Here is a 270,008-nt window from a genome sequence, read left to right as displayed (position 1 = left end):
TGAGCAGTGACTGCGCACACATACAACCCAATAGCAAGAGCCCCAAGAAGCCTGTGCTTCTCTCTGAGGCTCTCGCAGATGGCTGTGGCTTCTGGGTAGCTGCCCAGTCTGCCAACGGCAGCTGGCCCCTGAGAACATCCACCTCCAGGCTGTCCCCAGCTCACTCTCCCATCCATGCCCCTCCCTGCTTTCAGCATCCTTTTTCCGGCTCTCTGGAGCCTCTTGCCGTTCCCAGTCACCACAAGGCCCTCAGAAGTGAGACTGAGAAGCCTGGTGAGAAAGGTGTGTTGGGGGGTGGGGTAGCTTGCCATTTCAGGCAAGCAGATTAAACCAATATTTGTTAAGATGTCCTCTGGAGAAAAGAAAAATTCTTGAGGTGCCAATGATGCTTCTGGGTCCAGTGCCCTGGCTCTGCACAGCCAGATGGATTCATGTGCTGCCACAGAAAATGCCAGGGAAGCTCAGGTCCCACTATACTGGCACTGATGACTTTCCATGTGGTTTCCACCACTAAATAGAGAAGTTGTGAACACACAGAGGTGTGTGGTAGGGGTGCGCAAGAAAACGCCTATACGTGACTCCCATCATCTGTACAATCTTTAAGTGTCTTCTCTAGGCAGGCTTCATGGACATATGCTGGTATCTGCCATTCAGGGAATTCTCTTCCTAGCAATGAGTTTACACACTTACCACATTTAACCAAGTGCAGAACAGCCATGTGCGAGTATGGTTACCACTTTTTCAGCTAAAAGAAAATGTGCTTTAGGCAGCTTGGATAACCTGCTTCAAAGTCATGGTGTTGAGATACTGAGATCTAAACCTGGACAGACTAAGTATTTCCAACTGGTGAGTTCTGTTTTACTACTTCCTAGAGAAAATGGGTATAATGCCCCTTCCCCATCTTATCTTATCCCTCTGCTACTGCTAAGTCTGCTGCTGCTAAGTCGCTTCAGTTGTGTCCGACTCTGTGGGACCCCATAGACGGCAGCCCACCAGGCTCCTCCGTCCATGGGATTTTCCAGGTAAGAGTACTGGAGAGGGGTGCCATCGCCTTATCCCTCTAATTTCCAACAAGTGCTTGAGTACTAATTTCTGGGTTTGGGGTACTAAGACAAACAGGACCCAGATCCTGCCCTTACGAAACTCCCAGCACTTCACTAACTGCAAAGTGATAAAATCAGACATTTTGGAATCAAGCCAATCTGAGTTTAAATATTGGCTGAGCAGTTTACAGTGACAAAGAGGTAGACCCTAAGAGAAATGTATAAAACTAACTCAACAGGTCTTGCTGATTCAGAGGCTTGGGTTAACTTCTCTAATCGTCACTTTCTTCATGGGATGAATGCACCATCTCAGAGTACTATCGGGAAGATTAAATTAGATGATATATATAAAGCCTTGAGAACAAGGCTCTTAATAAAGTTATTACAATGGCTTATTTACATGAGAAAAGATAGGTGAGATTCACTTCGCATCAGGAAAGCCTTTACAGTCAAAGGGTAATCAAGTTCAGTAAGTAGACCAGTAGAAAAAGGACATCATGGACAGAGAGATGGCATGTTTTTGAGAGAGTGTGCTTTGTCTGAAGGATGGTGAGCAAGTGGCGTGGGCTGAGAGGGCAGCCTGTGTCTGGAGAGGTTGGCAGTGCAGACCACACTGGCCACTGGAAGACCGTAGACTGAGAGCAGGGGTGTGACATAGGCAGATAGGCATTTTGCGAAGATACCTCTGGTTGCAAAGCAGGGGAGTGGCGAGAAAGGAGAGAGCCAGTGGGACTAGATAGCGCAGGGCAGGTGGTTAGTGTTGTTTCGGAGGGAGACGAGGACACCTGAGCTAGGCCATTGCAGAAGTGAGGCTGGATCTGAGTGCTAGGAGAGAGGTGGACGCAACAGGACTTGTTATAACTAAGAGGCCCGGAGACTCAGATCTTGCCTTTCTCCTCTGGTGTCTGAGTATTTGACTGGGCAGAATGTGGGACATGAAGTGGATGGATAAACCCCCCTGGACTCAATGGACAGTGCATGGATGAGGCAGAATTTGTATCATGCAAATATAGTCACTGGATTGAAAGAGAGCCCAGAATATCATTTAGCTTGATGTGGAAGCCATGCGTGGAACTCTGTGTCACTGTGCACAAAGTATTATGAGTTCCCAGTGCCCCATCGCAAAGGATTGTGTAAAGCTGGCATAGGATCTTGTGGAAGAGTTAAGTGCTGACCTTATAAAAAGAGTGCTGAATTCTTCAGCATCACCTTGTCTTCTTCCTTCTCCTCACCATCATCATCAATATCCTCATCACCATTATCATTTAATTGATTGATTCCTTACCAAATTCTAGATTCTTTGCACATATATTTCATATACTTCTTACAACAACTCTATGATATATAAGTTATCACCCCATTTTATAGATGAAGGAATTAAACCCCAGAGGTTTTAAGAAACTTCCTGGTCTCAGGCAGCTGGAACCAAAGTTTGAGTCCAGGTATCATTTGACCCCAGAGTTTTATCCATTGTGCTCTGCTGCCTTCTGAGGTGGGGAGCTCTGGATTCTAGTCTTTCCTCTGCAGTAGAGTAACTAATCAGTCAACCTTGAGCAAATCCTTCACCCTCTGTGGGCCTTGGATTCTCCGTATGCTCCCACCATATTGGGAAAGATGTATGTATCACAGGTATGAGGAAGTGTGTTGGCTGATGACTCATGTATAAAGAACATTTTTCACCTCTCTCTCCCTTTAATCTTCACACCTTCCCTTTGAGGTTGACAATGGCAGAATGAATGACTCTGTTTGGCCAGTCTAGAGAGGCAGGCTGCAGTCCATGGGATCACAAGAGTCAGACATGACTTAGCGACTAAACCACCACCACCACCAGAGAGGGTTAAGATCTCAGCAAGGCCATAGGTCTTGGATCTACAGCCAACTCTAGGGCCCCGGAGACAACTCCAGTCCCACTCATGCTCATACAAGCTACTGGTTGCTAAGAGTCTAGGAGCCCTGGACAAGTGACCACAGCCGGCTCTTCCCCTCTGCCTAACTAGGGAACATAGTAACACCCTCAGAGGTTATGAGGTGCTGGTTTAGTCACCAAGTCGTGTCCAACTCTTGCAACTCCATGGACAGTAGCCCGCCAGGCTCCTCTGTCCATGGGATTCTCCAGGCAAGAATACTGGAGTGGGTTGCCATTTCCTTCTCCAGGGGATCTTCCTAATGCAGGAATTGAACCTGGGTCTCCTGCATTGCCAGAGAAGGCAATGGCACCCCACTCCAGTACTCTTGCCTGGAAAATCCCATGGACAGAGGAGCCTGGTAGGCTGCAGTCCATGGGGTTGCTGAGGCTCGGACATGACTGAGCGACTTCGCTTTCACTTTTCACTTTCATGCATTGGAGAAGGAAATGGCAACCCACTCCAGTGTTCTTGCCTGGAGAACCCCAGGGACGGGGGAGTCTGGTGGGCTGCCGTCTATGGGGTCGCACAGAGTTGGACACGACTGAAGTGACTTAGCAGCTTAGCAGCTCCTGCATTGCAGGCAGATTCTTTACTAACTGAGCGATAAGGGAAGCCCTCATAAGGTTAGAGTGAGGGTTAAATGAGGCCACATATGTCAGATCCATGGGACGGTACTTGGCATGTAACCAGGACTACATGAGTATTAGCTGTTGTTGTCATTTTTGTGCTCAGCATCCTACTCTGCAGCCACGGTGAAGAATCCCCATCAGTGGCCTCTCACACCTTTCCTCTTAGTCTTTGCCTGTGCTGATCCCCCTTCTAGGAATGCCCTTCCTGCCTGGGCCTAGCCAGCTGAAACTTCTCTCACTGGCTTCCTGAGGCCTTTTGCCTCTCACAGAGGGAGTCAGTAACGGTCTCTTCTGAGGTATTATGGTGAGAATCCCCTACTTCTATTCCAGCATTTTCCTCACTCAATGTCACTGTCCTGCATAGGACCACAAGGACACAAGGGTGTTGAGTGGGTATGACCCTCTCTGAGCTGAAGATCCTTTCATCGGCCCTGGCTCAGAGCAAAGTACATATTCATCCAGGACGACAGAGCTTGCTGCCTAGAAGGAGGGAACTCTTAGGGCGCTCCTGGGAAGCACAGTAAGCCCTAAGACCCCTTGAGAACAGAGGCACCATCGGAGCCACACAGGAGGGTTCTGGAGAGAAGGCCACAGCCAAACAAAACCCATGGACTTTGTATGGTGGTGCACTTTCTAATTGGCCTCAGCTAATAAACCTGCCAGGCCCTGAAAGGCGCTCACTGTCTGTGTGCCTTTGGAAGCTCTGCTGCATGTGTCTGTCCATGTTACAGCCAAAGCCAAACCGCTCTGTTTTCCTGTTTCACCAGAGTTGGCAGGAAGGTAGGGCGAGGGGCCGGCCATAGGTGTGCTCTGCTGGACATGTGTGTATGTGTGTGTGCGCGCGTGTGTGTGTGTGTGTGTGTGTGTGTGTGTGTGTGTGTAATGAGGAGGCTGGTGAGGAGGTTGTCAACTCCGGTAGCACCCAGTGCCCCAGATGGAACATTAAGGATTCAGACCCTAGACCCAGCTCTGACACTAACAGGCTGGGGGACCCAGGCCAGTCCCTCCCCAGTCTTGCCTTGGGTGTCTTTTCAGAAACATGTTGTTCCAACTAGCATGTCCCTGTTCCAACTAGCACGTCCCTGAAGAATCCTTCAGCTCTAACGTGCTGGGTTCTCCAGCCCTCAGGGCCCACACTGGAATGGAGAGAGTCAACAGTCCTTTGTATTTGTTCAAGATGCTGTTGTTTAGAAGTCAACCCCCCGCCCCCCCCCCCCCCCGCACACACACACACACACACACACACACCAGAGAAGTGTTCCTTATTCCAAGAAAGCTGCTCTGACTCTGACTCCCAAGTTCAGCATGGGGGCTCCCCCTTTATCATCTCACGATCTCCACACTTCTATGATGCTGTCTACTCAGCCCACTGAGTTTAATTGTGCCTTTAGGATTCTGTTTTCTCCTCATGTGTGCAAACTCCTTCATGGGGCCAGGCTTCATGTCTTCTGTGCCCAAGATTGGTCAGTCCACATGGCAGGGGCCCAGAAACTGTGTGCTCAGGCAGCTGTACGTGGTCACGAAGCTGTGTTTATGTGACTCTTTGAGGACAAGGCTACAAGATCTGCACATGTAATTAATTCATGAACGTGGTCCCATCTTGCAGCCCATGGAATCTTAGTTCCCTGACCAGGAATCGAACCCTGTGCCCCCTGCATTGAGATCTCAGCCTCTTAAACCCCGGACCACCAGGGGAGTCCTGCTCTACTCTTTACATAAGCAAACCGAGGCTGAGTTTGTGTAACACAGGACCTCCAGGCCAGAGAAGGCTGGTCTCTTGGGGATTCAGGTCAGAGATGACAAACTTGGATAACAACAGGAGCAGTAATTAACTTTTGTCAAGTGCTTTCCAGGGCCAGGGATTCCCTCGTGGCTCAGATGGTAAAGAATCCACCTGGATTTGATCCCTGGTTTGGGAAGATTCCCTGGAGAAGGGCCCAGCTACTCACTCCAGGATTCTTGCTTGGAGAATCCCCATGGACAGAAGAGTCTGGTGGGCTGCAGTTCATGGGGTCACAAAGAGTTGGATACGAGAGAGCGACTTTCATTTGCTGGGCCCAGGGTCTGTGCCAAGCAACATCAGTTGCATTGTCTCATTTAGTTGGCACCCACATGCCATGAGGTGGCTGCCAGCACCCCCATTTTACAGAACATGTCCTGAGGCTCAAGGAGGTCATGGGATGTGCCTGGGTCACACTGTTCCTAAGGAGCTGGGTTGCAGTCTGCCTGGAGACATGGTAACTCTGCAGCTCTGTTCTCGGAACCTCACCACAGCCTGATGCTCCCAATCTATCAAGGGGAAACCTGAGGGCCAGAGAAGAAGTAGTGCCTGTCCCAGGCCACGTAGCTGACGGAATCGAATGTGGAATATTCCGATTTTTATCTCCGGTGCTTTTCTGACCCCTTGGTAACCTCAGGCCCATCCCCTTTCCTGACGTCTGGGTGAGTTGGGAGGGGCAGAGAAAAAAGCCTTACCTCTGTTGAAGGAGCAAGGCCCTTGCCAAGCCAGCTCGGCCTCCCCAGGCGGTTTCGTGGTCCAAATACCAGCCTGGTTGCGGTTCATTGGGTTTTATGATCAGGGGTGACGTAGTTTCTTCACTCGCAAGCTGCTCAACTCACAACTCACAGGCACAGGCTTCCCGGGGCAGACCAAGAGCTGTGTGTTTAGAGGGGCTGCCTGATCGGAAAGTAAAACAGGACTCATCGGCCGTGGGGCCTTGGGCACGTGACCTCCCCTCTTTGCATCACGATCCCCCTTGTAATGTAATTCGGAGAATTGGGTTGAAACTTCTGAATAACAGTTTAGGGGAAATGCAGATTTTTAGTCCCCACTCATTGAGGTTCCAATGAAGTAAGTCTTGGGGCAGACCTGGGAATCTGTATTTTTACACCTCGTGGGGTGACTTTGATGCATGCCATATAAGAAACACAGATCTGGATGATTTCCAAGAGCCTTCCAACCTGAGCACAGAGAGTCTGTGGCTTTTCATGGAGGATTCATGGAGTCCCAGGCTTGTGTTTCGATATAGTAATAGTAGGCATGCAGCTGAAGGAATGGACTCTCTTTAACACTTTGTGTTTATTAATTGATTTATGGCTGTGCTGGGTCTTCTGGTTGCACGTAGGCTGTGTCTCACTGTGGCAAGTGGGCACTGCCCCTGGTTGCAGCGTACGGGTTTCTTACTGTGGTGGCTTCTCTGTTGCCGAGCACGGGCTCAGCAGTTGTAGCCCACATCCTCATGGCATGTGGGATCTTCCTGGATCAGGGGTTGAACCCATGTCTCCTTCATTAGCAGCTTGATTCTTTAGTGCTGAGCCCCAGGAATGGACTCTCTTATTGGGGGTTAGGAAAATAGAGTGGAGACCAGAAGTTTGCCCAGAGAGGTTGGTTTTGTCTCCATATGGACGGCTGCTTTTTTTGTGAGGTGGTGTGCTTCCCATCACTAGACAGGTACAAAAGGAGAGTCAACTGAGCTGAGGTTCAGGTCTCTGTGTAAGGGGCAAATAACCACAGAAAGAGCTGTGAAGAGACAGAGTCATTCCAAGGAATGAAGAATGAAGAAGAGGGGTCTTTGGAGTCAATAAACTTAAAGTCCGGCTTCACCAAGCATGGGGATTGTATAGACCTGAGGCTAGATTTTCTCAACAGAAAAATAGGCACCACCAGATTCACCTGTCTCACTGGGACATTGTAGGGAAAACATAAATAAATAACAAAGGGCCTGGTGTAGAACCCAGCACACAGTAGGTGCTCAAGGAAGGCCTGTGGTTTGGCTTTTATTTGGTTTTCATTTGCTCATTCCTTTGGCTCCACTCTTAGTTCCAGGAAAACCTAACTTCGGGTGAGAGAGCTGCTCACCCGACCACATGTTCTATTACGTAAGAAACCGGGGCTTGTGCTAAATACAAAATTAACAAACAAAAACAGGACACAGGATGATTATTGGACAACAGAGGTTTCTGTAGCTGGCTGAGGGCATGGGGTGTGGGCCACTTTTGAAAATATTTTTTGCTCTTATTCTTTTTAAATGTTCAAGTGAAACTTCCAGTTGGGGTTGGGCCAAGCTCAGGGCCTACTCAGCACATCTGTAATGGGTTTAATGGTTTTTGGACTTGTTTAATCTATTTGTCCCAGCATCAGTGGGATATAACTGTCACAGAACACACCTTGGCCCTTGACCCTGGGCACAGACAACGTCATATCTCCAGGAAGCAGGGACATAGGCAAGAGTGCTGTTCCCTAGCCTCCTCCATCATCCTAATCACTCCATGGTGCAATTTCAAGTTTAAGCATCACCATGTTTCACCCCTGGCATGACAATGACCAGTCACTTTTTATCTCATGCCTTATATGCCCAAGTGGGCTTCCCTGGTGACTCAGACAGTAAAGAATCTGCCCACAATACAGGAGACCTGGGTTCGACCCCTGGGTCGGGAAGATTTCCCTGGAGAAGGGAATAGTTACCACTCCAGTATCCCTTCCTGGAGAATTGCATGGACAGAGGACCCCAGCAGGCTACAGTCTATGGGTAGAGTCAGACACCCCTGAGCAACTAACACTTATAAATGCCAAGGTGCTTGAAATTCCTGACCCATTCCTTACTTTTCCCAGGCCTCCATAACTTTGCTCATCCTGCTTCCACAAGCCTGCACACTCTGGTTGTCTTTGTCTGCCTTAGTCTGTTAGGTGGCGGTGGTTTAGTCACTAAGTCCTGGCCGATTCTTTGTGATCCCATGGACCGTAGCCCACCAGGCTTCTCTGTCCCTGGGATTCTCCAGGCAAGAATACTGGAGTGGGTTGCCATTTTCTTCTCCAGGGATCTTCCCGACCCAGGGATCAAACCCAAGTTGTCTGCATTGCAGGCGGATTCTTTACCATCTGAGCCACCAGGGAGGCCCTAAGTCTGTTAGGTAGTTGCAGCGTCTTTTTTGGCCGTTTGGCTAGTTACTCCTTCTTGATCCCTGGTCAGGGAGTTTGGGGCTTCCCCGGTGGGCTCAGCGGTAAAGAATCTGTCTGCAATGCAGGAGCTACAGGCAACACAGGTTTGATCCCTGGATCAGGAAGATCCCCTGGAGAAGGGCAGGACAACCCACTCCTGTATTCTTGCCTGGAGAATCAATCCCATGGACAGAGGAGCCTAGTGGGCTACAGTCCACAGGGTCGCAAAGAGTCGGACACAATTAAAGTGACTTGGCACACATGCACTCCTTCTTTGCACTCCCCGGATGGGAGGAGAGGGTGGGAAGCTCCCCATTGGGTATGGTCTTGATGGAATGTAAACCACTGTGTTAGGCTCTCCCACTGCAGCTGATTTCTCTCATTATCCAGGTAGAGGTGCCAATCAGAGCCTCGCTGTCAGGACTCTTGGATCTTAAGCAGAGTGATTCAAGAAAGGAACACTGGGGGTCTGTTTGGCTGGAGAGCCTGGAGGAGATTTTTGAGCTCTTTCTGCTACGGAGTCCCTGGCTTTCTCACTCTTTCAAGTCTTGTCCTCCAGCCTTCCTTCCCACCCTGGTGGAAGCCTGGGAGCCAAGCTCCCCCAGATGCTCGTGTTAACTTCTCTCTGTGTCCAATTCTGTTGCTGCCGCTTGCAGCCTATGAACCCTGGCACTGATATTCTCCCATGATGCAAGAGTGTTTCCCTTGGGAAGCCTTCCTTGAACTCTGATATAGGGCTCATGTATTTATTAGTGATCTTCTTGTGGGACCCATTGCTGTTATTCAGTCATCTAGTTGTGTCCGACTTTTCAGGACCCCATGGACCGCAGCACACCAGGCTTCCTTGTCCCTTACCTATGATGTGCTTGATTCTGTGCATTGCTCAGGCAACACACAAGCTAGGTACCTGCCCCCTCCTTTGAGGTTCTCCAAATAAACAGAGATCACATCTATGTTAGCCCTACCACAGCAGGACAAAGAGCTCTAGGTTTTATGACTGTCTCCCCTCCAGGCTGTGTGATTATCAGGAGCCGAATAGTGCTTCATTCACCTCGGGGCCTCTAAGGTCCCGGAATGGTACCCAGAGCATCCTTGATACTCAATAATGGGGATGGAACAGAACTGACTTACTCTGGGGGGACTCCCTACAAAGCAGTCTCAGCCTTAAGTCCAAAATAGCTTTGAGAACTAACAGACTATGTTGTATTTCAGAAAGTAAAGAGGGGAAAAAACGTTGAGAGAAAAATCCTGCAGTGGGTGTGTGCTTCAGTTCAATGAAGAACTCGATTACTGTTGGTCTGTTTTTTTTTTTTTTTTTTTTTTTTTAATCACATTCTAGTGGTAGCCATGACCCACTGAGGGCTTTGGTGACTGGATGGAAAGATTTCATCTAGGCGGTCTATTAAAAATCCCAGTGAAAGGGATTCCCATTCCCCCTCTCTCCACACCCTTCTGTCTTTCCCCAAGAAGCCTTAATAGACCTTCAGTGCAACTCTGACATGGTGGAAATTGCAAAGAGACGGAATTTCCACCTTGGGCAGAGAACAGAGGAATGTTATTCTTCTTTCTCCAACCCTGGAACTGGCAAGCTGCCTCTGGGTGGGAGAAGGGACTTTGAGAGGGAAGAACGAGAGCAGGAGGAGAAAGGGAGGCAGAGACTGAGATGATGGAAGGCCAGGCCTCCAGCTGTCACTCCTGGCATCGTGCCCCCGATGGCATTGCCCATGCTCTGGAAGATCACTATCACCGGGGCCCGCATCTGGAGAGCACCACACAGGTTGTGAAGGTTTCACTGTTTCACTTTCACTGTTATCTGTAATCAGATTCCCACAGCAAAGTGGGCAGAGCAAATATCACTGACCCTTGTGACCAGAGAAGCCCCTAAAGTTGTCACATGCCCCCGCTTAGACAGTAGTGACAATAGTGATGACGATGGTAGTGAGGAAAACCAATGCTCAGAAAGCTCTCAGAACAGGCCGGGCACTGGCCCGTGTGTCCCGCCTCCATAGCATTCACTACTGAACCTCCATGGCACTTCTGCAAGATGGGTTTTTTTATCCCCACTTTCCAGACAAGGAGAATGAATCACACCAGGGTTTAGCAGTTGGCCCAAGATCACACAGAGAGCCCGTGGCAGAGCCAAGATTCAAGTCCAGACAGTTTGCCTCCAAAATCTATGTTCTAAATCATATTCCATGCCTGCCTGCCTGCCTATCAAAGCAGGGCAGAGAAACAAGCCTGACTCCTAATTTCACTTCCATGTTGGTAGCATTGTATAAAGAGAAAAGTGCCATTCTGGTGGGAGACATTCATTCATTCACTCAAATATGTGCTGGGCGACTACAACATGTCTGTTCTTGAGTTGGACAGTGGGGACCAGGGTTCAGGAAGAGTGGTCTCAGCACCCATCTCACTGGTCATGTAAGTGCCATGAACCTCAAGACTATCTCCAGCTCCCAAAACATGTCAGGCGTTTAATACATGGTGTGGAATGAATGTGTTGTTCCTGCTTTTGTGTGGTTCATAGTCTGGAGGAAAAATCTTTAAATATATACTCATTTTTATAATATATAATTACATCTGTGTGTATACAGACACACACACATATATATACATACACACATACATAGACACACACACGCATATATAGGAATGTTGAGAGTTGTAGTGTGCCCTGGAGAAGGCAATGGCACCCCACTCCAGTACTCTTGCCTGGAAAATCCCATGGACAGAGGAGCCTGGTAGGCTGCAGTCCATGGGGTCGCTAAGGGTCGGACATGACTGAGCAACTTCACTTTCACTTTTCACTTTCATGCATTGGAGAAGAAAATGGCAACCCACTCCAGTGTTCTTGCCTGGAGGAATCCCAGCGACAGGGGAACCTGGTGGGCTGCCGTCTCTGGGGTCGCACAGAGTCGGACACAACTGAAGCGACTTAGCAGCAGCAGCAGCAGCAGCCAGTATTCTTGCCTGGAGAATCCCATGGACAGAGGAGCCTGGAGGCCTACAGTCTGTGGGGGTGAAAGAGTCAGACACGACTTAGTGACTAAACCACCACCACCACCATAGTGTGCCCTGGGGCTGGAGTGGAAGAACGTGAACGGAAGGGTTCCTGGCACTGCCAGTAGTTCAACACATCTGAAATGGGTACTGTAGATGGGGCACCACCCGATAAGGCTGGACAGGTAAACCGTCATGTCCTCAAGAGCTGAGCATTATCTGATAAGGTTGAGCTCAGCAGACTTTATTTAAAGGGTCATACAGTAAATATTTTAAGCTTTGTGGGCCACACAATTTCCATTGCAACTACTCAACTCTGCTTCCAACGTAGACATAGAGAATATGTCAATGAATGAGCATAGCTCTATTCTTCCAAAAATTATTTACAAAATTGGAGGCAGGCTAGGTATGTCCTGTGGGCTGTAGTTTGCTGATCCATGCTGCAGGGTTTTGGGTTCTCTTGAGGCAGTATGATCAGATGTCCCTCCTTTATTCATCCCTTAAGTATTTCTCGAACACCTAATATGTCCCACGGATAGTAGCAGTTGCTTCACTTTTGCTGCTTACAGACTAGTGGGATAGAAAGGCTCAGAGCATCCTGGCAAGTGCTGTGATGGATCAAGAGAAAAGGAGTCATGGGGTCAGAGCAATAGGCCCTTAAACCCAAATTTGGAAGGTTGAACACATGCCACATTCTCCAAGGAAATAATATCTGAGCTCCAGCCCAAAAGATGAGTAAATGAACTGAAAAAAATGTTCCAGATAAATAAAGGCTGGGTAGAGATAGAAGATGTTCAAGGGTAGAAGGCCTGAGATGAGTTCAGGAGCATGGATTGTGGTAGGGAGCGCAGCAAGAATCGAGGCTGAATGTTAAGTATTCATTAGAACAGTGTCACCCAATAGAAATACAGTGTCGATCATATATGTGATTTTAAAATTTCTAGTGAAAGTGAAATTTGCTCAATCCTATCCACCTCTTTGTGACCTCATGGACTGTAGCCCGTCAGGCTCCTCAGTTCAGTTCAGTCACTCAGTCGTGTCTGACTTTTTGCGACCCCATGGACCATAGCACGCCAGGCCTCCCTGTCCCTCACCAACTCCTGGAGCTTACTCAAACTCATGTCCATTGAGTCAGTGATGCCATCCAACCATCTCATCCTCTCTCGTCCCCTTCATCTGCCTTCAATCTTTCCCAGCCTCAGAGTCTTTTCAAATGAGTCAGTTCTTCGCATCAGGTGGCCAAAGTATTGGAGTTTCAGCTTCAACATCAATTCTTCCAGTGAACACCCAGGACTGATTTCCTTTAGGATGGACTGGTTGGATCTCCTTGCAGTCCAAGGGACTCTCAAGAGTCTTCTCCAGCACCACAGTTCAAAAGCATCAATTCTTCAGTGCTCAGCTTTCTTTATAGTCCAACTCTCACATCCATACATGACTACTAGAAAAACCAAAGCTTTGACTAGATGGACCTTTGTTGGCAAAATAATGTCTCTGCTTTTTAATGCTCTCTAGGTTGGTGGTAGCCTATTCCTTCTCCAGCAGATCTTCCCAACCTAGGAATTGAACCAGGGTCTCCTGCATTGAAGGCAGATTCTTTACCAGCTGAGCTACCAGGGAAGCTGTATTTAAAGAGTTCAAAAGCAATGAATGAATTTAAATTTAATAATGCAGATGATCCCTGACTTATAATTTTTCAACTTTACCATGTGACTCACACAGTAAAGAACCTGCCTGCAATGCAGGAGACCCAGGTTCTATCCCCAGGTTGGGAAGAGCCCCTGGAGAAGGGAATGGTTAGCCACTCCAGTGTTCTTGCCTGGAGAAATCCATGGACAGAGGAGCCTGACAGACTACCAACCAGGAGGTCGCAAAGAGTTGAACATGACTGAGTGACTAACACAATTTTTTCAAAAGTGATAGACATTTCAGTAGACACCATAATTTGAATTTTGAATGCTGATCTTCTCCCAGGCTAGCCATATGCTGTAAGATCCTCTTTTATGATGCTGGGCAGTGGCAACCCCAGCTCCCAGTCAGGAACATGATCAACATGGGAGACAGCCCATACACTTAAACCATTCTGGACCCAGGCACCCATTCTGCTTCCCACTTTCAACACAGTATTCAATGACATGAGGTATTCAATACTTTACTGTAAGATAGGCTTAGTGTTGGATGATTTTGCCCACCTGTAGGCTGATGTCACTGTTCAGGTCACATATAAGGTAGGCTCGGCTAAGCCGTGATGTTCGGTGTGTTGTACCTCACTCAGTCGTGTCTGGCTCTGTGATGCCGTAGACTGTAGCCCATCAGGCTCCTTTGTCCATGGGATTTCCCAAGCAAGAATACTGGAGTGGGTTGCCTTTTCCTTCTCCAGGGGATCTTCCTGACCCAGGGACTGACCTGCATCTGCTGCATTGGCAGGTGGATTCTTTACCCTCTGAGCCATCAGGGAAGCCCATGATGTCCAGTAGGTTAGGTGTATTAAGTGCATCTCCAATTTACAATGACATTTTCAACTGATCATGGGTTTACAGAGATGTAACCACAGCGTAAATCACGGAAGATGTGTCTGTCTTATTTAATACAATATATTATGAATATTATTCTATCAACATATGATTAATGTAAACAATTATCAATATTTCTTCTTTGGTCAGATCAGTCGCTCAGTCTGTCCGACTCTTTGTGACCCCATGAATCGCAGCATGCCAGGCCTCCCTGTCCAACACCAACTCCTAGAGTTCACTGAGACTCACATCCATCGAGTCAGTGATGCCATCCAGCCATCTCATCCTCTGTCGTCCCCTTCTCCTCCTGCCCCCAATCCCTCCCAGCATCAGAGTCTTTTCTAATGAGTCAACTCTTCGCATGAGGTGGCCAAAGTACTGGAGTTTCAGCTTTAGCATCATTCCTTCCAAAGAAATCCCAGGGCTGATCTCCTTCAGGATGGACTGGTTGGATCTCCTTGCAGTCCAAGGGACTCTCAAGAGTCTTCTCCAACGCCACAGTTCAAAAGCATCAGTTCTTCAGCACTGAGCCTTCTTCACAGTCCAACTCTCACATCCATACATGACCACAGGAAAAACCATAGCCTTGACTAGACGGACCTTTGTTGGCAAAGTAATGTCTCTGCTTTTGAATATGCTATCTAGGTTGGTCATAACTTTCCTTCCAAGGAGTAAGCGTCTTTTAATTTCATGGCTGCAGTTACCATCTGCAGTAATTTTGGAGCCCAGAAAAATAAAGTCTGACACTGTTTCCACTGTTTTCCCATCTATTTCCCATGAAGTGGTAGGACCAGATGCCATGATCTTCGTTTTCTGAATGTTGAGCTTTAAGCCAACCTTTTCACTCTCCTCTTTCACTTTCATCAAGAGGCTTTTGAGTTCCTCTTCACTTTCTGCCATAAGGGTGGTGTCATCTGCATATCTGAGGTTATTGATATTTCTCCCGGCAATCTTGATTCCAGCTTGTGTTTCTTCCAGTCCAGCGTTTCTCATGATGTACTCTGCATATAAGTTAAATAAACAGGGTGACAATATACAGCCTTGACGTACTCCTTTTCCTATTTGGAACCAGTCTGTTGTTCCATGTCCAGTTCTAACTGTTGCTTCCTGACCTGCATACAAATTTCTCAAGAGGCAGGTCAGGTGGTCTGGTATTCCCATCTCTTTCAGAATTTCCCACAGTTTATTGTGATCCATACAGTCAAAGGCTTTGGCATAGTCCATAAAGCAGAAATAGATGTTTTTCTGGAACTCTCTTGCTTTTTCTATGATCCAGCGGATGTTGGCAGTTTGATCTCTGGTTCCTCTGCCTTTTCTAAAACCAGCTTGAACATCAGGAAGTTCACGGTTCACATATTGCTGAAGCCTGGCTTGGAGAATTTTGAGCATTACTTTACTAGCGTGTGAGATGAGTGCAATTGTGTGGTAGTTTGAGCATTCTTTGGCATTGCCTTTCTTTGGTACTGAGGCATTAACATCCCATGCGTTCGTCCCACGTGTAGGGCAGCTCAGTTGAAGCCTGCCGTGCTTCTTTCAGCGCTCAGTAGACGCGCGTGCTGGTGACTGCTGTGGTGGATCAGGCAAAGCTGTCTGGGGCGTCAGAGGGCTGGGCTGTAGCATAAGCGCACTGAGACTTTATATATTACTATCATTCTGGTAGCAGGATAGGCTGTTATCTTTACATTTCTGACCAATTGCCTTGGACTAGGAAGCTCAAAGGAGAGAAGCAAAAGGCAGAAGAAAGGAAGAGGGGAGAATGGCCAACTTTGGATGGGAAGGAAAAAGCATGTGTGTGGCCTTATTAGAAAACATGGGGACATGAAAAAGAATAGAACCAAATATCCAGCTGACCTGAACAGGCGGTGGTTGAAAGATCAGATGTCTGGGAGATCCTGCTCACACAATGAGGCGTCAAAGCCTAGGCGTCCAGTCAGTGGTCAGCTCTGCTAACTACCTGAGGACCACCAACCCTCTCATTCAGAACCTGAGGACGTCAAGAGCGGGAAGGCAGGTCAGCCCAGGAAGCTGCCTCATTCTCCATGCTGCTAGGTGGTGGTCCAGATTGCAGAACCCACCCTAGCCTAGGGCACAGAAGCTTGGTACTCCCTCACATCTGAGCCTCTGAGGGCCGAGACCCATTTTTCAACCAAAACTCACTGGACCTCCTGGATAGGTGGGCTAGTTTTGATTATAACATCCCCTTCTCAGGTGCTCAGATTTCCTTCTGTTTACCCATTTCCCCACCTATCATCGGGCTTCCCAGGTGATGCGAGTGGTAAAGGACCTGCCTGCCAATGCAAGAGACACAGAAGACTTGGGTTCCATCCCTGGGTCAGGAAGATTCCCCTGGAGGAGGAAATGGTAACCCACTCTAGTATTCTTGCCTGGAGAATGCCATGAACAGAGGAGCCTTAAGGGCCACAGTCCATGGGGTCACAAAGAGTTGGACACGATTAAAGCAGCTGAGTACGCCACCTACCATCAACACTTTAAACATAGGCTTCTACTGGATTATCCATATTTGACTGTATTTATTAAGACACAGGTAATCAGGCTGTGCTGTGTTGGAATTACTGATTATTTCTTAAAATCGTCTTTTCTGTCTCTAACTACATGCTTGTCTTATTTAAGCCTTAGCAATCGAAAGTCTTTGGGGCACCTTTAATGAAAAAATGAAAAAACTTGGTAATTAACATGTGATTTGTGTGTGTGTGTGTCTGTATACTTCACCAAAGTGCTGACAAAATGTTTTCTTAATCGATTTAGTTACAGCCTGGAGTTTTACAACACTAATTGGATTAGCATCATGAGTGGCTAATGCTCTGTCCAAATTTATTCCTATCTTCCTCAAACAAACACAGAAGACCAATGGTGAGCCAGGAGATTTAAGTTAAATGAGAAGCAGCTTGTGTGTTCTGAGAAACAGAGGAAGTAAATGGACAGTATAGTCTGAGGTGATTTTGGAGGAAACAGGCTAGTGGAGACTCGCAGGTCTTCTAGGCTTGGCTGAGCTTGGATAAGACTTCCAGGAGCATCACTGGGCATAGTTATGTTGGGGGCTCACATTGAGATTTCACTCCTCAATGGTCTTATGACCTTGGGAACGTTATTTAAAATTTCTTGCCTCAAGTCCTCATGTACAAAGTGAGAATATCGTGTCAGGCATATAGTGAGCCTGTGATCAGTATAAACAATACTAAAAAATATTAATATACTTACCTAAGTTGAGGCTTAAAGGATGAATGGGAGTGAGCTCTGTGTAGTCAAAGGAGAGTGTTCCAGGTAGTACAGAGCTCGAGTCCAAAGCTCAGATCTCAGAGAACATTTTGTTGTTGTTCAGTCACTCAATCGTGTCCAACTCTTTGACCCCATGGATTGCAGCACGCCAGGCTTCCCTGTCCTTCACTATCCCCTCAAGTTTGCTCAAACTCATGTCCATTGGGTCAGTGATGCCATCCAACCATCTCATCCATCACCCCCTTCTCTTGCCCTCAATCTTTCCCAGCATCAGGTCTTCTCCAATGAGTTGGCTCTTTGCATCAGGTGGCCAAAGTATTGGAGCTTCAGCCTCAGCATCAATTCTTCTAATGAATATTCAGGGTTGATTTCCTTTAGGATGGGCTGGTTTGAGAGGACATGGCATGTTACAGGAACCAAAGAGAGTTCAGTTTGGCTGGAGCATTAAGTGAGGGGTGGGTAGGTGGCAGTGGGGTTGGGAGCAGAAGCCAAGTCTTGCAAGGTAGGCGGAATCTGAAACTCTGGGCTGCTGTATCCTTGAGATGTGAGCCTATTTCCAAATCTCAGGCTCTGAAGACAAATTTACAGGTGAACAGGGTCCCAACAACTGATGCTTTGTATGTGTTAACATGAGTTACAAGAGAACCACAGATGTTTGAGATGAAAGCCTTTGGCAGGGAGCTTCGTGGAAAATATTTTTTTAAAAATATCATCACAGAGAAAAATTAGCTATGACTTGACAGAAAGCCATTCCCCTAGCGGAAGGGAAATATCAAGGTTTTGGGTTTGGGTCTTGGATGGTGTACTGAATGTCTGGAAACTAAGTTTTCTCTTTGGCTGCTTGGGAAGAGGTTTTGAAATTGGTCCTTGGGAATTCTGCCTCCCTGGCCTGTACTGGTAGAAAGGGTGTGTGTCTGTGTCTGTGTCTGTGTGTGTGTGTGTGTGTACAGATGAATGGATGCTAGGATGGACACCTCATGTCTATCCAGGAACTGGATGTGGAGAAAATGAGACATCTGGTTACGTCTTGTCCTAAACAGGGTCTGTGTTACTTGGCAGGCTTTAATCCAGGAAAGGAATGTTCGTACAGTGCAAAGGTATCAAGGAGAATGAGCTGCTGCTTTTCCTTGTGAAGCCCAGACAGGTTCCTGAGAGGAGCCATAGGGTAAGACCCCACCTCCTGGATGAACTTCTGTCAAAGGACAACATGTGTGTGCTCCCTATTTGAAAAAGGAAGAGGAAATAAGGGAGGCAACACTGGGTCCCCAAAGTCAGACAGACCTGAGGTTTTCCCAGCCAGACTATCCTTCTTCTCTCCTGAAAGCCCTGCTTGATCTTCAAGGCTCATCTCAAGGCTCCTAGAGGAAGCCTCCAGGCACCTTTCCAGCCCCATCTCCTCTGCTTGCTCATGTATTGACAATATTCCGACCCAAATTCCTCACCATGCATTCTCCTACCAGCATGTTCTTATCCAGGCTCCTCTCTCTGCCTGGAATGCCCTTCTCTCCCTTTTTGGTCTGTCTCACTCCTCCTCAGTGTTCAAAACTCCATTTTGATCATTGCCTTCTTCCCTGGTGGCTCAGATGGTAAATAATCTGCCTGCAATGCAAGAGACCTGGGTTCGATCCCTGGAGAAGATCTCTGGAGAAGGGAACAGCTACCCAATCCAGTATTCTTGCCTGGAGAATTCCATGAACAGAGGAGCCTGGTGGGCTACAGTTCACCGGGTCACAAAGACTCTACATGATTGAGCAACTAACACTTTTACTTTCGTATCCTCAAGTCTGAGTCCCTCTCAGGCTTGGCCTTTGACATTATAAAACAGGTGTGGAATGTCTACCAATAGACAGGAAACTCCCTGAGGGCAGGGGCCATGTGGTATTATTTTACCCATTTAGGGTAATCACCTAAGTCATGTCCAGCTCTTTTCGACCCCATGGACTGTAGCTTGCCAGGCTCCTCTGTCCATGGAATTCTCCAGGCAAGAATACTGGAATGGGTTGCCATGTCCTTTTCCAGGGGATCTTCCTGACCCAGGGATCAAACCCAGGTCTCCCACATGGTGGGCAGATTCTTTATCAACCAAGCCACAACTCTCATAACTTTCAGGATCCTCATTACCTAGCAGTTAGGTGTTTGTGCATATGGACAGTTGAGAGGTTGGATCTGTAGTTCTCCAAGTGTGACCCCCGATCAGCAGCAACCGTATCTCATAGAAAGTTTTCAGAAATACAGATTCTTGGGCCCTACTCCAATGCTGAATCAGAAACTCTGAAGTAAAATCTTAATAAGGCTTTCAGGGGGTTCTGATGCATGTGGGAGTTTGAGTTTCGCAGGTCTGAAAAAAGGGGTTGGACCATTGCGATGAAAAGTTCCTAGGATGTTCTGCTGACATGACACTGACTTCACTGGAACTCAAGGGCATCACAAACTGTGGAAAGAATGTTCTTACTCAGTGAGGGAGGCTAATTGGGGGAGCAGTTTTCTGTGGATTTAAACGTACAAGAAAATATGCAACACATGTCCGTCATGACATGTAGCCCCAGCACTCAGTTCTTTCCTAGGAAAAATTAATTGCTCCTTATTTGACCCCTCGTGGCCTTTATACCTTTTCTGACTACATTTGGCCCCTAAACACCCTGGATCCTCCAGTTGTCCATATAAAGTGTGTGCATTCTAGGTAAATCATGCCACTTTTCCCCTCTAGTCATTAGTATCAAATTAATCACTTATGTTATCCTACTTGGGCTTCCTGGGTGGCTCAGTGGGTAAAGAATCTGGATGCAATGCAGGAGACACAGGTTCAATCCCTGGGTTGGGAAGATCGCCTGGAGGAGAGCATGGGAAGCCACTCTAGTATTCTTGCCTGGGAAATCCCATGGACAGAGGAATCTGACGGGCTACAGTCTATGGGGTCGCAGAGAGGCAGGCATGGCTGAAGCGACTGAGCATGCACACTTGCTATTCCTACTACTTCCTGCCACTCTCTTCATCCCAGCTGCTTTTTTCCCATTATTGCCCATCACAACCTGGTCATTTCTCACCTGGACCACTGCTCCAACTCCCATTTGGTCTCAGCAGATCCTAGTTCTCCCCTATTACCCTTGTTCTCCACAAAGCAGTCTACCTCAAAATTTAAATTTTGTTTCTTACTCCCTTTCCCTAAAAATGTGGAGCATGTCTATCCATCATCCTCAGAATGATGTTCAAACACTTGAGTGCTATCGCAGAGTCCAGGGAATCCCTTCCCACTTCTCTGAGCTTAGAGAGTATTCTGGTCCAAATCCCCATGGTCAGTATCCACATCTCTTTGCCTGAGAGTCTTTTCTGATGCCCTGAGTTTCTTCTTCCCATAAGCATGAAATACAAATGTGGTGAAGGATAAATGGTCCAGGGGCAGCCCTCCACGGGAGTGACTGTCCCGGTTCTGTAGCATCCCAGGTCGGGTAACTCTAAGGAGTGTGTTCTCCACTGGCTCAGAGTTTTTAAGGGGATTAAACTGTAGTTGCTCACAGTAGTAACATGTTTGACAATACATCCTCTCTTGGTTACCTTCCCGTCTCTGTTTCACATCCCCTCTTCTCTATCTGTAGCAACTGGAATCATTATATGATAGACTACTTGCCTAGGGGTGTGCTTCTGAAGCAACACAGACTAAGACACACAATTGCAAAGCCCTTGGCAATTGGGTAACTGTATAACTCTCTGGCCTCAGCTGACAGCTTTCTTCCCCAGAGTGGTTCCTTGATTATTCTTATAACCAATCCAACTCCAGTGGCCTGAACCCTTGCCATTCCCCTAGACAGTCGTGTCCTATTTCATCCTCTTGGTCTGTGCGCGTGGCTCTAATGTGCTAACCATGCCTGTGACATTTACCATGTTCCGTCTGGGACGGATTCTCCTGTGCGTGACTGTACACTAACGCGAGAGGTGCTCGCCTCTCTCTGTGTTTGGGTAGTACGCCCTGTGAGGGGTGTGACTGTGGCTGTCTCTCGGGGCCATTGTTTTTATCTCTACTTAGTCTAATGCACCACATATAGTACTGCTCAACGAACCATTCTTCAACATGTAATTGGATAAATGAATATTTTTAAAGGTTAATAAATACAGTAAATGATGTACATATGGAAGGATCTATTTGTACTGTGGTTTCAGCAAGTTGACCCCCAGAGGTTGTTGAAAGGACATGGTTACCATCTCTGCAGCCTCTGAGAGTTCTTCTTTGCTTGAAAAGCCATGGGTTAAAGAGAGAAATGAAAGCCCTTAGTTAGGCAGGTAGCTCAGGTTGGATTCTGTATGGTGCAGCCTCAGAGTACTATACGGGAAGAAACCTCTTCCTCTCAGGATGGACCATGGCTGGCTGTGTGTCAAGCAGAGAAAAAGCAAAGAATCTCAAAAAACTATGGGCCTTTGCTGCCTCCAAACCCCCTTTATCTCTCTGCATGCAGTATAGTCTTTCGAAACCCCATAGTCACCGCTTCTGAAGATCCCAGGTACCATGTGGCATCATGGCAAGTCAGTCAGCAGTGTTACCTGCCCCCTGCTTAGGGGTTCTGGGCGAGTGACAAATTCAAGTTCTAACTGAGCTGATGTCAATTTCCCCATCTGTAAAAAAAGATTGGTTGCTTTTATATCATGCTCTTTAGAACCCCAAACTCTAGGGAATTGGCGCTGGGATGATCCTGGTTTTGTTCGAGAAGATAGAGATGGGATAACTAGGAGGGTCCCTCATCCCCTCTTTGATTACAGAAGCTCCTTAACCTGTTCGTATTTCACATAATATTGTGCTTAAAGAATGGATTGCATGGCCTAAGGGTTTGAAAATCACTGACTGCAAACTAACTAAAAGAGCATATGGTATTGGCACACGCACACACACACGCACACACTTTCTCTCCTGATCTCTTCGGGAAATACCTGCCTGTTGTCATGAATCTAGTCTTTAAATCTTATTTCAGTCTTGACAGTGAGTTGAACAGAACCGAGTAAAACATTCTCTTTAATAATTTATCTCACTTTGGAAACAGTTATCTGATAGAATTTTGCAATGACTCTTGTTAGATTATTTGGAGCGCTGTCTCATTCTCCCAGTGGACTGTGCTTGTAAAGAGCCCAAAACACCTGCCATGGGTAGTCCTTGGCTCCTCTCTCTGCCCTTTTATGGCATTCATACTGGTGTCCCTAAACGACTCTTCTGTGCAGAATTCAGCAGTTCAAGAATCAGCGGATAAACCTATATTGTGGCGGCCCTGCCAGTCCATAGCTCAGAGTGCAGAGCATGCACTGCCTGTGCACGTCCTTGAGTGCTTTCACGAGCCTCGTTTTTATGCTTTTAGATATTAGAAAAATCAGGTCATTTATTGATACTTGTCATAAGCAGCCGTGTCTCATAATAATCATAACAAGCGTTAACATAAACCATGTCTGGCACAGCTCTATAATCTTTGATATTTATCTTAGCTCATTCTAATAACAACTTCATGGGTGGGTACTTTTATTATTTCCATTGTATAGATAGGAAAACTAAATCTTAAAGCAATTAAATAACTTTCCAAAGATCACATAGTTACTAAGTGGTGATGAGACCAAAAAAAGAGATCCAATGGGCAGATTGAAAATAGCAGAACTTTGGTTTCAGCTTCCAATTCTGAAAATTGGATGACTGAGTGTCCAATTATGAAGAAAAAATGAAAATATGAATATACTGAAGTATATCATTGAACATAGCATCCAAAAAACTAGATACAACTAGAAGTGATATGAAAACTGAATTTTCTTGTAACATGTAAGAATGTTTCCAACTGTATATGTAAAGTATAGGTGCTTTCAGGAATTATTTCTGTAGAAGAAAGGGTGTATATTAGATTCAAATTCATGGTACAATTGATCTTCTAATTCTAGGCCCTGGTATTCTATTCCATGTTCCTGTGTATATGTGACAGAGTCTTTCAGATTATGCTAACGGCATCACTGACGAGATGGACGTGAGTTGGGTGGACTCCGGGAGGTGGTGATGGACAGGGAGGCCTGGCGTGCTGCGGTTCATGGGGTCGCAAAGAGTCGGACACGACTGAGCGACTGAACTGAACTAAACTGAACTGAATGTGTATGTGAGAATCTTGTAGATTTCTACAACAGACAACAACCACACCACTATTTTTGAAGCATACAAGCTATTATATATTTTCATAATATAGAACTTTAAGGTATAGTAATCAACAGTGGCAAAATATTTCTGTCTTTGACATTATTTTTTCGTGAGATCCAACCTGTAATTGAGACCAGAGAAAACAGTATGGAGAAACAAATCCAGGAGAACAGGATAAAAATATAATGAACAGCAAAATATGTTTGAGTATTTAAAACCATATAGAAAAAATAAATTAGATGAACAATTGTGTAAATATAAATTAAAAAAAGATGACATTCTTAATAAATAAAGTTTACTATTTACATTTTTATATATTGCTGAAAGACTTAACTTAGATCCATAAAAACACATAAACAGGAAAAAATAAAACCCAAAAAAGGAGCAGCAAATTTATGCGCGTGAGGTACAGAAAAACGATTGGAGTTGTGTTTTGTTTTTGGTGATTAGATTATTTTCTTTTTTTTTCTTTTCTCTCTTTTTTTTTTATAGTAGGCCAGTAGAATTTTCTTGAGAACAGATTTTTAAGCATGTCAATGGAGAGTCATTTTTGGTAGTTTCCAGAAGATGCCAAACAGATTTCAACATCATCATCATTAGAAATACCCATAATAATTATAACAATAATAAAAAGGTATAATATGATACATAAATATGGAAGAGCCGCTTGTAATATGAATACATTTTCTCTAGACGAGATCACAGTTTTATTTTGTAAATATTACATTTAAGTATATATATACACACATATATGTACAACTATATATACATGTGCATATATATGTAAATTTATATTTATATATAATATCTTTATATAGATAGATATCTGTGGACAGGTTATTGATTATAGAGACCCAAGAAAGCAAGTCAATTAATTGTTCAAACTTCTCCTCACTGATTGCTGGTGTGGAATTTAAGGAGCCCCGAGTTTGCACTCAGAATGCCGTATCTTCTTTTAATGGGACACTCAATGTGGAACTTTAAGTCTGAGAAGAAAAAGAGAACTAAGGGACTCCCTTCCTCTGTAAAGTTGGAAGTGGCCTGGAAGTCTTGAATAAACGGTAAACTGACTTTTACACTGTAGGAAGTCACTGTTTGTTTTGTTAGTCAAATTACAGAACTGGTAAAGGCCCGAATAAGGGGGAGAAAGTCCAACTTATCTATAAGGAAAATATTCTCAAATGCAAGCCTCTCTCAAGGTGGGTTCTAATCTAGGAGCTCACTCCCATTCCTTGAAATACCAAATGAGCACTCCCTGTCTTTCTTAAGTGGCCGATGGGCCTGTGCATTCTTGAAAAATAACCCAGAGACTTTGCGTCAGGCTCTCACAGATTGGCTCTCGTAGATTGCCACAGCCCCTTAGAAGCCTCAGGGCCTCACAACCCCCTGCCCTCCCACTGTGAGGTAGGTTAAGTAGTAGTATCCCCATTTTGCAGCTGGAGAAACTGAGGCAAATGGAGAGGCAATATCATGACTTGTTTAAGATCACTGAGCAAACTGCTGCCTGGAGTCAAGAATTCTGTGTTCTCACTCAAGGGACATAATTCCTCTCTTGGCTATTACACATTGCTCTTCAAGATCAAACAATTGGGAGGAATTTGGCAAAACGTGAGCAGATTGCCAAGAATAGGCTTGGATTCTTCTGCTGTTTAGTTTCATGTCTGTTGTTTGCTTGGTTTATTCTGTTTCTCGAAAACCATGGGCATTACCTGTCTGGTCATGTAGCAGCTCCTTAGCAAAGTGGACTGTGCAGTGTGATTCTAAGTGCAGACTTCATAAAGCCCAGTGCTCTAATGGTAAATACAAACACTTTATAATGTGAAAAGCACAACACAGCATGTCCCCTTAATATTTGGAAAAAAAAAAAAAAACAATTTCAAGCCCTCCCCACTCCCTACTATTACTGATTGACAACCAAACAAATAGACAAAATGCACCCCTCCCAACAATATCAACTACATATTAAGGGGAAAGATGCCTTATTTCCTGAACCTACCACAATGTATAGAAAAGAACAGACAGCGGTATAAAACCCCACTCTACTCCTGCTAGGGAAATCTTTAGACTGTGTCTACCTACTTGGTCTGTAGAATAAAGAATGTTCTTCAGGAATCACAAAAATAGGTTTTCTTAAAATTCTTATTTTTAATCATGCTTTACTTTTTAATCTGTCTTCTATTAATCTCTATCTATACAGCTTTGTCACCATCCATTTCTTCTTTTATATTTTCCCTACTTTGAAGTAGTTTGAGGAGGAAAACAAAACAAAACAAAACACAAAACCCTCAAATCTGTTAACTTGGATTCATGGTTTCCTTTCTTCCTGCCCTCTTTTCTCCTCTTTTTTTCCTCTCCTTCTTTCCTTTCTTAACACAGGTAAGACCCATAACAAACTGACAGAACCAAGTTAAACCAAACCTGGAAGGGAGGTAGCCAGAATCTGTCTCAAAGAATTATCTTCAACAAATAGCATAGAAGCATTGGCCAAGGTGGGAAAAAGACCAAGAGCACTGTCTAGGCAGTGACTCAACATGCTGAAGCCAGGAGACACAGCCGATACCCTCCATCCTCAGAGCCCTGCTAGTTACAGCCGCTCATCTCCCCCTTTCATCACACCCCCATTCAGCCTCCAGAATGGACTTCCAAGGGTCGTCTTCCCTTAAAAGGTGGTTGGCACAGAATCTAGGGGCTAACACAGGTCCTCTGGCAGCCAGTAGGGCTGTGGCTTGGAAAGTCTTCCTAAGAGAAGGCTTGGCGAACGGTCCCCCTTATCTTTTCTTTCTTGCTGTTAACAGGTTAATCCTTCTTCAGAACCTCCACGTTCTGAAGAAAGTTCTGAAGAAGCTAATCCATCTTCAGAACTGCCAAGTGCTTTAGGACCTCTGAGCTGCTGATAGACAAGAGCCTCCTCATGTGAGTACTCCACTGTCCTAAACTGGAGCTGATAAAGAAAGGGGTGAGAGGATGAGTTTATTCCCAGAAAGAAAATGAAGCCGAGTGTAAGTGCACTGCATACAGAGCTGACTGTCCTCTGCTAAGGTATGAGAAGGACCTGTTAGTGACACCTGGCACATGGGACTGAGGCTGCCCACCCATCAGGCAGCCTCTCCCACCTAATATCCCTGGCAAATAGGAATTTGTGAGTAACAGGTTTGAATGATGGTGAGGAGGAGACTGGGAAACACTTTGCTGAGAAGGGCTTGATCAATCTGAGACTCTGAAGGTAGAAGTCAGTTGCAGACTGTGTGTGAATGGAGGAGGAAAAGGCATGAGAGTGGACTGAAAGGAAGCTGGTGAGGTTCTGCTGTGATTCCTGCCACCCCACCGTCAGGAATGTTGTCTTTAGGTCTCCCAGGCTCTTTGTGTTACTTACTGATGTTAAAAAAAGCAACTGGGAGAGCCAACTCTGTTAACATCTTACCTCATTTGTTCCTTCCCATCTAGCACCACTCAGGTTGATAACTCAGCAAGGGCATTAGGGGACTTGAAGAGTTGGCAAGAGTTCTAAGGTACTGGAGAGCGGTACAAAGTGGAATCGATGCTTATACAATTATTATTATCTTGCCAAAGATTGGTCCTAGTAATTAAAGGAAAAAAAAATGCCCTCAGTATAAATGAGATACAAGTTTGTAAGAAGGAAACATAATGGATTTGAGTCAGGCCTTAACAATGGCATGCCTGGAACCCAATCTCAGAGACTGTAACATGGAATAAGCCACACAAAACTATCTAAGCACTGCGTCCTTATTTGTGGGCACCTGTGCGAAAAGCACCTTGATATATTTATTACTGTAACAGACCATAGATGGCCGACAGATGTCTTCTCAAGCGTTCTTGGTCAGCAGTTAGCTGCTGCTGGGAGACACAACAGTAGGAAGGTTTCTGAAGTTATTTTTGGTCCCCACTAGAAAAAAAAAAAAAGGGCTCTAGTTGATGAACAGCGTCTGTGTTGGATGCAGGAATGAGGAGAGTCAGCCCACGTGCTTGGTATCTTCCATTTCTATGCTATTTGTTTTTTGGTTGGTTGTCTTCACTAGACTTGAGATGATTTGTGGCAATATTTATGCAATATCTCTACCTTAGACCCTCCCTTCACCTCACTTTCTCAGTTTCAGAGATCAGGTTATATGTCAGCCTTCTTTCCACCTCATTCTGTATTCCTCACCTCCCTTACTAATTCAAAAGGAGTGGACAGGTAACCGGCTGAACAAAGAGGACCCCAAAGAGGTGGGGGCTTCTGTGAGTGTCTGGCTAATTTCCTCTTAACTTTTGGAGGCTGAACATGGGCGAGAGGGAAGGGCCACCCTAGGACAGAGGTGGACGGGAGTATGGGAGCCAAAGGCTGTGTGGAAGGCAGGATGACCATGCTGGGTGGTTGGGGACCAAGGCTGGGAACCCTTGGGCTGCCCCCTGAAGGCCCCTCTAGAACACAGTCCAGGTGTGGATCCTATCCGAGATGCTTCTCTGCTCCAGAACTATTGCTACTCAGGGCACAATGAGGTCCTCAGACCCAAAGCCTGCTCTCGCCTTGGAGAGGCAGGAAGACTTGGATAAGGATGCTAACCCAAGAGTCCCTGCCATCCCAACAGTCTCCGGAGGGTTCCAACATCATAGAAATGTAACACTGTTCCTCTTGCTTATAAAATCTAACACTGGCTTAGACATTCTGGACTCTCGGTGAGGGTTCCAGCATCTGAAGCCCCTCAATTCCCTTCCAGGATGAGAAGCCCACCCAGGGGGCCTTCACTTCTCACCATGTGGGCCAATGAGGGGTTTTCCCTCGCAGAAGGACTAAGAAGTGAGGAGCTGTGGGAAAATGTGGGTCACTTTTAAGGCAGACAGTTTGGTTGTGTGGGGGTTTTTCCTCACCTAGTCCTACCACCTTGGGGTACTCAATGTATAGGATAGAGCAGCCGGGAAAGTAGCAGCAAGTGTGGTCCCAAGGCAAGATGTGGGGGATGTGGGGGATATTATGGCCTCAAGCCGGGGGCTGTTATAATACCTTGACATTGCAATCCTAAGCCATTTCCAGCTTGGCCTCAAACCCTGGGGGCTTCGCATACCTTGGATTCTTTACCTCTTCCTCTACTTCCCTACAAGGGAGGTGATCAGAGACCATTTCACTTCCAATCCCAGAGGACTGCGCACTCAAGCACACCTTATGTATTCTAAGCCTCAGGGTGTGAGCTATGTTGGCATTTAACACTTGGTCTTAGCAGTTTCTGTAACTCTTTCTCCCAAGGACAGTGCTGGTTCAGAGCCTGGGAGAGAAAGGATTGAGTCTGGCCCAGTCTCTCTCTGCTCAGTCTCCAAAACTGCCCTCCCACGGATGTCTGCATGGGTGCGTATGCCTGCATGCGTACTAACCACAGATGGGCACACTCCTAGATACAGAATATGTTTCTCGCTGCGGTCGTGTGGCAAATGGTTAGAATTTTAGGAGGCTCAGGGACTGCACACTGTATGTGCAATCTTTCTAAGACTTTGAGATGGGATTCCATTCCATCATTCAACATGGCGAGACTTGGTACACACGCCCGTACTACGAGTCCTTCCTGGGTGAAATTAAAGGCAGACCGGTTGGGTGCTAAGGATCCCTGGTGTGGAGAGGCCATTCCGTTGAGCAGCTGACTGTGAAATCAATACCAAAGGGATGCGGGTCCTGGCGTTGGGAATTCTTTGACAACTCCTTGTCCTTCCTTAGCCATGGCTGTATCCTCGGAGGTCTTTCCGGCTGTGTTCTTGGGCCTGGGGGTCCCGGCAAGCACAGTCACCCTGTAGGTCACAAGACATGGGGAAGGGTGTGACCTGCAGAGAGAAAGGCAGAAGAGATGAGCCAGGTGCTTGGGGCTGAAACAAATTTCTAGAGAAGCAGTGGGTTCATCAGGGCAGAGGGTCCATCACTGGATGTTGGGGCAGCAGATTCAAGTTCAAGTCATGACTCTGCTTCTTGCTAGCCTTATGATAACTTCTATCAGGATCACCATGGTCATTATCATAGCTGTTTCCATTTTCAGGAGCATGTATGACAGGCCAGGCTTTACAACGTGCTAAATGCTTTACAACCAGGAAAGAACTGAATTCTTCGGCAACTCTGTAAAGTGAAAGTAAAGTCGCTCAGTCATGTCCAACTCTTTGTGACCCCATGGACCTACAGCCTATCAGACTCTTCCATCCATGGGGTTTTCCAGGCAAGAATACTGGAGTGGGTTGCCATTTCCTTCTCCAGGAGATCGTCCCGAACCAGGGATTGAACCCGAGTCTCCTGCATTGTAGGCAGACGCTTTACCATCTGAGCCACCAGGGAAGTCCACCTCTGTAAGATAGGCACTAGAACAACCGCCCTTTTACAGGTGGAGAAACTGAGGCTCACAAAGGGGCAGGCATTCGCCCAAAGTGGTGGTGGTGGTGTTCAGTTGCTCCAGTCGTGTCCAACTTTCTGCGACCCTATGGACTGTAGCCCACCAGACTCCACTATTCATGGGATTTCCCAGGTAAGAATACTGGAATGGGTTGCCATTTCCTTCTCCAGGGGATCTTCCCAACCCAGAGGTCAAACCAACATCTCTCGTGCCTCCTGCATTGGCAGGCGGGTTCTTTATCACTGAGCCACCAGGGAAGCCCAAACCAGTAAGTGACAAATCCAGTATTTAAAGTAAGGCAAGCAACCTCTAAAGTTATGACCAACCTAGATAGCATATTTAAAAGCAGAGACATTACTTTGCCAACGAAGGTCCATCTAGTCAAGGCTATGGTTTTTCCAGTAGTCATGTATGGATGTGAGAGTTGGACTGTGAAGAAAGCTGAGCACTGAAGAATTGCTGCTTTTGAACTGTGGTGTTGGAGAAGACTCTTGAGAGTCCCTTGGACTGCAAGGAGATCCAACCAGTCCATTCTAAAGGAGATCAGCCCTGGGATTTCTTTGGAAGGAATGATGCTAAAGCTGAAACTCCAGTACTTTGGCCACCTCATGCGAAGAGTTGACTCATTGGAAAAGAGTCCCCTTTGATGCTGGGGGGGATTGGGGGCAGGAGGAGAAGGGGACGACAGAGGATGAGATGGCTGGATGGCATCACTGACTCGATGGACGTGAGTCTGAGTGAACTTCGGGAGTTGGTGATGGACAGGGAGGCCTGGCGTGCTGCAATTCATGGGGTTGCAAAGAGTCGGACATAACTGAGCGACTGAACTGAACTGAACTGACTGAAGCAACCTCTCCCCGAGCCTCAGGTTCCTCCTAGCTGTGAAATCAGTAGAATAAGACCTGCCTTGCACTGTGGACTCTGAGGGCTGAATGAAATCATGGGTGAAAAGTTGTCATGTCCCACATGAGAGTTGGTTAATAGACTTGTACAATGGAATATCTAACTTCTAGGACTGTTGTGGTGATCCACTGATATAAACAATGCGATAATGTCTTTTAGGAAAACCTAACTCTCTGTACATATTGGTAATTTTGATTTGGGGATTATGAAAATGGCAAAAGCTTTTGCCAGCAAGTTCAGACCACCTTCTAGGACAGTGATCCCCAACCTTTCTGGGACCAGGGACAGGTTTCATTGAAGACGGTTTTTCCATGCTCCTGGGTGGTGGGGGATGGTTTGGGGATGATTCAAATGCATTACATTTAATATGCACTTTATTTCCATTATTATTACATCAGCTCCACCTCAGATAATCAGGCATTAGATCCCAGAGGTTGGGGACCCCTGTTCTAGAGCGCCTGAAATCCTGGTGGGGAACATTTCACAGAGAGATTTTCTTGCAGAAAACTAGGTTAAGGGATCCTAGGAGCAGATTTTAGCATAAGAAAAAGTGACAGGCGCACGACGTAACAATTTGATATATGTATAGATTACAAAATTGGAGGAAAAGAGACAAAATAAGAGGCCCACATTTCATTTCCCAGTCCATCCCTTCACATGCTTTGTGATCTTGGGCTGGCTTTCCTTTCTAGAAATTGTGAGAAAGAGCCCAGAAGAGTGAACGTCCTCCTCACACGGCAGAGGATCTGTCTTTGCAAAGAGCACAGAGCGGTCCCTGCTTGAGCCCCAGCCTGGGCTGACGCGAGTGGATTTCACCTCATTGCATCATGACATTTGCATAGAACTTTCCCCAGAGGGCCCCCCATCTGCGCAGATGGATTTAATGGCCTCATTCACCTCCTGCCTGGGCAGGGTCTCGAGTGCTCACAAGGCTCAGAGAGCATCTTTGTCCCTCTGGCTGTGGGCTCGTTCTCCTGAACACTTTTTCTCCCTGCTCTGTGTCCTTCTTTCTTCCCTCTTTGCCTCCCCAACCTCTCTCCATCCTGCAACGTTTCAATAATTTAAAAGTGTAGGAATGAACAGGAAGATTGAAGTAGAAGCCCCCACTCTCTCACCTAATTGAGGTGTGACCTTGAATAGGTGACAGTTTCTCTGAGCCTCAGTGATCCTTCCCAAAAGCGGAGAGGCGAAAGCATGCCCCTCCAGTGGGTGTGATGAGGGATAATGAATTAGCCGATAAAATGAGCATAGCAAGCAATGCTTGCCACATGCCCTGTGTGCCTCTTTCTCGGTAAGCAAGGCGAGGACTGTCAGCCTTGCTCACTCTTGTGTCCCCAGCGTCTAAGCTGCAGAATACGAATGCAGGTCTGTTCTCTCCCTCTCTCTGACTCTCACTGCAGTACGGCTAGTGCAACTCCTCATTTCCCTTTTCAGTTCCAGCTTCCAGGCCTGGGATGCCCTGGTGAGCACGCCTACAGCTACCACTTCCATGCAGAGCCTTGCTGCTTTCAGCTGCTCACTGCTGCTCACTGTGCCCTGATTGCAGGGCACACCCCAGCTCCATGCGTATGCAGGGACTGTACCGTCCCATCTTAAATGTTCTTCTGCAACTTCTTCACCGTCCTAAGAAGCAGAGAACCTTAGACTTGGAAGAGACCTAGAGAAAATCCTCCAAAGTGGGGAGACTGAGGGCAGAGCCAGGTCCAAATCTAATAGCTGAGGTCCAGTGGGGAAACCCTGTGAGCAGAGGCCTGGATTAGCATCCTTACTTGCTGAATACTTCAGCAAGCCCTCATACTCACTGAATAACTGTGGGGAAAAACCCCTTCGCTGCCATCACCCTGAATTTGTGTATCTAGAAAACGGTGATGAAAAAAAAAAAAATACAGTAAGTCCTCTCCATACGAATGAGTTCCATTCCCAGAGCACTTTTGTTAAGTCCAATGTGACCCTAAGTCCAACAAATTAGCCTAGGTACCCAACTAACAATCGTCTACAGTATTATATAGTCTATAGTACTATATAGGCAATCGTCTATATAGTACTGTACAGTAACAGGTTTATAATACTTTTTGCACAAATAATACATAAAAAACAAACACAAAAAGAAAACATTTTTAATCCTACAGTACAGAAACTTGAAAAGTACCATAATACAATGGCATGCAGGGGCTGGCATAGAGTGAACAGGCAAGAAGAGTTACTGCCTGGAGGGAAAACTGAAGGATCATCAGTGATCAGAGACAGAGGAGGAGGGCGAGCTGCAATGCCACTCACACCCGACGTCGACGGCACAGGTTCTGGTTCCTCACTGGAAGCAGATGCACGTTCAGGTCTTTGCAAGTTTGCACCTTGAAGGTTCGTATGCAGGGGACTTCCTCTACTGTAGTTCAGATGGTTGCAAGGATTCAACAAGAAAGATGCAAAACCACCCAGAACGTGGTCTAACACTTGGGTCGCTCGACGCCGAGTCGGCTTCCTCCAGGCTTGTACTTCCAGCTTGTGACCCGCTTCCTGCCTTCCTCCTCCCCGACCTGGGCGGCCTCGGTTTCCCCTGGACCCGTTCCATCCCCTTGCCCGAGTTCTAACGTTAGGATGACCCAGTGACCGCCCCCGTCTTCTGCACAGTGTGTTCTGTCATTCTTCCCACTGGGCTCCACGATTCTTTCGAGACAGCCTCACATATGGTTTCTCTCTCCTGCTTCCTGTTGCGCCTCACCCAGGCAAACGTGCAACAGATTCTGTCTCTTAGGATAAGACACAAAGTCCTTAGCGAGAGTTCAAGGCCTTGCCTGATCTCCACACCCTTCTTGGACCTCATCTGGTTCCCTTCATCCCCTCGCTCTCTGCGGCTCGTTTCCTGTTTCCTCAAAGACTCCAGGTGTTTTCCTGGGTTTAAGTCTTCAGCTGTTCCTGTTCCTCCCTGCTCCTGCGCTTCCCTGGCCAGCTTCTCTTCATCCGCCAGGTCTTTCTGCAAGCACTGCCTCCTGCCTCGTTAGTCTTACCAAAGACCGGACCATCACGCTCCTCCCATACCCTAGCATTCTATCCCTACGCCATCCTTGGACGGAATCACGTCTGCGCCTGTGTGCCTGCGCCGTCTGGGCAGGGGCCATGTCTGTGGTGTTGTTTTTTAAAGTATGTATTATTTGGCCGTGCTGGGTCTTAGCTATGGTATGTGAGATTGTTCAGTTGTGACACGTGGGATCTAGTTCCCTGACCGGGGATAGTAGCCGGGCCCTCTGCATTGAGAGCTGGAGTCTGAGCCACTGGACCACCAGGGAAGTCCCCGTGTCTGTGGTTGACCTCTATCTACCACGTGGCAGGCATTCAAAGGACCCATGACTGGAGGGACATATGAAAGCACAAAAACCCAGGGACAACAGTCAGGGGGCCTCTGTTCTTGCACTCCTGTGCTGTGTAACTTCGTACAAGTCACCTCCCTTCTCGGGCTTCAAGTTCCCTATCTGTACACCACGTTGATTTTAATGATCTCTTCCTTCCCTTCTGTCTGAGACTCTTTCTCAGCCTGAGAAAGGTGGACGGCTATGCCCTGGGCAGAAAAGGCCAGGAAATGCTGCCCTTCTCCACAGCTTGTGTCTTGCATGTCCCCCTTTCTGCCACCCCAGTCCCAGGGGCTTCTCCAGTGTTGTCAGCCGGCAGGGCCCTATGATGCCAGGGAGCTTCTCAGGCCCGTGTAGGCACGCTGGCTGTGTGGGGCGTGGTGTGTGCACACGCTTTCCTCCTGGCCCGGCCCAGGGGGTTTCAGTGTTCCCCTAAAGACAAAGGTCTGGATCTGCAGGGCAGGAACCTTAGAACACAGCGAAGTCTAGAAGGTTTGGTCTCAGGGGGACGATCGGGGATGCTCCTTGTGCCCTTCCATGCTTATAAACACAGGCGCAACGACGGAGCCCTTGCTAGGGGCCTGGGAGCACCCTGCTCGACCTTCAGCAGGCAGGTACCTATGGAGCTGGACTCCCCATCGGTGAGACGAGGGATCTGGTGAGGAGCAATGCCACCTCCACACCAGCCCGCGGAGGTCCCGGTACGGAGGACAAGCATGGTATCTCGCCCTTCTTCTCGCCTCTCCATGACCTGTCTGTTCAGAGCCTGCCTCAGGGGTCTCCTCTGCTCACAGGCGTCCTTACTGACTGGGCATCTGCAACTCATAAGAGAAGGTGGAGCTCGCCTGCCCCACCCACTCCCCCAGGTGTCCCCAGATCTGACCTGCAAGAGACACGCCCAGGTCCGGTCCACGGCAAGCCACTGCCTGAGGCTGGCCGTGTGCAGGATTCCCATGTGGCTCCATCCAGTCTTGAGAGGCTGCTGTCCTTTAGCTACCCAGCTTACAGATGGTAAAATAGAGGCCTCAGCCTGTCTCAGACCTGCCCTGGAACTCACTACCTGTCAACCTGGTAGATGCTGCAGGATTTTAAGCCCCCACTCTGGACACTGAGAACTTGTTGGCAAGCCCAAACAAGATGGGTAAGGCAGCTCTCCATCCCCCATCCTGGCCGAGTGCTGTGGGGTGTGTTTAATGGTCATTCGCCTCCTACCTCTTATTATGTACCTGGCGCCCCGTTACTCACCCTTCCCAGCAGCTCTCATAAGGCAGCTATTCTCACAATCCTCGTTTTACATCTTAGAGGAAATGAAGATGCGAAGAGGTGAGTCACTTGTCTGGCAGGGTGCCTTGGACCTGCGCCCCCATTTGTAACTGCTCCCCGGCACCATTCCCCCAGGAGGCAGGTAGGGTAGGAGGCAGGGTCCCCTCTCACAGAGGAAGAAGCTGAGGTCTGGTAGAGACGAGTCCCATCCCGATAAAGCTGGCTCCAAGCCTGACTCCCAGATGCCCGGATTCCCCGAGCAGCTTTCCACCTTCTCCCCCGGATAGCCTCCCAAGAAAACCTACCACCCACGGCATCAAGGCCTCAGCGGCCAGTTTACATTTGGGATTCCCAGCACCGTGCAGCTAGGCTGTCCCATAAACGGCTTGGCCACCCACTCTGGGATTCTGTCAACAAGCCCAGGTCGGTGATGGAAGGCCAGGGTTCTTGCTTTTTCCCTCTAGGCTGGAGACAGTGCTCAGCACAGGGGTTTCAACCCGTGGGTGAGCTGCCCAGGGTAACACCTCCACCCGGGTGTGTGTGAGCGGCTCACAGGAATGCAGCCTGGCCAATGCCACAGGGCCCTGGCGGAAGGGCTGTCTGAGGCTGACTTCTGACTCACTCAACAGGGAGGTCACAGCAGAGGGTGGGCGGTGTGCGGGAGCAGGAGGCATGCTGCAGTGAAGGTCAGAAAGCCTGACTGTCCACCCACCCACGGCAGGGCCCTGGGCGACTCGCTTCACCACTGTGAATCTCTGGGTCACCATAGTGTTGATGGAAAGACTTAGTGACCTCAAGCAGACCAAGGCCTGATGCTGGGGCTCCTCTATAGCTCCCTTGGGACTGTGCAGATCTGTGCCTGGCACGGGGCATGCAGCAGTCAGGAAATGCCAAAGCTTGTTTAGACGCGGTAAGTGGAGGAGAAAACATCAAGTGTGGGTAATGTGGAGGAATGCACCCGGTTAGACGAGGAGACCTGGTTTGATTCCTTGCGTTGTTAGCGGTGTAGTAGTGTAAGCTAGTGAAATGCTCACAGGCAAGTGACTTCTTTGTGGGGAGAGGGATTCAGTTTGCATACCTATAAGATAGAGAAAATAACAGTCCCGCCATGGAGGAGTACTTTGGATAAAGTACAAAATCAAGGACAGCACTTGCATAAGGCCTGGTGTAGAATTCATGCTCACTAAATGATGTTGGTGAGAGTGGTGGTGATGTGGTAACGGCATTGATGATGGTTGTGATGATCGTCATTCTAGGGGGATAGAAAGGCCTGGTTCTTTTCATAGGATCAGGTTTGAAATGAGTGTTGAATTCACCCACAGGAAAAAAAAAAAAGTCAAAGTTACACCCCAAGTGGGGGAAATCCTAACACTCCAGAAACCAGTGGGTAGAAGAATTAGTCTGTTTGGCTTAGTCATTTGCCTACTGTGTCTTACTAATCTTCCAAGTTGAGCACAAGTCCCTCTTCCAGGAAGCCTTCTAGGATTCTCTCAGCTGGTTCAGTGCTTAAAATCATCGAATACTCCCATCGCTCCCTAGATAAAGTTAGACTCCCCAGCGTGGCTTATAGAAGCCTTGCTCGTGCCCCCAGGTTTGCCTCTCACGCCTTCACCTCTTGCACCATGCTCTGGCCCTTTTCAGCGAATCAGAGTTTCCTGACTGTGTTCCCCTGTTCTGGGCTTTGCACAGACTCTGCGCTCTGCCGGGAACACGCTTCTCTCTCATCTTTCTCTCTGGCCTTCCCCTCACTACGTTTACCTGGGTAAGATCTGCTGCGACTTCCCCGCCTCACCTCTAACATTGTTTTCTCTGAGAAGCTGTGGTGATTGGCCTCAGTTGTTGTGTCTCCATTAGCATTTCCTGGCCTCTCAGCGCCTGCTCACGGGCCCCCATGACCGCACAGCTGGGCCTGCCCATCTGCTCATGGCCTAGCACAGGAGCTATATCACATAGCAGGTTCTCAGCAGAAAGGGACATGGGAACTTGGGATAGAACAGTGACTAAAATAAATGCACCTTCTCACGCTCATGAAATTTTCCTTCCAACAGCAAGAGGTATCGAAACAGCCAGGCAACGAATAATACATACATTCTTACAATATGTGCCAAAGTGGTGCGTGTTATGGAAGGAAAGAAGACATGGAAGCCAAGGTCAATGGGTACAGAAGGGCCAGGGGTGATGGAAGGTGGGTGGTCAGGGTGGGGCACGTTGAGCACACAGCACTTGGGCAAGAGACCTAGAGTGAGTCATAAGGATGAATGGAGAAGAATGTTCTTGGCCAAAAGAACAGCTCGTGGTGAAGGCTGGAAGGTAGGAGGATGTCTGGCCTGTGTGCAGGGTGGCAAGGAGTCCCGAGGGCTGGAGGGAAGTGGAGGAAGGCATCGATGGGGGTGGGGGGTGGTGAGGGGTGGGGGTGGGCAGAGCACTCAGGGCCTGGCAGGCTCCTGGGAGGACCAGTGTTCACTCTGGGGAAGTGGAGAGGCACAGAGGGCTGTGCGCAGAGATGCAATGCCATCCTGACTCCTTTTCAGAGGACCATTCAGGTTGCTAAGCTGAGACGTTAGAGCTGTTGATATGCACCCCCAACTCTGCAAACAACCCTTTATCAGCTCTGCTGAGATGACTGCTTCCCATCTAAAGCTTCTGTCTTCCCCTATCTTACAGAATCACTAGCCTCCTTAGACCAACGAGCTCCACTGGGGTTTCATGCCTTTTTTCAAGAAAGCAGGTTTTCACTTAGATTTGAGCAAATACAGGTGGGAGCCCTATGCTTCATGTCATTGGTTGGGTGTGTTATCCTGTGCCGAGACATGCTCCTGGGACCAATTTTTAACTCTCCTCTGAAAAAAAAAAAAAAAAAAACTCTCCTCTGGTCCCCTGACCCTGATTAGTCTTCAAGTTCCTGCTCAAGGACCACCTCACTCAGGAAGCCACGTGGAGAGTCCTTAGAAATGAATCTAATCCGAACATCAGGAGATAAAAACTCAAGGCGAGCCCGGCCTGGCCAATGCCGCAGAGCTGGGCTGTAGAGTTGGGACCACACCGCAGCTCCCCAGACATCTGCCAGAATCAGTCTCTTAGCAGCCAACCGAAACATGACCATCACCATTGTTCCAGGCCACCACGCCTTGGAAAACACTGGTATGTCAAATACTTGAAGGTTATTTCTCCTTCCTCCCTTACACCCTGCTACACATGCAGACCTAGAATGAGTCCAATTAGAAAATGATTGTTCGTCGTTGGTATAGGGGGGAAGCTGTTGAAGCAACCATTCTGGAAATCTGCTCTATATTCTAGACTCTTGGCTCCGATAAGAAAATACTGAGTCCCGCCTCTTCCCGTCTGCCTTGCAGTGCACATAGGTGCCTGGGTAGGAGGCTGAGCATGCCTGGCAGGTAGAGTTTCCTCAGACAGTCCTGCACTGTCCTGTCTCATCTTCCAGCAGGGCCCAGGTCACCCCACAAGGCAGATGAGGGGAACAGCTGGGGTCTGTACAGATAAGCGAGGGGGGAAGGCTGGAGGGAGCAGACAGACATCATTCTGGCTTAAGTGACAGGGAGGCCCCAGCTCCAGGGACCAGAAAGAGGTTTTAGGTGGAGAGTAGGAGGAAGGAAGTGCAGGAGAAGCCATGGAGAGCTTCACTCTGGGGCTGGAGTTCCTACCCAGGACCCCAATCCAGGAGGGCCAGGAAGCAAGAGGAAAGGGACTCCAGGAAGGGCACGGTGCAAGCCCAGAGCAAGCAGACATTCAGAACAAGGGTCAGAGGCAGGTGCTGTGTGACTTGGAATCACATGGTTTGTGTCCCAGCTCTACCACTTACCAGCTGTGTGACCTCAACCCGTCTAAGCCTCAGTTGTACCATCTGTAAGGTGGGGCTAAAAAAGGCCGTGCCTACAGCAGGGCTGCTGTGCTGATGAAATAAAGTGACACATGGAGGAAAAGGTGAAACTTGGTAGACAGTAAGCGCTCGAGACACAGTAGCTACCATCTGTCATTTGCTTGGTGTCAGGGAATCCTAAATCCTACACAGAGATCCGCCACCTTGTATAAGTGATTCCACCTCTCTGAGTCTCAAATGTGGGCTTTGTTGGACGGTTCTGGAGTCTAAATGGAATAATATACACAGAGATGCTAACCCACGGCCAAGCACGTGGTAAGTGCTCAATTACGGTCATTTTGGAAAGTGCAGGGAGTCAGTCTACACTGTCAATGAGATTCTGAGCACCAGGCTGGGAGTTTACGGGCAGGGGACTTGCTATGAGATGGAACTGGGGCCACGAGTACAGGTGGGAGTGAAATAGGCCAGCAGGTGAGAGATGGGAGGGATATAGGGGGGAGAAAGCCAGCCTCTGGCCCCTCTCTTGCCCCGAGAGGCTTCCTGCTGTGGAAGCTGGAGACAGAAAGGCAGGACTTTTTTGTGCTCAGGGGAAACTCCTGTCTGGGCAGTCAAGGATGACTGGCAGGGCTGGGAGTCTCCGCTATTCCCCACCCTGGGGAAAGCTGCTTTTGCCTTGTCAAAGTGAGTGAGCAGGGGTCCCACACTCAAAGCTCCCTGGCATTCTGGGTCCATAGCGAAATATCTCCAGCTGGAACAGGTAGGGTCATGCTCAGGTGCACTGAGGACAGGTTCTGCAACCCGCCGCCCCCGCTTCCCTCTACTGTGGCGCAGCCCCTGCAGCAGAACAAGCCGGGCTTGGGACTTAGACGGAACTGGGTTCGACTCTGGCCCATGGCGTTTGCAGCCAGTAAACTCAAGTCCTGTAAGTACTCACTAAGCCCGAACTTAAGGGCTTCCCTGCTGGCTCAGCTGGTAAAGAATTTGCCTGTAAAGCAGAGACCCAGGTTCGATCCCTGGGCTGGGAAGATCCCCTGGAGAAGGGAATGGCTACCCACTCTAGCATTCTTGCCTGGAGAATTCCACAGGCTGGGGAGCCTGGCCAGCTACGGGCTACAGCCCATGGGCCTGCAAAGTCAGACTTGACTGAATGACTAACACACAAGCCGAAACTGGTTCCCAGTGCCCTGCCGGGGTTGACATGCGGATTAAAGAAGGTAAGGGAGGACGCGAGTCTGACTTGCGGCAGTTCACTAACAGGCGTCCTGTCTTATTATCTTCTGTCTCTATAAAGCAGCCACTGCAAGGACAGTTGGCTGGAGATGAGAGAGTAGAAGGGTTTCAAGAAGTTGGAGTTTATAGAGAAGTTAGGTTGGGGAATTAAATCATAGGCGTATGATTTTAACTTGAATCACCTTTGTTCTCCAGAAGTCAGATGTCAGGAGTCTCACATCTGAAGAGACATCCAAACACTTCTGAGCACTGAGTAACTACGGTAAAGCCACCCTCACTGTGACAGAGGCCACTGGCTCTCTAATCCACGGGTGGAGGTCACACAGAGTTCCCACAGTTCTCCCCATTCTTCTCCCAACCACCGTTCACCTGCACCAGGAAAGTTCCTGCTCAGTCTTCAGGTCTCAGTGTAAATCTCTCTCCTCAGGAACACTTTCTCTGACCTTCACACTGTTCTCCAAATGACCCCTCACCTTCCCTTCACTGTCCCTTCTGCAAAGGTCACTAAATACATAGCTATATACCTCAGTGGGGCTTTCCTGGTGGCTCAGTGGTAAAGAATCCACCTGCCAAGCAGGAGATGCGGGTTCGATCCCTGGGTTCCAGACGATCCTCTGGAGAAGGAAATGGCAACCCACTCCAGTATTCTGGCCTGGAGAATCCCCATGGATAGAGGAGCCTGGCGGACTACAGTCCCTGGGGTTGCAAAAGAGTCAGATGCAACTGAGTGACTAACAGCAGCAACATACCTCACTGCTTATAACTGGCTCCCCTAACAGACCCCGAGCTCCACAAGGGCAGGTGTGGTGCCTGGACTCTGCCGTGTGCCCAGCGTGGTCCAGTGCTCAGCCCACAGAGATGCTCCATGAACACACATCTCCTGTCATGGAGGAAGCCTGCTCACCTACATTCCATCGCCTTGGCCAACAGGAAGAAGTAAAAAAGTGGAAGAAGGTAGTCTTTGAACACAAAAGGCTAGAATTACATTCATAATGTATATAGAAAAGGGGAAAAAGGATTAGGAAACATATTCAGAACTAGCAAGAAAACAGACTCTGGGTCCTTGACCCAAGAGACAACACTCATCTCTGAGCCCTGGAGCCTGAAACTGCTGCAGCTGAACCTAGTATAGAAAGAGAGGGTCAAAATGACCACTTGAGATATTTATCTGTATGTTCGAGTGACTGTAACAACCTGGAGTCTGCACCGGAACCTGAATTATGACTGCATGTCCCTACCATGCACTCTGTAGAAACAGCAATCCATTTAAGAAAGTTTCCCAATAAAATTAGTCTTTATATTTTAATATATTAGTTTTATATTTTAATGTTTTAGTACATAAGTTATAGTTGGTAGGAAAATTCTTTTCATCAGAGCTGCTGTTTCTCTAGCTGATGGTGTCAGATGAATCACATGTCATAATTCTACACAAGCTTCATTGTCTATTCACTGTCAAAGTGGCTGACTCCAGGGGAGTGAAAGACACACACTGTATTCATTTGGCATCAGGAATCGAGAGCCTTCAAAACACTCACACCTGGAGGGGGGATTGAAATGGAGGATGAGTAGGACATGGAGCGCTCCTTCTCCCACCAAACACTACAAATACATCTACAAGGAGAACCATTCACCCACAACAGCTACTGAATGTCGACAGAGGACCTCAGACTTCCAAAGAGACAAGAAAACCTCCTCATAACCAGGTAGGACAAAAGGAAAAAGAAAAGGAAGGAATCTGAATGGAGCCTGCACCCCAGGGAGGGAGCTATGCAGGAGAAAAGGTTTCTGCACCCAGGGTTGTCTCCTCACCTGTGGGAACGTCAGACTGGATGGAAGAGGAGCTGTGGAGGAGAGCACAGCACCCCCCTGCACTCCCCAGTCTGGGACATTCCTCTGTCGGTGCAGGGGGAGCCGGGTACAGAAGATTAGGCTTCAGAGGTCAGACCCAAGGAGAAGAACATAGTTGGCTGCGCAGAAGAGCCCAAAGAAACTAGACTATGGCAACCAAGGGTGTGCCTGGAAGAAGCCTGGGCCCAGTAGCGTCGAGGTGCTGTTACGAGGGTGTACGAGGAGAAGGGTGGGACCACCATTGGGGCTTCCTTCCTTGCACGTGCACCCAGACACCAGGACTCCACCTACAGGAGCTCTGTGAGCAGGCATTAGTCCTACTGCCATCCTGGGCTTCAGAGGTGGGCACAGGCCAATGCCACGAGACCTGTGAGTAGGTGCCAGGCCCCAACCCTGCTGTTCCAGGAGCCTGCGAAGGAGCACTGTAGCGGCAAACCCCATAGCAAGGGGACGACGCCCAGTACCTGGTGAAGAAAGGGGCAGAAAGCCTCCGAACTATAAAAACAGCCCTAGATCCCGGAAAGGACGGCAGAGTGGAAGGAGTTGAGCTCAGCTCCTCTCAGGAAAACACCAAGATCACAACTGCTGACAACCATCAATAGAAAAGATGGGAGCCTATCAAAACAGAGATTTTACAGATTAAGAAGAAGCCACAATAAGAGCGCAAGAGGAAGGGTACTTTCCTAACCTAATCAACTCCCATAGCTGCTGGGCGGGTGACCTACAGACTGGAAAATGACCATACTGCAGAGGTTCTCCTGCAAGAGTGAGTGTCCTGAGCCCCACGTCAGTCTCCCCAGCCCGGGGCAAGGCATCAGGAAGAAGAGACCCCAAAGCATTTGGCTCGAGTGCGGGAGCTCCTCGGGACTGGGGGAAATGACAGATTTCACTCTTGCAGGACACACACGGTTTCACATACACTACAATCAGGACTACTCTGCCCAGTAGGGCCCTCATTCAGATTCAACAGAGAAATCAAAAGTTTTACAGACAAGCAAAAGCTAAGAGAATTCAGTACCACAAATCCTAAAGTAACTTCTCTAGGTAGGAAAGAAAAGGCCACAACAAGATTCAAGAAAATTACAAACAGGGAACTCACCAGTAAAGGCAAACATAGAGTCAGGAAATCATCCACACACAAATATATCAAAGACAGCAATCATGAGAAGAAGAGAGTATGGGTACAGGATATTGGAAATGTGAGAGATCAGCAACTGAAAACAATCTGGTACATATATAGACTGTTATATCAAAATCTAATGGGAGCCACAAACCAAAAATCTACAGCAGATACACACACAAAAAAGAAAAAGCAATACAAACACATTACTAAAGATAGGCATCAAATCACAGGAGAAGGGGAAAAAAGACCTTCAAAAATACCCAAAACAATTGACAAAATGGCAATAAGAAATATTCATATTGATAATCACCTTAACTGTAAATGGATTAAATGCTCTAACCAAAAGACACAAATTGTCTGAATGGATATAAAAGCAAAACCTATGTACATACTGTCTACAAGAGACTAACTTCAGATCTAGGGCCCTATACAGACTGAAAGAGAGGGAATGCAAAAAGGTATTCCACGCAAATGGAAATTGAAAGAAAGCTGGAGTAGCAACCCTCATGTCAGACAAAACAGACTTTAAAATAAAGACTAGTACAAGAGACAAGGAAGGACTCTACATAATGATCAAGGGATCAATCCAAGAAGAAGAAAAAACAATTGTACATATATATACACCCAACATCAGATCAGATCAGATCAGTCGCTCAGTCATGTCCGACTCTTTGTGACCCCATGAATTGCAGCATACCAGGCCTCCCTGTCCATCACCAACTCCCGGAGTTCAGACTCACGTCCATCGAGTCAGTGATGCCATCCAACCATCTCATCCTCTGTTGTCCCCTTCTCCTCATGCCCCCAATCCTTCCCAGCATCAGAGTCTTTTCCAATGAGTCAACTCTTCACATGAGGTGGCCAAAGTACTGGAGTTTCAGCTTTAGTATCATTCCTTCCAAAGAAATCCCAGGGCTGATCTCCTTCAGAATGGACTGGTTGGATCTCCTTGCAGTCCAAGGGACTCTCAAGAGTCTTCTCCAACACCACAGTTCAAAAGCATCAATTCTTTGGCACTCAGCCTTCTTCACAGTCCAACTCTCACATCCATACATGGCCACAGGAAAAACCATAGCCTTGACTAGACGAACCTTTGTTGGCAAAGTAATGTCTCTGCTTTTGAATATGCTGTCTAGGTTGGTCATAACTTTCCTTCCAAGGAGTAAGCATCTTTTAATTTCATGGCTGCAGTCACCATCTGCAGTGATTTTGGAAAAAGTCTGACACTGTTTCCACTGTTTCCCCATCTATTTCCCATGAAGTGATGGGACCGGATGCCCAACACAGGAGCCTCTTAATATATAAGGCAAGTGCTAACAGCTGGAAAAGGAGAAATAGACACAATAATAATGGGTGACTTTAACACACTACTCTTATACATGGACAGAGCATCCAGACAGAAAATCAAGAAGGAAACACAGGCCTTAACTGATATTTATAGAACATTCCATCTGAAAGCTGCAGAATACACTTTTTTCTCAAGTGCATGTGGAACATTCTGTAGGACGGATCACATCTTGGGCCACAAATCAAGCCTTGGTAAATTTTAGAAAATTGAAATTAAACATCTTTTCCAACCACAATGCTAGGAGTTAGACATCAATTACTAGGGGAAAAACCTTTAAAAACACAAACACATGGAGACTGAACAATATGTTACTAAACAACCAATGGATCACTGAAGAAATCAAGAAAAAATAAATACCTAGAGACAAATAACAATGAAAACATAGCTATCCAAAACCACTGGGACGCAGCAAAACCATTTCTAAGAGGGAAGTTTATAGCAATACAGTCCTACCTCAGGAGACAAGAGAAATTCCAATAAACAACCTAGCCTTATACCTAAAACAACTAAAGAGGAACAAACAAAATCCCAAGTTAGCAGAAGGAAAGAAAACATAAAGATCAGAGCAGAAATAAATGAAATAGAAATGAAAACAGTAGCAAAGATCAATGAAACTTAAAGCTGATTCTTTGAGAAGATAAGCAAATTGATAAACCTTTAGGCACACTCATCAAGAAAAAAAGGGAGAGGACTCAAATCCATAAAATTAGAAATGAAAAAGAAGTTACAACAGAAATACAAATGACCAGGACAGACTACTAGAAGCAACTACTCACCAATAAATTGGACAACCTAGAAAAAAAGGGACAAATTCTTAAAGGATACAATCTTTCAAGACTGAATCAGGAAGACATAGAAAATATGAAGAGACCAATCACAAGTACTGAAATTTAAACACAGATTAAAAAACTTTCAACAAACAAAAGTTCAGGACCAGATGGCTTCACAGCAAACTCCATCAAACATTTAGAGAAGAGTTAACACTTATCATTTTGAAAATCTTCCAGAACTGCAGAGGAGGGAACACTCTCAAACTCATTTTATGAGGCCATCATAATCCTGATGCCAAAACCAGACAAAATACACCACACACAAAAAAAGAAAATTACCGACCAATATCACCGATGAACATAGATGCAAAACTACTAGCAAATCAAACCCAAAAATACATTAAAAGGAGCATACATTATGATCAAGCAGGATTTATCCTAGGGATGCAAGGATTCTTTAATACCTGCAAATCAATCAGTGTGATACACTACATTAACAAACTGAAGAATAAAAACCATATGATCATCTCAATAGATACAGACAAAGCTTCTGACAAAATTCAACATCTATTTATGATAAAAGCCCTCCAGAAAGTGGGAATTTAACTCAATGTAATAAAAGCTATATAAGACAAACCCACAGCTAACATCATTCTCAATGGTAAAAAGCCAAAAGCATTTCTTCTAAGATAGGAACAAGGCAAGGAAATCCACTGTCACCACTTCCAGTCAATATAGTTTTGGAAGTCCTAGCCATGGCAATCAGAGAAAAGAAATAAAAATAATCCAAATTGGAAAAGAAGATATGAAACTGTCACTGTTTACAGATAACCTGATAATATACATAGAAAATCCTAAAGATGTCACCAGAAAAATACAAGAGCTAATCAATCAGTGTGGTAAAGTTGCAAGATACAAATGCACAGGCATCTCTCGCATTCCTATACAGTAACTACAAAGGATCAGAAAGAGAAATTAAGGAAACAATCCAATTACTATCACACCAAAAATAATAAAATACCTACCTAAGGAGACAAAAGACATCTACTCTGAAAATTATAAGACACTGATGAAAGAAATCAGATATGATGCAGGTGGAAGATTCTACTGTGTTACTGGATTGGAAGAATCAATATTGTCAAAATGAATATACTAAACATCCTCCCCACTGTTCATTGCAGCATTATTTACAATAGCCAAGACATGGAAGCCATCTAATTGTGCATTGACAGAGGAAGGGATAAAGAAGATGTGGTACATATATGCACTGGAATATTACTCAGCCATAAAAAAGAATGAAATAATGCCATTTGCAGCAACATGGATGGACCTAGAGATTACCATAAGAAGTGAAGTAAGTCATACAGAGAAAGACAAATATGATGTCACTCATATGTGGAATCTAATTTTTAAAAAGATACCAATGAACTTATTCATATATCAGGAACAGATTTACAGATATCAAAAACAAACATGTCACCAGAAGGGAAACATGGCAGGGGAGGGATAAATCGAGAGCTTGGGACAAACACACACACACTAATAGACGTGAGACAGATAACCAAGAAGGCTGTACTGCATAGCAGAGGGAACTCTATGCAGTATTCCATGATAATCTATATGAGAAAAGAATCTTAAAAAAGAAGGACTATGTGTATAACTGAATCACTTTACTGTACACCTGAAACTAACAAAACTCCAAAAACCAAATACATGCCAATAAGATTAAAATATTAAAAATGCTCACATCTTATATCCTCCTCATGTCAATTCCAAGAATCAGCTGTCAATGAATAATTAGAGTTATAGAATATTTCTATGCAAAAATGTTCATTCGCATCATTATCATTGTGAGAAAATGAAATCACCTAAAAGTTAAAATCAAAAGTTGGAGATAAATAGTTTCATAAATTATTGTACATCACAACCATATACTAAGTATACTAACAATACACAGCAAAGCAAGCGCAATCAGATAAGACTGGCACCAACCGACAGACACAGTGACAAGTCTCCAATCTGAGTGTTTCTTGGGTCTTGCCCTGTTTACCCCTTTATTTAGAATCAGAGCATCTTTCTTGAAGGAACAATTTGTCTTAAGGACACTGCAATACAAAGGGATGAGGATAGAAGCCAGGAACCTTGCTCTATCACTCACTGTTCTTCCTTGGACAAATCATCCCTTCTTTATGGGTCTCAGAACCCCCATTAAGGAAATGAAAAGTCTGGACCACATCATCACAGAGGGCTCTGTAGCCGAAATGACCAGGAGTCTGTGCCCCCTCCTCTCTCAACAACAGTTTCCCCTCTTTAAAATGAGAGAGAGGGTCAAATGATTTTTCAGCTTCGAATATAGATGAGCGTGAAAATAGAAACTGTTCCCGATGAACTCATTTGTCACAGGAACACTCTTTAACTCACACTGGGCCAGGCTGGTCACCTCTCTCCTAACTCTTGGCTCAGGCCCCAAACTGTGGTTGCAGCTCTCACCAGGAGGAAAGTGGAGGCGGCCACTCCTCTGTGGGTGGGTGCCACCACATCCCAGCTGGATGCTCCAGTTTTACCATAAACACTTGAATCACTCCCGCTACATCCTAGTGTGCTAACGAAGAAAAGGGTGACCAAGACCACACCCGCTAATTTTCCAGGTGTGGACAATGAAAGAGATTATTAAATGCTTAAAGGTCATAGCTTACCTTGTCAGGAACGTCTCATCGTCCATCTTCCCCTAGGCTTTAGCCATACTCTCTAAAGGTGTGTGCTCTCTAGGATTTTACATGCCAGCCTCCTGCCCCAGACACTTCTCCTGGCCACCTCCCTGCCCCTTCTCATCCCTCAGTTGTGTGCATTGGTGAAGATCCCTCCACAGAGTCTTCTCCAACCCTTTGCCTGGGCCCTCAGGGAACTCTGTCCTTTCCCTTAAAAAGCATCACTCTTCAGCTTGCCAGCTTCCATACCTGACTCTAAGCTCTGAGGTTAAGGGACCTCATCTACAAAGATCATCCATGAACCTCCACAGCTAGTTCAGGGCTCAGCACATGATATGAGCTCAACTACTGAATAAAACAGAGGAGGGCTTGGCAACCCACTCCAGTATTCCTGCCTGGAGAATCCCATGGACAGAGGAGCCTGGAGGGGCTACAGTGCATGGGGTCGCAAGAGTCAGATGCGACTTAGTGACTAAACCCCCACCACCACTGAGTAAAAGAATGAGAAATAGAACGCACTAGAACATGGTGAAACTTGTAGGGGAGTGCTGACGCAACCAGGACAATGGGTTGGCCAACACCCAGGGGTGATCGTGGGCCAGTAAGTTGGAGACACCTGCAGGGGTGGCTGCAGAGGGCGGCGCACTGGCCTCCCTACCTTTTTGGTCTTCACTGTAGAAGCGCAGCAATCTCCACCGTCATAGTTGCAGAAGGCGCGGTTGTTGATGGCATCACAGTAATTGTCTCCCATGAAGGGCTGGAGAGAGGCAGGAAGAAGGGAGGCCTGATTAGCATCCTGGAGTGAGTGAGCAGCGATTGGCTTCTGTAAATACTCAGCTGTCTCTCTTCTTCTCACAAACCTCTGAGTCGGCCTACTTGGCTTCAAATCCCTACATCCTTTTGGACAAATCATCACGTCACCCATTTTTAAAACCTCTTAACTAGCCCACTAACCTCAGATATGCAGATGACACCACCCTTATGGCAGAAAGTGAAGAGGAACTAAAAAGCCTCTTGATGAAAGTGAAAGAGGAGAGTGAAAAAGTTGGCTTAAAGCTCAACATTCAGAAAACTAAGATCGTGGCATCTGGTCCTATCACTTCATGGGAAATAGATGGGGAAACAGTGGAAACAGTGTCAGACTTTATTTTTCTGGGCTCCAAAATCACTGCAGATGATGACTGCAGCCATGAAATTAAAAGATGATTACTCCTTGGAAGGAAAGTTATGACCAACCTAGATAGCATATTTAAAAGCAGAGACATTACTTTGCCAACAAAGGTCCGTCTAGTCAAGGCTATGGTTTTTCCACCGGTCATGTATGGATGTGATAGTTGGACTGTGAAGAAAGCTGAGCACCAAAAAATTGATGCTTTCAAACTGTGGTGTTAGAGAAGACTCTTGAGAGTCCCTTGGACTGCAAGGAGATCCAACTGTCCATTCTAAAGGAGATCAGCCCTTGGGTGTTCTTTGGAAGGAATGATGCTAAAGCTGAAACTCCAGTACTTTGGCCACCTCATGCGAAGAGTTGACTCATTGGAAAAGACTCTGATGCTGGGAGGGATTGGGGGCAGGAGGAGAAGGGGACGACAGAGGATGAGATGGCTGGATGGCATGGCATCACCAACCTGATGGACATGAGTCTGAGTGAACTCCGGGAGTTGGTGATGGACAGGGAGGCCTGGCGTGCTGCAATTCATGGGGTCACAGAGAGTCAGACATGACTGAGCCACTGAACTGAACTAGCCAAGATTTTTCCCCACTCAACTACAGTTATGCTAGGAGACACACACTTGTGTGCAAAAGCACAGGATCGACCACTATGTCCTCCTGAAGCACAGGGCTCCTTTCGCTTGGAGAAATAAGAAAATCTGACCCCTCCCCTACTTTCCTGGTAGTAGATATTTACAACCATAATTTACAATAAAAATATATGCAAATACACTGGGAAGCTGAATGTAAACTAACGAACTAAAGAGACTGAACATAAGAATTCATAGGGGTTTGGCACAACGGTTGGTGTGTGATTGCGGGCACTTTCTCCTTTCACACGAGAGTATAGATATACTGGACGTCACACACCTTCCATGTTTGTTTTCCTCTTGTTCTCAAAAAAACACGTGAGGTAGGCATGGCTCTTCACACTTTACACATTAAGACCTTGAGGCTCAGAGCAAATTGGCAGAGGCAGAGTAGAGATTTCAGTCTAAGCTGACATCTCATTTTTCTTTACCCTTCTGGGTTATATCTAGAATATGCCAATTTCTCTCTTTTCTTCCCCGTGTTTCACCAACTCTGTGATGCTTGAAAGATGAGGAAAAGATGATGGAGTTATTACTGATCTGAACCCAGAGTCAGCTTAGGGCAGAGGCAGGGGTCTCTGCCACCCCCAGCAGTTGCATTTCCCGCCTGAGCACTTAGCAGACTGTCTAACCTGGTTGGCTACTCGGTCCTTTTGAGTAAGTGGCTTATTGTCTCTGGGCCTCAGGGCTCCCAGTGCTAAAATAAAGAGGCGGGATTAGACCACTGTTTCCTCAAAGTAATGAACATTCCCCTCCTCTCATCAGAGGTAATACTGTGTAACCCTTTAATATAGAAAGGAAATGAAAATGAAACTTCTCTGATTAAAGTTAGGGTTGGGAGTCCCTGATGCTCAGTGACTTGTTGATGAGAAAGAAGATGTCAACAGCTGGCTAACCTGCATCCCAGCACAACCTCTGTGATCCAGCAGTCTCTCCCTCCCATCCTGACTTCTTGTGGGCTTGCTTTGGGGAGAACCAAATTCACAAGGAGTCCAGCCTGTGTGGCATCCTTGTCTCTCGCATCTGTGCTCCAGATTCACAGAGGCTTTATGCCACCAACTCTTTAAGCCTGATTGCATTTCATCACTACCCTATTAGGGTCTAAAAAAGATCTTAGCAAGACAGAGCCAAGAACAGAGAGAGCTGTGCTCAACTGCATGTGCACATACGCAAGGCTGTGAACTCTGGTGGGACTCTGCCCTGTGACTGCCATAACGGATACATTAACTACATTCATATTGGAGCAGAGAGACACCAACCACAAAGGATAAGCCCTTTGCTCTTTTCTGAGCCTTAGGAGATCTGTCTGGGGCTCTCTTTTCTATGTTCTTTCTCATATCATATATAAGGACTAATCACAGAAACCAAATGTCCTTTTTGTAAAATAAAAAGAACTGGCTTGGTAAAGGAGTAGCTGGAGAAGAAGAGGAGGAAGAAAAATAAAATAAAAGTGTTTCTTTTTTTATTGGGCCACTAAAAAGTATCTCCAGTCTCATTACCAGCTACTCTCTTCTATGTACCCTTTCCTGCTGCTATATCCATCCATCCACCCACCCAACCATCTATCCATTCATCCATTCATCTTCTGTGCAATCCTATCTGTTGAACACCAACTATGTGTCACACACTGTGCTTAAAAAAAAAAAAAAAAAAAAAGGATGTAATAATGAGTAATAATGTATTGGGTTGGCTAAAACATTGGATTTTCCCTATAAAGTTATAGACTAATCTGAATGAACTTTTTGGCCATCCCAATAGAGCCCCTCCTCCTCCAGGCCTTACACTGTAGTGAGGAGGCAGACTTTGTTCAAAGGCTCACTTATCTAATTGCTGATTTTAACTTTGATAAGAGCTTGAGAGGAAAGGTACATGACGCTGTTAGAATTAAGAGCAGGAAGATCTGACCTAATCAGAGAACTCCATGAAGGAGTCTCTGAGGAAATGATTGTTTCAGCTGAGATCATAAGATGAGTAGGAGTTAATCAGATGGGAGATTAATCAGGGGGTGGAGAAGGGAGGCTTTCTATAGAGAGAGAATCACATGTGAGAAGCTCTACAACTTAGAGGTTTCTTCTCTCTCTGGTGTTTCTCACGCTGCTAGTTCTACTAAAGGTGTGTTCCGGAAAACAATTCACCCTTCAAGACAGAGCTCAGACATCACCCTTGCAAAATGCCTTCCCTATATCCCCTGGGGCTCCGTGTGCTTCTGTAGCTTCCCGGACCTGCTTTGCTGATAGTTCTTGGTATATCAGTTTAGAATTCTTCTTTATCTTTATCTTCTTTATCCTTATGGACAGGGAATGTATGTCATCCATTTTTATATCTTAGATTTCCTAGCAAAATGCTGGCAATTTGAGCGAACCTTTATCAAATATGTTTTCCTTACATGTTTATCTTGTAAAATGATCAGTAAAAGGGTGGATGGATGGATGGAGGAAAGGTAAGAAGATATCTAGATGACACAAGAGAGCATAGTTACCTTTCTCACGTGACTAAAACCATTGCACTCTAGGAACCTAGACCAGTGCTGGGCACAGAATAGGCCCCCAGTGAAGCTCTGATAGACACGCAATTAAATTACTAATTTAGACACAGCTTGGGGCAGAGAGTAGGGGGGCTCGAGGTTCCCAAACCATTTATCAATCTTGGCTCCTGTAGATATTCCAGGGTGATAGCTCCTCCCTGGACCCAGCATTTGTGTCTTTTCTAAGCATACTTTTCAGCCCAGATAAGAGACAAACTATGAGAAGGCAAGGGGACGAGGGGGCACCTGCAAGGGCAAAGATGATAAGCATCACTTGGCAGAGCTCAGAGCCGGGCAGGTGAGGGTCTCCAAGGTCTTAGTGCTGAGTCAAAGGAGGGATCGAATTCTGCTGTCACACTGGTCGCCCAGACTGCCGACTCGGCAGAAGGCATGCCCAGGTAACCCAAGCTTCCTTTTTCTGAAATGCTGGACCGATCCAGAGAGATGGCAGGATGCAACTGTCTCGGGCCCTTGGCTTCGGTTTTGCCATTTCTGCTGAATCTTGGGAGAAAGGGAGTTCTTAAAAACTACAGTGTCCTGTGCCTTAAGAAGATGCCACAGGAGGTCCCTAACCCACACACAGAAAGAAATAGGACCCGGGGACTGTCCTGTGACATTGACAGGTGAGGGCTGGTCTGTGGGCAGGAGTGGCCAGTGGAGGAGAAAATTCACAGGCCTGGAAGTCAGGAGGCCTGGGTTCATGCTTCAGCTCTATGTCTGTCATGCTGTGCAGCATTGGACTGCTCCATCCCCCCATCCCTCTTCCAGTCTACCCAACAAATGAGGAGGCTAGATCACATTAAGAGCCGTTCCAGTTTGGCATTCCATCAAACGCTGGAGCTGGCTGCTAGCTAGGTCTCAGTCTCCCCATGATTTAGAAGAGCATTCTGGTTGTGACATTTTAAGAATTCTATCAAATACAAAGTTTCCTAAGCAGTCTAGTCCTTTCCACCTGGCTTTTCCTGAGAGAGGTCTGAGGGGACCACAGAGATGTGGACATCCACCTGGATGGGATCTGGGGCTTCCTTTTGATGCCAGCTGAAAAGACTCAGGTGGGCACAGAGGTGCACAGAATGTCTCTGACCTCCAAGGACAGGACCCCCTTGAGAACACAGGTGACAGGCCAAGTACCCTGGCGCTGCCCCTCCCCAAGCTTATCACCCATACCCAGGGACAGAGCTCCAAAATGCCAAGTTCCAAGGTATGGCTTCTCTAAAGGGTCAGAGGAGCTGTTCCGCCTCCAGCTCTAAGCGGTTGGGATAAGGTGCCCCCTATCTCCTCTGGAGTTGATGAACACATGAATGACAAAGACGTGAGGCAGAAGTGATCTGAAGCTAATGGTGTCAGAAAAAGTAGAAATTAAAAAAAAGAAACCTGCCTCATGTGGTTCTGAAAAGTTAAATGAGTCAATGCTGGTAAAATGTCTGGTGTATTACAGCTGCTAAATCATGGACTCCCTCACTCCCAGTCTCCCTTTCAGAGGCAATATTATATTGAGCCAGAAATACCTGGTCTGGGATCCTGACTCTGTTAGCCATTCAGTGTGTGTCTGAGTGTGTTTGTTGCCCTCTCTGTGCATCAGTTTCATGAGCTGTAAAACAGGCCTGCTGACTCCTATCCAAGAAGTCTGTTAAAGGGGTATTTAAAGCACTTAGCAGGCATAGGAAATGTTACCATGATTAACAATAAGAGGGATAACCATAGTGGGACCATTTGGAGGAACTCACCTCACAACCTTTGACACAGTGAATCAGAGCAGGGTGAGGATACCACTTGAGACCAGCCGTGCAGACAACTCTCTGCAGAGAGAGGGAGAAAGAGGTTAGATGGGTTTGCGGCTGCGAGGGAGCCATCTCTTTACTGGAATCACATTCAATGCCCCTGTTCCTTTCTTGGATCTTCTGAGTCCTGACCTCACCCTGGCATTTACATGGAGAATCTGCCCCGGTACCTGCCTGAACTGGAGCCACAAGATTAAAATAATGTTTGTGTTCACTGTAGGGGTCGTGATTCTGTATTTCTCTGGCAGGAATACGAGAGGAGGAGAAGCAGACCTGCAGGATGGGGACATGACCGGAAAGGCACTTCAGGAAATTCCTGGCTGTTTGCCCCGTGGACAGAGTCGGGGATAAGGTGGGAGGAAGGGTAGAGTGTGTGTGTCTGTGTGTGTGTGTGCACGCATGCACTTGCACACGTGAGCACATGCATGTCCAAGTGCGTGGCTGCAGCAGGGAGGTGGAGCAAGGCATGGAAGAGGACTGCCCAAAGTCGACACTGAGGACTACCCTAATCACAATCGCACGGGAGCACGCTGAAACGGCAGGCTCTTCACTGCCTTGGGTCTAGGGTGTCTAAATCCCTGAAGCCAGGACTTGGGACTCTTGTGTTTTAAAAACAAGCTTTCCCAGATGATTCTGATACACAGTACAGTTTGAGAGCAGTGGGCTGGAGGATGCATGAACGCACCTTTGGTTTTGGAACCCCAGACAGGCAGAAAATCCTTTCTGCTTCCACCTGCTGCCACCATACAGGCCAGCTCACCATTTGGGGTCACAAGAGTCGGACAGGACTTGGCGACTAAACCACCACCATTCCCGAGGCGCTCACACTCCTATCTCTGTAACTCTGGCCCTGCTGCTCCCCTTCATGGCAGGTCTTCCTCATCTTGTCACCTGAAGAATCTTTAGTTATCTTTTACGTTTCTGTGCAAGATTACCTTCCTCAATACTCTGTAATGGCCTGTACGGGGAAAGTATCTAAAGAAGAGTGCTGGGTGTGCTAAGTTGCTTCAGTTGTGGCAGATTCTTTGTGACCCCAGGGACTGTAGCCCACCAGGCTCCTCCGTCCATGGAATTCTCCAATCAAGAATACTGGAGTGGGTTGCCATGCCCTCCTCCAGGGGATCTTCTCAACTCAGGGATAGAACCTGCATCTCTTATGTCTCTTACATTGGCAGGAGGTTCTTTACCATTAGCACCACCTGGGAAGTGGATGTATGTATGACTGATTCACTCTGCTGTACATTTGAAAATAACACATTGTAAATTAACTATGTTGTTGTTTAGTGGCTAACTCTTCATGACCCCATGGACTACAGCATGCCAAGCTTCACTGTCTTTCATTATCTCCTGGAATTTGCTCAAACTCAGGTCCAGTGAATCAGTGATGCCATCAAACCATCTCATTCTCTGTCGCCTCCTTCTCTTCCAATAAAATAAATAAATAAATAGCATATAAATTTAGAATTAAAAAAAAAAAAGACTACCTTCCTCTGTGATGATTTCCCCAACCCCCTCAGGCAGAACTTAAGGTATATGTATATACATTCACTTATAGCCGCCCTTAATACAATTATTATTATAATGACAACTAAAATGTATGGAGTGCATTTATGGTGCTATTTACTTTATTCATTTTCTTATTTATTTCTCACCAGCATGCAGGGGGTGGTGGTGGGCATTAATCTTATGTCATAAGGAGAAGAAATTCCCCAAGCTCCACAGCTGTTAAGTGAAGAAACCAACATATGAAACTAAGCATATTTTTTAGGAATGATTTAAGGTGGCTCATAACATAAAATCCAACACAGTAATTTTTTAAGGAGGTGAAAAAATAAAGAGAAACACAACCAGGAAAATCAAACAGCATCAGGCCTGGGGCTAAGGTCGCAATCCCAAAAGCTCCCTTTTCTATTCCGCCATAGATGCCCTACTTTTCATGCCAGATTACAATGATTTGTTTATCTATTTATCTATTTTTAATCTTTTAGCCATGCAGTATCTGGGATCTTAGCTTTCTGAATATCAATCAAATTTACGCCTCCTATATTGGAAGCACAGAGTCTTAACCATGGGACGCCAGGGAGATCCTACAATGATTTATTTTTAAAAAATTAATTAAAATAACCTGGAGGCAAATGCTTAGCTTGGTCAGGTAACTTTGTGTCAGGGAGCAGCCATTGAAGTCTCCATGGTCAGGGCTCAGCAGAGTGCCAGTTGATTAATTTTAATTAAGAAATGAGCAGTCACAAGGGTCAGACTGTGGAAAATCCATGTGACCAGCCCATTCTCTCCCCAAGGGCAGACCTATGTGGGAGCAAAGCTGTGATGAGGTTTCCTGGTGAGCGTGGGATCACATGACTCCAGGATTTGGCTGAGCTTGGACTGGGGGCCTTGCTTCTCTGTCCCATTTCTCTGGTTCACCCTGGGTCTTCTATGCCTAGAATGGTGCCTAGTACATGGAGGATGATCAGTCAATATTTATGTTATATATGAATGGATCCATCTCAAAATAGAGATGATTTTACCAAGGAACACTTGTTGTTTTCTTTACTTGTCTTCCTGGGCTCCTCTGGTGGCTCAGCCAGTAAAGAAGCTGTCTTCAATGTGGGAGACCCAGGTTTGATCCTGAGGTTGGAAAGATCTCATGGAGAAGGGAATGGCTACCCACTCCAAATGGCTACCCACTCCAGTATTCTCTGGAGAATTTCATGAAGAAAGGAGCCTGGTGGGCTACAGTCCATGTGGTTGCAAAGAGTTGGACATGGCTGAGCAATTAATATGTTCACTTTTTCTTCCGGAGCAGCCGAAAAGCATTTGGAAAGCCCAGCAGCGTGTCTAGCTTAGAGGACCAGTTTAGTGTACACTGAATTAATTACAGATCTCAGACAAACGACCTAACTTAGGATCTGCCAATTACAGTCTCACAAGGTGAAATCTACTCGTTAGCCCCTCCTGCCTCTGTTGACACTGTCTGCCTTCTCCTAAAACACAAGGTGATGTGTGGGAGAGATTGAGCACTGAGGCATGACAGGCATGGTTGCACTTCTGACTTGAAATTTCCACTGAGGTCAGGTTTTCCCATCTGCAAAATGGGTCCTGAAAATGTCACAGGCTTGTGAAGATGCATTAAGAGAAAGTATGTAGAAATGGTTAATCCAAGACTAACAGCTGTGGGTAAGAGGGCAGACCTGGTTTTAGACATCTCTGCTCGCCCCCATCCCCACCCCCGAGGTTCAGGATGGATCATAGCAAACAAATGCATGTTGATCCAGTGAAGGAATGTGAGAAGTCTAGTCCCATCCTTCCAGTTCAGCTACTTTCTCACCCTGCTGCTTCCTAACCCTGGGGGCCAGAAGTGGAGGGGACTACCTGCTTCCATCATCTGGCAAGTTTTAACCAGACTTCCATCTCTGGGTCTGAGCATCTGTTCCAGGCCAACATTCAGGGATGTTGGAGGAACATTTAGGCTATGGTTCAAAAAAAAATACGTGCAAAGAGTTGGACACAACTGAGGGACTGAACCGAACTCAAGTAGTAGAAAACAGCAGGGTCAGGATCCACAAGGGATTCGATGCCCATCCCCACCCCCTGTTTATTTGAGACCTAATTTAATCCATCCGTGGGAGTGTCTCGGTGTGGTTGTACAAGTTTCTGTCAGTTGAGGTTTACCTGACGTGAGTTCAGAAAAAGGACTTTTATACTATCTGCATGAGCCTATTTATGTTTCCAAGTCTTCTGGATTTTCCACTATTCCTCAGGGCTGCATGCCCCACCTGTCTCCCTACAGGGCCGCTCTGTCTGCCAGGAGGAGTAGGAAAGGGGAGGCAGCAGGAGCTGAAGGAAAGACTAGGCTGTTTACACCATGTGCTGGGAGACCCCAGATGGGTCCCCACAGAGGCCAGCCTTGCTCCTCTTGATGCCAGTGAGACCTCCAGCCCAGTCAGAGCCCTTTCAGACGAGGCTTTGTAAGACAGCTCTCTTTCCTGCCTTGCTACATAGGAAGAATAGACTGTCTCTTCTTCTTGGCTGCAATGACCATCACCACCACCAATACCACCATCACCATCATCCATAACACCAGCCCCATCATCTTCACCATAGCGCCCCCACTACCATCATCATCATCAATAGTACCATCACCACATCATCAGCACAGGACCACTGACAGCTCCATCACGGTTTTCCTCTCGCCTCCTCAACACAAAACCCTCTATTAAGCACATGTTATGCTCCAAGCCTTGTGCTCAGAATTTTCATTTAACATTTACCATAACTATGATATCGGTCCATATATATAATATATATGATATAGGTACTTTTTTCATGCATACAGAAAAACGATTCAGTTATCTTTTCAGATTATATTCTAAAATAGGTTATTACATTGAGTATAACTCCCTGTGTGTTGTGCTAAGTTGCTTCAGTCGTGTCTGACTCTGCGATCCTGTGGACTGCAGCCCACTAGGCTCCTCTGTCCATGGGATTCTCCAGGCAAGAATACTGAGTGGGTTGCCATTCCCGCCTCATAATTCCCTATGCTATATACTAAATCCTTGTTGCTTATTTACTTTATACATAGTAGTTTGTATCTGTTACCCTCATACTCCTATATGTCCTTGCCTCCCTCCCTCTCCCCTTCTGTAACCATAGTTTGTTTTCTGTATCTGTGAGTCCATTTCTTTTCTGTATATAGATTCATCTGTACAGTTTCTAGATTTCACATATATGTGATATCATACAATATTTATGTACAATTTTTGATGCTGGTTTATGCAAGAGGAAACTGAGGTACAGAGAAGTTAAATAACCTGCCCCAAATCATACACATAGGTAATGACAGTCAGGAATTAAACTCATATCTGTCCTATTTCCAGATTTATAATTTGAAAACTATATCTTCCTTCAAAACCCTCTCGCTCCCAAACCGGTAAGCATAAAAACACTTACTCTTTTGACAGATGGGAAGACCAAGGTTCAGAAAGGTGGAGGGGCTTTGAGACAAATGCAGCAGAAGCAGAGTGTTTAAAAGCTGAACCCCAGAGAAGACGAACCCAAGCAGAGCCAAAGATGTGAGAAAGAGTCTTAGAAGAACCCCCTTGTCCCAAGCCCAGACCTGATACCCCCTCTGATGTCTTCTGGGACAAGTCCTCCTTTCTCCTTTATTTTTCCTTATTTATAGGACCTCCTGTGGGTCAGCTGCATAAGCTGTTTGTTTTTCCTTTTTTATCAGTTACTGAGCTTCTGGCTTTCGTCTGCGTAAGTTTTTGTTTTTTTTTTAAACCTAGGTATTTTCCACCCTCTATCCCTTGTTTGAAGAACGTCTTCCATTTTGAGGTACCTAATCTATGTTCACTGAAAGAGTTAATGAATAAATGACCAAATGAGTGAATGTATAAGTGCATCCCAGAGTGAATGAGAAATTGCTGGTCTTCGAACACATCTCCCCACCTCCGGGCTTCCCCTGCTGGGCACAGGATGTCTCCTTCTACACGCTGTGTAGACTGGACTTTGTCTTCACTCAGAACAAACACAGACTGGACTTTGTCTTCACTCAGAACCATTCTACCTCTGATCTTTAGAGTCTGATACCTTCTCTTCAAGGAATGAATTGTGCATCCTTTGTCTGATGTATTCACTTGTTTATTACTTATAATGTGTAAGATGGTTGTCTTGTAGGACAGAATGTGTCAGCCTTAGTCCTGAGTGCTAATCCTGATTCCATCACGCAAGTTACGTGCATTGGGCAGTGACAACGTCGGAGAACTTCAGCTTCTTCCTCTGTAAAGTGGTGATAATATTGATCTCACTGGAGTTTAATGAATTCCTCACAAAAAGTACCTGTCATGTCACAACAGAGGGTCAGTATGTGGTGCTTTCCCTTTCCTTAACTCCTTCTCTCTCCTCCTCCTCAACTCTCCTTTCCTCTCTCCCTTTCTCTTTTCTTTCCTCCCATCCTTTTTCCAGAAGCTTTTAAAGAAGCCAAGATCCCAGCTGTTGTTGTTGTTGTTCAGTCGCTCAGTCGTGTTGGACTCTTTGTGACCCCATGGACTGCAGCACGCCAGGCTGCCCTGTCCTTCACCATCTCCTGGAGTTGACAGTATGATCCTAGCTACAGGGAGGCATTATGCCCCTCTGAGATTGGGGGCTGCACTTCCTATCGGGGAGCTTTCTTTGCACCCTAAGCAGGGGGACTGCAGGGCAGACTGGAGGTGCTCCTTAGGGGCTGATGCAGGAGGGGCTGCCCCCTGAATTCTGAACGTCCAGCTTCAAAGAGTGTCTCATCCAGAGGTGGCAAGCCAACAGCTTCTAGGCTACACAGCCCACAGAAATGTCTAGTGTGGCACACGAAGTGCTCAAAGTCAAATTAGTTGCCCATATTTTAAAAATGAGAGACTTCATATTTTAAAGACTTCAGATTTCTTATACCCAAGGAAACAGGGAAAATCTGGCCACACTGAGCCCACATTTCCATGCTGTCACACTCAGCTGGCGGCTCCCCCTTTGGCAGCCAGAGTGTGTTTCTCAGTTGACCACAGTCCCCACCATTCCCTGCAGCCTGTCCAGCCTTAAGCCCGAGGGGTATTTGCATCTATCACAGAGAGTTTGCACTGTCCTATTGATTATATCCAAGGAAGGTTTCTCTGTATCTTCACTGCTTTGCAAAGTGCACGTGTGGCAAGAAGCTTGAAAAGGGGGAGAGCTTGAAAGAAAGGACAGGACAGAGTGTTTTTCTCTGAAGGTAAAACATATGGCTACAAAAGAATTTCTTTGGATATATATGCTAAGATTCCAGCTACATGAAGTTCAAAACTAAGCAAAACCAACAGAAGAGACCTTGGTGGTGGAGGCGCTGCCTGGCGTGGAAAGGTGTCTGAGAAGCTGTACGGGTCCCCACCCCGATCTGGACCTCACGAGTGGACACAGCACACAAATTGACCAAGCCTTATGCTCAAGATTAGCATGTGAGCTTTATGTCAGTAAGAAAGTGACTGCATTTGCAATACCTTATTTCTTGGGTTGGGCAGTACACACACAGGCATGTTTATTTCAGTCTTTCTGTTTTGTATCTATACTAATACAACGACGGGACTTCAGCATTTAGAATACAAAGCGACGCACTTGGTCTGCTTCACCCATTTATCCCACCTACCTGGTTCCCATCGGTGTTTGAGTCTGTGACTCTTGATTTCAGTCTAACTCTCATTTCACAGAAGGGGAATCTCTGGCACATGCAGCAAGCAGGTGCCTGGGCTGTCTTGAACCTTGGTCCCTTGACTCAGCCACTGCAAACGGGAGCATCTGCTGTGCCCTGGGCCCCAGAGGGCATGCCAGGGTCAACACGTTGAGCATGGGCCTACCTTCACAAAGGCCACTCACCCGGCACATGAGCTCAGTGTCGATATTCCAAGTCACCTAGGTGGTCCTTGTTCTCCTCATATGTGCCAACCTATGTCTAATGCTTAAAACAGAGCCTGCTATGTGGTGAGCGCCCGGAGTGGGCCACAGCGGGCTCCCAGGGGCTCATGAGAGGCAAAACGGTGCCCATCTCTTCTGACTTGTGTTTGGCGACAGTCACTTGGAGCACCAGCAGCCTGCTGTGGTGGGAATATTTACACCGCGGCAATGGGCAAGTGCTACATATCAGAGGGTGTATCTGTGGGGAGAGCTGGCTGTCAGCTACTTAAGCAATGGTAAACATTTCCCCTTTATTATTAGTATCATGGAGGCTGTAGGCAGCTAGAGTTAACAGCAGCATCAAACTGACCTGGATCCCTCTTCAGTTCCTTGTAGGGAAAAGGTTTCTATGTACGAGATGCCATTTCCTCTACTGAAGAAAGGGAGACTAATTCCTACCTCATGGGTTGTGCGTGTGTGCATGTGTGTGCGTGTGCGTGTGTGGTGGAGACAGGAGTGCAAATGAAGCCAGGAAGGTGTCTGATCCGAGGTGGGTTCACAGCGGGTATCCATTACACATCAGTGCTCACCTCTCACTCTCTTACACGGGGACAAATGTGACAGTGGTTGGTGCAAAGCCTTGCCCCGACACCCACCTCGCGCTGGTGCTCGGAGCAAGCCCTCTGAAAGCAGAGGGGCCATCGGGGCCGGCTCCGGCCCAGCCCCGCCAGCCCTGCAGCTCTGTGTCTGCAGCTCTCGCCACAACGGGGGCAAGGGTGCAGCAGAGGCCAGCGTTTCTGCCCGATTCCTGGAAATCATCAATCTCTGCCCTTCGCCCTCCTCCCTTTTTCTACCACATTTTTTTTCCTCCTGGATAATGAGGCCTCCGGAGACCAGTGGAGGTCTGAACCTCGTTACGGCTCTCCGGGTAGGCCGGCATCAATAAGGGCCGGCGGACTGGGGACCTGGGTTGGGGCGGGGGCGGGCAGGCAGCGGGTGGGCGACTGAGGAGGGGGGCTTTGCAGACTTCCAAATCCCTGGATTTATTTCACCATGAATTATAACTGAACTCTTTAGTGCCCGGGGCTCATGGAGGGAAGGGTGGAATTCAGCCAACGGGCAGAGGGCAGAGGGGTGGGGGGCCCTGGTCTGGGTCCCAGGCAAAGAAGACCTCCGGCCTTGGGATGTGAGAGAGGTCTCTGGTGTCCGCTCTGTGCAGCGGTAGGTCCCCTGCCTTTGGTGCATGAGAGATCGGTGGGGGGGGAAGGGTGCTGAGGGAGGGTGGGGTGGCATAGAAAGAACTCCCAGTCAAGATCCTGGTGCTGCTTCCTGTGTGACCCTGGCCCAGCCCCCTCCCTCTCTGATCCTGTCTCCATCTGTACAGTGAAGGGCATGTGTTGATGATCTCCATCTGCCTTGAGATTGACGTATGGCCTCTGTGTGGGCACCTGGGTGTGTACACGGGACGCTCAGTGAGATCCTATGTGGGGCTCTGGGTGGGGAGTGGGGAAAAGCACGCTGAGTGTGAAAAACAGATGAAGGAGCCCAAGGTCAGGGAAACAGAGTGGTCTCTTGGATGTGTGCGAGAGTGAAGCAGAGAGACAGACAGACAGACAGGACAACAGGGATGGAGGCAAAGAAGGTGGGCAGGAAGGAGGTGGAAAGAGGTATAGAGGTCTCAGGAGAAGGAAGAGAGAAACAGTGAAAACAGAGGCAGGCAGTTCTTGTATCTCCTTGTATCCAGAAAATCCTTTGTGGTGACATCTGCTCCTCTTGACGAATGGTACCGTCATGAGACTAGCAGGATCTTCTGCAAAAATATGTGCTTGGTTGCATGTTCTCTGTCTTCACCAAAATCACATCTATCCTGACCTTGCCCTTACCTCCTGGGAGTGGTTTCTCAGAGCTATCTAAGATGCTATCTCCCGGGCCATAGTCCTCATTTGCCCCCAGTAAAACTTCACTCACAACTCTTAAAAAAAAAGAATAAAAAAACAGAGGCAGGAAAAGGGGCACTAAGTTGGAGATGGGCAGAGAGTGGCAGCAGAAGAGGGGAGGAGGGAGGGGCGGCAGCCCTGGGGTGCAGGGGGCAGCAGAGGGGCTGGCAGGCCAGCCAGCAGGGAGTGCTGAGTAAGCCCTCACCACCGCGCCTTCAGCTCGCCTGGGAAAGAGTACACCTGGTATCAGGTTCTGCCAGCTCTCCAAGCGGGATATGCGATGGGCAGGCGGGCAGACCGGAGCCTCCCAGTGCCTCAGCAGAAAGGCTGGTGGAGAGACACAGCTGAACCTTCGCGGCGACCCCGTCTCCATCTCTCACTTCCTCCCATGCGCGGAGCCAATGCCCCAGAGCTGCCACATGGCACCAGGGATCGCGCTGCTCCAGGGGACACGAGTGGGGTCCACGTAGGCGCTGGGGGCTCCGGTTGATCAGGTGACACATAGGAACATGGGGCTGGCCAATTCTGATGGGAACTTGGCCTTCCACATATGCCTGGCGCCGTGGGGCGAGCACAGCCCTTGGACTCAGGCTTGGGGTCGAACCCTCCTACCGGACCACCACCCACCCCCGGGGGCTAGTGCCCATGAGGAGAGGATGCAGACAGTGGGCCTCGCTCCACGGGACCATCCTGAGGTCTAAACAGACTTGTGTGCTAAGTGCTGGGTGCGCAAACACAGGAGGTGCTTCATACACAATCAATATTGCTAGTTCCCCGTATCACATATTAATTGCTTTCCACCACATAAGTGAAGCATGAGAAAGATACCAGAAGCCCCGGCTATGGAGTGTCCATGAGCTTCTACCAGAGAAGCCGTGAACCCTGCCCTGACGAGTGAGGACGTTCCTGCCAGGCAGATGCAGCTTTGGGGTCTTTTCTGCTCCTTCACCCCAGCTGTTCTTGGAGCCTCAGTCTCCTCATTTGTAAACGAAGTGCTTTGTCCTCTTACTCCCTGGCCATCATCGGGATTCAATGGGATGCTACCACAGCGGCTGCCAGTGGGGAAGGACTAAATATTTAAGGTTGGAGAAATGACAGTGAACCAGTGCCTGCCCCACAGAGCAGGTGTGGCCATCAGATGCTTTCCCATATGGAGAGGGACCAACTCAGGACCAGGGCGTGTAAATGGTCAATGAGGTCATTTTCCTCCCAGTCACTCACCTGTACTCGCGTGGGGTTCAGCCAGTGCGGGATGTCACGGACGGTCACGTTCGCTGGCAGGACAATGGACTCGCTGTTGTGGTCCAGGCAGGAGGTGGTGCACTCTGACCCTGCAGGGAAGCAGAGAGGGAGGCGGCGGCTCAACCCCTGTCTCCTGATGCCGAAGACCGCCCCTCCCCCCACTGGAATGCACCCGGCTGCTCCCTGGACCCCATTGGTCTGGGCCATCCCTCCCTCAGGGGCAGCGGGAAAGAGAGAAGCCCCCACCCCCACCCAGTAGGGCCACCTCTGGTCTCCCTGACAACTCTCTTGTCTCCTGTCCAGCTGACACCACCGCCACGCTCATCAGCCCTGAGCCCAGTTTGCTCTTACTCCTCCTCTGTTCAGAAACCCTTCCAGGGTTGCCCACATCCAGGACAAAGTGCAAAACAAACCCCTCTGTCCAGCATCCATGGCCTCCCATGGTCTGGTCAACCTTGTCTCCCATAAACCACCTCACACACTCCCACTAACTGGGCTGCGCTTGGTTTTCCACCCAAATCCCCCATGTCACAGCTTCTAAACCCTTGCCCCTGTGTATCCTTTCTCCTGAATTGTCCCACTGATTGGCCTTCTCAAGGTCAAATCCTACCAGCTCTTCAAAGCCCAGGTCGGATCCTCCGAGAAGCTTGCCCTGATTTCTGCAGCTGACTGAGAGCAGCATTTGCCATTGGTGAATCCCACTCCAGCGCTGGCCCTGCCCCCCGTCCCTCCTTTCCGCAGTGACAATAATGCCCTAGGAGGGCAAGGATGGGGTCGAGTCCTCTCTGAGCCTAACCCAGCGCCTGACACACAAGGTCTGCTCTGCGGGCATCAGCCAAGTGAGGGGTGAACGTGTGAATGCCACATCAGCATTAACCACACTCTCCTCCCCCAGGGCTGGCGCTCACACCCTCCTCTGTGCTCTCAAGATCCTTCCCCTGACTCTTCAACGGGTGCATGACAATCAACGATCTTTCAGACCTTAATCCAAGTGCCCTTTCTTGGAGAAGACCTCCACTCCTGACAATCCAAACTCTCTCACAGGCACCCGTCACAGACTTTGTCACTGTTGTACCAAAAGTTCTCTTCCCTGCTTGCCCGTAACTCCATGAGGCCAGTGCTATCTGTGCCCCTTTCTATGCCCAGAGCCTGGCACTGTGCATGGTGGATGGCAGGGACTCGATAAATATTTGTGAAGTGAGTGAAAGAGACAAGAGTGAGCAACTGCAGAGATGGCTGAGGAAACGAATGAGTGAATGAATGAAGGGCACAATGAATGAATGATGAGTAGGCATTTAGGTATCCCAGAGAGCAGGAAGTAGGTACATAAACGAGTGAGTGGATGAATAAAGGACTGAATAAGTGGCTAAAGGACTGAAAACATGAATCAGGCGGTGAGTCAGTGAAGGCACCATGACCAACAGAGACAGGGTCAGTACACAGAAGCCCTGGGTCCAGGCGCTTCTCCAGCTGACCTTCAAGCTGTGGGTGGGCAAGACGAATGAAACTGGACTGATTCATTCTCTGTCCTGACCTCAGTGATTCTGAAGTCTCCTTAAAAACCAAGCTTATCCCATGGGATGTCCCCAGGACTCCAGAAAGGTCCTCATTTATATGGACAAAGAACGGACATGTCAGAATCTGACCAGGGCCCTACGGAGGTCATTCCCCTGCCTTAGTGTCAAGACCACCCTCGAACACTGAATGGTTTACGAGTCAACTTTCTTGAAAAATATCCTCCACTGTTAGCCAGTCCAAAGGCTCCCTTCCAGATGTGTGTATGTGTATAAACAGAATGCGTATATGTATACACTGCTGCTGCTGCTGCTGCTAAGTCGCTTCAGTCGTGTCCAACTCTGTGCGACCCCATAGACGGCAGCCCACCAGGCTCCCCCGTCCCTGGGATTCTCCAGGCAAGAACACATGAGTGGGTTGCATTTCCGTCTCCATATATGTATATGCATACATGCAAATATAGGTGCATATTTAGATATTTGTATATGTACATATATTTTATCAGGGCCCTTCTGTTGCCATCTTGTCATTCTCTTCAATCTAAGCGAGTCACAAAGTCTGAAGAGGGGGCCAGGGTGGAATGGCAGATCCAGGACAATCTTTAGAATCTCTTTACTTTAAACATGGGGCCCTTGAACCCAGAAGGCAGGGGTGGGAGTATTTCTGGTCTGGTCAGCTGGCTTTCACCTGCGACTCACCCCCCTGCACACCCAGCCCTTAAGACCGCGGTCCTCACACCCATCTTGAGGGTGAAAGAGTGAAGTGTGCAGCGCTTGAGTTCCAGAGCTGGGGAGGAGGGGGCCGTGAATGAAAGCCCACGCCTCTCCGGCTCCCAAACCCCGTGACGCATACAGTGGAAACACAGAAGGGAGAGAAGAGAAGGCGGTGGGCGTGGAAGGGGACAGAGAGAGGTGAAGGGTGAGCAGAGAGAAAAGAAGCCCGCAGAAAGACACAAAAAGAGATGGGAGTCCGAGGTGGGGGTCCCTTGGCCCTCAGAGAGACTCCGTGGTGTGTGTGTGTATCAGGAGATCGATTCTAAAGATTTCAGGGAGCCAGGCTGTGATGGGAAAATCTTTTTGGAGAAACAAGACGCCACCTTTGAGAAACAGACAAAGGCTGTTCACCCCAAAAGGGGGAATAAATAAACCTGGTCCACCCAGGAGGCCATGGCTGCCCTGTGCAGCAGACACGGCTCAATCCCTCTCTCCCAGCGGCGGGCTCCGCTCTGCCCTCCCCCGCCACAGCGCTGGGCCTCGGGACCAGGCGGCGGCGTGTTGTGATGTATGAGCCCTAATTGGCATCATTACAGAGCGCTGATCTCACTGGGCCCCCGCCTCCCCCTCCCAGGAGGAGCCAGGAGGTGGCAGCAGCCTTGGTGGCTGTCACAACTTTCTGGGAGCTTCTGAGAGGGGACACAGGCCTCCCCAGGCCCTCGGCCTGGAGGCAGATGCTCCGAGCAGCTCCAGAAAGGGGGCCCCAGCCCCCAAGCCAGCCGCCCACCTCACCCCTGCCTGCTTAGGAGGCCTCTGGTCGGGGTCCCTCTCCTTGAGGGACGTCTCCCCGGGGAGGGCTCAGCCCAGGGGGTGGGTGGAGGGACAACAAGCAGGAGTGTCAGGCAGGCGGGGGGAAGCTTTGCCCCTCTCTGCTTCAGCATCTCCTTCAGAGGCCCCGGGGAGGGGGGCGTTTACTCTCTCAGCCCCCTCCAGCAGCCCCCCACCCCCCAGAGGACCATGCTCATAAAACCACATCGGCATGGCAGTGAGAACAGGGGGTACAGAGGCGGGGAAGGGGATTCCGCGTCAGACAGACAGCTTCCCGTGCCTGCTTTGACCATGAGAAGCTCAGGGAGTGAGGGAAGCGCCACTGCCATCACACCCTTCCCCCGCCACCACCTCTCGACCAGCCTGCTGGCTAGCAGAGGGCCAGGCATTCTGGCTCCTTTGCATGTGTCTGCGACTTGCACATACACAACAGGTTCAAAGTGGCCACGTGACGTATCTGCGTACGTGTGTGTGAGCTGCACGTAGGATTACAGGTGACGTATCGGGGTGGTGTCTGGCTGATGCGTCCATGCTAGGCGTGAGCTCACTGCATGATGGGTGCGTCTGTGTCTGGTTGTGAAGCATGCACGCTTGTTTGTGCATACAGGAATATATGTGCTTGAATGCATAGGTGGATGCAGACATGCAGGCGGTCTGGTTTTAATCAGGATTTTTTTTTCTCCCGGGGTTGCTCAAAGCCAGGCATGAGTATGACGGAGTATTCGTTTTGTGCGTGTCCTGACTGAGTCAGGGGCAGGGGCCCCATCACAGACAGAAGTGTCCAGAGCCATGCACACCCCTCAGGAATGATGGAGAAAGCCTTGACCTTGGGATGGAGCAGCCAACGCTACTGGCCACCACTCCACCTGTTGCCCCAACTTTCTAGAATGCCTATACTGGCAGACCCAATGAGACTCCCCCCTCTGCAAACCTCCTGCTTAGGGTCCTTTGGATCGGTGGCTCCATTAGATCTTAAAGTACCTTGGGAATCAGTAGGGAGGGGAACCATGCCCTTGGATGTTTTCTGAGGCATGCTGCACTAACGCGGGAGGGCTGATCCTTACTCTAAGTTCAGCTGAAGAACCTCTGTGCGAGGCTCTGCGTTTCCATCTTTCAAAGGAAGTGGTCAGGCCCCCTCACCCCTCTGCTCCCCAGCTGTGGGCCTCCCTTCTGGACGTGAAATGATAACCACGTGAGGGTGAGGAACACATTGACTCTGTGTGGCTGGGAGTGAGTGTCTGCACAGATAACCCTCTGCTCCAGACACCCCTGGTGATCGTCCCATAAATCACACTGGCCACGAGAAAGGACATCCAATTCCCTGGGCTTTTCATCATGGTCAATTAAGGAATCCACCCAAGAGGTCAGGAGCACTGCCCTCCACTGAGGTCAGACTCCATGCGCGCCCAGCTCCCCAGAACGCTGTGGGCCTGTGATGAATGTATCTGTCCAGACGCCTGGTCTCCCCCAGGCCAACCCCTGGCATCAGACCCCAGTTTGTCTCCCTTCACTTGGCGAGCCAGCCTATCATCACGCAAAGAATATTTTGAAAAAGCTGTTTCTCCTTATTTTGGAGGCAACTGAAATGCCATGGAAAGAACTCGGGCTTTGGAGGAGTGGTCTCAGGATTCGGGCATGTTCTATCATCGCTCTGAGTCTCAATTTCCTCATCTGTTCAGGGTTATTGAGAGGATAAGAGATCACATCTCTAGAGAGCTGGGTCCAGTGCTGACCCACAGCTGGTATTATGAACGATCAGCATCACACATGTTTTAAGATTACCAACAAAGGCAGCCATACTGGGTCACTGCTTCCCTAAATTGGATGTGGATTTTCATACCTCCCTCCCTTTGCCACGTTGATCCCTTCTGTCTGGAATGCCACTTCTTGCCCAACTAGCTCTGGCAAATCCCTGTGTAAGCAGGCCTTCCTCTAGGAGCCTTCTGTGTCCCTGGAGGCACCAGTCAATGTTTCTGTCCTCCAGTGTAATCCCACACACCCACCCAACAGTGCTTTGCCGACATCTGTGCCCTGAATTCTTTTCCTGAGAGGACAGGGTCTGGTCTCATTCCTCTTCATTTCCCCAGTGCCTCACGCTGAGAGAGGAGCCCATTATCCCAGAAGGACACAAGCTCCAAGTTCTGGGGAGGATGCGCCACCCCCCTCCCCCCGCCACCCATGCATAGCTCACCACCCACGCCCATCGTACCTATGGCATAGCCCTCAGGGCACTGCAGCTTGAGATTGCTGTTGAGCTGGTCTGGGGCCGAGCACTCGCCTTGCATCTCCTGGCAGACGTGGAAGGAGCCGCTCCAGGTGCCATCTTTCCGGCAGTGGATGACGTTGTTCCCGTGGCCCTGCACGCCACAGAGACACAGTCAGGACCAAGAAAGACCCCGCCCGCTGCACAAGAAGCCTCCCAATGTTTCTGCTCTGCAGCGCCCCGAAAGTGTTCCAAAACAAGTTCTCCACCATCGTGGAAACCCAGCCGGCCTCCAATAGAGTCGCTGCAATGTCTCCATTTTACAGATGGGGACACTGAGGACTCAGTGGGGGAAGAAACGTGCTCAAAGCATTTTGGAGAGTTTACCACCCAGGTTTCCTACATCTGAGTAGTGTTCTTTCAGAGAGTCCAATCAGAGGAACTCGTTTGGCTTGTTTTTTTTGTAACTGAGAACGTAGGGGACCACGTGTACCCTGATGCGTACAGTGAGTAAGCATGGATCTAGGAGCCATTTGTCAGGAGGCGGTCACACACCAAGGCTCAGAGGCCAAAGGATCTGCCTGCAATGCAGAAGACCTAGGTTTCATCCCTGCGTCAGGAAGATCCCCTGGAGAAAGGAATGGCTACCCAATCCAGTGTTCTTGCCTGGAATATCCCATGAACAGAAGAGCCTGGCAGGCTAGAGTTCATGGGGTCACAAAGAGTCGGACACGACTGAGCGACTATCACTTTTCACTTTCACCCCAGGCATACTCCAAAGCTTGCTTCGTCTCAATCGATGAGAAAAAATCCCAGGCCCCAGCCCCCCGAGAAGCTTTCTCTTCCAGGGCCTCCTTTCCCCTCCCTCCTTCCTTCCTTCCTTCCTTCCACTCCATTCCATTCCAGCAATAATGGCACCAAGAGGGTGGCGTGAGGATGCTTCTATATGCTCCCTCCCTCCAAATCTTTACAATAGGCAATAACCCATCTCTCAATCTTCTGCAAAGCCATGGGCAAACGAGCCACTTTCCACTAACATTCTAATAGAAGGTCCAGCTTTGCTGAAATTTCAGAACCATCCCCAAATCCAAAGACCATTCCTTAGCGTCCATTCTAGGCATAGCTCTGTCGGGTCCAGTTGTGAAGTAAGCCAGCTCCCCGCTCCCCACAGCACCACCGCCAGCCCTGAGCATCGTCCACTACCTGCATTCTCAAATGCCCCACGTGGGGTTTCACCTGGCCAGGCTGCTTCTGCCATGTGTTGCACCTTTTGTCTGCTCTGTCCCCTCCCCCTGCCCCCTTGTCCAAATACAGGCACAGAACTTTCTGGCAGAAGCATCCTGTCCTAATGCCAAGCCCAGGCCTGCACACTGCACTAGCCGAAGGTCTCTGACACCTGCTGCCTCTCTGTCATCTGTTCCCTCCTAAATGGTACCCTCTTGGGTCACCCCTGCACCCCTGGGGGCCTTCCATAGTACTCAACAGGTCCTAGCCACTTAACAGGCCCATTCACACATCACCCAATAGGTATTTTCGTTCAATCAGGAACAAAAGATGGAGTGAGTAAGTACAGAGATGTGGAATGAATTTGTTTAAAAAGTAAGAAGAGAAATGCATGGATGAGGAAATAAATGAGTAAATGAAGAAATGAATGAATACACAAATAAATGAACAAGTGTGTGCATGAGAAAACAAACTCTTGGAAAGGGCTGACGCAGGCTGAAGCTGCCCTGTCTGAGAAAACAGCTGTAAGGAGCTGGGATTTAGAGAGAAAGGGGCCCCTCTCTGGGCCTCACGTGGGCCAGCATGAGGAGGATCTGGTGGCGGAGGAAACCTCTGTGGCCACGGAGAAGGGTGGCCCATCCCGCGCCCACAGCTGTGGGGTGATTGCTGAGTCCACCCAGAGGTTCTGTGTGAGCGCGGGGAAAGTTTAGGCAACTTCCTATGGCTTCAGAGAACCCCGACTCTCCCTCCCAGAGCCCCAGGCCCCGTGATTCTGCTGGGCCCTCAGGGGAGTAGGAAATTGACCCCAATTTCCTTGAGCCTTGGCCTATGGTGCACTTGGCCTCCAGCCCCTGAAGGGCTGCAGACCTCAGCACTGCGTGGGCCAGAGCTGGCTGGGAGCTGGGTTTGCAACAGAGAATGTATTAGGACCGGCTGGAATCTGCGTAGGGAATTTCATGCCGGGGAGGCGCCACTACAGAAAAGGGAAGCATAAAGGCTCTCTGGTCTTGCTGCCTCTGGTCTCTCTCCCTCCTGCCCAGCTCATCTGGCACTTTCTGCTGCTGACTGAAGCAGCGTCACAAAGGATACAGTCCTTCTGATAAGATACCTTGCACTTTCAAACCAGGCTTGCTGGAGGGTTGCCAACCAGGGCTTCTACAGTGGGACCCAGATGACACGCCAGCCCCTTCTCTTGCTCCGCACACATCCTTCCTTTGAGTCTGTGGTCACCTGTCTCTCCCGCATACTTCTTTTGATTCCCACCCCGACACCTTTGGCCCTGCTGTGCCTTCTACATGGCAGACTTCCCGGAGCCTCTCTGGATTTCATGTCCTCCTTTGGGAAAAGATTTTTGTGCACTTAGGGCTGCCTATCACCTGGGTGCAGGAGAAGGCAATGGCACCCCACTCCAGTACTCTGGCCTGGAAAATCCCATGGACCGAGGAGCCTGGTAGGCTGCAGTCCATGGGGTCGCTAAGAGTCGGACACGACTGAGTGACTTCACTTTCACTTTTCACTTTCATGCATTGGAGAAGGAAATAGCAACCCACTCCAGTATTCTTGCCTGGAGAATCCCAGGGACAGAGGAGCCTGGTAGGAGGTGGTCTATGGGGTCGCACAGTGTTGGACACAACTGAAGCGACTTAGCAGCAGCAGCAGCAGCATCACCTGGGTGCAGATGCTTGGAGCAGAGCCATGCTGCTGAGCCCAGTGTGACCATAGAAGGCCTGACATGCAGGATCCAATCTGGGAAGACCAGAGGCCAGGGGACACACTGTGCATCTCTGAATGCACAGTGCTACATGCTAGGGTGAAGTTTATCACCAGAGGGCTGAGCATCTCTCAGCAAAGCGTCTTGTCTCTCTGTGCCTGTGTCTCCATCTGCAAAAAAGCATACTATGTGGGGCTGCCCGGGTGGCTCCGTGGTAAAGAATCTGCCTGCCAATGCAGGAGACACGGGTTTGGTTCCTGGTCCAGGAAGATCCCACATGCCATGGAGCAACTGAGTGCATGCACCACAACTAGGGAGCCTGTTCTCTAGAGCCCTTGGGTTGCAACTACTGAAGCCCGAGTGCCCTAGAGTCCATGCTCTGCAACAAGAGAAGCCGCTGCACTGGGAACCATGCACCGCAACTGGAGGGTGGCCCCACCTCGCTGCAACTGGAGAAAAGCCCGTGCAATGGCAAAAGTCAAGCACAGCCCCAAATAAATAAATAAACACAAATTTAAATGAAGCATACTATGCTTTCTCAATTCTTTAACTACACGGGTCCCCAAAAAGCCACAAGCATATAATACAGTGTTAAACATCTACTACATGCCAGTGTTTTACACGCAGTTAAAAATGCTTTTACCAGTGCAGTTAGTGTGGAAATCATGTCCTTTTGACAGATTTGAAAACTGAGGCTCAGCTAGGAAGTGAAAAGGTGAGTTTTTAAATGATGCTGGTGTGATGGTTAAGAGTCTGGACTTCAGTCAAACTTCCCAGGTTCCAATTCCATCTCTGCAACCTTCCCACTGTGCAGACTTGGGGAAGTTCCTTAACTTCTCCATGCTTTGGTTTCCTGTTAAATGAGCCTGGAATTCACTGCCTGAAAAAGTCATCATGGGGATCAGTGAGTTAGGCTATGTGAAGCATTTATAGCTTAACACACAGATCAGGCCCTCTAAGGGTTAGCTGAGCTCTTAACCACTCTCTTGCACTGTCTCAAAGGGAACTTTAACATCGGTCCAAGCATTACCCGCATTTGAGAAATGGCAGCTGCCAGAACAGGGAGGCAGCCGGGCCAGAGCCAGGCTTTTCCCTGTAAACCTCTGTGCTTTCCTACAGTACAGGGGAGTGGAGACAGGGAGGAGAGGCTGGGAGAAGCGCAGGGGAGCGGAGATGGGGAGGAGAGGCTGGGAGACGCGCAGAGAGGGAGACCCAGACTTCTAGTTAGCAGAAATGGAAATAAGATGGTGGCGGAGAGAAATATGACAGCGACAGAGCAATTCAGCTCAGTTGCTCAGTCGTGTCGACTCTTTGTGACCCCACGGACTGCAGCACACCAGGCTCCCATGTCCTTCACCATCTCCCGGACTTTGCTCAGATTCATGTCCACTGAGTGGGTGATGCCATCCAACCATCTACACAGTCAACCACAAGATACAGCGATCTGCTAACAGTGATCTCAGTTCTGCCTGGACTTCCTCCTAGTTGTATAAGGTGGGCAAGACACCTTAACTCCCTGAACCACACCTTCCTCACCTGCAAAATGGGACAGTGATGCCAGACACTGTGGGGCTTAAATGTCTGTACAAAGCACTTAACCCAGCCTGGCATAGAATACATGCTCAATACATCACAGCTGTTGTTTATTATCTGCCTCTGTGTCTAGTCAATGGCCTCACGTGCATTTCGTTTCCTCCCAGTGAGATACAGGGGTGACGTGTAGCCATGCAGCTGCAGGAGTTAGGCTGGGCAGAAAATGTCGTTTGTGCAATGACTTGGCTAGGAGATCTGAGTCTGCTACCAACTTGCTGTGTGACCTTGGGTATGGTGCTTCCCCTCTCTGAGCGTCAGTGGTCCTACCTATAAAATAAGCAGATTGCAATGGGAAAACCCTGAGGTCCAGCCCATCTCTAATATCGTATGGGCTTGGGACTTCCTCTAGGAAGCCTTGCATCCTTGGGCAAGCATGTGATGATCCTGAACCTAGAAGCTGCCCCTGCTTGGGAAGGCATTATACGTATGGGAGGTGTGCACAGGTTGCACACTGCACAATCCCACGGGCCTACCCTATTTCCACTGCCTCAGTTAATCCTCACAAATAAACTAAGAGGAAGCCAGAATTACTTCCCCTCCCCCACTTTATGCCTGAGGAAACTGAAGCTTAAAGAGTTAAATAACTTGCCCAAGTCCTCCAGCTAGTAAGTGGTAAAGCCAAGATTCAAACTCAGAGTCTGGATCCAGCATCACAGTGGCTCCCTAGGAATGGATGAAGTTGAGGTTTGATTTGTTCATTTGCTTTTAGTGTCAGTGGGAAGGAGTATGTGAACCTCCCTTACAACAGCCCCTGTCCTTCCTTGCCAGGATCTGGAGCTTGTTTGGAAAGCAAAGAATTCCTGCTCCATATACATGCTGTTCGATTCAAGATACTCTGCGCGGTACATTTCGACTGTGTTTACAGGCAGCGAGAGGGGATCTGAGGTGAATACTAGATTTGGCTCCCAGGCCCCCGGTCTGAGGGTAGAGGAAATTCATTTGCAGTACAAACTAGAAACGTCAATTGTATTAGGAGCCCATTTGGCACGCGCTCCCTCATTCCTTAGCCGGCAAGCAATACCCTGCTCCTTAGCGTCTGGCCTCCCCGGCAGTTGCCAAACAGGACCACTTGAGTCGTCTGATAAATTTACATTTTCCTCTCCTTTAAATACAAACTGGCCATGAAAGGTACTTGGCAGGCCCCAGGCAGACTGGGTTACAGTTTGATAACATGACCACGGCCAGAATAGTATTTGGCTCAGCAGTTTGGGTAACTGTTAGCAACAGTTTTATGTAAGGGAGTGAGAGGGAAGTTGATCGGCTGCGTGAGGCCATGGTAATCTCTGGCCTTTGCTTGTTCCAGCCCCAGCTTCTGCCTCCCTGGCAGCTGAGGAAGGGAAGGACCCGGGTACACAGACAGGAGTCCTGAGCATGCCTCCCCTAGAGGTATTGCCTCCTGGACTTGGTCTGCCCACTGTCCACAGTTGGGGGACCGGGTTCCGATTCTGATTCAGCTGACACCAGCTGCGTCACCTTGGATGGCTGAGTGACTGTCTCAACTGGAAAATGAGACCAGCCTGGATGTCCACGGCAGGAGTCAAGCCCTGTCACTTCCCGAGTACCTACTAGGTGCTTGGCACTGTCCCCAGTGCTGAAAACACAGGGAAGATGAAAGCTGTGGTCAGGGATCTCAAAACCTAGTGGAACTGAAAGTGAAGTCGCTCAGTCGTGTCCGATTCTTTGCAACCTCTTGGACTGTAGCTCACCAGGCTCCTCTGTCCATGGAATTTTCCAGGCAAGAGTACTGGAGTGGGTTGCCATTTCCTTCTCCAGGGGATCTCCCCAACCCAGGGATTGAACCCAAGTCTCCCACATTGCAGGCAGATGCTTTACCGTCTGAGCCACATGGGAAGCCCCAAAATCTAGTGGGGGAGCGTGAAATGAATTACAACGCAGCGTGGCCAGTGCTGTGAGGGAGGGGCACTGGGCCCACAGTGGGAGGGGCAGGAAAAGGTTCCTGGAAGAAGGGGTGCCTGGGCTGAATGGTGAAGGACAGTTAGGCTGGAAAAGGTGACAGAGCTCCTTTCACAGAGAACACGCAGGTGAAGGGAGAGATCTGTTTTACTGTGATGGGGGAGGTAAGCTGAATGCACAGGTGAGACTTACTCTAAGGGAGATGGGGTTACTGATTCACAAAAGACTTTGAGCAGGGGAACTGTCATGATCACACGTGTGCTCTCAACATGCCACTCTGGCTGCAATGTGGACAGTCTGCCGGAGAGGCAAGGAGAAGGCAGGGGGGCAGTCGGGAAGCTGCGTGCGGGCCAGGAGGGTGATGCTGCTGGCCTGAGTTAGGCCGGTGGCCTTGGAGACAGGTAAGGGCAGTTCAGGAGTTCGGAATGGGCAGAAGTCAGTGGCTAACTGCACATGGGAATGGGAGTAAAAGGAGCTGAGGATGCTGCTCCAACAGTGTCTAGTATTTGTTTTTTCCAGTGGTCGTGTATGGATGTGAGAGTTGGACCATAAAGAAAGCTGAGCACCAAAGAGTTGATGCTTTTGAACTGTGGTGTTGGAGGAGACTCTTGAGAGTCACTTGGACTGCAAGGAGATCCAACCAGACTGCTAAAGGAGATCAGTTCTGGGTGTTCATTGGAAGGACTGATGCTGAAGCTGAAACTCCAATCCTTTGGCCACCTCATGCAAAGAGCTGACTCATTTGAAAAGACCCTGATGCTGGGAAAAATTGAAGGCAGGAGGAGAATGGGATGACAGAAGATGAGATGGTTGGATAGCACCACTGACTCTCAATGGACATGAGTTTGGGTAAACTCAGGGAGTTGGTGATGGACAGGGAGGCCTGGTGTGCTGCGGTTCATGGGGTTGCAAAGAGTCAGACACAACTGAGCTACCGAACTGAACTGAACTGAACTGAATACCCACTAAGCACTGACAAGAGGGAGATCCTTGCACTGGGGCCCAGTTGGCTGAACTCTGGCCTCACCTGAGTAAAGATCCTTGCCCACCTGTGAGTCATGGGGCTTGAGGCATCCACCCTAAATGGTGGGTTCTCTCAGGACTGGAGCTCCCTGTGGATCTAAGTCTTCCCTGGAGCCAGCTGGTTCCTCATTCTCTTTCCCATTCTTGATTCCCTACCTGTCTTAGTGGGTGGAGGTGGGTGTATGTAAGGATTAAGGAAATGCCATTCACAGAACTGCCTCAGCAGGGCTGCTGGGAGTGCTGAACTCAGTTACATGTGGACTGAGATAAAATTCAGTCCCCTCCATCTCCTCCCATCCTTCTTCAGTAGTCTCAAAACTGTACATCTAGTCTAAATATGGCTCCCTTTCTCCAAATGCTTGAGGAGCTACTGATGTCTCCAGATCGTGGAAATCGTGATTCTACATATTTCAGAGCAATGTAAGTGGCGATGGTGGTAAAAAGTCAACAAAACAGCCTCGGTCACTCCTTATCTTATATCAAGTTCGGACATTGGGATTTCACTTATGATTTCTCTCATTAGGTTCCTGATACTGAGATTTTTTTTCAAAGCTAAGAATCGCTGAACCAGTAATATGCAGTGTGATGGGTAGGACCATGAGGTTCAGACAGATTACAAAGAAAGATGGTGAGAACTCAGCTCCTAAACTTCTGCATGGGTGATACTGCTATTACACAATTGTAGCGTCCGCAGGGAGTCTCCTGGAGGATGTGGTTCTTAAATCCTGGCTGGTCGTTAGTAAACAGAGGGGAAAGGGGTCTAAGTGTTGACCCCAAATTCAAGGAGCCTCACCTGGGTGGCATCGCTGTCTTCACAGTTGATCCTGCACTCGCTGTTGAACTGGAAGCCGTTGGTGCACTGGTACAGCCCGTGGAATTTTGGTGGAGGAGGGTCACACGTCACAGGAACACAAGCTCCCTCCTGCCAGCTGCCATCCTGGGTACACTGGGTCTTGAAGGCCCGTCTTTCAGGAAGAGATAAAAGTAGAGACATCTCAAGGACCCAACGGCTGCAGCCACACTCTACCCACGGTCTCTGGAGCCAGCTGGCCTCACACATACCTTTCTGATTCCTGAGTCCCTGCTCATCCTATTGCATAGTGGAGGGAGTGAGGAGGGGTTAAGGTAAACGTTCACAGAACTCTTTTCTCAGGGCCGAGCAAGAGTTTCATGTGGACTGAAATAAAATCAAGCCCTGCTGGCCCGTTTCCCCCCACTTCCTTCCGGGTGCTGACGGGGGCTGCAGGGATGGTATGGATACCCACCATTTGCTGTGCACCAGGCACTCTGCACGTTCTCCACATACACATCCTCATTCATCCTTCACAACCATCTTATGCAGTGACTGCTATCATCCTCCCCATCGTATTGCTCAACAGTAGAGGCCCAGAGAACTCACACAGTCAGCAAGCAGCTGATGACAATGTCCCTCCAGATTCCCAGAGAAGAGCACGGGATGAATGGTGGGCAGAGCAGCAAGCACTTCCTTCTAACTAGACAGACCTGGCTCTCCCTGTCCCCCGGCCGGCTCCAGCTGCCGGGAGCTTGCCTCTGCAGACGCACTTACTTCTTTGACTTCCGGGAGGAGCCGGGCACGTGGTATCCAGGTCTGCACTTGTACTTGCAGAAGGAGCCCACCTTGTGCTTGTTCTCGCGGCACCGGGCCGTCTGGAGGTCTGCGTTGGGCACCGGGGGTGGAGCCAGGCACATGAGCTCGCACAGGGCCTCCGGGAAGGACCACAGCCCATCCTCCATGCAGGTCAGGAGGCTGTTGTTGCCTGTAGGACACAGGCAGGCAGGGTTAGTGGAGGCGGGAGGTGGAGAGGCTCTGATAGACCAACTCATCCATGGCTGCCTGGACTCAAGTCAACTTGAAGAACCAGACACTTGCACGTGTAATTCCAGACCCTTCCACCTTCAGCTGAAGAGTCTAAGGAGAAGAAAGAGCTGCCACAAAATAAAAAAAAGAAAAAAAAAAGGGAGACACAATCTGGGGAGTGATGTACCGCATGTCTACAGTGAATCCAATTCGAGGCTCCTGACTTCTGATTCTGAAACCTCTTATATTGCATAGACAAGAGACCTTCATGATCCTTGTCAACTACAAATGGGCATTTGCCAGGAGTATTTGCCAGCGACTGAACAACAAGGGCATTTGCCACCTGCCTGTGCAGAGATTGAACCCTATGCTGTTGCAGCTGCCGACCTGACCTTCAACACCCCCTGAGGGGGGACTCAGGGAGGAGGGTGAGGCACTCTGTGCTCCATGGAAACTGGTGGAATGGGTCTTTAGATAGTTAGATATTTTCAGGAGCTGATTTCATGATCCCAATCCTTGGATCTCTTCATATCTAGTAAATCACTAAAGCCCTTCATGATGACATCAGTTCCTCATGACTAACAGAAAACCTTTTCTAAAGTAAGAACTTGATTACACTGAACTCCCTCTTCACCAAAATCTTATATATTAACCTTCCCCACTGCCTCTTTGGAGCAGTCCCTCAGAGCTCTCTGAAGCACTGCCTCCCAGGCTGCCTTCCTCATGTTGCCCCAGAAATAAAACTTAACTCGCAACTCTCACTTTGCACATCTTTTTAGTCCACACTTCATCCTCCCTGCTTTGCATCTGGGCCCAGAGATGAAGAAACTTGCTTTCCAGTAATTGGCAGAGTAAGTTTCCCTGATAGCTCAGCTGGTAAAGATTCTGCCTGCAATGCAGGAGAGCCTGGTTTGATTCCTGATCAGGAAGTTCCCCTGGAGAAGGGATAGGCTACCCACTCCAGTATTCTTGGGCTTCCCTCATGGCTCAGTTGGTAAAGAATTTGCCTGCAGTGCAGGAGACCTGGGTTCGATCCTTGGGTTGGGAAGATCCCCTGGAGGAGGGCATGGCAACCCACTCCAGCACTCTGGCCTGGAGAATTCTCATGAACAGAAGAGCCTAGTGGGCCAAAGACCATGGGGTTGCAAAGAGTCGGACACAGCTGAGCAACTAAGCATGCAAGCTCCTATCAGAATCGACTAGGCACTCTGATTTCAGGGTGCTGTGTGACCTTCAGCTGCCACTCCCTCGCTGGGTCCCACATCCCTGAATTTGTCCGAGTCCCCCTTATGCCTGGAAGTGGCTGCCTTGTGGTATCTCGAGGCTGGATTTTCTTCTCAGGCCCCAGTATTCAGTGAAGCTTTGCCAAAGCAGTTGAGAGATGAGCACTTCTCCGCAGCCCATGCCAGCTCTAGGAGACGTACTGACTGCCACGGGGAAGCTGGCCTGATGGGAAATGTCACAAGTAAAAGTGAAACACAGAGAGGCAGGCTTTTCTCTGACAGGTCGTATGTTATTGACACACACAGCCTGCCCAGAATCTCCCCAAGACAACTGGAGATGGACCTGAAACTTGGGGCTCCCAACCAAACTCTCCTCTTCCCAGTTATTCCTGACAGGTGTTGACAACCAGGGCTGGACACACGTGGGAGGCTCAGGGATTAGGAATTGGAGGGGTGATCAGGGTGAGACTGACATTTACCGATCAGTTACAACCGACTGAGCACTTCTGCTACCTGATCTCATTTATCCTCACACAGTACTCTTAGTAGGGCAACAACTTGTATTTGAAAGCAGAGATTTAGAGAGGCAAGTGACTTGACCAAGTTTTCTGGTTAATAAAAGACAAGAGTTTAAAGCTGGTTTTGTGTAACTACAAAGATGGCTGTGGTTTTTAGTGGAAAGTTGGCTATACCTGCTTAGCAGAGACTCTGTTTTCTGTTCTGAGACAGCCAAACCCCAAATCTCCTATCTATAGAAAGAAAGCAATTGCTCCTGCCCTTCAGGATGATGAGAAGATGAAATGAAACATGTGGATGGGTAGTGTACAGGAAAATGCTACCAGTTTCCTTGATGCTCTTCCCTCCCTCCCATGTTTCCTTCTCTCTCCTTCATCTCCCACTCCTCTGAATCTCTGCCTTTAGCAGCAGCTCTGAAAGGATCACAGGAGTTGCATGAGAACCTCCATTCATTCGGGGCTTCCCAGGTGATGCTAGTGGTAAAGAACCCACCTTCCAATGCAGGAGATGTAAGAGATGTGGGTTCGATCCCTGGGTTGGGAAGATGCCCTAGAGGAGAGCATGGCAACCCACTCCAGTATTCTTGCCTGGAGAATCACCATGGACAGAGGAGCCTGGGGGACTACAGTCCATAGGGTTGCAAAGAGTCAGACATGACTGAAGTGACTTAGGACACACACACTCTATTCATTCAACAAGCATCTATTTAGTGCTTACTATGTGCCAGCTACTCTTGTCTATGTCGAGACAAGGCAACGAACAAAACAAACCCCAAACCCTGCCCTCTTGGAGCTTATATTCTAGTGGGATATGGAGAAGTTACCTGTTTAAAAAAGCAAACTATTTGGTGTGTAGAAGGTGGAAAGAACTATGGAGAGAAATAAAACAGGAAAAAGAAGAAAGAAGAGAGCATATGTAGGCTCCTCTGCTGCTTCTTTCCCTGCTCACTTGCCTCTTCCTCCTCCCATATCTGTGTGAGTCACCTGGGGAGCCCAAGACAACTTAGGGTCTGTAAGCCACACAGAGGCCACCACGTGACGAACTGGGGCACTGCACACCACAGATCTCTCTACATCGAGTAGAAAGAATAAAGGGTGTGGAAGAGGGACTCATTTGGTTTCTACAGAAGCAGAGACGGCTCCAGCACACCAGAGATTGTAAATTGCATTATTGTTATTATTTTTGTGTGTGTGGTCTTGTGATGAAGGCCGTGTTGGAGTGCCTGGGTTTAGCAAGAGCTTAGTGGGGACTGGGAGCCACAAAAGATAAGGGGAGCACACCCTCTCTAAATTTCCCAGGAAGGATAAAATGCCTCTGGACAAAGGGTCGAGATGCTTCACAAGTACACCCTATCAGCTATGCACACCCTAGACTGTGAAGTGGACGTTGTGGTTCTCTGGTGGTGAGCTAACAGAAAAATCATAAAAGGTTAATCAAGAGAGAAAACGCAGACTAGAAATGTACATTCTTTGAGAGAGTAAATAGGAGTTAGCTGAACACTGCGGTCAGAAGAACAATGCTAACACAAGAACTGGCGATTCAGGACCATGGACATGCCCCACACCACAGCAGACCCTCAAGTGTGCGGAATCAGCATTTCCAGGCCTTAGCTGCGGCCCCCATCCTGCAGCCTTCATGCGGCTCTGAGGAAAGCAGGGTAGGACGCAGCTGTCCATATCCTTCCCTCGTGCCCTTGGCCCTGACCTCTATGTGCTGAAGGACGCCTACCGCACCTGCAGCTGTTTGCTGCTGGAGGTCTTTTGCTCTGATCAGGGGTGTTTGGTCCGCACGCAGGGCAGGCTCACAGTGCTGAGGTGTCAATGCTCATAGAAGTAGAGCCCAAACCCGTGAAGGGGCCGGTGCATTAACACGACAATTGCCCGAGTTACAGGAACTCAGAGGAATAATCCTGCCCCGTCTCCCATGCTTTCCCAGAGGGACTGAGTCCAGCTGTCCACAGGGGTAGTGGCTTAGTGAAGCCCTGATGCTTCTGTCACGTCCACACCTTCCTCTGTTTCTTGGGGGAACGTGATTCTGCACATGCGGTGAAGGCATTTCTGAGCCTGGAGGCCCTGGCTGAGGGTAACAATGCTGAGGGCAGAGACTAGGTTTCAGAGAGTGACATGTCACGGTACTTTTGTTTGTTCATCTTTTAAAGTCAGGGAAACAAATCTTGCTCAGACTGTCTACAAATGTGGCTAAGGAAATTTCAATCTCCAGTGAGTACTAAAATGATTACAAATGTACTACCAAAAGAAATATATCTACTTTTATTATTTTGCTGTAAAGAGTGCCCAGAAGATCACATTTCTTTGAGAATACCTTTAAGACTGAAACTAACCTAGAGTAGAATCGAAGGAGGGAAATGACATGAGATCTAGGTCTGTTTTCTTAATGCCTCGTCGACCGTGCTGGCATTGCCCACATCCTAAGGGCTGGGACTGCAACTTGTTCATTCTTTTATTCCCAGAACCTACCCTAGTGCCAAGCATACACACATGCATGCATGCTAATTCGCTTCAGTCGTGTCTGACTCTGTGTGACCCCATGGGCAGCAGCCCACCGGGCTCCTCTGTTCATGGGATTCCCCAGGGAAGAATACAGAGTGGTTGCCACTTCCTTCTCCAGCCAAGCATACGGGAAGTCCTAAATTTCCATTTGTTGAATGCATACTGTTGTAGTTTAGCCACGCAGTGGTATCCGACTCTGTGACTCCATGGTCTATAGCCCCACAGGCTCCTCTGTCCAAGGGGATTTCTAGGTGAGAACACTGGAGCAGGTCGCCATTTCCTTCTCCATGGGATCTTCCCAACCCAGGGATTGAACCTGCATCTCCTTCAAGTCTTCTGCAATGCAGGCAGATTCTTTATCACTGAGCTACCGTGACCTTGAACAAGTCACCTGACTTCTCTGGCCCTAGACCAAAGCCATCTTTAAGTTCTTGTCCAGTTCTAATATTTTAGGATGTGGAGGGATATTGGCCACAGAATTAAGAAAGTAAAAACACAGCTAGCTGGATGAGGATAAGGACAAATCACATTTGTAGAGTCCATGAGGTATAGGAAGAATGACTGGCCCCATTTCCTTGATCCTTCTAGTCACCCAATTTGTCCTTAATCTCATTTTGCAGGTGGGAACACTGAGTCCCCGAGTGGAAAAGTGAGCTTCTCAAACTATAGCTGGCACTCACTGCAGGTGTGTCTGACTCCTGAGTGCTCTCTTGACCACACTACAGAGCTTTTACCGAAGTGCATGGCCATAGAAGAACTGCTATCTAGAGGAAAACCTCACGGAACCAGAAACATGCATGCGTGGAGTATCTCAAAAGCAAAACTAGTCATATAATTTCACCACCCCTCCTGTCCCCACTGTCCAGAATGGTGTCTCTCACTTCCAAATTTCTTTACTGAAAGGCCCCACATGTTAGACACAGAGGAGAAGAAGAATGTGTTCAGATGCAGTCACAGTAAGGGATAACGAATGGATACTGTCCTAAGAGACAGAAAAGAGCCTGGAATGTTGGACACCTGCCATAACAGAGGGGCTGGGAATGTGCAAGTCAGATGATTTCACAAGATTGCTGGGAATGGCACGCCTAGCAAGAGAGCACCTCTTCTGGGTCGGGACCCCTGGGTCACTTTCTGGCCCCAGTGCTCATGGTAATGAATACATGACCTTGCATGAATTCTTCCTCTCTTGGACCTCAGTTTCTGCATGGCAACATGAAATGATGACTTCTGGCTTCTCCCAGCTCTGGCTGGAGAAGCTCCAATACTTTGGCCACTTGATGCAAAGAGCCGACTCACTGGAAAAGACCTTGATGCTGGGAAAGATTGAGGGCAGAAGGAGGAGGGGGCAAGAGAGGATGAGATGGTTGGATGGTATCACCATTAATGGACATGAGTTTGAGCAAAGTCCAGGAGATAGTGAAGGACAGGGAAGCCTGGCGTGCTGCAGTTCATGGGTTCGCAAAGAGTCAGACATGACTTAGCGACTGAACAGCAGCAACTAGGTTGAGAGGCACGGTTCAGAAAAGGTCAAAGGAATTCTGGAGCAGTAGCTAAAAATCCTGAGGTGAGAATACGCTTGACTTTTGAAACTTGAGCACTGTTCAGAATGAAGTGAAGGTGGAGGTGGGGGATGAGGGAGACAGAAGAATTATCTAAGAGAGAAAAGAAATCTATTGCTTCCTCTTATCACTGCTCACATCTAAAGACTTCGTCATTAGCATCTGTGTGATCTTGAACAAGTTTTCTTTTCCACGGTGCTCCTCTGTCCCCAGGAAGGATTGGGTAGTGGTTTACCATTAACCACTACTGGAGTAGGAAATGGCAACCCACTCCAGTATTCTTGCCTGGAGAATTCCATGGACAGTATAGTCCATGGGGTGGCAAAGAGTCAGACACGACTGAGCAACTAACACTTATCATTAACACACAGTGGGGGCTGGGACCCAGTGACATTCTAGACCCTGCCATCTCCAAAGCACTAGGATGATAAGATGAGGAGAGTAGCCTGCACTTAGGAGTGATACAAGAAGTCCTCTTTGGCAGTGACCCTGGTTTTGTGGGAAAGATGCCTTGATGAGACCCTTAGGATAAAGCTGAATCCTTCAGGTCTGGCTATCTGCTTCTGAGAAAGATGAAAGGGTCTCTGCCTGAGAGAGGAGAGGGGATGTGAAAATCCTACAGGGAGAAAGATCAGGACAGGTCTCTGAGGGAGAGGGTAAGTGGCGAGGAAGACAGTGAGGGGCTGGCAGGAAGGTTAACCGCTGGACACTGAAGGACATGGCCATTCCACTCATCAGTACAGTAGAGTCTAAGGAATCAGAAAATGCTCCATGGTATTGTGTATTTTCTGGAAACCAGTGACTAGACTGAGTTTAAATCTCGGACCTTCGATAGAAGTAGAGAGTGGGCCTCTTAGAAAGACTTTTTTTTTTTTTTTGGCTGAGCTGCATGGCATATGGAATCTTAGTTCCCTGACCAGGGACCAAACCCACACCCCCTGCAGTGGAAGCATAGAGTCTAAGCCACTGGACCACCAGGGAAGTCCCTGGAGAGATCTTTGTGGGATGAGGGCACGCTTGCTTTAGAAGCCCATCTCCAGAATCAACATCCAGTGCACCTCACGTAGTTGAGTTGAAATTGACAAGGTCAGGGATGCAACGATGCATTTTTAGCCATTGAGTTAAACATTTATGATTCTGAGACTGAGGCCTTTCTTTTAAACTTGAGGACTTTCCCCCTCATGCTGTGTGTAGGTGCAGTGGGTGCTGTTAGTACTCATGTGATAAAGGGCCCTGGCAGGAATGATTGCAGAGCTGTGGGCTTGCAGGGTATCTTGTGGACATCTTGATGAAGGCTCAGAACTTAAGGGGAAGTCAGGATATTCGAGAAAAGTTTGCCCAGATTCTAAGGGACTGGTGTGTTTGCGGTGCTGTTCACACCCGCGTTACACTGGTCTTGGGGCCACACTCAGTGCTTCTCCTGGGTGGAAGCTTCTGGTCCAAGCACATTAACCTCTAGGTCCTGAGTGGAATGCAGAGGATGGAGCAAGTCTCCACAGGTCCCAGGACTAAGGCCTCCATGGGATAAAGAGGTCAGGGGCCAAGAGGGCAGCCACTGCCTAATTCTCACAAGAGTGCCTCTTGGAGATGAGTATTTACTAAGTACTTACTCTGGTTTTGGCAATTTTATTCATACCATCTCTTTTAATCCTCACTATGACCCTTCAATGTGGACGCTTTTATGCCCGTTTTATGAATGAGAGTACTGAGGCTCAAGGATGTGAAATTGCTCTTCTAGGATCTACTAACATCTCCCAGTGTGAAATTCATCTCCTGAGACCAGACAGCTGGGGCAGAACCAAGAGTTCAATCCCCCTCTGTCTGATGAAAGCGCACACTCCTTTTGCTTAAATCTTGCTGTGGGGAAGGAAAAACAAAGGGCATAAAGGGAACCAAACAAGAAATGGGGGAAAATTTTGTTTTGATCACCCCTAGTTAAGAATATTCCTGCAGTGCAGGAGACCCGGGTTCAATCCCTGGGTTGGGAAAATTCCCTGCAGAAGGGAATAGCAACTCAATCTAGTGTTCTTGCCTGGAAAATTTCATGGACAGAGGAGCCTGGTAGGCTACAGTCCATGGGGTCACAAAGAGTTGGACACGACTGAGGGACTAACACTTTCACTTTGGCCTTCCCTGGTGGCCCAGATGGTAAAGAGCCTGCCAATGCAGGAGACATTAGAGATGCAGGTTCAGTCCCTGGGTTGGGAAGATCCCCTGGAAAAGGGAATGGCTATCCACTCCAGTATTCCTGTCTGGAGAATTCCATGGGCAGAGAGCCTGGCAGGCTATATAGTCCATGGAGTCACAAAGAGTCGGACATGACTGAACGACTAACACTTTCACTTTATCTTTTCGCTTAAGAAGCAAGGAACTATTAACAAGTTCAAGAGAGAGGCCCAGGACCTCTGCCTAGCCTTTGCTGGCAGCAGACCCAAGCCAAAGCATTGGGCCTGGAATCTGAGCATCCGACAATGCTGAGAACCAAGGGCATGGTATGGCAGCGGGTCCTAGTGGGTCACTGTGGCCACTGGAGAGGTGCTGCCCTGTATTCTCAAGGGACGAGCAAAGTGGGGATCAACACCATCAAAATGACAGTTCTTCTAGGGTCACACCTCCACAGTGAGGTCACCCCTCCACCATAGTCAGCAAAGAAGCAATGAAGGACAATCACTCTGATTAAGGATTACTATTGCCGCCCTCATTGTGGCTAATAATCGATGCTGATTTATACACCTCCCTTATACACCTCCCTTTCCCAAGGACCTCTGACTCAGAGGGGAAGTGTGATGTCCTAGTCTGGAGTTATTAATAAGTCCCATGTCTAAGCAGATGGGGCCAGGGACAGGCTCAGATAAGGTGGAGGGTTTGCAATTTCCACTTGTCTCTTTATCTCTCTCAGATCTCAATCTCTAGGGCAGCTCAAATAAAATGTCTATAACTTTTACACTCAAATCTTCTTGGCTAAAAATATGAGGGGACTTTGGTTACTTGATGCAAAGAGCCAACTCATTGGAAAAGACATTGGTGCTGGGAAAGATTGAGGGCAAGAGAAGAAGGGGGAGGCAGGATGAGATGGTTGGATAGCATCACCAACTCAATGGATGTGAGTCTGAGCAAGCTCCGGGAGTTGGTGATGGACAGGGAAGCCTGGCGTGCTGCAGTCCATGGGGTCACAAAGAGTCAGACACGACTGAGCAGCTGAACAATAGGAAAGGATGTATCCCAGAAGTGTTTTCTGCTTCTCTTCTGGGGAAGTTCAGTGAGATATCTGGGTCCTTCATTCATTTATTAAAAGAAACATTTTTTGTGGTTTTACTTTCATCGATTCATTCAGCTGCTCAGTCTATACACTTTATTGAGTCTTACTATGTGTAGAAATCTTTCAAAGTTCTAAATCTTCTTGAAAACTTGGAGACACTATCAACCCTCTCCAATCATCCAAATGCCTGGAACTCATGAATTTGTAATATGACATCTAAGTGAAAGTGAAATTGAAGTTGCTCAGTCATGTCCAACTCTTTGCAACCCCATGGACTATAGCCTACCAGGCTCCTCCGTCCATGGAATTCTCTGGGCAAGAACACTGGAGTGGGCTGCCATTTCCTTCTCCAATATGACATCTAAGTTGAAGGGAATTTACAGACCTCCCCCCAAACCCCCACACAACACACAGAAGTCTGCTCATTCCCACTCTATAGCATGACGGATCCCAAGGTAGGACCCATACTTAGTGAGATATCATTTTGGTTATCTGATGTAGGGGCAATGTTTCCTCTGATAAACCAAGCAAAGGAAAGTCCTGGCACCTCTGAGAACTGGGTATAATGTCCAAACCTAACACTCAACTAGAAGCCAAGACTGTCGTTCTGATGCTGCTGCTAACTTGCTCTGTGATTCTGTGCAAGTTTCCACCTTCCTATCACTAGACCTCAGTTTCATCATCTTTCCAATAATCAGTTACTCCTGCCGAGCTGAAAGAACCCTTTTGGTCTTGAGAGTCTGGGTCACCCAGGTCAGCCTCTCACTCATTTCCAACATGAGTCCTCTTCTCCAGTCTGCCAGACTATGTCTTCTTGCCTGAATATCCCAGCACCTGGCCCAGGAGGTGCCCACTAGCTCTTCCCTCCTAGAGTGAGTCCCCTTTGAGCTAGCCCTTCCTAAGGGGCAGCAGTGGGCTTTGGAGAAAGACGGTCCTGGGCCCCGTGGTGGAGCCCTCCAGGAAAAGCATGGCCTTGGACAAGTTCTTTCAACTCTGAACCTTGAGTTTCTCCTCTGTGAAAATTAAAATAATAATAATACTTTCCTCTTAGACTTACTGGACTCTCACCCTTCCCAATGAACTAGTCACATCAGTTCCACATGCTATTTTCTTAGAATCTTCTCTTTCCTTCTACTTTCCCTCCCTTCCTGCTTTTCTCTTTCCACTTTTGCCAGATTTGGAAGATCTTCGAGACACCATCAGAGAAGGCAATGGCACCCCACTCCAGTACTCTTGCCTGGAAAATCCCATGGACGGAGGAGCCTGGTGAGCTGCAGTCCATGGGGTAGCTAAGAGTCGGACACAACTGAGCGACTTCACTTTCACTTTTCACTTTCATGCATTGGAGAAGGCAATGGCACCCCACTCCAGTACTCTTGCCTGGAGAATCCCAGGGACAGGGAGCCTGATGGGCTGCCGTCTATGGGGTCACACAGAGTTGGACATGACTGAAGCGACACAGCAGCAGCAGCAGAGATGCCACGCTTGTCCACACTCTACTCTCTCCCCAGCTGCACAAGGCAGTTTGCATGGATGGGTTGCATAGAACAGGTGGGAGGGATCAGAAGCAAAGACAACACGCTGTCCAAGCCCTGGTGCTGAGTCCCCGAAGGAGGATCTGGAAGCGGCCACTGGGTCTCGTACCTTTCAGCTGCGCTGGGTGGCGGCACTGGAAGGAGCACTTGCTGCCAAAGGTGGTGCCCTCGAGGCAGGAGAACGAGGCGGCGTAGACGTGGTGCTGATCCGGGACGCCACAGTCCACTGGCTCGCACGCCACCTGCTTGTTCCACTTGCCCTCCGTGCAGGTCACCGTGACGCTGGGTCCTGTCTGGAAGACGGAGGCGGGCACTGTGAGATGCGGCAGGCGGAAACCCACCCATGGGAAAAACCCTTCTCCCCTGGGCTACGGCACTCGGAGATCCATGCTCGACATTTAGCTCCCTTTTCGGGATCCCTGCAACTGTTTGAAAGAGGTACTTCAGTTCCCACTTTACAGCTGCCGAAACTGAGGCTCGGAAACATTAAGTGACTAGCTCCAAGTTTCATAGCTGGACAAAGGCTAAGTGGGAATTGAGCCCAAAGACACAGCTCCGCACGGCTGTCTGGAGAGTCTCCCAGATAGTTATTTCCATCGTGTTGCTGCGAATCTTAAGGCTCAGACTTCTCAGGGCCAGAGGACTTCTTTCATGAAATAGCCTCTGAAACACAGCACAAGAGTGGGATGCTGGATGTTAACGTTTGTATCTTTTCCTGGCCCTGGGGGAGCGGAGGCGATTGTGCTTGGCACAGAGTGGGCATCACCCTGGGGGGATGGGAGAACAGGATTTGGTTCTGGGCGCTGTGAGATCATGGGCAAGTCCCCTTCCTCACCTGAGCTATCCTTTTGGCATTGAAGCCAAGCATTGCTCTAAGAGCCACTCCCTGCTCCAACATATGATGCTTCAACATCTGGGAGAAGTGGGTATGAAGAAGGAAGGAGGCTAGGCAAACGGAAGGGTCGACAGGGATTCGACACAAATTAGAAGACAGCACGGCTGGGGGTAAGAGGGCAAGTTCAGGCTGCAGGGCCAAGGCAGGGTCCGTCCACGGCAGCCCAGCCCTGGGGGCCTCCAGTCAAGGAGGAAGCTGCCACATCCCAGGCGTTCAGGGATGCCAGATGTTGAGCTGGGATTTTAAAAGCATGGGACAATGTTCCCCTCTTCAGTGCCCATCAGAGGGATGAAAGGTCCCTCACTGCCAAAGCCAGCTTAATTGCTTTCACAGGAGTTCAGACCTGCTGTGTCTGACACACGGAAGCAGGTGTCTAAGCAACTGAGGGCCCCAGAGCTCCTCGGTGGGACTCTGCAAGTCCAGAAGCTCTGTGCAAACAGGCATTCCCAGCAATAAGGAATGTGCCCTTGCCCCCAGAGCATGAAGGGGGAGTCTGTTGGCAGGGTCCCACAAGAGGCTACACATGGAATCCCCAAATTTCAGGGCTCAATTCCCTGCTCCTCCCCGTTACCCACCTGAGACCGCACAGCCACATTGGCTGAAAGCACCATTATAGCACATCTAAGTCCACCCGAGGCCGCTATCCTCCAGCAGGACTCAGCCTCTTCCCAAGGCTCCCCCGTGGCTGGACTCCAAGCCACACCCATGTGGGCCGCTAGAAGGACCTTCATCACCCATGATCTGACCACGTCACTTCCTTCAACAGCTCCCTGCTGCCCTAAAGAGGACCCTCCCACTCCCTGACCAAGCTAGCAGGGCCGTGGACCAGCACACCTTGCTTGCCTCTTCAGCCTCACTGCTTGGGGAAGTTCAGTAAAACAAACGTCTGTCTGTGGCACCCTCCTTCTCACCAACGGGCATCCACATATTCCTGTCCATGCCCAGAGCCTACCTCCTTCCCTCCCTGCAATGCACGACCCTCTGCCTATCTCTCCGGTTCTCAGTTTTCATGTCACCTCTTCCAGGGAGCTTTCCTCGACTGTCCCTGTGCTTCCAGAACACCCTGCACTTCCCTTCACAATGTTTATCACACGGTACGGCCATTACTCACGCATGGTCTGCTCCTGGTCACTAGTCACTAAGCTCCTTAAGAGGAGGAACTAGGCTCATCTTAGTGACTTTTTTCTCTAGCACCTAGTACAGCATACCTGGTGACTCAGACAGTAAAGAATCTGCCTGTAGTGCGGGAGACCTGAGCTCGATCCCCGGGTTGGGAGGATCCCCTGGAGAAGGGAAGAAGTATTCTTGTCTGGAGAATCCCCATGGAAAGAGGAGCCTCGCAGGCTGCAGTCCATGGAGTCACAAAGAGTTGGACATGACTGAGCGGCTAAGCACACACACAGTACAGCATCTGGTTCCCAGTGCACAGAGGTTTGAATGAATGAGCATCGCATTGAAGGGGGCTCTCCTCTTCTGAAACCAGCCCACTCAATTGTAGCAGGGTTCTGACTGTGAGGGCTTCAGTCCAAAAGTCATGCTCAGCCCATGGTTTTCCAGATTTTCAACCTACACGGGGGACGCTGGTACCTGTGGTATGAATCACTACTCTGCACAGGAACCATTGTCTCAGAAATCCCAGACTGAGGCGGTCTTTCACTCAAGCCACGCCTCTTTACTGAGCACCTACTATGCGGCAGCAGTGCTTCAAATGCTGAGGATTCAGCAGAGGACAGGTGCAACAGCCGCTCAGCCTTCCGTGGGCTGGAGAGGGCCTCTGAGCCCGGCATCCACACACACCTGGCTTTTGATGAGCTCGTCATCCCGCTGTATCTGGAGCACGTAGCCTGTCCGGCAGCGCACAGCGCACCGGGCTCCGTGGTAGCCGTCACTGCTGGAGCAGTTGAGCGAAGCGTTCTCCACAGCCAGCTTTGGGCAGTCCGCGGCCTCGCATGCGAAGTGCACACAGCTGAGGAGAAAGGGAACAAGAGGGTGAGGGGGCGCTTTCTTGCAGGACCGACGCACTCCAGCCGGAAGACAAAGGCTAGCGGGCTTCCGCTCCAAATTTCAGGAGGCTGACACAGGAGACACACAGAGTGGACAAGACTCCGGAGGAGCAGTGGCCAAAGTTTATCACTAAGAGCACAGTTTATGGAAACAGACAAAGCAGGGCCCAAATCCTGCATCTTAAAAACCTTACAAATTACAAATCTTCAAATGCTGTAGAACCTCCATTTTTCCATCTGCAAAATGGGAATTATTATGATTACAGCAAGAGTTTGTTGAATCTCTTATCTGCCAGGCACTGAGCTGAATGAAAGCCTTTTCATATTTTATAACAGCACTCACTTCCGGGGATCGTTGTGAGAATTAAATCAGATAGTTGAGCCAAAGCATGGAGTGGAATTCCTGGCACATAAGGACACTAAGGTATGGGTAAATCTATGCTCTATTACCTACAAGCTGTCTAACTTTGGGCAAGGTCCATCGCCTCTCTGAGTGTAGTGTACTCCCAGATTCAGCTAACCCATAGCTCCATAAGATTCAACTGCGGTCCTGAAGGTGGAAGTCTTTTATAAACTAAAGTGACTTCAGAATGGTTAATAAAGTTGTGCAGAGATCATGCCATGCATCTTACTGTGGCTGCTGTTGCCACCTTCCTCCCAATCGGAATTTACTTGTTCAAGTCTGAGCTCCATGAAAGAGTCTACAGGAAGCTTTCTCGTATCGCCAGGCAAGCTCCCTTGCAGTACTGGGCCCTCCTTTCTCTCACGCCCTGGCCTCTTGTTCCATGCACTGATCACAGGTCTGGGGTGCCTGCCATGTGCCGGAATGCGTGCTAACCCTTCAGGAAACGGAAACAACAGAAAACCCCCACGCTTAGATGATCTTTCCCCTTATATTACCGTCACGCAGACGCTTAATAACATTAGCAACCATTCACTGATTGCTTATATACATGAGCTCACCCATCCTCGCAGCGACCTATGAGCTAAGTGTTACTCATTTTACTGTTGGAAAGTCGGGGAGCAGCGATATCGAGTTACTTGTTTAAGTTCCAATCCAGATGTGTGACTCCAAAGTCCTCATTATTAACCTCACCCCACACCTGGACTGGAACTTCCCTGAGGGTAGAGATAATGCCTGTTTCATTTCGGAGTACTTTGCATTGCCAAGGAAAATGCCTGGGATGAAACAGATGTCTCCTAACTAGCAAGGAACAAACGGTGGCAGTGTCTTGCAACAGCTCTTAAGTGCTCTGCAAACATCGGGATATTGAATTTGAAGGTTGCTAGGAGGCAGTTCTCTCTAATGCTGCCCCTCTGGCCCTGTCTACCCCAACACCTGGCGTATGACATATACAGATAGCTGGGGTTGCCATTCAGAGCCTTAAAGTGTTTGTTTTCCTGTTTCTATCGAGGACACGTGGAGCGGGGTGGGGGTCAAACCAACTTAAGAAGGAACTCTCAACTTTTTGCTTGGTGTTTCAGGACACCCCACACTGAGGGTTTTATAGGAATGCGGTTATTCATTCCTGGTCTGTATCCCCTGCTCAAAAGTGCGGTGAAAAAGTGGGATAACTGAGTGCAGGAGTGAGGAACAAACATCTCCAGCACTTAGCACAAACAAACTCACTTTTAAAATACTGGGACAAAGGCAAGTGTTCGGTTCAGGTCTCAGACCCACACTGATGTACGCTTCGTAGCTTCCATATACCCGCCTCCCCTTTACAAGCGCAGGATGAGCTCGGATGAAGCGACACTCGCTGAGACTTTCTGATGCCCTGCCCTTTTTCCTGCTCTGACAGCCTCTGCACTGCGCCACCCGGAAGACTAGCTGTGGAGTCAACATGAGGTCTTTGACACCAAACAATGCATCTGTTCATGTTGTGTAAGAGCTGGGGGAAACAGCCACATGGTTCCAATTTAAATAGATTTAAGTCCATAAGCTACCAGCCTCTAAGCGGGTCTTCTGACCTTTGCCTTACAGTTTGACCATTCTCGCTCTGCACACCCAGGAGGCCCCCGCTCTCCCATCTGATGACGGACTGGGGGGGCCTCTGGGAACCCTTTTTGAAAGACAAGGGCTCTGGGCTTCTCTGCGCTGTGTGGCCATTAAGGTAAAAAAAAAAAAAATGCTCTCCCTCCTTCTGTGCACATTAAGGTTCTCCATCGTAGGAAAAGGAGAAACTAAAAAACTTTATTTCCTCGAACAGAAAGGACCTACAGCTTAGCAGGTGGGCAGATCTGGGCTCCAGCCCAGGCTCACCATTTGTCAGTTGTTTGATCTTGGAAAGTCATGTAACAACCTGAGCCTCAGGTTCCTCCTCTGTTGAGTGGAGGCCATAAAGTGACCCATCTCTCAAGACTGTCAAAACAAGATGACATGTCATCTATTCAGGACACCTGCCTGGGGATCTCACTGCGCGGCGGACACCACTGTAAACACTCTGGGTTTGAGGAGGGAGGGCATGTGCCAAAGGCAAGTCATGAATAGGCCAGTTTTAGATGGGAAAGTGCATACAGTAGGGGCACTAACCCAGGTGAATCTACAGAGGGCAGCACCTGGGGGAGGGGTGGGTGGGACACTCTGCACAGAGGGGTCGGGGAAGCCTCCTCTGGGGACACCTGAGCTGAGACTCGGATGAAACGAAGGGGATCAGCCACGTGAAGGTTTGGAGCAGAGGGAATTCCAGGCAGAGCGAAGGGCATGTGCAAAGGTCCAGGACAGGTTGGAGCTCAGTGTGTTTGCAGAACAGAAAGGCCTGTGCATGAGAAATGCTAGGGAAACTATGATGTACCACGAGAAGGGGGTCCCTCTCCTCTGGCTCCTCCTACTACAGAAGGAAAACATCCCCTATTCACATGGGCTGCCTGACCAAAAAAAGTCTTTGTTCAAATGGGGAGAGCTGATGACCAGTCAACTTTCTCCATTGCAGGACTTCTCAGAACCTTGAATTCTAACGCATATGCTGGGTTTCCAGAAGGGACTAATGCATGCATAACTTCCCGAGCTCTGATAGCCTTTCCCTGTGGCACGTTTCTTAGGACTAGGGTCCTCTGGAATGTATTTTAGGGAATGCGGCCTCCCTGCATTTCAGGACATTCATCTGCACCTGGCTTATAGGCTTGAGGACAGGAAAGAAAGGGGATGAGAAAGCACTATGCCCCAGGTATTGGCAGCTGTGTTTTACCTACATCATCTTATCCGCATCCTCATTGTAATTCCATGAGGTAGGGTTATTATTCCCATTTGTGAGAAGAAGAGACTAAGACTAAGCGAGTTTAAATCACTTGCCCAAAGGCACTTGGCATGGACAGGACTCTGGTGTGGACAGGATTCCGGCATGGATCTGCCTCTCTGACCCTAAGTCCCTGCTCTTCCCTTCATTGTCCTGTTAGCTGGAAAGGGCTGTGTGAACACATTGCCCCAAAATGATAAACATCACCCCCAGAGGCCCCTCCCAAATAACTCCCTGACACAGCTCTGTCATTTCTGAAACACAAAAACAAAAATCAAAACAAGGAAAACAAAACAAAAGCCTCTGCCTTCATTAAAAAAGAAAAGGAGCGGGGGAGGGATTTCATACCAGCGATGGGCTGTCATAAAATAACAAAAGAAGGGGGAAAAAGAAGCCACTTCTCAGAAGGGAGGAGAGTGGTTGATCCCAATGGGGGAAGGGATATAGGTAATTTTACCAATAAAATTCACACACCTGGGCAAAGGTGACACGAGGCACCATCCCCGCCCTATGCAAAGACAATCAGATACTTATGAACTGTCTTTTCTTCTTATACTTATGTAAGTTGTTTATGTAGAGACACAAGTTCCATACAGAGGCGGATCCTTAAGGGATCTGACAGTCCTCCAATTGTCACCCCCCACAGTCAACTGAAAGGGCCCCCGATTGTACATAACGTGGGATACCTGTGTACCCCTCAACTGGGAGAGAGGAGGCCAGAGGTCAAAGGCCTGGTGAGGGCTCCGCTCCTGGCTTCCCCTTGACGCATGGCTTAACTCCTGTGGTTACTTAGCTGCAATTATGCCAGGGGGCAGTGGGCGCAGTAAACAGGCAGCTGCTTTATAAATCATTCTGAGCGGCTCGGCTGGGGACACCCAAAAAGACAGCACGCGCACACTGGAAGACGAAGGGGAAAATGCTCTCGGCACGAGTGCCACAGGATCACTTGAGAAGTGAGACTGAGAAAGAGTCAGCAAGGTGGGACTCGTTTTTCTGCCCAGCAATGAGGCTACTGCAGGAAGCGATCCCAACAGGCTCTTCTTCCCTGGAATTCTAGAAACGAGCCGGTGGTGTGGTGGGTGCGGCATTGGGAGGCAGGGTCAGCAGCTACAGGGTCTGGCCGACCATCTGAATGGCCAGGTGAGCTGAGTGGGGGGTGGCCAGTGGGAGTCTCCAGTCCCGGGATCTGAGTGGGCCCGATGTTCCAAATCTTGTGACGTGTTAAAGAGTGGAAAGGATTCTGGGCTTTACTCTGTACTCTCTTGATAGCTAACTGTTACAAGTAATTTAAAAACATGTCAAACAAGGGCCAAAAAAACCACAAGTTGCTGGGGCCTCTGGGACAGCTGTTTTGATACCTCTGATGATGGCGGTTGGGGGTGGGGGGCGGTGGTGGCGGGCGGGGAAAGTTTTGCCCTGGAAGTCCCAAGACCTGGATTCCAATGCAGTGTGGTTCTGCATCCTAACCCACTGGGGCAACTTTGGAAACTACTTTCCCTGCCTGGACCTTAGGTTTTCCATCCTCAAATAAGGGTAAGGAACCAAAGAATCTCTTCACGCCTCCTAGCTTCCAGGAGTCAAGTCAGGGTGTGGACAAAACCATGGAGATGTATAATTTCAGAGCCCGCTGGAAGGGGAACAAGTAGACTTTGATAATCCCACGTTTTGACAAGGATATGGAGGAACAGGGGTTCTGACAGGCAGGCCGGGGCTGGGGGGGCGGGTGGCGGTGGTTGGACAGCATCTTAGAGAACAATCAGGCATATCCATATGGGTGAGACGGGCGCGTGCTTAGGCGCAGAAGTTCCATTTGCAGGCATAGCCCCCAGGCTAGCCGCTCCAAACAGATGTTCTGCAAGGTGCTAATCCATTCGAGGGTGGGGACACTGGGTGGACCTGGGGACGGCAACCTGAGGCCTCGGCCATCCGGCCGTGAGAAGCTTCCTTCTGCACTCCCAATCTTCCAGACAGATTCCTAGAGAGCCCCCAGTCAGGGCACAGACTCCAGGGTCTCTTGGTTCCAGCCTGTAGGCACCCGCTCTGATGCCACCACTATCAATAACTACCAGACTAAGTTCACTCTGGCTGCAAGGAGTGAGTCTAGTCACATGAAGAATTTATTGTCCCCTTTGAAGGAAAGTTATGACCAAGATAGACAGCATATTAAAAAGCTGAGACATTACTTTGTCAACAAAGGTCCGTCTAGTCAAGGCTATGGTTTTTCCAGTGGTCATGTATGGATGTGAGAGTTGGACTATAAAGAAAGCTGAGTACCGAAGAATTGATGCTTTTGAACTGTGGTGTTGGAGAAGACTCTTGAGAATCCCTTGGACTGCAAGGAGATCCAACCAGTCCATCCTAAAGGAGATCAGTCCTGGGTGTTCATTGGTAGGACTGATGTTAAAGCTGAAACTCCAATACTTTGGCCACCTGATGCGGAGAGCTGACTCATTGGAAAAGACCCTGATGCTGGGAAAGACTAAAGGCAGGAGGAGAAGGGGATGACAGAGGATGAGATGGTTGGATGGCATCACCGACTCAATGGACACAAGTTTGGGTAAGCTCTGGGAGTTGGTGATGGACAGGGAAGTCTGGTGTGCTACGGTCCATGGGGTCGCAAAGAGTCAGACATGACTGAGCAACTGAACTGAACTGAACTGAAGGTTGATCCTCTAAAGGCTAGCTGTCAATCAGAGCTGCCTCTCTCTGGATGCTCTGACATGGAAAAAGCGGGAAAAGTTTAAGGTAGAGAAAGGAAGAGAATGCAACATGAGAGGGAGGGGAAGAAGGGGGGAAGGAAAGAGGGGAGGGAAGGGAAGACGCCAAGTTTCTAAACACACGGCCCACTGAATGTTATACTAAACTGCTCAATCTCTGTATAACTATAGGCTGGACAATGGCATGCGCATGTGTGTGTGTGTGTGCGTCCAACCCCTGAAGCCTCAGCTCCTGATGGTCCCTTTTCTCACTGAAGAAGCCTCATAGCTTCCCCCCAACCATCACGAGGGCCCCCGTCCCTTCCCCCTCCCCTTCTTGGTGCAGAGCTGGAACTCAGCTAGAATTCCACCACCGAACCTCTCCTTTGGAACCAGATCCTGTTCTCCTGGGTCTCTGAATTTACTCCCAAGTTCCGCACGGGGACAGAGACCCTTGAATCTGGGTCAGAACACACACGTCTGGACTGATTTTGCCGTGATGAGGTTTCTCCCATGGCAGCTCACCAGCTATATATGCTGCCCTCAGGAGAAGAGAAAGAAAGGGAGGAGGGGAAAGAGGGTGAGAGACGAGAAAGGGGAAGAGATGGAGGAGCAGGAGGGAGGAGAGAAAGCCAGAAGAACAGATGGGGAGGAGATGGGAGTGGGACTCTGAGTGGGGAGAGGAAGGGGTGTGTTGGGGTGGGTGGGGGCCACACTTTACTACCTGGGAAGCAGCTGAGAGTCAAGTGGGCCATTTCCACTAGAGCAGCTGAGCTATAAAAAAGCATGCTATTTACCTTGCTGTTTTGAGAATGAAGAAAAACATCCCGCGGCTTTTTGCACTTGTTGCTTATTTTTCTTTTCTTTCCTCCTGGTTTGTTTGTTTTAATGCATTTGCACATTTGCACAGTCCTGTCTGTTAGGGTAAATCCCTCTTCAGTGCCCCAGGAGCAGCTGCGGTCCTCCCCGACTCCCCGCCCCACTCCCACCCCACAGCCCTGGCATTCAGGAGGAGCAGCCTCTCTTAGACCCAGGGAGCTCAGGGTCCAGCCAGCCGGCCCCGGGAGCTGTGCCTCCATCGCTCCACTCTGTCTCACTGATGAGTGCGCACAAGGGAGGAGCCCTGGGAAGCCCTCTTCTCTCCTGGATGAGCCTGGTCCTGGTGAGCAGAGTGTGGCTCTTAGGGGTGGACAAAGTGAGATCCTACCTCCCACTCTCTGGACAGTCTTGGCTCAGTCGCTCTGTCCATACCTCACCAGACAGGTGAGATAATGAAATAAGATAATGAAATCAACGTGGGTCCCCTCCTCTTCCCTCTCACCGCTCCTACCTCTTGGGAATCCCAGACTGTTCCAAGTGGAAGGAACCACACAGAACACAGATCCGTCACTGCTATCGTTTCACGTGTCGGGAGACAGGCTCAGAGAAGAGAGGGGTCGGGCTCCCCATCCCACCACCAGCCAGAGACAGGGCAACGTCCTGCCCCAGCTCTGTGTGTTTCCATGAGAGGTCGAAGGACTCAACACATACTTATTGATGGACTTGTTTTCAAGGTTAAACACTTTTTACTGTTTACTTGGGACACAGGAACTGCTAATGAAGGATTCAAAGAAGCCAGCACTGGCCTCAGTCAACTCGGGGATGGTCTTGGTGGCTGGTTAGGGACGGGAAAGCGTTGCAGAGAGGGTCTGATGGATTTGCATTTTCCGTCGACATTGTTTCCCTGGGTTCTGAGAATTAACTTATTTTTATAGTCTGGAGAGGCAGGGATGAAAAAGCCCTCTCAGGGTGAAATACAACAATGAATGATATTTAAGGAGCTCTTTTGCCTCTGAAGGATTGCGACAGACTTTGCACAACAGAAGCTAGAGACAGTGGGTGCAAAACAATGTGGGTTTTGCAACCACCTTTTGTGTCCTCTGGTAGCAGGGGCGTGGGAAAGGCTGGGGTCCCCTCTTCCCACTCCTCTTTCTGTCCTTCTCCCAGGTATACAGGGCAGGGCTGAACTGCCCTTCAGAGGGTCTTGCTTTGGGGGAGCCCACTGAGACCCCCATATCTTTAAACAAACGTCAGAGATGCTGTGTGACTCTGGACCAGCCCTTCCTGTTCTGAAAACCCAGAGGGTACCACGGAAGTTTGGACAATGCAGATATACTAGATGAGCTCCGAGGCTTCTTCCAGCTCAACTCTAAGAACTTTATGTGGAATTCTGCACAGAAAAGCATCAGCATCACATCAGCAAGTGGTGATAAGCACTATGAACACATTATCTTTGCACAGCCCTGAGAGTTTCCAGGAGCACTTGCATGTGCAGCACGCCTTTCACTCTCACGACCACCCTGCCGGGCAAATGTTACTCCAGAGGAGACAACTGAGACTCACCGAAGCGAAGTGGGGCAGTCGGGAAGGGGCAGATTCAAATCCAGGCCAGAGTGTCACTAGAGTTCATATGCTTTCCAGGAAGGATCCCCCTCGCCTAGCTCCACACTAGGTATATTAACAGATACAGATCAGAGGCACCACAGAGCCATGCGGTTAAAAGACAGAGACCAGGACCACTGGAGGCATCTCCCAGGAGGGTTATGCCTCTTGCCTGTGCTACTTAGGAAGCAGAATGTTCCAGTATTTCAGAGCTGGAAGACAGCTAATCCACCACCCCTCACTTCATTCAAATGAGGATGCTGTCCAGAGAGGGAAAGTGACTCTCCCAAGGTCACCCTGCAGGTCGCCGTCAGCACTCGGACCTCGAACAAGGTGAAAGAGGTCCTCCTCCCACAGCCATGTCTCTACTGCCCTCCCGCACCCCCTGGAACTCAGAGTTGTGGGGTCCTCCCAAGCCCCAAGGCAGAGCCGGCCAGAGGCCAGACGATGGAGAAGGGAGAAACACAGACGTTTTCCTGCAACACCCATGGCCGCCCTGCTCCAGGGTCCACCCCGGCACGCAGACCCGGGGTGCCTTACCTCTGCTCGGCAGAGCTGTAGGTCTCCCCTCTCTGGCAGCTGCTCAGGGTGACGGGGTCAAAGTTGTCGAAGGAGCGGAGGGCCACCCCCGAGATGGCGACCAGGGGTGAACTGAAGCTCACGCGTACCGCCTGGCTGTGGTAGAAGGGCTGGCTGAGGTCATGGACCACAGGGATAATCAGGGGATTGTTCCGGCAGCTCAGGACGTGGAAGCCTGTCAGGGGAGACAGAGGGCCGGGGGGCCAGGCTCATTACTCAAGGCCAGTCACGCCCTCCCCAACGGGCCTTTCCCGAAGCCCCCAGACCCTTTCATGTCACTGCACAAAAGCACCATTGGGTGGCCAGTGGGGATTTTGAGTTTGATTGAAAGTTTCTTTGTCTGCCTTTTTCTCTTGGCTCCAAATCTTTCCAATCCCCTCGCCTCGCCGCTCCCTAAGCTCTCCCTTCACCTAGCGCCCACAGCCCCTCCCTCCCCACCAAAGGGCCACCCCTGGGCCAAGCCTCACTGGCACTCACTTCCCTCCCACCTTGCATGAGGGCTTGGCTGGTCTGAGCTGCTAGTTTTCAGGCAGTCATCAAGATGAGGGAAACAATTCACAGAAATAGGTCATTGTTGGGGTAAAAAAAAAAGCCTCCTCTCATTTTTAAGCTAGGAAGCTGGGACCAGCCCTGTGCGGTAAGGACCTCTGTACCCCTTTGGCAGACAGGAGACGCAGAAACGTGGCAGAAGGTGGCTTTCCAGGGGGACCCAGAGCAGTGTGCCACACAGAGTCCAAGGAGAATCCAAACGGCTTCACCCAGAAGCTCTCAGTTCTTTCTAAAAGTCCCAGGCTTTGAAGAGTGGTGGCGAGCGAGTAGGGTGGGGAGAGAAGGTACATAAGGAAAGGGAGGAGAATGATGGGGTGGGCTGGAGTTGGGAAAACCAAAGCTGGCTTTGGTGTTTGATGGACATCAGTTCTTGGCTTAGTGGGTCTCCCTGATAGCTCAAGTGGTAGAGTCTGCCTGCTATGCAGGAGACCTGGGTTTGATCCCTGGATTGGGAAGATCCCCTGGAAAAGGGACTGACTACCCACTCCAGTATTCTTGCCTGGGGAATCCCATGGAGAGGAAAACCTTGTGGGTTACAGTCCATGGGGTTGTAAAGAGTCGGACACGATTGAGCGACTGACACAGATAACAGATACTTCTCTACTATGTGAGCCCACCAACCCCCGACACTCAGTGTCTGCCCCTAAAAAGTGAGATCATCCTAACCAAGCACTGGGAGTCCTGTTCTGCTGGGCGTGAGGCTCCCAGTCGAGCAGGTCTGCATCTGTGGTCCACTGGCATAGAGCCACAGAGCCTCCATGAGAATGCCAGGGTGCTGAGGACGCAGGACAGGGGAGCCGATGGGGAGGGACAGATGGACACTCGGGCATCAGATAGCAGGATCCAAGGATCTCTGCTGGAGCCCGAGTCTTTCCCATTGCTCTGCAAACCTCTCTACAGAGCCCTTTGCAATGCCAGGACAGCTATGAAAATATTTGCTTCTCGCTTAGGGACATTTCCCAGGAATCTGGATAAATCCAGAGGGGTTTCCTTTCCCTTCCTTATTAACGCATTTCTCCCATGCCTTGAAAACTGACCAAATAAGTAAACATAAAAACAAAACAAAACCCCTCCCCACTGCCTGAGCTGTGGCTTGACCCTGACGTAACCCCTGGCGAGCTTGCTTCCTATGGGGCTTTGAAACGAGCTCCTTGTGGAATCGTACGGGCACAGCTTTGAAGCCAGGACTTCTGCACTGGCCTGGAATTCCAGAGTAGACTGGGCAGGGTGTCTGGGCAGTGTGGAAGGGGATGGTGGGGCTTTCTGAGTGTGGGGTCTTGTGCTCGGCACGGGTCACCACATCTCAAGTGAGAGCTCATTTGCTATCATGGACGCTCCTGGTTACAGGGTGAAGGGCAGTGGGCAATGATTCTGAAAACCCGGCTTTCCTGCTTGCTGACTGGCTCTGGCCATGTGACCTGGGCCTCTCAACGTGTCTCTTTGGGTCTCAGGTGATGATACATATAATGGAAAAGCATCTTTACTCAGTCTCCTTCCCGGGGTCCTCTGAGATCTGCTGGGATGCCTGAGGGTGAAGGCGTTGCGGGAAAAGGGACCCACTGAAAAGAGGACTTTGACCTGAATCTCTTCCCTCATCCCCATCCGATTTGGGCTTTTCTAGGTGTACACACATACTTATCCTGATCTGAAGACACCCTGATGGGAAACAACCCCAAGAAGAGGCGACGGGAGGCGAGAACTCATTCTCAGCGGATCCTTACAAACCACGCACGGGCAGATGGGGAGGCAGGTAGCAAGGGCAAGCCATACGCTCACCTAGATCATGGCTCTGTTCGTTGGTATCAAGCAGCTGGACGCTGATTGTTTCCTGCTTCTGGTCCCCATAGTAGGTCCCATCGGTCACCAGGTGGACAATGACGGCTGTAGCGACCATTGGTTGAGAAAAGTAGGCCTGAAATGCAGAAGACGTAGGAGGCTCAGCCGTGCAGCTAGGCATGCGGTGGTGGGGCAGCCCCGGGGCAGGGTTTTGAGAAGAATCTTCCATTTCGGGAGCTGGACGACTCATCACAGTCCATGGTGGGAACAGGGAGGCAGTGAAATCTCAGAGCAAAGAGCATAGCCTCTGAGGTCAGAGACTGTTCCAATCTTGGCTCTGCTCTTTTCAAGCTGTGTGATGCCCAGTGATGGCTGAGCCACTCTGGGCCTAAATTCCTTCACCTCTAAGTCACAGATCTGTAAATAGATACACCACAGGATGCCTGCGAGGCTCTGGGAAGATACTAAGACATCCAGCACACACTAAAACCACATGAAATGAGGCTTATTATTCATCACTGCTCTATGCTGACTAATCTCTGGACTAGGCATCGAGGAGACAAAGGTAAACAAGGCGTGCCTTTCATTTCTGTAGATGGTGGAGTTCAATGTAGGTGAGTAACACACACTAACAACACTCGAAACGATCGCAGTCCACAGTCAGGAAGACGGGCCCGCGGCAGCTACAGAATACCATGGCACATGACGAGTGCCATCCAACAGTGGACCACACGTGGAGGACTGGAAGCGAAAGGACAGTTCCTTCTCCCTGTAGGGCTCAGGGAAGACTTCAACGCAGGGCAGCTTAAAAGAACGACATCTAAATGATATCTAAACTCTCGGCCAAAACAAGACTGTCTGAAGGCATCCCATGAGCAATTAAGGGATTCCATTCCAGGAAGCATCCTGCTGCTAACTGTTTTGCTTTCTGTCCTTGCCATTAACACCCTCAGCAGGTAGACAAAACCAGCCTGAGAAAGGGCCAAGGGAGACAGTGCTTCCTGGGGGCCTCTGCTGGACAGGCTGAGGCTCTCAAAGCTTTGACTTACCCGGACCCAAAAAGTGGTCTGAGCCAGCTGGGAATATGGGTAGCTGATGGTGCATGGGTACCAGGCATGCTGGGAAATGCCTTCGCTGAGATCGATCACCTTGGTCCGACACACCTGGAAAAAAAAAAGAAATAAAGGGAAACAGATGTCTTAGAGGGTCTTGGAGGTTGAATTAAATTCAACTTGACAACACCTCACTATCCACCTATTCTGTTCTTGACACCCCAGGAAAAACAGTGAGGAACAGGCAAGAGTCTGTTCCAGGTGCCCACATTCTAATGATGCAGATAAGAAGGCCTTCAGTGGTATTCAGGAAAGGAGGGATAACGCATTTGGGTGGTAGAGACATCAGAGAAGTTCTTGTGGGGACAGGTCCTGGAGGAGTTGACACCTGATTCGGGTCTGGAAGAATAGGGTGGCTGCAGACGGAAGGGTATTGCCTATGGAAGGAAGAGAAGTAAAGGCTCAGAAGAAAGCAGAAGCCCAGGATGATGAGCTGCCTGGTATAATCAGAACTTGGGGAAAGTAGCAGCAAAGGCAGGCCTGAGGCCCTGAATCTGTCATGGACGCTGAATACCAAGCATCCCTTCAGGACAAATCTATAAATTGTGCTCAGAGCCAGATTAATGACACAGACTGGAACAGCGTCAGCATCTGTTCTTCCCAAAGAATATCGGCCCCACCATTTGGGTATGTGTGTGCGTATCTACACATACACACAGCCCCTCAGTCTCAATGACAGATATACCAAATGACATTCCAAGAAACACGAAGCATGTGGAGATGAGTAGAATTCTTCAAACTGAGGAATTTCCTGTCCTGATGTCATTTCATCCCACTCATCCCATCCCATTCAATCATTCATTCCAATACTATTTATTGAGTAACTGCAATTGGTCAAACACTCTGGGACAGACATCAGACATGGGAGACGGTGGGAGGAGCTTGGGGTGACAACATGTGCAGGCACTCATCAGGGAATCACAGATGCCCGCGTAACTGTCAGCTGTAGACCAGAAAAGAACCGTGACGGAAAAGAAGAGGAGCAGCCACGATACTCTCGAGCTACGTCAGACTCTTGGCAAAAGGTCATCCCAAATTAGTGTTTTTCCATGCATCTCTATGGTGACTCCTTTCTCAATATTCTCTGGGAATGTGGGCCTGTCATTCCAGATCTGTGGGTCTCAGGTGACTCGCCTAAAAAGTAAGGTTAACCGAGAGAGCTCTAAGGTCTTATAAGCTATGAGAAAAAAAGCGAGAGGATCTAATGTCAATTACACACACATATATACACATGTAAAACAAACAAAAAAAAAGGAAATGAAAAAATATATATATATATTCAAGGATCAAGACTATCCTTTCCAGCAATATCTAAAGTAGCAAAATATCAGGGGTATACCATCATCAAAACACCTACAAACCATAAATGCTAAGAAAAGGTGTGGAGAAAAGGGAACCCTTCTACACCGTTGGTGGGAATGTAAATTGATACAGCCGCTATGAAGAACAGCATGGAGAGTCCTTAAAAAACTAGGAATAAAACCATCATATGACCCAGCAATCCCACCACTAGGCATATACCCTGAGGAAACCAAAACTGAAAGACACATGTACTCCGATGTTCGCTGCAGCTCTATTTACAATAGAGCTCTAGAATAGAGCTCTATTTACAATGGAATGTCCATTGACAGATGAATGGATAAAGAAGCTGTGGTACAGACATACAGTGGAATATTACTCAGCCATAAAAAGGGATGCATTTGAGTCAGTCCTAATGAGGTGGATGAACCTAGAGCTAATTATAAAGAGTGAAGTAAGTCAGAAAAAGAAAAACAAATATTGTATATTAACGCCTGTATATGGAATCTAGAAAGATGGCACTGATGAACCTATATGCAGAGTATCAATGGAGACAGAGACAGAGAACAGACTTATGGACATGGCTATGGAGTCAGGAAGGAGAGGGTGGGATGCATGGAGAGAATAACATGGAAACATACATTGCCATATGTAAAACAGATAGTCAAAAGGCATTTGCTGTATGACTCAGGAGATTCAAACCAGGTCTCTGTAACAACCTAGAGGTGTGGGATAGGGAGGGAGGTGGGAGGGACGTTCAAGTGGGAGGGGACACGGGTAAACCTATAGCTGATTCATGTTGATGTTTGGTAGAAATCAACACAATCCTGTAAAGCAATTACCCTTCAATTAAAAACAAATAAATTAAAAAAAAATCAGGGATAGTTTATATGCTCCCCTGTTGAAGATGGGGTGAGTAAAGATGATACATTCACATGTTAGGATTCCATAAGCAAAAGAATATTAGGAAGAGGACTGAAAGAGATTCAAATGTGGAGATGATCCTGAGAATATTTGACACCTGATTCAATATGGACCCTGGCCAAGAAAAATGGAAGCCCTATTTGTGAGTTCATAGATGACAACACAGAGGGATTGCAAAAGCATAACATGGAATGAATAAAGAATGAGATATAAGTGGGTAAGTACATTAGGATTCTATTTATTAAAATCAAATGAAGTTAGACTATACCCCGGGAGTCATACAGATGAGTGTAGAAGAATTAAAAATAGCATGGAAAGTTGCACATCAAATTCACTGATCAAAGTCAAGCTGAAACACATGGTCACACTGTAATCCACAATTGCAAGCTGCAACGCTTTATTTTAAAATAAACGTTTTGTTTTGGAATAATTTTATATTTACAGGAAACTTGCAAAGGAAGGAATACCAAGAGTTCCATATACGCTTCACCCAGTTTCCCTTAAAGTTAACATCTTCAGTTCATCCTTAAAATATCAAATAGAAGAAGAAAAGTGTCTTAACCAACTTTGGAGAATCACACCGTCACCCGGGGAGTTCCTGCAACGGTGAGCTGGGTTAAGATACCTGGTCCTGGTTCCAACTCCCTCAACATTCGGTGTGTAATTGCGGACTAGCTGTCTCCCATCTTTGGACCTCAGGCTATCTTTCACATCTGAATGTTGGATTAGGTCATGGCCTTTCAAGGTGTCACCTATGGATTCCTAGGGTTGCTTGGAGGTGTCAGTCTGGGCATCAGGATGGGGGAAGATGTGTTTAGCTTCTGCTCCACTGTTTCAACCAAAGCATCTTCACCCATCTGTTTTATATATCAAGATGCCTTGTATTGTTTCATTTGAGAGCTTCATTGCTTTAAAACACAGAAAAGTACTCAAACTTATTCACTGCCAAAGTTCCCCTCACCCTTCCCCAAGGTGTCAGTGGGTCCTGGGAATACAGTATTATTTTCCTGAATGTCACAGGTAACTTCCTAAGGAGAGTAAAGGTACCAAGAATCAACCATCTCATCGGCCAGAAATTAGGTGATGACTTCAGCTATTCAAATCCCTAGAAGCCTAATACCAAGGAGGCTGTGGGTAAAACATAGCCAATTTAATGGGCTGGCAGACTTTTTCAAGTTTATTTATTTTTCTCAAAAACAACGGAGACTGAGCTCAGGCAGATCCGCCAGGGGATTGGGTTACATTTTACAACAGTGAGAGACATCGCATAAACTATCTATGGCATTTGAAATCCAGGCCAGCGATTCGACATGTATCCTTTTGGAATTCTTTCCCCTTGTGTTCTTAGCTGCCTGTCCCCCAGCAAAGCGTGGTGGAGCGCATCTCTGGAGTGCTGAGCCCGGGGCTTATCTCTGAATCTACAGCAAGCAGGGTCAGAGAAGTCTCTGACATGAACAGAGCCCTCTTACTGCTTAAACACAATTTCCTCTTATCTCATCAACTCTATCAGCACCAGACAGGGCTTAGAGGGATGTAGTGCTGTTATTTTATTCTCCTGGTTTCCTATTTAATGCTGTGTTTGTTTCAGGCTGGCTGTGATCCTGACCATGGACAGTCAAAGCAGATCAGAGAGGAACAAACAAATGTAGCTGAACCTTTGCCCGAAGCCCCAGCCGATGTTAAAATCATCTATGTTCCTGGGTAGGTGGGGGAAGGTTACAGAGGAAGTGGTGGGGGGCTCATTCAGCAGCCATGGATGGAAGGGGGCTGGCACACGGGGCTCTCTCTGGGAGGAGAAGAGCCTTGCCCTTGGGCAAAAGGAGGGGCACATATCTAAGTGTGATCCCCAAGATACCTGATTCTATGCAGGTGCTCTGCTTTCAGCCACCCATGTTTTGTACCTTCTAAAAAGGCAAATCCAATTCCACAAAGCCTTACTGAGCAGTGTAGACTTTACTGGGCATGTCATGGGGGAGCGAGCAGCGGGTGAGAGTGCTCACCCCATGTGGGCTCACGCTCTCCCATCGTCGCCCCAGCCTGCTCTTTACTCATCCTCTCTCTCCAGCCAGTGTCTTCAGCAACCTTCCCAACCTATCTCACCCCCTTTCCCTTCCCAATCTCCACCTCTCTTCAATCCCAGGCAGAGTCATTCTGCTCTCCCTCCTGGTCTCTAGACACAAATCCTTCAAATGATGCCAAGGATTCGAGCTTGACCCCTTGGTCAAGAGATGACCAAAGCCCAGTGATGGCAGGGAGGTGAACACAGCAACCTTTTGCCTCTCTGTCCTACTGGTATGAACGAACTCTCCTCCCTTCCTTTACATCACTCACTGGTTTGTGGGATGCATCACGGAGGCTCTAGAGGCATCGCAGTCTCTAGGCTCTTCTAGAGAGAAGAGGAGAGTGTCTCCTCTAGTTGACAGTAATCTTGCTGCATTTTTACTCCCATGTTCATGGCAGCATTATTTGCAACAGCCAAGATGTGAGAACAACCTAAACGTCATCAACAGATAAATGGATAAACTAAATGCAGTGGGTACACACAACAGAACAGTATTAAACCTGAAAAAAGAAGGAAATATGCTACATTTGACTACACAGAGGACTCTCGAGGCTATTTTAAGTGCACTTAGGTAGTCACTACGAGACAAATACTGCACAGTTCCACTTATATGAGCTATCGAACATAGCTAAACCCACAGAATTGAAGAGTGGAATGGGAGCTGCCAGGGGCAGCAGGGAAAGGGACAAAGGAGTTGCTATACATTTATAAATCAATGTATAAATCAACAATGAAGTCTCAGTTAAGCAAGTTGATTAAAATTTTAATAGATCTGCTATATAACACTATACTTATAATCAATAATGGGGCTTCCTAGGTAGCTCAGTGGTAAAGAATTCACCTGCAATGCAGGAGACTTGCAGGAGATGTGGGTCTGATCCCTGAGTCAGGAAGATTCCCTGGAGAAGGAAATGGCAACCCACTCCAGTATTCTTGCCTGGGAAATCTCATGGACAGAGGAGCCCAGTGGGCTACAGTCCACGGGGTCACAAAGAGTCAGACACAATTAGAGACTAAACAACAGCAACATAGTCAGTATTATTGTATTGTGCCCATAAAAACTTAGGAGGGCAGACTTGTTTTTAAGTGTTCTCATCACAATCTACTGAAATAAAACAGATAATATTATTTTGAATGACTGACATTGATATTCACTGAATGAATGAATAATTAACAAATGGTTAAGTGACTGAACAAATAAGTGATTGGATGAATCAATCAATAAATTAATAAATTACTGAATACAGTAAGAAATATATGATCCAGTGAAGGGGGGGAAGAGAAATTCATGTAATGATGTAATGATGTCATGCAAAGAGCAGATGTGGCAAGCATCTTCACTTAAGTCTTTTCCGGGTAAGAGAAGGAATTACCCAGCATCTTCTTGATTACTTCGCAGATGGGGGACTCTCTTCATTCATAAACAGCCCAGCTTACCTTTGGGGAGATTCTTCCCAACAGCCAGCAGAAGATGTCTAGCTGTACTTTCTTCTACTCTTACCTCTAAGCAGCAACACTCATAAGCTTCCACATTTTAGAGCTTAAGAGTTAGCGGGACTTAAGTAGGTTATCAACTGGGAGCATTTCTTTTTCAGTGGTCGAGGGAGAGCAAGTGTCTTGCACAATACATCACAGCAAGTAAGTGGCAAACCTGATATGAAAACAATGACTTTCTGGCCCCAGAACCGATGCCTGTTCTCTCCTGTGTTCTACACCCTCTCAAGCCTCCCTCCCTTACGCAGAACCATCCCTAGTGAGATTTCTCTCCTTACCCAAGGATTCATAGCAGCAATCCCGGTGTCCATGTCACTCACTTCTGCAGGAAGCCCAGCTCTATGTCTTTGATGGAAGCTGGGCAAGTCACTGCCTTTCAACCTCATCTTAGTGCAGGAACCAAGGGTGTGAACAAACCCCTTTCCCCTTGACCTTGAAGGGGAAAGTCTCATCTTTAGCACACTGCCTCAGACTCTCTGTCATCTTCAGAGATATCTGTGCTCATTTTAAAAATAGAAACCAAGAGACACAGGGGACATGGGCCAGTTCTATCCACCACTTATCAGTTGGACATCTCTTCCATCCTGTCTCTCCATCTGTGAAGTGCAGTGGTGCCCCAGCAGCTTAAGAACATCCACAGAAATACTATCCCCCAAGGTCTCATGGGCGCAGTATCATTTAATCCTCTCATTTATTCAGGGAGGCTGAATTATCCCATTTTTCTGATGAGGAAAGGAGGCACGGAAGCTTTCAATGACTCTTTCAAGCTCACACATCCAATTGTGCGTAACAGCAGGATGCTGGACTCTGAGTCCACGTTCTGTGGACTCAACCAGATGGCAGCTCAATTGCTGCTTTGATTAAAACCTCTGCTTCCTCTGATGGAGAAGTAGATCCTGAGGACCACTCTCCTCATCTCCAGTCACTCCACACCCTCTCCCTGCTCCTGTGTGTGTGTGTGTGTATGCGCGTGCGCGCGTGCATGCGCACTCTGTCTTGTCCTACTCTTTGCAACCCTATGGACTGTAGCCTGCCAGACTCCTCTGTCCATGGGATTCTCTAGGCAAGGAAACTGGAGTGGGTTGTCATTTTCTACTCCAGGGGATCATCCCAACCCAGGGATCAAACCTGTGCCTCCTACACTGGTAGGCATATTCATTACCAAGAGGTTCCCATGATTCGCTTTCACAATGAAGAATGCATCATATCGTCCTGCTAGTCCTCACCCCATCTGTGGCTGTCCCTGGACCACAGGATGGGAACTTCCCTAGAAGCAGCTTACAAGGGCCTTGAGGAGCTGGTTGGGTCACACCCCCAGGAGCACAGCCAGCTGCGCTCCACCCGCGCAGGCGCTCACGGGTGCCCCCTTCCCACTGCACTGCCCTTCCTCCCGCGTGCCACAGACTCCACCATCGTCAGGCTTGTGCCCAGTTTCTTTCCCCCTCCCCACCCCCGCTTCCTTCATGGCACTCGATGATGGCCCATTTCGTGAAACACGACACATGCTTCAAAGCCAGTCTCAAATATCACCCCTCTTCTGAAAGCCTTTGCTCACCCCCCAGGCAGAATTAATTGCTCCCTCTTATGTGTCCATATAGTTCTTTATATATGCCTCCGTTACAGCGCTTGTCAGGTTGGATTATAGTTGTTTAGAGCTCAGTCTTATCCCTTTAAACTCTGAAGGCTTCCAAGGTGAGAACCATGTTTCATTTACTCTCAAGTAAATCCCAGCAAATTGCCCAGCAGACAGGACACAAGAGGTGCCCAATGAACACCAATAATGCCAGCAGGGTATGTGGAGTGCCCGTTGTCTGCTGGCACTGCTTTCAGGACTCAGTGCATATGAAAGCATGCAGGCTTCAATGATGGCTAGGTAAGATAGGTGCTATTATTACACCCGTTTAATCTATAAGGAAACTGAAGGCTGTATATTGTCACCCTGCTTATTTAACTTATATGCAGGGTACATCATGAGAAACACTGGGCTGGAAGAAGCACAAGCTGGAATCAAGATTGCCCGGAGAAATATCAATAACCTCACATATGCAGATGACACCACTCTTATGGCAGAAAGTGAAGAGGAACTAAAAAGCCTCTTGAAAATCAAAGAGGAGAGTGAAAAAGTTGGCTTAAAGCTCAACATTCAGAAAACGAAGATCATGGCATCTGGTCCCATCACTTCATGGGAAATAGATTGGGAAAGAGTGGAAACAGTGTCAGATTTTATTTTTTGGGGCTCCAAAATCACTGCAGATGGTGACTGCAGCCATGAAATTAAAAGACGCTTACTCCTTGGAAGGAAAGTTCTGACCAACCTAGATAGCATATTCAAAAGGAGAGACATTACTGTGCCAACAAAGGTCCGTTTAGTCAAGGCTATGGTTTTTCCAGTGGTCATGTATGGATGTGAGAGTTGGACAGTGAAGAAAGCTGAGTACCGAAGAATTGATGCTTTCGAACTGTGGTGTTCGAAAAAGAGAAGACTCTTGAGAGTCCCTTGGACTGCAAGGAGATCCAACCAGTCCATTCTGAAGGAGATCAGCCCTGGGTGTTCTTTGGAGGGAATGATGCTAAGGCTGAAACTCCAGTACTTTGGCCCCCTCATGCGAAGAGTTGACTCACTGGAAAAGACTCTGATGCTGGGAGGGATTGAGGGCAGGAAGAGAAGGGGACGACAGAGGATGAGATGGCTGGATGGCATCACCGACTCGATGGACATGAGTTTGGGTGAACTCCGGGAGTTGGTGATGGACAGGGAGGCCTGGCGTGCTGCGATTCATGGGGTTGCAAAGAGTCGGATGCGACTGAGCGACTGAACTGAACTGAACTGAATTCACTGACATGAACTTGGGCAAACTCCGGGCTAGCGAGGGACAGGGAAGCCCAGTGTGCTGCAGTCTGTGGGGTCGCAAAGAGTCAGACACGGTTTAGCGACTGAACAACAGCAAAGTTCACTGAAGGTCACACAACTAGTTAGTGGAACCAAAACCCAAATCCAGGCCCGAACTCAGCCCCCACTCCTGACTGTGGATATAGTTTGAAGAGAGCTTGTCTACATATGGCCTCAGGGCTGTTACAGAGACTGGACTTGGGGTTTTTTCTGGTTGTTTCTCCTGGTCTGCTGAATGGTTCAGCAGACAAAAGCAAGCCCTTCCAGGCCTGTTCTGGGATGGGGCTGTGTGGTTCAAAGAGCCTCGGGCTGCCAGGCTCCAGGACCTGCGTCCTAGAGCCGACTCAGTTGCTGACTTTCTCTGACATTCATCGTTCCCGCTTGCGGATGGAGTAAGATGGAACCACAAAGGGCTCTTCTGTTCGGACATTCTGCCACCTTTTGATGTCCAGTTCCTTTCAGCAAAGATATCGATTCTGCAGTGAAATATGACGCTTTTGTAGGTCTGAGTTGGCTCAGGGATCCCATGCCTCTGATACTCTGAGGCCAAAAGCTAACTCCTATCACAGCCAGAATTTCTGTCTAAGGCAACTGGAGAAGTAACCTAAAATTTTACTGCAGTCATTCCAGCAACATGTTTTCTGTTTTCTTTTTCTTTTATTTTTGTGTGTGCTGCAAAAGAGCTGGAAGTTCTTCTCCCAGAGCTTTGAGATCATTGGATGTTTGAGTTGGGAAAGTCCTCAGAGATCTGATTCCAGCCATCATGCCTGACAGACAGGCAGGGGACAGAGCCCAGTGGGGAGCAGAATGGTGCTGCACGGTCCTCCGGGCTGGCACTCAGCTGACAGAAGCAGAGGCCTCTGTGGCCCTAGGACTTGGGGACTTTGATCCACACCAGGCACTGCCAGCCACGACACCCAGCACCCGCCTCCAAACCTCCTCCCTTGCAGAAGACTGCTTTCAATTAGAGGAGTTAACGATGTCTTGCTTTCAAAGGGTTTTTTAAATCCAGTTTATCTTCCACCCACACACGATGTACACAAAGGCGGGGATGGAGAGAGAAGAGGGGGAGTGGGCGTTCTGGCATTTTCCCACACAAGGGAGATGCCAGGAGGTTTCTCCTGAATTTCACTTTTACAGATTTACATGCTCTTTTGTCAATCACAGGATGGAGGAAGTGTTCGTCAAACCTTGAGCCCATCTTCTCCAGTTTCCTCTTTCAATCCAGAGGGACCTGGGAAAGGGCCTCATGGAAAAAGAGAGGAAAAGGAATAGAGAGGGGGAGGGGAGCATGCTGACAGTAACAATGCATGTAAGCGCAGAAGTGTATGCACAACAAGCACTTGTGCGCGCGCACACACACACGCACTCCCCAGGCAGTGGTTCAGAATATTTCTATTCGGGCCACATGTTAACCTCAGGTTTACAGGCCCCAAGCCAAGCTATTTCCCCAAGAACTGCAAGGCTGCAGAGGTGGGCAGGGGTCCTTGCTCTGAAGACTGAAGGCTGTCAGGGGCCTTGGGAGACCGGACAGAGTCATCAACGTGAAATAAAGCTGCCTCTATAAAGCTGGCTTGGCTGTTCCTTCGAGAACATGCTGCTCCCTTCTGAGAGCTCCTGTTGGGGAGGGACAGCTCTTAAGGATGGCTCCCCAGGACTGACGCTGCCCTGTGTATTACCTCCTCTGACCCTTACAATAACCCTGAGGAATGACCATTTTGTGTGTGTGTGTCCCTCCTGGAGAGATAAGGGCTCTGAGGTTTGGAAGGCACTGGCCACTCCCCTGGGACGTAGAGGTCAAAGCCGAGTGGTCTGACTCAACGTCCGCCCTCTCCCCACCCTGTGGCTGGATGTGCTGAGGACGCTTCATCACAGCCTTTGTGTAACACGCTGTGCTGTGGTTTCTCGCCCATCTGTCCCCACGCACGAGCTTCGAGGCCACTGCCCACGCCTGATCGATCTCTCCTTTTCATTGGTGTCCAGTGGAGGTCACTGGGCAGGGCTCCTTGAACGTGGCCTTTGTTGAGATGATGCGGCTTTTCCAAGGCTGCACATGCGGTTCAGGGCTGACAACGACTGACCCAGAAGCCCCGGTCTCTGGGGGCCTCGACCAGCGCTGGATGCAGGAAGACACCAGAGACCCAGCATCCGTTCAGGAGCACCAGTACGCCTGGCAGCCACATCCGGCTACCACCCAGGCTCAGCCGGCGCTGACATGCCGTGAACAAGCCGATGGCAAAGAATTGGTACTCACAGCCACCTCTCTCGTTAGGGGAATGCACTGCAGAGCCTGGCTGATTCCATTTCTTCGCTCCCTCCCTGAAACCACCCTGTGAGAATCTGAGACTGTCACCTTAAGCAAGCGCAATGGCCCCTGAGCCCAGCGGCACACTCAAGGCCTGCGTGCAGGGTCATGGTGGCCGTCCCCCCACCTCCTGCCCAGGACAGACCTCCTTAGCCCAGGCCTGCTGCCTCCCTGACCACAGACTTACCCTGGCTCAGGACTTGCCCAGGAAGTGGGCCTATCTGCAGCCCCTGAACTTGGCTGTTCGCTCACTGAGGGCAAGCATGAGGCCTTACTTGCTACTTCTTTAATACTAAGCGCAAGCAGTTTAGTCGCTGAGATGTATCTGACTCTTGCGACCCCGTGGACTGTAGCTTGCCAGGCTCCTCTGTCTGTGGGATTTTCCAGGCAAGGATCCTGGAGTGGGTGGCCATGCCCTTCTCCAGGGGATCGTCCTGACTCAGGGATTAAACCCAGGTCTCCTGCATTGCAGGCAGATTCTTAATCAACTGAGCTACCAGGGGAAAGCCTAAAGTAAGCGCTAAGCTAGCTGAATAAAGAATGAACTGACACCGGTCACAGGGATGTTACTGATCCTTAATATGTATCAGGCGTCTAACACGAGCTCCGCATGCCTGGTCTCCATGAAGGCGATGTGGACACCAAATGTTCCGACTCTGGCTCAGGGCCTCTTTCACTGGCTGTGGAATACTGTGGTCCTCTCCTGCCTGGGTCCTGTTCCCCACTCACTGCTCTGCCCCTCCTGATTGCCTTCCTGTGCTCCTTCCTCCAAACTGACCCTCTGAGTATAACGCACGAAATATCTTAAAAGGTATCCATAACTGGGGTTAACATTACACAATACACACACACACACACTTTCAATCCCCTCATCCAATTTCTATTAACACATTTTCCATTTCCTCCTCCAATCTCCATTTTACACACTAGTGAAAGAGTCCATGTGGTCACAAAAAGTCGGACACGACTGAGCAATTAAACTACTACTATGACTAGTGAGAGAGAGACAGGAGAGACAGAGACAGGCAGACAGAAAGGCGGGGGGAGAGCCAGGCTTTCTTTCCTGGTCATTAGAAACAGTGCTCACTCCCCACCCCCGACCCCAGCCCTGGCCCTCAGAACAGCGTCCCCTTTGAAACCTGCCTTAAAAAGACAGAAAGAGGAGGGGGAAGGCTGGATTGCCTGTCTTTCAATTTCAGGATTTATTATTTGTTGTGGACAATCGAGCAAAGAAGCATTTCCTGTGTATAGGGCGGATGCCTGGGGTGTAGAGTTACCTCCTCCGCTCGGCAGACCTCAGGGCCTCCCCACCCAGGAGACCCTCGCAGATAAGGTAACCTGGCGTCAGATGCCCTCCAGCCTTGGGGCTCAGCTCCAGGGTGGCTAGTTCCTTGTTGCCCCCCAGAGTCTGTCCCTAACACATTAGGCATTTCACACTCCTTAGGGGTCTAATATCCTGCTGGCCCACACCTCCCACATGTGTCTGGAATGCTATGGTTTGGGGCACAAGCCCCTTGGCCTGATCAAATGGTCCTGGAAAAAACGCCTAGGCTTTCAAGGGGAAACGTGCAAAGACGTCACTTAAAACACCACTGTCCCACAGCATCCTGACGCTTTTACAGGTGAGGAAACCAACTTTCTTAGAAAAGAAATGGTTCAGAGTCACAGAATTGATTCTTGGGAACCACTCAGTCAGTGGCCTAATTTTACAGACAGACACTCAGGACTTTCCAACCTTCTTCTAAGGGAAAAGTGTTTATGCAAGGGGCCTCAGAAGGTGTCCATGATCAATGGCAGAGACAAAACACACTTTCTTTGCCAACACCTAAACTAGCAACTATGTCCCAAGCACAGATCCTCTCCTTCCTGTGTAAAGCAGGAATTGCCATCCTCACCTGCTCTCCAGGTAGGGAGCCTGAGTTTCAAAGGGGACCAACGGCATCCTTAAGCCACACCCATCAGGACTGTGAAGTCCGGGTCTGATTCCCACGGGTGGTACTACAAGGCCGCCTCCTTTGATACAGATGAGGAAACCGAGACCCACCTAGGGTAGACGGTGATTTGCAGAAGGGCGAGGATGACAGCGGTGACGGTGAGCACTCACCTGCTTTCACCGCCGTCCACTCCATCCTCGTCTCACTGTGAAAGGGAGAGTCCTGTTACCCATTTTCAGGTGGGAAAACTGAGGCCAAGGGAGAGGAGGAAACAATTGCCACGGCAGTGGGGGTGCCAGTTAACAGAAGGACACAGGTCAGCCACTGACTTTGTACGACATGGGGGTTCTCACCACGCCGACCCTCGGGGTCAGCACCATCTCCCATCTCCCAGACAGCAGAGCCGGGCCTCGGGCGCGCTCAGCATCGGAACCCACCCACCCATTTCGAGGAGGCGCTGGGCAGGGGGCTCGGGCTCCTCCAGCTAGTAAATCCTCTAACAAGGGAGAGTGATTAGTGTCGGATGTGGCGGTAGGCTTTTGTGCGGCTGACAACTCGTCCCTTTAGAGGCCGGGCCAGGCTCATTTCACGGGGGCCCTCCACAGGCCCGCTCCCGGCTCCGTAATTACGCCATTCACCAGTCACCCAGGCCCGCCTCTGAACTTCTGACCCGGCACTGAAAGACTTGGGATCTCATTACTAATCTCTTAAGCCACCTAGTCCTCCAAAATACATCCATTTAAGTTGGAGGCCAAGGCTTCGGGGGTGGGAGCCAGAAAGAGGGAAAGTCCAGCAGAGGCCCTTCTCATGACATGGCCGTGGGCCTGCTCTGGGGCCTGGGGCCGGAGCCACAGGGCAGCTGGCCTGGCTGGCTGGCTCGGGGCAAGACAGGGCTCCCCAAGGCTCGGGACTCAGCTCAGACACTATGCTTTGGGATGAGGAGGGCATCTGGACCCACCTGTTTGTAATTTCAGGGGTGCAGGTAGGGAATGAGGCCCGTGTTTGTTTTAATTATTATTATTGTTGTTGAAAAGGGAGCGGAAAAAAAATGAGCAGAAACTGCTAACATCTGGAGGCTGCTGTCCAGTTTACGTAATCTCCTGAAGCCGAGGAGGGACACGGGATCCCCAGCCAGATGGTCCGTGGGTGACTTCACGGTACATGTGTCTCCTCGGGCAGTTAAAATGCTGACAGGGTTAGAAGAGTGGGTTGCAGGACCTTCTTAAAATTCTTTAGGGGTGAGGGATGGGGGCTTGGGGGTGCTTCCAGAGATCTCAGTTTTCTTTTGGAAAAGTCAAATTTTGCTCTGGCCAAAGCTCACGTACTTCTTATATTTCTCTCTAATTCATTCATTCATGCACTCATTCAATATACACTGACATGACACTTATTACGAGTTAGGTTCTTTATCTCATGATGTCTAAGGAAAATGGATCCCAGAGAAGGGGAAAAAAGGCCATAAAGATAAAATCCCTTCCCTTAAAGAGGTCCCAGACCCAAGTGGAGCGGGGGGAGGGTACATGATGATGCCAGCAAGCACCCATCCAACAACGTGGTGGGCTCTCTGCTCAAGGTTTGTGCAGGCTGAGAGGAACCTGGAAAAAAGAAGTTCCCAGACAATCCGTGCCCAAGCGCCGGGCCTGAAATGACGAATCTTAATATCAAGAGGCTGGAGAGCAAGGGCTGGAGAAAAAAAAAGCAAGAGAAGGAAAAAAACTGGGCCACAGCTGAGCCACGACGAACTCAGTTTCCCAGATGATGTCAATACCAGAAGCATGAAGGACAGAGTTCGAGATGTAGAATTTTGCTGCAAACACAATTCTGAGGACATTAGTATTTTTTTTTTAAATCACATTGCTAACTTTATGTGTTTCCAAATCTCTTTAAAAAAAACAATTGTCCTGAAAGCAATGAATGACATTTCATGAATTCTAGGTCAGGATGTAAGCAGCCTAGACTCTGAAAGAGACCAAGACGGTGCTGTTATCTTCAACTAGAACGTGGACTCAAATCTGGATCGAAACCCAGAGATACTGGCAGCGTGAGGTGAACATTCGGAGGCATCACCAGCCTCCAATAGGAATCCTGAAGCAATATGAATCTGACATGTATTTCAGAGTTTGGGGGCATCGTCAGTTTTAAAACAGGACTTTGAGTATGGAAACACTTCCAGTTCTAGACCAGAATACCAGGGTACTGCCATTCTAGTAACAGGGCCAAGCAATGCCGTCTGCTCTAAATCCAGTACCCCCAAATGCCTGTGTCAGAAAATCAGACACCAAAGATGAAGAACACAGATCCAGTGAGCTTTACTCTAAAATGCCCTGTCTACAGGCTCAGGAGTGGAATTGGGAGACACGGCCAACTGAGGAGCAAAGCACTGAAGGTGGAAATCTCCAACACAGCTCAGAGCCACTCGGACTCACACAGGCTGTCCAAGGAAGCCTCCAGACTGCTCCGTCGCCTACTCTGGCATCCCTGAGATGTGCACGGGTTAATCAGGGAAATGGTGACTGTGTCCAAACTCGGTGGCCGGTCACTGAAACCCTTGGTTAAGCATAGTTGAGCAGTGGTTAATGGCAGTCTTGACCACACTGGCCTATTCGAGAAAGGTCAAGGGAGTGATTTTTCACTTAAAAACAGCTGTGCGTTAAAAGAACAAGACTTTCTCAAGTTCATAAAACTAGGAGTTTCCAGGTTGTCTTGTGTTGTTTTCTCCCTTCCCCTTCTTGGCCGTCTCCTCCTTTCCTAATATAAAGATGTGTGTGCCCCAAGCTGTGACCAGGATGGCGGACGAGTCACACTGCCCACAGGGAGCCCCACTTGGTGCCCAGGCGGCCACGCAGAGCGCCTTGTCTTGGGCTCTGCCCTTTGCCACAAACCTCAGGGTTTTCTGGTCCCCTCCGATCACCCAGGGAGGAAGTGCTAGAAAGCACCATGTGCGTGCCTCTCCTCTTTGCTTTGGAAGAGCAGTAGTACTCTTGGCAGGGCTGCTCCAGTTCAATTTCTCCAAGGAAGAGGCTCTGAAGGATGCCATGCTTTGATGCACACAAGGACCTGAGGACAGGGCTGGCATATGCTTTTGTCAGCAGCCTGCTGACCTTCTGGCTCAAAGAAGGGCTCACATTCTGAAGGACGAGGATGGCATCTCTCTCTGGCCTTCTTCTCCAAATTTCAGCAGGAGGGACAGTGATATGCAAATTGGGGGCTTTGCCCATCAAATGTCCAATGGCTGCTGCTGACGCCCGTGTCCACCACCCCAGCTGCAGAGCCCTCTAGGGGACAGGGGCCATCTGCAGTGGTGCTCTCCCCCAGGGGGCCCTTGGACGAGGCAGCACACATCTGCAAAAGAGCATGGTGCTGAAGCAGCTGTTCTGAGACACGGTCCATGGGAACCATCCCAGCATGATCTGGGATCCACAATATGACCTTCTCAACAATCCTACACCTGCCGCTTGCCTGAACTTTCCATGAGCAGTGGAAGTCACACACATCCAAGAGATGTGGGCCAGAACTTATTGACGTCATGACCGAATGCTCTAAGATGCCTTAGTTCCTCCACTGAAAATAAATGACCAGATCTACTTTGGAGGGTTGTTCCAGGGTTCACAGATCCCTTGCTCATGCAAGTGCTGACACATAGCCCTGCAAGCCAGAAACACGCTTAACATTCCCCTCTGTGGTCCCTTCCCACTTCTTTCCTCCTGGTTCTAGAAGAAGACAGTCCTGGGCATGAATTCTAGATTTCCCTGCCTCACCCCTAGCTGGTTGTAGAAACTTGGGTAAGTTATTAATACTTAACCTTTGTTAAGTCCCAACTTAGTCCTTTGTAAACCAGTGAAAGTTAGTCTCTACTTCCCAAAGGGACTGGCGGGTATAAATGTGCTAAAAATGGAGTGAAACTCTGGGTAGAGGTCCTGACATGGAGCAATCACGCAGAAAGCCAGGCCATCTATGTTGCTATCACCACCAGCTATTGTTATTACTACTGTGTCCTTGGTATTACCGTTACTGTCATTTATTATTATTATTTATATCATTTATAAAAGTTACTGTCATTTATTATTATTTAGTCATTCCTTTGCATCTGGCCTCTCATTTTTATTATCAAGTCCTCTGCAACCAGTGAAAGTTAGTTATTATCTCTTAGAGGGGTTGGCGGCTGTAGGTGTGCCGTAACACTGTGAAACTCTGCTTTTCAGGTAGCGAGCTCTGTTCTAGACCTGGCATACCTCAAGGTGTAAGATGGAGCCCAGATACTTGGCAGTTCACGGGACAGGTGGTGTGGAAAGTCATAGACAAAGGCAGATGCAAAGTACTGATAGAAGGCCACTTATGCTGGGCCACAGATGATTCCAGAAGTGCTATGTGGTATCAGAGAGTGAGGGCTCCACATGGGCTGGGATGGTCAAAACAGGCCACGTGAAAGAGGAACTGGTTGAAGCAGACCTTGAAAGATAGTTAAGCTTTAAATGAGAGGACTTCCCTGGTGGTCCAGTGGTTAAGAATCACCTGCCCATGTGGGAGACACAGGTTCCATCCCTGGGCTGGCAAGATCCAACATGCCATGGAGCAGCTGTGCTGTGAATCACAATTGCGAGCCACAATTACTGAAGCCCATGCTCTAGGGCTGGGGTACGGTAAGTACCCGCACGTTGCAAATGCTGAAGCCTGCCCTCTCTAGAGTCCATGTTCCATAACAAGAGAAGACACTGCGATAAGAAGCCTGAACACCACAAGGAAGAGGATCCCTGCTCACCTAGAGAAAGCCTGTGCAGAGCAATGAAGACCCAGCACAGTCAAAAATAAACGCATTTTTTTTAAAGGTGGATGAATGAAGGATGGTGTTTCCATGTAGAAGAAATGGAAACTTCAAGGTCTGTCTGGGGATTGCAGATGGGTCCATTCTGTCTGGAAGGTTCCTGTCTAATAAACCTGTTAGACAACAGGCTGTGAGGAAAAGCTGAGGGAAACAGACTGTGGAATGCCTTACCTGCTAAGACTCTGGGACTTTATACACTGTGGGGAACACGGCGCATAAATATAAATAAATAGAGATCTTTCACAAGCGAGAGATCCCTGAGACCAATATTTATTGTGAACGCTGGAAAAGGTACTACAAAAGGAAAAAGCCTCCAATAAAGATATGTGCTGACTTAATGATTTAAGATGATGTATCACAAAAAGATAAGTATGTCATATTTCACTTTGGGAACAAAAGAAGGGTTACTCTAAAAAAAAAAAAAAATTCTTGGGAGAAGTGTGTCTACTAGAAAGCATGTGGGCTGTGGAGCCTGAAAGCATTGGTCTCACTCCTGTTCCACCAGTTGGAGGAAGGGTTCTTTTGCCTCCCCATCTGTGAAATGAGAATATACTTCTTACTAGATTATAAGGATTTAATGCCATAACCAAAGTGAATCCGTGTAGACAGCAGTTATTACATGCCTGGCAATGTTCCTTGTGCTCTTGGTGTGCCGTTTTCTAGAATACTCGCAATTGCCAGTTCATCTCCCTATTTTACAGATGAGGAGACTGAGGCAGAGAGAGATTATTGTCGCCCTGGGTCTCACTATAGGTGGAGGCACGAGGATGTGCTAGACTAGAACACCTCCAAGAGGGGGGTTCAGTGTCTGCCTGTGGCTGTTTAATTTTAAATTCATTGGAAGTTCAGTCCCTTAGTGCCCTGAGCCGCATCTCCACGGTTCAATACAATAGGTGGCGAGGGGCAGTAGTGCCAGGAGGGGCAGTAGACACCTCCACTGTCACCGAAAGTCCTATCAGAGAATGGATCTGGAGGCCGGCTCTCTACACTGACCCAGTTCTACCTTCTCTGGCACATAAACTGACCACAGCTCCCCAGCGTGTGTCAGTTTCTCTCCTTCCTGCATGGCTCTGCATTATTTTTCTCTTCCCAGACCCCTTGCCCCAGGCAGCTGTGTTGCAGACCTGGGCATTACCCTGGCAGTAGCCACCATTCCTGAGAGCAGTATCTTGCCAGCAGGCCAGATCTCTCCCAAACTCACATCTCTTTCCCAAGATGGAGACGAATGCAGGCTTCAGGCAAGCATCCCCTTCCACCAGCTGGATGTATGGGTCCAGTTTGGAAAAGGTCTCGGGGTGGACAGGAGCCCCCCAGGGAAGACTTTGCTGGACCACCCTGGCACAGAAGCTTGCCCCTCAGCATGGGTACCTGTCATGTGCCTCTCTGAGTCCATTTTTCCCTGAAAAATGAACACGCTACAAATATATCCTGGCACATGGATCTGGCCAAAGAATTAGGTGAGTTTTAAAAAATCTGTGTCTGGGGTGGTGAAGAGGGCGGTCTGGTTCTCTAGATAACAGGCTTTCCAGGTGGCTCAGGGGTAAAGAATCCTCCTACCAGTGCAGGAGACACAAGAGACACGCATTTGATCCCTGCTTTGGGAAGATCCCCTGGAGAAGGACATGGCAACCCACTAATCCACTCCAGTATTCTTGCCTGAGAAATTTCACGGACAGAGGAGCCTGGCGGGCTATAGTCCACGGGGTCGCAAAGAGTCAGACACAACTGAGAGACTGAGCATGCGGCTTCTATAGACTATCTAGGTTAATTTTTAAAAGTAAGGATGTTGGGGTGGAGAGTGGGGGGCAAGGGGGTTGCAAAACAAACAAATGAACACACACACACCCCACAAGGAAAATGCTGTGCGCAACTGACATCCAACCTCCTCAGACCCCCATCCTTCGGGCCTGGCTTGAGAAAGTTTACTTCCAGACTTGGAGAAACGAGCATGTGGTTTTGGGGACAGAATCCAATACCGCCGAAGCCACGGGCTCAGCAAGCTCGACTGGCTGCTGCTTCCTAAGCGTATTATGGTCTCGGAGAGCGAACGCTGTTTACATATTTGACATGTTTCTTGGGTACAGGACATGAAACTAAATTATACAGCAAAGACCATGCTGGCTAAACACCGGTGTCCCCACTTAAAAGAACAACAATAATTTTAAAAAATAAAAAGAAGAGAAAATGAAAGGCAAGGATGGAGTTGGGTCTTGAGGGAGCCTGAGTAGACGGCAAGGAAGGAGGGAAGGGGTCTGGTCCTGAAGGGAGGAGGAGAGAGGGACGATGAGGAGAATACATACAGCAAGATGGGAGAGGGGTGGGCTGAGAGGTGCAAGAAAGACAAAGGCCTCGGGATCTTGCAGGAGGGGCTGTGGTGTGAACTGGCCCGGCCGTGTCTGCTCTCTGCAGAGAGCCAGTGGAAGCCGCCCCAAACCACAAAGCCTGGCTTGTTCTTGGGCTGCAAGACAGGAGTTGACTGGCAAGCGTGAGCCTTTTCTGCTCCACGAAGCACCTTCCTGGTAACCCATGCGTGTCTGCTGCACAGGCCAGCACTCCCTTCCCCGTCAAAGCATGTGTCTCTGAGAATAACTCCACGTGCCTGCATACCACAGTGGTTTGCCCAAGTTTTTCTTTCCTTCTTAGAAGTACCTGTGTCAGGGTTCCCTGTCCTCCAAGGACACTACAGATGACTTGAGGGTAGTGGTTGAACTCTTCCTCTCAGCCTCGACTCCCTGCTGAAAAGGATGTTCTAGACATAGTGAAAGACTGAAGGCCAGAGGAGAAGGGGACGGCAGAGGATGAGATGGTTGGTGGCATCACCGACTCCACGGACATGAGTTTGAGCAAGCTCCGGGGGTTGGTAACGGACAGGGAAGCCTAGTGTGCTGCAGTCCATGGGGTTGCAAAGAGTTGGACATGACTGAACTGAACTGAATGGAGACATAGTAGGTTCACAATAAGACTATAGTGGGTTTTGAATCCAAATATCAGAATTGCTTTCTAACAGATAGGGATTGAGGGGTTTAGGGAAGTTATTTCATCACAGCCGAATCTTAAGTGAAATAAGACCAAGAGACTCTCAAAGTCTCTCTCTGCTTAGATTTCTGTAGTCCTAAAGAGTGTTTCTTTAAAAATAACAACACAGAACTCAATATTTCCTCATTGGATCCCTCAGTTGCTAAAACTCCATGGACAGAAAGAGGCACTTCTTTAAAGTTTTTAGTTGCTAGCAGAAGGAAAACTACATCTGTGGATCAACTGTCTCGTCCTTGACCAACACCTGCCATAGGAATGCTGTCACTCCTGTTTATAGATCGGGTAGAGGCAAGGAGAACCGGCTTGCTTGGAGGGACAGAGTTGGTCATGGGTGACCCTAGAATCAGAAGCCAGGTTGAGCTGATCCTAAACCTCATTTTTTTCCTATAAAACTCTCATCACTCAAAGTTGGGAAGGCACAATCGTAGTGTCTAGCATTTATAGGTTTGAATAAAGCTTGAAACAGTGAATGACTTAAGAAGGGAGCAAAGAAGAGAGGTGGAGGAGAGTCTGGTGGAGACCCTCACTGGAGTCATGAAAAATTTGATAGATTTAAAGTCCGCTCCCCGCCCCACCAATCCACGTTTCCATGTTAAGTCCAGGATGTTATAGCCACAAGGGTAAGAGGGTCCTTTCTGATGCAGGAACTGGCTTTTAGTCTTCTGGAGGGATTTTGGGTGCCCCACAGCAATGGGACAGACTGTAACAGACCATAGGATTAGCTGTTTTGTCTCCTTAGATGACTCACACATGTGCTCTTGAAAAATTACTCAGAAACCACCAGAAGAAAGCAGATCCCTTGGGTACTTGGGAAAACTGCTTGGAATCCTCTCTGACATTTTGGCGCATCCCCTTGGCCTCCCGCTTCTCCCACCACCAGCGAATGCTGTCGCATTTCACCAGTGAGAAGATGTGAAGGGACACGTCTCAGCAGGGACCTCAGCACTGGGTACTGAGCCCACAGCTGCCCCCCACCCCCAGCCCTTTGCCAATACGAGCATCAGCAGAGAACGGCTCATCCATGCAAAATGTCAACATGGGGCTGTTTCAATGCAATACCAGTAGCTGGTGCAAGAAGAGAAAGAAGTAGAAGAAAGTGTGGCACGGGCAAGACCGTCCACCTCCCGCATGCACGGAAGGCAGCTCTTCATTCTGAGACGAGAAGCAAAACCTCTGAGTTTCATAAGGTGCTTCAAACTCGTCTTTCAGGTGGTGCTCCTAGAGGTCAGTCCTCAATCCTCAAATAAGCATCTGACCTGTTGGCGCCCAGCTCAGAACCTCAGAGAAGCTCCTCATTGCACTTGGAAAAAAGTGTAGGGACTTCCCTTGTCCAGTGGTTAAGACTCTACGTGCCCAGGGCAGGGGGCCTGAGTGCAATCCCTGACCAGGGAGCTAGATCCTCCAGCCACTAAGAGTCTGTGTGCACAACTAAAGATCCCGTGTGTCCCAGTAATGACCCAAGATCCTGGGTGCCACAACTGAGACCTCGAGCAGCCCATAAACAAATGGTGAAGTCTAAATTTCAAGCATCTGAAGACGGTTCCCACATCACTTTCAGAGCCCATCTCTCTTGACATCCCCTGGATCTCATTTTTTACTTCCCCCTGAATTTCTTATTGACCTTTTGTTGGACGCCTATCTCCCTGTCTCTCTGTCTCTCTGACGTGATCTTCCTTTCAACACCCTTCTACTACCCCAGATTAGCCTTCCAGTTACAGCTCAGTGATTACACGCAGAGGAAATATTCACTCACCTTCCCCTTGGCTCCTCGGTCCCAGCACATCCTACCCTGCACCATGGGTGCCAGCGGAAAGATCTCTTGCCCTTATGTCAGAGAGCCCAGTGGATTTCTGCTCCCTTCCTCTGGACACAAGGACTCAGGAGACGCAGATGAATGGTCCCTGCATTCTGGGCCTATGACTCGGTGGCACCAGGGAGCACGCATCTCTTGCGATTCCCTATCCAACATCCCAAGGCTTCTCAGGTAGAGCGTGTGCTTTCATGACAAACCTGCAAACGGAGCGGTCTCCCCTTCCACCTACAACTGTCCTGCTGGTGTTTTCCTTCACGTTTCCTTCACATTAGCCATGGAGCCAAAAATCTACACCCAGGGTTCAGCAACTTGAAACATTTCCTGAGCTTCTTCCAATTTTCATAAACGTGTTTTAAGTGACTTTCTGGAAAGGGCAACACTTAACCTGAAAGAATGACTGCCCCTAGGTCGAGATGTTGGTGACATGGCAGAAACAGTGGGGCCATACTGGGGGTCCTGGGGAGGGGGGTTCTCACTTTCCTTGAGACCCTTGAATGCACCCTAGGCAAGAAAATACGCAAACGGCAGGCTTCCGCGTCTGTTCTCCTGTGTCAGCCACAGAAGTGGGCATGAGCTGACTTGTCCTGCACCCAGGCTCCTGTGACGAACCCCGCGACCGGAATCCTGGTTCTGCCGTGGTCTCTTAGAAGGGTGTGCCCCCCAAACTAGTCAGTCCCTCGGCTTTCAGAGCCTTACTGTCCCAATCTGTTAGATGAGAGCAGCAATTCCTACTTTTGCAGTAGCTTAAAGTTGGATTCAAGGAATTTGATGCGGAGCCTAGCTGAACTTGGAAAATATTATTTTTATAATTTGTCCAGGACCTTCTGAAAGTGGGCAAAGGACTTTTCCATCCCTACACGCTGGCTTCCATCCCTGCTGGCTGAGTAAGCTGATAGCAGTGCGGTTTCTTCCTCAGGGAAACTCCCTCTGAATCTCAGACTCTTGGGTCTTGGCTGCTATTTCTAGCTGGACACACCCCTCCCATGGAATAGTGAGCACTCTGAGGGCTACGAAAGGACCAGCACTTCTCTGGAGTTTTGCAAAGTGCCTGCTCTAGCCCTGAGTGTGCAGGAAACATTTGTGAATGCAACTCTGCTTATTCACAAAACCAAAAGCTGACTGAGCTTCTGTGCTGCGTGGCTCACTGGAATGAGGGTGCAGAGAGGAGGCCTGACACAAACCGAAGACAGAATTAACACACACTATCCGATACATGGGAAAGGAACAAAACCACCACCATGACAAACAGTGCTAAACTTTTTCTCCGCATGCACTCCCTTAATCCCCACCAAACAGACGCCACCATACTCTCTTTCCAGAAGAGAAAACTGAGGTTCCTGGAGGAATAACTGGCTCAAAATTCCCAAATAAAAAGAAAAGCTATGAGGGCAGGGCCACCTCTGCGCGACTTCCACTTGACCCCACGGATGTCTGTTTTTCCACCTGCTTACATTCCTCAGGGCAGGATCCCTTCATATGTCCATTTAGTCAAATACATAAGTCAACAAATCCATCAAGTCAAATTGTGATTTGTATTTTAATAGAGGCACGCCATGTTCTGGATATGCCAAGGAACAGGTAATAGCGATTCTCAGTGAGGTGGCAAAGGATCGATATGTCTAATCATGGGTCAGTGGATGCAAAGTCAGAATCAGTCACAAAGGAAGGCGAGATGCCCAGGGCTTCCTGTGTGACCCCCAGCTCAGCCTGAGTGCCTTGTGATGGCAGCTTACTGCATCACAGGCACTCCATCTCATTGTGGATAGCGCTCGTTCTAAGGAAGGTTGTCTTTACTTTGGCTCTGAAACTACAGCCCTGGAAATGCTTAGTTTAAATGTTGCCCTCAAAGGATCAACCAAATAAATTGGTTGGTTGACTGCAGGTCCATAATCCCTGGGAGAGCACTGTGCATTCCAATAGCCTTTGCATCTCCACCACCTCCTGTGCGGGAGGAGGAAGGGGACTGTTTGGACAGGAGGAACCTGGCTTGGGTAGAAATGCAGTGGGGGGCGGGGGGGTGCAGGGTGAAGGAATCTCTGCAGCTCATTTTGGCAGCCTGTGGTGTAAAGCACCGGAGAAATGTGAGACCTGGAGACCAAATGAGAACAAGACGGGATCTTTGCAAACACTTAAACCAAACTGTGCTGAGTTTCCCAGAAGAGAGATAACTCTGTACTTTCAACTTGTTCCACTTTTGTTCTGTCTCAGGGACGTCTTGAATTCCAGCAGGGCCGGGAAGGTGCACAGCCAAAACATCCCAAGAATGTCTCTTGTTATAGGATGTTCAGCCTGATGCGTACAGCCAGGGAGGTGTGATGCTTCTGATAACGTTTGGATGTAAGACTCGATGTTCGGGCGAGGAGCTTAGTGCTAACCAAATTTGGGCATCTTGTTTGAGGGGGATGGACAAGCAAGACTGGGGACTTTGAGAAGTGGAGCGTTCACGCAAAAATGGAAATGAAAATTTTAATCATTTTCTAGACTCATCTAACACAGAGAGGGTGGTATCTCCGCAGTAGCCACAGTGACAGCCTGCCTGCTGACTCTGGCAGGGCTACGCCTCTCGAGAGCATCCTCACATTATGGTCTTGCACATTCACAAGGTCGAGGTTGGGTCTCCTTCTTTGGTTTCTTCCATGGGCTCCAGCACAGAGCCAGGAACATAACTCCAATCAGTTCAGTTCAGTCGTTCAGTCGTGTCCGACTCTTTGGGACCCCATGAATCGTAACCCATCAGGCCTCCCTGTCCATCACCAACTCCCGGAGTTCACTCAGACTCACGTCCATCAAGTTGGTGACGCCATCCAGCCATCTCATCCTCTGTCATCCCCTTCTCCTCCTGCCCCCAATCCCTCCCAGCATCAGAGTCTTTTCCAATGAGTCAACTCTTCGCATGAGGTGGCCAAGGTACTGGAGTTTCCGCTTTAGCATCATTCCTTCCAAAGAAATCCCAGGGCTGATCTCCTTCAGAATGGACTGGTTGGATCTCCTTGCAGTCCAAGGGACTCTCAAGAGTCTTCTCCAACACTACAATTCGAAAGTATCAATTCTTCAGTGCTCAGCTTTCTTCACAGTCCAACTCTCACATCCATACCTCACCACTGGAAAAACCATAGCCTTGACTAGACCGACCTTTGTTGGCAAAGTAATGTCTCTGCTTTTGAATATGCTATTTACGTTGGTTATAACTTTCCTTCCAAGGAGTAAGCGTCTTTTAATTTCATGGCTGCAGTCACCATCTGCAGTGATTTTGGAGCCCCAAAAAATAAAGTCTGACACTGTTTCCACTGTTTCCCCATCTATTTCCCATGAAGTGATGGGACCAGATGCCATGATCTTTGTTTTCTGAATGTTGAGTTTTAAGCCAACTTTTTCACTCTCCTCTTTCACTTTCATCAAGAGGCTTTTTAGTTCTTCTTCACTTTCTGCCATAAGGGTGGTGTCATCTGCATATCTGAGGTTATTGATACTTCTCCCAGCAATCTTGATTCCAGCTTGTGCTTCTTTCAGCCCAGCATTTCTCATGATGTACTCTGCATATAAGTTAAATAAGCAGGGTGACAATATACAGCCTTGACGTACTCCTTTTCCTATTTGGAACAAGTCTGTTGTTCCATGTCCAGTTCTAACTGTTGCTTCCTGACCTGCATACAAATTTCTCAAGAGGTGGGTGAGGTGGTCTGGTATTCCCATCTCTTTCAGAATTTTCCACAGTTTATTGTGATCCACATAAACACCTGCATTTATCATTTTTGCAGCATCAGGGGAAATACAGAGACTAGGACAATACTGACTTATAAAGAAGAAATGGACATGACTGTGGTCATTTCATCACTCTCCAAGTGGATACAGTGAACACCAGGGTACCAGCAACAGGGACGGCTAGACAGAGTGGGACCAGCCTGAACTCAAGCTGTGGGCAGTGCCTGGGAGATTTTTGCCGTTGCTGTTCATAAGCTAAGTTGTGTCTGACTCTTTGTGACTCCATGGACTGCAGCACACCAGGCTTCCCTGTCCTTCACAAACTCCTGAAGTTTGCTGAAACTCATGTCCATTGAGGTGGTGATACCATCCAACCATGTCATCCTCCGTTGTCCCCTTCTCCTCCTGCCCTCAATCTTTCCCAGCATCACGGTCTTTTCCAATGAGTCGGCTCTTCTCATCAGGTGGCCAAAGAATTGGAGCTTCAGCTTCAGCATCAATCCTTCCAATGAATATTCAGGGTTAATTTCCTTCAGGATTGACTGGTTTGATCTCCTTGCTGTCCAAGAGACTCTCGAGAGTCTTCTCCAGCACCATAGTTTGAAAGCATGAATTCTTTGGTGCTCAGCCTTCCTGATGGTCCAACTCTCACATACCTACAAAACTACTGGAAAAACCATAGCTTTGACTAGATGGACCTTTGTCGGCAAAGTGATTTCTCTGCTTTGTAATCTGCTGTCTAGGTTTGTCATAGCTTTCCTTCCAAGGAGCATGCACCTTTTATTTCATGGCTGAAGTCACTGTCTGCAGTGATTTTTGGAGCCCAAGGAAATAAAATCGGTCACTGCTTCCACTTTACCCCTTCCATTTGTCATGAATTAATGAGATCGGATGCTATGATCTTAAGCTTTTTGAATGTTGAGTTTTCAGCCAGCTTTTTCACTCTCCTCTTTTACCCTCATCAAGGGGCTCTTTAGTTCCTCCTCAAGCACCTCATGGAGTGTACACGGTATCACCAACACAAAGATCTATCCATCATGGCTCTTTCCACCTGATTCACAGTGACATTTTTCAGGAACCCGGCTACTCCCAGCTCCTGAACAAGACCATGCATTCGCAGACTCCCAATGTCGCCTTCCAGGAGAACCTTTCCATCCTAAATTTCCCACTATGGGCTGTGTGACCTTGGGGAAACCACTCCACGTCTCAGTTTCTCCAAGGTAAGTAGTAATTCTTCCCTTGAAGAATGGCGAGGGGGTTGGTTATGAAGCACATATGAGAGCCCAGCTCCGTGGCTGGTGGACCTTGACAACCGCTGGTTCCCTCCCCACTCTCCTCCCTGTGCTTCAGGATCGCTGTCTGGACCTGGGCTCCTGCATCTGCAAGGCCTGTTCCTGGAGGATGCTCGCATGTGTGTGCCTGTCTGAGTGTGTGTAAAAGAGACAGAGAGAGAGATAGAGGAGGAGGAATGTATAATTGGGTTAAGGGAAGGGAAGGTGCTCACAGTGCATCTAAGAAGCCCACAGCTCCCTCTCTCAGGCCATCAACCTCTTGCCTGGAGGCCCTGACAGGGTGAAAATTAACCACCAGCCTCCTCTAGTCACCGCGCAGGGTGATGATGGCCACGGTTACACTTCCTCCTCTTCTCTGCTGTCAGAAGGGAGCCATGTCTACACTCCGGGAAGAGGCTTGACTCAGTCATGCAGGCTGTGCATGTAGTGTCTGTGTGTGCACATGTTGGCCCATGCACAATGGGGTTGGTGTGGGAATGGCTTCCAGGCACTCGCTTTGAGACAGGGAATCAGGGGGACTTTTGTTCTGCCAGCCCCCAGACCCCCTGTCCAGCCCTGCACCCAGGCGGCATACACCTCCCCACCCCTGACCCTGTATCCTCCAGTGAGCTGATCTCATTATGGCAAATTTAGTTACAGCTGAAGTCTCCTTGTAACAAAGATTATGTCCAAGCCCAGAGTAATGGAACCTAGTCGATTTCATTAAAATAAAATTGGTTACAATGAATAATTCAATAGGATGATTTTGTTTCCTCATCTCCTCTTTGTAGATCGAAGAGCAAGTATTTATAATGATTTTTTAAAATTGGATTGTTGTTTAGAAAGAGATAATCACCCATGATTCCTGACAGCACCCCCCCTTCCCAGACTGGAATAATTGCTGGGGCAAAGTCTCTTTTCAAATGCTAAGACTGGAAAATTCTTTCTCTCCTTTTCTCACATTAGTAGCAATAACCTTTGGTGGTTTTTAAGCACAGCTGTTACCTCAACACTTGGTCATGTGAGATTCTGAGTGTGTTAATAATACCCTTGTTTGAATGATGTTTTTAAAACATTTCTAGAGACTGGATGGCAGTGTTGCATCTGGAATGCCTGGCTCTATCACTGGCCAGCCCTGTTGTTCCTAAAGCAGGGCACTCCTTATGAGAAAGGTAGCAATGTGAGTGTTTATCTACAATTAATTAAACACACATCACTTGAACTCCTGGTCTTATCTAAATCTGTGCTTGAAGATGGGGAACAAAGTAAATAAAACCTTAAAACTCTTTTCACAAAATTAGCAGCCTAAGGGGAAAGCCAGACATGGAAACAGGTAATTAGAGTTCAGAGCATGGGTGTCACCCAAAATGAACCCGGCAAGTACAGAGGGGGCAGAATGAGCGTAGGCAAGCATTCATTCATTCATGCACCCAGCTAGCACTACACACACAAACATTAGGGAATACCTCGCTTACGTTTCTTTCCATCCTCCTCAGAAACAGAGATAAACAAGTACATAAAGAATCTGATGCAGGTAAACACAATTGGATAAGTGAACGAATGATCAAATAAACACTATAAGCGAGGTTAGATTACTTTGTACCTCTTCCAGTGATTTTCCCTGGGCCCCAGAAGAAGGTCCCATGTCTCTTTCATCTAGAAACCAGGCCCCTCCACCTTCGCCTCACCCCTCCACCGACCATGAGTCAGAGAAGCAATGTTAGAGAGGAATGGGGAGAAATAATGGCTCTCCTGCAAGGCCAGGAGGGAGGCCGGCCTCTGAAACGGCCATGGGGCGGGGTGGCAGGAAGCGCAGGCGTGTCTCTGGAAAACGGGAGTCTCGGAAGAAGGCAGGTGCACATGGAGCAGGATAATTGGAAAGGGGACTCTGGGGACAGCAGGGCCATCCCTAGAATCACAGAAGCTCTGGTGGCCCCAGTGCTCTCCCTCCCTCGACTAAGCTGATGGTCCCTGAGGAAGAACCCTGGGACATAAATAGTGCATTCGGGAATGAGGAATGAGTCACAGCTTTTGAGTGTTGGGAAGGTCCTTGGAGATCATCCAGTTCAACTACTCTCTAATTTTAAGATGGGGAAAATGGGGCCCGGAGAAGTGGGAAGACTAGTCCAAAGCCACACAGCGCATTCATGATGGAGATACCATATTCATGAAAGCGTGCTAGAGGAGTACGTGACTTGACACCCTCCCCTGTCAAAAGTGAGACTCTCCCTGAGAATTTGTTTATACCATTGAATGCCAGTGGTATATCCAAAGTGGAGTGCTTTCCCCAAATATGACTTCTAGTAGGAGACATAGGACAGTCATTACCCCTACTGTGCTAATGTTCCTTGACCTTAAAAACTCCAAATCCAATTGCTGACAAATAAGTCTCATGAGACCTCAGAATGACATTTGGCTATTGGCAGCAACATGGATGGACCTAGAGATTATCGTATGCTGTCTAGGTTTGTCAAAGCTTTCTAGGAGATCAAATCAGTCACTCTTAAAGGAAATCAACCTTGAATATTCATTGGAAGGACTGATGCTGAAGCTCCAATACTTTGGCCACCTGATGCGATGAGCTGACTCACTGGAAAAGACCCTAATGCTGGGAAAGATTGAAGGCAAAAGGAGAAGAGGGCAACAGAGGATGAGATGGTTGGATGGGATCACCGACTCAATGGATATGAATTCAAGCAAATTGTGGGAGATAGTGAAAGTCAGGGAAGCCTGGAGTGCTGTAGTCCACAGGATTGCAAAGAGTCGGACACGACTTAGCAACTGAACCACAACAGAGGTATGGTCAAGTGGCCACGTCCAACGACACTGCCTTTGTGATAGGCAACCTTGAGGGGCAGAGTAGCGATTTAGAATGTCTGCAGGAAATGTCATGCACGGCTGGGTGACTACCTGGGATGCTGCTGGTTGGCCAATGATGACCCAGCCTGGGCACTGCTGGTCTTGGTGGGACACTGTAGCATTGGATGCCCACTGATCCAGGAACCCCTGGGGCGTGTAGACACCACAGTCCTTGATGCTGGTTTTTTGTTCAAACTCCTCACATACCCCGTCACCATCATGGAAATAGCACCGGCTGGGCTCATCTGCGGGAGACAGACATAGAAGGGACAGACAGATCAATGTTTCTTCTTTGGCCCTGGCTGCCACCAGCAGTTATGGAATCAGATACACAGAACCATCAGCACGATCAAGCCCACCACTGATGGTCACCACTGACTGTTTTTCAGGCTGTGAATCACTGACGGTCACCATTGACTGCTATTTACCATTGACATGCCACCATGATTGGCATGGAGATCTTGCCATAGGAGGCAACACTGGTGAACCTGGAGGACATTACATGAAGGTCAAACACCATATGATCCCACTTATATGATGCATATAAAACCAACGCACAGAAGGAGAGAGTAGAATGGTGACTGCCAGGGGCTGGAAGGAGTGGGGGTTGAGATTTCAAATCCACTGTTCAAACGGTATAAAGCTTTGTTAAGCAAGATGAATAAATTCTAGCAACCTGAGGTATAGCACTGTGACAATAGATTAAAAAAAGCTGTATGTACACTTACAAATTTAAGAGGGTAGATCTTGTATTATGTGATTTTTACTACATAACACACACAAACACACATTAACAAAGACTTCCACCTTCATACCTCTTGTGAGCCCCACAGTAACCTTGTGAGAAAGATATTATTTAAATTATTGGTTTAGTCTTCTCGATTGGGAAACCGAAATCCTGCAAGTCTTAAATAACTTGCCCAAGGTCATGAAATGTGTTCATGCCGGATCCTGATTTTAAACTCGGGCTTTCACTGTCCAAGTTCTAGGTACATTATCTGCCACCACAGCACTTCGTAGTCTTAAACTGACTATTTTGACTATTTAACTGTAAATAGGATTACAGTCTGACATAGAGTGAACTGTTATATGAGAGCCTCTGGCTTCAGTCCCAGGTCTGTAACTAAATTGCTCTGTTCCTTTAGACAAATCTCTTTCCCTCTTCTGGGCTCAATCATCATTGAAGGGGGTGAAACTGCTGAAACTCCAGGAGCCCTTCCTGTCTAAGGTGCTGTCTTCTAGATATTTGCTGGATATCTTAGGGATTTCGGTTAAAGGCCAAGTGAGTTCTCAAGCTCCTATGTAACTCAAATCATAGCCAGGAGCTCTGCTTGGGACAGTTTAAAGCTGCAGCTGGCTGCAATGACGTCATTGAGCTGCAAGAACAAAACTCAAGTGAAGCAGAGTCAGCTGGATGCCTTCTTTTTTTTTTTTAATTTTTTAAACTTTTAATTTTTATTGGGCTATAATCAATCCAGTGGAAAAGACTCTGATGCTGGGAAAGATTGAGGGCAGGAGGAGAAGGGGACGACAGAGGATGAGATGGTTGGATGGCATCACCGACTCAATGGACATGAGTTTGAGCAAACTCTGGGAGATAGTGAAGGACAGGGAAGCCTGGCACGCTGCAGTCCATGGGATCACAGAGTCAGACGTGACCTAACAACTAAACAACAACATGGTCGATTAACAATGTTGTGATAGTTTTAGGTGAACAGCTACACATATACATGTAGAGCTGGATGCCTTCTAAGCAGGTAGGACCTACACAGTACACGCTTCTTGGTGTTTTAGACCAGAATAATACAAGGAGAAATCTGGAGGTACCTGTCCAAAAGCAATCATCTTGCCCATCTTTTGGGCAAGATGAATGCCAGGTACACTTTCCCAATTCCTCTAGGAAAGCTAAGTACTCCCTCCTGTGTGGGTTCCTATTTTACAAAGATCTCCATCATAATCCGCCTGCAATTCGCCTGAATCCGCCTGCAACGCGGGACACCTGGGTTCGATCCCTGGGTTGGGAAGATCCTCTGGCAAAGGGAAAGGCTACTCACTCCAGTATTCTGGCCTGGAGAATTCCATAGACTTTATAGTCCATGGGGTCACAAAAAGTTGGACATGACTGAGCGACTTTCACTTCACTTCACCATCTTAATACTCATCCTGCTGTTTTGCCATCACATTCTCATGTAGCAGCTCCTTCAAATAGTACACTTGGAGAGTGAGAGAGAATGTTAGTATAAATTCTGCCCAGGCAAGAGGCACCTATCCTGAGAAAATCTAAATATCGCAGAACTTATGGTCACCCTGAGAATGCTGCTTGATCTAGGACATTCTTCCCTGATTCACTCTGAAAGAATAGACAGTGAAGCCTCATTTAAAACCAGGGTTTGGTTTCTGCCCCTCGTACTTGGGAGGGGTGTGTGTGTGTTACTTGCTCAGTCGTGTCTGACTCTCCCTTACTCCATAGACTGTGGCCTGCCAGTGTCCTCTGTCCATGGGATTTCTCAGGCAAGAATACTGGAATGGGCCGCCATTCCCTTCTCCAGGGGATCTTCCCAACCCAGGGATCGAACCCAGTTCTCCTGCACTGCAAGCAGATTCTTTACTGTCTGCACCACCAGGGAAACTCATATCAGGTATGTAACTTTGCACAATCAGCTTCACTTCTCACCCTCTGGCTTCCCATCTGTAGTACAGAAACCAGCAAGGACAACCTCTCAAGATAGCCACACAACTTTCATGAGAAATGGACATAAACACACAGTGTATATCTTAAAATAATGGTCAAGAGAAAAAATACTCTTCTCGTAAGGGTTTAATTTATTCCTAAGTGGCTGAACTGAATCAGCTTGTAAAACCAGTATTCACTTGAAACACTTTCAAGAGGCATTCCCCTAAATGGAAAGAGCCTGGGTCAAGTAGAAATAAGCCTTGAATTTCTGTGATGCTGACTATCTGAAAAAAGGAATCATTGAATTCAGGGGCAGCAGAATTTTGAGCCCCTTCCAAGCTCCAAAATCCCTTGTTTATTTCTGCAAACAGTTTACATAGTGAAATACTATCAAAAGAGCCAGAATAAATCAATCCATTATAATTCAATTATTTAAGGATGAGTTTGAGCCAGCTGAGGACTCCAGTGACCAGTAGCACGCCTGGCAGTTCAAGTACAGAAAGAATACAGGCTCAGCACTTCTCAGTAGCTTCAACCTCTTGGTGAATGTGGCCAACTCACATATAATAAAACTCATCCTGATCTGAGAGTGACAAGTCATCCATCCAGACTTTACTCTTTAGAAACCCAATAAAGGGAACTGCATAGGGCATAGGTTTTGGGCATCAGGCAAAGCTAGGTTCAAGATTCTTGAGAGTCCCTTGACAGCAAGGACATCAAACTAGTCAATCTGGAAGGAAATCAACTCTGAATATTCATTGGAGGAATTGATACTGAAGCTCCAATACTTTGGTCACCTGATGTGAAGAGCCTACTCACTGGAAAAGACCCTGATACTGGGAAAGATTGAAGGCAAGAGCAAAAGGGGATGACAGAGGATGAGATGGTTGGATGGCATCATCAATTCAATAGACATGAGTTTGAGGAATCTCTGGGAGATAGTGAAGGACAGGGAAGCCTGGCGTGCTGCAGTCCATGGGGTCACAAAGAGTCAGACATGACTTTGCGATTGAACAACAACAAAGCTAGCTTCAAGTGCTAACTCTGCCATACATAAGTGCCACAGGGCTTAAATAACCTAACCTCTCTGAACTTCATTTCCCTCATTCAAAAAGAATGGATAATAATCTCTATCCAGCGTTGCTGCAAAGGTTTCATGTGATGAGGTGTACCATCCCAGTCCCTTCACCCATTTTATTGAATGGAAAACTGAAAACCATAGCAGGAAAGAGGTAAGGCATTTGCCTACAGACAACAGAGCCAGTTGGTGGAGGACTAGAAGCAGGAGCCTGGACTTTCTATATCAAGCAGAGAGATCTTCTGCTGCACATCTTATCTACAGGATCATGAAGGCACACCCCCTTGAGGATAAGGTCCTGAGGTTGTCTGACTCCTGGTACCACCTCCCTTCTCCTCTAATATGAAGACAAATAGGGTGAGATTATGATGGTAAGATTGCATATGATCTGCTTTCTAGGGTACATTGATTTATTTCCTCAAAGAGACCGCAGAGTGGCAGGAATTGGAGCTAGAGTCGAGTTCTTATGAAGGCTGGTTCCTTCCTGATTATGTGGAAGACCTCAATCTGTCTGTCTGCTTAGAGCTAGTGCATCCTGCAGGCTCTGGAGGAGAGGCAGAGGCAGACACAGGTAGGGCAATATGCACTTAGATAGGCAGTGGTCCGTAGCAGGAGGATAGTAGATAGATAGGCAAAGGGAGCGTTAAAAGAGAGAGAGGAAATGAGGCTAAAGAGGGGAGGAAGAGAGAGAGGGAGAGATGGGGGAGGGGGAGGGATGGGGGATCGAGGAGGGGAGAGAGAAATGGACTTGTTTTCCCCAAGATTCTGCTGACAAAGCTACTGAGAGTCCCTTTTTTTGAATAACATCCCTGCACTCTGCTATGCAGTTTCTCTTGCTATGAGCATCCCAGGGGCCCTTCAGCTGCATCTGCCAGTCTTCATCTAGGGAATTCTCTCTCCCTCTCTACTCCCATGCCCCCAGCGCCGAAGAAAGCAGGGTGAGGAATGGAATACAAATGTGTGGGCCAGGAAAAACAAAGGCAGCAACAAAACAATCAAACAAAACCCGCCTTCCTGCTTTCATGATCTCAATTTCCTCAGTGCTTCTTGAATGCTTTCTGAGGGGGGCTGAGCAGGTTGCAGGGGAAAAGAGTTTGAAGTCAATACCAAGGTCAAAGGATCGCCCTGCCCCTCTGTCTTCTCCAGCAGTAGCTACTACGTGGCATTGGTAATAATGCCTCCCATCGGGAGGGGTATTCTGAAAACAAATACTTGCTGAATGAATGAATGAATGAATGAGGAAAATTCAGTACCCTCAATGCACATACTCTCGCTCCAATATAGTTGAGACTCTGCACACTGTGAAGTGTTTCTTTCGACTGGGTGTCGGGGTGAAGGGATGGGAGCAGTGACTTGCTTACAGTGGAATTCCAGTGGGCAGTCTGATTACTCCATCTCACCCTATCTTCCCATGACATCAGGGAACTCTCCACTTCAGATTCCCTTCCTTTCATGCAGTGACAGACTTAAGAATCTGCTCCAGCCAGCTAGGAGACTTGATATAGGTGGGGAGACACTGCCAAGTCTGTCTTCCCTGGCTGAGTTTTCAATTGCCAGGGGTGAGCTGAGCTCCAGGAGCCCACAGATGGATGCTCTGTAAGTGGACAGACACAGCTGATGCTGCTTCTCACTGACTTAATTTTCAATTCCCATCAGTCTCGAGCATCAAGATGAACTCCCTTGCCTCTGCTGCCCTGAAGCATGTCTGAAGGACACTATTTGGGATAAGCTGGACTGTCATACCTAATTGAAACTTTAACAAGCCAGGTATCAGAGAAATGAGACAAATTTACTTTTAAGTATAAGTAAAGGCTATTATCTGAACTATTGTTAAAAGCTCTCATCCTTGAAGTCAGAAACACTGGATTCAAGCTCCTTATCTGTCCCTAATTCCTGGGTGAGCATGGGCTTGGCATTTCACCTCCCTGTGCCTCAGTTTCCCCATATGGAAAATGAAAACAGGATTACCTTTTACACTGCCTCAACAAAGTGCTGGGTGTACTCAAACAGCATAATAGACACCAATGGAAAGTGATGCGAGTCTTAAAGGCACAGGGCTTATTCTTAACCATGATGATACTGGGGTGAGGTAGGGGTTGGAGAAGTCTTCTTAATTAGAAATCTGATAACCAGTCACTAAGTCGTGTCCTACTCTTTTCGACCCCATGGACTGCAGCATGCCAGGCTCCCCTGTCCTTCACTATCTCTCAGAGTTTGCTCAAATTTCTGAAATGTCTACTTTTTATTTACACAGCCCTAGACTGTGGGCATCTTCGGGAATAGAAATGATTGAAGAGAGTGCATGGGCTATTTTCAATTTAAATAGTCAGAAACGAAGTAAACTAAAACAAACAAGAAAGGGTAGGGGAAGTAATAACCTAAGGAAAAAGAAAATAATTACTTAGACCAGAACTATTTCAATCCAACTGGAGAATGTTAATTAACTTAGCTTGATTAGAAACTTTGGTAATTTGTTATACCAGTAGAATCCTTGAGATTCCCACAGAACTTACAGACTAGTGGTAAACACAAGTAAAGCACTTAAAACATAAAACGTGATTGAAAAATGGCCTATGTTCATGGTGATCATGATGCTGATGATTCTGGAGCCGAAAGCAATTATTTCATTTTATGTATGGGAAAACTGAGGCTCATAAAGTTGAAGTTATTTTCTGAAGGCTTCAGAAAAAATTTCCGGGAGATACAAGACTAGAACATTAGTTCTTAAACCCATGATACAATTCCTTTTCTACTGTACCATGCCACCTTATTATATCAAGTTTTCAGTATATAATTATGGCAACCAAAGGGTATCTTTATCCAAGTTCACTATTACTTTTGAGAATCTCTGGTTTCAGTTTTCACAATAGCCCCTGGTACCGGCTAAGTATACTAAGTCTGAAGCTATTGGGATTACTAAGTTAACAGTCCAATAAGGGAAAAAAAAACAAAAACAAAAACAAAAAAACTACCTACAGATGGAGAAATGAGAGCTACAAGCAATAGGACATAGATGACAGATTTGACTTAGGTCTCAATGAAGACACAGGGATTTGAATGCGCACCTTTTTTGGTGGCCTGCCTTCCAAACGATGGGTAGATTTACCTCTCTTTCTCAACTTCCCGTCTCTGAAGATAGGTCAGCTTTTGAGAAATTAACATCTGTTTCTATTTCCAGCTGAGGGAACAAGATTGGCATCAGGATATTCTCTGTCAGTCCAATGATGACTATTTTTTCAACACCAGAAAAAATAGTACTTTCTTTTTTAAGTTCAGCTGTTTGTTTAGGGATGGGTCCAACCACAACAAGCTTAATGCCACATAACAATTCATCCAAACAACAACAAAAAGAGACCAAAAAATGCACAGTCTTTGTGTCCAAATAATATCTTCTTGGAATGGGGGAAATTGGATGGAGTACTTAACCCCCAAAGGTTTATAAAGGGGAAGCTTGAGATGGGCTGGTGGCTATCCTGGCAAATGTTTCCTCTGGAACAGAAATATCTGGACTTTACATTGCCTATATTTTAAAGACTTTAAGTCAAACCCACATCGCTGACCTCACTTCATTCTATTCAAACCAAGGTTTGTTCTTAACTTCCACCACCAGATCAGCCTGTTCTGAGTACAAAAATCAGGGTGGTGAAGGGCTTCTAAAGAACCATGAACCCGCTAACAAGCTTCAGATGCCGATTAGGTCTACTGAATCTGGGGAGCTTAAGTGGGTTTCTGGTTCCTTTCAGGGTTGGCCATCTACCAAAGTAGGCCAGAAATCCCTTTCTGCATTTCCCTGTGACAACCAGGCACCAATAAGCAAATCTAAAGCACTAGGAAAATAAGAGTGAATCTGGGTGGGGTCTCCAATGATCACTCCGCCTCCACGGTCACAGAGAGCATCTTCCAAGGGACCACTCACCCCTTACAACCCTCTCACCGTGGCTTCGGGTCTTCCTCGCTTCAACACCTTCTCACAAAGCAGCCTATAGTGATTCATCTAGAATGTAAATCTGATCCAGTTTGAAATTCTCAATTGACTCCTGCCAAATCTGAGCCTCCCCATCTAGTGCTCAAGTCCTTTTGTTATCCAGCTCCAACCTTCCCATCTACTCTCATTTCCAACCACACTTCTACTGCAAAAGCATAGAGTTCCTCTCCAGAACTCACACCTCAGAGTTGCCCACTCCCCGCTTATTTCCTTAGCATAAAAGGCTAATCCCTGCCTACAAGTCTTCTGTCAAGATCTAATTCTGGCATCTTCAGCTCCGTGAAGCCCCATGTCACCCTTCCGCATCACTGCTGTCCAGCAAAAACTATTTCACTCTGTTCCTTGAGTTATGATTCTCTATTTCCAAACCAGCAAAGCAGGATATTGCCTAGGCAAATTTTTAATTAAAAAAGTAAGCAATGTACATTTAAAATTTTTTTTAAAAAATAAAATCCCCCTTTGGTCACATTTCTCTTCCCATGATTCATAATGAAATTGACTGAGGACTATCTAAACTTGCATTTTCCACTTTCTCTCTGACAACTCACTCTTCAGTTCTCTCCTGTCTAGCTTCCGAACTCACCTCCTTCACACACACACACACACACACACACACACACACAGAAAGCGGTCTTGTCAAGATTGCCACCGACTCAATGTTGCCAAAACTAACTACAATATCCAACAGGTCTGAAACATGAAGAAGTCATCCATTCCTTCCTACCCAAAGCATTTCCCCCTGGATTCCATGACATCAAGCATACTAGTCCCCCTCTAGCTGTCACACGTTCCCACACAGACTCATCTGCTGTCTCTGCTTCCCTCTGCTAAATGCTGCCAATTTTCAGGGCAAGGTCTTGGGCTCCCTTTTCCTATCTGTCTACATTGTCTCATCTAGTCCCAATATTTAAATAAAAATTTAAAGTATTGATGCACCAATGACTCAAACATCTCTTTAGATATGACCTCTGAGTCCCAGCCTCCTGCAATGACATCTCTACTTAAATACCTATTTAAAGTCATCAGTAAATCAACATGTCTAAAACACGAGTAATGGCTTCTTCCCAAATTTCTTTTTTCCCCATCTTAGTAAATGATAACATTGCCTGACAATGGCCAAACTAAAAATCTTCTGAGTCATCTCTCCTGTTTTTTTTCCATCCACCGTCTAATACCACATACAGTTCATGAACACATCCTGTAGATTCTTTATCTCAGGATATTCCAAAAAGCTCCACTTCTGTCCAATCACCACACCCTTAATCCAAGCCACCATCACCATGGCATCACTTATTTATTTAACCAGTTCCTCTTCCGTGTCTGCTTCCCTGTTTTCCCTCCTCCAGAACACAGCACGAGGGGTCTTCTAACAACATAAACCACATCAGGCCACTCTCCACTAAAACTTTTCAGTGGCTTCCCATGTCACATAGAACAAAATGCAAAGACTGTATCCCAGCCAAGTCACCACTTCATCTAACCATTTTCTACTATTATCCTTCTTGTTTATTACCTTCCATTCATTAACCGCCCCCATCCATCCATTCATCCAGATATTCATCCATTCCTCCATCCTGATATATATCCATCCATTCAGATATTCATCCATCTATCCATCCATATAGCCAATCATTCAACAAGTATCTGTTCCTTAAATAAGCCAAACTTGCTAGTGTTCAGAAAACTCAAACTTGCTATTTCCTTTACCTGGAATACTTTTTCCCACCGTGGCTTTTCCCAGGAGGGGAAGTTTCTTTTTATCACTTAGGGATTCTTTTCATCACTCAGGGCTCAGTTCATACACTACTTCCTCTAATAACAACTCTGCCTTCTTACAGTAAGTTCACATCTTATTCCTCCATCCCCATTAGAATGTAGCACACAATCTTATTTCTTCACAGCATTAGTCACTATCTAAAAATAAAGTATATTTATTATTGTTCCCTGCCTTCTAGATGACATAAGTTTCTTGGAAGACTATCTCAACATGTGCCTCTTTCTGTAGGATCAAGAAAACCACCTCCCCATATTATATAATTGATATTTAAGGACAAATGAATGAATGAATGAGTGACTATGCATAACTCTTGGATTGTGAGATATTTCTGGGCTGGCCCCGGTCACACTTCTTTTTGCACCTCTAATTCTTAGAACAATGCCGGCCTTGGAGCAGGTACTCAGCAAATTATGAATTAACAACGTTTTCTTAGTGTTTCAGAATCTCTGTTACTGACTGTAATGAAGAAGTCTCAAACCTGATTTGAATCTGTTCTGCAGACTGTACTATAGAAAGATTTTTTTAGGAAAATGTTAATTAGAGTGATATCATATTATAAATCAAGCACATATTAAGGAGGAAAATCCAATTCTATCTAAATCATCCCATATTATTTTTTTCCCATGAGACTTCCTGCCTCACCATCTGTCCTATATATTGTTTTATTTTCTTTCTTGACTGAATCTGCAAAGAAATGGAATATCTGGATAGAAAAGGTGGTACCTACTAAGCTGAAATTTAATAAAGAGATTTGATGGGCTTATGAATTGGAACTTGAAGATACATTTACATCAGTTTGAATTTAGTATAGTTTTTTTTTTTAATGGCCTAAAAAGATTGTAATCAAAGATAGTGATCCTAATAAATAACAATACATCCCACAGAGGAGGCTGTTCAAAGCCCTGAATGATTTTCAGCTGAGTCTCTTTTGGGTTTCAATGCTATCTCATAAGTGAAAGAAGGGGTAAAATTTAGCACTGATGTGAATGACACAGTGATCGTGAAATAGGACAGACATTCTAAGCACAGACAGAAGAAGGGTGAGACCCAGGACCTGAAGGCCTTTAAAAGTATGAACAGGAAATGACAAAATGAGATTTGTTTTGGATGATATAAACTAATAATAAACGCAGAAAAACAATCTGAAGTATTCATATGCAGAGTCTGCAAAAAAAAAAAAAAAAAAAAGGTAACAGAAAAGAAAGATAATAAAAGATAGCAAAGCACAAGCAAAAGAGACACAGATATAAAGAACAGTCTTTTGGACTCTGTGGGAGAAGGCGAGGGTGGGATGATTTGAGAGAATAGCACTGAAACATGTATATTACCATATGTGAAATAGATCACCAGTCCAAGTTCAGTGCATGAAACAGGGCACTCAAAGCCGGTGCCCTGGGACAACCCAGAGGGATGGGATGGGGAGGGAGGTGGGCGGGGATTCAGGATGGCGGCCACATGTACACCCGTGGCTGATTCATGTCAATGTATGGCAAAAACCACTACAATATTGTAAAGTAATTAGCCTCCAATTAAAATAAAAAAGTTAATTTTTAAAAAATGAATAAAAAAATAAAAACAGGGAGAGTAGTAAAAACAACAACAACAAAAAGATAGCAAAATACAAATGAAGTGTCAGTGGTTTCAATGTGATCTCATCAGTCCAACAAAAAGTGGGGGGCCAGGAGGGAAACAGGAGAGGAAGGGAGAGGGAGAGAGAGAAGAAAGAAAAAAAGAAAGAGCGCACTTCCTCGTGATCAGCAGACTGGTCAAGAGAACTGAAATCTAAAATCAGTTCAGTTGCTCAGTTGTGTCTGACTCTTTGCAACACTATGGACTGCAGCACGCAGGCCTCCCTGTCCATCACCAACTCCCAGAGCTTACTCAAATTCATGCCCATTGAGTCAGTGATGCCACCCAACCATCTCCTCCTCTGTCATCCCCTTCTCCTGCCTTCAATCTTTCCCAGCATCAGGGCCTTTTCCAATGAGTCAGTTCTTAGCATCAGGTGGCCAAACTACTGGAGTTTCAGATGTCCACTAATATACCCATGACTTTGACCATGGCATTTCCCTTTGAGCTGCAGTTTCCCTTTGAGTGAAAAAGAGTTAAATCAGTTTTATGATTCCCTTCAACTAAGTCACTCTAAAATGTATTTGCTTCTTGATTTTTTTTTAACTTTCTTTTAATTATTAAATCCACTCTTCAGTCTGAAGATGGGGAAGCATGTTCAACAAAACCAAAACTAAGAAGGGTGCAGAAGAGCTCTCCGAAGAACGTGGAAGAAAATGTGTAACAAAAAGTATATGGAAGAGGAACCGGAAACCAAAATTTGAAGCTCAGCTTTGTCACCAGATTATTGATTCATGGGGTCGCAAAGAGTCAGACACGACTGAGCAACCGAACTGAACTGAACTGAATGTACATCATCATTGTGGGTTCCATTCTTTTTGTTTATTAAAAATGACAATATTACTTTTTCTATCCATTACAGAAAGTGGTTGTAATGATCAGATAAAATAGTGTTATGGAAAATACTCAACCATGGTGTTGTTTCTACATTTTATTATCACAGGTACAATCTACAACTCATCTCCTAAAGCATTACATGGCTATTCCAATTCATCATGTCAGTCTGCCCTCAACCATCACCTGCCTAATGAGAACTTCTCTAATCATGCTAACTTCACTCCAGTTTCTCTCTTCCACTGGTCTATTTTATTTTCTACATAACACTACGTTGCTTCTTCAAAGTTTATTAGTGACCATTGTATTCTCTCCAAAACAAAATGGTCACTCCATGAGAGCAGGAACAAACGCTATTTTGCCCACTTCTGCATTACAATTTCAGAATACAGAAGACAATTATGAACTGTTGGCTGAATGAATGAATAAAGGTTTAACACTGCAAAAGTCTTTTGAATTTATTGAGTCTACATGCTTTGTTTTGCAAATACAACAACCGAATTTCATAAAGTTTAAGTAACTCTCCTTGAATGCTGCACAGTTCATTATCACTGGCCAAGAGTTCTGACTGGCTAACTAAGGTTCATTATATAACTACCGGGGATATGCAATATCAAACAGAAATTGATTTGGACTGTGAGAAATCCACGCATGTGACCCTACAGCAAAGCAATGCAAATAAAAGTTGGCAGGTGCACACATGCACATCTATTTTTCAACCCAGCACAACAAGCAGCCCGTCAGTCTTCTAAGGCGTCCTCAAGATGCCTGAGAAGAGGGACTTTTAGACACGTCTAGGCTAACAGTAGCTGAGGACCTGAAGGCACCACGTGAAGCTAAGCCGTCACCCTAGTCTGGCATAAATCGGGACTAGGGTGAACACAGTGTGTTAGGCTCTTGGTAGGGTTCTGATGCAAGAATCTGGAGTGTCAAAAATGGATCCCTCCCACCCTGAGCCCTGGTTGGTTGAGCCAGCCTTGAAGACTGTCCTCTTGCCATATGATTGAGATAAGACCAAGAAGATGAGACGTTTAAACCACAGCTTGCTTAATCTCCAGGTTAGGACAGGCGCTGCAGTGCTCTGAGAAACAGAAGCCCAGTCAAGGGGCAGAACGGCACTCAGGTAAGTTTTCTTTACCTTGCATGATGAGTGGGCCACTCATGTTATGTTAACTTGAATCTATATGTTTCATGTGTATCATTGAACTGTATTTTGTTTTTCTAGAAACATGTATATATATTTTTGTCTCTCCTCCCAATAAGGAAAGACGAGGGGAAAGAAGGAAGGAAAGATGGGAAGAAGAGATGGAAGGAGGAAGAAAGAAAGAAAAGGAGGGCCATTGGTCCTCAATCTTAAGAGCTAACTTGGAATATTTGAAAATATCAATCAAAACCCCTGTAGTTTTTGATCAGAGATGACAGATAATGGTCAGCATCTCAAAGAAAGTTTCAAAGAGTAGCAGTCACCCTGGGATCCGTTTCTACCAACTGGAGAAGGTGTTGGCCCAAACAAGAATGTGAGATCGCAGATTACCTTACTGACAAAAAGGCAGTAAGATTCCAGAATAGAGGTCAGAGAAGCCCCCTCTGGTCCTAGAGATGGCTGGACAGACCAGTTCTGGACCACTGAATTGATGCACCAGGACACAGTCAGTGGATGGGGCCCAAGGCAGGCATCATCAGGAAGCAGTACTCACACAGGTAAGATGCTTAATCTGAAGGAGAGGAGGCTCAGAGGGGACACAGCAGAAAACTCTTCCAACAAACTGCAGTTGGTTTGAGAATAAAATTGGCTACCTCAGAAGGTACTGAGACAGAATCTTGATAACAGCTTATGAGGCATAACCTGGTCCCAGTCTGCATCTGCAGCCTTCTTTCTACTGTACTGTAGTTTCAGCTCTAGGCAGGCTGAGATCATAGCCATCTCCTAAATGGGCCAGATTCCCTTTGCTCTCCCCACCCCCTGCCGTGCAGAAGCCCACCCACCCCCCGCCCAAATTCCTAACCCTGCTTGTTTTTGTTATTAGTCTCCATTCTCTATCCATATTTAACCAGACATTTCTCTGGAAAATCTCTCCAGCAATCCACTCAGGATTCCTCAACTTCTCTAATTAAAATAATAGCTACCATGCAGGAGAAGACGGTGACAGAGGATGAGATGATCAGATGGCATCCTTGACTCAATGGACATGAGTTTCAGCAAACTCTGGGAGATAGTGAAGGACAGGGAAGCCTGGCATGTTGCAGTCCATGGGGTCGCAAAGAGTCGGACAAAACTTAGCAACTGAACAAACCATGCAGCTGAAAGCTATTCTATAGAGAATGAATAAACAATAAGATCTTATAGTACAGAGAACTGTATTCAATATCCTATGGTAAACCATAACGGAAAAGAACATTAAAACGAATGTGTATCTATATGTGTGTGTGCGTATAACCAAATCACTTTGCTGTACAGTAGAAATTAATAAAACATTGTAAATCAACTACACTTCAGTAAAAACAAGCAGAAAATGACAGCCACCATGCAGTAAGAGTATTTGCTAAGTGAATGACATACTTAGATGTTTTTAAATATGCAACGTCATTTAATCCTAGAAGAGCCCTATGTATTTGGTGCAATTATTATCCCCATTTAACAGACAAGGAAATTGATGTGCAGAAAGGTTAAGGCATTACCTAAGGTTTTAAGGCTCAAACCCTGATTAGCGTGATTCCAAAATCCATACCCTCCCATCCGCCCCTGCTGCCCAGTTCCCGTCTTTTGTGTGGATGTGAGTGCTGAGGAGGAGCTAATGAGCCAAGCTGATCTGATTCTGTCTGAGATGCCCTGCAATTCTGTGGTACTTGGGGGCTCAGGGGTCTCACGGAGCTGCGGTCACATCCCTGCTCTCCACTAATTAGCTGGGTGTTGATGAGCAGCGTGCTTCATCTCGGATTCCCAGTTTCTTCTTTGGCAGTTGGTGAAATAATGACTCTTCCCAGACGTTAGGAGGATAAAAATGAGAAGCTGTATAGAAAATGCATAGCATGCGCCTAGCATGCAAAAAGATTCTGCAAGGTTCTGCGAAGGATCACGAGCCTCCCCTTCCCTAAAGGAAACAATCTGTCTCTGCTACTTTCTGCCAGTTAAACTGTACCAGCTCGGTAACTCATATTTTGGTTAAACCTTAAAAAAATTTTTTTAAGGGGAATCTGAGTTTTTGTTGGCAAGGGATTGAACAGGCGTGGGCCCAGCCTCCGGGCCCACAGTCCATTAGGGAATTTACGAGGGGAGATGGGGGACCATCAACTCAAGTACTCCCTTCAGAGGCAGTACTTACAAAGCCATCAATTTCCTTAACAAAGACCATTGGCTTAAATGCCCCTTAAAGCAGCATTATTTACACAGTTTCTCTACTTCCCTTTGAATTCTCTGCCTAGGGGGGTGGCCTACCTGCAGTCCTTTACAGCTACTAGTTAATTAGGCTCCCTCCCAGAAAGGAAGCTAGTGGAAGCTGGGACTTGGTTTTGAAAAGCAGCCCAATTCGGAGGTTATCAGAGAGTTCACACGAGCTACTGGACTGCCCGCTGCTTCTGCTAATGTTCTAAAACGTGTGGACCTCATCAGAGTTATGACCACGGTTGGCATTGTGAGATAGCAGAGGAGTGACCATTCCAGCTGTCCCAGCTTTGCAGGGAAGGTATAATAAAACTCCAAGAACATTCCTGGCAAACGCTGCCATGGTGCTTTCTAGCTCTGTGGCCTGTCAGCCTTGCAAACCTGCCGTTTTCATAGATGAAGAAAATGAAGTGGCCCCCACCCCTTTTTTTGTGGGAGAACTGGAATTTGAACTAAGCAACCCAGCTATGGAGCCTGAGCACAGAACCTCCATCCTAAGCTCCTCAGACTGAGATGTCTGGCCTGAGATGACAGCTGGGAAGTGGAGAGGCTGTGAGTCCAACTGAGGTTTGTCCGACTCTAAAGACCAACAAAGTTCTACCACAGTTTGTTGCCTCAGGAATAAAAATGTATCTTAAGAAATATATCCTCCCTTCACTCATTTCTCCTACATTTACTGAGCTGCAAATTATGTGCCAGGTCCTGGACGGATTGCTGGGAAGTGAGATGAATGAACCCCGGCCTCAGCACTCCAGGAGCTCAGGGGTTGCAGAGAGAGGCAGGAAGTTATCGACTGCACCTTGTTTTGCTCAGAGGTAGCAAATGCTGTAGGATCACAGAAAAGAGACCCCCTTACCTGATCTTGCCCAGATCTGAGAGCCCCCCTTAGGAGGCAACATCTGGGCTAAGTCTTTGAGAGGAGAAATCAATCTGGGGTGAGGCAGACATTCCAGGAGGCTGGGGGGCGGGGTGGCTGAGAGCAAGCGGGAGGAAGCGGAAAACAGGGTTGTAGGTGCAAAGCTAGGAGACGCTGCATGCCACAGTAAGAACTGAGACTCATCTCAAGGGCAATGCAGAGCCACTGATGCTTCTAAAAGGAGAGGGACAGAATGACATCTGCCTTTTAGGAAGCTTAGGCTTCCCAGGTGGCACTAGTGGTAAAGACCCCACCTGCCAGTGCAGGAGATGGAAGAGATGCGGGTTCAATCCCTGGGTTGGGAAGATCCCCTGGAGGAGGGCATGGCGACCCACTCCAGTATTCTTGCCTGGAGAATTCCATGGACAGAGGAGCCAGGTGGGGTATAGTCCATGGGGTTGCTAAGAGTCGGATGCGACTGAGCGACTTCACTTTCACTTTTCATTTTCATGCATTGGAGAAGGAAATGGCAACCCACTCCAGTGTTCTTGCCTGGAGAGTCCCAGGGACGGGGGAGCCTGGTGGGCTGCCGTCTATGGGGTCGCACAGAGTTGGACACGACTGAAGTGACTTAGCAGTAGTAGAAGCAACTTAGCATGCATGCACATAGTCATTATACTGGAGGATAGATTGGAGCCAGCAAAGATGGGAGCAGGGACCTAGCTGACCTCTCCTAGGGTGGTTCAGGCAGGAGTCTAAATGTGGGGGTGGGTCTGGAGACTCAGGTAGGGAGACAGAAGTCGGATTGATTTGGAAGGAAAAGTGTTCAATGTAAAATGGTGAGAATGGTGACTGGATGTGGAAAATAGGGAAGAGTGGAGATTGTTTCCCAAGCTTCTAGCTTCAGTCGCTGGTTGGCTAGTGGCACCAGCCGTTGAGACTGAGAAAAACAGGAGCTGCAGCAGCTCTGGGGAGAAAATGGCAAGACTTGTGTTACCTGTGTTGAGTCTGAGTGCCTGCAGGGGATCAGATAGAATCATTAGACAGACTAGTCCAGAGGTCAGGATAAAGGCCTCAGACTGCACACAGATTTTGCAGTCTTTGGTTTTGAATGATGTGGTCAGGGAGAAAGTGGGGAGATTGGGAAGTGAGTCCATTATGGAACTTCGGAGAAAGAATATTTAAAAGGTAGGCATAACATGTCTATGTAGGGATGGGCAGAGAGGTTGAGGAAAACTGGAAGAAGGTAACATTTCAGAGGCCCTGGAAGTTAAGAAGTTCAACAAAGAACCAGGTAAGCTGAAGGAGAAAAATACTGGAGTATGTTTGATTTTTGAAACAGTATTCGTGCTCAGTCGTGTCCAACTTTTGCGACCCCATGGACTGTGGCCCGCCAGGCTCCCCTGTCCATGGGATTCTCCAGGCAAGAATACTGGAGTGGGTAGCCATGCCCTTCTCCAGGGAACCTTCCCGACCCAGGGATGGAACCCAGGCCTCCTGCACTGCAGGCAGATTCTTTACTGTCTAAGCCACCAGGAAACTTCCATGTTTGTTTCTTCTCTTCCCCCCAAAATCGTTCTTTGGCACAATGGTAAAGAATCTGCCTGCCAATGCAGGAGACACAGGAGATGCAGGTTTGACCCCTGGGTCAGGAAGATCCTGTGGCATAGGAAACAGCAACCCAACCCAGTGTTCTTGCCTGGAGAATCCCATGGACAGAGAAGCCTGGTGGGCTACAGTCCATGGAGTCACAAAAGAGCCAGACATGATTGAGAACTGAGCATGCACACATGTCTGTTTATCGTGCTCTCCAAGAGAACCCCCTTCATTGCTCCGTGACGACTCTCAACTTTTTGGTTGATCTCTTCTGGGGACAGGGTGTTCTCTACTTGTGAGTAAGAACTAGGTTATTATCTATAATAACCGTGAGAATCAATATTTATTCATCACTTTCTGAGGATTGCCCCAAGCCTAGCATAGCTGGCATTCTTGGTGCCTTGGCATGGACCTGACATGTAAGAGGTGCTGAACAAATGTATGATGAATAAATCCATAAATGCATGAAAGAATATATCACAGCTACCCTATGAAATATGGAAGCTCACTCCCCACACTCCACAGCTGGAAAAAGATGGTTGGGGACCAAGTCTGGAGAAGAGGCAGCCCCTGTGTTGCTGGGTCAGGTCAACTGGCCTCTCCTCTCCCTGTCTCCATCTAGTTCTCTTGGCAAAAGGTGCAAAGACTTTTGGGAAATTCTGGGGGTTGAAGATGCTGGTGCAGCCCTCTCATAAGCAATGAGGCTGAACTTGAGTTACAATGCATGGTTTTGGACTCCTGAACTGAGAAATCAGTTAAGATCCTGCCAATAGCAGTTGGAAGTTCAGTTCAATCTTTTGGATCATTTGGGCTGGGCTTCTGACTGGTGTTGAAAGCCAAAATCACTCTGATTTCTCTTCAGGTCAAGTTGCCAAGAGTATTTCACTGGGCCTTGAAGAGCATCCCACAGCAGGAGTCTCCTCTTAAAGCACTGCTCCTAGCTTGTCTTGCTTCTGCCCAGAAACCACTGTTTGACACAGAATCACACCTACCCACCTATCCATCCTGTGACTCCCTGGAGCAGCTTTCTATGGGACCTGTCTACCCATAGGAACACAAAAGAACCCTCCTTCTGGATCTTTATAGCAGCAGAACCCCTGCATGTGGTTTCACTGAGTCCCACTGCTCAGGAAGCCTTCACAGACTCACCAACCCCCACCATTGGTCTCCCCACTCCTCCTGGGGTCTCCTCAAACCATCCCTGTACATCTTTAAGGACCACTGCCCTCTAGAGCCCTGCAATGAAGGACTCCTCTTTCCCCAGATTGTCACTCCCATCTGCCTCCTGCCTAGCACAGAGCTTTGTATACAGCAGGTGCTTAATATAGATAAATGTCAGTGTGAATCTCTCCTGTGGTCACATTTGTTTCCAGTCATCTTTGCAGAACCCCTGAGGCTGCTGCCTTGAGGCCAGAGAAGGGAATCCTAGCACTTGTGAGGGGAGCTGCAGACACCCAGTGTGGGATACTTTATCTCTCTGGCAAATTAAAATTAAAATCCAGTCCCTTAAAAATTATTATAATTTCAGATTTGCTTTATCTTAATTTCTCCCTGGTACTTAATCAGTAGCAGCAAAGAAAAAGTCGCATTTAGTTTCTCCCTCTGTTGAGTCGCTAATGATCTGTAAACAAACACTCCAGACTGCGTCTTAAAGAGACCCTCAGAGCCTTGTGTGATGTGAAATTCCTTTCGCACCTTGCATTGTTTCCTCTTCTCATTATCTCTTTGCTGGTAGGCTGTTCAGCTCTCGAGAGCACATGTTTTTATTAGATAATCTTAATGATCAAAAGGTAGTATAAATTAGCAGTTCAGCTCGAGGGTTTAAGAGACAGACTTCCCCGGCTGGAATCCCTTACTGGGGAGCCTTGACATCTCCGTGCTGTTTCCTTATCTATAGGGTCAACACGATTAAGCACAGGAGTTAACTGAGGAAAGCATTACAAGCATAACCAGCAGTTTTGACTGTTATGACTATTGTTTGAAATGAAGAGATGGAAGAGGGCTGGCAACACAGATATCGATGTCAGCACTTCTACTGGTTCTGAAGATCTGATGTTTTGGAGGACACTGGCTCCTTGAGTTTCGGAGCTGGGCAGATCTTGGTTCAAACCTCAGCTCTGCCACTTAAAAATCACTTGTTTTAAAGAAACTTTTTCATCTCCCAGAGCCTCAGTTACTTCTTGTGTAAAATGGGAGTAACAGGCCCTGCCTTCCTGCAGCTCAGAAAGATCAAGAGGGCAGAGAGAGGAGCCGTGTGTATGGCAGAACTGCTGGCCTGGGATGTGACACTCACGAAAGCTTGTTTCCTCTTGTGCTGGTTTTCCTGCTCAATAAATATTTATGGAACAGAGGTCACTTTCTCAAAAGTCACTTAAACACTGGGGACTCTGCTCTGTCATCTGGAAAGCGGTGATGAGAATGTCTGGATGCCAGGGTTGCTGGGGGTTTGAAATGAGACAGCCAAAGTAGGTTCTTATTAAAGGTCTACAGGCCCCCTTCTCCAACCTGGGGAGGATCCAGGATGTTTTCTGAAGCTCTAGGTACTAAGCTGGAGCTGAGCATCTCCAGCCACTCTTTTCTGCTTCCAAATATCACTTGACTCAGTGTATCAGCCAAAGTCTGGCTCTAGCTGGATGCTGGAAACACGGGGATGGGCAGGATGACTTCTTTCAAGGCTTTATGTTTCAAGACATGGAAACATAAAATGTGGGGAGTGAATAGAACTACAACCATGCTGCTACAGGCTGAGGGGCGACACGGAAGAGGTCATGCCCTCCCCTCTCTGTCTCTCATCTGCCTTGACCTCCCTGATTGGCTAATCTTCCACCCACCTATAGACTCCATCTATGCCAGCAGCTGGTCAGCAACATGATTTTGTGGGCCATACAGAGTCTCTGGGAACTACTCCACCATCTCTGCGGTCACAGATCTCTAAACCAAGGGGCACAGTTATGTTTCAGTCAAACCTGATCTGCCGTAAGAGACAGCACGTGTGGTTCGACCACGGGCAGTAGTTTTCTGACCCCTGACCTAGGCAAGCATGCATATGTCTCCTGGGCCCCTGCACAGGGCTTGTCCCTGCGTGTGGACTGCACTCCAAGGACTTGCCTTCTCTTCTTTTCCTGCCAGGAACAGCTACCTCCCCAGGGTCCCCAGAACCTGCAGGGTCCAACCTCTTCCCTCCCACCCCTCACCACTCTCCAGCCACGATGACTTTCTCTGAACTCCTCGAAAGCTCCTTCCTGCCTCGAGGATTTAGCAGTCTGAACTTCTTGCAAGCCTCGCTCCATCACCCTGCTCCCCATCTCCCTACTTTGTCCACTTTCTCTTCAACCTTCACATTTCAGCTTGAAGGTCCTGTCTCCAAGGGGGCCTCTCCCGGCCCATCACTTACACACCCCTATACATTTCTACTCAGTGGCATTTCCAACAATTCCATTTCAATAATTGCCAGACCTATTTCCTCCACCTCCCTGGCCTTTCTTGTTCACGGACATCTCCCTTGCCACCAGCACAGTGTTCGGCGCCCAGCAGACATCAACAACTGTGTGACCAAGTGCATGATGTGACCCAGCAGCTGATCTGCACCATCCTTGGCCTGGCCTATGTTAGCGCCCACAGCCGCTCCAGTCTGCAGACTATAGCAGTGGGGTTTCACACAGTCCTGACTGCCCATTCATCATTTTATTTTAAGCACATTACTTCTCTACCCGAAATGAAGAGGAGGATACAATTAGGCCTATATCCCCCACTTGCTTAATATTTCAATCTCCCCCAGGGCACACTCCCTTCAAGTGGAGATCACAGCTCATGAATATTAAATGTCTCTTCCGACCCACCATGGTCCTCAAGAAAGAGGAGAGAAAGCCAGGGACTAGGAAAGACTCCCGGCCCCCAGGCCTCTCCCCTCTGCGGGCTCTCTCGGACCTGACGTCTTGACCACACAGATGCACAGCAAGGCACCTCGGGGGCAGTCCGCTTTCTGGTCCCTTTAAGTGCCAGAGAGAAGCCCTTGTTCTTGGCTACCCAGATTCACCTGTCTTGCATGTGGACTGTGTTTCAAACACGCACATCAAAGTGTGGTCTTAATTCCTCGATTTCAGGAAAGCTCTGAGTCCTTTTGGAGCCTGACCCCTCCCTGGGAGTCACGAGGCCAATCTGGACCGAGGGCGAGAATTCCACCCTTCTGGCATCTGAGGCCATCCTGTTTCTTTTCATTCCTGACTGGCCTCTCTGTGGGGTAGGCCTCCCGGGCTTCTAAAGGAGGTGGTAAGCCGCGGTCTGAGGCTGGATGGCAGGCTTGATCCTAACCGGTGCTGACTCGAGGGTGTGTGAATGCATCCATCAGACCTCCCGGTTGAGGACTTCAGATCTTTAGACCGCCCTGCACGGCAGCCTTCCGCCCCATCGCCTCCCTTCCCCTTGTCTTTGTCCCCTCAGTGACCCCCTCTGACCCTCTGGGTTAAAGGAATTCCTTTCTCCTCCCCAAGCCCTCATTTCTTTTAAAATGCACAGTTTAAAAACAATAACGATCTGGGATTTAAATTCTGGAAGTCAGGGTTGGAAGAGTCCTGGAGCTCATCTAGATCACTCCCATCACGTGACAGCTGGGGAGACGGAGATCAAGGGGCCTCTGTCACGTCTCCTGATGAGAGGATGCAGCTAAGGACCATTTGTCCCAGAGATGGGCCTGTGGCCTTTGCATCCCTCACAACTGAGACGGCAAATGGGGGTGGGGGTGGGGGGGAGACAGTAGGCATGCCTGCTGATTGCCACGCACGGTGCTAGACACTCCACAGACCCTCCTCCATCTTTCTCTAAACATGACTGTGTTATGATTGTGTCCATTTTCCAGAACAGAAGACTGGGACTCAGAGAGAGGATGGGAGGCGCTCAAGATGACCCCCAGAGTGAGACCTTTGAGCTCAGGCTCCTTGGCCCGACATTGCCATGACAACGGACTGATGTGTCAAATTGTTCCTAGGCTAAAACACAATGAGGCTATATTCAATGGAGGGTGAGCTATTATAAACAAAAATGCAGCCCCAAACACAGGATGGCCCTAAGTCAAGGGCCTGGGGTTTGTGCAGTGTAATGTTTATAGGGTGATAATAACTGGAAATTGTCGTTTTCATGACTCATGAAAAAGGCACAGGAAGGATCTATGCATTCACTTTCGTTTCCTGCTGTGTCAGTGGCAACACGGCAGAAATAGTGGAAAAGAGAGGCTCTCGACGGCTTTTGGTGGGGCTCATCTGGATGCTGGATGCAGTCTTTAAAAACAGGTGGACTGAAGTTAAAATCTCCTACTCTGACCCAGTTGGCTGTATGACTTCAAACAATTCACCTACACGCTCAGTGGTACAGTCTCCTCATCAGCAAAATGGGTGTCTCATTCTGAGGAAGCAGCGTTGCAGGAAGGGTAAGTGAAACCATTTGACAGAAGGGCTCCTGGTACAGAGGTTGGTCCAGTTGGGTGCCTGATAAATGAAGTAATTTCACGGTCAAGTGTGCAGACTTTGCTTAGGTACTGTGAATCCCATCTCTGCTTTCCTAGCTATGTGACCTCGGACAAGTTATTTAACCTCTCCGAACCTCTACACAACCGGGATCACCATCATTTATGTCATCGGGTTCCTGGGAAGATGGACATAAGTTTCAAATTAATGATATCCATGACCAATAGCAGCATTAGCAAGCACATACATACCACCTGCTAGGTATCACTTATAAAACGTTTTACATACTTAGCCTCATTTCATCTTAACAACTGTGAGAGGCAGGGACTATTACTAACCCATTTCACTGATGAGCAAACTGAGGCACAGAGAATTTGTTTGGATCTTGCTTCTCACCCCAAATCCATGCCCATAATCATGATACCCATTCTAGCTGACAGATCACCACCATTATCACCACCTCCATGACTACCACTAACACTTCTCTTTCCCTCTTTTAAAGACAGGTCTTCAAGTTAAAAGACGTTTTATTTCAAGAAGGTATTTTGGCGACAGTCACTGTGTTTTCCATGGAGGGAGGTCTGAAAAACTATGTATGACCAGGAGACGTTTTATTTTTTTCTTATTTCAATTTTTTTTTTTTTGTAAGGTGAGAGGTGGGTCATGTATTATGATTTCATGTTGTTAGAAAGAAAAATAATAATAAACACAACTCCCAGCAGAGCCCATGCTTCCGCTTCTTCCCCTCCCCCTACTAGATGCTATTTTCCTTTTTAGTCAGTGTTGTCCTAAACTCTCATCAGAATATCCACCAAGAAGACATAGCGATTCATCTTCTTGTTTTCCTTTCTCGCCTTGGCTGGGAGCAGGCCAGGGCAGCCTGACAGAGGGGCCACAAGGTGCGGTAACCCCCGCCCCTCCCAGGGACTGGTGGGGAAATGGATTGATCCCTCCCCCCCGCCCCCCCTTATCTGCTCACAGATAATTTAGTTATTGGCCCTGGCTCTAGGACAGGGCTGGGGATGCTGTGTCCTGAGCAGAGACAAAGCGATGCTAATGGCAGGGGGTGGGGGAGAGGAGGGGAGAGGGGAGGCAGTGAGAAAGAGAGCCAGGCTGAGAATACGTGTGTGTTTGTGTCTGCAAAAGGCAACGTGAGGGTCTTTGGCTTTGTTTGCTTAGCTATATATCAGCATCAAGCAGGATTTGAAGCCCCAAAACCCTTAAATGGATGTTTGACAAATTGAGGATTCCTCACTGTCAGACAGGGGAAAGGAGCCTTTTGACCCTCAGCACGCTCACTCTCATTTCACAAAGGGAGAAACTGACGCCCTGCAAGGGGAGATTCCAAGCTCCAGCCCAGGCTCTCAAGTCTGAGCTGAGACCCCAGCTCTCCTGAAGAACCCGGGGCGGTAAATCAATGTGGCATGAAGAGCCTTCTACAATCGCAACCCCTATAATGGCTTAAATGTCATCTCCGAAGGCAGCACGTTTCCAGCACCCGCTGGAGATATATGACTGAGCACAAGCCCTGTTGGGGATGCTTCCCACTTTGTCTGACTAATTTGACCATTACCTCCCCTCCTTCAGCTTTTATCAGCAGCCTGTCTGTAGTTTATGACTCAGTGCTTTAGACACAGAATTCCCAACTCTGCGAACAATGCCTCCAGCCAGAGCCGCTCAGGGTGGGGTGTGGAGAGTTATCAGTTTACTGATGATACCACATTTTTTTAACCAAAAACCTCAGGCCTGGGGTATGTTATATATGAAAAGGGGGAGAAAGGACAAGATAATTTCTACATTGCCGGGTCGCAGCCTCATTGCCTAAGAGGTCTTGTGGGTGGTGTTCCTATTAACAAGCAACTTATTATGTGCTGGGGATGAGGGCTCTGGGGGAGGGACAGTGGGAAAGGGAAGTCCCGGGCTGTTGCATAATAACACATTGGCACCTTGGGAATACTTCCGGATGTGTGGGCTTCTGCAGCGTGAATGAGAATGCCACCATAAATCTGCCACCCACCCTCACACTGCTGGTACCAGAGCCAGGGAAAACATCAGCCCGGCTCGATGGTCGGTGACAAGAAAACAAATAAGGAGGAAAGGAAGGGAGGAAGAAAGCAGGGAAAGAAGGAAGGGAGGGAGGGAGTGAAGGGGTCATTCAGCTAGGGAGGCAGAGCTGCCAGAGAGAAGGCAGAGAGGCTCTGTACTTAGTCTGGAGATAGAATCACAGTTCCTTGAGATGAGTGACCTTGGACAAGTGAAGGCATCCTGTGTGTATGCTCTGGGCTCAGTCTTGTCAGAACTCTTCACAAAACCCCAAGGCCTATAGTCCACCAGGCTCCTCTGTCCATGGGATTTTCCAGGCTAAAACACTGGAGCAGGTAGCTGTTTCCCGCTCCAGGAGATCTTTCCGGCCCAGAGATCGAACCCACGTCTCCTGTATGGGCAGGCTGATTCTTTACCACTACGCCACCTGGGAAGCCCCTTCAGGCATCCTAGGAGGTCTCAGATCCCTCATCTGGATGTAACAGACCTCCACAGGCTCATCTTAAACAAAGGTGCATGACACAGGGCAGGCTACCTGGTGAGTATCCACATGTGGTGGGTGGTGCTGATATCCACCCCCATCTCAGCGCCCACTGAGGGAAGTACTGGGTGATGTGCATAAAACACATTCAACTTGCTAGGAACGGGGCTGAACCTCACCACACCTGATGACAACGACATTCAGTAGGGCTTCTAAGCGACAATCAGCAGAAACCAACTTCGGCTAAGTCAGGCAAAACAAGAAACAAGCAAAATCTATTCAAATATTGGATACTTATGGAAGACTCCCTGGGAGGGCTGGAGAAGTGTTTTGAAGATGGATTTTGAGCTCACGATGAAGCCCCAGGACTGTTCTTGTGAAGACATCTCAGAGCTGTGGCCACACAACTGCTGGGTACTTTGGAAACACACGGGTTGTGGCCACTCCCACCATCTTCATCAAACTGGTTTGATTTGATGAATCAGAGTCCCTATCTTCTGATTCATTCTCAGATTGATGTGTCTGATTGGTGATCAGGGGACAGGGTAGGTCACATGCCCACATTCAGCTACAAGGAGGACTGGGAGGCAGAGGTGCTGCCATTACTAACTTCTTTCCTTTTTTTTTTTTTTTTTAAGTTTTTATTGAACGTATTACTATATTGCTTCTGTTTCATGTTTTGGTTTTCCTGCCACTGGGCATATGGGATCTTAGCTTCTCCACCAGGGACTGAACCCACACCCTCTGCAATGGAAGGTAGAGTCTTAACCACTGGATCGCCAGGGAAGTCTCTGCATTACCAACTTCTGCAGTGGGGCTCTGCCTCACTGTTATTACAGCAAGGAGAGGTCTTCCCTAAATCTAGGAAAGGGATTCAAATAATGTGTCCACAAACATTGGTAAATATCTCCTTCAATGAAGTCCCAGGCCTGCTCCCATTTTCTGGATGAGAACACTGAAGCTCAGCCAAGGTCACATATCTAAGTCATGGTGTCAACCCAAGTCAAGTCTCATTCAAGCCTGTTCTCCTGGCTACCACCTTGACCACCGTCTTGACATGTGTCATGATGAGAACAACCTCCGCCCCAGCAACGCCTCCCACATTCCGGTCCCATTTCTCTGACTCATCTAAGCTGGATCTTTTGGGAGCCACAGATTCAATGTCTGTTTTTCCATTATTCTTAGAGGAAGATGTTTTTCTTCCTCTAAAGCCATGGCGTCTGTTCTTGGAATGTAGTTCCTAGGCGCCGGGATCTCTGGACAGACTCCTTTCTTCCTGGAATGTCCTGTCCCTCAGAGTCCCTAGGATGGACTCCTACATGGTGAGGTGGGGGTGCCTAACTGAGGTGCCTCCTCTAACACAACCAGTCAACAGGCAGGGGGAACACAGAGCCTTCCCTGGACACCATCCACACCACTGACAGTTCTGTATTCCATTCCATTAATTCATTAAGTGAACTGTTCCATAGCAGTATGTTCCTTGCTCACACTCCCAAAGCCCTACCAGACCAAGAGCTGTCTGGTAAAAAAAATATTTTGCAGGAAGCTCACCACTGTGAGCCCAGGAGTCAGACTCTCTGGGTGAAAGTCCCAGCCCTACCACTTGACTGCGTATCCTTAGCTCACCTCCTCATGCCTCAGCTTCCTGGTTTGTAAATGCAGGGTACTGAAAGAGTTGTTAGGAGAATGGCACCTTAGAAATGTGTCCAGCATATGATAGGTGCTGAGTACATATCATCAGCAACAGCAGAACATTTAGGATCTACTGGGGAATAAGAGTGTGTGAAATAGATCTAGGGCCTTCCCTGGTGGTACAGTGGCTAAGAATCCATCTGCCAATGCAGGGGACATGGTTTCACTCGGTCCAGGAAGATTCCACATGCTGGGCAGTAACTAAGCCCGTGAGCCACAACTCCTGAGTCCACGTGCTGCAGCCACTGAAGCCCGCACGCCTAGAGCCTGTGCTCTGCACCAAGAGAAGCCACTGCCATGAGCAGCCTGTGCGTTACAACTGGAGAGCAGCCCCCACTAGGCACAGACAGAAAAAGCCTGCACCCAGCAGCAAAGACTTAGTGCAACCATAAAAAGATAAATAAATAAATTCTTAAAAAAAACACCAATACAGTATACTAATGCATATATATGGAATTTAGAAAGATGGTAACAATAACCCCGTGTACGAGACAGCAAAAGAGACACTGATGTATTGAACAGTCTTATGGATTCTGTGAGAGAGGGAGAGGGTGGGAAGATTTGGGAGGATGGCATTGAAACATGTAAAATATCATGTATGAAACGAGTTGCCAGTCCAGGTTCGATGCACGATACTGGATGCTTGGGGCTGGTGCACTGGGATGACCCAGAGGGATGGAATGGGGAGGGAGGAGGGAGAGGGTTTCAGGATGGGGAACACATGTATACCTGTGGCGGATTCATTTTGATATTTGGCAAAACTAATACAGTTATGTAAAGTTTAAAAATAAAATAAAATTTAAAAAAATAAAAACAACAACAATTTAAAGTAGATATGGAGGTTCCAAGTCTCATCCTCTTGGTAACTTCCTTATCTTTACTCTTCCCCCTTTTAAGCATTTCAGTGAACGCAGCTTGAAAATCAGGATCTATTCCAGTTACTCGGGCCAAAGTGTAGGCGGGGAAGCAATGCCTCTAGAGGTAAAGCAAGAGAGGACCAGACTCAGAGTCTCCCAGGCCCCACTACTCGAGGCATAAAATGCAGTTATTTTTTCTAAGAAATGGTGAACCATGTCATAATGTTCATCTCCTCTTTGCACTAATCTCTAGCAACCAATAATATCAAAGACCCCAAATCTGTGGACCAACAAATGTCATCTGTAAAGAGCCAGATAATAAATATTTAAGGCTCTTCAGCCCCTGGGGTCTCTGTTGCAACTACTCAGTTCTATGGTTGCAGCAAAAAAGCAGCCACAGATAATAAAAGATGGGTGCACTGTGTTCTAGGACTTCCCAGGTGGTGCAGGGGTAAAGAATCCATCTACCGATGAAGGAGATGCAAGAGACATGGGTTCGATCCCTGGGTCTGGAAGATCCCCTGGAGGAGGGTATGGCAACCCACTTCGGTACTCTTTTTTTTTTTTTCCACTCCAGTATTCTTGACTGGAGAATTCCATGGACAGAGGAGCCTGGCGGGCTATAGTCTATGGGGTCACAAAGAGTCAGACACGACTGAGTATCCATGAATGGTGCTGCTTTCTGTATTAGTTGCTGAGTCGTGTCTGACTCTTTGCGACTCCATGGACTGTAGGCTGCCAGGCTCCTCTGTCCATGGGATTCTCCACGTAAGAATACTGGAGTGGGTTGCTATTTCCTTCTCCAGGGGATCTACCCAACCCAGGGATCAAACTCAGGTCTCCCACATTGCAGGCATACTCTTTGTGGTCTGAGCTACTAGGGAGGCCCCTGGTACATTCTAGAAAACTCTATTTACAAATATAGGCAGTAGACCAGCTCCAGCTCATGGACTGTAACTTGCAGACCTATTCCACAGACCATACCATCCTAACTTCACCACATTCTAACTCTGCCCAGAAGCCCTTGAGCCACATACCATCTTAATGCTAGTAAAATGGGTGGACATCATCCAGCAAGATATGAGTGCACTGTTGGGTGTGATGAAGGTCATGTCCACAGTGAGAGATGGTTCAAGCAGAGCTCACGATTATGAGAAATAGTCACACACTTTGGAAACCACACAGCACAAGTGCAGATGAGGCTTTTAGAGATCACCTAATACAATCCTTTCAATTTATGGGAGGTCAATCAGAAGTCCAGACTAGGGAGGTGACTTGGCCAGTTTCAACTAACATGTTCTCAGCATAGCTGGAACCAGAGTGCCTGGTTTTCTGACATTTAATTCAAGGCTCTTTCTACTATACCACTAGGTTCATATCAAGATTTTATTATGAATTACATTCAAATCAAGAGTGGTGGTGGGGTGGGGAATCTGCACTTACTTCCCTGCCTGGAAACTCTGCTGTCCTTCCCCCCTCCGTATCTTCCTTTTCTTCCATCCACAAACAGGTGTGGGGCACCTCTATTGTGTTGCTCAGCCCTCACTTGGTGCCAAGGAGAAAGTAAGTGGTCAATAAACGTGTTTGAGAATGGAACACACCATAAATGATACGTGGTAAAGAGCTCACAGCATGCCAGGAGAAGGGAGGTCTAAAAGCTGCTCTGTGATGTGCTTCAAACAGTAGAACCAATGACATTTCCTCCCCTTCAGTCCTCCAAGAAAATGGCCTTTCAGAGAGAAATCTTCCCACCAAGGGTTTCCTCCTTTCCTTAGATGGAGCACCTCTGTCTTTTGTACTTGCAAATGAATTGTGATTAGTTTTCACCTCCAGCCCAGGGGATTAGCCAGGGGACCTTTGATCTTCAGGTATCGATTTGCATCTTAAAGGAAGCGTGATCTCATCTGGGCCAGCTCAAAATTCCATCCCTGCCCCCCAACCCCTGTCTGTTTACCAATCCCCCAGGCTGACCAGGGGCCTCCCAAGTGGGGCTAAAACAACAAGACCAGCCAGACTCCAAAAACAAATTTCCCATCTGACTTCGTGAAGGTGGGAAAAGGACATTTGCTTTCTAAACATGGGCTGGTCTGCGATTCCTCTTCCTCAAGTCAGAGAGCCTGGATCCTGGCTGGAGGCTGTGGAGTAAAATGAACTGAGCTTGTGTGCAAGAATCAGACAAGATCAGGTTCAAGTCCTGGTTCTGTCTTCAAACCTAACCTGTGTGACTCTGGACACATTTCACAAGCTCTCTGGCTTCTACATTTTTCTCATCTCTAAAGAAAGAATAAAAGCCTTAAACATCTATACAAATAATAACCATCCCAGACAGTTGGCATGAAGAAGAGCAATAAATGTAAGATGAAGCTAGATCACAAGGGTTATCCATTACCACCATCATCTATGAGAACATAAGCTCCAGGAGAGCAGAATACCTGCCCTCTGTCTGTTTCCATGGCTGTATTCACTAGTGCCTAAAACAGAGTCTGGCTCCCAGAAGGCACTCAATACATATGCGTGATAGAAAGGAGTGAATGATCATTTAGTTATAACCATTGCTATTCTTGTAACTGAATAGCCATACAGCACTGTCCTCTTCTCCAGTGAGGCCCAGAGAAAGGGCAGACTTACCGATACAATTGAAGGAGACTTCCTGCCGACAGAAGAGGGAGCAGCCATCCCCATTGATCTTATTCATGTCATCACACTCTTCACCTTGGCTTCTGCAGAACGGATATGGAAGGAAAATTTGTCACATCAGCTTCAGAAGCCCAACTGGGACTTGGAAAAGCCCTCTGGGGGCTATGAACTTTTTGGTTAGGTCTCAGACAAGTCCCTTCCCCTGGCTGAGTTTCTGTTTCTTCCAAACAATGTAAATTTGTGAGGTCCTTATGTTTGTCCTACTGAGTCTTTCTCATGACAAAGTAGAATTCCTGCTTCAGACTCATTCACTGAGATCTTCTCTGTTAAGTTAGTAAGTCAGAGGGGAGGAAGAAGAGGACGCATCAGTGAACCAGACTTTGCTACTATGTCTAGGAAATCACACTTCCACTCTAAAATGGTGGATTGAAGGGAATTTGGGAGTTTCTAAGGTATAAATGCTGTTCTTCCATGTGCCTTGCTCTGGCCCTTCTGTCATAACCCCAGTGCACATAAAGGTAGTTTTTTCTCCTACACACATTCAGATTTGATCTTCCTTAGATCAGAGAACACCGCCTTCTCAGTTGGGTGTGTCATTTCATGGTGTCGAGAACTCTAAGGTCTGGAACCTATGCTGCTAGGAAATAAAAATGCCTCCTCCTACTTTAAGGAATTATTTCCATCACCGAAGGATGATTTTGCAGTGGTTAGGATGGGCAGAAAATGAGCCACGCTCTCTGAAATAGATCTAGAAGAGAAGGAGGATTAACAACAGAAAGACTGGATGTGTTACCACTTTCTGGAAAATTCCCATCCCTTTAGTCACAGAAACTTGGGTTTAGAGCCCCATGATCCCAACTAATTGTGTGATCTTGGACAAGTCCCTTAGTAGGGCTCTCCAACCTCTGGCACCTAATGCCTGATGATCTGAGGTGGAGTTGATGTAATAATAATAAAGTGCACAATAAATAATGAGCTTGAGTCATTCCTAAACCATCTCCCATCGTCCCATTCCACGGAAAAAGCGTATTCCACGAAACCTGTCCCTAGCGTCAAAAAGGTGGGGGACCGCTGGTTAATCTCTCTCTGATCTTTCTATCTTTGACAGTTTACATCAACAAAAATTGAAAACAAACTTCCCATTGTTTGGCCACAGTAAGCACATTTCAAGTCCTCAATAGCTGGATGGAGTGAGTGGCAACTGGATCAGACAGCACAGAATCTATTTCTACTATTATAGAAAAATCCCCTGAATGATGCTATTCTGGATGTTGAATCTCAGTTTTCTCATGGGATCAGTCCTGGGTGTTCATTGGAAGGACTGATGCTGAAGCTGAAACTCCAATACTTTGGCCACCTCATGCGAGGAGTTGACTCATTGGAAAAGACCCTGATGCTGGGAGGGATTGAGGGCAGGAGGAGAAGGGGACGACAGAGGATGAGATGGCTAGATGGCATCACCGACTCGATGGACATCAGTTTGAGTGAACTCCGGGAGATGGTGATGGACAGGGAAGCCTGGTGTGCTGTGATTCATGAGGTGGCAAAGAGTTGGACAAGACTGAGCGACTGAACTGAACTGAACTGAAAATGGAGATAATTACACCTACTCCTTAGCGTCAGTGCAAACATGGAAGGTAACTTAAGGGGGTGGGCCAGGTTTGCCACACACAGTGGATGATCAGAGAGTCACAGTCCCCATGCCCACCCAAGTGTCCTGGGATATCTCTGTAGAGTGTGTGGCAGTTGTCCCTCCTTCCCCAGAGACTGGCTGGGAGTCCCGGCCTGGAAAAGGACTCAGACTTTGTCTTTCACCCAGGCAATTAACACGGGGAAAAGTTTGTTGCTTTTAGGAAGTGTCAGAGTACCAGTATGGGGCCTTGTAATCAATGCTTACGATGACTAGGACACTGCATTGATCTTTGAAGAGCCCCCCAACTTCTTTCCTGCTTGCAAAGCCATTGGCAAAGAATTCTATATTCCAAGCTGGACCCATATTCAAGCAAATCTTGCACACTGGAAATCAGTGATGGCCTTGTGATTCTTAACTATTTCATAGGTTATCTGGGGACAGATCTTTTTTTTTTTTTAAACTTGGGCTGGTTTCCCTAAGCCACAAAGAACACTTCTAACCCTCCTTTCCTCACCACCCAAACAGTATGTTCTATTGGTTTAAGCAAAACATTAGGGTCACCACAAGTGTCTTCTAGGCATGCCAGATCTATCATTAGATAGACAAGTTCTGAGAAACCTTCTTTGACCTCCCGGGCTAGAGTGGGTGGCCATCTTCTTTGAGTCCAAAGACAAGGGGCTCCATCTATCACCGTGCTTGTCAAACCAACTACCTCTGCCTGTTACTTGAGAGCACCCCACCCTAGGCTTTAGGAAGCCAAAGGAGGTGACACAGTCTTTGTCATCCTAGCACTCTGACTCTTGGCACAATATCTGGGAAAGAGGAAACAGCACGGAGCTATCCCTTCGCTTGTTAGTTTTGCAGCACCATCAGTCACGGCAAGGCAATGGTAAATCCAGATGAGAACGTGGGTCCTAGGCCTGCCTTACTGGGTATGTAAGCTTCAGAAAACCATTTAATCTTTGGGGGCAAGGTGTCTCTTTCGTGAAGTAAGGTAATCAGGCTTGTCTCACATGGTTGTTGGAAGGACCCAAGGAGATGATTGTGTAACACTGTGCCTCCTGCCTAGTAGGGTCTCAATCAGTTCAGTCAGTCAGTTTAGTCGCTCAGTTGTATCAGACTCTTTGTGACCCCATGAATCGCAGCACGCCAGGCCTCCCTGTCCATCACCATCTTCCAGAGTTCACTCAAACTCACGTCCATTGAGTCGGTGATACCATCCAGCCATCTCATCCTCTATCGTCCCCTTCTCCTCCCGCCCCCAATCCCTCCCAGCATCAGAGTCTTTTCCAATGAGTCAACCCTTTGCATGAGGTGGCCAAAGTACTGGAGTTTCAGCTTCAGCATCATTCCTTCCAAAGAAATCCCAGGGCTGATCTCCTTCAGAATGGACTGGTTGGATCTCCTTGCAGTCCAAGGGACTCTCAGGAGTCTTCTCCAACACCACAGTTCAAAAGCATCAATTCTTGGCACTCAGCTTTATTCACAGTCCAACTCTCACATCCATACATGACCACTGGAAAAATCATAGCCTTGACTAGATGGACCTTTGTTGGCAAAGTAATGTCTCTGCTTTTCAATATGCTATCTAGGTTGGTCATAACTTCTCTTCCAAGGAGTAAGCGTCTTTTAATTTCATGGCTGCAATCACCATCTGCAGTGATTCTGGAGCCCCCAAAAATAAAGTCTGACTCTATCTCCACTGTTTCCCCATCTATTTCCCATGAAGTGATGGGAGTCTCAATAAATATTTATAATTATCATTACAGCAGTCATCCAGGGCTTTTATTCATCAGGGGCCTCACTGAGTGTTGAGTCTATCTGTATTTCTTTGTAAATTCCTTTGCATATATACAGCAAATTAGCATGTATCATCCCATGAAAAATCCAATTAGCAAAGATGACAGCCCTTCTTCCTCTCAAAATTTATCTTATTTTATTTTTTTGCTTAGGTAATCATCCATAAGTTGCATTCAGTTTTCTTCCAACTATGTCAACAACTATTTGGTACCTGCAGGTAATTCAATACCTATTTGATGTCTATGAAGGTTATTAATCCTAGGTATAAAATACTAAAAACTTTGCTCAGAATGATATTTAAATTACTACTACTACTGGCAGTTTTAGGTCAGTGATAATATTGCTTGCACTGTTTTATCAGTTTATCTATGAAAAGTGAAAGTGTTAGTCATTCAGTCCTGTCTGACTCTTTGAGAGCCCATGGACTGTAGCCTGCCAGACTCCTCTGTCCAGGGATTCTCCAAGTAAGAATAGTAAGTGGGTTGCCATTTCCTATTCCAAGCGATCTTTCCGACCCAGGGATTGAACTCCGGTCTCCTGCACTGTGGGAATATTCCTTAACATCTGAGCCATCAAGGAAGCTCTATCTATATCTGATTCCAAAATGGATAGACAGAATTGTAGAACAGATCCTACATGTAGTGAGTTTCTTTTTTATTCCTCTTGCTAAATTAAAAAAACTTAAGTCACAATTATGGGTTGTTGGCAATGACCATGACTGTCTCCTGGATGTTCTGGATACGTAGCTTAATCTTGGACCCACAAAAGATGCAGCACTTTCCCTGGAGATGATCCTGTTCACTTGCTCAGGGTTCTATCAGACAACAGCTCTATCAAAAGCTAGAAGTCAATGTCTTCATGTGGAAGTAAACAGTGAGTATCTTCCCTTTGCCCATTTTTGTAGCATTAAGTGCCTGAAACCATATCTTCATGTTGGATTGTTGCATTTGGATAAGGATCTTAAATGCATGCAATAGCACACCATCAATGTCAATCTCTGACAAGTGTGGAGTTTTATTTTGTATGCTTAAGGAGTCAAATTCTTGGCAATCAGGTGGTTTGCATCATAATTTAACACTTAAAAATCCTTATTATTACCCCCCTCTGTATTGAAATCTAGATAATTCAGCTTTGAAATTATAGATGCAGGACGTTTAAGACGTGAATATTATATATATATATACACACACACACACACACACACACACACACACACACACACACACCTGAGCTACATCACTTTGGCAAATCACTTGAAATTGCACAAATAATCAATACTGGTCTTTATCAGTGTTAATAGTAAAAAAAAAAAAAGTCATTCGTTATTTCAAAAACTTGACTTAGTACCCTGCTGGTAGCAGCTGGTTTATTTCAGGGTGTTTAGGGGAGCAGTGTCTTGCACACACTGCTATCCTTTTGCACAATAAGTGTGGGTAGATGTAACTCGATGACCGGCATCTGATCATATTCTCAACATCTGCTTTTCCCTTCAGTGCTAAGCCGTGATCAGAAGGCAAACTGCTGGCCAATAGTGGGTGTCTGTTCGAATGAGTATTCACGTACACCCTCTTTCTCTGCATCCTTGCATCATCCTTGCTGTGCTCCTACCTGGTCCTTTCATTCCGTAGCAGCTTTCCAGTGTATATTACACACCACAAGATCATCAGCATCCAATTAAATTGCTCTTGACCTCTAGTACTAGTGTCAATGATAAAGCAGTGAAACAGCCATTGAGCCCTTTTCTTTCATTATATGAACTATACCTATGAATCGATTCATGTTCTGCACATCAGTGAAACAAATTCTCTTTGTAGTGCCCCTCCCCCTACAGAAATAGAAATTGCAATCCCATGGCACATAGATACTTTGTGACACTCAATGGTACCATTTAATGAAGGAATTTTGCCAACAGCATGTTGTATCATCTCCATACGTAATGTTTATTATTAAATCTGCCAATAGTTTTAAAAGTCCCTTAGCAATAGTGTGATTTGTAACTGTGATTGCAATAAAGAACACAGATTTAGCAATGAGTTTAATTGTGAATGATTCTTGGTCTCTTTTTCATCTTGAGGGCCAAAATTATTTAATTCAGTGACAAGACATTTTTGTGCTTACTCTGGAGGGGAAAAAAAAGCCCAAAGATTTCCTTTTTTTTTCTCCCAACAATACAAAAGTCTTGATGGCTTCTTGCCACTTTCTCAGTTGCGTAACATCTTGCCCTGTGGACAGGGGATGAATGGACTGATGATCTGATAAAATCCATTTTCTAGACACACAGCTTTATATCTTCTAATCATACTTTTCCTTTCTTTTGGCTGCTTGTGTGGAATCTTTACACTTACTGATTCATTTGCCTCCTGTACTTATAGTCATATTCAATGTTCACTCCAGAGGACTGTTTACTATTTATGGTTTCAGCATGACAGAGAGTTGATATATTTTGCTGTTTTTATGAGACTCTGACCTGTTTTGTAAGTTGTTGATATAACACAATAGAAATAACAAATAAACTTTCAGTTTTAATAAATGTAAACGGTAACCAGCAAAGAATGTAAAAGTGTTCTCACGTAGGTGCCCTGTGTCCTGTTAACTGAATGTGGACCGAGGTGGAAAACACTAATAGAATCTTTGTGGCACACAGGACATGCTTAGGAACAAGAGCACAGTGGTAGTGCAGAATGGTAGCTCTGTGGAAATCTTACATTATTACACAGTTGAGAACTGTGTTTACTCAAAAAAGAGTCACTGCTTTTCTTCTGAGGCCTGCAAACTACTTGCAGATGAATCGCGTTGCAGATTGCTGGGGCTCCCTCACAGCTCACACCCTGAAGGGTAGCCCATAAGCTCTTCTCTTTGGCATCCTGACCACCTTCTGGCCGAATTAGCATTAGCTCTGCCCTGTCTGTAGCTAGACCTACTCACCTCTGAATGATGCCATCACCGCAGTACCCACTTCCATGGATGTATGTGGCAGCAGGTGACGGCTCACTCTCTTCATTTCCTGAAATAGCGATGACCCAATACTGGTACCTACTGCCAAGATGTACATCTCTGGAAAACATAAAAACATAAGGAAGACTATTAACTATGCAGATGCAAGGCTGCGGACAGACAAAATGGATCCCCTTGAGTACATTTCTACTAGTCTGGCTTGTTTTTGATACCACCCGCATATTTAATTATTCAATAATTTTTATTTGTTTTTTATACATTTTATTGAAGCATAGTTGATTTACAATTTATATTAATTTCTGCTGTATACCAAAGTGACTCCTTTGTACACATATAAGCATTCTTTTTCATATTCTTTTCCTTTATGGTTTGTTACAGGAGATTGAATATAGTTCCCTGGGCTGTGCAGTAGGACCTTGTTGTTCCCTCATCCCATACATACTAGGTGGCATCTGCTAATCCCAAGTTTGCAGTCCTTCCCTCCCCCATCCCACTCTCCTTTGGCAACCACAAGAATGTTCTCTATGGCTGTGAGTCTGTTGCTGTTTGGTTTATATGTTCGTTTGTGTCACATTTTAGAATCCACACATACGTCAGTTATCCAGGACTTTCTCATGTCTGCTGTGATTAAGCCACTCTCCCACGTATGATGGGCTATACTACAATGCAGCATCAACGGACAGACAACCATGAATATTACCAGGTGGCGCTAGTGGAAAAGGATCTGCCTGCCAATGCAGGAGACACAAGAGATGTGAGTTTGATCCCTGGCTGGAGTAGAAAGTGGCAACCACTCCAGTATTCTTGCCTGGAAAATTCCACCAACAGAAGAGCCTGGCGGGCTACAGTCCATGGGGCCGCAAAGAGTTGGACACGACTGAATGACTGAGCACTTTTTATCTTTAATTTAATCTTTAGAATAACCCTGGTGGATAAGAATTGGATGGTATATGGCCCATAACGAAGATGTCTTGGAGAATGTCATCTAGGAAAAATAAATGGGATGAGTAAAAGCACAGAGGTGGGAAAGCACCATGCCAGATTCCGTGGGCACTGTCTGATCTATTGCCCTCATTTTAAGATCTGAGCGGAAACCCCATATAAGCAAGCAAGCCCTTTCCTTACGTTTCACATCCAACGACTATCCCTGCCACTTGCTCCGCCCTGTGCTTCTCACTCTTGACTAAAATAATAATAATAGCAGCATCTATTAAATGAATGTCAAGCCTGGGGCTAAGCACTTTCTGTGTGTTTTCTCATTTGAGAATCAAAACAACACTACATGTATACCAGTAGTTTCACGTTTATTTTACAGATGATGAATCTGAGGCATAAAGAGATTAAGTAACTTGCTTACAACCATATGGCATTAAATTATATCCTGCACTCTGCCTCCCTCTTCCTAGTTCAGGTCTGCTTGAACAATTTCACTCCTTGCAAAGGGAAATCTTGTTCTGCAATTGCAATTCCAGGCTTTGGTTCCTGCTAGATTTCCAGTTTGCCTAGATTGCATCTCTCCTCTGCTCTCAAGACCCCACAGAGCAATGCCTGTTCCACTTTCCTGGCACTCAACCTTACACCAGATCACCTTCCTCCTTTTCTGATCTCTTCTTAGCTCCTTACTTGAATTCCCTGCCATGGAAGGAAACTGGATACTGGCAATTATCTTCCAGGGCAAAGATATATTTATCCACATGACCAAATCACCATCCCCATTTCCTTTTTGACCATTTTCAAAGGGAAATGTTATTCTTCTCTTTCATCGCCCTCTGCACCAATTAATTATTTTTTAATAATAAAAATGTGTCATGGGAAAAAAGAATGCACAAAATGGTAATGAAGAGAATTCCTATCAGATTCCAGAGTTGGGGTGAGGGGGGATTCATAAACAAAAGGATGGTGTCAAAAAAATCTCAAGTCCTCCTGCCCATCTGTTGTTTCAGCTGCTGATCGGGCTGGGGCTGTTTGGATAAGGCCAATAAGATAACAGGTGCAGCGACAACAGACATTATCTCCTGACTCTCAACACAATGACAAGCTAGAGTTTATGAGCACTGAAGAAGGCTCCCGAAGAACACGACCCTTCTGAGAATGCTGGACTTATGACCCAATAGAGAGCTTGTTTCAGCACTGCTGGAGCAGGTAAGAATATTGAGGGTAGACCAGAAGTCCCTGGAGATTCTAGCAGCGTTCTGTCAATGAACGCTAAGTAGGCAAGATGCATATACATATATTATATGGATAACTGTATGAATAATGGTTGCCTTGTAAACCTCTGGAATGCTAATTTGTTGATATAATTAGAGGCTTTTATAAAAGTTTATTGGCTATTTGAATCACCTCTAGACCAATGAATGTATACATTTTCAGATGGTGCTTCTGAAACTGGAATATTGGGGCAGGGGGAAGAGTGGCTTTCCTGGGGGATGCATGAAGGCCCAAGATAAAGATGACATGTGTTCTATTGTACATTAATTTTGCTTTAAAATTTGGAGGCTGGGACTTCCTGGAGGTCCAGTGGCTAAGAATCCATCTTGCAATATCAAGGACATGGGTTCGATCCCTGGCCAGGGAACTAAGCTCCCACATGCCCCAGGGCAACTAGGTTCATGCACAGCAACTACTGAGCCTGTGCACTTCCAAGCCCACACAGCATAACTAGAAAGTGCGTGTGCTACGAACAAAAGATTCCAAAAGATGTAACAAAGATCCGGCATGCCACAACTAAGACTCGACACAGTCAAATAAATAAAATTAAAAAAAAATATAAAGGTACGTTTTATATTAAACAATTATGGCCCAATTAGGGAATACAATTTAAAAAAATTCTACAGGCTACCTCCCAGGCTACTGGGGCATATGGTCACTGTCTGAAGCAGATGGAGCACTTGGGTGGAAAAGCGTGAGACTGTGAAGATTACATCTCTATCTTGTGTTTTCTCATTCGTGGTGTGCATCCAAATGATTTATGCCTGATGATATTTAGGGGCTCTGCTAATATTCGTGACTGTTTTCTCCCCCACATTGCCTGGTCTCCTCCCCTCTCCCTGCTCCTCCGTCTCAGTAAACACCACTTTGAGGTGAGCAAACACAAGTTTCCATCCTGGCTTCCTCACTTGCTCGCTGAGAAGTCATAGGCGGGTGTTCCAGTGCTCTGAGCTTATTTCAAATTAGTCAGAAGCCTGGTTTCACAGCATTTTCCCACAGGTTGAACATGAGAACACATAAAGCACCTCTGTGCCCAGCCAGGGATAGTTAACAAATGTTAACCTGTTACTATTAAAGCTAAATTATCAACATTCTCATCCACTGAGAGTTTTGCTATGCTCTCTTTACTAGAAGGAATGGAGTGACAGATAACTATATATAAACTTGGTTTGGAAAACTCATGAAGATGAATAAGACGATCATCTATCATGTGAGTCATGGTTCGATGGAAAGTCTCTTTTCTGCCACAATGTTTGGCTAGAACACCCTCAGGGCATGCAGCTCTCTTTCTTTCTCTGTCTCTAAGTGGCTGTTTCAACTTTGAAATTTCTGGATCCCAGAAGGTTTGTCTTTATCCTAGGGCAAAATCGATTCCCCAGTAACTTCCACCACTGTCCTTCTTATTACCTGCCGGCATTACACAGAAAGTATCTGATTGGTAGAGAAACCTTAATACCCTCCTTCCAAACAGTGCGTGCATGGCACATGCGTAATTATCTCTCAGAAGCCTGAGAGTGGCTCTTTGGAGCAGGGGTTGTTATCCCAAATTTTCACATAGGAAATTAGAAGCCATTCCCTTCATTAAAAGGACTACAAGGGAAATCAGGGCAAAATGTTATGAAAAAGATTGTATTTTTCCACTTAAGAATTCCTGTGATAAAACTATATTTTTTCCAAGTTAAAGTCACAATGAATACTAAACCAGGGCTCTTTTCTCAAGAGCCTAAGGTAGAGGAGAATTTTTTGAGAAGGACAGGCTATGGCTTCTGAAGGCTTTGCTGGAGGTTAGGACCTATTTCATGGTTGGCCTAAAAGTAGCACATTTATGTCCGGTTGTTCCTTTCAGCTGCTCTGAAAACCATCTGGAAAGTCTTAATGCTGTCGCTGGAACCCCTTCCCCTCCTGAGTCTCCCACATCCAGGCAGACCCTAAGCCTTGTCAACTTCCCGCATCCAACAGCTTCCACGTCTTTCCCTGTGCATCCTTGCTACCACCTACATCCCAACCGTGACAGTTCTGGCTCACCGCCTTGCCTTGAGCACCTCCCCTCTCCAGTCTCGCCAACACCATCAGAATATCCTTAGATCCAAAGCTACTCTCCAGCTCAAAGCCTCCCCATGGAGGGCAGTGATGGCAACATGCTTCCACCCGAAACTTCCTATTCCTCTTGGTTTAAAACTAAAATTTTACCACTTCATCTGAAACACAATTAGTTCCATCACTTTTGATTTCTCTCGAGTTCTGAGTGCCAGTTTATTTTAAAGCTAACCTCCACCAGAATTCAGTCATTAATGCATCACATCTCAGATTAATTTCAGGCCTTTAGCTAGTAAGTTTAAATGGCAGTATTTAAATGTGATGAGATTGTTTGGCTGGTTTTGAAGGGTGGCTTGTTTTGCATCCTTGGTATGACTTTTTTTTTTAAATGTTTTTATGTTTAACCATCATTGTTTCACAAATGTCTCAATGACACATCTGCCTTAGGTTTGCATCTCTGGCAACTAGAAATAAAAACACTGACATTTCTAAGTGGTATGACTTTTCAGTACTTTTCCTCAGAAATGTATTGATGGTGATGTGTATCAAATTTGGAGCACAACCTGAAAGTAAATGTAGTTATAGATTATAAAATCACTATCTTAAGAAAATATGTGTTATTAAGGAGTATAAGGAGAAGGCAATGGCACCCTACTCCAGTACTCTTGCCTGGAAAATCCCATGGATGGAGGAGCCTGGTAGGCTGCAGTCCATGGGGTCGCTAAGAGTCGGACATGACTGAGCAACTTCACTTTCACTTTTCACTTTCATGCATTGGAGAAGGAAATGGCAACCCACTCCAGTGTTCTTGCCTGGAGAATCCCAGGGACAGGGGAGTCTGGTGGGCTGCCGTCTATGGGGTCGCACAGAGTCGGACACGACTGAAACGTCTTAGCAGCAAGGAGTCTAAACACGCCATGACTGAGCTTTTGGCAAAAATGTCCATTTCTTAAAATGCTGGTGTGCAATTAGTATCATGACAGGTCAATTAAAAACCCCTCTGAAATCTACAAGCAAGTCACTTTCTTCCTCTGAGTCTGTTTTCCTATCTTTTAATTAAGATGTATGCTTTTTGTCCCATGCCACTGTGAAAGAGAACTACAAAAGTACAATAGGAAAAAGAGGGTGGGGGAACATCATTTCACAATGGAAATACCCCATATTGGTTGCTCCAGGAAATGCTCTCTGAGCTTGATTCCTCCTTATTGACCTCCTATTGTTTCCATATTATAGCATTCATTTATCATATACTTTCTCTCTATAGTCTGTATAACTGAACGGTATTATATTTTTTTGATACCCTACTTCTGCAATAATTATAGCAATTATAGCTCCCATTTGTTGGCTATTTATTGCATGCCAGGCACTATGCCTGGCATATTGCATATGAATAACATCATTTAAGCAAAACAGCAGTCCCTTGAATATTTACTACGAAAAGTTTTTAGGTGAGGAAACAAACACCTGGAGAGGTGAAGCTACCTGCCTATAGTCACACGGCTTTTGTCACAGGACAGGAACTTAAGCAAGTCTGACCAATTCCATCCCAAGACACTGCTCTCTGGAGGTGAGGACCCTGGCTGTTATAAACCAGAAAAGAGACCAGAGGTGAAAAGATCAAGTTTTTGAATCATGTAGCATCTGCATACAAAGACCAGTTGGAAAGTTCTAGAAGTCAGGAGAGACACACATTCTCTTAAACACCATGAATGGCTCACTCATCATGGGCAAGCCATTCCTCCTCTCTGATCATCCATTTCTTCATCTACAAAATGGGCATCTGGGAAGAATGTGACAAGCAGCTCTAATTTAATGAGGAATGTGGTGTTGCATCTTCCTGCCACAGGCTTTTCTACAAGCTAGAAGCTGCCTCAGCACTTAAAATTCTGCGCTGAGAAGGATGTAGTTCTAAATCTGCCACCCAGATTGACTAAGCTGGGAGACATGGTAGCGGGGACCACCTAGGATGCCTCTGGCTCAGGAAGAGCCCAAGTATTCCAGGGCTGCCTTGGGCTAAGGATAAGAGGGTAATCCCTGGGTACTTCATACACCAGCTTCCAGCCACGGGAAGAGAAGGAAACAATCACTTTTGGAGCCTGAGGTGATGTGCCCAGGCACACTATACATACCATTAGTATTTTGTTAATTAGAAAGTATATTAATCATATAGAGAAATACAAAGAACATTATAACAAATCCCCTTAGACTTACCACCCGGCTTTGTCAAATTAAAATATTTCGTCATGTTTTCTTCCTCTTTTTTTGTGGGGCGGTGGTGGGGGGGGGAAAGAAATAAAATATACTGTTTTGTATTTTTTGTTTTCAATCCACCATTTCTCTCTCACATGAGTATTTTTATATTTCTTGTGCTTATGTGTTGCTCTGCATGTTTTACAATTCCTAGGTGTTTTAATACTATATTTATTATTGTGTAGCTGTTTTTTTTTAACCCAGCATTGTTTTTGAGGTCACATATATTGATCATACAGATCAATGCAGTAATATACTTCCTTTGATCATTCTTTTCCTGATAGACACCCAGATAATATCTCTGTCATTATTACTATCATCGTTGGTAATCTTTTTATTTGTTATTTCCAATAACATTGCTTTAAACATACATGTTCATGTTCCTTTGCACATAAAGCATGGGTGTCTGCAGGAAATACATCTAAAGTGGAATTGCTAGGCTGAAGACAGTTGCATCTTCAACTTTATTAGATATTGCTAAATTACTCTCCAAAAGTGTACTGATTACCACACCTACCAATAGATCTTTCCATTGTTCCAGGTCCCTGGCAGCACTACATTCTACCAAACTTGTAACTTCGTAGCTAATCTGATGGGTATTAAATGATATTTGGGCTTCCCTGGTGGCTCAGATGGTAAAGAATCTGCCTGCAATGCAGGAGACGTGGGTTCAATCCCTGGGTCAGAAAGATTCCCTGGAGAAGGAAATGGCAACCCATTCCAGTACTCTTGCCTGGAGAATCCCATGGACAGAGGAGCCTGGTGGGCTGTAGTCCATGCGGTCACAAAGAGTCAGAGATGACTGAGAGACCAGCGCTTTAGGGGATTCCCTGGGGGTATTATTCTACTTTGCCTTTCCGTGATTACTAACAAGCCGGAGTATCATTTCAGGTGTTTGTTGAAAACATATGTTTCTACCTATGTTGACTGATTGTTCATCACTCTGGCCTATTTTAAATTGGGTTCTTTTGTCTTTATTGATATGCCATGCATTTATAGATACTGGATACTGATTCTTTGCAATTTTTTTTCATTCTGTTTAGCTTGTTTTGTTGAATAAAAATTTTTAATCATTTCCTTCATGATTTGATCTTTTCATGGCTTGTTAAATAAACGTTTCTTTACTCCAAGGTATTCACAAACTCAAATAAGTAGTCTCCCCTATTTTCTTCCAATAGTTTTAAGTTTTTATTTTTACATGTATGGCTTCAATCAACTACAAACAGTTTTTAAAATGATGGTGATAAGGATTGTTTCCCCCCAAATAGAGATGAATCATTTGTCTGACATTATTTATGTAAAACTTAATCCTTTCACTACTGAATTGTGACACATTCTTTGCCATATATCATTTAGAACTTAGATAAGCTTTCTTTTTTTTGAGGGGGGGTTTGTCTTGTTTCATTAGTTTATTTTTTTCTATTATCTTATCAATAGCAGTTTGTCTTAATTTCCATAGTTTTAGAAAAGTCTTGATTTATCTACAAGTCCACTCTATACTTTGGTTTTCTCCATCAAAAGACCCTTTTACTCTTTCAAGTGAATTTTTAGTTTCATTTTTTGAAATGCCTGTTGGGATTTTAATTCAAATTTCATTGAATTTATAGATGCATTTGAGGATAAAATCCTTCTTTATGACACTGTATCCTCCCATATAACTATATAGTTTATCTTTATATTTATTTAGGTCTCCTTTTATGATTTCAGTAAAGTTTTTAAAGCTTTCTTCATAAAAACTGATGATTTTTTATTAGGTATATATTCCTAACTCTAAGCATTTTATGGATGGCAGTGCTACAGTAAATGGTACTTTAATCTCTCTATCTACCCATCCACATACATAAACATATTTGCATGTATATCTATATTTGTATCTTCATGTCTTAGAGCTGACAAAAATAATTTATAGATTGATATTCTATTCATCAGTCCTCATAGGCTGTTTTATTAGTTCCACTAATTTGTTGATTCTTATTAATTTTTCTATGCAGTCTTTTATAGACAAGGGTCATGATAGTTTAGTTTCTCCCTTTTCAATCCTCGGAAATTTTGTTGATATTTTTTTGCCTAGCTGGGTCAGGTAGGACCAATGGTGTTACTGGTTTTGTTTTTTATCATGAAGGGACTTGATTTTATTAAGAGTTTTAAAATTCTGCATCTAGTAAGTCAATTTTATTTAAAAAAAATCTTTTCATATGCTGGTCTTGTGAATTACATTCATAGACCATATAACTTTAACATCTCATTTTATCCTGGGAAAATCCACTTGATGCAACATTTATGTATTTGTTTGAGTTTGTAGGTTTTAATACATGGATATATTTGGTCTGCTAGTATCTTATATGGGCTTCTGGGGTAGCTCAGCTGGTAAAGAATCCACCTGCAGTGCAGGAGACCCCAGTTTGATTCCTGGCTTGAGAAGCTTCCCTGGAGAAGGGATAGGCTACTCATTCCAGTAATTTTGGGCTTCCCTTGTGGCTCAGAGGGTAAAGAACCTGCCAGCAATGAGAGACACCTGGGTTTGATCCCTGGGCTGAGAAGATTTTCCTGGAGGAGGGCATGGCAACCCACTCCAGTATGCTTGCCTGGAGAATCCCCAGGGACAGAGGAGCCCGGTGGGCTACACTCCATGGGGTCATAAAGAGTCAAACACAACTGAGCGACCAAGCACACACAGTATCGTATATAAGATTTCTTGCTGTTTTGATCATACACTTAACTGATCAAAAAGATGTTTTAACCCTCTTCATTTATTTACTTGTCTGCTTGTTTACTGGCTTATATATTTATGTGTTGTGTTGTGGATGGAAATACTGTTCTATGTGATACTTATTCTTTGATACTTCCTATTGTCATTTTGTGTCCTGGGACATAATAAATTAAAAAAGAAAGTTCTATACATTCTAGAAGAAAATATTTATACTTAATTCAGTAGCAGGGTTCTATATATTTTTGTCAGATGAAACACTTTTTTGTGTGTGTTGTTCAAAGTCAACTAGATAGTGTTTTTTTTTTTTTTTTGCTTTGTCTATTAATTATTGAGAAAGTATGTTAAAATATTATAATACCACTGTGGATTTATTGCTTTTTTTTTCAAAGGTGTCATAGTCGATTTATATATTTTCAGGGCATGTTATTTGGTATATACAAGTTCAAAACCATTATATAACTTCCATTTATCATTATATGGTAATCACTATATCTTAGAAAAAATTTTGTCTTAATATTTCTTTTGCCTGATATTAATATTAGTGTGTTTTGGTTAGTTTTTTCCTGGCAAATATTTTCCATTCCTTTACCTTTAACCTTTCAATGAATTTATATTCAATTAAATCCAACATAAGAATCTACATCTTCATAGTCAACTTTAATCTGATTAGTGTGGTGACTATTAATTAATTTACCCCCATCTTATGCTTTCCATCTATCATCCTTTTTCCTTGCTTATTTATTTCCTCCCTTTCTTACCTTCCTTTGGATATACTGGATCTCTTTATTTTTACTCTTTACCCCTAGTTAGTCCATCTAACTTTTACAGATTATACTTTCTTACTATTTCTTTTTCCTGGTTACACAAAAATATGAAGGTATACACTTACTATCAATGTCAAAATTTAATAAAAACTGATGTTGATTTCTGACCCTTATTCTTAAGTTTTTATGTTTTTTGTGATTTTTTAATTTTGATGTGTCAACTCATGTTCATTGAGTTTTAATCCGTGGGCAATCATGTGTTTCCCAAGGTCAAGTCTCTATTCCCTCTCAGAGGATAATTTCTAGGTAGCCTTGAAACATTATTCATCTAGAACTCATCTTTTTCATTTTGCTTCCAGTTAGTTTTTTCAGTTCAGGCATTCCCAGACCATAGTGAGCAATGTAAACTCAAATCTCAAATCTTTGTGAGATCTACGACATAGACATAGATAAGTGATAAGTGAAGTCACTCAGTTATGTCCAACTCTTTGCGACCCCATGGGCTATAGCCTACCAGGCTCCTCTGTCCATGGGATTTTCCAGGCAATAGTCCTGGAGTGGATTGCCATTTCCTTCTCCAGGGGATCTTCCCAAACCAGGGATCGAACCTGGGTCTCCCACTTTGTAGACAGACACTTTACCGTTTGAGCCACCAGGAAGTCAACATAGACATAGATATTTCCCCCCAAATTCACCCTTTCATTAAGCATGTAACTTTCAGAAGTCCTAACTTCATTTTGAAGCCCTCAGATAAAATTTCCCACTTTTCAGAGTTTCAGGGCCAAATCTCCTCTCCTGGAATAAGTGAGAATATTCAGTCCACTCACTTGCCAAACTGAAGGCTCTCCCTTGTCCAAACTACATCAATAAAACTAGATTCGGAGCTAACCTGTCTAGTTCTCAGTTCCCTTTTATTGTTTGCTTATAGCAACATATATATATATATATATATATATATTTACTTCTCTGATCTGTCATGCATTTTGAAGGACGCTAGTTACATCAGTTGTATTTTATCTCAAATGACTGGATAGATGTTTGTACTAGAAATATTTTTAGTTTGCTAGTCCATATTTTCACATACAATTACTAATATATACCTGAAAGATAGAAATCATTTGCACTGTTCAGTTGGGGTTGAGTGTAGTTCAGTGATCTGCCCACGGTCAGGGAGATAATAATTATAAAGCAGAATTTAAATCATGCTACTTGACTCTAGAACCCTTGACATTCCCATGATATTGAGAGGACTCCTTGGATAAGTATACACTAGTGAGCAGTGCATTAATTGCCAATCAAGTATAGACCAATGCAAATATCTGAAGATAAGACAAGCTCCTCTTGTAGTTCCAAAGTCTTTTAGGAAGCTACAGCTCAAACTAAAGTAGGTTTTATTGCTTCTGTAGAGTTATAGAACAAATAGCTTGAGCACTAGCATGCTGCTAGAGTGAGAGCTGATTTTTGGTTTAATTGAGAAGGGATAGTAACATTATCACAACTGCTTTACTTTTTTTTCCTAACCTTAAAGATCACCCATGCTTGCTTTAGCAAATTAAAGCTCTATATAAAATAATTAAAATAAAGTAAAATTATATCAAATTCAATCACACTGAAGCAGCTATCAAGAATACTCCAGATTTCCCTGGTGTTCTTGGAGCTAAGAATCCACCTGCCAATGCAGGGGACACGGGTTCCATCCTTGGTCCGGAAAGATCCCACATGCTACAGGGCAGCTAAGCCTGTGTGCCACAACCACTGGATCCAGGCACGCCCAGGAGCCCACGCTCTGCAACCACAGAGGCCACCGCAGTGAGAAGCCTGTGCGCTGCAACCAGAGGGGAGCCTCAGCTTGCCACGACTAGGGAAAGTCTGCCTGCAGCAACGAGGACCCAGGGCAGTGCCCACCACAGAGAAAAAACATTAGTAATCAAATAAACAATGTTTTAAAAGAACAGCCTTCTGGTCAGCACCCTTCATGTATCTTTTTATGTATTATCACATACACACACACAATTTTCTATGAATGTAAGTGCACAAATATGTCAATACTATTTCATCTTTGAAATGAAGTGAAAGTCGCTCAGTCGTGTCTAACTCTTTGTGCCCCCATGGACTATATCGTCCATGGAATGCTTTAGGCCAGAATACTGGAGTGGGTAGCCTTTCCCTTCTCCAGGGGATCTTCCCAACCCAGGGATTGAAACTACGTCTCCCACATCGCAGGCAGATTCTTTTCCAGCTGAGCCACCAGGGAAGTCCATTTCATCTTCAGTGTTCATGAAAAAAACGGCATAGGAGAAGTAAGTCCAGCTAGTTAGCTTCATGCTATCTAATTACTTTCATGACTTTGACCACTTTTTCAAATCCTGAATAAATATGTGTATATCATTTCCCTGGCTGATCCATTCATTCATCCAAATAGCATTCAATGAGTTGTCCCAACTTCTCCTAGGTTTCCTGGATTCAGTTCAGTTCAGTTGCTCAGTCATGTCCGACTCTTTGCAACCCCATGAATCACAGCATGCCAGGCCTCCCTGTCCATCACCATCTTCCGGAGTTCACTCAGACTCACGTCCATTGAGTCGGTGATGCCATCCAGCCATCTCATCCTCTGTCATCCCCTTCACCTCCTGCCCCCAATCCCTCCCAGCATCAGAGTCTTTTCCAATGAGTCAACTCTTCCCATGAGGTGGCCAAAGTACTGGAGTTTCGGCTTTAGCATGATTCCTTCCAGAGAAATCCCAGGGCTGATCTCCTTCAGAATGGACTGGTTGGATCTCCTTGCAGTCCAAGGGACTCTCAAGTCTTCTCCAACACCACAGTTCAAAAGCATCAATTCTTTGGCACTCAGCTTTCTTCACAGTCCAACTCTCACATCCATACATGACCACTGGAAAAACCATAGCTTTGACTAGACGGACCTTTGTTGGCAAAGTAATGTCTCTGCTTTTGAATATGCTATCTAGGTTGGTCATAACTTTCCTTCCAAGGAGTAAGCATCTTTTAATTTCATGGCTGCAGTCACCACTGCAGTGATTTTGGAGCCCAAAAAAATAAAGTCTGACACTGTTTCCACTGTTTCCCCATATATTTCCCATTCAAAGATCAATAAAATATAGTCCTGCCTTTAGGATACTCAGAGGCTTGTGGGGAAGACAAGACAATAAAAAGAATGGCTTTCACACGGCTTAAAGAGTGTAACAGGTCTACAGCAAGCACAGGTAGTACCAGACACAGAGGAGGAGTCTGGAAACACTTCTCAGAGAAGGTATACTGGCTTGACAGGAGATGTAAGGAAAAACCATTCCAGGGGAAGAAGAGAGAAATGGCTTTCGAGGCAAAGGACACAACCACCTTTGTTCTGAACCACCTCTGTTCACCTTACTGTTTTGGTAGCAGTAAGACAACTGGTTTGGAGGAAAGGCAGAAAGACCAAATATTCCCCATGGGATGAATGATGTGGGAATAAACTATCACGTTTGGGCACTGTGCTAGATGTTGTCATATTCTAAAGTGATTAAAGAGAAGTAAAACTTACAGCAAAATAGCCTTCCTCACTGAATCCCTGAAGCTGAGTGGTCTTCTCCAAAGGATTTCTTAACATTCATACACTCGGTTGTTTTTTTCCCCCCATATGCAGTAATAATATACTCCTAATTCCAATTTTGTTTGGGTATCACCCTGAATTTTTGCGAGAGCACTTGATTTTTGTTCTAGGTTGAGAGGTCCTTTGGGCTTAGGTTTTATTGGAAGAGGGCAGTTGTTAATTATCTGAAGCAGAGAATATCCTCTGCCTTTGGGAAGGGAAACTTGAAAGGCATTTTGACATCAGTATGGATGTCACCTGGACCACATGTCAGGAAAAATGACTATGGTTCTTCCATTAACTTTGGTTGTGATTTTAGATAAATTAATTCTCTCCCAACCTTGATTTCCTTGTGCAAGTCAAATAAAAAGGATATAAGAAGCTTCTGGTAGGAGTAATTCCAAAGATGAAGAAGGCAACATCATTGTTCTCAAATAGTTCATTGGGCAAAAAAGAGGATAAGCCAAATACAGTTTGACTGTAATTCAAGGAAGAATTAAAGAGCACCAACAGAAAAGAGGGTCCAAGAGCGGTTAGAAGGATGAGAAAGGGAAGACTCCTGACACTGTTAGACTGATTGCTCCTCTAAGAGTCCATCCAGTTCAGTTCAGTTCAGTCACTCAGTCATGTCCGAATCTTTGCGACCCCATGAATTGCAGCACGCCAGGCTTCCCTGTCCATCACCAACTCCTGGAGTTCACTTAAACTCATGTCCATCAACTCGGTGATGCCATCAAGCCATCTCATCCTCTGTTGTCCCCTTCACCTCCTGCCCCCAATCCCTCCCAGCATCAGAGTCTTTTCCAATGAGTCAACTCTTCGCATCAGGTGGCCAAAGAACTGGAGTTTCAGCTTCAGCATCATTCTTTCCAAAGAAATCCCAGGGCTGATCTCCTTCAGAATGGACTGGTTGGATCTCCTTGCAGTCCAAGGGACTCTCAAGAGTCTTCTCCAACAACATGGTTCAAAAGCATCAATTCTTCAGCGCTCAGCCTTCTTCACAGTCCAACTCTCACATCCATACATGACCACTGGAAAAACCATAGCCTTGACTAGACCGACCTTTGTTGGCAAAGTAATGTCTCTGCTTTTGAATATGCTGTCTAGGTTGGTCATAACTTTCCTTCCAAAGAGTAAGCGTCTTTTAATTTCATGGCTGCAATCACCATCTGCAGTGATTTTGGAGCCCAGAAAAATAAAGTCTGACACTGTTTCCACTGTTTTCCCATCTATTTCCCATGAAGTGATGGGACCAGATGCCATGATCTTCGTTTTCTGAATGTTGAGCTTTAAGCCAACTTTTTCACTTTCATCAAGAGGCGTTTTAGTTCCTCTTCACTTTTTGCCATAAGGGTGGTGTCATCTGCATATCTGAGGTTATTGATATTTCTCCCGGCAATCTTGATTCCAGCTTGTGCTTCTTCCAGCCCAGTGTTTCTCATGATGTACTCTGCATATAAGTTAAATAAGCAGGGTGACAATATACAGCCTTGACGTACTCCTTTTTCTATTTGGAACCAGTCTGTTGTTCAATGTCCAGTTCTAACTGTTGCTTCCTGACCTGCATATAGGTTTCTCAAGAGACAGGTGAGGTGGTCTGGTATTCCCATCTCTTTCAGAATTTTCCACAGTTTACTGTGATCCACACAATCAAAGGCTTTGGCATAGTCAATAAAGCAGAAATAGATGTTTTTTTCGGGAACTCTCTTGCTTTTTCTATGATCCAGCAGATGTTGGCAATTTGATCTCTGGTTCCTCTGCCTTTTCTAAAACCAGCTTGAACATCTGGAAGTTTACGGTTCACTATTGCTGAAGCCTGGCTTGGAGAATTTTGAGCATTACTTTACTAGCTAGAATGTGAGATGAGTGCAATTGTGCAGTAGTTTGAGCATTCTTTGGCATTGCCTTTCTTTCCGATTGGAATGAAAACTGACCTTTTCCAGTCCTGTGGCCACTGCTGAGTTTTCCAAATTTGCTGGCATATTGAGTGCAACACTTTCACAGCATCATCTTTCAGGATTTGAAATAGCTCAACTGGAATTCCATCACCTCCACTAGCTTTGTTCGTAGTGATGCTTCCTAAGGCCCACTTGACTTCACATTCCAGGATGTCTGGCTCTTAGGTGAGTGATCACACCATCGTGATTATCTTGGTTGTGAAGATCTTTTTTGTACAGTTCTTCTGTGTATTCTTGCCACCTCTTCTTAATATCTGAGTCCATATCCCCCCATAATTGATTATAAAATTCAGCACCCTTTGTTGCAATCAGATGTCTTCTCTGGTGTATATTAAAGTGTTCTTAGGACAAAAGGAAACATTAGCCTTTCATTGCTACATCTCTGTACCTAGCAGAGTGCTTGGCATAGGCAAGGTTTCCAACAATATCTGTTGAAGGAATTAACAGTTTGAGATACTGCACATAGGGAAAATGTCAAGACATAAATGATGAGTGTGGTATTCAGTAAGAACTGCACAGAACAGGACACAGGTAAAGGTTTTGAGAGAAAGAACAGTGCATTAAGACTGGCCTTCAAGCTAAGTCAAAGGAAGTGCTAAAATTCAATGACAATGGTCAGTTGAAAGTGTGTGGTAAATGGTGGAAGGTTCTGAGGAAGATATTGCGGCATGAGTCACTGAACGATGGGAACTCACGAGTGTAAAAGCAGGGGACTGAATGCAAGGATTTCCTAAGTCCCCCGTCTTCAGCTGTATAAGTCAGAATGTAGATGATTTAACAGGAGTTGAGATATCAAACCAGCACCCAGGTCTTTAGTCAGGCCGGGTTAACTTCACTGCCACCTACCCTCCTACCAGACCAGCACCTGGTAGACTGTGGCTCTTTCCATTCAAATGCCCTTTTATTAAAAGAAGGCAATGGCAACCCACTCCAGTACTTTTGCCTGGAAAATTCCATGGACAGAGGAACCTGGTAGGCTGCAGTCCTGGTGAAGCCTGGTGGGCTGCGGTCTATGGGGTCGCGCAGAGTCGGACACGACTGAAGCGACTTAGCAGTAGCAGCAGCAGCCCTTTTATTAAAGCTGTGCATCTCAGAATACTGAGATTCTGAAGCCAAGAAAAGAATCTTTGTCTAGGAAAATGAACTTTTGTCTTACAATGTCCATCCACTCTTGGTGACTGCTGTGAGTTCCAACTCATGGTCTGGATTAAATGAATAAAGAATGAGGAAGCAGGGATCTGAGAATCCACTGGGCATGTGTATCCCTCCTAATGGGACTCGGGTCCACCCCTCTCATGCAGGTAACACACAAACTCATTCTTTCCGTGCTGACGACGCTGCCTTTACTCTGCATAAGGCTCAGAAAGGAGCAGATGTATACACTCAACTGATGAATTCCAGCAGCTTTTGAAATAACTGTCCAAAGGTTTGCCCTGGTACCAATTTACAACACAGTAGCAAATTTAATAAAACTAACAGTTTGCAGCCAAGGCCTTTGTTATTTTGTTTTAATCATCTTTTACCACCAATTGAAATGATTTTCTACTTTCTTGGTGCAGTGCAATAAAATACAAGACAAAGAATGGAGGGGCAATGTGGAAATTAGAAAAAGATTCCAAGTTTCAAATCCAGGGATAAGGTAACAGCAGGCTTGAGAGCTAGCTGGTTGTTTGCATCCAGCGGAGATTTGAAGGGAAGACATTTCCCAGTCTGGGGGAAACGCCACACCTGGATAGCATTAAAGCAAAGAGGGAGGAAAAGGACTACAAGGGACTCTTGTTTTTCCTGAACGCAACCAAAGGCGCTGTGTGACAGCTTCCCCAAACACCCGTGCTGGTGATGGACAGGGCTCTTGATTACAGAGCAGGGGCTTGTGACAAGCTGACCGGTCGCCAAGACCCCCGGGAGCCGAAACACCAGATACGGTGGGAGGTAAACAAGGCTTCGGCGCAGTGTGAACGTGAGGCCATGCCGGGGCTGGGAGCCGAGCGGGGGGACCGGTGACAGCCGGTGATGGAGCGGCGCTAACTGAACACAGTTGTGGACGACTAGGGGCCCGCGCGGAAGGCAGCCTCCTTTCTCCTCCCCTTGGCCTCGCTGGGTGGCCAGCGATTTTATTACTGGCAGAGGGTGAGCCCCACAGCATTTTCGAATTTGGCACCACATCTAAAACCATTTGGGGGGCTGGGCGTCTTTTTCTTCTCTCTCCCCCACCCCACACCACCATCACCACCCCCCGCAGCCCTCACCCTCCCCAAGAATGCTTTGGATTCGGTGAAAGTCTCCGCGTGCAGCTAGCAAACGACATTTCCCCTCGAATTTTGAAACCCATGTGCACTTGGGGAAAATGTAATCCTTATGTTTCTGATTCATTTACACTTAACTCATCAAAACGCTATTTTGTAAGAGCTATTTGATGTCCACGGAGTCTGCCGAGCCCCTTTTGTAAGCCGGGCTTCTTAGGAGCAGGAAGTCACGTTTTTGAAGAGAGGGAGAACTTGAACTTAAAAGATAGAGTTTGTTTTGAAATGAGGGTTCTCGGAGGGTCACGTGGACCCAGAGCTGGGCCAAATGCGTTCTCTCATTTCCTATAGCACCCCCCTCACCAGCTGCCATGACGTTACCAGCGTCCGCCTGCTATGATTTCACTCCGAGCAGCCGACAGAGGCGCCTTCGTGATCAGAGAGAGTTGAGCTCAAAGCTATTGAATGAATCCCCAGGTCTGGCCAAACCCCAGCCCTCTGCGTTGTGGGGAAAGGAGCACATGCGCTGGGAATCAGGAAGCCCCAGGTTCAAGTCCACACTCTGCCGTCAAAGGGCTGTGTGACTCTGAGGACGTGGCCTCCCCTCTCTGGGCCCAGTGCTCTCATTTGTAGAGGGTCAGTACTTCAACACTCCTCTTGAGTCCAAGAGTTTTTGAGTCTAATTCCTAGACAGTAGGAGGTGTGAGAACCCCAGAATTCTCTCTGCTGAAAACTTGGGGACGGAGCTTGGAAACAAGTAGCTTTGCACAAGAAGGACACAGACATGTAGACATCAGGCTTCGGCTATCCCATGCTCACTGTCTCACTGTGGGCTGGATACTTGAGGCCAGAGAGGAGGAAACTCATTGCCCCAAGTCATACAGAAAATTAATGGCAGAGTCCAGCTTTCCTGGAGTTTTTTGACTAACATCCTTGGATGGGAGATTTCAAATCATTCACTTTATGGGATACTGAAGCTGGGGCAAAAACACTCTGCTTCCCACTCTGACAACAGGAATGTGAACGCTGGTGCTAAGATGGAAGTGGGGACTGGCATCGCTCTGCATGAGGCACAGCGAGGTGGTGTCTGGCTCGTATTAAAGCCCATGAGTGAATGATTAATTCTGGGTAGAAAACAAAGCCCATGCCTTGTAACGTTATAGGTATGAGTACGACAGAAGATTAACCCCACGTCCCCCCCAGGGGACCTTTGAGAACATTGGACAACACTTTGAGAATCGATGGATGATGAAAACAGGTGGTCTCACAGGTCCTGTCTGCCCACCCTTGATACACACACATATTCATGCATACGTGCACACATACACACACACACATGCACAAGCTCACCTCTATTGTTTCTGAATCTATATATAGAAATGTCACGGTTCAGAGCCAACGGTAGCTGCCTGCCTGCCACTGATTCATAGACCGGTAATGGGAAGACACTTCCATTTCTCCTCCTCCTCCTCTCATCCCGAACCAAACATCCCTCTGTCTTCCCATCACGTGACTCAGTGACCCCAGTACCACAGGCACTTCCAGGACCCAGTCCTTTGCCTCCTCCCTCTGACCACCATGGGGTCCATCCATCTATCAGCACTGCCTAGCCCCGTCCAGGGCCCTCTGCTCCCACCCTGACGGCCCTAGATCAGGGCCATCTTCCGCTTCAGTGTCGGCAACACCGCCTAACCTCCGTCACCATTTACGGTCGGGGTCTCTAACCTTACATCCACCTAGGTAGCCGAACACAGCCAGAGAGCGGTCTTAAAACCAAATCTCATCTGGATCCTCTTTTATCTGAAGACACCGAGTGGCTCCTCACCACGCTCAGGATGAAGTCCAGGCCCTTTAGCCTGGCACTCCAGAAGCATTGTTACAGGACCTCCTCCTCTCAACCTCTCTGGCTTCTTTGCTCAAACTCTCCCCCTCCTCCAAATTTACCCCACAGTCAGCAGGAGCAAACAGCGCCGCCCCCATCCCCACTCCCCTCTAAGTGGCCTGGCCTTAGTGCGCGTGTGTGCTAAGTCGCTTCAGTCGTGCCCGACTCTTTGTGACCCTATGCACCGTAGCCCACCAGGCTCCTCTGTCCATGGAATTTTCCAGGCAAGACGCCACCTTTTCTCGGAGGGTCTTGCTGACCTTTTAAGCTGAGTGAGGATCTCCTAGCCCTGTTGCTTCTCTTAATGTAACACTTTGCTCACTTTTGTTACCACTTAGGTGTCCCCTTCTAGTATTAATGAGATGAAGCTCCCAGAAGACTAGGATGGTTCCTCCTTTAATCTCCACTGCCCAGCATGAGGCAAGGACAGCACTAAATCAGTGCCTGCAGAGTGAATGGCAGGCTGCCTTACATCATTTGGCTTCATCCCTTGACTTGAGGAATAAGCACACCGAGGCCCAAAGAGGAGAAGGAGGCCGAGCTGTAAGGTTTTCTTTACTCCTTTTGCTCCTCTGGTGACTAATTGGTTGAGACGTTTAGAGGAAGACATCCAATATACCAGGTATCATCTGTACCATCACAGATTTCTGACCACTTACTATCTGCCAAAGCGTTTACTCACCCATTCATTCACACCTTTACTGACCTATGTTTATTGGCCATCTGCTTTGTGCCTGTCCTTGTACGAGAAGCTGAAGATAATGCAGCAAATGCAACCTAGTTCCCATCTCTGGTATCTCATTGTCAAGCCAAAATGTCATGGAATAGGAAAAAAAAATGCACCAATGCATTTTCAAACTGTCCCAAATGGAGAGCTTGGAGAACTTTAAGAGAGAGAGAGAGTACGTCAGGGAGGAGTTCCGAGGGCCCAGTGCACCTGGAAGGGTTTCTTTACAGATGGCCAGTGTCTGAGCTCCCATGGGACATGCAGCCTGCTCCCTTCTCTCTTACTGAATTAGACATTCGGGGCAGGTAAGAGCTCCAGGAGGGTCTGAACAGAATTTCAGAGCTGGAAATGACTTTGAGAGCCATCTACCTAGGCCTTCATTTCATAGAAGTGGGGGGTGGGGTGGGGTGGACTCGGGCCCGCAACTGGGGAGTCATAGGCCAGGAATATAGCACAATCTCAGGAGATCAGCACTGCCAAGTCAGGTCTCCTGATTCCAGGGCCAGCCCTTCATGGGTTTTCTCTCTTCTTCTTTAGCTCAGCTACAGAGATCAAAGCGCAACTATCTTTTCTGCCTCCAAATCCAGCACTGAACTCTGGAGCTGACCGGAAAACAGTTTCATTTGTGTGTCTGTGCGTGTCTTTGTGTTTGTCTTTCACAAATACTCTCCGGCCAGGCCAAGAACAACCCTAATGAAAACCAAACAATAGGAAGAATCATGAACATTTCAGTCTTTATAGTCCCTCAGATTGCATCATGTTCTTGCAAGTCCATTAGCTCATTAGTTTTTCAGGACACCCCTTGTGAGACTGTATGGATAGGAATCAGCACCCCCCCTTTTTTTTTTTTCCAGGGATCGGAGCTAAGGCTCAAAAGCATTGAAAGAATCTGGCCAGGGTTACGCAGCAAGGCCCTTGTGTGCTGGCCTGGGAATCAGATCTCCTGATTCTGAATTCAGCCTCTCCTAAGTCATGTCTGAGGTTCCACTTTAACAGACACAACATAAACCCACTAAGTTCTGTCCTGAGGATTCTCATCGGCTCTGAGCACAGACTGAATGGATTTTGTCCACTCCTCTTGCCAATGCCCAGTGTGAGATAAATTCCTCCATTCTTCCCACATTTGTAATTACTCTGACGGCTGTTATTTTCCTTCTCTTTCCTAGTCATTTGTTTTCTTAAAAAATCAGGACTGGGTGCTGTACCACTAAGTCCAGCCCATCCTGCCAACCCACAGGGAGAATGGCAAATGCACAGAGAAGCAGGTGACATCAGGACACCCCGTGCAACCCAGCTTCACCGACTCATTGTTTTCCAAGGGAGCGCTTGATCCACCCCACCCTGTAATAAAACACTAAATTAAAATCTATTCCTCCATGTCAGGAAATAACATTTCCCTCATTCCAGATACTCAAACCAGAAACCTGGGAGTCATTGGACAGCTCCTTCTCAGAACCCTTGAGGCCAATACATCGCCAAGTCCTGTTGGTTCTACATTGTAAGCATTCCTCCAATTCATCCGCTTCTCCTGCGAATAATCATCTCTGGCTTGCACTTTAGCAATAATCTCTCAATGGATTTTCTCACCCTTCCTCAACCCTTTCTTCACAGAGTACCAAAAGCAATTTTATAAAAATACAGATCTGATGGGTTTAGCCCTCCACTTCCCAATGAACAAATCCAAGCTCCATAACATAACCTCCCTTCACCATCCTGCCTTTGCTTGCATCTCCAGTCTTGTCTTCTGTATATCCCCTCTTAGTTTAAGAGAGAATTATGCTCTATTATAACCTCTCATAATAATAATCTTCAGTCTGTAATTATATTTTTATTTGGGCTATTATTCAGACCAGCCTTCCTATCCAATTATAAGATTCAGAATTATAGCGCCAGCATGGAGATTAACATGCAGAAGGCACTTCATATTAAAAGGCTGACTAAATGAATGAATATGCTTATCAACGGAGGCTTGAGTTCAACACTTAATTTCGATTGAGTCTTACTATCTGTTGTAGAGACACTAGAATGACGACCTGGTTTAAAAGTCAAGTATGGCATTGAAACATGTAAATATCATGTATGAAATGAGTTGCCAGTCCAGGTTCGATGCACGATACTGGATGCTTGGGGCTGGTGCACTGGGACGACCCAGAGGGATGGAATGGGGAGGGAGGAGGGAGGAGGGTTCAGGATGGGGAACACATGTATACCTGTGGCGGATTCATTTTGATATTTGGCAAATCTAATACAGTTATGTAAAGTTTAAAAATAAAATAAAATTAAAAAAAAAAAAAAAAAAAAAAAAAGTCAAGTAATGCATCAGACTGATCATAGATGAGTGATCTCAATGGTGTTAGCACCAAACAGGGGCTCTTCACACTTTCACAATCATGAGGGAACTTACAGACAGATAGCACTTCTATGGCTGCTGCTGATCCTGGAGATCTGGTGATTTTGCTAAACCCTTTTGCTTACCCTAATGTTCCCAGAGCCCGTATTTCATGCTGAGAGGTACTTGGCCTAAGACGGATGAGAGGGAATTGTAGGTGGGTAATGCCCAGCTTCCAGAAATAGAGAAAGATTGTGCTGACTATGTACACTGCTAGCCTGAGCTAGGAACAGAGGCATTTGTTCTGGGTTTGTAGAAATAGCTACCAATCCTGATGCTCTCCTCTGTCCCAGTGGACAGAACATCAGAATGCAGGCAAGGCATGCATTTCAGCAACAGCTTCTTGGAAACCATGCTGGTCTGACCATGATCACACTTTGTCAAGCCTCCTTTTTCTCATCTGCTTAAATGTTCAAAAATTAGATGGAAAAGAAGTTATCTTGTGTGTGTTTATTCTCTCGCTTCTTGGAAACATGAAAAACTAGTTTTAACATCTACTTTCTCCATTCATCAAGATATCACCTTATCCTTTTTCTGTCATAACAATGATTACGCTCTATAGTTTGCCAGGCACGTCTGTTAGGGTTAGGCAAGGAGATGTAAAACTTGACTCTAGTATCTATTAACTGTAAGGCCTTAAATGAATAACTGAATGACTTTATTGTTTTGAGTCTGACCTTACACATCTAAAAATAAACCATACTGATAGCTATATCTCATTGGTGGGCTTATAAAAAATACTAAGCATATATGAAGTATTTCCTGGGGATTTCCTTGTGGCTCAGATGGTAAAGAGCCTGCCTGCAATGTGGGAGACCCAGGTTCTATTCCTAGGTTAGAAAGAGCCCCTGGAGAAGGACATGGCAACCCGCTCCAGTATTCTTGCCTGGAAAATCCCATGGACAGAGGAGTTTGGAGGCTACAATCCATGGGACACAAAGAGTTGGACATGACTGAGCATATATGAAGTATATTCTACATGGTAATTACTAGGAGTCGTGAAGCTAGTACTACGGGTAACAGACGATACCTGCATATGTAATGGGGGTTAACAGAGAGACTAAATTTAGACTCCGCTGAGGTCAGAACCTGGGTTGGTTTTTATTAAACACTGTATCTTCAAAGGTGGCATGGTTCCCATCCAAGGAGCATTTGAGAAAGATATCAATGAATATATGATTTCTCAGAGTAACTCCTTCATAAACGCTAGCTCATCCTTGACTACCCATTTTACCCTAGATTCCGAGAACACTGATGGATATGCAGGCGGGCTGACATTAAAATCCCAATTTAGCAGCTAGGAAAACCGACATATGATAAGATTAACAATCAGGCAGCACTTAAACATGTTAACAGACAAGTCACAGAAGAGGAGATGCAAAGCCAGTCAATATTTGACAAGATGCTCAATCATAGCAACACCAATGAAAAGTCATGTTTTACCCATCCAATGGGCAAAGACAAAGCACTTCCATTTGTTGAGTAGTCGTGACCATGAGTACAGTTAAATAACCTGTAGCACATTCCTACTGTGGAATACTATTTAGCAGTTAAAAGGAATAAAGTAGATTTAAGGATCAAACTGGATAGATAGGCCAGATGACTACATCCCCTCCTCCAAACTCTACATGTGATCTGAGATTGAGCGTGCTCTTCTGCCAGGAAGCACATTTGATCTGTCCATTCATCTACTCAGTCCTTCATTTGTTTATGTATGTATCAACTTTTGATGAGCATCCATTTTCCAACCATCCATCCTATGGTAAACTTCTTCAATAATCAACTCTTAGCTCTTTCAGGTCTCAACTTAGACAGATACAACTTCTTCCAAGTGAAAGAGACGTGAAGTCGCTCAGTTGTGTCCAACTCTTTGTGATCCCATGGACTGTAGCCTACCAGGCTTCTCTGTCCATGGGATTTTCCAGGCAAGAGTACTGGAGTGGGGTGCCATTTCCTTCCCCAGGGGATCTTCCTGACCCAGGGATCGAACCGGGTCTCCTGCATTGCAGGCAGATGCTTTACCCTCTGAGCCACCAGGGAAGCCCACAAGAAACCTTCTTCCAAGAAACCTTCCTAAATCATCTCAAGCTGGGTTAGAGACCCTTCTTGTGTTTTATATCACCTTCTTATGCTCCTCACCCCACACACTTTTCATGCTGCAGCATAATCACCTGATTTTTTCCCCTGTTTCCCCTTTTACACTGTGTGCTCATAAGGCCAGGCATCAGGGCTCTCTAGTTCAACTGTAGAGGATAGCACAGAGCAAGACACCTAGTAAATATCTGTGAATATAGGAGTCATTACCAAACACAATTGAATTACAGATTTTCACTATTTGGTTGATGAATGAAAGAAAAAAAAGGAACATATATAAGAACAAAGAACACATGATGAAGTGATATATAGAAAGAGCCAGGAAAAGAAATGGCCCTAAGAAAAACAATGAAATGGTGACTCAGCTGAGAGTCACAGAAACAGCATGAAAGAGCCACCTGTTTCAGCTGACCCTGGTTTGGTCTAACATTTCCCAATCCTTGAAGTTTAATATGGCATCACATGTCAATCTTATGGCTAAGATCTGGAGGCAAGAAACTTGTCTCTGAGAGGTCTCACTTTGTGCTACTGCTGACTCATTCTTCACTCACTTGCCTGACAAGCATTCATGGAACCCTGACTCTGCTACAAAGAAGCATGTTAAATTTTGTACTTAAGAATCTGAACCAGGTAAGAGGAATAAACATACACAGCTAAAGATAAGATATGTCAGACAGTGATCAAAGACCAAGGATCATGTTACAAGACATTTCTGTTCCAAAGAGGGTAGAATCTCAATGATGACAGGTCACCCAGCCTTTATTATAAGTCACGATGAGACCCTTCTGGTCTCTGTTCAAATATCACCTTATCACAGAGGACTTGCCTGACAACCTATCTAAAAATCACTATATTCTAACCAACTGGGGTACTGTGTAGTGCTCCCTGGTTTGTCTCTTCCAACTACATCACAGGGATCAAGTAAAAGTAAGGGTCCTCTCTGCTCTGTTCACTACTGCATTGCTAATGCCTTGAAAGTGCCTGGGTTCATGATGGGAATCAACAAATACACTCCCAGAAAATGAACTGATGAGTGAACTATAAAGTTTCTGAGCTTATTGTTGGGGGTTCTGAGTATGTGGAATCCAGAGAAAGAGACTTAGGGTTTGATTTGTAAAATGTGGACTCATTCACAACAATTCCCACTGAGATCATATGGAATATATCCTTCCCTTGCTGTGCTATGCTGTCCTTAGTCGTTCTGTTGTGTCCAACTCTTTACGATGCTATGGCCTCTAGCCCGCCAGGCTCCTCTTTCCATGGGGATTCTTCAGGCAAGAATACTGGAATGGGTTGCCATGCCCTCCTCCAGGGGATCAACCCAGGGATTGAAACCAGGTCTCCTGCATTGCAGGCAGATACTTTACCGTCTACGCCACCAGGGAAGCCCATGAATACTGGAGTGGGTAGCCTATTCCTTTTCCAGGGGATCTTCCCTACCCAAAATCAAACCAGGGTCTCCTGCATTGCAGGTGGATTCTTTACCAGCTGAGCTACCAGGAAAGTTCATACGTCCCTTATCATTATTCATTTACTCTAAGACTTATATTGAGAATACCAAGGATGTGAGGTGAAATAGAGATTGTATTGGCACCTTAATTGGTCTGAATATGAAAGAATTGATAGATTAATTAATTTGGACAGACAAATAAGCTGGTGGGGAGAAACAACGTCTGAGAATATTTCTAGCTCTAAATCCATGATTCTAAGAACAGAGAGGCACAACCAAAGTAGGTGACACAGACAAATTTGTTCAACTGGAGAATGAACAATTAATAGCACTGGCATTGAAACTGATGGAACTCCATGCAGACCCCAGCAACGGCTACCCTGATAGCTGTGTAGACTTTGAGTTTTAGGTTCTGATCTGTAATTTGGGGTATAGGGCCACCTACTTTGTGGAGTTGTTGTGCAGATTAAGTCAAATGACATCGCCTAAGCAAAGACCTTAGTATATGTGTTTGACGTATAGTAGTAGCTACTTAGTAAACTGCCACTTCTCCATTTCTCTTCAACTGCTAAACCCCTTCCCATTCTTTATTCAAGAATTATTCAAAAATATTTACTGAATGCCAACTTTGTGCCTGGAATTGTTCTAGGCACTTGGACGGCACCAGTAGATAAAGAGGCAAAAATCCAGTCCTCAAGGAGTTTATATTCCTCAATTACAGCTCAGTTCTTCCAAGTTTGGGTAAGAAACCACTGAATTGACAATGGATGGATGAACAGATAAACTGATGAATAATGAACATGAGCTGCTATCTGCTGTTCCTGGTTTGCTTTATATCTCACTTTCTCCAAGCCAAAAAGGTTTAGTTTTATCCAGAGTCTTTATTTATTAGAGACAACTGGAGATTCAATACAGACCCAAGGAGCATGGTGCCCAGTGCAGAAGCACTTGGCAGTCAAGTTAGAAACAGAAGTATCCTCACTCCTTCCCAGCCAGACACAAAAAGACCTGGCCATGTATTTCGTGTTGCTGGACTCCAAGAGCAGGTCTCAGGAACAGTCTGTGGGCTGGTAGCCTGTGAATTGTAATCCTGTCTTCTGCTTTCTGTATCTTGAACTTCAGCCAGCTTAGATGTAGGTCTGAGCTCTAAAATTCTGCCTCTGCGTTATTACAGCAGGTGGAGTATTATGGTTGAGAAGGTGAGATTTGGAATTAGACCTGATTTTTAAACCTGACTCTGACATTACCAGGCTTGCCTGGTGGTTCATTGGTAACAAATCTGCCTGCTAATGCAGGAGACACGGGTTCTGATCCCTGGTTGGGAAGATCCCCTGGAGGAGGAAATGGCAACCCACTCCAGTATTCCTGCCTGGGAAATCCCATGGCCAGAGGAGCCTGCTGGGCTATAGCAAAAGAGTTGGACACGACTGAGCGACTAAACAAAAACAACTACTGCCATTACCAGCTGTATTAGGTTGGATAATTCACTCTTCTGAGCTTTGGCCTTTTTTTCTGAGCTTTACCTGCCTCATAAATACGTGAAAGGCACTTAAAGCAGAGTCAACATTCAGAAAGTGGTTATTAGATTATTATCGTTATCATTATCCACAAACTACACCTTTCACTGGGACATGCAGAACCAGCGAGGTCCATGCTGGGTACTGAGTCAGAGATAAACAGTCTCTGCCGAGTCCCTTTTACTATTAAAAAACAACCAACTAAAGAGAATGCATCACCTAAGAACAACTCCTATCCACAGAGAAAAGCTTTATATGTTGTCCCCTCACTTTACAGGTAGAAAAAAAACAAAGGTGAAGCAACGTGCCTTCACATCACATAGTGAGTTAGGAGCGGAGTCAGCACGGGTCCCCTTTTCCTCTGTCAGTGTCAGACCTCACTTAATGGAGAGCTTCCACTTACAGGAGACAGTCTGCAGTTCTGCCTTGCGCTGGCCAAGAGCAATCAGTCTACGAGCAGCGCCCATCGGGTAAGCACAGAAGCCTCTCCCTTCATCAATGTCATACCTTGGGAAACTATCTCCAGTATAGATAACGGAAAGAATAAATATTTTTGTTGAGAGAAAAAAATGAAGACAAAGGTCAAAGGGAATCATGTAATGGGTTGAGTCAGGGAAGAAAAAGAAAGCATTTTTTCTCTCCCTCCTCTTTTTCTCCAAAACAGTCTTTATATAGAACTTGTCTAAGAGCCAATTTATTTGATATGGAAAAAATGTGAAAGCAGTGAAACACACACACACACACACACACACACACACACACACACAAAGAGGTATTTGTGTTGGAGTTTAGAACTCGAATTACCAAGAGATAAAGGAGTTGAAATAGTAGGTTGACTTGGAACGATATTTTATTTTTTCAGTCTCAGAGAACTTTCAAGTCAGGAAACGGAGCCCGGCCCAGCCCAGGTCTCCAATAAATTCCTTGGGACTCGAGAAAGACAAAGAGGAAAAGGTCAATGAAGGACTCAGTCTAGCCCTTGTGCCTGCAACATAGTCGGGGCCAAAGACACATTTGTTGAGGATGAAGGGACAAAGGGTACACAGTGTGGACCTGAAGAGTGGTGATTTGGGAAGCAAACTGGCCTAGGACTTGGCATTTTTACCAAGTGGTTAAGGTCTTCAGCAATAAAGTGTGAGTGTCTAAGGAAAGAGGACCGAGTCATCTCTGAAATCTACGGCTCTCAGCACAGACTATGGTACCTAGAATGTTCTCAGTACATACTTGTAAATTGAATGAGCAGTCAGTCATATGAGTAAAGAGGACTGGGAGCTTCCTGGGGCTTACAGATCAGTGAGAATAATAACTAGTAAACTTCAAACAGCAGCAGAATCATCTGGAGATGTCCTGTATGCAGAGTTTCTTAGTCAGCAGTCTGGGCTGGGGCCTAAGAACCTGCCCGTTCTAAATTCTCAGATCCTGTTGATGCCGCTGGTCTGGGCCACACTTCAAGAGCCTGCTTTGGTTCAGAGGTTCTTAAACTTGGCTGCAAGTTAGAATCAACCAGTGAGATGTTAAAGGCCTAAGGGTTATGCCTCATTTTCCTATTAAATCAATATCTGGAGCAGGACCAGGAGGAAGGAGGAGATGGGGATGTAAATGAGCTGGAGATGATTTTAAAATGTCCTTAAGTTTTGTAATGTGCAACTCAGTCTGAGAATCCCTCATCTAGTACAACCTCCTCCTCGTGGCTGTAAGGCCTCTGAGGTCCAGAAAGAGTAAGTGACTAGTCTAAGAACATACAGCAAGTTAGTGGCTTAGCTGAGAAGAGAACTTACGGTGTTTTTACTTCTTTAGTGCAATCTACCATCCCATACTTATCAACCCATGCTAGCTCTTACAGGCTCACAACTCCAGGCTAAAAAAAACAAAAAAACAAAAAGAGCTCTGTCTAAGTTGAGGTTTTAAGACATCTATTATTTCTTCTCTTCCTTGTTTTATACAGAAATGTTAAGTGGATGCATATTTATAGAATGTTACCATTCTAGACAAGTGAGGAGATGGAAGAGATGGGGTTATGGAGGATTCTCAAGGCAAGACGGTCTTTTAAGTACATCCTCAAACACAAACCAAGGGCTCCCTCTGAGTTTTTAAACAGATGTTCTTCATCTCTGAGTCAATGAACGGGCAAGGGTTTGCTTGCAATGTGCACGTTAATTGCCGGCCTTGTAAAAGGAAGTGCTGGTAAAGTGTCTGAAAGTGGTTCTGTCTCTTAAAGAGATTAAAAGTTTCCTCCAGAACTTGGTTTCTATTAATAACTGGCTTAGCACATATTTTCAAACAGACAGAGCAGAGATTGTGTCTTATATCATCTTAGAACCAAAGAAAGTGCAACAAAAGGCCCACAGTTACCATCGACTTCAACATTTTCATCAGGCAGAGAGTAAATCAAAACTCAAAGAGATTGACTGATTTATCTAGCATGAGTAAGTGGACCAGCTGGGGCTAGACACAAGGTGTCTGACTCCTGAGCTATTGTTCTTTTCAGTTCTCAAAATGTTCCCTATCTATGTCGCTTGTACATAGAAGAGGTGAGGTTCAACAGATGTGACTTCATAGACTCTTCATAGACTTCATATCCACGCTAGGTGAGGCTAAGGCTCTCTCGTTTGTTAAATTAAAGCAGAACTTGGAATCACATCTTTAATTAAACAGTGGTTAAGTACACCGGCTTTGGAGCCAGGATGAATTCCAATCCTGATCTCACCACTTCCTAAGTATGTGATCTTGGACAAGTGACTTCACATCTCTAAGCTACAGTTTCCTTCTGTAAAATGAGAAGGAGACTAAGGCTGTGGTTGTGGAGAGGATGAAATAAGTCAGAGATGCAAAGACAGTAACCCATGGCTTGGCAGAGAGGAAAAGCACTCATGGCTTCATAGTAAGGTGGTGCCTGTCATGAAACATAAATCCTTAGGATACTTAAGGAAGAAGTGATAGAGAGACAACATGAGAAAGGAATATTAAGAACAAACATTATCTCACATCCAAGCAACGAGTACCCAAAAAGAATCATGGAGACCTAGAGCTGCGAGGGCACCAAAGAATCAAATGGGTATGAACCTCTCTTCTACACTGGAAAACAAAGACGGTTACTGGTTATGCTCACCTGCCATCATTATCCCACTCCAGTACTCTTGCCTGGAAAATCCCATGAATGGAGGAGCCTGGTGGGCTGCAGTCCATGGGGTCGCTAAGAGTCGGACATGACTGAGCGACTTCACTTTCACTTTTTACTTTCATGCATTGGAGAAGGAAATGGCAACCCACTCCAGGTTCTTGCCTGGAGAATCCCAGAGACAGGGGAGCCTGGTGGGCTGCTGTCTATGGGGTCACACAGAGTCGGACACAACTGACATGACTTAGCAGCAGCAGCAGCCATCATTATTTTTAAGCAAACATCTGGGAACATGCCCAGTTCCCAGCCAACCTGCTGTAACTTCACCCTTTCCTCAAAAGGCAACCACAGTGCATGAATACACTTCCATGTAATCTAAAAAGGGGATCATTAGCAAACTCCAGTTCTTGTATTTTCATTACTAATAAATGACTTTCTTGCTACTCTCATCCAACCTCCTTCGTTTCACTGTTGGGAAAAGTAAGCTACAGAGAGGTCAGAGAGGCTTAGAGTCCCAGGTTAGACCTGCCACCAGCATTCAGGACTCACGGTTCTTGGTCTGCTGTTCTTCCCACCATATCAACTCACCCAACGCCAGGTGACAAATCCCCAGAGGTGAGTCTATGATCACCCTCCTTCCAGTGTAGGACACTCTGACCCTCCTCACATCCCTCTGCAACCCCCCGCCCCCTACCTGATCATCTCCCTGTCCAGAGAGCACACTTACGTGTCTGTGAACCTTCTACTGAAGTGCAGGGTGGAGGCCACGTCCACCTGGAGAGGAGGATCCCGGACCACCTTGTACTGCAGCGGCTTACACTCCAGGCAGAGTGGGCTGTCTGCCACAGAGGTCAGCATGGCCGCATCAATCTCCAGGTGCTCATCCAACGTGTAGATCTGGACGCCATACACCTCCTCTCCCACATCCTGGAGCTTGATGGTCAGCGGGACATCACAGAAGATGTTCTGAGGCCCCAGGGAGATGTTATTCCCACTGACACCCAAGAGTTTGATGTCATTGACAGCCCCACTAGAGTCCCAGTCAGTGGAGACAAAGGTCACCCAGACGGTCAAAGACTCGGGAACCAAGGGGTAGCGGAATCTCAGGTCAAGGTGGCAGCCCTGGGGCTCAGGGCAGGCTGGAGGGACCGTGTGTGGGTTGACGGCTGAATTGGGGCTCCAGGTGCGGACGCTGGACTTACAGGGCTGCTCAACATCTGGATGACCTGTGGACAAGAGATGAGGATATGAGCTCTGGAAAGTCCTCAGAGTTTCCTGCAGCCCTCAGGAGATACTGGCCAGAGTAGGACACAGAGGGAAGGTAAAAAGACAGGGAAGATTCTCAGTGTCTTGGTGAATCTGCTGTACTCACAGCACTCCTGCTTATTCCTACCCCAGTGACGTGGATCTGAACAAACTGAATCATGATACGTTTGGTCAAAATCACCTTCAAATAAGTTGCTTACAATGGAGTTGCTGCCCAAACTATCCTTCCTCGTCTCTCACTTGATGGAAAGAAAGAAGGGATGCATGCTAAACACCCACTATGTCCTCTGAACCAGTTTAATTCTTGCAAGGACTCATTTCTGAGGTGAGGCCACCAAGGCTTAGAGATGTGGAGTGAACTAACCAGAGTCTCACAGCTTGATGTGTAAAAGTCAGCACTAGAGCCTAGCTCTGTCTCATCCTGAAGTTCCTCGTTCTCCAGACTGAACGCGAGAGCCGCTAACATAAACTAGACTCCCTCTGGTACAACCTGCTTGTATCGACAGAAGGGCCAGAAACCTCCAGCGAAGAGGAGGTGAGTTATAATAGCTTCCGCCTCTTGGGCTGAGTTTCCGTGGAGGAAACTATCTAGAACCCTGAATGACAGAGCTGGAACGCAGCCCTGGAGCCATCTTATCTCTTGCCTTCCCTCTTCCACATGAGGTCATTCCATGCCATGGAGCTTCTCTGAGCCCTGTCCAGCTGGACTCAGGGAGGGGAGGGCTGCTTGGGAGGGGGGAGAAGGAAGGAGAGAGTCTTCCAGTCTTTCCCCAGGGAGACGGTGCCTCATCCCTACTGATCTCAGCCTGAGCAGTGACTTCTGAATTTTTCTCGGCTGAGATCATTAGTCCTAGACCCTCAGAGAACTCTCCTTTGCACTGCTGAGAAAAGTAATCAGGATTCAGTGCAATGACTGGCTTTGATTTATGTAAGGGTGTCTAGCAAGAGATACACATCAGCTGGTGAGGGGAGGATGGGAGATCTCAGGTTGTCCTGTGAGCCACATTCTTTTTTTCCCTCTTTAAATCAGTGGTTGATGGGGTGGAGGTGCTGGATATTTCAAAAGCAAAAGGGGGGAAAAGAAAACATCAATCTTAGCCTGAAAAGGCTTTATGATAATGTTACAGATAATAGGAATCACCACAATATGAAAACTAGAAACTGATTTTGGGTGGAAAAGCCATTCCAGTGAAAGTTGTTAAGTATCTCCAATCCCCTTGCCTCTGCCCAGCCAAGGGAGTAAGAGATGATGTCCAGGGGAGATGGGAAAGAGAAGAAAAAAAGAGGAGCGAGAATGGGCAAGGGAGGCAGGGGAGGGGCCAAGGACAAGGAAAATTGAAAAGACTCTTTAGATACAACACATCAGAACAAGAAGAGATGAATACAACTACAAGGTTCCCTCCACCTTTCCTTGGCCAACTTCATTTATTACCTGTGGCAAATGCTGGATAGACGAGACCAGCTGTTCAAGTCAAAGGCACAAATAAGGCTGACGTCTTTCTTTCTGTCAATTCTCCAACCCAAAGAGCTCCTGAATCCTTTTGACTTTGTGGGTCTTTTGGTACTTATGTAGCACTTAATCATTCAAAAAGCCTTATCAAGGGCAGTGTTTCAATGCATACGAAGCACATTCCTTAGCCATTAATGTATTCATCTGATTCTCAGCAAAATCCTGTAAGATGGTTGTCATTTTGCCTCTGTTTGGCAGCTCTGTTTTCCTCAGTTGCCACGCTCAGTGATTTATACAGTGCCCGCCCAGCAACAGGAAGCACAGCGCACACTCGATAGATACTCAAGTGAAGACTCTCCTAGTGTGTTCATATGGAGTTAAAGAAGTGAAGGATCCATGGACTATGTCATGGTATGTTCCAGGTGAGCACCCCCCTGTCCCCCACCATGCATTCTCCTGGAGCTGACAAGGAATGGAGAGATCTTTCTCCCTTCCTTGGAGAAAATGACTTTCAGTGGTGGGAAGCCACAGGAGAGCAAAGATGACAAATCTGTTTGGCTCCGATTTTCATCCCTGGTTTCTTGTTAATCAACAGAGAGACCAAATGCTTTCCAAAGGATAAGAAACTAAGCTTGATCATTATGCTCAAGTAAGTCAATAGGACTAGAAATATTAGCAAAGTGTGAGCTTGTCTGGTTATCAGAACAAACTTTTAGATGTAAAAAAAAAAGAGTTTCAAGGGGCACTGAGTCCCTTTAACAGCACCAAGCTTCACACACTGACCATCCTCTGTGTGCTGGGCACTGTGCCAAGCATGTTACATGCCTCAACTCTTTTCATCCTGCCAATAAGTCTATGACGTTGGTCTTATGAAACTCATTTTACGGAAGAGGAAACAGAGCCTCAGATGTTAAGTAATTCCATGGTGGGGAGCAGAATACTTGTGATGCTGTGGGTCCAGAGAGCATGCCAAACTTTGAAGGAATAAACATGGGTTACAATATCAATTATACAGCTTCTCGCCATACTACCTACTCTAATGATGTCTACCCCACAAGGGGTACTATAAAACTCAAATGGGATGAGATAGTTAATAGATGAACATATTGACAAAGACATTAGCTCTGCTTTGACACATAGGGAGAATTAACAAGTGAAAGCCTGGGAAGAGGAGTTATTCCAAGCAAAGAGAACAGTTAATAGAGAAAGTGAAATAAGATGATTGTGGTTTTGAGTAAGTGGTAAGGCCGGCAAAATAAGCTGAGCCCAGATTAGGAAGGGTTTTGTGTGTCACTTTAAGGAAACTGAACTTCATGCTAAGACAGCTGGGGAGTTAGTGAAGACTTTCAAGCAAGCAAATGAAGGTTGTCTTTCAGAAAAACCAACATTTAGAGTCACAGATACTCTCCATCCATACATCTATCCACCCATTCATCCACCTTTCAACCCATCCATCCATCCATCAGTACACCCACCCACCTACCCATCCATCCATCCAGAGAATGGCTGCCTCTGTCTGTGTCCAGGGCTAGGTTATAGTCCCTGGAAGAACAGGTTTTGCAGACATGGTCTCTGCTCTCATGGAGCTTCCAGTCTAGTGGAATCAGTTAACAAAATACTGTATCAGTGCAGATAATACACAACTCTTGCCTGTACCAAGAGAACATGAGAGGCAAGGAGGACAAACCAGAGTCCCTAAGGAGGAAAAATGAACACACCCAGGAGACTGATAAGCTGGGTGGTGACAAATTTGGGAGAAAGGTTGAGAAAAGGAAAGGGAAGGAAAGGTGGGGAGGAGGAGGATATATAGGGAAGGGGAACAGAGGGAAGGGAAGGTGAGGGAGGGTAGAAGGGAAGGAAGGGGAAAGGAAAGAAAGGAAGGGGCAAGGAACAAAAGTACTTCGGAACTGTTACTTCATTACAAGTACATACCTTTTTTATATGAAAAGTCACATGTTTATATAAGCTATCCACTAGAGATCAGGCAATATATGTGTGTGAAATGTATTTATACAAACCCACACTGATCTAAATTTACATTTATGACAATCTGTACAGACGTCTATTACATATCTTTGTGTATATACACTGCAGCTGTTGACACAAATACTGTTTATAAAAACTCGGTGCCAAGTTTTTTCTAGATGTATACTTCAGCACACCTGAAATATTCTGGGCACAAAAATGGGGAAAAGATTCACACAAGAAAAAAATGAAAACAGCCAGTGCCATTTGTTACCCTCTCACGGAAAACCCAGCAGTTGCCATGTGTTATATGCTTGCATAAGTGATCTAAACTGAGATTTGAGTCAATCAGATCTAGCTGATTCCTGAGCTACGAGCGTGTCGTGGTATTGAATATCTCAGAAAATATTCATCTGTGAAGTACAGTGTTTGCTCAAGAGAAGGGAAAATAGGGCTTCTTTTTGGTACAACCACATTCTGTGGCCAAAGGCAAGAATTTCTGTGATTATATTTTCCCTGAAGTTCATAAGATGGAGTTAGTGGAACATAGTGAATATGCCATAAATATTTGTTAAGTGAAGAATTTTCTATCTTGTTAATGTGGAGTTAAAACTATGCGGTTGTGGCTCTGTGGAATATCCTAGCTGGAAAGGACATTCTGTTGATAAGATGCTATCTTCAGAGAAGCAAAGTGACTCACTCAAGGGCACAGAGCTCATTGATGGCCAGGCTCAGACCAAAACCCCAACCCCGTCATCCTCCCCACACCCATGCTCTTTCCCCTACCCCAAAGATGCGTCTGGCATCGCTCACAGATTGGGGAGTTTTATGTTAGTTTGGGAAGTCCAAAAACTTAAACACGCAAAGATAAATAGGATGAAAATGAGTTGAGAAAAACATTGCAGAGCTTGGCTCATGGAAAAGTTTATTTCTTCAAGAATATTAAAAGGGTCTGAGCCAAATGGATCACAGAGCCTGTAATAGGATGCTCTAAAAAAAGAACAGTGTCTTTTCCTGGCCTGTGTGTACTAAATTTGCATATCCTAAAGGAAAACCCAGGGCTGCTGGGTTTTCTTGGAGGCCTCAAGTCGACTCTGGGTACAGGGGAGGTGGTTCAACACTTCAGTGGGATTCTGCTCCGCAATTCCTGCCTTCAGAGGGTCAGGGATGAACCAGGAGCAGACCTGACCAATTGATAGTTTGGTTGGATGGTGGTGTGGGATGCAGGGAATTGTTTCATTCATTCAAGTGGTAGAACAAACTGAGACGATTTTATCCAGAAAGCCTCAGGGTAGAGTCTTGCTGCCTCCCTCACCCAGCGTGCACATGTGCATGCTCAGTCGTGTCTGATTCTTTGCGACACCATGGACTGTAGCACACCAGGCTCCTCGGCGCATGAGGTTTCCCAGGCAAGAATACTGGAGCCCATTGCTATTTCCTACACCCGGGGATCTTTCTAACCCATGGATCAAACTCACGTCTTGCTTGCTCTGCACTGACAGGTAGAACTCTTTACCACTCTGCCACTTGGGAAGCCCCACCATCCTCCCAAAACAGCCACTTAGAGGCACCCTTCTCCCCTCCCCCCAAACCCCACCCCAGGTCTACTCAACCCCCATCCTCCTCATCACAGAGCAGACCAGGTGATCTTTCATAACAGGCACATCTCACCATCTCCCAGACCCCTGCCAAGGCACGTGGCATCTCCTTATGACCCTCAGAAGAGTCCAAACCCATCCTCATCTGGTCATTACACATCTCACCCCAGCTCAACTGCTTCCTAGTCTATACCTTTCTCTCCATACCCATTTAAGTTCCTACTCCATTACTGAAGAGCTTTTGTTCTTGTACATAGTATCTATGTCATTACCATATAGTGGATTAAAACTGAGAGGCTTTAAAACACAGGAACACATACACATGCATCCCATTAGCTATCTAAGCAGTATGACATCACGTGCCATGCAGTCGCTGGGACGCACCGCTGGACACTCAGGAGAGAAAGTGAGTGAAAAAGGTAAACTGTGTTATAGTATTATTATGAAAATGTCTTTTCCTTGGAGGACACATGAAGAAGGCTTAGGAGGCCCTTAAGTCTCCAGATCACACTAAAATAACCAGTGATCTCAACAGTCAACTCCTCTCACATTCTTAAATGCATCTTGCTGACTGATATGCTGACATTTCCTCTGCGGGGCATGAGTCTCAGTTTGTGGGGAGGCCCCCCACTTTCTACTTGTCTCCCCGCACTCTGTACGTCTATCAGCACCATCTTCATTACACCAGATGGAGAACGCTCCCGAATACTCATCTGACTCTCCTATCAGATAGCCAGCTCTGCGGAGTCCCCGTGCCCAGCACGGTGCCTGCCTGGCACATAGTCCCTGCGGTGGGCAGAGAGGAGATGGGTTTGTTCCTTGCATGGAAGAGACACAGATCTTCTTCTGAGAGCACCCAACGTGGATTCAGTTTGGGTGAAAAAGTCACCATTGCAGATTTCAGAAGAACTTTCTAGCAGATGGTGCTAGAATGTGGAGACCAGGGAAATACATGAGCTGGTGCCGGGCGCACACAAAGGGGATTCCTGCCCAGGGTGGGAACTGGGGCCTGGTGACCCCAGGCATCCCTTCCACGTCTGACAGCCCTAGATTCCATGAGGCCGAGCTGAGGGCTGCTCCCAGACACCCCTTGGGCTTTCCATTCCTGGTGGATCTGTTTAGCTCCCCAGTTCAACTCTCCCTTTTATTTCAAGCTGCTTTAGAAGATAACAGAGCACAGCGCTGTCATTTTTCTCCCTCACGTTTCCTCTCTGATCCTTCTCCCTTGCTTTATTCTATCTCTGGCTTTCTCTTTTTCAACCTCCTTTCTAAAAATATAAAGGAGAATGGGGGAGTTCTCACTGAACCTCAGTGAAGAGTCAGATTCTGCTTCCTCAGGTAGCCAGGGGTCCCTCCCCAAAGATGGTTGGCATGAGCCACCCCGCAGAGCATGATGAGGGACTTGGGGTGGGGGGGCTTCTGTGTGGACGTCTCCAAAGGCAACAGAGGGCGAGACGGAGGGCTGAGGGGGGTGTGGGGTTTCTGCCAGCCTGGTTTCGGGGACTAGACCTGCGCCTCAAAGAGAGAGATACCACAGAAGGACCCAGAATGGGCAACTGGCCATGAGATTCGCTATGTTGCGAGCGGTCTTGCTTCAGGGCCAAGTGACAGGGCGATAAAGCATTGGGTGAAAGACACTTTCTTCATTTCGCTAGAAAACTGAGGGGCTGCAGCAGTGAGTGTAAGGGAGCAGAGAGACTGTGGGTCTGCAGGGAGGCCTGGGAGACTGACCCACCCCTAGCATGGAAGGTCTGTGAGTGGAGCCCACAACCACGGCCGTCCTGAGGTGCTTCCCTCCAGTGTCTTGCTGATACATGGATTCTGACAAGGAAATGACACGGCAGGAGTCCGAGAGGAAAAATTGCGACACATGGAAGACTGCCTTGGGTATTCCCAGGAAGAACTGCAGAAGAATCAAAGGCTGGTGATGCCTTGAAGTCTTCCAGTATGCGTGTTGATTTTGACGTGAGCTTGTTTGTACCCACAGGCTGTCAAGGTCTAGGGCACAGACACACACACACACACACACACACACACACACACACACACACACGGTGTCTTATCAGGTATGTGGCCTTGGGCATTTGATTCCTCAGGGGCTTTGCTTCTTCATATGTAAAGTGGGATGACATACCCAGGACAGTTCAGGTGCTCAAAAAGCCTTGTGCTGAACAAATGCATGAATACTGGCCTTGATGGAGGGGAAAGAGTACAAACTGCTAGCAATACAATGAATAAATTCTGGACCTCTAATATACAGCATGGTGACGACAATTAACAATACTGTGTTGAAAAACTGCATAACAAGTAGATCTTAAACATTCTCACTGCTTTCCCCCTGGCAAAAAAAAAAAAAAAATGTGTGCAGTGACGGGTGTGGTGACTTTAAAATAAGTCGCTTTAGTCGTGTCCGACTTTCTTTGACTCTATAGACTGTAGCCCACCAGACTCCTCTGTCCATGGAACTCTCCAGGCCAGAATACTGAAGTGGGTTGCCATTTTCTTCTCCAATGCATGAAAGTGAAAAGTGAAAAGTGAAGTCGCTTGGTCATGTCTGACTCCTAGCGACCCCATGGACTGCAGCCCACCAGGCTCCTCCATCCATGGGATTTTCCAGTCAAGAGTACTGGAGTGGGGTGCCGCTGCCTTCTCTGGATTGTACGTGAGAAAGACCATTAAAATCACAAAGCTCTATCTACACTGAAAGAGTTCTTTGCACACCCAACCTGCAAAAGAGCCCCCAGCCTGGCTTACCTTCTGCTTCCCGAGGACTCCAGTGTCCTGATGGGCCGCAGGGCATCGGGGAGGAGGCATTGAAGGCATACTGCACCAGGAATCTCCCTTCCAGGCAAAGGTCACATGCTGATCCCAATTCTCTAGGAGGCCAAGGAAAGAAGGAAACGCACCGACTTAGGAATGGTTGAATGAGTTCCTGACTCAACTGAGCCAAAGGTGTAGGTGACAACAAATTTTCTCCCCTGTCATCCTTATTCTTCCTTGGACTGTGAGGAGATCCAAACGGTCAATTCTAAAGACAATCAACCCTGAATATTCACTGGAAGGACTGATGCTGAAGCTCCAATACTTTGACCACCTGACGCGAAGAGCAGACTCATTGGAAAAGATCCTGATGCTGGGCAAGACTGAAGGCAAAAGAAGGGGCCAGCAGAGAATGAGAGACTTAGAAAGCATCACTGACTCCACAGACATGAATTGAGCTCCAGGAAATAGTGGAGGACAGAGGAGCCTGACGAGCTACAGTCCATGAGGTCACAAAGAGTCGGACGTGACTTAGAGGCTAAACAACAATACTAAATCCTCCCTATCTTTGTCAGAGCTTCCAGAATATGATCATAAATGAAATTCCTCCCCACCACCCAAGAGGGCCTTTCTTGGGCCTAAGCGTCTTCTGTTCTGATGGTGGATACACTTACATTTAAAGCAGCCCAGACTTACTACCTGCACTATTTCTTCATTTCATCAATGATTCAAAGTTCCACTGAAGATTTGATATGTGGTTGTGAGAAAATCTTTTACCCATCGGACCTCAAATTTTATTCTTTTAACAATCTCTGTCTGGTACCTACTATGTGCAGGGATTATCAGGATCCTAGGTATTAAATAGGAAGAAGGAATGGTTCAGTTCCTTCAGCTGAAAATGACTGGGCTGAACTAGACAGTGCTTAAAGAACCTTCTAGCTCTGACATTCAGGGGATAGATGAGTCGCTCTTGGATTTTACAGTCAAAAAGAGTTTCCTTACCATGCCACCTAATTTGCTTCAGCAGCTTTCCAAGGGGCAAGCCAATCCCTCAGTGGGACAAACCCCAGCAGCGGAATATGACAGTGGCCTTCCCCATCAGCTGGTGTCTTACGTGTCTGGATTCAATCTCCCTTTAACCACAACAGCCTTCGGGATCCTACTTGTTCTCCAGACTTGGCCCCTGTTCAGGAGATAGTTGCTAGGAAGGGAGAGGGATAATAGCCTTCTTCTCCTGTACTAGGGTGAGCAAGCCCAAAACTCTGAAAATCTGAGCAACTTCTACAGAGCTACTGGAGAGGGAAAATATCAAGAAAGGTCATAGCCCAACCCATTATTTCTCAAAATGCAATGGTCCTGCCAAAATCTCCTTCCTAAAAGAATCACCATCCTTCAGCAGCCTGAAAGACACAAGGGAGGGACCCTATCTCAAGCCTTAGGGCTTTTGCTTCACAGGGAGGCTCCATAGTCCCAGGGCTCATGTGCTTGCTAACATCACAGTCTGAAGCTGGTCCTTGTTCCTCCTCCACCCAGCTGCCAGGGAGCTCATCCCCAAACCTAAATCTGAATACTTTCTGCCTCTGCTTATCTGCTAATATGGTGACCAACATGTGTAGTTTAATGGCTGGATGGATAGATGGATAAATACCAGTCACTCCAACATGTTGCTAAGACTCATGACTAACCTAGTCTAGACCCTCAAATTGTGTATTTTGCATCATCAGCTTTATCATCAGAAATATGAAATCATACATAGGTATAAGTTTATAAGCACACTAATATTTAGTGATAGAATGACTGGACAGTCTAAGGCCAATCTGCTCAATGGAACAGTAAGCAGTTGGTACAAATACTCATAAAGATCATTAAAATGTATGGAAAATGTGTTGTAATGTTAAGGGAAGAGTCATATTCAAAACTGTACCTTATAGCAGCATCTCAATGCTATTCAAATAACTTAATGTGACGAAATACTACCAGCAAATATTTCTAGGTGGTGGAACTCAGGATGATTCCTCTCTCCCTACTTCCATTCTTTCTGGTTTTCTGAACTTTCTCTGTATTTTCAGTATGTATGAGGTGTTCTTGAACTAGCAATAATGATGATTAAACAAATGTACTTGGAGGCAGAGGATGAAGAGTGGAGAGGGAGGTGCACAGCACCAGTCTGGTTCCATTACAATGACCACAATCCATGCATAGCAGCTCAGAGTCACAGGACTGGCTTTATGACGACAATGAGATTACAAACATCCTTGTATGAATCCAGATCGCACTGATCTTAATGGTAACTGAGATTTCTACTCTAGATGCCTTGCTTTAGAGGAAACGCATGTAGTCACCTGTACTTCACTGAGTTCTTGAAAACTGTTCAGTTCAGTTCATTCGCTCAGTCGTGTTCGACTCTTTGCAACCCCATGAATCGCAGCACACCAGGCCTCCCTGTCCATCACCGTCTCCCAGAGTTCACTCAAACTCACGTCCATCGAGTCAGTGATGCCATCCAGCCATCTCATCCTCTGTTGTCCCTTTTCCTCCTGCCCCAATCCCTCCCAGCATCAGAGTCTTTTCCAATGAGTCAACTCTTCGCATGAGGTGGCCAAAGTATTGGAGTTTCAGCTTTAGCATCATTCCTTCCAAAGAAATCCCAGGGCTGATCTCCTTCAGAATGGACTGGTTGGATCTCCTTGCAGTCCAAGGGACTCTCAAGAGTCTCCTCCAACACCACAGTTCAAAAGCATCAATGCTTCGGTGCTCAGCTTTCTTCACAGTCCAACTCTCTCATCCATACATGACCACTGGAAAAACCATAGCTTTGACTAAACGGACCTTTGTTGGCAAAGTAATGTCTCTGCTTTTGAATATGCTATCTAGGTTGGTCATAACTTTCCTTCCAAGGAGTAAGTGTCTTTTAATTTCATGGCTGCAGTCACCATCTGCAGTGATTTTGACAACTGTAGGTTCCCTATAAATACTTTGATGAATTAATAAACTGTCATCCACCTGACAGTAAATGGGCCTTATTTACACAGAATTCCACAAAGTGCATTCCCTCATGCTCAATCATGGGTTCGCGTGTTCATTCAATATTTCACCTGTTCATTCACTGGATACTCATTGAACAATCTCTGGTTGCTAGCACTGTGCAACTACCAGACATTAACCATCCATGGGAGAGGAGATTTGATGTGGTACCTGCCCTCATAGACCCTGCAATCCAGCAGAGGCAACAGTCCATAAACCAATAGGAAAATAATGTGTATAAAGTACAGGTTGAATTACTGCTAGAAGGAAAGTCGACAGATGATGTAGGAGAGACTAATGAGGGGCTGTGCAGGGCTTCGGACAGGCGCAACGCTGGCAGAGCTTAGTGCAGGTCGAAGAATGACACCAAGAGCGGAGTAAAGCAGCCCGGGCTCCGTCTAAAGGTATGCAAAGGATTGAGGTGGGAGAGATGGCCTCAGTCCATAGAGGCCCTGAAGGAAACTCGAGTGGCAAGAGTCACAAATGGAAGACAGAGCAGTGAGAGCGCCAGTGGGGCAAGCAGGCAAGGACCTCAGGATGGAAGGCTCTGCAGACTCCTTGCAGATTACACATAAAAGTGGTGGGAAAGTACTGGAGGGTTATAACGTGGGTGACATGATCCAATTCACATTTTTAAAAGATCAGCCTGAATGATGAATGAAGAATGAATTGGGAAAATAAGAGCACAGGTAAAAGCAAAGTCAGGAAATAAAGAGCAAAGGTATGATCCTGTATATGGTGGGTGAAGTTCCCATTTTACAGATAAGGAAGCTGAGGATCATGGTTACAGAATAACTATACGAAGGTCAAAGCTCAAAAAGTCACAGTCAAAACAGACTTTACCAAAACCACACCATTTCCTACACATTCAGGGTATGTCAGATGTGTTTCTAATCCTTGGCATTTATTTGATTTTAATGGGCACCTGTATGTACACAGACAGAAATACATGCACACACACACACAAACTGAAATCATAGAAACACAGGATGCTAAAGGATGCTAACACTGGAAGAGATCACCTTTCTTACACACGGTCCATGAGAATTAAAGTTTAAAGCTCCAAATCTGTGCCATCTACTTTAGCAGCCCCTAGTAACATGTAGCTATTCAAATCTAAATAAATTAAAATTGATATAGAATTCATTTCAGTTCCTCAGTTACACTCATCACAGTTCAACTGCTCCCTAGCCACAGTTGGCTTACGGCTACCACACTGGATACTACATTACAGAAAGTTCTATTGGACAGTGCTTCTCTAAGGTACCCACTGTACAGAAGGAATTAAGCTCTCTCCTAGGCATCTAGAATGGTACTAGTTATGTACTATCCTTAGGAGAATTGAGAAAATAGTCACTCAAGTCATTTTCTACGTTCTGAGACTTGGAAAAAGAACCTTGGCTGAGAAAGGCTAGATTCCCCTTTAGTTTACAGATCAGAAAACTGAGGCCAAAGAGGAAGAAGAAATGAATGAAGTTGCAAAGACGTCAGACTCAGGTCTCTTGGTTCCCAGTCCAGCATTCTTTCTACTATACGCCACAGCCCATTGCTCAGAAAACTGAAACCATCTAGTCAACACATGTTTGCAAGACAGATAAAAATGAAGGAGTTAAAAAAGCCAGGGGTGGCCTTGAATTATTTATTCAGTTGCCCATGTGTGAGGACACAGGCGGTGGGAGGATCTGAGTATGTTTTTTTAAGGAAAACCCTTGTATTCTCTCTGACCACAGATGTGAGGAACAGCAGGAGGACATGACGATGGCCAGGGGCTAGAGGTTGGCATTGATGAATGGAGTGGAAAACATCAGAGATTCTGCAGGGAAAGAGGATTTCAAGTAGCTCAACAGCTCTGGGAAACTTTGTACAAGATGGGAGCTAGTGTTTCCTGAGCATAGAGTGTGTGTGCTAGGCATATCACAGATGTCATCTTATTAAATTCCCCACAGAAGCCAGGTGGAGTGGGTATGGTTAGCACTTTTTATGGAAGAAGACTCAAGAAGGCCAGAAAGAATCAGAGGGGTGAGAAACTCGCCCAAGGTCCCCTGGGCTGGGAGTGGTAAAGCTGAGACTGGAATACAGACCACTTGACATCAAAGCTTGTGCACTTTGTACTAAGCCAATTTCCATGAGTATGAACTCCTTGTTATGGGAGATGGATAGATTCATTTCTTTAAAACAATTTATTGAACTTGCTGACCTACTTCCTTCAGTCATAGACTCCAGTCTACATAGCTGTTAACCCTAATTAGATATGTTTCTAAAATGTCAGTTTTAATTTAACATATGATAACTCCATTATGAAATCTTAGACTGAACAGAATAGCTATTGTATGAGCCTCAAGTACCAACTGACTATAGGTTATTAAAAACATACTGATTGAAGCTGAGGGCCCCATGTAATAGAGACATATCTCATTACACAACAATTAACCCTCCAATAGGTTTCCAACAATCAGATGGTATTTATTTAATGGACAATAACTGCTTTATGAAATACAAATTGAATACACACACAGGAAGCTTCATTTACAAAACTTCCATTTTTACGTGGAATGGAGGCCAAGGCTTGACCAAAAGTCTGATACTTCTCATCGCCACAGAAAAAATAAATAAATCCACGGGCTGCTGGAAAGGCTGCTCTGAAGTGTCACATGAGGTTTCCCAAATCCAGCTCTGAGCTCCCAGTGAGGGCGCTGGGGCAGAGGAAGGGGGTTTCTACAGAGCATCTAAGGAGTGCATTTCCTTTCTCTGTGATCACATGCATCCAGCTGTCAAAAGAAGGTTCTAGATTCAAGGACTGATAGTACTGAAGGAAAATTGGAGCCCAAATTTAATTGTGATGCCATGATCTAATATGTTTTTATGCACACACACACATACTTGTAAGAGTTCACTGCCACATTTTATGGCCTTTATGAAGTGGAGAGTAACACCTCCTTCATAATTCAAGGTTTGGAAAAACTTAATGAAAGAACATGTGAGCCTGAGATAAGACGCTGCAAAATGTGAGTCGGAGCCTGGCTCCCACCACTTTCTACGGGCTTCTGGCCAAATCTGTCCGCCTCTTTGAACTCCAATCCCTTCCTCATCTGGCAAACGAAGAGGTTGATTCCCCTTTTACAGAAATTACCAAAGAGATGAAATGAGACTGTACAGCAAGCATTTAGTATAGAATCCAGAGCAGAGTGAGCAACTGGTAAACAGCATGCACAACCATTGAGTAATATAAATTCATCATCAGCTGGTTATTATTTCCACCATCTTCAATATTGTATTACCATTATTGAATAAAATATTCCCAAGAGAGGCTGGGAGGGGGCAAAAATACTAATCCATACTAATTTATAGCCAAGTTCCAACCAAATTAAATATCAACATGTTAGTACGTCTTCATGATCCTTTAAAATCCCCTAAAGCTTCAGCGCCTTGGGGAGACCCAATGTTGAAAGGCGCCACAAGAAATGATTTCATTCATGTTTCCACCTTCAGACCACTGAGGCATCATTAGACCCACCTTTCAGTGGAGTATAAGACTCAGGGGGAGAAATTGTCTTGCCCAAGGCCATACGGCTAGGAAGTGACTGACAGGAGCCCAACTAAGGCATCTTGTGCCTTGACTTATCATCCCTTGATCTTTTACGAAGATCATGGCATCCGGTCCCATCACTTCATGGCAAATAGATGGGGAAACAGTGGAAACAGTGTCAGACTTTATTTTTCTGGGCTCCAAAATCACTGCAGATGGTGACTGCAGCCATGAAATTAAAAGACGTTTACTCCTTAGAAGGAAAGTTATGACCAACCTAGATAGCATATTCAAAAGCAGAGACATTATTTTGCCAACAAAGGTTCATCTAGTCAAGGCTGTGGTTTTGACTGTGGTCATGTATGGATGTGAGAGTTGGACTGTGAAGAAGGCTCAGTGCTGAAGAATTGATGCTTTTGAACTGTGGTGTTGGAGAAGACTCTTGGGAGTCCCTTGGACTGCAAGGAGATCCAACCAGTCTATTCTGAAGCACATCAGCCCTAGGATTTCTTTGGAAGGAATGATGCTAAAGCTGAAACTCCAATACTTTGGCCACCTGATGCGAAGAGTTGGCTCATTGGAAAAGACTCTGATGCTGGGAGGGATTGGGGGCAAGAAGAGAAGGGGACGACAGAGGATGAGATGGCTGGATGGCATCACTGACTCGATGGACATGAGTCTGAGTGAACTCTGGGAGTTGGTGATGGACAGGGAGGCCTGGCGTGCTGCAATTCATGGGATCGCAAAGAGTTGGACATGACTGAGCGACTGATCTGATCTGATCTGATCTTCTAAAAATTCTACCTTCAGTTCTATTAAACAACAGAGGCAAAGATGCTCGTTATACAAAAATACATGTGTATATATATATATATATATATATATATATATATATGCATGTGTACCATTCATGTATAATGTACCCTTCTTATATGGTACTACGTGTATACAAAGGTGTTAGCTCATTAACCGGAGGCAGGTTTAAGTGCCCAAGCTCATGAGATGTGACCAGTACCTCCATTCCACATGAGGTTCAGGAGACAGAAGTTTCCAGGTTTTTAACAATAAAGCAAAGCTTAATATTCAACACAGAAATTATACATCATTACTCATTAATTTCTGTTGGCAATCATTTATGTATTCCCTGATCCCCAAATCTACAATGTCTACATGGAGCAGTCGCTGTGCTAGTGAGTCCTCGAGTGTGTGTGTTATTCCCTTAGTCATGTTCAACTCTGTGTGACCCCATGGACCGTAGCCCACCAGGCAGGCTCCTCTGACCATGGGATTCTCCAGGCAAGAATACTGGAGTGGGTTGCCATTTACTTTTCCAGGGGATCTTCCTGACCCAGGGATCGAACCCAGGTCTCCTGCATTGCGGGCAGATTCTTTACCATCTGGGCACTTGTGGGCACTTGTTAAATAAGAGCAACAATAAAAGACACTGAGAAGTCCCTCTCCAAGGCTGTTACCCTTCCAAGTTTCCCTCCTCTTGGCAGGAGAGAGAGAGGGATTAACACTTCACAGGCCACACTCACCTTTCAAAGAAGTGGCCGTCGATGGGAGGGAACCACTCCAGCATCACAGAGTCGGGCGTGTGGCCCACGACCTGGGGGGCAAGGGCGATGGGCGCCGGCTTCCTGGAGGGCTGCCAGCCCTGGTACACCAGGTCCAGGTAACAGTGCATTCTGGCGACCTGATTGGGTGTGAAGGAGTCCGTGCAGTCGTCATCTGCAAGCAGGCAGAGGGAGAGATAAGCACCTCGTTGCACGGACCGACAGGCAAGAGAATGATGATGCCTCCCGGGCGGCCCGGAAGCCAGCACCCCGGCCCTTGCCAACTGGGAGCTGGCCTCTTCCAGTGCTCGAGAGTTAATGGTCTGTGAACAAATTAGCGCAGTCAACACTTCTGCAGACAGGTGAGAGGGAGCATTAGGAGGGGGAGGGCGGACGGGCCTGAAAAGGCACATCTGAGCCTGGAGAGGGAGGTCATGGGTAAGGAGAAGGGCAAGACGAGCCACTTTCCACGGGCCCCCATCCACAGGTCAGTAAGTTCCAGCCAATCAGTCAATATCTCTCACTCATCCACTCGTGTCCTATTTGCTCACTCATTCTTTCATATGCTTACTTGTTCCTTCACTCCCACCTTCACATTTGTTCATCGGCTCATTCATTAATTCTGCTCCTTACTGATGCAGCAATTCTGCTTTCCAAACCAGTGTTCTGAGCATTGATTCTATACTCTCTGCTCAAAGCCAAGGGCCACGGAAGCCTACAGCACTCCTGCCGTTGGGGAGCTACCAGTCTAGCTACAGAGCAAAGGTCAGTTCGCTGTGTGGCTCGAGGTGGTTATAGGCTGTTCAAGGTTGTGACGCCAGTCCCCGACGACAAGGAGATGGTGTGTTGAGGAAGACGGATAAACTGGAGAGGCTTCTGGGGGAGGTCCTGGAGGTCAACCAGGTTACACGGTTAAGACTGGGGAAGAAGATGTGGGATGGCAGAAGGGGCAGCTCAGGACCACAGAAGCAATGAGCCCTGGGCAGTGGGCACAGGGAGACTCGGAAGTAGTCCAGGCTCAGCATCCAGCCTTCGGTGTCCACGGCAGGGATGCAAGGACAATGACACCTTCTGCACAGCGCTGTTGCTGGGACACTGACTGTGGGCTTGGTACATGCTTTGTACACGGGATACTGTGCTTTGGGCATGTGTAACTCTCCCGTTAGTTTTGGAGTAAATACTCTGATCACTCCATTTCACAGAGGAGAAACCTGAGGCTGAGAGAGGTCTCACTACTTTTTAAAGATCACAGAGCTAGGGGCAGATCTGAGGTGTGAACCCAGGCAGTCTTGACTCCAAGGCCATGTTTCTAATCAATATGAGAACTTTTTTCTGAGTGTCCATGAGACCTTGTATGGGCAAAGTGTCCCGCAGGTGTTTGATAAATAGGAGTTGAGCCTGAGTCGGAGGGGACCAGAATACAATCTCATTTCTGAATGCCTTTAGATCTAATGACCTTCAATTCTACCCTCTGTTTTCTAGGATGAAGAGTGAAGGCCACGACCCGAGACTCTTCCCTGCCAAGGAGGAAGCTTGCCTCCCGTCTCTCCCTCCAACAGCTTTACTCAGCTGCCCCAGGGGCAGATCAAGGCACTGTTTTGGCTTGGTTTCCAAAAACACCACTTCCCAGAGGTGTCCGCCTGGCCAGGGTTTCTGCAGCTGGGCCCCAGACAGAGGAGAATGGGGCTCGCCAGATCTTAAAATAAACCCACCATGGGAATTCCGCAGCATAAACTCACTTTCTCTTATCAAACAAACAGAAAATAAGTTCAGGCAGGTGCCGGGCAGTTGGACATGACCTTGAGAATCCAGCTTGGGGAAGGGATAGGAGTGTGAGGAGGTTATACACAGAAGCTGCCTCTGATCCCCTTAGCAATTTTTGATGGTCTCCTTGCCAGCACCCTGGGGAAGACTTTTATACATTTGGAAGAAGCAGAAGAGCCCAGAGTCCTTCAGAGAACACCACCAAAGAATGACTAGTTGCACAAATTACTTTCAAGCTCAGATACTTGCATGTAACTCCTTGGATACAAAACAGGCTATGGGTTGCTTTTGCCTGGAAAATAAGACTCCAAATGCCCCCAGTGGTCTAAGAAGGACTGGATGGGCTGGCACATTTTCCTTTGTTACCGAGGACTTTGTACTTCATCCCGAAAGCTTTGGAAAAGCCACTAAATAGGTTAAAAGCAGGGGAAGGGCATTCTGGCTAAAGAAGTAAGGGTTATGTAGTTAGATTCATGGGTGAATGATCTGGAGTCAAATGATTTTATGACCACTGTGCCTCAGTTTCCCCACCTGTAAAGTGGAGATAATGATGATAACAAGAGTGCTGGTGTCAGAATGCTGCTGAAGTCATGGCAAGCACAGCGTCAAAAGGCAGGAGCAGCGCTCACTGAATGGCCACTGCCTCGGGTCTTGGGATAGTGCAGGCACCTCTGTGTGTGTGCCTGCATGTGTGCACACGTGTGTGTTCGCATACACTAATGTGGGTGAGTGTTAGGAAACTAGAAGCAGGAAAAAAACCAGAATATAAAATATTCACTCTCTTCGACTTTGCAACATCGCCATTTAGGAATTCGATGGATCGATACTCATGAACAAACATGAGGGAAAACGTATGTACAAGGACCTCTTTTGAAATATCGTTTACATAGAAAAAACATTAGAAATAACACATCTGTCTATTAATAGGGGGAGGACTCTACATTAAGGCACATGCACAGAACAGAATTCTAACCAGTCATTTCCCAAACAAGGAAGTAACTCTAAAACTCAGACCCCCTGTGTATAAGTTGGGGACATTTAAATCAACCCCACAACCTAGAGTGATGGTGTGGCTTCCACGAGCTGGAACACATACAGCGTTCATTTGATGAACAAGAGAGAAAATCAGCAATTTGCTTTCCTCTCTATCTTCTGATATGTTTGGTTTTCTTCCTCCAAAGGAGTTACTTTCCTTTTATAACTTAAAAATTAGCCATTTCCATGTCTGCCAATTTAAAAGTTTGAAAAATGGGTAGGTGACAGAGGATGGGAAGAGGACAGAACTTTAGGAACTCAGAACTCAGGAAGAGTACCTGAACTTTAAAACTGAAGTCAAAAAACATCCCTCCCAGAGCTAGAAAGCTTAGAGACTGAACCGCTGCCGGAATCCTGGGTGAGGCACCAAAGGGTTTCTGTCCATCATAAAGGCTCTGCCCCAGTTAGCTGGCGTTTCCAGTTGGCCGCTCTTAGCTTCCTGCCTCCGCAGGCTGCCCCTCCTGACACCCGTGGCCCCTCGTCCTGGTCTCTAGGACCAGCCAACCCATCCTATTCTGCCCCCATGCTGCCTCCAGCCAGAGAGGACGTGGGGGACTTCAGTATTCTGGGAGGCTACACCAGTCCCCATGCTGTTGATGTTGTGCTGTGAGTTTGCAATCTACACTTTGTTCTCAAGAACAATTTCCACCTGCAGCTGGAAGGCCACAGGGCAGGGAGGTTCAGGGCTGCCACTGCCTGTGGGACCTCAGACAAAATGCTGATCTCTGACAGCCTTGTTTCCACCCACTGTGAAACGAGGACTCATGACCCTACCTGCCTTCCACAGCCAAGGGAAGTGTGCAGCTAGCTCACCCACTTCTAGTGCAAGAATAACTGAAGGTTTTGTTGTTTTAAAAACAATGATAATAACAGTAAGAGCAATAGATATTATATCCACTGCAGAACACTTGGTATGTGCCAAGCACGTTACAAAGAAATAAACATCAACCTAAATATTACCTAGAGATTAAAAAAAAAATCTAGTGTATATGTATGTGTAGATGGATATGAATATCTATAGTGGATTTCTGTAATTCTTATCATCACGAACATCATATATATGTATATACACACATACGCACAAACATACACACACTTGTGATGAGATATGATATATGTGCCAGGTCTTATACTGTACATTAGGTTCTGGAGTGTTTTCACAATTAACAGTCAACAGATAATCCTGCTAATCATCACTAACTGAGCACTAGTTTTGGTACCAAGGACAGTTCTAACTCCTTCACCTGTATGACTCTCATGCAAGGTGAGGGTGATTGTCCTCCATGTACCAATAAAGTAACAGGCTTAGACAGAAGGGACTTGCCTGAGGTCAGACTCAAAGGCTGGCACACAGAGGATTCAAGTTGGTTCTCACACTCTAGACTTTATGCTCCGAACCACTATGTTCCTATCAACCGTCTGCTACATCATCTTCAGTGATTACAGGATGTTCTGTCATATGAGTGCCTTGTGATTCATTTCAGCAACCCATTCTCTTTGGATTTGTAAGAAGCTTCTAATTTTTCACACATGTAAGCATTTCTCTTCTATGCCTATTACACACTTCAATTAATAAATGTCTAATTAATATGTGGAGAAAAAAAGGTTGCTAAAAACATTTTTAGGACTAAATCTTTAAACACATTAACAGATTTATTTCCTTAAGACATACTTCTTAGAGGTGGGGCTGCTGTGTCAAAGCCTAAGTGCATGCTAACAGGGATACACAGAACGGCAGTGCCTAGACGCTTGCTCCCGTAGCTGGGGAAGGCCTGGTGTCTGCACTGTTGAGGAAGCTGGGCTTGGAGGTCCTCTTAGTGGGTTCCTTATGGCATCTTGTCTTCAGGAAGTAAGAGTCTGACCTGCCGTCTTTCTACCTGCCTGAGGATTAGCCAACAGATCAACGCGACCGCACCCACCCGGTGCTTGACTAGGCTTGCCCTAGCACCTGCCTGGTGTCTGCTTAATCTGAGCCACTGGGACACACTCAAACTCCCCCAGTGTCAGAAAGGGAGCCAGATAATTGTTGCTTAAATGCAGGCTCTGCCATGAAAGGCATGCCTTGTTTTTGCTGTGTGACCCTGGGAAGGTGACAAGTTGCCTAAGCCATGCTTTCTCCTTCTGTAAAGTGGGCACAGTAGTAATAGCACTTATCCCCTTATTTAGATGATTCACTCAGACAAGCCTGTTGGGCAATGCCCACAGTGTCTGGTATGTCATAGACACTCAGTAGTTTCTGCAGACTTGCCACCAGCCATGTTCAATTTATTACAGTCTTAGGACTAACAATTAATTCAGGTCCTCAGCTTCACTCTCCTTGCTCAACAAGTGGCTGATGGCTACCATGCAGGTGAACACAAACACAGAACACACCCATCTCTGCAAAAAGCCAGAGCGCTCGCAAGGAAGGAACTCTCAGCAGCTGACCCGGCACGGTCTCTACCCTCTTGTCTTGACTGCAAAGCCCCCGTGCGTCCCTCTCCCCAGCCCTGAGAACCCGATCCTGGTCTGCATTTTGAATTTCATCCAGCTGCTTTTGTGACCTCATCTATCAGAGATCGTAAGAAAAACAAACATTTCAAAGCTCGTGGTCTCCTTGAATATGCTTTTGTGGGTGTAAGTTTGTTATCGTAGCTCAGTGAATTAGTTCTGCTGTTAATGGGTCACTGAGCTGAGGGGTTCCTTTAGAAAAGCAACATTAAATCAATCACCCTTTAGATCTGTACAAAGGGGAACAACAACCAAAAAAAGATTTAGTTTATGGGGTCCGGTAGCGAGTGGCAGCTCCTGGCCCCTAAGAGGCCGGCAAACTTCCAAACTTATGTTATCGTTTACTTTCCATGCACACTGAGCTGGCCGAGGAAAGATGCTGTAGAAATGGAACTTAAGCAGGGCTCTGGGAGGGGACAGGACACCGGATATGGATGCCGGCTTGGCTGGGAATGGGAGCATGGTAGGACTCTGCTTTTGAGGAAATCCCTAGCACTCGGGTCTTTTTTAGAGACCCCAAGCTAGGGGCTGTTTATGGCACCAAGCGTGGGTGCTGACCATTCAAGAGACCTCGGGTGTGAACTGTATGAACTTTACACTGGAGATGGCCCCAGAGATCGTTCAGTCCAAACGGGAAACTGGGAAGACCCACAGGCAGTCATGGAATCCACTGGATTTCAGGAGGGACAGCCTCTCTTCGAATGCAATCAGAGGCAAAATTCCGTCAGAAATGGAGACTGCTAGAAGCGGGCTCCCCTGGTTTAAGCAGAAATGGAGGCTCAGAGTCACACAGCCACTCAGAGTGCCCCCACCTCCCTGACAATGATCTCTCTGGCACAGACTCGAAAACCACCCAGATCGCTCAATATCCCACTCAGCCATCAGCTAGGTCTCCTTGGAAGAGTGGCACAAGAGGGAAAGAGAAAAGACGGTCTCCTGTGAAACGGGGGTAGTTTCAGCCCCATAGGCTTGTTGAGAGAGTTAAACAAGATGGCATATATTAACGTCCTTTATGAACAATAATGCTTTGATTTTTTTTTTTTTTTAATCTTTGGGCTGTGCTGCATGGTATGTGGGATCTTAGTTTCCTGACCAGGAATTGAACCCATATCTCCTGCATTGGCAGCATGGAGTCTTAACCACTGGACCACCAAGGAAGTCCCATGAACAGTAAACTTTTATATAAGTAGAAATATTGCTATACAAATCAACTTTATATACCTGTTGTTAGAGAATTTATTCATTCTTGGCTTTCTTCCTCCTTCCTCCCTCCTCCCTTTCTTCTTAGCAAACATTTATAACAACACAAGGCCTGTGCTAGGCGTGGAGAGAACAGTGATGTCTTAGAGACAATTTCTGCCTTTATAGAGCTCACTTGCTTTGGTGGTGGAAAGAAACACCTAAGTTGAATATTATAATAGATCTGGATGCTCAGCTAACACACACAAGCATCTGGTGCTTTACTCAAAGTCTCTTGGCCTAGGGGTGAGGCTGTGACCGTCCTAAGAAAGGGGTATCTCATTTGTTCTTTTTCTTTTTTTAAAGATTTTTATAATGTGGACCATTTGTAGAGTCTTTACTGAATTTGTTACTATATTGCTTATGTTTTATGTTTTTTGTTTTTTGTGGCCACGAGGAATATGGTATCTTACCTCCCCAACCAGGGACTGAACCTGCATGCCCTGCATTGGAAGCTGGAATCTTAACCACTGGACTACCAGGACAGTCCCAGGATAGCTAACTTTCCAAAGATGTTATAAGGACTAGAGCTGGTCTTGATATACACTAAAAGGAAGTGCAGGGGATCTTGAAATGCACAGAATAAGTTATTAACACAGTTATTGATGGTACTAAAAAGGACTCTGAGCGGGTATATGCAGTGAGGGGAAAAACAACTCCATCTCATGTAATAATTTCATTATTTGTAAAACCACAAGAATTCTATTTTACTGTAATACAACAGTAAAAGAGCATGTGAAAAAAAAAATTTTTTTTAAAGGTTCAACAACCACCAGCTTAGAAAACTATAGCTGCAAAAGTAGGAGAAACCTCGGTGATCAATTCCAGAGTTTCCATTTTCTTGAGAAAAGTGGGACCCAGAGATGGGAAGTGATAGACCCCAAGGCAGCAGGCGACCTAGCAACAGAACCGGACCTTCTACTCAGGTTTCCTGACTTTTAGTCCTGGTCAGCTTCCCAAAGCATCTTTCTAAGGAGCTTTTAGATACAACATCTTCCTTGCATCCCTGAGGTACTCATGGAAGGCACAGGTACTCGATTATTTGGGATGAAGAAATCTTACGAAAGACAGGCAGCCTGCTTGAGCCAGGCCCGGAGGCCACGTCTGACACTGGCACTCTGGGGTGGTGTGCGGGCACGCAGAGTGTGGGCCTTACCCACGTCTGACTCTGGCACTCTAGGGCAGTGTGTGGGCGTGCAGAGTGTGGGCCTTACCCACGTCTGACTCTGGCACTCTGGGGCGGTGTGTGGGCGTGCAGAGTGTGGGCCTTACCCACGTCTGACTCTGGCACTCTGGGGCGGTGTGTGGGCGTGCAGAGTGTGGGCCTTACCCACGTCTGACTCTGGCACTCTGGGACGGTGTGTGGGCGTGCAGAGTGTGGGCCTTACCCACGTCTGACTCTGGCACTCTGGGGCGGTGTGTGGGCGTGCAGAGTGTGGGCCTTACCTACATCTGACACTCTGGCACTCTGGGGCGGTGTGTGGGCATGCAGAGTGTGGGCCTTACCTACATCTGACACTCTGGCACTCTGGGGCGGTGTGTGGGCGCGCAGAGTGTGGGTCTTACCTACGTCTGACACTCTGGCACTCTGGGGCGGTGTGTGGGCGCGCAGAGTGTGGGCCTTACCTGCATAGCTCATAAAGTTGTTGTATGGAGTGTTGAAGAAGCTGTTGAAGCCACAAGTGTCATTCCCTGGCCCCGGGTCACCGCAGAACTTGTGTTTCGGAGCTGGGTTGGTGTCACTGCAGAGGTCTCCTGTCTCATAGGAGGGCTCTGTCTCCATGCAGGGGTCGCTGCAAGACTGGATTTCTGAGATGCCTCGGAAGATGTGGTAGAGGCCCAGGCTGTGCCCAATCTCATGGATCATGGTGTGGGTGTGCCCAGGGATGCCGTAGAAAGATGGATTCAAGACGATGCCACCTGCCAGGGGGAAGTCAGAGCGTTAGGTGAACCGGGCACCCTGCTTCCTGCTGCAGGAGTCCCCAGATCCCTCAAGGGGGAATGGGCACGGCCCGAAGTAACCACAGTCTCCTCCACCCTATGACTCCACAGCTGAGAGCCGTTCTGACTTGTGGCATGAATCACTGATGGAGTAGGAAGAAGTCTCAAAGTCATTTTGTGCAGTCCCTTCATTTTTCACGTACTCAAGGGGATGTCAAACTACTTAGAAGTAGTGGCATGATTACAATTCAAGGACTTTGATTTCTGGACTGGCAAAGATTTCAGCTGCAACTTCTTAGGAAGTAAGGCATGCCCCAGTTCATGAATATGCTACACAAATTGTTTATGAAACTCTCATGCCCTGACTCCTTGGTCCCAGCTCTCATGTTGCTTTCACTAATGCTGTGAAGTTGAGCAAGTTGATTGTCATCTCTGAATCCCATTTCCGAAGCTCTGTACCCTACGAGAGTGAATATTCATAAAGGCCAGCACTGGGCGTACTCACCATTATAACAATGATAATAGTCAGTGTTTCTTGTGCATTTATTACATATTTTCAGGCCTTGTGTTCAGTGTTTCACATGTGTAAGCACACTTAATCATCTCACAACCCCATGACAGGGGCACCAACTCACAGAGAGGTGAAATAATTGGCCCATGATCGAATTAGTAAGCAGGGAGTTCAGATCTGAACCCAAGATCCTTGGGTTCCAAAGCCAGAGATCTTAATCAGTTCTGCTGCTAATGCCCACCACAGGCACAGACTATGGTATCTCATTAAGTAAATGTTGAATATCTGCTGAATGCCAACCCAATGAAAGAGGTTTTGCGAGGCCTAAGTAATTGCATGTAAGTAGCCAGCACATCGCCTTCCACACAGCAAGTGCCTTGTTTACTGTTTAACCACTTGGTGCCCCAAGTGCACTCCAAGAACGAGCATCGTCAGCTTCACCTGGAGGTGATCAGAAATGCAAACTCTTAGGCCCCACCCCAGACCTAAAGAATCAAAATAATAAGTCTTTTACCAACAGCCCCAGATGATTTGCCTGTATGTTCTAGTTTGAGAAGTGATAAACCACCCTACATATCTTATAAGAATGACCATTTCTTCCCTTGGGCAGATAGATGGATCAGATCTCAGGAAAACCAATGGATAGCATGGTTCTGTGTTTGTTTTTAGCTCCTGGAGAAATACATACAGGTTGGCAGATAGATATTTCAGCTGGAAAATCCAAGTGTGTTTAAGGGAAGGTTAAGCTTCAAGTCCGAGCACAGAGGAATGAATAAAGAAGATGTGGTACATATTTACAATGGAATACTGTTCAGCCATTAAAAAGAATGAAATAATGCCATTTGCAGCAACACGGATGGACCTAAGGATTGTCACAGTGAGTGAAGTCAGATAGAAAAGGAGAAATATTGTATGACAGCCTAAGAAAGGGGTATCATCAAAGAGATGATACAAAATGAACTTACAAAACAGAAAGAGACTCACGGACTTAAGAGAATGTACATACGGTTGCCGGGGGAAAGGAATAGTTAGGGAGTTTGGGATGGTCATGTACATACTGCTATATTCAAAATGAATAAGCAACATGGACCTAGTGAATCGCATAGGCTACTCTGCTCAAATGTTATGTGCCAGTCTAGACGGGAGGGGAGAATGGATATAAGGATATGCATCGTTGAGGCTCTTCACTGCTCACCTGAAACCATCACAACATCGTTAATCAGCTATATCCCCCACCCAAAATAAAAAGTTAAAAAAAAAGAAAAAGCTTCACATCTGAGCCATCTGCAAGTGGTGGCTGTAAGTGCAGAGCAGCACATTACAGGAGAACGGTGAGGAGGGAGGCCCTTGCTATTCTCTGCTGGCAAGCCTGGAGCAGGCGTGGGGGAGTTTTATCTCAGACTCAACTGCTGGGAGGGCAAGCTTGCTCAGTCATGGGGCTCATGGAGTCGATTAATTCTGAGCTGCTCAGAGCCTTCCAGCACAAAGATAAAGATGTATGAGGGGGTGTGTGTGCTTGCACGTGTATGTGTGAGAAGCGGCAGGCAGAGGCAGGGAGGAAGAGAAATTGAGACAGGAAATCTCTCTCAATTATTTTCTGTCAATCATAATATGAAACATAATCCCCTTCCCACCCAAGGCTTTTTCCAGGGATCATGGTGTAACAGCAGGAAAAGAGGGTGTGTATATATGATTCTAATAAATTGGGTTTGATTGGGCCTACTGCAGAGGAACTGCTCAGGATCAGCATGTCTCAGGAAGGAGAGGTGGCAGCCTGGGAGGCCGGCTGGAGTTAGCTTGACACGGGTTGTAATCTTCATCCTGTTTTGCAATGGCTGTGTGATCTTGAGAAAGTAACTTTGCACCTCTGGCGTGTTCTGAAATAAGCAGCAGCAGCAGAGCACCAAAGATTCTCAGTCTCTGTGAAGCTGTAATATTGAGGTCAATGGAGAACGAAGGGGGGCAGGGTGCTGGCAGGACCCCATAGGTGTTTCCAGGGGATAATGATAGGATTGCAGGCTCGATGTCCAGGTTGGGTCTCCCAGGCTCCCCTCTTCACAGAGCTTGAGTCCTGTTTCACTGCTTCTCTTAAAAGGTGAAATAACTTGAGGCTGACATCATCCTGAAATACTATAACATGCCGTGGATTTATAGCCTTCTGTATGCCTGGTCCTGAGCCAGTCTCTGAAATTCAAGGAATTATCAGGAGTATTTCTCTCTCACTATAGAAACTTGCTGCTCAACCATTCTAAGCTTCTAATCATGACCCTTTTGGTTGATTTTTCAAAAGGAGAGAATTTCAGCCCTGAGAAGGGTCTTCAGAGGCCCTCTAGTCTAACTTCCTCACTTAAAATCTGAAGACATTGAGACCTGGAAAGGAGAGAGACTTGCCTAAGGCCATCCTGTGAAGGGAAGTCACAGCTGAGAACAAGCCTATATGTTGGCTTTGGGCCAGCAAGATTCCCATACATCATGTAGGCATGTGATACGAGTTAATCAGCTTCAGCTTGCGTAAGCTGCACACTCTCTTTCACCCAGCCCCTGTCTGTCTAGGTCTGTCTGTCCACCCATCCATCATCTATCTCATGTTTTCTCAACAAGAGCACTGCTGGTATTTGAGGCCGGGTAGCTCTTTAACACGGGTATCACAGGAGATGCAGCGGCATCGCTGGCCTCTACCCACTCGATGCCAGTAGCATGGCCGCATTTGTGAAATCCAGCAATTTCACTTGACCTTGTCAAATGTCTCCCAGCACATAAAAATCCTCCAGCTGAGAACTGCCAGCTATTTATTGTTGTCTCCATCTCTACACAACCACACATGTGTGTGTATGCACACACACACACAGACATACACACTGGTTTCACTAAACAACTAGCAGAAGATAGTGCTCTGGAGCCAACTAAGTCTAGAAGTTAACACAACTTTATTGTTTGAAGTTGCAAAGTCCCTCAGCTCTAAGATATTGTGGATTTAGAGCAGCTACTGGACTCTGGCTGTATCACTGGAAAATCAGACAGGCCTGAGGAAAGATCCAGCACTATCCCTCTGCTGAGCCCTAACATTCTCAGAAAAAGGTACCCACTGAGTCATTACTATTCACTGCTGTAAATAATAGGAACATTCTAACACACGCGAAAGAGCTAAATAAATCGCAGTGCCCTCACGCAATGGCATATTGTTGGTATTTAGTCATTAAGTTGTGTCTGACTCTTTTGCAACCCCATGGAGTATTTAGCCTGCCAGGCTCCTCTGTCCATGGGATTTCTCGGGCAAGAATACTGGAGTGGCTCAAGAATACTCCTGAGCCAAGAGGGAAGCCCCCAATGGCATTTTACATGGCCATTAAAAAATCTTGGTCTTTTTTGTTGTTGTTGTTGTTAGCTCATATGTTTATTAACCAATACACAATTACTTGTCTTCTGGTTTGTTGAAACAATAGGTCAGACAACATTTGCCACAATAATGTCTGTCGAAGTGACTGGTCATAAAAACTCCAGCACCACATTCATCTGAGGGACACTCCTGGCAAAGGCGACTGATTTTGCCATTCTCATCCACCTTATAGTATTTCAGAACAGCCAATTTAACCTTCTTTCTCTTATGCTTGTTCTTCTTGGGAGTGGTGTAAGACTTCTTCTTCCTTTTCTTAGTGACACCACGAAGTCTCAACACTAGATGAAGAGTGGACTCCTTTTGAATGTTGTAGTCAAAGTACGTCCATCTTCCAGTTGCTTGCCAGCAAAGATCAGTCTTTGCTGGTCAGGAGGAATTCCTTCCTTATCCTGGATCTTGGCCTTTACATTTTCTATTGTATCCGAGGGCTCAACCTCGAGAGTGATGGTCTTCCCCATCAGGGTCTTCACGAAAATCTGCATCTTGGCAGCGGTTCCACCACAGATGGCAGATCCGAAAGAAAATCCTGGTCTTTAGAGAACTGGACATAACTCAGAGACAGGCTTTTCTCTTGTGAAGTTAAGTGAAAAAAAAAAAAAAAAAAAACTGGATGAGAAGTAACTTTGAAGACTTGCAACATGGGAAAACATAGATGGCATAATATTAAGTGAAAAAAAAAGAACACAAATTTGCATCTATGCTATGATTTCAGATATGCACAAGTTAAAAAAATGCATATCTACATACAGATGAGTATTGGTAGAGAACATGGAAAAATTGAAATTAAAGGACAACAGTGTTTGCTTACAGGGCCTGGTTCAGAAACCATTGTCATTTCTGACTTTTGGTGATTGGTTTGTATAAACACACGTCTTGTTTATGGATATGCATAATTTGAATGTAAGAAAAATTCCTGGTGATGTCAGTGGATGGAACATGGAGGAACAGGGAGTTCTTGCACTCTGCTTCCTCCTTTCAAGCCAACCCATTACTGGCTGGCCCAGCACAAAGCTATTACTAGGCTGAGAAGATATTTGCATGAATGAAGAGGCAGGGGGTATACGGAGAAAGCAACCAGTGAACAGAGTTGGAAACCTAAATTCCAATTGTGGTTCTGCCCCTGATTTGGGTGTGACCTTAGATAAGCCCTATTCACTCTCCAGATTTTAGTTCCTCCACTGGTAGAACAGAATTAATAGTATTGTGTTATTGTTCAGAGCCTCACTTGATGGCTGACAGATAAGAAATGCTAAAGAGTTTTGCAATATTAAAAGAGATCAATAACTAAGTTGTTCGTCGTCATTACCACCACGATCACCATCAGAATCCTGACCCCCATCATCATCTTCACTACTCAATGTATGCCTGTCCCAATCCACCTTCTTCCTGAAGAAGTTTCCAGCTCTCACCTAAGTGCATCAGGGCCTCCTTGTCCCATGGCCAAGTTGCTACTCCTGCCAATTCCTCCTCTGAGGAGTTTGCAAAGAAGATATTGAGGTGTGTTGATCCATCCAGTCTAAGAATGTTCTTCATCTCGTTAACATCCAAGTATGCTCTGTAAGAGAAAAAGAACCTTGGCTGTGATCATCATCCAAAAAAAAAGGTACTGTTCAAATAACAGGTACTCCCAGAGTCACACCGTGTGCCAGGCACCTGGCTACGCACTTTATAAACACGACCTCATTGACTTCCCCCAATAATATTATACAGTAAGTGAGGTGATCACATTGTACAGACAAAAAAAAAAAAAGTCCTTGTGAGTTTGAGAAACTTGAAGGTTTCTCAGCTTATAAACAATAGCAGCGTTCAGTTTAGAACCTCAGTCAATCTAAAGGCAACAACTGTGTCCCTAGGCGCTCTGCTATATTGACTGATGACATCATACGGACATAGACCGAGAAGAGACTATGGAAGACATAACACATATTCTAATCCTGGCTTCTTCTCTATTTCATTCACTATGGACCTCGGACCATTTATTAGGCAAACACAAGCTACACTAGGAGGCCTGCTTTGCATCTCTATTCCCATCTTGCAAGGGAGTGTGTTCCAAAGTGATTATACGGGTTGCCCAGAGTTGCAGAACTGGGTTTCAAGGTCAAGTCTCTCTGGCTTGGAAACATATGTTCTTTTCACTGGGGCACTTTCTACCTCCCATAGATGATTCTGCATTCTGTAAGCCTTTATTACTTTGTCCATAAAACAGGCCAAGGTATATATCACATTGGAGGCAGCCATCATTGCAAAAACCTAGACTATATACTGATGCCTTTGGAAAGTGGATTAATTCCACACACAATCATCATCAGGTCTTTAACACACTGAACAAACATGTCAGACAGAGAAAGAAATGGTCTTTGGAAAGAGACTGGCATATGCCAGGTGCTCAATAAATAAGAACACTTCCCTTGTGGAGTACGACTCTCCCTTCACAACAGGAGTTTTAAAGCTTTGGACCAGTCACAGAGTCAATGGATCACAGAGGGAGTTATCTTACCCCCCGTCATGCGTTTTTCAGGTGGCGCTAGTGGTAAAGAACCCGCCTGCAATGCAAGAGATGCAGGTTCGATCCCTGGGTCAGGAAGATCCCCTGGAGAAGGGGATGACTACCGACTCCAGTATCCTTTCCTGGAGAATACTAGAGCCTGGCGGGCTGCAGTCCATGGGGTCGCAAAGAGTTGGACACAACTGAAGCCAGTGAGCACACCTGCGTGCATATTCTCTCTTAGGATACTTGGGAACAGCTAATAAGCATTTTTGGAGTGAAGTTAGAAATGAATCAATGAACAAAAACATATATAAATAAGCAAGCAGTCAGCCTGGTGTAGCAGGTGAGATAAAGCCTATGAATAATGATCTTTAGTGGTTCAGATGGTAAAGAGTCTGCCTGCAATTTGGGAGACCCAGGTTCAATCGGTGGGTTGGGAAGATCATCTGGAGAAGGGAATGGCACCCCATTTCAAGATTGCTGCCTGGAGAATCCCATGGACAGAGGAGCCTGGCGGGCTATAGTCCATGGGTCACAAGGAGCCAGGGATGACTGAGAGACCAACAATGATCATTCATGTTTGCTGGGTCCTTCTCTGTGGTCCCTCACTCCATGGATAATCACCTTTAGGGTTAGAGTTAGGGTTAGAGGAAGGTGGTATGGTTATCCCCATTTTCCCGATGAAGAAAAAGAGGCTCGCGTAACTTCAGACAATCCTTGGGTCACACAGCTAGCTGGAAGTGCTTCCCTTTTCCACCGTGCTGCCTCTTGAAGGTGGGGGAGGGGGTGGGGCTGGCACAGAGCCTGGCCAGCAAAACACTAATGATGCCACCTTTCTCTTTTCTTCCTGGGGCCACAGAAGAAGCTCCCCACATGTGAAGCAGTAGAGCCAGAGGGCCCCAGCGGGGCCTGTGGGGCCCTGTCTTCCCCTTGAGCCCCATATGACTCTGCTCCCGCCCCTGAATTTCCCACAGTGTGCTATCGGCAACATCTGCCTCCCCCGTGCCCCCGTGATGCATCCTCAGTGCCTTTACTCACACTGCTCCTCTCAAGGACTCAGCTCCTCTGATGAACGAATCCAACGTCTGTGCTGGCATCACTCCTCCGGGAAGCCTTCCCCGATTGCCACCTCACCTCTATCTCTTCTACCGTCTCTGTACCCCTCCACCTCCTATGAGCACGCACACTCACACCACTCCAAATACTCCACTGGTCTGTATCTACCACTGTCTGTGGCTCCCTGGAGGCTGGGAATGTGCCTAATTCATCTCTGTTTATCACCCAGTTCCCAGCACAGGGCTTGACCGTTGGCAAGCACTCAGGAGATCTGGATGGAGGGGAATTACATTGGGAAAGAGAAAATCTAAAACGTTGAGGCCCCAGTCTGAGCTGCAGCTTCCTTCCTATGAGGCTTCAGCTTCCTTATCAATACACTGGGGTGAGGAACAGATGCCCAGTGCTTCATGGGGCATTTCTGTGGGTCACGAACCTGTGCCTCCACTCTGGGGGAAGAGAATATGTCTGAAACCTACAGTGCCCTCCCGGCTCCACGTGTGATCAAGAGCCCATGATTAGTCACAGGACCATAATTTTTCCAGCTTTTAAATTACAAAAAAAAAAAAAAGTTGCACATGTGTTGGAGATACAAGCAAGGCCTGGAGAGGTCACACCTGTGTCTAGGCTGAGCTGACCATTAATTCCGAGGACAGAAGCTGAGATATTGACCCGGAATCTCGCTGCTATACCTCTGCTCCCCTCAGCTTCTGAGCTGAGAAGCCTTGTGAGGAGTTTGAACGAGTCTTCTCTGTGACCCGAGTAGAAATGAGGAAGGGTAAGGACAACACATCGTAAGCTCTTGCTGCATGCCCGCCCGTCCTAGCTATACCTGCTGTCTCACCTCTGTGCACAATCTGAAGCCATGGGGCAGAGCATGGAAGATGACCTGTTCTCAAGCCAAAGTCCTGGGTTTGAATCCAGCTCTTCCGCTGGATGTTTGGGTCCCCCTGGGTTATTACTTAACTTTCTGTGTCCCCATCTCTTTATACAGAAGATAAAGATGTGAACAGTATCCACCCCATCGAGTTGGTCTGAGGATTTGGGACATTAATAAAGGAAGTGTAAAGGGCTTAGAATAATACCTGGCATGCAGAAACCCTGGGTAAATGTTTAGCCATTCCCAGTATTCATCCTGGTCCTACAGATGAAGGAACAGGGGTTCAGAGATCACATAAATACTGACAAGGCCAAGTCCAAATCGACGTGTCCAACTCTTCCCTCCACCTCACCCTCAATCCCGAGCCCTCTCAGGACCACAGGGAAAGGAAACACCAAGTGGGAGTGGAGTGAAAACACCAAGATGCCGAGGCTTCCCTGGGTCGGTCCTTCCCACGCGATTTATTATTTTCTAATTGATTTGCCCATTTCCACCTACCGCTCTCTGGTGCAGAGAACACACATATTATTAGAGAAAGTCACCTCTTTGTCCCACGGCTCCAGGCTGAGAAAGCTTCAGGAGAGGAAGAGGGGGCGGGGCAGGGGCAGGGAGATGTTTTAATTGGTTGTTTATTCTGATGTAATTACAGAAACCAATCTTTTCGGTGGGTGGCATTCATCCTGGCTCAAGGAAGATATGTGGGATATTAAATAAATAGACTCTCCCTTGCTTGTGTGTGTGTGTGTGTGTATATATATATATATATTTTTTTTTTTTTTGGTTTTTGTTTTTCACACTTTGAGAAGCTCCTGTTTCCCTAAAGAGATGGCCCCTTTCCTCTCCAGTTATTTTTTGGAGGACCCACGCAAAGGAGAATAGTTCTGTGGCTAAAAGATTTTGTTCTGCTAGCTCAGGTCTTCCCGCCAGTTCAGAGCCAAGCTGGGTGTTTCCCAAAAGTATCAGGGGAAAATCTTGGGGATAGGAGTCCGTGTATTTAACTTCCTTCTCCATCTCTTTAAGCTCTGTTGGACTTCCCTGGTGGCACAGTGGGTAAGACTCCACCTGTCAGAGCCGGGGACACGGGTTTGATCCCTGGTCTGGGAAGATTCCATATGCCTCGGGGCAACTAAGCCCATATGCCTCGGAGCAACTAAGCCCATGTGCCACAACCACTGAGCCTGCACTCCAGGGCCCACGAGCCACAACTACTGAAGCCCACACACCTGGAGCCTGGGCCCTGCAGCTAGAGAAGCCATCGTTATGAGAAGGCGCCCCCCACCCCGCCGCCAACCAAGAGTAGCCCCCACTTGCCGCAACCAGAGAAAGCCCACACATAGCAACAAAGACCGTGCACTGCCAAAAACAGTTAATTTTAAAGAAAAGGTTTGCTTATTCCCTTTGCAGATGGATGGAAGAGAGAGCACAGGAGGTCACACTGAGAAGGACCATTCAGAGTTGATGGAGATGGATGCTAAGAGGAGGAAAAGGGTTTGCTGAGGGCCACTTGCTCTCTGTTTTGTTACCATGGGGAGGTTGGTCCCCTATGGATGCTCTAAATTGGCCAAATTTCTTTAAAAAAAGAAATTACCTCCCCCCAATTCATCTAAATCCCAAACTCTGTGTGTTTATTAATTTATGTGCAGGTTCTACTTGGCTGGACAGTAGATCTGGATCCACAGGCAAGTTGCTTCGCCTCTCTGAGTCTCAGCTAGCTCATGGGGCTACCAGAGGGCTGGACCGAGCCAGCTAAGCACCATTCTGGCACAGACCTCACCCCACCACCCTGCATTTTCTGGTCTCCTATTATTTCTCTTATCTCCTCCTAGTGGGAAAAACCACCTCCAGGCCACTCTCTGGTCTCAGCCTGCAGTGTCTCATGCCTACCACCCAATCTTCTTCTTCCCCCACAACCTCCCACTCGTGTTCTTACAATTTCCTCATCCCAAGAACCTCTGGGTTTGCCCAGTGATGCCCGTTCCTGAAGCACGTCCATCAGTCTCTCTTCTCTGCCTTACAAGCTCTCTCCCTGAATCTCGGCCTTTTAAATTCTTACCCTCCCTGCTAAGCTCAGTTTACATGTAGTACATGCCATGTGTCCGCTCCTGACCACTCTCCCCTGTAAGATGGGGCAATGATGTCCACCCGTCAGGGCTGTCGGCAGGACTAGAGGCAGAAGAAAATGTTCTCCCACAGTGCCTGGCACATTTGAAGGCACTCATTGATTAGCTGAGGCTATTTGTATTGCATTATTACTATATTAATTACAAGGACAATTATTAGCAACACCAAAATCAACAGTATCAACCTCTAGCTGAAAATGATTTCACCCTCCTCAGAGGCTCCTAATTTTGATTCCAGTTTCTATTACCCTGCTCGATTATCATCACTGTACTTTCCATCAGTCTGCAATAAGCTTCAAACTTATAAGCCGCGTCTTTATCCTCTCTGTATCGCCTACACCTTTCCTTCAAGATATAGAGCTCTCTCTGGTTGGCAACTTTTGAGCACCTCTCTTGTAAGCTTCCCAGATGGTGCAGTGGTAAAGAATCTGCCTGCCAACACAAGAAATGCAAAAGACGCAGGTTCCATCCCTGGGTCGAGAAGGTCTCCTGGAGGAGGAAATGGCTACCCGCTCCAGTATCCTTGCCTGGAGAATTCCATGGACAGAGGAGCCTGGTGGGCTGCAGTCGATGGGGTCGCAAAGAGTCAGACAAGACTAAGTGCCTGAGCACACACATATACACATAGACTTACAAACTGTGTAACTTCAAAACAGGATGAGGAAGTCCAGGGGTCAGGGAAGTGAAGGGACTTGCCCAAGGTATCAGGTAAGGAGTTGAAGGCCTCTAGTCACTAGCCTATGTATGACAGCACTTTTGTACCAACAAATGAAGTCACCTCTCCCTTCGAGGCAGGAGGGGCATAGTTGCTTGCAAGGGGGCACGGTGTGGAGAGTTAAGCGTGGGGAGGATTGTAGCATCCACCCTCCGTTTCAGCTGCACACCCCTGTGCACAATCTGACTGCCTGGATTTCTGGCCCATTCCCACTATGCTCAGCTGTCTAGGTTGCAGCTCTGAGTCCCCATCTATTCAGTGAGCTTGTGAACTACCAGCATTTTCCAAATTGAGGTCTATGGAAGGCTAAATCCACAAGAAGCAGAGGCATATTTAAAGGAAAAAAGAGTTTCCAAGTCAGATGGTTTTAGGACATGCTCTGTTAAACAAGGTTCAATACATATATTTTTTTAATTGCAAGAATTTTCAGAGCCTTTAATATACAAAATGGGAGTAAGACAGAGAGTGTATGAAGTATTCCCAAACACATTTGACCATAATCCTTTTTCTCCCACCCCACGGCTGCCCTTGCCAAAAATCAAAAAACAGCACAACCAACCGAGCTTGGGAAATGCTGGGCTCAGTTGGAAAGTCCCTTCTCACTCAGATCCTCTCCCAACTGCCTGTCAAGAGAGGTGTCTTGGTGTCTCTTTTCTCCCTGTGCAGCCTTGTACCTGGCTCCTCCTGTGAGGGCTGTGAGTCCCCTGGAATGTCAGTTTCAGGACGGGGCCCGGCCAAGGCATTCTCATGGCTTTTACCCTTCTGCCAGAACTACATTTCAAAGCCATGAGAGCAGTCCTGGAGGGAGATCAAAGCTCTCTCAACTCAACTGTCATTAGAATATTTTCTTTATGCATCTCACTCGCTCGTGAGTGCCAACAACATATTTCCTAAATGCACTGGCCTGAGATGGTACAACTCGGTAATAATCTCAATGAGAGGGCTGTCAGGGCCTGTTTTATTGAATGAGAAGCAAAAGGGAACTGCGTTCAAAATGCAGAACAACAACAACAGTCCCTCCAATGGAGTCATGAAAGCATCAAGTTTTTCCAACTCTAGACCATAAAGCACTAGCTTCCCTATTTTCAAGATGGTGAGAGACAAGGTACAGTGAGCTCAGGTCAAGACTGTGTCTCTATTACCACTCAAAGCAAATGGACTCCCCACAGCAGAAGTGATGGCTGAGTTCTTTGAGGACTGCCTAGCCAAAGTCCCACTCCCTGGACCTTTGATGGGCACAGGCAGGTTATGGGAATGGTGCCGCCCACCTGTAAATACTGTCTATTTGAAGAGGGTTTGTCTGAGCTGCTCCTGGCTGAGAATGGGCTATTTCCAAGCTAGAGGCTCTTTCAAAGTAAGGGGAAGCACAGCAGAGTGCTACAGAAAAACTCATCTGTTTTTAAAAGTGAAATTTCTTTAACTATGACAGCATAATGTTTACCCACTCAATGGACACAAACTTGAGCAAACTCTGGGAGCTAGTGAAGGACAGGGAAGACTGGCATCCTGTAGTCCATGGGGTCACAAAGAATCGGACACAACTTAGCGACTGAAAGACAACAACGTTTAAATAGAATACCTTAGATCCTTATTCTCCTGTAGCCCATGTAGAGAACAGTCTTACACAGTAAAACTCTGTTAATTACACGATTAAATGTTCTCCGATGGATTTCTAGATAGAAACGTTCTGGACTTAAGTCTATTCTTCATGCAATGACATGACAGTAGGGCATACGTATGTCAAAGTCATACATACGTGTTCACGATTTTCTTTTTGTATTCACTATTTTCTTCTGGCGTCATACACCAAGACCTACCTAACTACTGTCATCCCTGGCCTTATTTTTCTTTTGGAAAAAAAAAAAAGCCATATTTTAAGACAGAGATAGAATAGGGTTCAAATCTTCCGTCTTCTAGCAAGTGACCCTGTGACCTCGGAGAAGGGACTCAATCTCTCTGAACCTCAATTTCCCTATCTGTAAAATGGGGATTTTAAAATTCAACCTAGAAATGGGAATATAAAAATCCAAAGCGGTAATACACAAGAAAGTCCCTAAAAGATTGCTCAACTCATGAAAAGGCCCTAAGATACACAATTTTATTTAACTAGCTCATGGAGCTAGGGGCTTCCTTGCTAGTTCAGTGTTAAAGCATCTGCCTGCCATGCAGGAGACTGCTTACAAGGCAGGAGCCACGGGTTCAATCCCCCAGGAAGATCCCCTGGAGAAGGAACCCACTCCAGTATTCTTGCCTGGGAAATCCCATGAACAGAGGAGTCTGGCAGGCTATAGTCCATGGGATCTCAAGAACTAGACACAACTTAGGAATTACACCACCACCATCGCTATGGAACTAGAGGAAACTGGTCTTGGATCCCAATGTTTATCATGTCTCCTTTCCATCAGTGTACCCTGGTTCCATCACTGGACCAATGTGTTTATCTTCCTCATAGGCAGCTGCCCCATTTCCATAACTCACAGAAAAAGTCCTATAACTTTGCCCATTTCCAAATTCTGATTGCAGCCTGTCATTCCCATGGAAGATCTCAAGTCCGTGAGGCACTCCTCCACTTTCGGAACACACCAGACCATTTGAAAGTGATTATCAAATATAAAGATCAAAGCCACTCAACGCAAGTCATTAAAACAAGATAAACCTCAGAATGTTTATTGCATCCATATCCTTGTTCCAAATAACAAGCTTTCTTCAAACTGTGACCAGTTCTAAAACCTGGATGTTGTACTTTTACCCCAAGGGGCCTAATGATCTGGACTTTATTCTTCTGCTCAGTTTCATTGTCAGAAATGCCTCAATCTGCTCCTCTTGTGTGTAAGAAGAGGTAAAGAAAAAACACTTGAAGAGTTGACTTAAATTCTCAGAATCCTGAATGATTGGTTTCAAAGATAATAACTCTTATACGGAAGCTTGACATACAATCTAAGAAAAATGGAACAGCAGCAATCAAAGATCAATTGAAAATTGATCATTTTTTCAATTCTTTTACTGAATGAGTCATTCTTTCATTATCTATCCATTAGCCTCCCTCCCTTCTGGTCTGCCTGCTTTCATTCTTTCCTTCTTAACTTCCTTTCTCCTTGCATATGATTCTTTTTTTTTCCTCTTTCATTCTCCAATGCTTATTGAGATTATATCATATACTATACTTTAAGCTAGAAGTTGGGCATAAAATATGAATGAGAAACACTTTTCTCTATCAAAGAGCTAGCAGTTTTATGAACGAAGCAGGACAAATTATCGGATGATCACAACACGATGTGATAATACTAATAAAATCTACCATTTGGGGGAGTTTACTATTATACACACTGGCACTGTTTAAGTCCTTTTTTAAATTGTCTCTTTGAAGCTTTACAAAAACCTTATGTGTTAAAGTATGAGTATTCCCATACTTGCAGGGGAAGAAATCAGGGTTCAGTGGGGGGGATACCACTTTCCCAAGATCCTCCTTTGCACTCATAGGATGTAAGTCACACAATACAATCTCTAGTCTCCTGGATCCCACACACTTTAACCATTGGTCCCTTACCTTTGCCTCTGATATGTGTTATGACAGAGAGAGTGCTGAATGTGATGGAAGCACAGAAGGATGGCATTTACCCAGGTGAAGGCGGGGGGAGATACCATTGTGGTTTTCACAGGAAGAGTACAGCTTGGACCAAGTGTGGGAGACAGAGCAAAAGGGGCCTGGAAACACATAAGAAGAAGAGGATACAACAAGTCCTCGGTCTCAAATCTGGGACCATGGGAGTAATTTTACAAGAGGCAGCTGGAGGGGTCAGCAGTGGCTACATCAGGAAGGGCCTTGTACACCAGGCTGTGGAGGATGGGCAATGTTCTGCAAGCTTTAAGCAGACCCTGGCAGACTTTTATGGAAGAGAACAAAACAATCTGGTTCATGTTTTCCAAAGAGCCTTCTGGAGGAATGTGGAAGATGGACTGGAAGAGGGATGAAAGTAAAGGCATCGGCGGTGGCTTGCAGACACGGGGTGGATGTGAGCATGTCTGCTGCTGCCTCTGCTGCTAAGTCACTTCAGTCGTGTCCGGCTCTGTGCGACCCCATAGATGGCAGCCCACCAGGTTCCCCCGTCCCTGGGATTCTCCAGGCAAGAACACTGGAGTGGGTTGCCATTTCCTTCTCCAATGCATGAAAGTGAAAAGTGAAAGTGAAGTCGCTCAGTCGTGTCTGACCCTCAGTGACCCCATGGACTGCAGCCCACCAGGCTCCTCTGTCCATGGGATTTTCCAGGCAAGAGTACTAGAGTGGGGTGCCATTGCCTTCTCCGGTGAGCATGTCTAAGGAGAGGTATTAAAGCTCAAGGGTCATTTGATGTTTGGTGCGGTCAGGAGCAAGAGCAGGTGAAATGATGGGTCTGGGTTCTGACGAGGTCTGCTGGAGCGTTGCTCTTTTATGATTCTCAGATTCTATATATCAGCCGCCCACTCCCATCCCCCATTGCCGCCCTAAACTCTAGGCCTACCAGTTCTGTTTTTCTGGGGCTGTCAATACACGTGGAAGGTCAAGGTCCACCCCCAGGAAAATCACAGGCCTGCAGAATAGGATCCTAATGAAACCAGGAGATGGATGGGATTGAGAATCGTGAGGATATGGACAGCAGGAGAGGAGGGTGCTGATTCAGAAAGGCAGGGAGGATCAATGGACAGGTTCGCAGATCTCTGGATCATCTTAAAAATTGATGTGAAAGTAGCAATCTCTCATTCTGACAAATAAATACAGTATTCAAAAGGTGAAACTCCCATACATGCTGTCCCTCATATCATAAAATAATGGGTACTGATGTAGGACTCTAAAGGAAGGAATAAAATAATCTCAGAATAAAGGACACCAATTTAAAAGGAATACCTTTTATCAAGAACTACTCAGCTCCTATTTTTCTCATTTCTCACTCTGAAAAAGGCTTCTAGAGACTTGTGGAATGGAACGCAGAGTGTCAGACACCTGGTTCCTGGCAAGCTCAGCTCCATTCACTTGGTTAATGTGCCCCATCCTTCCAGACCCAGCCTAGAAGTGACTCTGACCCCTGATGAGTCAGATACCCACCCTTGCTTCCCTCAGCACCTTGGACTTGTACACAACAGTACTTCTCCAACTAGCTACTTATTTACCTGCAGGAAATTCCATGAGGGCAGAATCACACCTATCTTGTGAAACGCTCTTTGTAACCCCAGCACCTCGCACAGTGCTTGCACATAGTAGAGATGCTCCCCTGCCCCCCACCACCCCCCACACACATGAACAAACCATCACTCTCCTAACATCTTCTCCTGGGGTTCTACAATCTCTGCTTTGATAGCCCCAGGGACTCCAAGCTTACTGATTTTCAGGGAAGCCATGAAACTGGAAGAATCCCCTGATCGGTAAGGAGGACCAACAGTTGAACTGTGATGGTGTGTTCAAAAGTAGGAGGACGGTGATATGGTGATTGCACGTCTAATCATTGCTCTCCCAACAGTAACGCATAGTTCCAGGGCCCTCAGCTATCTCTCTCCAACCCCTCACTTTCTTCTTAGAGGATCAAAACCATGATTGATAAATAATACAACTGACCACGCTGAGAAGGATATACACCGCTTGCCGACAGCCCTGTGGTTGGTCTTACACTTGATGTTCAGTTAAATAAAGACAAATTGCCTCTATGTTGCAAGCTGTAGCAGCCATAAAAGTCTAAGGACAGGTGGCAATCTCACTAGACTGTCATTTCACTCTAATTTTTAACCATTTAAAATTTAAATGATGTGAAGATTGACCCCACACATTCATAGTTGGGCAGATCTGAGCAAGAATTACAACATTACCTTCAATGTGCGTCAATATGGCAGCTTCTGGGTGTTAGTCTGGCCCCACACACATCACCTTGTTGTCATTGTTCAGTCACTCAGTCGTGTCCAACTCTTTGTGACCCCATGGACTGCAGTACGCCAGGCTACCCTGTCCTTCACCATATCCTGGAGTCTGCTCAAACTCATGTCTGTTGATTGAGTCAGTGAGGCCATCCAACCATCTCATCCTCTGTTGCCCCCTTCTTCTCCTGCCCTTAATCTTTCGCAGTATCAGCTGAAGCTGAATGGTTCTATGAAGAACCTACAAGACCTTCTAGAACACCACCAAAAAAGATGTCCTTTCCATCATAGGGGAGTGGAATGCAAAAGTAGAAAGTCAAGAGATACCTGGAGTAACAGGCAAGTTTGACCTTGGAGTACAAAATGAAGCAGGGCGAAGGCTAACAGAGATTTTTTTTGCCAAGAGAACACATCGGTCATAGCAAACCCCTCTTACAACAATACAAGAGACAGATCACCTAACCTTAGGCAAATCATAGACACATCTAAAGTAAGAACTACCCAGTCATTCTAGGAGATGAGTGTCATCTCTCAGAGATCCATACCATCTCTGCATGATCCTGCACAAGCCTAGTTAGTAACTTCCACAAACTTGGGTCTCTTGAGGGATTTAAAAGAGACAGCTCTCCAAGGGTCATGTGAAAGTCAGGGTTCAAAGATGGAGAAATAATGCTGGAAAGTATGACACTCTATGTCAGGCTGTCGAAAGAAGAATTAAATTCAAATTGATTTTTGGAAAGGATGCCACGTTCGGGGCCTGAGGGAAAAGAGAAGAGCAGAGGTGCAGACTGCCCAAGGTGGGGCTCTTTCCTGAGGCTTCTACTGGGACCGGGGTGACAGTGGGAGGGCTTTTTTTCCAACTTGTCACAGAGTATAATTGTTCCTTCATTGCTGCTCTCTACATGTCCTGCTCAATTAGACATGGGGCCTGGCAGATACTTTGAAGGTAGGGACTGTCTCTCATTTCCCTGAATGTCCCCAGCATTGATGCGTTTGTACTTTCCAATAGTCAGCACCTCTCTCCTTCCATTTTTTTTTCCCTCTAGCCCCAGTCCCCACAAGCCTGGACTATAATGCCTGAGCATGCAACAGTTCTCCTAGCTCGTCTGTCCCAGTCCTCCCATTTCACAGAGGCAGAATTTGAAGTCAGAGAAGTGACTCATTCCGTTCTGGCTTTGAAGTTACTTGGAAGGATCTAGTCCCTTCCTTCCACATGCTCTGCCAATCCACAGGCAAACTCCCTCATGTCTGCCTTCCCCCAACTCTGCAAGATTCTGAGACACTCCAGGCTTTGGTGGAGTGACAGTCACCACTGCCCTCGGTGGCCATCAACACGGGTCAGTAGCGAGATGCCAAGCTCAAGTCTGAGAGCCATGGCTGGCTGTCTGAGCTCCAAAAAGGCTGGATTCAACGAACATCAGAAGCTTGAAACGGAGGACACGAACCCCCTCACCTTCCACCCATCATGACCAGACCCACAAAACAACATAGACTCTGGGAAAGAGGGAGAAAGAGAAGCAGAGAGGGATGGAGAAAAAGAAAACACCCCTCCATAAATATGAAGAAACAGGAGCCTCTTCGGTGCCTACAGACAAACCCGTGAGCTACATGCTGCTGTCCACACCGTGGTTTTGTGTCTGCAGAAGGTGAGAGTGGAGGTGGGGGGGTTCCCTCTCAGGAGGTGGAAAACTGGCCAGCTGCAAGCAGGCAGGTACAAGCTGGGCTGAAATCAATCAAGGGAAACGTATTTTACGGAAACCAAATGTACCGGTGTCTGTTCAGCCCTTCCTCACAGCCCGGCCGCTCCGTCTCTTAACCTGGAAGGGCATCTGACTGAGCGCTGAGGCCGTCATGAGTGGTCAGCGTCACCCGCGGATGGAGGAAGGAGAATGAGAGTGCTGACCGAGCCAGACACAGGGCAGAGAAAACCCAGCCGCCTCCCACTGAGGCTCTTGAAAGGGCACCACGTGCTCTATTTGTCTGTCCAGGGCGCTGGGGGTGGAAACATACATCTAGGAAAGGGGTGAGAGAGGGAGCAGCCCCCGCCTGGTGGGGCCTCCCCGGTGTGTCTCGGAGGAAAGGGTCCAACCTTCACCTGTAAACTCTCAGGTGGGTGTGCTGTGGCCAGATCCCCAGGCACAGACAGAAGACCAGCTCCATCCTACCCTGCCCAGTGGGTCCTGAGGCCCTTGGGGGCACCGGCCTGGCTCCCAGCCCCCTCCCTAGGATGCTCACAGGTGAATTTCTTGGTAGGATCCTGGGACCCCGAGAGGCCTGTGTTTTTTGATGGGAATGCATACACTCCATGTGACCTGCTGCCTAACTCTTGCGCAAATAAATACATTAGCACTTCGTACATGCCATGCTTTGGGAGTAAAGGAAACCTTTTAAAAATGGAATCAAAAATTACTAGAACTAATCAATGACTATAGTAAAGTTGCAGGATGTAAAATCAACACACAGAAATCCCTTGCATTCCTATACACTAATAATGAGAAAACAGAAAGAGAAATTAAGGAAACAATTCCATTCACCATTGCAACGGAAAGAATAAAATACTTAGGAATATATCTACTTAAAGAAACTAAAGACCTATATATAGAAAACTATAAAACACTGGTGAAAGAAATCAAAGAGGACACTAACAGATGGAGAAATATACCATGTTCATGGATTGGAAGAATCAATATAGTGAAAATGAGTATACTACCCAAAGCAATTTATAGATTCAATGCAATCCCTATCAAGCTACCAACAGTATTCTTCACAGAGTTAGAATAAATAATTTCACAATTTGTATGGAAATACAAAAGACTTCGAATAGCCAAAGCGACCTTGAGAAAGAAGAATGGAACTGGAGGAATCAACCTACCTGACTTCAGGCTCTACTACAAAGCCACAGTTATCAAGACAGTATGGTACTGGCACAAAGACAGAAATATAGATCAATGGAACAAAATAGAAAGCCCAGAGATAAATCCACGCACATATGGACACCTTATCTTTGACAAAGGAGGCAAGAATATACAATGGATTAAAGACAATCTCTTTAACAAGTGGTGCTGGGAAATCTGGTCAACCACTTGTAAAAGAATGAAACTAGAACACTTTCTAACACCATACACAAAAATAAACTCAAAATGGATTAAAGATCTAAACGTAAGACCAGAAACTATAAAACTCCTAGAGGAGAACATAGGCAAAACACTCTCTGACATACATCACAGCAGGATCCTCTATGACCCACCTCCCAGAATATTGGAAATTAAAGCAAAAATAAACAAATGGGACCTAATTAACCTTAAAAGCTTCTGCACATCAAAGGAAACTATTAGCAAGGTGAAAAGACAGCCTTCAGAATGGGAGAAGATAATAGCAAATGAAACAACTGACAAACAACTAATCTCGAGAATATACAAGCAACTCCTACAGCTCAACTCCAGAAAAATAAATGACCCAATCAAAAAATGGGCCAAAGAACTAAATAGACATTTCTCCAAAGAAGACATACAGATGGCTAACAAACACATGAAAAGATGCTCACCATCACTCATTATCAGAGAAATGCAAATCAAAACCACTATGAGGTACCATTTCACACCAGTCAGAATGGCTGTGATCCAAAAGTCTACAAGTAATAAATGCTGGAGAGGGTGTGGAGAAAAGGGAACCCTCTTACACTGTTGGTGGGAATGCAAACTAGTACAGCCACTATGGAGAACAGTGTGGAGATTCCTTAAAAAACTGAAAATAGAACTGCCTTATGATCCAGCAATCCCACTGCTGGGCATACACACTGAGGAAACCAGAAGGGAAAGAGACACGTGTACCCCAATGTTCATCGCAGCACTGTTTATAATAGCCAGGACATGGAAGCAACCTAGATGTCCATCAGCAGATGAATGGATAAGAAAGCTGTGGTACATATACACAATGGAGTATTACTCAGCCATTAAAAAGAATACATTTGAATCAGTTCTAATGAGGTGGATGAAACTGGAGCCTATTATATAGAGTGAAGTAAGCCAGAAAGAAAAACACCGATACAGTATACTAACGCATATATATGGAATTTAGAAAGATGGTAACAATAACCCTGTGTACGAGACAGAAAAAGAGACACTGATGTATAGAACAGTCTTATGGACTCTGTGGGAGAGGGAGAAGGTGGGAAGATTTGGGAGAATGGTATTGAAACATGTAAAATATCATGTATGAAACGAGTTGCCAGTCCAGGTTCGATGCACGATGCTGGATGCTTGGGGCTGGTGCACTGGGACGACCCAGAGGGATGGTATGAGGAGGGAGAAGGGAGGAGGGTTCAGGATGGGGAACACATGTATACCTGTGGTGGATTCATTTTGATATTTGGCAAAACTAATACAATTATGTAAAGTTTAAAAATAAAATAAAATTTAAAAAATAAAAATAAAAATGGAATCAGCAGGTGTCAAAATCCAAGAGCCCTTGGTAGTACGGAGTGATTAGGTCACATCCAACTCCCAGTCCAGCACGGAGGTTGTAGCAAAGGGGCTCAGAATCTGAGAGGGGCTAGGAATTTGGGCATGTGCATGTCAGAGGTCAGAAGGTTTCCCATAAACCTTCTGGGAAAATCTCCAAACAACCATTGTTACTTTGAGCGGTCACTAAGTCCCAGGTGCTGTTTGAAAGGGTTGACTGGGTACACTTTTGTGACATCCTCTAAAACCACCCAACGTTACTTTCATTCCTGGTTTTACAGAGGAGAAAACTGAGTCTCTGATCATGGAAAAGACTAGTTCAACGTCACAGAAATAGTAAGTGGCTTGATTCACATCCCCTCTGTGTCTGAAACTTGTGTTCTTATTTATTTTCTGGACTGCCCGATCCCTCACTCTTCCTCACTGTCTTGAGCATCTTATTAACCACATCTTCAGGGACCATGAGCAATCCTTCTCCTGCTCTCTATCACCCCTCTAGTCTGCTCTCAAAGACCAAAGTCACAAGTGTTCGTGGGTCACAGACAGAACCTGTGAGTCGAGATGGGCTTTGTTTGGAAGAAAAGCATGAGGAAATCTCAGACTGAATCAGAGGACGGCAGACCATGTGGACCAGGGGGCCTGGATGGGGTGTTTGCATATCTACACTCAGGCACACATGTGGGTTGGACATGGTCGAAAAGTCTAGGAGCTTTGACTAAATCAGCTACCCACTCACTATGACCCCCCTCAACACTGAGGGGATCGTTCCGTGTTGCAGAGATGTATCCTCTAACACAGACATCTGGGGTGTTTTCAAAGTAAACTAGTGTGTGAGCTCAATGAGTTTGATAGAAGTTATGTGGTCTTCATTTAAAAAGCCAATTCTGTGGTCAGTCTTCAAAAAAAAAAAAAAAAAAAAAAGTATTCTGAGAATGGAAGTAATCTGAACAAATGCCCTCAGTGTGCGCACCGCAGTTTCAGCCAGACCTTCCTTATGAGCCTGCAGTCTCCGTAAGACAAAGCTGGTAGAAGAGGAGCCCGCGTGCGCCTGGGGGCAGGGAGGGGAGCCTCCCAGCACCTACTATGTGCCAGGCACTGGCCCAGGTGCTTCACACACCATGGCTCCATTTAAATTTCCTGACATGCCACACCCAACTGTGACCGTTGAGAACCCAAGTCATGTTATTGCAAGATCAGCCAAGGCAGACAAGGAACCAAGACTCAAGCGCTGGTCAGTCTCCAACACCCCTCATTTCTCCATTCCACCAGGCCTGACTGCTGTTATTGCTTTAATGAATGTTAGTCACGTTAAATAAACTCCGATATTCTGATTATAAAATTCCAAGCAATTTCTCTTACATGATTACTGGAAAAGGATGAACAAAGTTACAGAAAAAAACAACAATGCCTTCTTTCATCTGCGTGCTGGTTAACTCTTCCCAGAACTCTTTCTGGGATGTTATTTTGTGTGACCCTCGAGGCAATCGTGTGATCCTGGCAGTCAAATACCATTGTTACTATTTTTCCCTTTGGACAGATGTGGAAACGGAGGCCCGAGGAGATTAAGAGACTTGCATAGCTAAGAAGCTGCCACGTCAGGGCTCGAATCTGTTTCCCCTGAATTCTTCTCTCATTCTTTCTAAGTCTGATTGTGGGAGGTTCGTAACCTGATGATCAAGAGAGAGCATCTACCTGCATGAAGCCTCAAGCATCTACCCCACCTCTTTCTTATACCCTCCCCACACCTGCCCACCTCCATCTCTCTACTCCTACCTTGCTCTTTTATTCCACTCCAGACCCTACAAATGCTGGAAACCTGTTTGTATACCTTCTCTACAAGAAAACTTTTCCTGATTGCTCCTGACTGCTATGAATCTGCCTTTTCTCAGAGCTCATGTAAGTCTTATCATCTGTCTGGTTCATTTGGAAGCGAATCATCTGCTCTCCTGCCATCTCTTGAATGACTGTAACAAAATGTCATTAAACCACAGCATGCAGATACCTTGAGGACATGGATCATATCTTTGATCCCTAGGGCATTTCTCATAGTCCCTTGGATAGCAAAGTCCCTTACCAAAATATGGATGATGAATAAGAACACAGCCTTCCTGAACAGAGTGCTTCCAAGTAGTCAGCTGCTAAGACATCAAGGCAATGGAGGGCATTGAAATGCCTCGGGAGGAAGAAACGAGACCCCAGGACTTGTGCTCTGCTTGGCCCCCCTCTCTCTGTGAGGCCTGGGTCAGCACTGCCCCTCTATGGTCATGGGGGCTGGACCACTCCACCGCTCATTTCAGCTCAGAGAGTCCCTGATTCCAAGCAACTGTGTTAGATGTGCAGGGAATGGAAGAGAAGAAAGTGCATGCTCTGTGAGATCATTCTAGAAAAGAAGTAAAAAAAAAAAAAAAAAAAAAAACCCAATAAAGGGTCTCATTGGAAGGCAAACCATCTACTGGCCTCAGATAAGGGGCAGGAGAAGAGACTGAGGAGGATGACAGACACTAGCAGAGGGGTCACATAGACTGCCTGGGGGCTTATTCCAGCCCTTTCCAAAGATTCCAGCAACACCCACTTGGGTCCAAAGAAACAAAGCACGGCCCCAGGGGATTGCCCTTGTTACATTAAAAATAATAATGCAGAGAAGACAAAGAAAACGTTTCCCTGTGAGCCATCGTCAGGGTGTCTGGGAGGTCTCCTTTTACCTGTCCTATTCCATAGGAACAGATGTTCAAGTGAAGTTCACCTAACGATGCCAGAGCTTGCAGCTAGAAGGGGTCCACCAGGAACTTGGTGGGTGTGTTGCAACATCCTCTCACCATGAAGTGTGCCCAGCCCAAAGCGTCAACTGCCCCTGGATTTCCTGATACCGGGGCTTTCTATTAACATCCAGGTTTTTCATTTCATTTATAGAAAGATGCACCAAGTATGTTCTAACCTGTTTGTAGACATTTCTAATGGCTGCAAATGAAGTCCTGCCTACCTGGCTTGTCTCCACTATTGTAGGGAACGGCCAAGAGTCACTGGAATGTCTTTTTATAACTGTCCAGTCCAATAAAAAGACCTGTGCTTCCCCTCCAAGACAGCCCCTCTTGGCTGAGACTGGGGGCGGGGATCCTTCTTTCACACCAGGGATCGTGATGCCTTGTTTGCTTACCTCTCTTATCCACTGGATAAGAGAAAGAAAGAAAGAAAGTGAAGCTGCTTAGTGGTGTCCAACTCTTTGCAACCCCATGGACTGTAGCCTGCCAGGCTCCTCCATCCACGGGATTTTCTAGGCAAGAGTACTGGAAAGGGTTGTCATTTCCTTCTCCAGGGGATCTTCCCAACCCAGGGATCAAACCCAAGTCTCCCACATTGCAGGCAGATGCTTTACCGTCTGAGCCACCAGGGAAGCCAGGATATCCACTGGATGGTGAGCTCCAAAAGGGCAGGGACAGGGCTGGCACAAAAGGAGCATTCAACATTTAAAGAGAAAAGAAGGCAAAATAGGAAGGAAGGAGGGAGGAAAGGAAGGAGGGCCTGAAGAAATGAAAGAAGGGATAGAGGCAGGCTAGTTTTTCACGAGATAAACCGAACCCCTTTCTGCTTATGCTCCAGACCCCAGCCATACTGAGTGACTCCTTATTCCACAAGCCCTTCCTCATCCCATCCCTCCCCAACCCCTTGCTGAGGCTGTATCCTCTTGGAGGACTCGCTTTCTCAGTGTTCTGTTTACTCATCCACATCCACTCCCTAGCCCCCTTCTTTGTCCATATCCTCACTCAGGTATCCTTATCCTGGCCTCTTAACAAGGAAAACCCACAGCCAATCTAGCTCTAATAGTTCTGCAGAGGCTCATGGACACCCAAAGTCCTTATCTGATTCTCTTCCAAACTCCCTCATCTCAGCATTTCATGACCCCAAATGCTCAGAAGAGGAGAGCAAGGTCAGAGAGTGGGGGAGCAGGTATCCGTGAAAAGCAAGAACATCAGCACAGTCCTGAGAAGCTTCATCACAGTAGATGACTGGGCCTCAGAAACCTAGAGGACCCTTAACCTCATTCTGATCACTAATGGATTGTATGAGCTTAGGCCTCAGCTTCCCTCTATGAGGGAAGCAGGCTTTGGACCCACCGATCTCTGAGGCTGTTTCTAGGTCTGACATCTAACATCATTTCGATGTCTTCTGTAGCCTTCTGCTAGGACTGGGTGAGCTTTGTAACACATGAACTCCTGAGAACATGGACTAAGGGGGCCCAAGGATTAGTAGGTAAAGAATGACTTCGAATGTGTTAGAAGAAATGGTAATTCTCTGATGAAGTCTGCACGACTGTATCACTGGTGGATCTTAGTTTACTCGAAGGAACTGCTACATAAGCTGTCAGGATGATGGATTTTACTCAGTGCCACTCTAAGTAAGCTGTGCACCAACCACTTCTCATTAGTCTATGGCACAATGAGTATAGAAGTGGAGAGACAACATTTAGAAACTTTTAGAGAACTCTTGACACTGCTTCACCATTCTTGGGGATACTTCATTCATAGCAGTTCATTTTTGTTGTGTGTTACAAAAGAATTGGTTGGCAACGTAGAGGAAACAAAACTGGTTCTCTACCATAGATTGAGAAGTAGTGATTGAAATATTATCTTTATTGTTTTTACCCTTTGAGAGAGAGGGAGGGTGGGAGGCAGGCAATGCAGGAGCATACCTTGTGTATAAAACAAGTTCACCTCTTCATTAAAAATCATCGAGACAATGTCAATCTAATTTTATATTACAGGTGCCGTCCTTCTTTCCTAGCTCCCTCTCTCCCTTTCTTTCCTCTTTTTCATTCATTTCTTCCTCCCCCCAGCCCTCCCTCTTTTTTTAATGTCACAAAGCAAGTATTTTCTCTGCAAATTTCCACAGGTTTTTCTCTGCACACAGGAGAGCGGATTCAGCCAGAATGCTGTGCCCCTCCCCCCAGCTTCATCAGGAGGTGAAACATCCCCGGTGGGGCTCCCTGGAGCACAGGACTTTCCAGCCAGCAAACACACAGGCCCTGGTGTGAGTGGTCACACCGCTGGCAAATGGCTGCTCACGGACATTCTGGACGTGTGGTCCCGTGACTTAGAAAAGAGGAGGCCACTGGCACCTGCCAGCACTATCTGCTGATGGTCAGCTCTCTGGAACCTCGGGCCCCGCGGCCCCGGCACCCCAACCACAGAGGTCAGCTGCCCTTGGTCCTGACCCAATCATACTCAGCAGTTTTCTCCCAAAGGCTTTACAATCACTCCTGCTTTTTGACTCTGCCTCTTACTGCTCCTTGGATTTAAAAATACCTCCCTTCCATGGGAACTGTGGAGTCAACAGAGCAAGACTCAAATCTAAGCTCTCTATGCCTTAGCTGAGTGACTGGGGGTCACTCCCTTCCTTCTTCTGAAGCCTAGATTTCCTTCCGCAAAGCAGGGACACAGGAGCTCACCTTCCTGGCACTGGGAAGGTGCTGAATAAACATTTGTTGCATGAGTGAATAAATGGATAAATGGACAAATAGATGAGTGGCTTCCAGTATTCCTGGCTCTTCATCTATCCTCCCACGCCCACTCTACCTGGGCATCCCAGGAACTCCTGGGGTCTGGCTCAGGAGAGCATACATCACATTCATCTCAGAAGTCCTGCATTTGTGATTTAGCCAAATGTCTTTCCTGACCTGGGACTTTGGTTGAGTCATTTCACTCTCTAAGGCCCTATCAGTTAAATACAATGTCCAGTCATTCTCATCAAAGGCCATCAAAGCCTAACTAGAGCACAGATGAAAGTGCATGGTGACCTGGAAGGAACCTGCCACACACCAAGGCTTTTCCTACATGGGCTGCTCCCATCTCAGAGCCAAGGTAAGAGTCCAGGGGCCCGCCTGGTGCCAGAAGGCTGAGCTGACGTGCTCTCTGGCTTGGGGCCAGGCGTGACATTCTCTTGCCAGCATCGTCATTCCTCTGTACATAGGTATTTTGTCGGTGCATGGGAGGCCCTGGCTCTTGTGAGAGAGACATAAAGAGAAGAGTCAGCAGAAAACCCGCAGAGGTTGGCAAATGAGCCAACCAATCAAGCCATCAGCAAGGCCAGGGTCCTGTGAGCTGGAGAGAATGGAAAAGTTCAGCATGAATCTGGGAAGTCAGGAAAGTGGATGCAGACTGTCTCTCTGACTTAAAACTAGTCCCCTTGGGTACCACATCAAATGGTGATCACCTATGGTCTACCTCTGGGTGTCTTGGGGGGTTGCTGGTCAGAGTTGTAGTACAAGGCAGAGGCTAAGTCAGGCATTAGACAGAAAATCTGCCCTCCACCATTTCCACCCTCTTCTCAGCAATATGTGAAGCTCCTCTGCCTTGAGTATCCTCCTTCTACCTCAACTCAATCTACTCAATCTCTGATGTCCAAACCGTACATAAGCTTTCCCTAAAATGTTCAAGCTGTAAGTCCGCTGTTCCTCTTTGACCTCCTACGCATGCTCCATGCTGCCTTTCATTGTTCAAGAAGCGGCAGATGCACTCATCAAGAGGCAGTCACCTGCTAGCCCCTAGGAGAGACTTGCTTTGCAGGCCCTCATTTGATCCTCAAAGCAGCTTCACAAAGTAGGTGCCACTGTCATTCCCATTGTACAGATGAGGACATCTGTAAGAGGTCACAAAGTAAGGGAAGAGACCTGAACCCAGGATTCTTGCCTGGAAAATCCCATGGACAGAGAAGCCTGGCAGGCTACAGTCCACAGGGTCCCAAAGATTCAGACATGACATAGTGACAGAAAAAGCATGCAGTCTGTTTGACCCCAGCCCATCCCAGCTCCACCAGAACTGCCCAACAGACCCTTCTGCTAGCACAGAAGCAGTCATATGACTCTATCCAGTATGGTAGCCACTAGCTCCAGGTGGCTACTGAATTCTGAAAACGTGGCTAGTGTAATGCAAGAACTGGATTTTAAACTGCATTTCATCTTCACTAATTTAAAAACAGTCACATGTGGCTAATGACCACTGCACTGGATGGCAGAGTGCTTTATAACTGTAGCTGTTAGTACTCAGCCCAGGTGGTCCAGTTCTAGACTCTGAGCCTTTTGAGAAGACAGGATCTTGAGAACTCCCTCTGAGCCCATAGGAGGCGATGCAGAAATATTTCGGTAATGGACTAACCTTGCATATTTGTTTAGTCGCTAAATTGTATCGGACTCCTTGCGACCCCATGGACTGCAGGCCGCCAGGCTCCTCTGTCTGTGGGATTTCCCAGGCAAGAACACTGGAGTGGGTTGCCATTTCCTTCTCCAGGGGATCTTCCTGACCCAGGGATCCAACCCGCCTCTCCTGCATTGGCAGGCAGATTCTTTATCACGGAGTCACCTGGGAAGCCCAACCCTGCATGCAGTCCTGTGATTACTTGGTCCAGTCTGCCTTGCAAACTGGGAAATTCCCACAGCCCCATTGGGCGTTAGGAGCCATACCCATGGGTAAAAGGGGGAGGAGCTCGACTCCCTTACCTGTGCAGATTGTCGGGCTCAAAGCAGGTCTTGGTGACATCGGTGATATTGGGGTCACAGCACTCCCCGCCGTCGAAGTTGAAGCGCTCGTAGTTGCAGTCCATGTCACACACCCCGTTCTGCTGCTTCTTGGCGAAGGCAGGGTGGCGCAGGTGGCGGCAGTCCCCGCCATCGTGGCCGGTCAGCGTGTGGTTGCACTCGGGGTCGCAGTTCTCGTCGCCGATCTTGCTGATGTCGCAGTTGGCCAGGATGAGGCGGCGGCGCAAGGAGGAGTTGCTCACCTCCAGCACCTCGAGCTCCCAGGAGATGTTATAGTGCTTGAAGGCCTCGGCCAGCTGCTGGTGCTGGAAGTCGATCTGCTGCCGGCTCACCGTGGGGTTCTCCCGGCCGTCGTTGTGGAGGTTGACCACGCGGTAGCGCACCACCTTGGGTTGGCGGAGCCGCGGCAGCTGGTTGTAGTTGGCAATGACCTCGGGACTGTCGCACAGCGTCTGCCCGCACAGAGGCGGCTCCAAGCTGGTGTCCAGTCGGAAGCCGTGGGCGCCGCTGACCTCCACGCGGGGGCTGCTGCCGTCCTTCATGGGGGACCAGGCTCGTTTCACATTGTCCCAGTTCTCCTGCAGGAGGAGCTGAGGTAGAGGGCCCTGGGGGCCGTGGGTCCCCATGTCCAGCACGATCTCGCGCTGCGTCCTGGCCACCTTCCACAGGCTGAAGCGCTCCACGTAGCCCCGGTAGTTGTGGTTCAGGGTGCTGCCTCCCAGAATGAGGACTTTACACTTCTGGGTCAGGGGGCTGAAGATCCCGCCCACCTGCTCCCCGGAGGTGGCCACCTGGGCACCGTTCATGTAGAGCTTCATCAGCCGCCCATCATAGGTGGCAGCCAGGTATACCCACTGGCCTGGGAGGTAGCTGCGGTGGGCATTGATGGTGGTCACTTGCCGGGCCCGGTCTGTCTTCAAGGAGAAAAAGTAGCGTGGGTCTCTGTTGCCTTGGTCACTGACGGTGTGAATGCCCACGACCCATCCTCGGTCACGTGAGGCATAAGAACATTTGTCATAGAGCCCTATGTAGCCCCAAAAGAAAAAGATGAATAAATAAAGGGTGGAGGAAGGAGGGGAGAGTTCTTTCTTTCTGATAAAATTCCTATCAGGATGCCCTAGAAGAGGAAGTTCACAAACTGCGCTCAGTGGCCTCCTGGCAGTGACCAGCTGAGCCTTTGGGACCACCCCGAGGGCAAGGTGAGGGCTAGAGGAATGGAGAACACGGATGAGGGAGCTTTGGGAGGTTGTGACCACAACTTTAACCCATGTGGTTTCACTTTGATTGGTTCTGAGTATGGGGCACACAAAAAATGACATTTGTTTGCAGAATACATACTTGAGCTAAAGAAAACAACAGTAATACTACTAATAATTAAAATCTGAAAATCTTTGATTTTGCAAAACCATTGGATGGGGAAGAGGACTTTTTAATTAAAAGTGTATTTTAAGTGTAGAATGACATACATGGTGAGAGGGAGAGGTAAGAGAAGAATCAGAGAGAAAATGCTCAACAGAAGGTGCATTTCGGCAGCTCCGACTACAGTCACCATAACTAGGAGTGCATCAGCCACCGGCTCTCATCAGTGATCAGTGGTGAATTGCCGGGAAAGTTGCCTGGAGAAGTGACGGTCATGGGCTGCAAAGCTTCTATCGTAACAGTAGCCCTGACTAGCTCTGACATTCACCCCCAAGAAAGCCAGGCGTACTTACTATCTGAGCTGGAAAGGTTTTTAAACATCACCAATTCCAACTCCTTCACTCAAAAGTTAAGGGAGTTGAGACCCAGGAAATGGAAGGTATTTGTTAGGTTACATCGTCACCGACAAATTTCCTGAGACCCAGTTCAAACCTGCTTTTCTCTAACATCAATGCTAATATTTTAAAAAGTAAAAGTCATCCTCTTGGCATAAAAAGATGTTGGGGACTCTGTCATTAAGTAAAACCAAGCCTCTGTCACAAGTGAGGCATTGTGTGAAGGTCTGCATATGCATTAATTCATTGAACCCATTTAGCACCCTCAAGGTGATGATATTAAGTTAACAGAGGAGGAAACAGGAATTGAAGGGGGTAAAGAGATGAATGGTTTAAGGTCAACTGGTTGGTAACTAGATCCTAGATCCATCAGACCCTAGGATCACCGTCCTAGGTACTAACTTTACCTCCCTCTCCCCCATCAGTGTCACCAGGGGTCCATCTGCATAAAAACACCTGCCTGGGTTGTCCCAAATTTCAGTTGACTGGGAAAGTTCCAAGCTAGACATCTCTAGACTTAGCCTGGAAACCCCAGGAAGTCACTAAGTAGATTCTCTCTGGATCTAAGTCTCTTTACTCTCATCAACTCCTGTTCCCAGCTTTTATGGAATACACCCAGTGTCCTTGGCACAGGCAAGCAGTTGGATGGGGAAGAGGACTTTCTAATTAAGAATGTACTCTAAGTGTTCGATGATGTATGAGGCTAGGTGGGAGGAGAGAGCAGGGATAGGAGAATGAATAAAAGATGCTCATTTAGGAGGACAGTCCCTACTTTCAGCTGGAGAATTGTTGCGGTCACCATAACTTTGAGTGTACCTCTGCCATTAGCACTCATCAAATAAGCACAGAGAGCTTCTAGCAAAATCAATAGAGAAGGCCCACACACTTTGCACTTCTTTGTGGGTACTGGGGCCTTCAATTTTGTGTAATCTGTTAGCAGCTGACATGGATGGTAGTTTTGGCCAAGCTTCAAAGTCCACCTACATCTCCCCTATCACCATTCCCTGTTCTACCAACTTTCAAGTGATGGCCAGGGTCTCCTACAATATCAACCTGCTCTCAGGCCTTGATGAAACACCAAGAATTGGTGGGTCTTGGTTCTCTCCCTGGCAAGGGAAGGGAATGAATGAGGTTTCCCTCATACGCCTGCTCCACGGGGGATTTTCTGTGATCCCAGGTTTCCCAATGGCTAAAACAGAAACCACCTCTCCCAGGAAGCTTTCCCTAATGGTCCTGTGAGGAATAATCACTCTCTCCTCCGAATTCTTTGTACTTTTAGGAAACTGGATATTTACTCTCTGGTTTTGGAGTCTCCCCTAGACATGACATTTTTTGAGAATGATGACTCTGTCTGGGTCACCTCTACCCTGTCCAGCATCTTGCACTATGGGGTGTACACAGCAGGCACTCAGCAAGTGTCCCACAAATGCACACATGGATGATTCTGAACAGAGTGGGAGAAGAGAAAAGGTGAAATAGAAGCAGAGGCACTAATCTAGGACTCCCTGGGTAAAGGACAGAGAGAATCAGAAGACAGAGTGTGTTCTTGGCCGGATACAAAGAGCAGGACCTTTGGCGTCAGGGTAATTCTGATGACAACAATTATTGGCCATACATCCGGGGCAAATCGCTTCACCTCTGTGGATCTCAATCCCCTCCTCTCTATCTCTCTTTACACATGTTGTCACGCTTAAAAGACATAGTGGCTACACCATCCTTGGCACACCGTGGCTGTCCAGATGGGACTACATTGTTAAAATGCTAGAGGGTCTCAGAGTGATGTCAAGGATGAAAAGGGGGGAAGGATGAAAACAAAATGTAGCAACACCAGAGAGAGTAGGCACCCTAAAGACAAGGTGGCTGATGTGTCAACAGCGGGTAGGATGAAGGCTCAAAGAGCATGAGTCCTCCTCAAATTTACTGGCAAATGCTACTCAGAAATCATAGCCCAACCCCCCTCCCCTTGGCTTTGCTACTGTCACGAGACTTGCGTGGTAAAAGCTACCTCCCCACTGACCTCTCCAAGGCGAAAGCTCCGACTCCACATTTGGAATGAGCTCCCCTATGTCTTGCACTGAGAGCTATGTGAAGTATGAGAGAACAGGCTTCTGGACTTCACCCCCCGCCCCCCTGACCTTGCCCCCCGCCCCCGTCCCTGCCCTCGCCACCTCCCACCTCTCTGCTCACCTTCTCTTCCGCTTCTGGCTAACAACCCCCCTACCTCACCCCGGAACAGAAAATTCTTCTAGTGAGAAAATTCACATCTGGAACAGGATCCTTTCTCTTTCTCTCTCTCTGCAGGTTTTTATTTGGCCGGGGGCTCTCAGGCCTGGCTTTCCTGTTGCCTTTGGAAGGTGGCTGGCTGGGGTAGCAAGGTAAAATGTGTACACATCTGTAGGGTGTCCTCAGTTCAGGACCTTCCTGGGACTGGGGTACATAGGCTTCAGCCATCTCTGTTTGCAGTTGAGAGAAAAGAGGGAATCAACAAGAATGGCTAGACTCTGCAACATGGAGTGGAGGACCAAGAGGCAGCTTAGCCCCAGGAGGCAGAGGAAGGGCAAAGGGAGGGTTTCAGTGGAACCAAGAGGAAACACAGTAAGGGAAATGAGAACCTTGAAGCAGTGGCTTCAGAAGTTCAGAGGGAAATATTTACCTGGGGTGTTAGTGGTGAAAGGAAATCACTGAATTTCAATAGGGATGGGGGGATGGGGGTGGGTTGTAGTGGTGAATGGGATTTATTTCTGGGCAAAAATAAAGTAATCAACAGCAGCCACATTTCAGAGGGCTGAATGGGAGACACCGCTGTTTCACCAGCCTGGAACTGGAGAGCTGGGACCAGAGATCTGGGCTCTCGGTCTGCCGCATGACCTTGCCGGGGACAAGTCACCCTGCCTCTTTGGCTGCCAGGCCTTATTTCCCTTTTCTGAGAAAGGAGGAGTTGGGAGTAAATGATCTCCCTGCTACAGTTTAAGAGCTCTTTTGTTCCCTGTGAGAATGGTTCCTTGTAAGGAGGAGATACTTCAAAAATGTGTGTTGATTTGAATCAAATGCCTCACGTCAGCGCCAATTCTTGTGTGCTTAGAGGACACGTCCTCTGTGTGTCTCCACACCAGACATGGAACAGTGTTCTCTGGACGACATGGGTGAATGCCAGTACCCCTCCACCCCATCCTTCCCCGCAGTTCTCCAGGAAGATAGAGACAGACTGAAAGAAACAGTAAGTCAGTCTGAACGTCGCACCATCTGGGAGGGACTAGAGGTTGATCCCGGGGGACACAGCCTCACGGAATGGCCACGGGCAATCCTGCACACCATCTAACCTAATTAGCATAAGCCTGCCTCAGAGCTGTAAGCACGTGCAAGCAGGCAATGAAAGCGCCAGAGCCCATTCATTCCCCAGCCAATGGCTGTCTGGGGCACCTGCACGGATGAGGAAGTAGAGGCCCGGGAAGGAGGCTGCCCTGGGTCTCATGGCCAGCATCAGACACTTGAACCCTAGTCTCTCTAATGTGTCCCTATCTGCTGGCAGCCAGATTTGCTGTGAAAGGGCTGCACAGCCCAGCAGAAGCTTGATGTGTATTTATTTTTATTGTATCTCTCTTTCTCTTTTTATTTTTTCCTGGTCTCAACTCACCCCAGAGATAGAGGGCATGCACAATGGGGGCAAGTTCAAACACAGAAGGGAGTTTCCCAAAACCTCTGCCCGGGCCACTCCGGGAGAGCTGTCCGGGCTTTGGGGTCAGGATCACTCTCAGGATCCCTGCACTGTCACTGCCCCGGGGCAGTGTGCTGTGACCACGCCACTCCAGCCCAGGTATAGATGGGTCTTCCTCCCACACAATCATCACGCTCCTCCCTGTCCTAGACATCTGTTTGGTAATTATGCATTCAGTGTCTGCTTCCTGACTATATCTCTCTCTGGTTCATTTCTAAACGCCCAACATCCAACACAGCATCTGGTACCTTGCAGGTGCTGCATATAGTCTGTCATTAAAATTATAAAATAAAGGAAGGGAGGGAGCAAACAAGGGAGGCAAGAGAAGGGATGCAGGGGGACACTTCTCTATTGCTCTGCTCCTTATAAGAGCACCATTATATTATTAATATATTCACATTGTTTAGAGCATACTAAGCGCCATGTGCTTTATGTGAATTCTCTCACTTGGTCTTCACCACAAAACTACCAATGCAGTCCATTTTGCAGAGAAAAACAGAAGCTCAGAAAGGTAGCAGCTTGTCCAAAGCAACACAGCTTAGACTCCATGTCCATAGGAGTCCCAGACCCAACTTCTTAATCACATTACTACACCAAGTGCCACGTGCCACACACATTATCCTGGGATATCTGAAGATATGCCCCACCCCTGCAGAATCATTTCTGTAAGTTCAACAGCAGCAACACAAGCAAGTGGAATTGAACTGCAAAAAGGCTGCTTTCCGTGTCATTCTTCTGCCTGGGGCTCAAAAACTGGACTAAGAATCAGTGGTCCTTTATGACTAGCTTTTCGTTGGTTCTACCTGACTTGCCTCGCTTTACTGGAACTAGAGACTTGCCCGGGACTGGTTGTCTGTCTGGAGTCTGGGGTGCCTCCCTGCTTTGTCCTTCAGCACCTGAACCTCCATTACTAGCCCCCTTGCCTATGGGTTTCTGACTCAGCTTTGCTCCATTGCCCAGGTTCTATATTGCAGTGTTCTTCATCTTTCCTTCAACATTGCTGTCCTGCTCTTGGCTGCCTCCCATCTTCCATTCCATCTGCCATGCGCTGAAACGTGTTCCCCTCAAAAAACTCCTAGGTGGAAGGCTAGCCCCTCATCCCTCAGAATGTGAATGTATCTAGAGAGAGATCTTTAAGGAGATAATTAAGCTACAGTGAGGTTATTGGGGTGGGCCCTAATCCAATAGAATGGTTGTCCTAAGAGGAAGAGGTTCAGATACAAGGGGAAGACGACATGAAGACATGGGATGGAAAAGGTGCCCTATATGGGCCAATGGAGAAGGCAATGGCACCCATTGGAAAATCCCATGGACTGAGGAGCCTGGAAGGCTGCAGTCCATGGGGTCGCTGAGGGTCGGACACGACTGAGCAACTTCATTTTCACTTTTCACTTTCATGCATTTGAGGAGGAAATGGCAACACACTCCAGTGTTCTTGCCTGGAGAATCCCAGGGATGGGGGAGCCTGGTGGGCTGCCGTCTATGGGGTCGCACAGAGTCGGGCACGACTGAAGCGACTTAGCAGCAGCAGCAGCATACAGTCCAAGGGCAGAGGACTCAGAAAATCCAACCCTGCAGACACTTTGATCCCAGACTCCTAGTCTCTAGGGCTGTGAGAAAATAGATCTCTGTTGTTCAAGCCAGCAAGTCATGGTGCTGTGTTATGGTAACCCTAGCAAACTATAATACTGCCATTCAACAAGTTTATTTAAACTCTCCCCCTGAAGTTTCTCTTAAATCATTTGCTGCTTTGTACTCAATTCAGTATCCTTCTTGGTTACAACACATTGTCTCAGCTTAACTCCTACTGTGGGCAGGGCAAGGAGTACTGCGAGGATATAAAAATGGATGGTGTGGTCGCCTCACAGGAAATGCTCCTCCCAGGAAAGAGATGCTTCTGCGCTCCAGCTGGAGCCACTGCTCTGTACTGAGCATGCGCATAGCTGCTTCTGGGCCAAGATGTCTCCGATGACCCTCACAAGCAACCTTGTATAACAGGTGCTGTTTACAGATGAGAAAACTGAGACTCAGAGGGGTGAGGTCAACCTGCCCAAGGTCACACAGCACTAAGGGGTAGGAAGGAGTGGAATTCAAGACTCCTGATTTCAAGTTCAGTTCCCCTACAGATGAGCCAGACCTCAGCGAGGAGGACCTTGACACGCACTGGCATTCACATGGCATAAGACATTTTAAGTAGCCTAAGCGCTGATGTAAAGTACACAGGAGGATGTGTGGCAACCAGACGCAAATTCCATGCCATTGTACACAAGGGACTTGAGCATCCCACAGCTTTTGGTAACTACGGTGGGTCTGGGGACAAATGCACTGGGAATACCAAGGGAGAACTGTAATGATAATAATAACGGGCAATGTAGTGGTCTCCTGGCTAAGCACAGACATCCCCCTCCATGCTCATAAGAACCCCGTGAAGTGGGCTTGACTGATCTTCCTCGACAGAGAAGAAACAGGTGCAGAGAAGCTAATTGGCTTCCCTCCAAGGATCTCAGCTAGAGAGTGGGAGAATCCCACTTGGGCTAACTCTAAAGCTAGAGCTGTCTTCTAGGATGCTCTCTTTCAGGGGGAAAAATCTCTTGGCCCACGGTCAAGGTTCTTGTGCCCCAGCTCTGCCACTTTGCTGCTGTAGGTCAATGGGTGGGCAGTTCCCCCCAGCAAGGGCATCCTCAAATCCTCCCCTATGAAATAGGAGGGTTTTATCACACAGCCACAGAGGTCCCTTCCACCTGAGATCCTCTGTAACTCTGAGATCTCAGGTCTTTCAGACGTCCCTGCCTCAGTTCCTACTGAAGGGGATATAAGGTCATGGAGAAGTGGGGAGGAGGGAAAAGAAGGCCATTTCAGGCCCTCCAACTTCAGGATGTCCACTAGCTGTGGAACCTCAGCCAGGGGAATACGAGCAGAGGTGAGAGGATGTGGGGATGAAAGGGGGAATTTAGGTCAACAATCTGGTTTCTTTCAGGAGGCTAAAAAAAAATTAAAAGCTAAAAGTTGAAGCTGGTCCTTTTTTTTGTTTGTTTTGTTTTCCCTTCCATGGTTTAATGGCTGGTATCAAAGCCACAGAGAAATGCTTGAGAGAGCAATCCTATGGAAAGCTTTTATCTGTCTAGAGGAGGGTGATTAAAACAGACAGATTCGGGTTAAGTATACCCATGGCCCCTGCACTTGGTTCATTGGTGGGGGAGGACCACCAGGGTGACCCTGGAGGACTCAGCAGCACCAGGCAGGTGCCCGAGGGACTTCAGCATCCCCATTCTTCCAGGCCAGCGTACCTTGGCTCAAAGGATGGCGCTTAGGCTCAGTGGAAGGAGAAGGCTTGGAAGAAATCACACTTGGCTAGAGGCTTCTCCACACTCTGCTGAGTTCTGGTTGTCTCTCCCTCTGGGTGTGAGAGGCTGGGATATCAAGAGTGACCCTTTGGGGCAATTCACAAGGTCAAGATCAGCTCGGCATCTCCTATATTGGCCCCATGGGTGGGGCCAGGTCTAGGCGGAGCAGTGTGACCAGCATCCATGGCAGTGTCTGTGTCTGCTCCCTGACTGTGGTCTTTTTCCCTGCTGGGAACCATCACCCAAAAAGTCCCTGATATTATCAGTCCACTCACTTCTTCTTCTTCTTTTTTTTTTTTTTTACACTAGCCTTGTGACCTTGGATGAGCTCATTCAACTCTCTGAGGCGGTTTTCCCATTTGTATTCCAGGGATTAAACAGTCTCATTCTGTATACTTCACAGGTTTTTATTTATTTATTTTTTTTTTGAGAGAGAGAGAAAGGAGATAAATGGATGCATATTTCCTTGTAACCTATTTAAGGCCATTTGGGTGTAAGGCAAGGTGAACAAGAGTATGTCTAAGGGTTCCTAAAAATCCATTTTCTGTATTAATACACAGACTTACATAACACACTGGGGATAGCAAAGTGCTTTTAGGGGCTCAAGGCGCAGCCCTATTTCCCTCTGGATTGTGACTCTCCAGGCTGCCTCCTTCACTCACATGAAAGCAAGCTCTCTGAATATAGCACAGTCAGAGTTCTAGAGACCAGCAAACACTCATTCAGGTGCTGGCTCTGCCGTGCACGAGCGTGACACTTGGAAAGTCAGAGCATCTCTCTCGTACAATTAGTCTTCTCATCTGTAAAATAGGGATGATGCGATCTACCTCTGCTGGTTGGAGGGGGAACTAATAAGATAATAAACGTATCCATGTATCCAGACTTGGCACATGGGCGCGGGCGATGGTTGGATGGCATCACCGACTCGATGGACATGAGTTTGAGGAAGCTCCAGGAGTTGGTGATGGGTCGGGAGGCCTGGCGTGCTGCAGTCCAGGGGGTAGCAAAGAGTCGGACATGATTGAGCAACTGAACTGAACTGAACTGAAGCATTTGTACTGTGGACTGATCTGTTGGAATCCCAGCTCTGCTGCATGTTAGCTTGTAGCCTTGGGCAAAATCCCTTCACCTCCCTGATAGTTTTCTCAACTGTAAACTGATAATAACAGTACTTAAGGCACAGTGACATTTTGAGGATTTAGTTAGAGAATACAAATACTCATCTGCATAGCACATGATAAATGTCATCTATGCTGTTTAATCAGTATTAATGATAAACGTCTGTGCCTTTTCCTCCAAATTGGGACCATTTCCCCCCTTCTTCTGTGTGGTTAAACTTTATCCTTTCTGAGGCTGTTCTCTGAAAGAGAGAGACCTGTTCATCACTCTCTTTTTCACACGTTGTCATTGAAATTGGTTCATAAGGGTTTTAAAAAAGGAAGTGGGAGGGGGGGATGGAGAAGAAGATAAGGAAGAAAGAGAGGGAGGCAGGGGTGGAGGGGAAGAGGAGTCAGGATGAAGAGGAGGGGAAGAGAGGAGGAGGAGGAGGAAGAGTTACATGTTTTCCTTTGTTCACCCTTAAAAGTTGCCCCCGGTGGACGCGGGTGCTGACATTAGAGCTGCCCCACAGAAGAGCGCTGACCTTTGGTCTTTTTGATGAAGACCCACTAACTTCAGAGATAATCACATTGCTTCTCAGAAAACCCTCAAGCCAAAGCCCCCTGCCGCTCACACTCTTCACAGAAGCCCCAAGCTCACCCTTCACATTCACAGAATCAGGCACAGTCAGGACTGGAGGCTCCCTCAACAATCATTCAACAACCTTTAACACCCAACCTCCCGTCTGAATCACCTGTACATCTCTACAAGTGACCGTGTATCTCCAGAATCAGACAACTTCTGAACCCCTGAAGAACAAGGCCTTTGCACCTTGGGGCATTTCTCGGTGCTCACCAGTATGCTCAGTCGTGTCTGACTCATTTCAACCCCATGGATTGTAGCCCACCAGGCCCCTCTGTCCATGGGATTTCCCAGGCAAGAATACGGGAGTGGATTGCCTCTTCTTATTCCAGGGGATCTTCTCCACCCAGGGAGAAGCATTAGCAAGTGGATTAGCAAGTGGATTCTTTATTACTAGCATCACCTGGGAAGCCCCAGTGCTCACCCAGAGTGAGCCAAAATCGCTACCCTTTCCTCTCCACACAGTGGTGCGGGATCTGGACTGCAGGAACCTACAGTTATTCAGTGCGCTTTACCCAAGGGAGCCCTAGAGCTGTCTGAGGCTTTTCACTGTGTTATCCTTGGCTCTTCTTTTCCCTAAATCAACATCCTCAAGTCCTTTCTGATTTATTAATCTGTCCATTCACCAGTTCCTTCAACACACAGTCACCGGGCATCCACTGTATCAGGCCCTGGCTGGACGTTCAAATATGAAGATACGCCCTCTGCTGAGAGACCTGCTGATCCTTAACGCTAGTGCCAGTCCTTCTGTTAAGGCAACACAGATACAATAAGAGTTGATACTATGCAATTAGGAAGCTCTATTATCATCACGTCTGCCTCCTTCCATTATCCCTAGGATTTGATTTGTTCTA

General features: G+C 46.9%; 1 protein-coding gene, 1 non-coding gene and 1 pseudogene across 2 annotated transcripts; 1 reads left to right on the top strand and 2 right to left on the bottom strand.

The window, feature by feature from the left end:
- Positions 1–28,310: 28,310 nt before the first annotated feature.
- On the bottom strand, positions 28,311–264,200 carry PAPPA (pappalysin 1). The gene is made up of 22 exons (XM_055579788.1): positions 263,990–264,200; positions 258,563–259,625; positions 234,887–235,032; positions 229,255–229,548; positions 221,083–221,275; positions 212,989–213,110; positions 204,683–205,181; positions 172,993–173,121; positions 166,626–166,717; positions 135,706–135,899; positions 105,181–105,294; positions 104,132–104,267; positions 101,768–101,981; positions 92,669–92,837; positions 90,086–90,269; positions 79,123–79,333; positions 78,349–78,520; positions 70,097–70,244; positions 64,811–64,920; positions 54,204–54,275; positions 48,809–48,907; positions 28,311–29,221 (listed from the first exon to the last, which is right to left on the bottom strand). The coding sequence occupies exons 1-22, from the start codon at positions 264,198–264,200 to the stop codon at positions 29,114–29,116; spliced, it is 4,680 nt and encodes a 1,559-aa protein (XP_055435763.1). The 3' UTR covers positions 28,311–29,113.
- On the top strand, positions 40,078–40,148 carry TRNAY-GUA (transfer RNA tyrosine (anticodon GUA)). The gene has a single exon. It is a non-coding gene; the product is annotated as a tRNA-Tyr (tRNA).
- LOC129650703 (ubiquitin-40S ribosomal protein S27a-like) lies at positions 233,481–234,009 on the bottom strand (annotated as a pseudogene).
- Positions 264,201–270,008: the final 5,808 nt, after the last annotated feature.

Source organism: Bubalus kerabau, chromosome 4 (genome assembly GCF_029407905.1).
Source record: "Bubalus kerabau isolate K-KA32 ecotype Philippines breed swamp buffalo chromosome 4, PCC_UOA_SB_1v2, whole genome shotgun sequence".
NCBI lineage: Eukaryota > Metazoa > Chordata > Mammalia > Artiodactyla > Bovidae > Bubalus > Bubalus kerabau.
This window is presented reverse-complemented; position numbering and strand designations above follow the sequence as displayed.

Coding starts and splice junctions, on each gene's coding strand:
- PAPPA (XM_055579788.1), bottom strand. CDS start 264,200: ATGATTGTGTGGGAGGAAGACCCATCTATACCTGGGCTGGAGTGGCGT. Junction 166,718..172,992: donor GGTGATGGCATCATTCAGAG/GTGAGTAGGTCT, acceptor TCCGTTCTGCAG/AAGCCAAGGTGAAGAGTGTG. Junction 70,245..78,348: donor AAGACAGCGATGCCACCCAG/GTGAGGCTCCTT, acceptor TGTGGCGTGCAG/GGCCACGGGAACAACGTCAT.